The sequence below is a fragment of the Pseudopodoces humilis genome, chromosome 6 (assembly GCF_049639895.1).
Source record: "Pseudopodoces humilis isolate 2021_Gansu_Grassland_sample_001 chromosome 6, ASM4963989v1, whole genome shotgun sequence".
Classification (NCBI taxonomy): Eukaryota; Metazoa; Chordata; class Aves; order Passeriformes; family Paridae; genus Pseudopodoces; species Pseudopodoces humilis.
In genome coordinates this window covers 70,663,179-70,904,903 of record NC_142205.1, presented here as the reverse complement: position 1 = coordinate 70,904,903, position 241,725 = coordinate 70,663,179, and the positions used below count along the sequence as shown (strand labels likewise).

Sequence of the window (241,725 nt, the reverse complement as noted above, 5' to 3'; positions counted from 1 at the left end):
CTGCAGGGTTTTTTTTTTAATCTTTGAAATATCTGAACTAGCCCTTTGAGAAGCTTAGATATTGCATCTTGCACAAAGATGAGGCTCTGTAAGAAGAAAGGCCTTACAAGGAAAACTGCAACTGCACTGCTTTCAGACAGCATCCCAGATTTTTGATCCATTTCAAAACTGGAATTTTAAGCTTCAGGATCCACAGGATCCCAAGCCAGTGAAGAAAACAGGACAGGTTACAGTGAACAGATATAAGTGATCATTCAGTGAACTACAGCTCTTGGTAACTGAGTGATTTGACACAGAAAGTGGAAAAGGACTCATGGTGACAGACAGACCCTGACAGAGAGCGTTCACATCCAGAACTGCCTCAGAATCCAGAGGGGAAGCACCCAGGACCAGGGTCAGAAGGACACAGAATGCCTAAGCTGGCATTTTTAGGAAGAACTGATATGTAAGAGCCTGATTCTCATTGCAATCACTCTCTTCCTTCCAAGAACAAACATAAATTAAGGCCCGTCTCTGTGTAGAAGGCTGGTTTCCATGGACACCAAGTTCTACCAAGTAAAACTATTTTTGGTCCTTCATGGGCTGACTGCTTTTGCCCATGCATTTCTCCCAAGACAAATCTCTCTAAATGCAGTGAAATACTTCTAAAAGGAGCTCTAGTGACCTTAGCTGTGTTTGCCATTGCCTCTTCCAAGAATTTAATCTTGCTCTGCAGTGCACCTGTCTAATCTGCTTCTGCACTCTCGCTGCAGCTTCCAGAGCTGGAAAACACAAGGTTTTAATTCTCAGTGAACAATGAGGATTATGATTACAATACTTAGAAAATTTCTCTGTTTGGTAAGACAAATGTGTGGGATTTTTGGCAAATTCAATCCATAGTTACCATTGCCAACAAATCCCTCCATAGTCTTCAGAGCAGTCTGGACTGCTCTGCATTTTCAGTCTGTTTGCAGTATTTTCCATTTCCTTGATTTCACCCTGATAATTCCTCTTCAAATGCCTCTGGGGAGAGAAAGCAAATATTGAAATTAGAGTGACAAAAAATTTCATTCTTCTAGACTAAGATTACTGTCCTGCTGCCAACTTGTGATAAAGGTAGTGCTCCCCAGGGGTACTTCCTGAGGGTATAGGGATATGCAGAGAACAAAGCATGTCACCAGCAGCACCCAGCCTGCTGCCATGCAGATTTAACTGGGAATATCCTTACATTTTGGTGGTTGCTTTGGGTCCAGATCCTGCTTTTTTATTAATTTTAAATAATATATTCATATTTACATATCTCAGAAGCATTAGTATTTTAAAAATTTTACACATCTGTACATATATTTTAATCATCTATCTTGATGGGGTTTCCCAAACATTAGTTGTGACAACATTGATGTTAAAGCATCAGCTTTTAATAATGTTGTTGTAGCAAACCTGCAACAAAACAAAACAAAAAAGGTTTCACTATAATTTGACCACAGATGGTTAATGGGTTAAACTCCTACACACCACTCCTGAAAAAAAGGGTCAGGTTGCTGTTCTGTGATTTACTGGATTTGCTTTTTTCCTCTCCTGACTTGGGCAGTTTTAAATATTTTTGCTCCTAGTGAGATGGGCCATAAAGATTGTGTTCCACCCCCCCTTGGGTGCCAGAATCCCACTCCATGACACAGCTCCCTGGAACAATCTGACCATCCTGCGCTGGCAGGAACCTCACACTGTACCAGCAGCCCTATTTGGATTCAGCCAGCAGGCTGCTGTTTTATTTTTAACATGAGCCCAAATTAGCAGCTGTGGGAGCTGAGCTCAGACTCCCTACCTGCAAGGCTGGCTAGCTCCCTCTGGCCAGCCTGGAGCTCCTGCAGGAGCTCATCCTTTTCCAGTTTTGTGTCATTCAGTAACCAGCTGAACTTTTTCCAGCTCCAACTCGCTCAGCCTGGCCTCCATTTCACGTATTCTGGCTTCCTTCTCGTCCTTTGCACTCTGCATACATAAAAACCAGTTATGTTCAATATACATAATTACATAAAATAACAACAAAGATGCATGGACAACACTACTACAAATCCCAGTCTGGGGCAAGAAAGAAAACTGGAGTGAAACAGACCAATTATTTGTGTGAAAATTGCTAATCCAGGCAAAGAGGGTGCAGCAGAATTGCATCTGACAGCTTTAAAGAATAATGAACCTCACCAGGTGTAGCATATGAACATGGTTTCCATTCTCTTCTAGCATCTCCCCCACGTGCACTCAAATGGCTTCTCACAAAAAAGGATGAAATACCCTGTCTGGAGTGATTTTTCTTCTGAAGATGCTGACCTGCATGGCACTACCACATCCCGTATTTCTTGTCTGAGAAATAACTGGTGTCCTCAGTTTGGAATTCTGACTGCTGCCTGTCTGCTGCTTCTCAGTAACACTTGGTATTTCTGGTTCTCTTCTGCTGTGGACATTCATCTCACTGAGGTCATTCCAGCTTGCACCAGCCTTTTGGCAGCTGCTTTTCACCATAGAATTATTCATTTTAAGTGGTAACGTTATAATATTATCAGGTTCTGCCCACTAACTGAGGACTGTTACAATTCCAGGGGCATTATTGCCTGACCTCCTTCAAAACCACAGTATCAGCACATTAAGGCAGAGATTAAAAACCATAAAACATTTACCATCATAAAAAGACAAATACAGCATTGTTTGCACACTTTAAACTCTTCTGCTTTGAGTTTCCAATCATTTATTTATTTTTCCAGCTGGGATTTCTCCACTTCCGTTGCTCCATTGAAGCTCAGGTCAAGCAAAAGATTTGTTTGTTTCTACCTTTTGAATGTCCTGGCATCTTTCTCGTTTTCTGTAGCCCATCTTCAACACCAGAGTTGTACAGAAAAATTAGGTCAGGATGCTCTGGGCTCCTCTCTCCATTTTAATAACTGAATAGAATATTGGTTTTTTAAACACAGGAAATGAAAAATGTTCAACTGATCTCAAAAAAAAAAATCCACTGGCAATGTAAATACAAAATTCAGAGCACTTAAGGCTAAATAACTTGAAGTGATAAAACTCGACTGGCTGCTCTGTGAAGTTGGGGAAAAAAACCAATTACATGAATAATTTATTACTGATTTAATTCCTGCAAGCAGCAATATGTACCATATAAAGTACCAAGTGCTGTGATTCAGAAACTGGTAATATTGCAAATTACAAACAGAAGAAAAGAGTGAACTTCCTGGTGGGAGATTTTCAACAAAAAAAATAATAGACTGAGAAAATTTAGAATGATGTGTGAGTGAAGCCTCTAGTTTATTAGAAAATGAAGGAATCAACTGGATCTTTATTCATAATGCAAAGAAGGTTATCTAATTACAGCTCACCTTTGAGGGGCTGAAGTTGAGAAAAAAGGGGAATGTAAAGGCAGCGTCTACTTGGTCAGAAGGAATTCTGACACAGCTCTCACTGGTTTATAAATACTACATGAATATAAATTCTGGTTTATACATAAACTTCATTACATTTTCATTAAATACTGAATAAAGTAAGGCATTATGAGAGCCTTTCATTTACTCACTACTCTTACAGACATGCTCACAGCTGAAAATACCACTTCCAACAATTGGTTTGGTAGATCTGGTAGCATTGAACTTTCTGGAAATGTACAAAAAGTCACTTTGGAGCTTTAGAGTCAAAAGCACCACCAACCTGGCACTCCATTTGTCTGCGACACTCCATCCTCATTTCCTTCAGTGCCTTTTCCATCTTTCTTGTTGTCCAGCTGCCTCCTGAGCTGCTCCAAGGTGATGCTGTTCTCTGTGTTCTGATCCCAAAAACACTTGTTCTGCTCTTTTTCTAGGGTTAGTTCTCTCTTTTTTATGGAGTTCAGTCTATAAGAAATTAAAGTCATCTCCCTCCTAAATAAATTTAGGATTTTTTGGTTCTCTTAATGATAATTTAAAACACAAATAATGTTAAAAACACTAACATGAACATTTCAGAGCTACTCATTTCAACAATATGAATTTATAGTGCGGCCCAAACAGAATCACCAATGGGCATTTCTGATAATCATAACTTCTGCTGCTGTTTACTGCTTGAATATTAGATTAATCTTGCTAAATATGTGTTAAGGGACAAAGGTTCCCTAACAGAGGGATCTAAACTGTGAGGTTAAAGTGGAGATAGCTCAGCATCTTTACATGATTTGCATAGGTTTCTGTGGCTTTGAATTTATGACAAAGTTAAGTCTTAATTCTGAATGCCCCTTACTGCTAATGGCAAATGCCCTTGGGCCTTTCACAGCTAATTCAAATTTCTAGATATAAATAATCCTCAAAGTTAATTAAAAGGGGAAACAAGCAAGGTGCAAATCTGAACACCAGAAGTAAGGAGAGGCTTTCAGAAAGCAAGTGTTTTTTCAATACTATCACTTGTTTTTTACCAACAACTGATAAATCCGGTCATTCGGGTTTGCAGGTTCCTGGCCATGTTGTGTCTGGTCTGTCTGAGCTTCTGCTGCCTCAAGATGAGCTACATGCAACTGCTTCTCAAGGTCTTCGACCTAGAAAAAGGCAAAAGCTCCTGAAGAATTGCCTTAAAGCATTCTATTTAAACAGCACATTGGATTGCTTATGGGTTTCTTCATTAAAAGAAGCACAAATGTTATCTTTTGGCCCAGCAGAGTTATTCCCTGAGTGTGCTCATAATTGTGTTGTCTTCTTTTAGTGAGTAAGCTCAGTTTAATTTCAGAATTAACTGAATTTCTGGAGAGTAATTTGACTTCCACCCTGATCCAGACCTCTTCAGAAGTCCCCTATCTACACTATAAATGCTGATTGGAATGGCGAAAAAACACTTTGGGAAAAAAAAAAAAAAAAGACCTTTTTTCAGAGAGAACTACTCCTTCACCATGCCTGTATTCAGAAATCTCCACTCAAACATGTTTTGTACCTTTCTCTGAAAGGAGGCAACTTCTGCCAGCCTATGAGATGGTGAACCAGTCTACAAGGCTATTGAATAAAATTCTTCTTATATGCAAAACTTAAGATAATGTAATTTATCCAATATTATCCAGACAGGTTTTTTTAAGCAATCCCTCATTAAAAGACTTTCCTCCCATCTCTGGAACGTTTCAGATCTCCACACACTGAATTTCACTGGCACCAAAGCTAACAGGCAAATCCACACACACCTTGGTCTCATAGATCCTTTTCACTCCTCCTAACTGGGAAGGGAGCTGACAAACTGTGGATTCCAGGTGACAGACTTGATGTGGATGCACCAAATTTGGGGTTCTTGCTTGTTCTCTATGTGAAGTTTGAGGTGGAGAAATTAGAAACAGTAAGAACCAGCAAAGGAGAAGCAGCCCTGGCCTCCTCATTCTCAGCCTGCATGGATGTTTTGTCTCTCCTCTGTATGGCGTGGTTTTGTGGGGTTTCTGGATTTTTTCCCCTTTTCAGTTCACAGTCTGTGCAACCAGTGCTCCACTTCAACAACAGCACCGAGAAACCAGAAGAATAGGGCAGAGGGCGGAGTGTAGGAGCAGCATAAGCTTTCTCTCAAATTCAGGTTACTCTTAACATTTCCTACACTATAATCAAAACCCAGACTTAATGAGCTGTCTCCACCCGGCTTTGGACGCTACTTGCAAGCTGCAGGCACCGTCTGCTTTGTGAGGCAGTGCTGCCACCTCGTGCTCGTTCCTGAGCTGCTCGATCCCCTTCCCAAAACAAAACACTGGCTACAATTCCATCTTTGCGAATACCAAGTTTTTTCACTTGTCAGAAATTGAGGCATTTCGATATTCTGTTATTAAGTATTAAGCTATGCATAGTTTTACTTTGAGGGGGTTACTGTGTAACTCAAGTGGATGACGGGGCAAAAATTAGGACATCTCAAACCAGAAAGGACAAAACTCTTAGTGAAACCAGCAATAAAAACCTGATTCAACCACCAAAATCACTTTCAGTCTTTTCTTTTAATGGTGGAACTGGTGTCCCAACAAATTCCACTTGTCCACTTCAGTGACACTCAGAAAAGTAAGGTGCAGAGATTCTTCCAAAATAGAAATTTCGTGGCAGTAAATAAACCAGGAGATAGTCAGCATGGAAGGAAAAAGCAGCAGAAAGCCATGAGCAAATAAACACCTTGATGGAACAATTACTGAAGTCCTCAAAAACATTGCTTGATACTCGCTAGTCGCCCCACCCCAAATACCATCATCACCACAAAGGAATTCTCTGTGGAGCATGTGAAAAATGTCTGGTTATGCTTTATGAATTGTAAAAAAAAGAAGAAAAAAGAATGCATTTGATGTTGCTGAAGCAGAAGTTATCTTTGGGTCTGCAAATCTTTGGCCAGCAGCTGAAGCTCTTCCTCTGCCTACTGTGAACAGAGGACACAGCAAACCCCTGAAGAAAAGGCAGTCTGAAGAGCCGATTCTGAGGTGTGATTTCCTCCCTTTTGGTTCCACCTTGAGCTGTGGAAACCTGGCAAACCCCAGCAGTAAACCCAGCCTCGAGGTGTGACCAGAGTAGAAGGCTGCCACCTTCACTGCAAGGTGGCATTTACACCCCTTTATGCCATAACCCCTTCCCTAGGCCAGACTAGAAGGGAGCTCAGGGAGTCTTGAAATGTATTTCCTAAAAGCCAGAACACAGAGCACTGGAAGGAGAATTAGGACTTGGCTCAAGTACCAGGACCAGCTTTCCTTTGACGTGTGACACCTGTGAGTCCAGGTCCTGCTGGACATCACGAAATGCTGTGCTCAGACTGGACATATCCCTATGCTCACTAAGCTTCCTGCCCCTGCTGGCTCTGCAGTCCATTAGGATGCCACATAATTCTAGAAGTAATTCCTCCAGGCTGTGCACCACCTTTGTCAGACGCTCATTTTGGCTGTCAGCCTCCTTCAGCACCCCATCCTGCTGTTGGCTGGCAGCTTCCAGCTCTCCAGGACTATTTTTTAACTGTGTTTGTAGATTCTCTTGGCTCTGCAATTCCTTCTGTCTGAATTAGGAAACAAAAATAAAGTAATTCAGAAAACAGGATTCACCTGGAGTTCTATCCTCACAGGTCCAATACTTCAGTTGGTTAACTGCTGGTTTTTACAACTAAATAATGGGTTGTTTTCTAACCCAGGAGTGCTAGAATGTTATTCCTGGAGAGGAGCTTCTCCCTGAGGAAGCCTGCTGTGCCTCTCAAAGCCCATACAGACACCGTCCATGATAAATCTCTTCATACCTGCTGTCCTGAAGTGCATCTCTTTCCAACTGCGTTTCCATCCGTTTGCTCTGCCAATCAGACTGGAACAGATTTCCTGTTGTTGCAGAATAAGAGGAGTTTGTTTATATAAAATCTTGAGTACAAAAGGAAGGAAACCTGAGTCAATTCACATTGCCTTTTTTTATTGGAATTGATCAGGCAATGGATCATTTGCTCCATTCCTGAGGGGGTGGTGTCTTGAATCACTAGTCTGAGGGAATCAATAAATCAAATCTCAGTTTGCCATCAATTTTCAAACTCATTAATGACCTTTCTGTGGGAGAAACTTTCAAATACTGGATATACAACTGTGTATAAAAATCACTAAATTCAAGCACTAATTTCAGCCGACAAAAAAAAAAGAAGAAAGACACATAGCAAGGGCAAGGATTTTCTAATAGCAAACAAATCCTGTGTACTACCTTAATTCCTGGATATTCTCGTTCATTGGAACAGCAGCTGTGAAGAAAAATATGCATATTTACTTTTTAATCCATTACAAGTCAACTTAATGTAACAAAATTAATTCTGCCCATTGAATTTTAAAACTGCAGGAGGACTTAAAGATGCTTAAGGGGAGGTAAGTTTCCATCCTTTTCCAAATCTTCTGGTTTGTTTCGTCAGGACAAACCCAGATGCAGACAGAAGAAAAAAAAGAAGAGAAAAAAATAGGAAAAGAAAAGAAGAAAAAAAAAAAGGAGAAAAGAAAGAGACACAAAAAAGAGGAGGAAAGAGACACAAAAAGGAGGAGGAAAGAGACACAAAAAAGAGGAGGAAAGAGACACAAAAAGGAGGAGAAAAGAGACAAAAAAAGGAGGAGAAAAGAGACAAAAAAAGGAGGAGGAAAGGAGAAAAATCTGTTACTCGGTTGCAGTTTTGAAATCAGATGGTATTGACGGGTTCTTTGTTCAGTTTATGCGGATTTTCCTGTGTGACTCGGCCTCGGGAGCCCTTGTGAGCACACCGCAAGCCCAGAGGCAGCCCCAGCAGCATTTGCCGTACCTGCCTGATTTAACACCTTCAACAACCCCCTCTGCCTGACACTTCCCTGTGCTTCTTGTGGGAATACTGGGCAGAGAAGCGGAGCCCTTCGTCCCAGAGCCCACCCCTAAGGGGCCAGAAAGGCGAGCAAAGGGGGAAACCCCCTCAGTCTTTCTATGGCGGGCACTGGAGCCGCCTTCCCTCAGGCGGGACGGGTCCGGTTGCTCTCCCGCCATTCCCGCCGCGAGCCGTGAGGGGACGGAGCCCGCGCAGCTCCGTCCCCTCAGCGCTCCATGACACCGCGCTCCCAGCTTCGCAGGGCGCTGCTGCCCACCTACCAAGCCCTGGGGAGAGCCGCCAAGCTCCTCCCGGCTGCTCCCCGCGAGAAGGAGCCATTCCGAGCCACCTGCTTCTCCTGCAAGACCCGCTGACTCCATCGGAAATTGAGGCGTTGAGCCCCTCAGCCCCAACATGGCCGCTGCCCCCTCACGGCGTGGGCGCCATTTTGTGGGCGGGAGGCCCAAGTGGTTTAGCGATGCCGTGCTTGAGGCTGGAGGTAAAAAAATCATTTCGCGAGCATAAGGAAGGGTCTGGATCATTTGTCATATGTTATTTGGCCAGTAAGGTGGCATGTTTTGGAGAGGTGACCGTGAGCTGACTGAAGGCAGAAGTCGGGGTGAGGGGATTTTCTCCCGCCAAAGAAAAGCCCACAGTGTCAAAAGCAAAAGATCCAAAGGCAGCCTTCCCTAAATCCAGTTCAGTAATAAAAACTGGAATATTTTTATTTTTACACCAATCTTGTCAGAGAGGAAAAGTTTCTGTTTTGCGTGGTATTTTCAAAGTGAGGGATAGGCTGTAGAATCAAGAGGAGATTATTTCACGTCAAAAGAAATTACATGTTTGACTGTGGCATTTTGGATCTCGATTTCAGGAAAGAACAGAGGTCGTAGTAGGCCGTCCATCCTTTCAGGTTATTTAAAAGATCACCTTGATACAAGTTTCCAGGAACAAGTGTATGTACTGGGCACAAAACAAAATCCTCACTGGAGAGATTAAGTCTGAGAAAACTCCACAGACAGACAGGTACATTGATTTATTTAAATATCTGACTAAAATGAAAACACGCATAACCCTTCCTCAAGGGTACCACATCATTTTCATTTACAAGAGAAAAAATCATCCGCTTAGTGCTGAAAGACAGACAAAAGGGGAAAAGTGGTTTTATGTGGACTACTACAGAAAAGTAAGAATTAACCAGCTGAAAACAGACCTCCAGTCTCCATTCTCTTTGCTGCACTGCAATCCCACGTGGAAAACAGCTCGAGGAAAAAGATTTTTATTGTACCACCCAGAAAAGGCAGCAGCAAAATGATTTTTCTTATCCACAGGGATAAGAGGCAAATGAGTGTTCAGGCAAGCACAATACCCTACAATATCCTGAAGCTCTATGATATTCTCAAGCGAGATTTTAATCCTCTAACAGTTGCAGGTGTCAATAAAGCATGAAAACTTCCCTGAGAGGGGGCCAGCACCCACCTCTGGCAGGCAATTCTGGGCTTTGTTTCTCTGGGATTTTGGAGAGGGCACTGAGGTTTGGCTCCTTACTGTGGAGCTGGGAAAGAAGGGGGGCACCCATCACTCCCCACTTCGCTCCTGGCTTTTTCCCTGCTGCAGGCTGGCAATCCAACTACCTTCCCAAGCCCTGCTGGCAGCCACCTGCTCCCTACTCCAGCTTCTCTGCCTGACTCCGTAGCCTTGGGAACAAGCCTCTCCCTCAGGAGCCGATCATGTGCACGAGGGAGAGCCAATAAACGTCGTATCCAGGGTTTGATTTCTCCCACAAGTGTCATTCAAAGCCTGGCTTCAGCGAGAAACTTGATATATTTTCCCCATCGGGATCCTGGCAAGGTGGTTTTTTTGTTTTTTTTTTTTTGCAGAACAGCACCTGTCCTGACTGCAGGTGCCTTTTTTTATCCCTTGTTTCCTGGGAATCTGGGTCTGGAGCCCCCAGCAACCCCTATCATTCCTGAAACACAATAACTCTCTTAGGATCAAATTGCTGTGTAACTTTCCTCCTATTTCGGAATACCTCTGCAGAGGTATCAAGATGCAAATATAAACTGCTTGTGTTTAAAACAATCCATTCCTCCCACAGAGAGGACGGGGAGCTGTGCAGAGGAGCTAGAGCTTCAGAGGGAAGGTATGTGAGCGATTTGTGCCAGCAGAGACTACTCAAATACCTGGGCCATTGCCACCAGCCACTTCAGGGTTGGTTAAAGGTTCTAACAGTGGCTTGAATTGTTCAGTCACCATCTTATTATTTGGGGTGGGAATGTTGCATGGTTGTGATGTTGCACTGTGATGACTCTGGTTTGATTCCTGGCTCCTGGTTTGGACTCTGTTTTCAGCAGAGTGGTGACATCAGAGAGATGAAAATTCAGATGCCGAGGCAAAACCTACAGTTGTGAGTTCAAATGCCCCAGATTCACATCCTTCAGTTGTGGCAGCATTTGTGCTCTCCTTAGAGGGATGGATCCGTTCCCCACCTTGGCTTGTTGCTTTTCAGTTTGCTTTGAGGAACTGAGCGACTCACGGCGGTTCTGTGCCAGAGGCAGTATTAAATGGAGAATGTCTTTTCTGTTCTCCAGAGAAAATTCTTTCCTTTTCAGACTTCAAAGACAAGTGCCTTTTCCAACACCAGAAGGATGTGGATTCATTGATTTCACAGGTTACTTCTCTTTCTCAGCTTTATTCTTTCCTTTCTCTCTCTCTCAGATCTCTGTTTTCCCCTTTCTCTGTCTGATTTTTCACATTTTTACCTCAGGCCTATCCAGACAAATGAGGATATTCTGTGGTTTGGAAGGAAGATGAATTCAAATCCAACTGGGACTCTGAGTGGAGGTTCCCTGTGTAGCCCTAGAAATTTTTTCTCTGGAAACACCATTTGAACATTGGTTGATGATTGCAATCCCTTTGATACCATGCAGAGCCTCAACGTGCTTTCTCTCCTGTTATTTCTTCTTTTAGATGCCAGAGTGACATTTTCCAGAGCCAAGGAGATGTTACAGTCAGCCCCAGCCGATTGGAGGTAAGTACAGGAAAGCCATATTTCTGATGTATTTCTTCCTGATTTTTTTTGTATAATAAACTTCCAGGGGAATTGCTACCCCAAGAAGGAATGATTCCTTCCTGAAGGGCTCCTGGGGTGATCCAGGAGAACTGTGTCTTTTGACACTTGTGTTTTGTTCTATCCTACTGCAGATTTAGGTGAATGGTTTCAGGACTCCTGGGGAGAGGAAGAAGCTGGGCCCACTGGTGCCTGAAGGATGTCCATTATTTGAAATTCCTGACGCTCCTCAGCTTACACAGAGCCCTGTCTGGAAGGAAAAGAGAAGTTCTTCAGTGATAAAACCGGGGACCAAGGGAAAAGGGGCGCTTCTTTTTCAGCCTTTTCATGCCTCCTGTATGGCCATCAGCAAGTCACCCGTTGTGTCCCTGTGAAAGGTAGGAGGGCCCACATTATTTCACAAAACTTCTCTTTAGAGGCAAATTGTGAATCTGCTTCCTCTGAGCTTACAGGGTAGAACTAAGCAGCAGGTAGATTTAAACTAAGCCTAGTGTTTAGTTCTCCTGCCAAAAGGACAGTAACAAGTGTGTACAAAATGAGCTGAATTTCCCATCTTTGATTATATCAGGCACTCTGAACACTCAAGACACATCCTGCTTCATTTTTGAAAGGAAAAAGCGTAGTAAACGCCTATTAACCAAGGAAATGTTGGCGTGTAAATCGGTCAGCTTAAACTGTGACAATTTCTGGTTTCAGCAGACGGGGGCACTGTTGCTCTGATGAACTTCATTTGCCAAAGAAACCTGGAGTATTTGAAGGAATTTAGGAAAAGACAGGGTAGTTGCCAGCTGCCTTGATTGATGATAAATACAGGGTTTGATTGGGACCTCTGAAAAGTGAAATCAGTGTTAATTTTTCCTGCTGTGGCAGTGTAGTGCTCGATGAGGGAAAGGGTTCTGACATGACTGTTCCAAATTTATTTCCCCTTACACCGAAACTGTGCAAAACTTCAAAGATATTGTTCTGTGTGGAAAGCACTTTTCTGAGGCCGGGTCTCTTTTGGTTGCATCCCATCAAAGAGCATCTTAGCTCTGTGCTGAGAGGAACTCCTATGTGGAATAAGAGCCTGCTGAGGAAGTAGCACAGTATTCAGCAGAGCCCATTTTGGGTGATTGATTGACCCTTTTTCCTTAGCTGGTTGTGAGTCCCTGATACATGGAAGTGCCTGGATGTGACCTTTTTAGAGCTGGGTGAACAGGATGAAAAAATAGCAAATCTGGAGGTGGTAAGAGGAGAAAATTCTGTGCTCGCGCTGGTGACAAATCTGATGGACATTTTGGCAAAAGTGATGTTGGATTCAGCACTTGAAACGAACCACGGTGCTGGAGGAGAAGTAAAACTGTCTCTCAGAAATGTGTTGATAAGTTTTACTCATCAGATGCAGCAGGCCCCGTAGGAAATAGAGCTCTCGCTGGAAACCTGGTGTCCACAGGCAGGTGTGGTGACAGACGTTCTGTGTGGGGAATGGATGTAAGGCAGAGCAGTGCCTCGGCCTGTTAACAGGCTGGTGTGTTCCTGCACAGCCTTACCGAGTGCTGCTGGCTCTGCAGGGGAGGAGACACGGCCCCAGGAGAGCTCCCAGAGCCTTCCCCTGGCCCGGGAAGGGCTGTGCAGGGCACGGAAATGAATTGCTCTTTGTGGTGGCTTGGAGTGAGGGTTTTCACACTGAAACATTAGGAGTGTAAAACCTCAGAAATCTGGTTTGAGAAATCGGGCTGAAGGGTGAATTCTGGATAATAGCAGTCCGTGAGCCTGGCCAGGATGTGAGGCTAATGAAAACTCAGCCCCTGGGAGGGAAGCTGAGGGGGCAAAGCTTAGTATAAGCAAGGATTGAGGAATCATCTACCATGAAAAATAAAGCAAGGGGCCTCTTTTCTGTGTTTGTCTCCATGGCTGTTGGGAATGAGACCTGGGACACGCGGGGCAAATAGAAGGTTCTGGGAACCTGTAACATCTTAAAGGGAATGGAATGGGAATGGGATGTCATGGACAAATGCAAGGATTCCTGGCTTTGGAGCTCCAAAGCTTTTCCCCCACCATTCATCAAGGTTTTGTTAACCCAAGGCTCTGAGAGCTTACAAAAAACCCAAAGGAGAAATAATGCACAACCCATGCATGGTGAGATCAAAAGCTGAGGGTGCCTTAGAGGCAAAGACACTACCGTGTGTTTCCTCAGGAAGGGCAGGGGGCTCTGGTCTCCTCTCTCTATTGTCCCTTTGGGAGATCCAATTAAAAATCAGGAAAGGTTTTGCACACCTTCAGTGACACTTGCTGTGATATATGTTAAGTGATGAGCCAAATCCCTAAGTCTGCATGCACATATGGAAGAGCAGATGCACTCACATCCACATGTTCTACAGTAGGCAGCTGCTTACATTAATAAAAGTATCCAGGGTTTTTGGTGTTATTTCTTATTCCATTTATTGGGAAAGCATTGGCCTTTCCTGCCAGTGTAAATGGGGAAAAGAAGTATGTCCAGGGAAGCTGGTAGGCTCCATGCAGAGGAAAAGTGCTTTATGAGAGCAGAATTATTAGCAGTGCTCCACTGAGCTGATTTGGAACAGGTCCATTGTGTTTTCAGCAACTGGCAGTTTGGATTGTTACAATTCCTTGGCAAGGACAATAGAAAGATGGTGGTTTCCGGGGGCATAATAAAAGGGTGAGCCCCAGCTTTTGCACACTGCATTTTATAATTGCGTGCTTGATGTGCACAATTGGGCAGCACTGCCTTACTTGCCTTAATCCATCTCTCTCTCTCCCCCCCCTCACTTCCTCACCCTCCCTCAGAGCAGCAGTAGCTGCTGCCGCTCTGGCAGCTCATCGGGGAGAGCACCGAGAATGAAAAGAGTTCAGCTATCGCCTTAACGTTTTTCCCAGAGGATTCATTTCACCTGCTTCTCCAGTTTTTCCAATAGCTTTTTTTTTTTTTTTCATTCTTTAATCCAATAAGTACGGAGTTATTTCACATTTTAAACCCCTCTAAAGGGTTTTAGGAATGGACTTGCTCTCTCCTCCTCCCCCAGTCTTTTTTTTTTTTTTTTTTTGACAAGTCAGAAAATTGTGAAGTAAGCGAACAGAGTGACTGAGAGCTGAGAGGGAGAAGACGCTTCCATTCTTTTAGTGCAGTGGGCTGAGGCAAAAAGGCCATTGTAATGGTAAATCGCATGCAGAAAGGAAGAAAAGACTGATAATCAATCACAAATGAAGCATTTGCTTGGATTTTGGCAATTTGCTGGCCAGGGGCTTTTAAATCCATAAACTTTTCCTTTTTTCTATTTTTTTTCTTTTTCCTTGTTTTGCCCCTATCTTTAAAAGCACTGTTCTGGTCTGCCGAAGGCAGGAAGAGAAATCTTTACCAAGCTCTCATGCTCAGAGTAGCTGGGAATGGGGAGAGCTCGGTGCTGAAACTAAAATCCTGACGGGAGAAGCAGCGTGGTGAAATGTTGATGGGGCTGTTTTTAACCCGTCACCTTGGACTCCGGCTCTGAAGCAGAACTTTCCACCTCAAGCTCTTCTTGTTTCTCATATTCAGGGATGTCTTCTGCCGGGCTCCTTGGGGACTTTGATTTCCAAGCCGGTCGCTGTGTGAATGCCTGAATGGGTTTTATGTTTGCCTGAGTATGTGATTAGGACAGATGAGGATGTTAGACAACATTAACAGCGGCATATCCCCTTCAGAGTGCAGCATCACCCACAAGGGAAGATACATCTACCTGGAGGCGCTGCTGCACGGAGGTGCTCCATGGGGATTCACGCTGAAGGGCGGGCTGGAGCACGGAGAGCCATTAATCATCTCAAAGGTACTTTTCTCTTTTTCCATGCCATGCCAGCAAGGTGGGAGTGGTCCCCGACTCGGAGGGCGAGAGCTGTAGAAGTAACACTGAAATGTTCTAAGTAAGGTTGTGTTTGGCTTGGGTTTTAAGTGCTGAGCACCTGTTCGAGTCAGCAGGTTTGCTCAGGAGCTGGGTGTCAGAAACACAGGAGAGCTCTCGGCATTAACTATCCAAGTGCAGGTTTGCTCCCACAGGAAGTATCGTGGCTGGCTGAAATTGACTGTATTTTTTTCACTGCTGTGAACGGGAGGGAGTAGGGGACTCTCATGAGGTGATCTTGTGTCACGAAGTCGTGGCATATCTGATCATGGTCAGTAAGCCATCCCCACCACTCCTGAGGTAAAACAGAGTTGAGTGCTTTCAGTCACACTGAGAGGTGGAATGTTGGCTAATTAGGAGTGTGTGTGTGAAACAGTGCAGTACATACTTGTACCTGTTTGGTAAGTGCTAGTGGTCTGCTCACCCTACTTTCTAAATGTCTGTTAAGTGTGGTGTGCCTTCAAGATGTTTATTATTTAATGATTGCCTCAACAGGCAGCTAGTAGCATAGCTCACAAGGATATTTTGAGGGGGAAAAAATGGGAGAAGGAATTCCTTGTTCTCATCAGAACTGGTCTGTTACCCAGCTACCTCAAGATGCAGCTGCTGAAGACCATGGATTTTCAAAAGCATCACCCTAAATCCTTGGATACCTGAAATACGTTTGACCTATGGCCCTAAAACTGTTCTGAAAACAGGGTATAGGTAATTCTGAAATTTCACATCTAATGTTTGTCCTGTCTCATCAATCTGGTGCATTCCGTGCTTATAGTGTGTCTCTCGAGGTACCAGTACACGGAGGGACTTCGATCCAGTCTGCATCCCTCCTGCAAACCGGGATGTATGTGGGGAATTCGATGGATCAGAACCAGCAGCAGATAAAACAAAATGCTGATACTGAGAATCAGTGTTGTTCAAATCCTTTGCGTTTTCAAATCCCGCTGCAGCTCCCTGTGCAAACACGTTCACATGAAGGCTTATCAGTCACTGAAGTAAATTAGTTGTGATTACTACATTTATGTGTTGAAAGTAAAAAAAATGGGGGCTCCCACTGAAGTCCTTTCATCATAAAGGGATTTTAGAAATTTCACACCATCATCTTTCTTCCAGGACCTTCTTGGAAGCAGTTTGGCATAGGCACAGACAGCAAAAGTAGCCTCACTAAATGGTGTTATAATTTTTCTTTTATAAACACTTGGGACTAACACAGGCTGTTCACTGTTCCTGGCAGTCTTCTGCAGTCATGAGGAAAGAGTTTCTTTTTGCTCTGACATTCGTCTGTGATGTAAAAATCACACTCCCCCTTTCTTTCCCTTTTTTCTTTTCCCCCTTTTTTTTTTTTTTTTTTTTTTAATTGGGGGCAGGGAGACAGAGAGGACGGGAGATGGCTCTGGCTGCTGAACATTAATTAATCTATGGGATTTGGTTTCCACAACAACCAGGCCCCTTAATGTCAAACACGCCTGGAGTGTGCATAGTGCCACTGGGAGCTGTATGACTTGTGCCTGCCTTTCCTGAAACAACACCGCAAAAATGTGCTGGGTTTTATTTTCCGTTGGGTTTTCCCTTTTTTCTCCTTGTAGTCCCTGCTTGGTTTGCGCTATCAGTGTCAGCATTTCAGTGTTCTGCTCATGCATGGGTGATGCAGAGCAGGAGAATGGCTGCATGTGAAAGCTCTGCTTTCTGGAATTCAGGCAGCTCCCATTTCCTGGTTTCCAGTTTCAACTGAGAAATTCCTCTGCTGCTTCAATTCACTATGTGCTCTTCAGAATTAATTGCATATTAGTCATTTAGGTAATTCAGTATTCCTCGCCTGAGTGTACTGTGAAGTAATGAGGAACTGTGGGGAAATGATGAATTATGTTACAGGTTTAATTGTGTACAAGAGTGCTTGGAGAATCATAGGAAGTTTTAAGTTGAAAGGGACCATTAAAGATGCAGGCACTGGGAGTGATCCAACAACGGTTCTAAATAATACTACATATAAATACCAGAAAATGTGGATGTCAGGTTTTAATTTCTGATTTTTCGTAATTAAGAAGTTTGATTTTCTGCTTTGGCTCCCCGTTCTGTTGGCAAATAATTATATTTATATCTGCTTACCTGTCTGTTTGCACTGACAGAGTAGTGTTAAATGGCCTTAGAGTAAATAAAAGTGGACTTTTCAGCAAATATCTAAACTGGTGCCTGTGACAGCTTGCAACATGACTTAAAACAAAGTAACACTGATGTATTGTTATGGAATAGTAGAGAGATAACAGATCTGTGTGAATGCAGCAGCACTTTATAGCCCCCAGGAACTAAAGTGTCTCAGCTTCGGACCAAAGGCTGTAATGGAAATTCAAAACCAAGAGGAGTGAATTTACAAAAGGCCCAGGTGCACAAAAACTGATTCTCACAGCCCTGGGCAGCCCTTGGGAAAGACACATTTCTCTACCTGTAAGATGCCAAGAATTTACCCAAAAGTGAGGGGAACAACAGTTGGGAGTGTAAAGTGCAAAAAGCAGGCCTTTATTCTCAAGTGATAGAAAGTCTTGCTTAGAGACCCACCTACCAGAGCTTTGTTATGTTTATAGTGTATTTTTTTAATTATTGCCTACCAAATAAGAACAAGTTACTTGCTGTGCAGACCTGTTGCTGCTCTCTGTGCAGCAGGACAGGCTGATTGGGAAGGAGGGAGGTGGCTGAGTGCACACATGGGCACAGATGGGCAAACTTCCAGTTAAAAACAGTAGTGAGGCTCTGCTGACTCAGCCACGCTGCTCAGCACATGGTGCAACACAGATTCTTTATGCTAATGCTGCTCTGATTTCTGACAGCCCTTACACTGAAACAGATTAATGGCAGCTGATTCCAAGCCCTCCAGGCAGGTCTATTCATCATTTATTTTGCTGGAAGTGGGAGAAGATCATAAATTTGCTACATCTGACTCACGTTTTTCCCTGAGAGAAGCCTCAGAATAAAGCTTTGTGGAATCCTCCCAGCATCTGTTTTTGTTGTACCAGCAGGAAAAGAAAGGAAGGATGGTAAAAGGTAGTGAGTTTCCTGCTGCACCTCAAGGAAATATCCAAAACCCAGTACCTAAAGGAGCAGCAGAATTGTCTCTGGGTAGCAGTGGGACAGTGCCCAAGAAAAGGCAAGTTAACACAGTGGATTTTCCCTTTTATATTGATTCTGTGGTATAAAACATGTAGTCAGTGACATGTTGTCAAATAGTCCTTTGGCAAGAAGGTTCTCAAGTTTTTAATTACTTCCCTTTTTATAGAAAAAAACAGGACAGTTGCTTGTTTTGCTTTCAATGTTTAAGCACATTTGTGCTTAAAAAGTAACTCACTGTCCTCAGTGTGTCAGTAAGCCTTCAAAATGAGTAAAAGTCAGATTCCCTGAAGTGACCTCCACTCCTCTGTTTCCAGACCTTGGGTCTTACAGTTGAATTTCTATTTCTTATTTTACCTGTTTAGTAATTTAGAACCCTGTCATTTTGGCCTGATTTGGGGATATTTGCTTGCGGTGGAAATTTCATTAAACAAGTGGTTTCTTCATCTGGAAATAGAACTTCAGTGACAAATGCCAAAGTGATTGCTGGTGATACCAAGTGTTTAATTAGAATCCAATATTCTGTGGCCTCAAAATCATGATAATACCCAGAAGTAAACCCAGATTTCTATTTCCAAATTACTGTTTTGGCTCACTCTTAGCTGCAAGATCAAAAATGCAAAAATGAAAGCCCTGACTGTTACAGGCACTAAAGGCCAACTGGTAACAGAAGGTTTCATTCCATCTCAATTTTCTCTAAGAATTTTTAACCTAAGGTAATTAATGTTAATCAGTCTCAGCCATTTTGGAGCCAGGAGAGGTATTCTGTGGTGTTTCTCCTCGCTACGCAAACCTTTGGAACAGTTCTGGCTGTTGTAGGCCTCTGCAATGCCCTTTTATTTTGAGCTCCGTGTTGACGATTCTAACAAAGGAGTTGTTTCTCTTGCCTAGGAATTAAAGCATCCAAAGCATTCTCCCTCGGATCCCGGCTGTGTTGGGAGCACTTTTCACATGCTGTGCTGGAGTTCATGGGTTCCCTTCACTCAAAAGGGCAGGGACCTCATGCCAAAAGCATGACACAAACTCTGAGGTTTACCTCTCAGCAGGGATGTAGGAAGCAATGAAAGTTTAATAATAATGGGAATAGTTTGGGACAGAGCCTGAGAAATAATCTGGAATTCTTGTAGGGTGTTTAAACTTTGTCTGGAGCCTGATCCAAACTCTGATGCAATGAACATCGGTCAGTGCTTGCAGGAGCTGGACCCGGCTGCCTTCACAAGGCTCCCCTGCCTGTGCTACTTCTCTGGTGTTTTTGGTTGAGAGAGCCCACAGAGCACTTTGTTATGTGCAGTGAGAATTGTTCCACCATTCTTGACAAAACAAAACTCGAAACACCATTCTGTACCCAGCTGGTCCACAGGTGCTTTCCCCTGTCTCTGATCCAAACACCAGGAATTCGTGTTTTCCCAGTACCACGAGCTCATAGCTTTCCCTGCTTGAATGCCCAGAGTCCCATAAACAAAACAAAATGATCTTAGGCACTGACAGGCAAAGCTTCTTTACATCTGTTCCCTGTATCCCTGGGTGTGACAAGCATCAGTTTAGGAACTGTTACCCTTTTTGTAGGGCTGCAGGCACAAAACCTGTGCTCACGTTAGGGAGGCTGCTCTGGAGCTGGCAGAGTCATGAGAGACCTATTGGCCTGGGCATTAGGACATGAAACTGAGCCAGAGGCATGATAGCATCTTCTGTGATTTTTTTAAAAAAATTATTTTAATTTTTTCTTTGAACATTTCCCCCCTTGTTCCTGTCTATATGGATTTTATTTTTCTCCTTGCTGCTTGGCACCTGTATTAGTGTTTTAAAAAATCCCACCCCTTCTCACCCTTTATCTTGCAATATTCTTCAAGTGTGCTGGTGATGGTGAGGGGTTCATGGTGCAAAATCATCTGACTCTTGTGGCAGGCAGTGCACAGGGCAGATGTCTGATCCCAGACACCGAGGAACTCGGAATGCTGCAGGCTGGCAACTGCTGCTGTAACTGTGCGAGGAAGCAGGAGGCAGTTCCTCACCACTCTTCCTGGTTTCTCTCTAGGGCCTCTCCAAAGACTGCTAATGCCAGCACAAGGGACAGGATCCCTACCTTTTCTTAAAGCCAGGGAGCTGCTGCATGAAAAGGCTTCTATTGTCAGCCCCTCCATTAGGCTGCCGAGCGTTCTCCAGCACAAAAAGACTTCTGTTCACTTCCACAGCGCTGAATTAGCAACCGCAGGCAAACCCAGTGCCTGACGTGAGCAGGGCCTGGTGGGCACTGCTGCTGCTCCAGCAGGGTCAGGGGCAGCTTTCAGACTGCTGAGACAGTGCCAGCTGTGCTGTGATCCATCCCAGGGAGCAGGGAATACCTTGCTTGTCCCAAGCTGTGGATCCCGAGGGGCACGGATGACTGTTAGGAGCGTGCCTGTGGGAAGGAAACGATGTAAAAAGGATTTCTCTGTGCTGAGAAGGGCTGAGGATGGCGTCTGCCAGGTGTTGGTGTCCCGTTGACCAGTCATGCTTTAGAGTTTCCTCCTTAGCAGGGCTCAGCCCAAGTTGCCAAGTTTTGGCCTAAATCCCCAGAGACAGCTGCTCTGAAAGATCAGGTCTCCACCCCTCATTGCTGCCACAGGAGTTACGGAGTGTCATGTCATTCAAAGTCACAGAAAAGTAATGAGAAGAAATATTTTCTTCTCAGGGCAGAGAGAAATCCCATGTGATTAAACATAACATGTAATCCTCGAGGTCAAGAAATGAAGCCTTCATAAATCCTGCCCTGGCTTTAGCTTACGTGAAAGATTAGACAGAAAAATGCCACATATCCTTGTTCCCTTGGCTGTAGCAGATACAGCCAGAGCTGAGGTTTAAAAACTGATCCTAAAATGAGACCGAGGGAATGCACTCTAACTCAGTGTTTGTGCACAATAGATGTTTGCTTGTGAAAGGGTCCACTACTTTCAACCTTTCCCACCGTACTTGGGAGCCCAAGGCAGAGGAAGAAAACCCATCACTGATAATAGAGCTGGAGCTGAGCTAATCTGATCTCAAAGCTCATTGGTGTTTACCTTCAGGAACTTTTGAGGAAGCTCAAAATCGTGAAGCATGAATCCAGCATAGGTCTATTGCACGGGAAGTATTCAACCAGTGACAGTATCCCAGGGAACAGCTGGAGCTGTGTCAGGAGATGTTTGGCTGAATATTAGGAAAAGATCCACCCCCAGAGGGTGGTCAGGCACTGAACAGGGCAGTGGTCATGGACCCCAAGCCTGCCAGAGCACAAGGAGTGCTTGGAAGATGCTCTCAGACACGTGGTGGGATTCCTAGAGTGGTTTTGTGCAGAGCCAGGAGTTGGATTTGATGATCCTTATGGGTCCCTTCCAGCTCAGGATATTCTCTGAACTAGTTAGAACTGGGAGGGATCTTTGAAAGTGAAAAGGAGGTGAAGTGTAATTTGCTTTCCAACAAACATTGGTACTCAAAGGAACAATGTCGAGAGACCTTTGAACACAGACTGCTAAGGCAGGAAATTTCTGTAACTCACTTGTGTGATTGATCAGATCCTTGAGTGGATCCCAATCCAGCGGCAGCAGAGAGAGCATCCAAGGCACTGCCAGGAAACCCTGAAAGATGTCAGTACCCGTCAGTACCACCTGAGTACACCTGAGAGGTGGAAAAAACCTTTCCAAATGCTTGTTTTAAGTAAGAGAAAGTTTGTATCCACTCATTCACACAGCTGATCTGGAAATAGAGGTCCCATCTTTCTACTTTAGGCCCGCTGCCTAAATCATAAAAAAGCCCCCAACAAATAAATGATTCCTGGTTTCTTGGTCAACTGAAACTAGGAAAAGAAAAACAGGAGCAGAACAGGAGCGGCTTATCCAGGACACAGCTTGTTAACATCCTAACTGGTATTCAAGCATAATATTAATTTTTCACACTTGCATTAAAAAATCCCACCAAAAAAAAAAAATCAAACCCCAGTGAAGAATGATTCCTGCTGATAAGAAAATCACTGTGCTTAAATTCATTAATAGAATAGGCTGTGGGATACATTTCAAAGCACGGGGTGAGAAATAAGCTCCCAAATCCCATTAAGAAAATAACAGGATTTATGTGCATTCCTCCCATATATTAACTTTCCCCTCTGGAAACGTCTTGTGCTGAGCTGGTGCCATTTTTCAGGCAGGTGCAGTGTTTTGCAGTTCCCACAGACTCACCAGATAATCTGCCAGCCTGAAAGCCATTCCCCATTCTCCGGCAAGAATGGGGATTTGCCGAGGCCCGGCTGGGTAAGGAGTTTGGCTGCCAAACGCCGTGGCCGGGCCGTGTAGCGGGGTTCAGTCACACGTTCTGCAGTGATGCCGTGAGCAGCTCCGGCCTGGCCACATCCGCCGCTTCCATATTTCCAGCCCCGGCCAGCGGCCATCCCGCAGATCCCGAGGTTTAACGGCCGCTCTCGGGAGCGGGGCGTTTTCCAAACGTGACGTGCAGAGGTACCATTTGTGAGCTGGAGTCTTCGGGGAGTTGGTTTGTAGGATCAGCAGGGTCTGAAAATCCCCCAGTAGCTGTGGAGAACTACTGACCCCCTGAGAAGGAGCATTCACTGTAGCAGTATGGAAGTTTCTCCCTCGGTTTTCTCCTGAGCTTGTGAGCAGTATTTATTTTCTCTATCATGGTAGTGGCAGCGGGATAAAGGTAAAAGCTACAACCCCTTTAATGCTCTTTTTGAGTGTAATAACGAAATCTGCTCACAGGTGGTTGGAATTTACAGTTGTGATACAGTCACGAGATGTAAGTATAAAACCCCAAGCGTGGGGATGGGTGAAGAGTGAAGCAGGAGTGAGTCTGCAAATGCAGCAGGGAGTTTGCTACCTCACACAAGAATGATGTTGCTTGAGATTCATGCATCATTTAATGCTGGATTTTAAGATGTTTACAATGGGACATAATTGCTGGGATAATCGTGCCCTTGAAAACTTGCAGTAGTGTCGGATCCATTATTGCTTTCTTTTTAAACTTTTCTGTAAAAATATGTGTTCTTTCAAGGAATGCTGCATTTAGAAAAGTGGATTGGTCCCCAGGGTCAGACCTCATGTTTTCTTACATTGATTGATGACCAGTCTTGCCAGTGGCCTGAGGTAGACCCACCTTTTTCAAATGCAGTCTCGTAGAAACTGAGAAATGAGCTGATGAAATCCAGACCAAAGATCTGGCTGTTTTCCAGGGGCAAAAACATGGCAAGACACATTCCCACTTTCAAGAGAGGGGCTTGAAACAGAGAAAGAAATGTAAAATGTTTGGACAGCGAGGGGTGGGGTCTTGGGGGGAATCTTCATTTTCTCAATGGTTCCTCTCCCCTCCCTCCTGCCCTGCTCCGTTTGGTGTTTGCTTAAAAGCAGTTGCCAGTGTTTGTTGAATAGTGTCAGCACAGAGGGGATGCAGCCGCTGACCTGACTAAAAGGCAACAGCAAAAGGTTAGCAGAATTAGTCTTGTACTGCAGACTTGTATTAATAGTTGTATTGTGGGGTTGTTGGCACAAACTCTGCAATTAAATAAGTTGTTGGCACTCTTCCCTAGGTTAAATTACTATGGCTGTTCCTCCTGCTTGCAAGTCAATGAATACAACACTTTTGGGGAGGCGAGTTCAAACATTTTTGTTCTTTGGGGATTCTGCACATTTCTGGTCTCAAGCTAAGAGGTTTCTGCTGGCTTTCCAAGCAGACCTCTGTTGTTGTTCTGTCTCCACAAACAGCCCGTGCAAACTAATTCTGGAATAACCAAGCAGGGGAGGAGGTGGGTGAGGGAAAGACACCACAAAAGACTGATGGAGAAACAAACGCCCTTAGAAGAGGTCCTTGCTTTCTTTCCTGCCCAGAACCACGGATGTTTCTTAGCACTGGGCTATTGTTGGAGAGGATTAGTTTTCCATCACAGCTTCATTGGGGGCAATTTACCCTTTTTGCTAGGCCAAAAACACAGCCACAGACACGGGAGGGGAGCGACTCCCTGCTTCTCCTTGCCCAGAGGTGCAGAGCAGTCCCTTTTTCCAGCCTGAGGCCCTGCTCCTGCTCCTGCTTTAGTCAGTGGCAGTTAGCTTTGGCCCAGGGGTCCCCCCACTCCTCTGTGCCATTCTGCAGGGGCCACTCTCAGCAATACACCTCCACACCTGGAAAAACTCCAGATTTCCAATTTATTAATTTATTTCAAATTTATTTAATTTATTTATAGTTCTTTCTGCTTTGGGAACAGAAGTTCTTGTGCTGCTTTCTGAGCCTGCCTCTAATGTAGCAACACATGTTCACCTGCAGCAGCAGCAGCAGCTGTGCCCTCACCTCTTCACTAAGGGGTACATCCAAAAATCGCTCTTCCCTCCATGTAGTCCAGTTCTTTGGGATAGCAAGCTGTAAACTTCAGGCACAAGAACTGCAGGTGCTTCAGTCTTTCTTTTCCTGTGGCCAGTGGGGAGCCTCTGCTCTGTATGGTCTGAGCTGAGAAACCTGTCCAGAGAACATCCAAGATTTCTAAGAAACTGCTGCTGTGCAAAAAAATGTCTGGGCACGACCTTCATCTGTGCTTTCCTTAAGACTGACTGTTATTTAACCAAGTGTTTGACATTAATTATGAACTGCAGTTAGAGGTTTCCCTGCCCACCAGGGACATGGGCCTTTTCTGGTTTATATCAATGTTTGATGGAGATTGATGGAGAGTGAGCCTTGGACACACCAAGAGATGCTGGAGGTTTGGAGGAAGGAGTAAGCAGGAACAAAAGTAAGTGCACTTGAGTCACTCAGTGTCTCTGCAATTTGTTATGTATCTCATCAGCTGCTGAAACAAAAGGTTCCTGTGCTGGTTGGAGCTGAAGAGAACAAGGGTGAGCATCTCTTTTTCTGTAGGTTTTCTGCTCAGGTTGGGATCTTGTCAGCTCACATTAGCCTAACAGGTTGGGCTGTGTCACCCCTTGGATGGGAGACTGCCAGGCAGAGATAAATGACACCAAGTGCCTCAGTCTGTGGTCCTGCCCCTGCTGAGTCAGAGCTGAATTGCTGACCCCTTGGGGGGAGAGGGTGTGATAGCACCACTCCATGAGACCTTCTGCCTTTGGTAATGAGATATTACAGAAGCTCAGGCGGTGGCATATTGTACTAGGGAAAAAATGTGATGCCACAAGCTAAATTCTGGTCGGGATAAATCACATGCCACCAACAGCATTATCATATTGATTTTTCCTGAGTCACATTAAGCCCTCTTTGTCATTCACAGGGGGTTGGAGTCTGCCCCTGTACTTTTGGTGACCAGTCATAGACTGAGCACAATCCTCAGTCAAATGTCTTTGGTTAGTTGCTGACTCTTCAGCGCTCCACAGTGAGTCTGCTTCTCTTTAGGGTAACTTGAAAAAGGGAGTAGTATCCTGCCATTTCCAATAAAAACATTATCTTCCATGGTGCCTGTGGCTGTGGCATTCCCCAATAAACTAGGAGGGAGCAAATCAATCCAGCGGCAATTGGAGCTGACTTGGCTCCCTGCATCCTGTGGGATGTCACTGGCCAGCCTCACAGCGATGCCTAGAAATGTGCAAGGTGAGTTTATTGTGCCAGAGGATGGTTTTAAAGTACTTCCTATCAAGGTAGTTCAAAGCAATTACCTCTGTCTCTGCATAAAGTTGGGAATGTGGGAGCTAGGTAAGGAAGCCAAAGTTAGACAGACACCTTTCTGCATAGGAGAAATGAGAGACTGGGCCTTTCCAAGCTCTGTAGCTATCCCTGCAAATTCCCTCGCCAAAAAAAAAAAAAAAAAAAAAAAATTAAAAAATAATAATTAAAAAAAAAAAGATAAAAAAATCCCCCCAAGATGGATAAAAGGAAAGTGTGGTTGTCTCATAGCTGCTCAACAGGCAATCCTGAGATCCCTCTGGCAAGAGCAACTGAAGCTGAATTTGTCATTGTTTGGCTTGTGTCACCCAGCTGGTCGGGTCAGAGAGCTTCTCTGACCTGAGTCCGGGAGTGATGGACAGGTCTGTAGCGGGCATTATCACAACATAATCACATGGAGTGAAAGGAAAACCCTGTGTGCCTTTCTTAACTTCTTCTCTCCCTGTTCTCCAAATCTTTAGGATAATACATCTTTTCTTACTTTACCCGGAATCCGTTAATGCTTCTGTTGTGTAATAAGGTTTTCACAGCAAAATATGGCCTGGAGAGTAGTAAATGGAATTCTTCCAAGGATCCCCAAAGATGTGCAAAGATTCTGTTGCACTGCTAAAGGAAGTATTAATCGTGGTCAGAAATATTTCCTGCTGGGTTGTAATGTGCTTTCTGATTTCCTCTGTCCCTCAGGCACTAGTGGAAGTCCTATGTGATAAGAAGGTGTGTGGGAGGGGGTTTTGCTGGTTTAAGTTAGCTAAATCGGTTTTGGAATGGAACAGAGGGTCTGTAACTCCTTAGTGGTATTACTGCTCCTGCCAAAACTAACAGTGGCCAGGAAGAAAAATGCTGGAAACCCAAAGACCCTGGTCAGGAGGAGAACAGAGGATGAATTTCTTTGGCCTGGGGGCTTATGAAATTCCTTTCCTCTTTCTGTGTATCTGGATATATGTGTGTTGCTGGCTTGGGGGCAGTGTTGGAGATGTGCATTTGGAGCAGGCAGTGTCAGGAGTTTGGTTGTTCTCTTGGATTTACAGTTTTTATTTACTCACAGCATGGCATGAATACTAATTTTAGTACATGGAAATCTTAAAGAACATAGAGCTATGTAATAGTCTTGGTTTGGTGGCTGGTGTAAAGAGACTGGTTCTTGTGGACCCTGAAACAAAACCATGGCAGGATGGCGAGAATAGAAAAAAATGAGGGACTCGTGCTGAACTGACATTTTTTGTTGGACCCTGTGTAATAAATGCAGTGGAACTTTGAAATGAACATGATCACCAAGACCAAACCTGAAGCATTCTGCTTTAAAAATGTCCAAGTTAAAAGTTTCAACCCTTTAAAGTTATTCCTTCTTCCATGCCTTTTAGGCATCAACGCCCCTTACTGCATTTAACCTGCATGTGGAAGCAGCCTTGTTCTTGCCATTGGAACCACTATAGCTAAATAGCTAAATAAGGATGCCCCACTCCTGTGTTTTAAACTAAAGCTCTGCTTGAATGTGGAGTAATTTAGCTCTCATCCCACCTATGAATGACATTCCTTATTACCTTTGGGGCTTATTTTGACCTTTTGTCTTCTGGTGAAATGGAGCTGAACCTTGCGAGAATCCCCCTTTAAGATCTTTTCTTAATAGTACAATTGATATCTTAAGCTCCTAGGGAAACTTAGGTAGTGAGACAGAATTTTCATAAAGGAATGGATGTGATGATATCACTGGATAATATTCCTGTGCATGTCATATTTCTAATGGAGAAAGATATTTGGCTTGCTTTATTATTATTGGTGACCGGAGCTGAGTGCAAAATGGATTTTCAGGTCACTGGATGTTAAAAAAAAATATTTGCAGTTGTTTCAGATGGTTTGTTTCAATAGCATTTTTCGTTTTGACAATTCCCAGAGATTCAGCTTCTAAATCAAATCAAATAATGACACGCTAATTTAAATTGAACAATTGTAACTTTTTTGCTTTAAAAATAGTGACCTTCAGGCTGTTTGCTTTTTAATGAATATCTTATCAGAATGAGTGTGTGTTGGGAAGTGTTTTGACCATGAACATGACACCACTTGGATTTAATCACCTAAGTCACGTAAGCATTAGCAAAGTTGTTGAGCAGTCTTTAAAGCAAAGTAGATGAGAACTGGATTTGCAGGAAGACTCTGTGTCCAGGGAAGTTTCCCTGGACCTTATTTGAACACTCATAAAAAAATCTGGCTTTCTCACTCAAGTTCCCTGCTGGCAACTGCTCTTATTTATTCGCACCCAGAGCTCTCACCCGTGATGCCTTTCCACCCAGAGGGGTACTGTGGCCCTTTGCCCATGAATGCTGTGGTGCAGAGAGAGGCAGGGAAAGCCATCCCGTGATGACCAGCATCCCCAGGGGTGTCAGGGGGCTGGAGTTCCCTCTGCCTGAGATGAAAAGCTCTGCTCTAAGCAGAAGCTTGTGCGGAGCTGGCTAAGGCTGTGTGCTCAGCATCTGAGCTTAACCTCCTCTCCCAACCCCAGCTGCCCAGACCTTGTTATTTCAACTATTCCAAATAACTTGTGAGATTTGTCTCTAAGTCTAGGGATAGCACTAATCCAGGCAAAGAGGTTTCGGTAGTGTAAGGCCTCAGTGGAGCAACTTGTGAGAGTGAAGCAGCTTTTCCTAAAGCTGGTGAATTCACACCTATCCGGTACTTGTGTGCAGTGTGAGCCATCGGCTTTGTGCATCCTGGAAGTGTCTGAGGCCGGGCTGGACAGGGCCTGGAGCAACCTGGGATAGTGGAAGATGTCCCTGCCCATGGCAGGGGGGTGAAACTACATGGTGTTTATAGTCCTTTCCAACCCAAACCACTCGGTGTTTCTAAGTTAGGTACACCCCCGTGGGCTCCATTTGCATGGATGCCATAGGTTTGGGGTCACTGTAACCATTGCTGGACTTGACTGACCTGCTGGAGGATGCTATGGAGATGGGATCTCCCTGTGTGCCGGTGCCCAGCAGGGCCCTCGAGCAGCAGTATCAGCTGGAAGGTCACGAGGCTGGGTGTTTGTGCCCGGCCCTGTTCCGAGTTCAGCCTCGCCCTGGCTGCAATTCCCAGCACGGGAGCTCGCGGGGCTTGCCTCGGCCGAGGAGCCGCGGTGGCCGTGCCCCGCCTGGGCCAGCCCCAGGGTGAGCTGAGGACAGCTGCTGCACGAGGGTGCTGGCTCCGTACAGCCCCACGGCACTCGGGAACAGGCGGCACGGTGTTGGGGGGAGCCTGGGATGGGTCCCTGTGCGTGCTAATGAGGCCCAGAGGTGCTGCCAGGCCGGCCTCTCCGAGGGCACTTCGCACATGAGTGCACCAAGAATGCGCCGCCTATTCAACGGTAATAAGTTTTTATAAGCACACGTTTCTGACCATGTCAAATTCTGTACCCATTCAGCTGCTAAAATCCATGGAATTTGACACTGGGGAAACAATCACGTTTGAGAGGAGCTTGTACAAAGGGGAACTCGAGTTGCTTCCCAGCTAGAGCCTGAGCAGTTGATTGGCTTTTCTAACACAGTATCACACGTTTATTCCTTCAGTAAGATTAAAACTTTAGAAGAAGAAAAATTAGTCAGCAAGACTGGAATAGAAAACATTCTTAGAGAGTTATATTTTCCATACAGAATCATCTGCTCTCCACAACTGCAAAAGTAAAAGGACATTTTTTTTTTCTTCCACAGTTTTGGATAGCAGAGATCTACAAATGCACAAATGGGGCCTAGTCCATTCTCAGCTCAGAAATCCCATTGTTTTCTCTAATAGTACCTGTGTGGGTAAAGTAAAACATGCTCAATGGTGTGATTAAGATGAACAAACAGGAAAGAATTGTGTTCCTAGAGGTCTTGGTGTCCCAATACCCAGACAACAGCAGCAGATGCTGATGTGCCTGAGGGGTTTTCACACAGAAATGAGGGAAATGCAATATATTCTCCATTAGAAAAAAAGCACAGAATCTAAATTATGGGAGATCACTGGTGAGAGAAACCCAGTTAGCAGCAAGGAGTGAGAGCCATCACGGCTGCACTAGCAACAAGGTGTCATCCTTGCTAAAGACAAAAAGGCTCTCAGGCTGGCTCTCTTTGCCTTCCTGGATGAAGTGTTGAAGTACAGGAGATGAAATCTTATTTCCCACATTGCTGGTCTGATATCAGTTTACCACAATAACTGCTCTCTAGAAGAATAAACATTAGCTCAGCAGAAGGCAAACTGCAAAGCACAAAGAGATGGAATATTAAGGAAATGGTGAGCAGTCACTTGAGCTTGCACAGGAGCACTTAACTTTCTCACCCTGAGGGCTCAAGCGAGGTGAGAGGACTTCCTGGGACTCATTAACCACAGATCCATTGTTCTTTGGAAGCTTTTGCTATGGGGTGATCGATACTTCAAAACCTTCGTGGGAACTGACGGGAGATTAGGGACAAATAATAAAAGTGAAACCAGCTTACAGGCCTGATCCTTTCTGCGCTGTGGCTTTGGGCAGTTGAATTCCTGAGCAGTGAGGAAAGTGGGGTGGTTCAAGAGAAGTGGCCCTGCAGCAGGACCAAGGAGCTGCTGCTCACAATCCAGTCCTACCTCGGGCCCTCGCTTGTGCCCTCTTTTACCTAACTTCTGTCTGGGGGCCGTCTGAGGTCTTCCTGCTGGCACACAGGAGATGCAAGACAAGAACAGACACATAACACAGCCTTAGCTGTAGGTGTTGGGCCATGAGAATAAGATGGACACAAAGGGCTTCTGGGGGTGTTGCACAACAACAAGGGCCTTGAAGAAATACCCCTGAGTGCCTCTGTGAGGGGCGTGATGAACAGTCAGGGTGGGAATCTGCTCTTGGAATTGTCTTGTGGTAAACCTGGAAAGAGTGAGGGAGGTGTCAGCAGTGTTTCTTCTGCTGGTCCCTGACATAACTGAAGCAGAATTTGGTTCTGGCTGTTTAAGTGTGATGGATGAGCATTATTATCTGCCTGGAGAAACGATGGCAAAGTCATCCAAGGACAGCCCTTGGGAGCTGGCCAATATCCCAAATCTGCTCTATGGCATCAAAGAACAATATTTTGTATCTGGGCTGCTTCTCTCCCAGCAGCAGGGGAAATAACCTCTCTCCTGCCCTGGTAGTCCATTGCTTCACACCTCCCCTGCTTTTTCCAGGCCACAACTTTACTTGGAATTAGCTACTGATGGGAGAAAGAGAAGTGAGTGCTATGCCTGAGCTATGGAGAGGGGAACTTTCATAGGACAGAGTGGCTAGGCCTTAGGAAGTAAATTATGATGGCCTTTTTCCTTGGAGCTCTGAAGAAAAACTTGTATGATGCTGAAGAGCCATGGGACCTCTTTCTTTGATCCTGGTTCAATATTGCCTTCTCTATCGTTCCCAAGAAAGCTTCCTGATTCATCAACATCACCAGATATAACACATGGAGCAATGATTTCCAGAAGCCAGTGCTTTAGTTGATGTAAATAAACATGTTTGTCATATGGGAACAACACCAGGATCTCAGCTGAGAAATTGCCCTGTGTTTTTCTTTCACTGGAGTGAATAATGTGTCCCTAAGGTACAAAACAAATTACTTGGGCATATTGCTCTGTCCCAAGGAAAAGACTCAGGAATTCAGGTAGGCATAAAGCTCAGGTACAGTGTTCAGCATCTTGGAACAGAATTTCATGCACTGCTTCAGCAGGATGTTCAACCTCTGAAGTGACCCTTTGAAGAGGAGGAGACAAGGAAAAAATGCAGAAAAACTTTTAAAAATGCATCAGATTATTCAGTCCTTGTGCTGCCCACACAGGTTTTGTTCAGAACGTGCTCTTTCCTTGGGAAAGCCTGAGGAACACTTCTCACCATCCTCCCAAAAGAGAGAGAAGAAAGAAATATCTGTTGGCTGACATTTGCTTCAAGATCAGCCACTTCCATGTTTGCTTGTGAGATTGGAAGGGATCACAGAAGAGTCTGATTAAGCAGCAGGGTGGATGGATAGTTGCAGTGTTGGAAAAATGGTTTCAAAGTTGAAAGTTTCTTCAACTCCACTATGGATGTGTTTCCTCAATAGGAAAATGAAGGGGAATTCTGTGTAATGAAGGCTGTTTTGGGGAGCGCGACTCTAAATATTTCATGGCTTTCGTTCCCTGCACGCAGTGAACCGTCTGCATTTAGTGAATCCTGTGCCCAGCTTCTAAACCTTCTGCTGAGGTAATGGAGTTACCAGACAATGCCAGACCACTAGATATTAAAACTTGGTCTGTGTTTTTGGACACAAAGGGAAATGTTGTGTTAAATGCTCTAATTTATTTTCCTATCACCTTATGTTGTCTGTATACATTTATTTATTCATTGTCAATCAAGTAGTCAAATTCTGGTTTCAAAAACAGTGTTTTAAAATCTGCAAAGAACTGTATTGACATGTCATGATTCAGTACTTAACTCCAAATGGATTTCACCTGTGTGCATTTGGGGCCCTGGGCAAATCAATACATTGATTTCTTCTCTGTGCTTCCTGAATGAAATACGCTTTCATGGGACTATGAGGTACAAGCAGACACCTAAATATATTGTGAGCATTTCAGCTAAAGCCCTTATTGAAACAGTCATTTTTAAACCGAAGCATAGGGTTGCAGTTTTGCCAGTGTTTTTTACTGGACTAGGGAGAAGCCACATTTGGAGTTGCACTAAACCTGCAGGTTCTCTGGCTGCACTTCAGTCCGCCTTCCAGTCAAACTGGCATTTGTCTCCCAGTTCCAGAAATGTTACTGTGATGATGATGTGTGAAATGGAAACAAGACAATTAGCGTTTCAGACACGCCAAGCTGGCACTGGAACCAACTTAACTTGAACTCCAAGGGAACAAAACTGACGTGGAGCCCATTCAGTGTAAACAGCAGTCTCAAAAGAGCAGCACGCCTTTATTTTCTGATCACGGTGGGTTAACGACTGCTTGTTAGTCCCAAGGTGTTCTCTCCTTCCCCACATCCATTCCTTTGGGAAAAGGCATGGGGTTTGCCCTTATTACTGAGATGAAGAGTTTTGACCATGAAGTGATGAAGCATATGCTGTGAGCTATTACAGCTTCGTTGGCAAGTGGCAGGGCAAAATTGTTCAGGGACTGTGAGCACAGGAATGGATGATAAGAGCCTTTTCATTTATTAATCACTTTAATTCACATCTAAAACTCAGCCAGCTGAAAAATAACCAGCTCTGGAGAATGGGCACGTAGAGCACAACACAGTCAGCTCATAGCTTGGTCATGACATTCGTGTTTTACTGATTGTACTTTGGGAGGCTGTACCAGGATTAATGACTCTGGACAATGCTGAGAAAGTGTTCATTATATGCAGAAGTTTATTAGATTAACTGGCCAGGAGATATTTTGTGGAGATCTTTGCTGGTATGCTGCCAGTCCCATGTTTTAAATGGAACATTAAGTGTTTTCAGTTTAACTACAAAAAAATGCATCACCAGTAGCTGGAAGCTGAAGGGAAAAGGTTAAACTGAAGGTGGGAATTTTATTTTTAATTTCCCCCCCCCCCCCCCCCGAAAGAAAAGTTTCAGATCGGTTTATGCAGGAATTAATTACTCACGAACCTGTGTTCTCATGCTGACCGTTCACACATTTAACACGTTTTTAGCTGTATTCTAGAAATCTTCCAAGACTTACATCCCCCGTAGTCCGTGGGGGGATGGAGGTGGCAAGAGATTCCTTGGATAGATGGGATAGCTGATGCTGGGAAGCTTGCAAACTCGCACAGCCTTGGAGGAGGAGAGCGTTCACGGTTGCAGACACCCATCAGCCACGCACAGCTGTCCTTGCACCAGGGTTACCCTCGCTGCTGCTTGGAGCGGAGGGAGAAGGAGAGGATTTAAAACATTTTCGTTCATTAAAGTATGACAAAAGACCTTATTCTGCCCAGGCATGCAGCCCGCAAAGCTGTTTAGGGCCTGAAAGAATCAATTGAGGCGATCCAGCGGCAGCAGGACAAAAGACCTCGGGCAGTGTAATTAGCTAAGTACTGCATGCTGCTCCTTCAGTCCCCTCTCAGTTAATCAATCAGGACAGGGATGGCTGGGTGGAAAACATCGCTGAGATCATGCACTGGCCACAGTCACCTGGGCTCCTCTGAAAGCCGTGGCTGGCTTCTGGGGTGTATGTCTTTTACCAATGATTGGAACCAGCTTCCCCACAGAAGGACATCCAGACTTGGCACTTCTTGTGACAAATGGTGACAAATCCCAGTGGCAAGTAGAGAGCAGGGACTCCATCCCTGCCTTACACACCGTTTAGCTCTGAAGACAAACACCAGCACAGAGTTACATCTGCAATTTAATGGGGATCTCTAGGATCCAATGGGAACAGTCAAGTGGCTGTTCAAGATCACCGTGCTGTTTTCATACTCGGTATTTTGGCTCTCCATGCAATGGAGGCATTAATCCTGACCTCAGTAAGGGCCAGAATGCAGGAGAGAATCAAACTGCTCAGGGTTTGTTCAAATCTGGGGGTCTGTCCTGTCAGCAAAAGGGAGATTCAACTAAAAGAGTCAGCTGGCTCTGCTCCTAATTCAGCTTGAGGAACAGATGCTGGGATTTTACTGGAATTGGTGCTCTGTGCAGCTTTTCAAAGGACCAGCGGTGTACATTTTTAATTACTACGTTGGCAAGGGTGAGAGCAAACAGCAGCAGTTCAGTATTAGTGCTCCCCAAATTCTCTGCTGGGACAGCTGGAAATTCACACTTGGAGCCTTAAGGTTTGTTGTCCCATTTCCCTGTGGTTTTGTTGTTCTCCTGCCAGGCCTTTTGAACTTGAGCTGGTCTTCAAAGCTCATCCAAGATTTTCACAAGTTCAGCACAGTCTGCTTTGATACAGACAAGGCAGTGCTTGGTTTTCATCAACTCATGGAAGGATATTAATTAAACTAATTCCAAACAGAGCAGTGTCTGCCTCAGTATTTCTGCTTTGAGGTTTCCAGTGTACTTTTTGTTCTTTCCTCTTGGAACTTTTATGCAATCTTCAAGTTTTCTGCAGCTTGTTTGTCTCAAAGCTGTTGTTGCAAAATTGTTTGCCAGGAAGGACCTTGTCATCATTCACAGGACCTATTTTTAAATTCCACCAAGATTCCTCAAGTGGGAATGTTATCCCAGAGAGCTGTACATCCCAGGGATGCTGTGGAGCCACTTAGAGCTCAAACAATTGACCACATTCACTGAAGTGGCAGGGAGAGCATAGGGAAACCGTGTAGTTACCTTCCCTGGAATTTGGCCAGCGTCCCAGCTACCACTAATGCCTCTGCTCCTGCAGGAATGTCCTGGGATTTTCATTAATGTACAATTCAGCTTATAAAAACATGTGCCTGCCGCCTTATCCCCTGGAGCTACGGCAATTAAAGAAATGCTGTTTAGCCTCTGTGTAGTGGCTGGCTTTAGCAGGCACATTGCCTTCCTTTCTAGTTATTCCTGCTCCTCTCCTTCCTCCTTCCACCCCGGGATGCAAGGGTGAAGTTTCCAGTGCATTGAGTAAACAGCATGAAGCAGGAATATGGTTTTTCAATGCTCAAGGCTGTGTGAAAATGGAAAAGGCCGTGCACTGTTTGGGTACGAAGGGCTCCTTGTACCCGGATTCATCACCACCACGTGTCTGTAACAATACCTCCAGAACCTGGCACTACCTGCAAGAAGAGAGGAGGCCAGCGAGCCAAATGGCCTCCTGGTGATGCAGGAGTTAGGGCTCATTTTGTGTCAGACAGAAAACTGGAGTATGGAATCTTTGTAATCCAATTCTTTCCTGACATCGAGGGCCTTTCGCTGCCGAGACCCGAACACATCATTTCACATTGCCCTTGTTAGTGGGAATCTCGGAGCTGTTTGTCCTGTCAGTTTATTTTCAATGACATTTTTGGAAACAGAAGAGCAGCAAAGAAATGAATATTTAAAAAAAAAAGGAGAGAACTGTGAGAAACCAGGAAATGGGACCAAGTGGAGGAGAAAACAGGAAGGGAATGTGTGTGTTCAATTTGTGTTTGCAGTGCTTGTGTGGAACTGGTCCTTGGCACAATACGGTAAAACAACAATTTGAAACCCTTCCTCTAGAAAGGCATTTACATGGCATCCTGGAGATGCAGGGCAAGGTGTAGATCCAAAGCACACAGGAAGGAGGAGGACAGCGGGCAGTGTGCCTGGTGTTTTTGCAAGTCTGTTTACCTCATCCATCTCCGTGGCACCTGACAGCTCTGGAAACTTGGACCTGCCTCAAACTGAACTGCAGCTGAATTCATCTGTGCGTCTACTGCAGCTGAAAATAGTTGTGCCAGAAAGTGTTTGGCTAGGTAAATGAATTAGCTTGGAAATGCAGGTATAAATTCACTTCCCTAAAATGTCTGGATAAGACAATTCCAAGCAGCAGGATGTGGCTGCTTCAGAGGATTCAGGCAAAGGGAGGGATAGGTGCTGCCTGTCCCTGTCACCCACGTCTGAAGGGATTGTTTTAAAGGCAGAAGGGATGTCTTTCTTCTCACACCCTGGCACTTTTTGCACAATTATGTCTGTATCTGCAGTATAAAATTAACAAGAAAGTTCCCAGAATGCTGTGAAATGCCTTGTTAATCTCTAGCTAAGCCTGCTCTTATCATCTTAGTTTCCAAATTGCTCCAGTATTCTCTTGAGCTGCTGAAAACCCCTCCTATGCAGGTTAAACACATTTTTGCTGACATGTGAATGGGGGCTTTTGGGCTGTAGTTAAAGAATTGACATAGAGCACGAACAAAATTAATTCAGTGCTTATTAACGTGAATGTTAAATAATTTTTTGAAGCATCAGGTGCTTTCAGGACAAACTCATAGGGAATGTGCTCTGAGGCACAAGGTGAACAGTACTGTCAGCAAAAAGAGACCTCAGAGATCATGTCTGGCAGAGTGGGAAGCATCGAAAGATACCAGCCAACCAAACTGAAAGGGTCAGGACCCCTTTCCTCTCATTTTGTACGTAGACAAAAAACTGCAGCATTTCCTGATGAGCCTTGCCTGGGTTTTCAGAATTTAAATTGAGGAATAAGGTAAATACCACTTTTTCTTAGTTTATTCTTGCTTTCCCACGCAATAAAATGTAATCAACCACCTGCCTTTGAACCTTTCAGATATTTTCTGTGGTTTAAGTGCGGCACAACACCAGTAATAATTGAAAAATTGTTTCCGCTGAAAAATGAATTCAGTGGAAAAGCGGCTGTCCCCTGAATGTGGAGCAGCCGCGCGGTGGCAGCAGAGGACAGGGACAGTGACTGCAGGCTGGGCTGGGTATCTCCCTCCTAGGGAGATCCTACGTGTTGCTCCATCTCTCCTGCTCTCAGGAAGACCAGGAAACACTTCAAAACATCCACACGGCCAGAGCAAGAACAGGCGCTTCAGTTCCCGTGCTCTTTTCCACTTGGATAGCCTGCTACACAGAAAAAACCCATTTTATAAAACTAGCTGCTGCACTTGGATTTGTGGAGCTGATCATCCCTGAAGATCTCAGAGGAGTTTCCCTTGGAGACAAAAGGAACCGGGAAGAAGGTGGCAGAGAGGAGGGGTGGCAAGTTGATCTGTAGGCAAGGAAAAGGAATCTCGCAGTCTGTGAGTCTGGCATCTTTCATGGGCACTAAATTCACTTGAGAAGACTTTTTAATAATTACAGAAGGCTGGGGGAATAAAGAAAGGGTTTGCCAAGAGTGATGTGATGACAATGGCTTGGACCGTGAAATTCCTCTTTTGTCCCGGCACCGTCGCTCTGAGCCGCGCGCCGTTGCCATCCATTCTGTGTTCCGAGGGGAGCTCTGGCTGTGGCATTGTGCAGGGTGTGTGACCTGGCACTGAGTCAAGATGCTGGGGTGAGCCGGCCCAGCTCCTCCTGGAAAGTCCGTTAGCTTTTCCTTCTCATCCCTAGGGATGCCAGCGGCACTCTCCTGCCCTGGAGGACAGGAGAGTCCTGAATGCTGCACTGAGTTTTATTTGCTGTTGGCTGCTCTAAGCTTTGATCTTCAGAGAGTGACTAAAAATTTTGATGTGTGATTCTCATTAAAATGAGAGAGAAGTGCATCTGAGTGCACCTAAATCCCTTCAGCAGTTATTGAATCCTGGCAAGAGCTCCAGTGGGTTTATCAAGCACCGCTCTGCTGCATCATCTGTTTTCATTTCCTCTCAAATACAGACTGTTCAGTGGTTAATGCTTTGTACTACTGGGCTCAGGGAGAAAGAAGAGCATGATAAAGAAGGGCAAAAGGTAAAAAGGGAAACGATAGCATCTTGAGGGAGAGGCCAACCGCAGCAAACAGAGGAGAATTAAAGCTGTGGAGACAGGTGTGAAACCAAGAATAATGATGGAAGGACATCCAAGGCACTTCCTCATGGCTGTAGGAAAGGGAACATTGCTGTGAGAGAAAATGCCCCAGTGCTGGGGATGTGGATGGAATATTAAAGGTGAGGAGTCTGGTTTGGCCTCAGTGCAGAGTGTGACCTCAATCAGAGCAGGGAATGCAGCTCCAGAACTGCTGCGTGGTGCCTTCTGTGACCCTGAAAAAGTTACATAAACATGGCTCCTGTTTTTATTCCTCTCTAATTTGGGAACAATACTTCCTGCTGTCTCCCCATGGTGTTGAAAGGTCAAATTAGCTAATGGAAGGAAAGTTCTTGAGGATGATTACTGCTGTTTTCATTACTATCATTATTGCTCTTTATGATAGGTATAATGGAAGTGTTAATATTGGGGAAGGGAAATAAGGGAAAGAGAAGTGGCAAACATCAAAAGCAGTAACTGGCCATGCTGGGGCCAAGGATCTGTCTACAGGAAAGATAAATACTACCTGTTCCAGTTGCCAGAAAATCCCATAGCTTTAGATTCACCTAATTTATGGAGCTACCTGATTGCAGGGTGGATTTTCTTGACATTTCGGCTTTGAATTCATGTGAGCAATATGTCAAGGCAGGAAGTTCACTGCCTAATCATGTGATGATTAGCTGTACTTTGAGAGCTGCTGATTGTCTCCTTTCTCCTCCAAACTGATCCCAGCTGTATGCATCTCAGCCATGTTTTCTTACCTGGGAATATTTTCCAGTTACCCCGAAATGAGACAATCCCAAGAAAGTCTCCTGGCAGTCGGTCCAATATTGGCCATAAAAGCAAGTATAAAAAAAGTAATGCAAAAGTCTGTGAAAACTTGTTAAACATCCTGTAGAGAAGGACACATTCAAACAGCCAGGAGATTACAGCAGTGACTGAATTTCCTTCTTTGGCTGTTCCTGTGACTCTGGGTCTGGCTTTCCCAAACCTTGAAAAGTTGTCCTTGGAGTAGGGAACAAATCCAATCTTGCAGACACATCTCCAACTGATTTGCTCTCCTAGATGGCAAGGGCAGCCAGAGGGAGGGGATGGAAGGTACAGAAGGTCGTGCAGTGCACAGCCAAAGAATCTGCCAACAGCAAAAAGCAATGACCTGTTCCTGTACTGATCCATTTGCACTCAGTGCCAAAGGGGGCATTTTTGAGGTGGGCCAGTTCTTGCACCTTTGACCTCTTGGTGAGGGAACGGTAATCCATAGCATTCCACGGTTTGAGGGATACACCGCAAGCACCAAGGGCTTGGAGATGGTGTGTGTGCTCTGTACAAGTCCCTGTGGGAAGGGCTGAGGAACAGCTAATGCCACTGACTGTATATCCTAAGATTTGAAGGGTTCAGGCAGTCCCTGAACAGCACCTTAGCTCAGTTTTAGTAATTACAGCTGCTTCCACAGGCCCATCTCCATTTCTGAGGGATGTGTGGCACTGAGTGAGGAACACTGAGTGCCACTGACCCCATAGCTGTGAGGCAGTGCTCTCTCTTGTGCTGGGTGGCCACAGCCCCTTGCCTAGGCTGTAATGGGCTCGCTGTCAAAATGTTGTAGGAACTGGGTTTTTAATTGCTGACACCTTGTAAGGAATGTGAGGAAGGACTGTAAGGTTGGAGGCAGAATGGCAAAGCAGGGTGAAAAAAAGGACTCCTTGGGTGTGTTTGGAGCAGAGCAGAAGACCTTTCCAGCAGACTCTTTGGCAAACAGCTATTTTTAACTCTCCCTTTACAAAGCAAATATTAACTCTCAGCCATGTGCAGCCACTGGCTTTGTGTGCTCTGGAGAGGGGCGAGCTGTATCAGCTACAACAGAGGAACAGGGAAGGAGTTCTTGTAGCCCCTTGAGCTGATATCGGCCGATAATCGCCGCAGACCAAACAGGATCAAGTTAACGTGCTCCAGGCCCCAATATTTGTGTCACCTGGTGCTGTACCCTCTGTGGCATGCTTGGAATGGATTGTTTACAAAAACCAAACAGTGAGCAGAGAAGTAAGGCTCTCTGATTCCCAGGAGCACGGGCAGGGTGTGTTCTACAGGCTGGGATTGGAAGCAGAGGAAGAACAGGACAAAGTGGTCCCTCAAAGAGCAAGCACTGCTCTGCACCTGCACTGGCATCGCTGTTCTGTAGCTGATCCGGGTGCACCTCGCTCCTCCCTTGCCTTGCCCGGTTGCTGTGAGCTGTAAGTGACGGGAGGGAAAGGCAGGAAGAGGCACTGGTGATGGATTTATGCTGGCTAAGAACCAGCTGGCTGTGCCCTGTCCTGCAGCTGCTCTTCTCCCTGCCCCGAGGGTCAGTCCATATGTTGCCAGTGTGTAGCTGAGAGACGATTTTGGTGCTGCCTCTCTGCTTGCTCATCACAGCTTTCCCACATCTGTTTTCCATCTCTCTGTTTGTCAAGCTTGCCCGTTGATCCTGGAGGGATTTGGGCAGGAATTGTCCATGATGAGGTGTTTGTACCAAGCCTCTAAAAGCAGGACCTGATACGGCTCGAGGTGTTACCCACAGCAAACAGAGATTAGTTCCTTGTATATACAAAGAGGGGTGGAGAAAATGTATTGTTAATTTTGCCTCTTGTTACAGAAAAGATCCTGGATGCTTCTTGAAGGCCTGAGTCAAAGCTGCATCACAGGCTCGTCTTTCTTAGTGCAGTAGTTGAAAGAAGACTTGGTTTTCCCTGCCCCTTCCTCTTTTAAATATAGAAATCTCTGTGGGAGCCTAACAGTTTTGTGCTTAAGAAGGTGGAAAATTATCTTAAGAGCTAAGCCTTCTTTCCTCCACTGACTTAGGAATTTAGAGTCACCAAGAGGAGTCAGATGCAAACTCATCCAGGCATGTCTCCTTATCTCTTGGAGCCAAAGCCAGCAATCTGTTTTCCATTCACTTCTTGCCACTTTTTGCTGAGGGCCTGGCTGCTGAGATTAACCTTGCTCCCAGGACAGGAAACAATCACGAAGGAAATGGCAAGGTGTGGAAGTGTTAGAGCCTGCAGGGCAGTCCCAGGAATGACCTTGATCCTCGCATCCCTTGTGCACGGATCCCACTGGCATATCTGCAGCTGGATCACAGCTTTGGTGCCCACAGTCCCTGTACCATCTGTGCCACTTGCATTCACATCCTTGTGAGTTGTTCATTAACATGTTCAAGCTTAGTGTGGGAGAAAATGCCTTCCTTTGCCTGTGTTAAAGAACAGATTTACTTTAAAGTACTGGAAAGGTTTCAGAGCACTGCTGACCCTTCAGAACTGTGGAGTTTAACTTGTTCTTCCCCTGAATAAAGTTCAGCCTCTCAAGGTGAACTCATTCCATATGAACCTTGTATGATTACCTGGAATAAATTAGTCTGCACACTGCTATGCTTTGTACTTGGGAGCAGAAATGTTATTGTAGAACAATGCAGAACACCATGAGAAAAAAAAGCCTTCCTTGCTTAGCTGCAGCATTAAACAATAACTGATTTAGAGACTCTTTCCATAGCTTGGAGTAAATGGCAATAGCTGAATTCTCTCAAGATGCATGCACGCACCAGGGATGGGGAAATCCAGCAGAGACATGGCTCCAGGGGGAGACCTTTGACTTAACTGTTTCTTGATTGAATTGTCTCAACTGCTCTGTCATGCTGACACAGAGGCTGGGGACAATGGGGAGGAATTTCTGTCTGCTGCATGTCACTGCTCCCCCACTTGTGACATGGCATTAAGGTTGAAGGAGGAGAGCAGCATATCCTCTGGAGACATTCAGCAGCTCTGCAACTTTGTTTTTAGGTTTGAGAACCATCCCTGAACTTCCACAGGGGATTAAAAATCTCCAAGACAAAGCCCACATCAATCCAGCAACTCAGTGAGTTTTCTGAGCAGGGTAAAATATGTGTGCCCTGCTCTGCACTGGGTGCAATGCATGACTGCTCTGCTGTGGCTCTGCTCCACTTTGTAGTGGACAGGTAAATGAAACATCCCAGTCCTCCCACTTACAAGTTCCAGTCTGGGCACTGAGAAGTGACTAAAACCTTGTCTGTTGAATTTGAAATGAATTCAATCAGATTTTCTGGTTTAACCCTTTCCCTCGCAGTGCGCTGGTGCTAGTGACCTTGTGAAGAGATGAACCCCAAATTCAACAGAAACTCATCTTTCCACTGAAAAGAATGGAAATGGTTCCAGTAAAATATTGAAAACAAGAGGTCTAAAGCAGAGAACATTTTTCTGTAATGTTGCTCGTGGGAAAGTCAGGGAGTCCTTGCATCAGAGAAAGCTCCCTCTATCTATTCCTTCGTGAGGGCAAAATTTCTTCCCCTTTCACCCTGTTTTTGTTCCTATAAAATCTTTTTCAGCAGCTCAGGCATTCTGAACAGCCATCTCCAGCAGCTCATATGTGATGCATCATTATAATACCTGACACAAAACGGGCAGTAGTTTGTCACTGCAATTGCTGCTGCTTCTGTCAACCGACTGCTAAGCTGGCTTGCTGTTTTTTCCAGGGCATCTCCAGGTGTCCCCCAGGAATTGTCCTGACCTGCTGCTTGGCTCTGCTCTCACCTGTGCAACTGCATACAGCGTGCACACATCTTTGCCTGATTGCTCCTCTGTTTCACTGAGAAACTCAAGCCAGGAAGTTTGCAGCTTAGGAATCACACGTACCATTCATCGTAGAAAGGACACAAAGATGGAATAATCCATCTTAAGAGCTGCAGAGAATTTGTTTTTACAAAAGCTTGTAGAAGAAAGGGAAGAGAGGGATAAATAAAGAAAACTTCTATAAAATAATCAAGAAAGGCTCTCAGTTAGCCAGTGTTCTCCAAACCTACAGTAACCATAGTGAGCCAAACAAAAGGCAGTAGTAGTAAGTCTTATGTATCCTTGGTGATCTGCTTAAGCAACTTCTTGCTTTTACAGTAAGCCAAAAAAGGGGGAACACATGGATTTGAAATCTCCTGCAGGATCTATTGAGTGACAGGAAGCCTCCTCTAATGCAAGAAAATGGTCTGGAATGTTCATGCAAAGCAGGACCAGGGGTGGCCTTTGGAATTTTCAGCAAAGGGCAGTGGGCATGGAAGGCTTTACTGCAGAAAGGACAACGGCAGGACTGGAGTTTGTGTCAGCCCCAGGAGACTGTGGAGGCCTTTTGAAGTGGGTGTGTTTTAGGAGAGGCCAGCTTGGCAGGGAGCTCCTTGTCCCCTCCTTCCAAAAGAACCTGACAGACTCAGCTAGATGGGTTTGTGGTAAACAGGAGAAAGAGGAGCTGTATGGGACGTGCTGGAATCACGGAAGTTTGATGTGATTTCACAAGAAGTAGGAACCATCCTGTCCATGGCTGGTGGAACACCCTCTGGAAAGGGATACTGCGCTGTTGTATGTTTTTAATTGGCATGGACTCTCCCCAGGGCCAGGGCCTGGGAGCTAAGCATTTGCAGAGACATCTGTAATAAGAGCCAAGATCTGGATCATCACAGAGTGCTCACAGCTTAATTAAACAGGACACAGCAAGGTAGAACAATTGTGTCCATTTCCAGGTGGGGAACAGCATAAACAGAGTCTTTATGCTGTTGACATGTTTTGCTGTAAGATGCTCCTGCTGATTTCAAGGAGAAGGGGTTGTTCTCCCCTCCTAGCACTGCCTGGGCTCTGTTCACAGCACCTCTAGTAAGAGCAGCCATTGAATCCAGCCCCAAAGGTTCAAAGCCAGACTGGTTTTCAGGTATTCCTCCACCCCATGCTTGCCAGAGTCACCTCTCATAGCTTGACTTGGCAGAGCAGTTGGCCTAATTCAGCCAAAAGGAAAAACAATTTCAGTCCCTGACTGGCTCCCTCTGGCTCCTCCTGCTCCTGATGGATGAGTGACAACCATTACAGCCACAAGGTTTGCTGGCTGCATTTCACCTCGTTTTTCTCCGCTTAAATAAACCATAAGAGGTCTTGCAGGCTATTGATTGACCGCTTGCACTAGGTCCTGTAGCTTATGGCCATCACATTTTTGACACAAGTGATTTTGGCAATGCTGTGGCTGCTCCACTTGCATGCTGGAAACAACAGAGTGCATTGCTGGCTCTGCCCTGGCTGAGTGACAGCACTGGGATCCACTGGGGATTTAGGCAAGAGCAGAAAACTCGCTTTCTCATTTCCACTCACTCAGGATCTGGTGCACAGGGTGAGTCAGGCTGTACAGAGCAGGGAACCACAGGCAGAAGTGGTGCCCACCTGGTGTTACTTGGCTGCTGTGGCCTGCATGGTGTGCACACGTCTGCCATCCTCGACTCCATGCCTCCGGCACGTCCCATCCTGGACTCTGTGCACCCTCGTGCAGTGAAGCAGGTGTTCATTTAAATGGGTTACCTGCATGTTGAAGTTTGTTTGCTTTGTTGACAATTGTTTCACTGTGATAGAGCTTGGTGTTTATAGTGCAGCTTGTTTTGTTTGAATCACTCAATCCTTCCCATGAAATATCACCGCTCCTTAAACACAAATATTTTCAGAGGCATGCAAAGAGGAAGAATGGACATGGAGCATCTGAGCTTTGCTTTGGGAGACAAGGCCTCATTTCTGGACTTTTGATGGAGCCTTATGAGTCTTTTTTGCCTTTTTTGCTTCTCTGAGCAATAGTACCAGGTCACAGGCCTGTTGTGAATGTTTTCTTCCAGGAACTTTCAGGAATTTGTCTGCAGGTAACCCCAGCTGGATAGATGACAGATGAGAATGCTAACAGCTTAGTAATAGATTAGAGAACTGTGCCAACAATACAATGTGAGTCCTTACATCCAAAAGCTTCCAAAGGCAGAATGTGGCTCTGGTTTTTGGTCTTGCTCATGGACAGTTTAAATGCACAGGAGAAAAGCAATTCACTTTCAGCCTCTGCAGTATCTTGCAGATGACTCTACTCGTGCTAACAAGCTTTTCTTAAAGGCATCCTTTATTCTGATACCATGGCTGGCTGCTTGGCCTTGCAGGCTGCAGTTTAAGAGCCCTTGATGTAGGGAGAAGGTGGAATGCATCAGGATTTGAAGAAAGATTTCTTTCAGAGCAGTGATAACGTTATCAGCATTATCAGAAGTATTGCAGGATTTAGTCTTCCCTGAAAGTGTTTGATTTCACATTATTTATAAAGGTGAATATGGAAGAATCTGAATGTCCATTTTCATTGAGAAAGGAGAAAAAGAAAGGTCTAGCCCACGTAGCCCAAGGAGAACCTTAAAACAGTGCTCCTGTGAAGTGAAAAACCTCAAATATGTAATTACAATTGGAATTGTTGGATGATAAAGCACGGCTCACAATTCTGTTGATTTTTTTAAGGTTAGGGCTCATCCAGGCACAAGTGAATACAAATGCTCTGATGAGTATCACAGCCTTTGAAGTGGCTGGTATTTGTTACAAAACATATTTTTCCAAGCAGGACTTTTCTCCAGTATATGTGCTGTAACATAAAACAAAAACAAACAGAAAATCCTTTCTGTTGACTATATCACAAGTTAATCTAACCCCTAGTACCCCACTATTGTATTTCATTGAAATGATACCCACCTGTTCTGCTTTACAGCAGCAATAAACTGCAGCAATACTGCATTTTTCACTTGTTATTTATTTATACTGGCAGCAAGGGCTAATGTTTCATCTCTCACCCTTCCTGGTAATTGTGATACAAGGCTCTTTATGCGAAGGCTCATTCCTGTGGTTTTATCCATTCTTAAGAAGAAAAGAAAAAACTCATTCATCAGTGGAATGACTTCCTGGTAAGATGAATGACAATGATTTTTACCTCCCTTTGTAGGGGGTTTGGGGAATTTATTGGCTGATGTTTGGGGAAGTCAGATTTTACATTTTAGAAGGTACCTGGGCTGGAATTCCTTGGTTTAGAGGAACAGACCGCCTTTGCCTGTGAGAAATCTCCGTTCAACACCAAAACTAATGTCCTGGTAAAAAACGCGGGCAGTGTGTCTGCATGTGCTGAGTTACATGTCTGGAGCACGGCTCAATTACACACTGCTTGGCCTGACTTGAAATAAAAGCAACTTCCAGAAGTATGCGTGCAATTTCACCGCTCTGAAAATGGCACCCCTGCAAATAGCTGCCCTTCCTGCCTGGATCCGAGGAGGAATCCAGTCCAGACACCTCTCTTTGTGGCAGCAGGATGTCTGGGAAGGTATTAAATAATACTTCTGCTGTGCAAGGAGGTGTTACACAGGAGAGTGGGTCCTGTGACACCTGCTAACACAGGCCACAGCCTCTGTTGAGCAGGGACTGCTGGGTGCTTTGAACAGCAGATTTGGTGGTGGCAAGTTTTGAAGTCAGAGTAACTATTGGTTGCACTTGGAGCCGGTGGCACTCCTGAGTCTCCTGGAACTCAGGATCTGCAGTGCCTAACCTGGCCCTCTGCCATGCTAGAGATCCTGGGCTGGATTTTCTTGTCCTCTGCTTTGTCACTGACTTCTTTGCACTTAGTGTATTTCTGCTGGCACACGGATGGGGAGTCACTACACCACGTACAAAGCAGAGGGAAGTGCCCTAGGACTCTGCTTCTAGCCTTGCCACTACATAGCCTAGAGCAGACTGCTTACTTTCTCATAAAACTCAAATAATCATATACTTTCTTTATATCCCTAGCTGAAAAGCCCTACAGAGATGCTGCACTTCATTAACTACCTACACCTGAGTGCTCCTGCTTTGCTGCTGGCCAGTAAGAAAGAAGCTGTTGTTCATCAGGCATCTGGGTCCCAAAGGGGAGCTTGAACAACAAAATAAAAATCATATCCAAGCTCTTCTAATCCTGGCTTTGCCCTTGGGCTGGTGCCTGGGTGCTCTTATCAAGAGGCGCTCCACGGCTGTTTTGCTGGCATTTACTGCTTCCAAATACCAAAGACTTTTCAGGCTTATTCTAAACAGTGTTTCTTGGCAGAACTCATCTGGCTGCTGATTCCAGGCTCCCATCTATATGAAACATAGGGGTGGCAAGCACAGACCTTTAAGTGAGCTGGCTGGCAAAGGGAGACCAGGATTTTTTAATCCAAGAGCAGAGTTTGGGGCTGGTAGATCAATTCTTTCAACAGAAACACACGCTCAGCTCTGCAGGTGAAAGCCAAACCATGTCGGGCACGTCTCACCTTCTCCCCTCTCTCCTGTGCAGATCGAAGAGGGAGGGAAGGCAGATTCCCTGCCTTCCAAGCTGCAGGCTGGTGATGAAGTGGTGAACATCAACGAGGTGGAGCTGAGCAGCTCCAGGAGAGAGGCCATCTCTCTGGTGAAAGGCTCCTACAAGAAGCTGAAGCTTGTCGTCCGCAGGTAGGCAAGAGCCACAATCATATCCTGCCTTCCTCCTGTCCCACAGGCCACCCAGCCATGCCCCTCACTTCTCCAGCTGGAGGCCTATGGCTTGGCCTAATCTTTGCACAAGCCTTATTTTGAGCACACAGGCATGAGCCCAAGGGCAAATGCTCGTTCTTTTCAGCCAATATTTCTAGGGCTCCTTTGTCACTGATATGTCCAAGGACATGAAACACCCCATTCTCTTGCACTGCTCCCCTGCCACATGACACTCCAGGATCCCTGTTCACTGATGTACAAACAGTCCCATCTTCCTCCCAAGTGCTCGGGGTTCCCTGCCAAAGGGTGACAGTTCTGTACATAGCTCTTGCCTCAATTGCTGCATGTCCTCAGCGTTGCTGTGGCAGCAGAAAGATTTCCACTGGCCTCAGCAAGATTTGGAGCTGCTTGGTGTTCTGCAGGTGAGTGATAGATGATTTTGAATCCAAGATGTTTGGGTCTGCCATTTGTGTTGTTTGTTTTTTTTGAAACCTTAAAAGAAATGCTACCTCTGTGTCTTTTGCTGTGGCCATGTCCAGGTTCTTTCTGTGCCAGTTAAGTGATAGCTGGTATCACTTTATGGAGTGCCCTGTCCTCAATCTCCACACTTAGCCAAAAAGAAATCTGAGTGAAGATCAGCACAGCTGGAGAGCTGTCATTAGGCAAACAGAAGGTGTCATTTTGGGTCACTAAATTGGAACAACTGAGTAACATCTAAGTGGTGATGCCTGAACTGGACAGGTATGACCAGCTCAGACACCCTTCTGCTCTCTGGGCTCTACTTTGTGCTTTTTGCTGACTCCATTTGGCTGTTTAACTAAAACACCTTTAGGTAACCTCACAGCAAATTCTGAATATTCACATGCAGAACAGTTACATGGTTTGCACACCCGTTGGGAGAGGATTTGCAAAAGGAGTTCATTGCAATTTGAGTGTTTTCCACACATATATGGGTTTTACTTTAAGCCCATGCAGACTTTAATCCAGCTGTATTGACTAAACAAAATGTTTAATTTAAGCTAATTTAGCAAAACTGTGGTAACACAACCTGCTTGTTTTTAATGCAATCGTTTCTCTGCATTTTTTATATTCACAAGACCTTTCCACCTTTTTTTTCCTCTTTAAAGAGTATGCAAGGGGTTTTGATGTTTTTCTGGTTTGGATTACTGTAGTGAACGTGAAGAAAATTTGGTTGGTAGTCTTTCATGGCTTCATTCATCACCACTAGAAGGATCAAGCACATTAACTTTTACAGGTATTACATTCACATACCATGCCCTTGCCAAGGTACTTTGAGTCCTTTGTGCACATTTAAAGCTCAGTGATAATCCATAAATTTAGAACTGGAAAACTGCAATTAAGAGCTAAGAGCCCAGCCTTCAAGTAATTTGCATCCCAGTCCCAGCTGACCCTGCAGTGCTTGCATGAAGGCAGCAAAAATCAGAAAATGTGAGGTCCTGACTGCTCTGTGGGCAGAGGGTCACAAGTGTCTCTGAGTTCTCTCCATTGTCAGAAGTGGACAGACTGAGCACACTGGCCAGGGTAGAAGAAGAAGAGATTTTGTCTCTTCCAGAGAGTTCCAGAGGGTAAGAAGGTATAAAATAAGGATTCCAGAGGAAAATGGTGCAGATTACCTTGACACCAGACAGAATGAGTTTAGCCATTAAGCCTGGTAAAGGCAGCATTAACCTGCTTCCCACCTGGGGTCAGGTTTGGTTGGTTGGAGAAGATGATACTTGCAGTACTACATCATCTGAAAATAAACTATTTTTGAAATCCTTGTGGTGCTGGTTTTTGTAAATTTGCCATTATGACTGAACTGAAATGGATTAGGATTGCTTGCTGCAAGTACCAGCAGTTTGAAAACTTCCTGACCTGTTTGTGTGACCTGAATTTTTCATCAGTGCTCTCAGGATTTACAGAAACACTTCCTTATGGAGTGACACAAACTCCCACAGACATGGACTTGACTCCTTAAAAGTCATTTACAAACAACAGCAAAGTGTGCTTGGTGTGTGTGCTTCTGGTTCTTTGCAGAGAATATTCCAGGTCAGCATGTTTTTGAAGGTTTAGCCGTTTGTTTTTCAGATGCAAACCTCAGAAATTCCCTGTAACGGTGTGGTGGTGACACCAACCATCACACCAGACAGAAAGCACACATTTTTTTAATCAGATGTATTGTGTCATAGCCCACATAGCATACTCAGATTGCTATTTAATCTTGGTTTTTATTTCAGGACAAAGGTAAGCCTTTAGGTGAGTACTTAAAGGGTGAGCCTCTCCGTGTGTTACTAAGCAAAAGGAGATGTTACAACACCTTGCAGGTCTGCAGACTAGCTGATGCAACGATGTGGCATTTCCCTTGGAATGCCATCATCAGTCTTCATCAACTCAAGTTTGATTGATCAGTGTAATGGAGGGGAAAAGTGGAAATCATTTCAATGAAGGGAATGTGAAGGCAAAATCAGGGAAAATTCAGGGCGAGAGGAAAGGCTAAAATACATAATGATAAGAAAAAATTATCTGTCTCACAGGGATATTTAAAAATAATAAATGCCAATGGTTTTAGTTAAACAACCAGCACCAGAGTATTTAGTACATGAGGACCATAGTCTGCCTCTCACTCCTGTGCAAATGTCCTGCTGTGCTGAGCTTGCAGGAGGAGAGACATGAAGCTGTGAATTTATACCCTTTGTGCTTCCTTGCTCACAGACTTAGAGTAGGGCAGAGGCAGGGAATGACCTAATGAGCCCCTGTGTTAAGTAAATCCTGTGCCTGTTTCCTAAGAGGATCCTTATTTGGGAGAGAAATGTTGGACAGTTTTCATGGATGCTCTCTAGCTGCATTTTGTTTGTCTCATGCCCAGCTCGGAAGCCCTCAGTGACAGTTTTCAAATGTTCAGTTTTCTCTGCTTCTTTAGCACAGCTACTCACATCTCCCTTGTTTCCCTGTCCCCAAAGCCAGGTCCCGCCTCTCTGCCCATTCCTCGCTTGTTTTGCCCATTCATTTCCGGGACAATGGACTTAGATATGTGTGTGTTTGCTCATTCCTGTACACCCCAGCCCTGCAACCGGTGTGCACTGAGGGACCTTGCTGGGACTCGCACTCACACTGTGCTGAGGCCAGAAGCAGCTGGAGAAGGAGCTGCTCTGCAGCCCAGGGAGTGACTCGGTGTGTCCGAATCACCGCTGGCGACAAGTGTCTCTCACCCCGGCTATGAGCACAGCCCGTTTCATCAGGTCTGAGGAATTCACAGGCTGATGCTGGGGAGGTGGCTTTGCTCAGGGTTTGCCCATTTGGAACAGTCGGTGTGAATCACAATGGGAAACTGGAGAGACCAGTTTGCTGGATTTCATAGTGAGAGGCTGGCCTACTGTCCTCAGCACGCTGCCTTACACAGCTTTTGATACTCAGTTGATCTTTAACGAGGTGGTGTGTGAAAGCTACAGTTTAGCTGGTTTGTTGTGAAATACATCATTTTTTCCAACTGATTTTTTTTCTGTTGCTTCCTCTCCAACTGCAGTATCCAAGCAGAGTTGGATGCAATTTAAAAAAGACCCTTTTCAGTGATATCAGTCTGATCTAATTTTGTTGCGCATGCCTTCATCAGCTGAAGATAAGGCTCCAACCGTGGGCACAGCCTTGTGTGCTTTACAGCCCCCACAGTGGCCTGGAGCAGTTGCCCAAAATAGGCTTTTGCACAGGTCAGCGGGCAGGAATGGCTGGGGGAGCATCACCCTGTTTACACGGCTGGACGTGCAGCGTGTCCCTAACAGCGGCAATTAGGGCAGCCAGGCGTGCTGGCACACCGAGCTGTGCCACCAAGGGGACGAGTGCCACACACCCTTCCCAGCACAAGCACTGAGCCAAGGCCTGCCACAGGCTGCTCCTCAGCGTGGTGAGGCGAGTGGAGCCCTTCCTGCGGAGGAGACAGTGCGCTGTGCGGGGTCTGGCCTCAGGCTGCGTTAATCAGTGCAAAGCTCCAGTAGAATTTGCTGGTGGAACAGCAATGAAAAATGTGCTGCAGAGAATTAGCAGGGTTTTAGGCCCTTGCTCTGCCCGTAGCAGTGTGTAAGGACCCTGCAGGTCTCTTCCAGGGTGCTGTCTTCAGGGCTCAGGGCAGCACTGATTGGGATGTGAGTGCCTCTGATAGAGGCACTTGTGTTTGCAGAGCCAGTGAGATTGGACAAAGCATGAATCTCAAACTAGCTGTGATTTACGGCAAAACTGCTTACTCCAAGAGGCACGTGTGTGCTCTTAGCACATATCCAGTCATTCTGACCCCAGCGACTGCAAGAAGTCTGTTCAAGTATTATTTATGTGGTAGACACAATATTCCAGTGAAGATCAGTATTCAAGGTGGTTGCTTTTCTGTTTTCAGGGGTTCTGGTTTGTGTGTGCCTCAGGCTTAGCAATGCCTGCAATTCTTTCCTTCTCAAAGAACTTCAGACTAAAAATACAAGTTAAATAAAGGAGGGGTGGGGATAGAAAACATCCTTCTTTTCCTGTTGTGCGAAAAAACTGTACAAAAAGGAAGGATTAAGTTTATCCTTGGCTATGACCATAATCTGCATGTTTGTTTTCACACTTCCCTACAGAGTCCCTGCATCACTTGGGTTATTTGGATTATTCTCTTGGTACATCCCTGTCCCTGGGCCCCCGTGCCTGAAAGATGAGACCCGGGGGAGATGCTGGGAGCAAGAAGGTGCTGGGCTGCGTGCGCCTCCCGGGGCAAGTGCTGCGTTTTCAGACAGATCTGGTTCTAATGAACTCATTGAAACACCTCAGTGGCAAGATCAGGAATAAACCCAGACATCCTGAATACTTGATCTTATGCCATAGCGACAGAGTTGTTCTTCGTTTGGCAGCAAATTACTAAGTATAACTAAGTATATAGTATAACTAAGTGCATATATATATAGTAATATATAACTAAGTATAAGTATTTTTTAGGAAAAAATAAAGGAGAAAAGTCTTCCACTGCACCTGATAAGTGACCCCATGGAGGTGTCAAAGGGCGGGAGGAAGATGTCAGTACAGCTGACATCTGCGGCTCAGAGCTGATTCAGGCCCATGGAAATCGGTGGAAAGATTCCCACAGACTCCAAAAGGCTTTGGCTCAGACCCTCACTGAGCAGTGATTTCCCTCATTGGCCAGGAGAAAATGGGCTATTCCTGGAGAGAGGGGAAGCTGCTGGCATTTTTACAAAAAGACAAGTGCCAATACAATTCTTCAAAGAAGTCTGTCGACTAATCCTTTCCTCTTATGACACTAATGTAATTTTGTACCGTATTTGACAGCGTGCCAAAAAATTGCATCGAATAAATCCAAGTTTTGTGAATGAAATTAATTAGAATTGGCGTTGGCCCACACCCTGCTCTGCAGCAGTGCAGGAGTGCCTTCCCAGAGAGCTGCTCTGCAGTGTGGTGGGGTTTTGTTCAGTGCTGATGGCCAGGGAGACGGCAGAAAGGAAGGCTTCATGCACATGGAATGTTTAAGACTGACAGCTTGGAGGCCAAAGCTGGCATTCGAGGGCTGGCAGGGTGGTCTGTGTCTAGCACTGTTTTATGTTTGCTGTGAGCTCCTCCTCAGCTTTCCAGCATGCCCTTGCTCATGTCTCCTTGTGTCTCAGCTCTTTTAAAGTGCATCTTTTTAACACTAAAAAAAGGAGCCTTGGGTTGGAGTCTGCAGCTCCTCATGTGATGCCAATGGGTGTGACCAGCCAAAGCTCACCAGGGGCCTCACCCCCTGTTTGGATGGGATTTCCAAGGCCTGTACACCCTGTGGCCAGGTAAAAAAAGGCCTTAAAATTTCCTTGTGTCTTGGATCAGACTGGTCAGTCTGTAATATCTCAAGCATCAGTATTTTCGTAGAGGATTTTTTCATGCATTCATCGAAATGTTTGCAGTTCCTCTCTCGTTAGGAAGGGACAGATAGCTGAGAGGTGAACAGAATTGAATTTTTACAAATCCTTACTGTTTAGGATTTAATTAGCTACAACTCAGGACTGACAGGCTTTTAGGAAATTTTCCACAGGGAGTAATAAATGTAAGGAAGATCTAGATACAATTTTTGAATAAAAGAAACTTTCAGGTCACTGATAGGGACAGTGGGCAAATGCCTTGGAAAAAAATAAATGCCAGTCACCGTGACATTTGTCATCTCTGGGATGTTGCAGGCTGATGCTTCAGCTGAAGCTGCTTTAGGAACCCAGGAATTTCCAGCCACTGCCATTCCAATTAGCTGCTCCTCTCACCCTGTGGATTAGTTTGCCTTCTTTAGGCAATAATCAACTTGGGGTTTAGGACTTGTCTGCAAGTGACTCTGGAAAATCTGGGAAATCTCTGCCAGTGCTGTACAAAGTACCTTTTACAGCGTGAATCTCCTTCTTTTGAAATTTCCCAAGGATTAGGTTGGAGCTGGATCAGATCACAGTAGTATGAAAACTCAGACAAACAAGCATGTGTTCTCCCAGCGCTCCGCACATCGTTCCCCGACTGGGATGTGTCCGGGGTGACCTTTAGTCCACAGGGCAAACACTTGGACTGGAGAGGGGTTCTGGTTACCTGTCCAGGTGCAGAGGGGTGCAGGGTGACACCTTCAGTGGGCAGCTGCAGGGGAAGCTGAGAATGGCTGCATTTCATCATCCCTGATCTAAGGAGCGTGGCTTTAATGCCAGGAGCTGACTATAAATATAAATATAAATATAAATATAAATATAAATATAAATATAAATATAAATATAAATATAAATATAAATATAAATATAAATATAAATATAAATATAAATTTATAAGGGGTTTCTTGGTTGGATGGCACTGATGTGTACACATGTGTACGTGTACACAGCCACAGCCAGGTTAAATATTGAGTTGGTCAGCTACTAGTATAAAATCATTTCACAAAACTTTTTACTTGCTTTTCCTGCTTGGTCCAAGGTTTCCTGTAAAAGGGAGGTGGGGTCAGGAGAGGCTAATGAACACTGATGTAATCCTACTGATATAAATTGTGTTTGCCTGGATTTACTTCAGCAAAACAGATGTTAGGGTGTAGTGATGACTGTAACTCCTTTACATTTTTTATGAATGGGCTTGTACATGTCATCCAAATCCCTTGGTATTGTTTCTCCCTTACGGCTGGATACATGGAATATCTCAGGCAAAAGAACAATGAAGAGCAGACACTGCACAGACAGTATCAAATGGTCTTTTATATGCACAACTCTTCCTGTGTGTAGCGTAGAGCAGCCTGACTAATTCACCCAAACACAGATGGACAAAGAATATAGAACCTTTCTTTTTTTCCCATCCCCCTTTCTTCAGCTTCCTGCCCGACTTCAGCAGGACTGCACTTCAGTGCATGTACGTAAAACATTTTTAGGTAGGTTATACCTGCAAAATAAACCGCTTTTTTATTTTCATTTTTTTTTTTCCTATTGAGAATGCATAAGGAAACAAGAATCAGAAACAGTGGTTAAAAAATACATATTTCAGGAGCTGAGAAGAGACTGTCAGCTCAGAGTTACCACCTAGGCTTTTGTGCTTTCCAGGCTTTTAAAAATGATTACTATTGTCAGGTGAAATGTCAGGGGTGGGTGGCTGGAGGCATTCAAGAAGGTAACCGTGTGGAGGAGGATGATGTATTCACTTTACTTGAAGTAAAGAGGACATTGGAGTAGAGAAAATGTGGTGAAAAGTATGGGTGAGATTGTGAATGTTTTGATTCTACGGCCGGGCTGGAAAAGAGAACCATTTAGGGTTAAATGGAAATACACTCGTGTGTTCTCTTTGGCCTGAAATGAACCATTTTGCTTCTGGTAGGAAAAACATGTTATTTTAATATATTTAATGGATATTTAATGTACTTTCAGCTTTCTCTTGGATGTTAAGGCAGCCTGGCTGGGTACAGAGCACCTGAACCTCTCCGGCTGCATTCAGCTGACTTCCTCTGCAGCAGGATGGGTCCAGTGGGTGGAGGGCCATGTGCTTTCCTGGGATTATTTCCATGGACTTCAGCCGGTGTCCACAGCCTTCTCCTGTGGCATCTTTTTCAGCCCTGCAGTCGATTGCTGAGCCCCAACTTAGGGGCCACTGAGCGACAGGGACCAACATCCCTGCTGCGCCTCTCCTCTGCCCTTTTTATCCCCCACCCTTACTCCCAATTACATTTTTCAATTGCGATTTGCGGGGTGAACTTTGAGGGGAACAATAGATCATTCCTGGCTGGCTGAAAACGCTTTTTTCTTGGATATAGTTTCTTTTCTCCTCTCTCCCCGCAAAGCTCAGTGTTAATTATAAGAGGGGCCAAGCCCAAACCTGCGGGGAGCCGGGGCAGAGCTGACTGGCACTTTCACTCAGCACATTCCCCCGTTCCTCACGGTCTCTGCTCCTGTTTGTCAGGCCTGCTGACGACTGCTGGGTAGGAGGGCAGTAATCTGAGCTGCCTGTGCCGAGCGAACCTCCTGCTTTTTCCTGCGGGATCAGTGCCGAGGTGCCTCTCCTCGCAGCACCTGTATCCGCAGCTCGTCATCGCCGTCCGTGCTCCGCGGCTCTCCGCCGCTGCTGCCCTTCCAGCACCGCGCTCCCCTCGGGCAGCCTGCCTCCGGGCCAGGAAGAGGATGGCAACAGCTCAGCCTGGCTCCGGGGGATCCAAAGGTAAGCGGCCTCTGGCCAGCACGGCACGGCCGGCCAGGCGCGGCTCCGTGCGCCGCGGGGCTGGGGAGAGCGCAGAGCGGGAGTCGGAAGGACTCGCTCCGTCCTAAATGTCACGGGCATCGGAAGGTTCCGAGCAAACGAGTGCTCCTGCGGTACCGGGGGACAGTTTTTGGCTGCTGGTTTTGTGCTGCGCCGCCGCTCGGGGTCTGTCACTGGGAGGCTGTTAGGCAATCTAAACAAATCTCTCAGACTTGAGGCTAGAAAAGTGCCAGAAGCTCACAGGAGAGGTGAACTTGGGAAAGCCTCCAGAGCTGTGCAGCGTGTTTGGGGCCCTCCCCACCCTCGGTGTCCAAGGGTAATATTAACGCCGTGCCCTTGGGACACCGAGTCTTGGCGAGCCGGGGATCTGACTCACGTCCGCACCACGATTTGTAGGGTGCAGTGTGTAGTTTATAGTCTGGAATGGTCCATGCTCAAGTTCGTGGTGCTCCTTTTGGCCTTCACCTTTTGTAAATCGGGAATCATTTAAAGCCGATGTCAAACCAGGCCAGCTCTTTACGTCACTGTTCACCAGAGACGTGAGACCAGCCCCACAACCTGGGATGTGCTCTTGTGTGATCAATATGGTGACAGAGGGAGGATGTGGAAGAGGCTGGTTCATGAGAGATGGCCATGAGTACAGCTCCAGTGCTGGCAATCACTGGAGCTCCAGCTGGGCCTGCACAAATTTGCATTCCTTGAAGAGCTGTCGTACATTGTACACACACCTGTCCGCCCTTCTAGACTGGTGGTGAATCATAAAACTGACTTCATTGAACTTTGATTTTGGTTATTTTCTGACATGTGAACGCCTTTAGTAAACCCATTAACTAATCTTTAAACTCGTTAGCTGCTTCATTGCTATTAGGATAATTTTAATTTGAAGTTTGTTTGGGGTTCTTTTATCTTTGACTATGGGCCAAAGCTTTAGCTGTGCACTTCAAGGGAAATTGTAACTGGTTTTTCTTCAGAACTGTGGTGATCCCGTGTGCTTAGGGAAAGTTGGCAGTGCAGGTCAAAGCAAGTTGTAGTGGTGCTAGTGGAATACTGGGGCAAAACTAGTGGGCATGGAAGTATCCCTAAAAATTCCTGAGGCAGCGGAGCTGAGAAGGATCCAGAGCATGAAGGAAGAGGTTGTTTCACAGCACAGATCCCATCACCTGCCGCCTGGCCTGATGCCTACAGGGGTGAGCACATTCCCAGGCTGCAGCAATGAGAGGAACCTCCCATCTGAAATTTGAAGAGATGCCTGAACTAAAGAGATTTGATGGTCACCTCCTTCAAGGAAATGGAAAAAATTCATTTTGGGCTGACGCTACTGTTTTCTCTGGTGTGCTTTATATTGTGTTAAAGAGAAGTCTTTTGGATGCCTTCAAAGGGCTAAAGGCAATACCTCATAGAAACCCAAGTGGCTGAAGAATTACCAGATATTAGCATTTACCTCAGTTGCCAAAGCTTGGACGTTCCTTTCTGCCTTTCATAAATTACAGCCTGCAGGGACCATTTAGTAATAAATCGTAGCAACTTGGCTGTTAGAGGGCAACCCTGTACAGAGGCACTTCAGGTCTCTGCCAGCATCTCCTTTGTTCAATAAAAGTAACAGCAGGAATTTGATTAAAGACTGATAGAAAAGACAGGCAGGGAGAAACATAGGAAAGATTAAAGAAAGAAAGAGCCACCTGGAAACTTCATTCCTCCTTTATTTCTAACTTAAGCTCGTAAATACCAAATCTAAACCATTGTGTGTGTGAGAGGGAGGGAAAATTTCCTGCATGCCTGCACAGAAAAGACTGCACATGGAGCCACCCAAACGACTTTTAGCACAAGTCAGATTCTTTCCTCTTAACTTAAGGCTTGCTCCATGTGTGCAGCGGAAATAAAAGAAACTAACACTGTCCCCCCGGAGCTTTGGGAGGACGGCATTCAGGAGGGTCAGGCGAGTCCCAGCCCTGAAGGAGAGCGGCGCTGGATTTGGGCTGAGCCCGCCGGGGAGCAGGGAGCGCATTTCCCAGGCTGCAGCTCCGCACAATGCGATGGGCAGCTGCACACGGCCAGCCCACGGCATCTGCCCCTTTGTCTCCATCATCCTTGCTGTAACACCCCTCAGAAAAAGGAAAACCCGGTGACTCCAGCAGCCAAATGCAAATTAGCCCCAAAGAGCCCCGTTCTGTGTGATCAGCAAGCGACAGGCAAAGCACATTCAAATTGCTCAGTGCAGAGCCAGCCCGGCTGTTGTTTGGGTGTAGGAGACCAGAACGCTGCCGTGAAGTGTCCAGCGGCAGCGAGGGTGGGTTTTCCTTAGCCTGGCTCTGCCCTGGCAGCTGGGAGAGCTTTGCTGGGAGTCAGAGGCACGCTGTGCTTCCCAGGCAGGATTTGCAAGGCACAAAAGAGGAAGTCTGGGGCCGTGAACTGCCCGGGAATGGGGAGTTCAACCCTCAGCAAGGTTTTGCGTACTTTGGGGGCTCTTGCAGGTAACTACTCCAGCTCAGATGGAGCAACAAGGCAGAATCCTGTACCTGAAGTCTTCGGCTGCTGCATTTGGGGGTCCCTTTTCTATACACCTGGAGATCTCTGCTGCTTAAATCATGCTTTTCTCCACCTGCCACTTCTCTTAGTCCATCTTTCCATTGGTTTCTCTCTGCTCAATTTCTCTCACGCTTTTCAGCTGTTTGTTACACCTGTTGCGCAGTGAATCAATCGTTTTTGGCCGTGGCCTTGGCTCTGAACTGTGTTCCCCTCGCGTGTGTAGGATGCGGTGATGTCTTTGCAGCAGAGGATGTCTCTGCCTCGGTCCAGCCTTGCCCACCTCAAGCCTTTATCCTGAAGGCTGCTGCCTCCTCCATCCGAGGAGCGGGAAGATCGGGGTCTGGATCAGCCCCTTCGGTGCTGTTTTTCCACTCCCAATCAGACCACTACGAGGACGCAGAAACAGACAGTGTCCAGGACCGAGCCTCCCGTTAGCAAACCACATTCTCCCGGACAGCGGGAGAAGAGAAAGTACCAAAATCCCATATCCCGACAGGATTCGTCCCGCTGCTCCTCTCGGGGAGAGGAGAGGGCGGCGCGGTGTCCCCGGGACCCGCCGTCCCGGCGGAATGCGGGGAATGCGAATGGCATGCTTGAGTGGACAGCTTCAGAGCCGGGCGCAGGGATGGCTCTCCTGCCATCTGTTGTGAGCCCCGCGGGCCCATAGCAACAGCGGCTCAGGAATGGGGCTGCTGCTTTTTGCTGGTTTGCTTTTTGCTTTTTTTTTTTTTTTTTCGTAAAGAAATTCTTCCCGGCCGTCTTCCCCGCTCCTGCATGTGCACACTTGTGAATAAACGGGAACGGGGTTGGGATTCCTGCTCCAGAGTGATGCGTGCTGAAGGAGAAAGGGCCTTTTAGAGCTCGGCTTGTGCTTGGTTTGGGAGGCGTTTTCCTTTCTGCGCTGGGACATGAGCCCGTGCGTGTAATTTATTGTTAATTGCCAAAATCTTGATCTATTCAAATCGAGTGTGAACCTGTATTTGCCACGAGATTTGTAAAGTCTCCAGTGGATGTGCAACCACTTGATTATCCTCAATGAAGCAGAGATCACTTCTGCCTTATTACTACAAATACCAAGGTTATAACTGATGTAAATAATCCCAGCGTACTTATTTGTTGTGCCCATCATTTTCTTCCAGCCCCAGAGCTCTTGTGTTGTGGCTGAGGGGTTTTGCTGCATCGTGAAGTGGTGGCACCGGATCTCTGAGGTTACAGGTAGCTCAGCATCACTGGTGATACTGAGAGATGCCAACTTTTATTCCAGGGAAGATTTTGCCACGTTAGAACTCTGTCTCCTGTCCACCAGTGTGAGGCGGCGTGCCGTGGGGAAGAGTTAGTGCTGAAGGAGCCTTTATTCTGTCAGCAGGGGCAGAAGCAGACTGTCAGTCTGTCTGAATGGTTTTATTCCTTCCTTTACCCTGGAAATGCCTTTCTGAAATGCAGATTTCTCTTCTCCCCACACCTGAACCTTTTTTTCCTGCTATTAAGCAACTGAGGCCTCATTCCTGCAAACTGCTCAGCCTCTTGCTGTGACTCAGCAAAGTGGATTGTTTTTAAGTGTTTTAATTCCCTTAAGATGAGGACTTGTATGTTGTTAATTTACATAAGCGTTTCAAAAGGTTTGACGTGAGACATTCAGAACTTAGGGGTATTTAATTTTCCCAAACAGCATATTGGTTTCTTTAGGATTCTTTTAGTATTTTATTTCTATGCTTAACAGCATGCAATAAAGACCAAAATTTGCAGAGAAGCTCCCATGGACAAGAGGGAATCACAGGACTGACAGTTCCATGCCCTTTTCAAAGAGATGTCCTGAAGAGGACAGGGGAGGAAACACAGTAGTTTTTCCTCTAGTGCTCAGGGCTGTGTTTGAAGCTGGGCACACAGCTACAGTGGCTTGATCACAGGGAGCAGGGTATAATTTCAGTGAAAGCTGATATGTACAGGGAGGAGGGATAAAACTCTCCCTATTACAGGTATTTATTATCACTTGACAGCTGTCAGTTTGCAGTAGGGGATTTGCCTTCCTGTCAGCTCTCTGAGAACCAGGTATATTTGCCTAAGGTTGTAGGGAAGGATAGAAATCCTGCTTTCAAGCACAGGTATCATTTAACCGTGATAAGAAGGCAGGTAAAGCATTTCTTCTGAAAGACGGCTGTGGAGAACAGGGGAGTAAAGTATTTCTGGCTCTACCCAGATGGGAAAAAACAAGTCATTAAAATCTGATACCTACCTGCTTTTAATGAGAGAAATGTTGTTCGAAGAAATAATCTCAGTCCTATCACCACCAAACTATTTTCAGGAGCCATTAGCCTTTCACCTCCTCATATGTTTTATCTCTTACTTTTGATCTCATTCAGGGAAAACGGCAGTGCTGCTGCAACCAGAGATTTGGGCTTTAGTCAGGAGCTTACTCAGTCATAGCCATGCTCTTTGCAGCTGTCCTTCCCAGTAAATGACCCCCAGAAAACCAGGGGGAGTGAGGTGGGGAAAACAGCAATTAAAATCAAGCACTTGGTGTCTTTTAGTCACGTTCAGTTCTTCACTGAGCCAGTGTGGGTATTCTTACAGGTTCTGCAGTGCTCCCTTCCTCTTCAGCCTCTTCTCCCTCCCCAGGAACTCCTGCACAGCTGCTGGGGACAGGGCACTCTGAGCTGACAGCCTGAACTACAGGCACAAGGCAGTTGGTTTTTTTGGCTGGAAAAAGCAAAGAGCGAGAGCCGGCTGTGGAGGGATGTTCTGAGCTGCACTGAGCAGTCACAGGCTCTGGCTCAATTTAACTGTACCTCAGCATCAGGTTGTATCTCTGCTGTATTCTCTACTTGAAAGCTGTTGTAATGTAGAATAAGAGCCTTGATCCAGGTACAGATGCTCCCACAATCCTCCAGCTGGAAGGGAAAGAAGCCAAGTTGGGTTGTTTTGGTTTTGGATAGTGGGATCAACAAAGAAAGGCTGTAGATGACTGAGGGCTGTCATGGTTCACTCTCATTCTCTTTCTTCAGTGTTTATCATGAGTTTCATTCTTTGTACCATTCAGAATAACATTTTCAAACAAAACCAGGAATGCAGGCCTGAGTCTGCTGAGAAAGTCTGTGTCTTCTGGCTAATCCTGCCCAGGAGCTCACTTCTCCCTGTAAAATGTTGCTGCTGTTGTTGCTGTTCCTACACTGCAGCACCTTGCATCTGTTTCGTTCAGACTGGGATCCATTTTAATGCCAATCCAGTTTTATTTCAAAAGTTATCCATCATCAGTACATGAGGATAAACAGAAATGAGTGAAAGAAGAATGTGAATTATAAATGAGATCTATTACATACGCATTTTTTTTCAGTACTGCTGGTCCATATTTATTTCTTCTCTTTATCTATGGATATCAAAAGCACCAAAAAATGCCAGGAATGCCACATCCCATTGAAGTTCGGGACATTCAGAGCAATCCAAGGCAACAGCTGTACTGCCTATTTACCCTGAAGCAGAAAATTGTACATGGCCCGGGACAATGCCCGACGTCACCGGCCGACACGGGGGCCACGTCTCTGTCACGGTGGGAACCGTCCCTGCTCTCCCCTGGGCTGTTTGTGTGCACAAGAATCATGCTTATCATATTGCTGTAACACAGCACTTTGCATCTAATTTAAGCAATACTGGGCCTTTTGTTTGTCTTGAGAGGTCTAACCCTGAGACAAAAGCCGTGGTCCAGCCTGAAGGTTATGAGACGTTACCAGACATTCATGTTCACACATACACACTCTGTCAGAGGAATTTATGGCCATTACCGTGTTCTCTAATGAGTACAAAATGAGACCATTACATATTCACATAATTAGTTTGACAGATTTTCATTTAAATATAAAAAGACTTCTAGTCTTTAGAGAACAAAAGGAGGGGTTTGTTTCCAGGGCAGTTTTTGACTTGGCTTTGCTGGAGCAGGAGGTTGGGAGTGACAACTGAGGGGAGACAATTTAGTGTGAATAATTCTCAGCTTTTGATTTCATGTTGCCATTTCTTGGCTGCTTTTCCAGTTCCTCTGGAGCACCTCAAGGAGAGTTGTGTGATGGGGCCTTTCAGGTGCAGCCAGGAAAGCCCAAGTGTCATTTTTTGTTCTTGGACTTTTGGGCATCACAGAAAAGAGGTGGGTTTTTTTATTAATTTAGTTAGAGTGATTTCTCTTTGGAAAGGTTAGCAACAGCTCACCAACTTGCTCTGTACCTTTTCCCATGCCTTTTTCACATCTCTTTTACCTGTGGTCACTTGTCCTTCATGTTCTTTATCTTTTTGGATTTCAAGTGCACTCTTGGCATCACTTCAGCCGTGGTTTTCCTGAATTGGTTTGGGATATGCAGCTTCTTCAGGCATTGATAGAGGAGCACTTGGTTAATTTCATGTCTGGGTTTTAGAAGCCTCATGTTGGCCTGGTCATCTCAGCACGATGAGCGCTACACGTGACACATTCCAAGCAGGAATTCTTAAAAGTCAGCATGAGGTGTCCTCCAAAGACCCATGCATGTATCCAAACCAAAACTCCTTGGATTATGATAGATTTGGATTGCTTTAGGCTTGGGTTATAGAGTGCTATAACTGAGCAGTGCCCTTAAACCATGTGAAGTTCCTCTGGTTCATTGCGTGCGTCTGTGGGGCCACTCACCTTTGTGTAAGCAGCCCATGTCCTTATCGGAGCTGACAACATTTGTTCCTACACAGGGGTTACATGCTGGGAGCCAGGACTAAGTGCACAGCTACTTTATTTACACATCTAAGTGCCTCTTGGATGATGCTGGTAAATTGCAGGACACTTGAGGTTCCCTGTGACATTTCAAAAAAACAGCTTTTGTGCAAGATCTTGAGCAAAATCCACACAGGCTCGGTTGTGACACTTCCCAGCCCTCCCTTTAACCGGGTAAAGCTTGGGGCCCACTTGTCCTTTGGTTTACTATGAATGTCCCATCCCAGGATGTGTCTGCCACACATGGTGCCCAGCTGAGAGAAGGAGAAATTTTATTCACACGTAACCACACTGTGGAAACACAGCTGGGAACTCATAGAGGGCACAAGGCATTTTGCCACTTCCACATGCTAAATCCTCAAAAGGGCCTTATGTTCATCACCTGAGAACCCCTGCCTTGTTCTTTCTGGACATTGCTGGGTAAAAAGTGACCTTTTCCCTGACCAAGTGCAAATACAGCACATTTGTGTTTCGTTCAGGAGCCAAGTGCTTTTATTCCGTGTTTTTTAGCTCTGTCTTCCTTATCTGGCATAGACTTTTTTAAATGATGTCATGAAAAGGAGTTTGGGCTTAATGATGAATTAGTGCTATTGGAATTTGAACTGCTCTTGTTTTTCCAGTTATTCTTATCAGAGAGGCCTTGTTTCTGGCAGGGGAACAGCGGCGGCTCCGTTCAGTAAAGCTGACAAAGCAGGAAACGATCACCATCCCTTCACAAAATCCTAACTGAACATTTACTTAGAGCCTCAGTGGGAGAGACCCAGACCCATAAATCAACCTATTAAACCTTCAGACTTCAGTTTTTGGAACCTCTCAGGCATTTCTTTTTCCTGCTGCTCTTAAGAAGACTTTTAAAGGCACAAGCTTCATGATGTCATTAAGGACACGAGCAAGTGATGTTGCTCCAGGCCTGGAATCAAGGCTGTGAGTGACCTCACCCCTCTAGAAACAAATCCTGTGGACTTCAGCCCTGGGTATTTATTAGACATAAGCACAAGCTGACACAGGGTGCCAGTTTATCAGGCAGGAGAGGTGGTCTGTGTAGAAAGGGTAGAATTCCCTGGATTGTTTTAAGAAGCTCTGTGCTGCCTTTTTTATGGGAGGGTGTGATGGTTAAGCTTAGCCTGAGTGAGTGGCTGAGGTGAAGCATCTATCCTGATCCATCTATGCGAAGCCAAGCTATCATCTTTTCACAGTCCAGTTCTGCACCGTGGAGGACAAGAGGCATTTTGGTTTGTCTGAAATGGAGCCCTTCAATAAACCCTGTGTACAGTGTTAGTACGTGGGAGTACCTTGTGCTCGGCACAGACACAACAACCCTTCAGGGGAATGTTATGGGACAAAGAAAAATAGAAACTGTCAGCACTCAACATTTAAATTTGGGGGTAAGGCAGCTATTATTATTCCTCACTGTTTAATCCCCGTGGAAGATTAAGGAAAGGGTAATTAATATCTGCTGTTAAAAAATCAGCAGTGTACTTCTTTCTTCATAGACAGCATTAAACTAAAGGTCTGTAGTTACTTGTGTAAAGCCTGATTAGTAGGTGTGCAACTATTAGAGGGCCAGGATGGCCGGGTTTCATTTCTACCTGTGCCACATACTCACTGTGTTTACAAGATGTTTACTGCTGTGTATTTCCATTTCTCTGTCCAGGCAGTACGTGTGACAGCCCTTCCTAAGGCAAGGGATGTTGTGGGGCTTAATTGCCATGTGTGGTGCCCTTTGCAAAATACGCTGCGCCGCTGAAGGTATGAAAAGGCAATTAAAAGAAAAATATAAGGTCTTTCTCTCTAATTTTCAGAGGAATGTCTTTGTACTTTTGGTTGCTGTAACCGCAGCCTAGATTTTCCTGCTAAATAGATGGTGAGAACTGCTTCTTAGAAAAGAAAATATCGCCTTCCTCAGCTGCAGTCACCTACGAATGGGCCTTTGGTAGCTAAAAGAGGAACAGATTCTTCATCGTTGTCCCTCCCATCCAAGACTTGGAAGATGGGGCTCTGCTCACAGGCTCAGAGTATTCCTTCATCCTCCCTCTTCACCTCTGCCTCAGTGGCTGAGTGGTTATTCTCTCTTTGGCACCATGAGCACTACTAATGTGGCTCATAATTCCACATAGTGCCTCTGAAAGTATAGAGACCCCAGCTGCCTGTAGCTATCCCTAAGTGTGAGAATATATAGGACACTGGTCTGCTTTTGTCATCCCAATAGGCCTTTGACTTAAAGTTTTGCAGCTTAACTTGAGATCTCAGATGGAAATCACTTTTAATTCCAGAATTTTGCTGTCCCTGAGGGTTCTTCAGCGCTTCTGAGTACAGCACTCACAGGGTTCCCCAGGAATAAAGAGCCATAAAGGAGGTACCATAAAGCAATTCTGCTGCAAAGAAGAACCCAGAGAAACTCAGCTTTGTGCTTTCCTTGATATCTTTCTTTGCAGTTGAAGATAAATCATAAACCAAGGGGCTGGAAGCTCATTTACAGCTGCTGGTGTGGGAATGGGTGTGGGTGGGTGTGAGCACACATATTGCTTCAGAGTAAACCAAAAGGGAGCTGTGCTGGGACAAAACCAGTGAGGAGCAACGTGGAGTTTTGCTCTGCAAACTGCCCATTTGTCTCTTGGGGTATTTTGTTCATTATGTAACCTACATACACAAGGCCAGCAAGGTGCAGCTCAGACAGGTCTGTCAATGGAAGCAGGGAAGCAAGAGCCTCTTCTCCCTGTGCTGTTTAGGAGGGCAGCAGGAGGTGCTGGACTGACCCTGTGAGTGGTGGTGCAGCTTGAAGAGAATGGAACAGTCACAGCCTGGGCATCAGGGAGAATTTCTTCACTGAAAAGGTTGTCAGGCATTGAAATTTGCCACCCAGGGAAGCGGTGAAGTCACCCTCCCTGAAGTGCTCAAGAAGCAAGTGGATGTGACACCCAGTGCTATGGATTAGTTGACAAGGGGGTGATCAGGCAAAGATTGGACTTGATGATCTTGGAGGTCTTTTTCAGCCAAAATAATTCTATGATGACATTGCTATACATCCAGCCTGTGTGCAGGCCATCAGGGAACCTTCCCAAGGGCTTTTGCCTCACTGACAAGATCAAACACTAGAGGAAAAGAAAGGAAAAACAAAGGGATAGACTGGGTAATGCAGCCAAGTCCCAACAGGAGAAATGGCTGATAAAATGCCCCCATGAATGTCTCAGCACAGGTTCCATGGCTAAGGGCTCTTCTCCTCCTCCTGGGGGATTGCATGGACACCCCTTCCCCATGGCTGCAGTGGGACTAATCAGACAGTAAGGATTGCTTGTCTAAAGCCTGCAGGCCTGAGCTGCCTCTGAGTGCAGCCCACACTCCTGTTTGTTCTTCCCAGCGCTGATCTGGGAGATGAGCAGAGCACTATTTTCCAGGGCCCCGAACCTTTTTGCAGCAGACAAAATGTTAATTTGAGCTGTGTCTTATGACCTTGTGACCCACAACGTGCTCTGGGGTGAAAGGTGCTTTGTTCCTTGTCCCAGATTTGTCAGAGCCTCTGAGGGATGGGCAGTCAGATAATGGACACTGGGCCAGCAGCATCAGCTGTACTTGGCGCTCATGATCAATCCCCAATTTCGGTTTTAGCAGGTGGCAGGCTGGAGCAACTCCTTTGCTTTTTTTACAAACTTGGTCAACTTCATGAGTTGGTTCCTGCCTAGTGGGTGCTTTGGATCAGGTCTAGTCTTGCAATGCTGGAGTGAGGGGATTAAGACCAAACATTTTACAAATCAGCGAGCAATGCCCCGTGGAGAGGTGTGCTGGATGCAGGAATCAGGACTGTGGCTTAGAATTATTGCTCATTGTTATCTAAGTGGTTGTATCTCATACAAACAGATGGGTTAGGAACCAGCAATGCTTGCTGCCATAAAAGCAGAGCAAAATCCAAGCCAGGCCCTCAGGCAGCAGGAATCTCCAGCCATGGCATCAGGCACTCGACATCAACCCGGAGGGCATTACGGGGATCTTCAGGGCTGATTCAGCAAGTCACTTTACTGCTGACAGAGTGTATTGCCTGTGAACATTTATTTTATTAGTGACATTTCGTGTGAGACCACGAAAACTGACGTTTTGCACAGTTTGACAAACACCAGTAGCTCCAGTTGTGTGCTGCTCAGAGGTGGTGTCACCGACCCTTGCAGCTTTCCTCTGCAGAAGTCTAGACATGGGAGAGATCCCACTGCACTCCCAGCTCTGCCCCTCACCTCCAGGGTGGCACCAGAGTCGTGCTTCACCTTTGCCTGAAGAAAAGGCCTAAGAGCTGAGCATTGTTTTTTCATAGTTAAGGTGTATGTAAGAGGGTCTTGCTTTAATTTCTAAGTCATTAACATATTTTCTGTCACAGAGCTTAACAGGCAGACAGACATCTTTCATCTGACTCTCCCCTCTGTGAGGGGGGGTGAATGAGAATTTGTAACAAATGGCTTTTTTAAAGAATGAATAAGGGTTCCTAGTTACCATAAGCTGCCTAAGAATTCTGAAGGATCTTATCTTTTTAATGAAAATTACTCTGGTTTAAATCTGCCAGCTTGGAGTTCATGCTGTCACATTTCAGGTTCCTTACCAACCTTTGCTCTTAGGGGCTAGCATTCCAAGCTGGATTCACTGTGGATCAAATTTGCTTGTTGAGAAGATTTTTATTTTTCAGTGCCATTGCAGCTTTCCTCCAGGGAAATGAAGAGTGCAGTGTAATAGCTGCTGCTGGGATTGCTTGCTGGCAGTCAGAGTTTATGCTGAAGGGAGGTGGTATGTGCAGGCAGGAGTGAATAAAGTTTATAACAGTTTTTCAGGAAAGTAATACACTGGTTGCCTTTGGGAAGATTTCACTGTGATGATGAGCAGTTGATGATGAGCTCTGGTTCTTCTTCTCTTTTAGGCAGATAGCCAACATTTTGCTAGTTCCTTCTTCTAGAGTAAGAGAGGGGAATGGGGTAGAGACTGGAAAGAGGATCCTTTGGAACTGTCCCCACGTTACACCCTGGCATTAAAAAGAGACCAACAAAATGCCTTGACTTGACTGCTAGCCTGTGTGCTTCAAGGCTAGGCCAAGCAGGATTCCTGATCAGGGCCTGATCTCTGACAGTACTGATTACCTGCCTTTATCACCTGGCACAAGCATAGGACAGGAGGGCAGTGGGGACAGCTGTTCCCTAAAAGAAAGGGCAGGATTTGTTCTCGAGGTCAAGGGACCAGCTTGCCTCTTTGCCAGATTGGAAGCACAACCTTTCCAACCAGTTTGTCAGCTCAATTGTTTAGCAACCTGCTTTGTTTATGTTCTAAAACCTGGCTTCTGCGTTCAATGTGGAGTGCCAGAGGGCACAGGAACAGCAGAGTGAGCTGCTTTAAGTCCTGTGCTTAAACTCCATCAAGCCTTAGAGATGCAAAGAGAAGGTATCTAGCTGATAGATTTATTCTCAGTCACATTGCTGTGACCCCAGTGGAGGAAACAGCCTGAGCAAATGGGGTGGAATACAGCTCCTGGGATGTGGCTGGAATAGCCAGAGCTCCGGAGCAAAGACCCAAACACATCCAGCACCGCTGGGGATTAAAGTCAGGCTGTCAGTAGGGCTTCAGCTCCCTGCAGATCTTTCACCTGACATTGTCTTTAAACCCTTTTGGGCTATAACAGAAACACAGCTGAATTAGAGGGAGATTTTCCTTGAAACCTTAGCTAGAGTTTTGAAGATGTCAGTGCTCACCTTGGGCTCAGACCTGCAGCATCCTGTGGTTGGGTCCCCAGCAGTTCAGTGAGCTGCTCCAGGCCTGGAGGTCGGGAGGTTTCCTTTACTCACAAATACTGATGTAGACAAAGGCAAGCCAAAAATTCATGATTTATGCTTCAGTCTAGCTCTGACCCATCCCAAAGTCTGGCAATTGCTGCCCTCATGGTTTCACTGTGTTTATCTCTTACTGGGGGTGTTTGCTGGGCTGCTCAAGCGAAAGGGTTCATAGAATATGATTCAGCAAAAGAAGTGGTTCCCAGCGCCAAATATTCTGGTTTGATCCAGCAAAGCTTTTCAGGTCATGATCAGCTTTAAGAGCCTGAGTAGTTGTACTGAAATGCTCTGGATTACCCCGGTGCTGGTGTGGGGAGAGCAGGCACAGCCTTGCAGGATCAAGCCCTTGGATACAGGGGTGAGAGGCCATGTGCTGGAGGAAGGGAGAGGGGTCACTGCCAGCAGTCCTGTCACAGAGTAGCACCCTGGAATTTAGGGCAAAAGCACATTGGACTTTTTTTGTTTAATGCCAATCTGCCTGAAGTCCTCAAACTGTGTAAGCCAAGATCAACAAAGGAGGCTAAAACCTCTTAACACCGGTTTCTCTTCTTTGCTGACAGCGATGTCAGGCACAAAATCAAATTCTTTCTGGGTGTCAGGTAAGTCAAAGACTGCAGAGTGCCCCAGAAGGGGATTCTTGGGGATTTATGTTCCATCAGCAAGACGAATGATAATTAAAGCCTGAATATTTCTGCTAAGCTGGGAAACAAAAAAGAACCATCTTAATTCCTTAAATTCCTCATGCCAGGCTGTAAAATATATTCCATTCATGCCTGTGTCTTGCTGCTTGTTCTCTCTGTGTGTCTTTCTTTAGCATTCAGCCACCTGTTTGTAAGCAGTGTCCTGCAGGTTCTCAGGGCGCTTTCCTCCCCGCTCTCCCTGCCCTTGGACGTGCTGCTTTGACACTGAGGCCTCCTTGTCTAGGGGAGACAGTCCATCAGAGCTCCCTGGCCTGCCCCGCTCCCATAACTTCATTCTTGGAAAGTTTCTGAGTTTCCTGGGTGATAAAACATGAGCAACATTTGCTCTGACCTGAATCATTTCTGAAGGCATTGAGCCCTGTTTTGTTATGAAGGTTAGTCAGGGTGGGTGGTGGGGCATGAGAATTCCCAGTGATGGCAATTCCTGACAAGTGTCAGAAAGTCGCTGCCTGCACCTTTCACGCTGCAGGATTGTTTTGATTAGTTTTTTAGTGCATGCTGAAAAGTACATGTGACAAGCTGAGGGTGAGAGATGCCAGCAGAACAAATCGGCACGGTACAAGATTGTCTGCTGTGGCTTGGCCCCAGCTCTCACCAAAAGGGAGGGAAAAAAAAAGGGGAAAGGAAAAAAAATTCAAGCCCCAGCTCTGTATATACAGCAGCTATCAAACTGTCACAGATCACCACTGCTACAACTGAGGTTAAAATAATATAATAGCCAAGTGTTTGCTGGTCTTGTAAAAACCTCTTGTTATTCACTGGAGACCAAGCTCATGAATCAAGAGGACAGTGTTTAAATCTGTTAAAAAACCTATAAAATGACAAAAAAAAAAAAACCCACACAGCAAATAGCTCTGGAATGCTGTGGGTTGACTGTAGGATTTTTTTTTTTCCTTTGCTCTGCATTATTTATCCCCTTAAAATTAATACCGTCTGCATGACGGGTGGCTTGGGGCTTAGAGAGACTTACGGAGCGAGTTCACTACCAGTTCTCAATTACTGTGGAGTCTGATTCTGTTCTCGTTTATTCTCAAGTACATGGGAAGTGATTGTGTTTCCCTTGATACTGTATATGCAGGGCATAATACAACCTTGAGTGTCTGGCCTTTGCAAAGAGAGACTTAGGCCACTCCAAATACTCTCAGTCAATTTATTTTGTTTTTACTGCATTTCTCGTGGTGATGACATGCTGCATCTCTGCTCCCAGCCCAGCTCACAAGACCAGCATCACTTCTGGCAGAAATCAAAAAGCCTCAGGTCTGAACTTTGGGAATATTCAGTCACATGTCCAAGCTTTAATATAGAAGACCAGCAGCATTTCCATCCCGAGGGGTGTTGCCTCACCAAACCTGGTAACTGAGCAACCTGCACAGGACTCTGTGGTGTCAATTCCCTGATCCATGGCAGAGGTTGGGTGGCACTGGCTTTCCTCATGAAAATAATCCTCACTTTCTGCTCAAAACAAAGCATTTACTTTTTAGCTTGAAATTTCATTTCCTCTTAGAAGCATGAAAGGAACAGGATCATTCAGCAGTCAGGCACCTGCCATACACACTGGCTTGGCTTTTCTTGAACCTTCCCAGCACACTGGCAACTCCTGCCAGCATGGCTGAAGGTCATTCTGCAGCATCTCTGCCATGAGGAAACAGGCAGGTCATAGCTAATACTGTGCCAAATTAACAGACAGGGTTTTAATTCAACACCAGTTATGGATGAATACTTGCATAAAGAATCCCTGGCCTGCTTTAAGCAAGGCCCCTGGGCGTGCACTTCAGGCTCACCTAAGTACAAGTGCTTCTTTGTGTTGTGTCTTGGAAGTGATGAATGCCTAGTTGCCTTCATGCCCTGTTTTCAGAAATCATATTGCCTTCAAAGAATGAAAATTTTACTGTGCTGCTGGTGGAAGGAGGTGGAATGTTAGATGGAACCTTTCACAATGTGAAGGGAGGGCAAAATACGGTTTTTCATCTGAGTAAACTACTTTGAACGTAGGTTGACTGAGTGAGAAGTTGTATTAGAAGGATGTTAATTTTTCTTTAGTAACATGGAGAGCCCATCCAGCAAAGCACCTTGTGAAGTATTAACAAAGATCCATGGGGATCTTTGATCCAGGCTGTAGGTGCTTTCAGCATCAGCAGCTTTGGAGATGTATCTGGGGAGAAGGGAAAAACCATACCACGTTAATTTGAGAGAGCAGCTGGCTACCTGGCAGTCTAGGGACCTTGTGTAATTAAAAACATTCCTGTCTCCGGCACAGGGCTTATAGATCTGTCCTGGCTGGCTGTAATTAGAGACGTGGAATGAATATATTGCTTTGGGAGTGGGATTATGTCTACTTTTCCTTGGTCCTGGTCCTCCTGTTTTATGGTGACATGTTCTCTGGGACATGCAGAGGAGTTCAGCATCCAAAGCGATCCCGGAGGGAGCAGGCTGAAGATCAAAGAGGGAGCACTGCCCTGCTGCGTGTGTGCCCTGTAAAGAAAGCGTGCTGGATTTCAGCACATGATTAACAGAGCTGCAGGTACCCTGATCTCCTGTTACGGACACAGTGAGGAGACACAGCCTCCTTGCATGGGGATGGGAAAATAACCATGAATTTAGCAAACACACACTGTACCAGGGCAATGGAGCTGAGCCTGGGATGTGCCTTCATTTTGCTTCATCCTGTTTCCCATCCCAACCCTGACTCATGAGCTTTTCATCAAAACGGATCCTTATCTTTTTTTCCTGCTTTTCTAAAACTGTGTGAATGGCTGAGATGAACTCTTTGAAGTCAGTGGGGGCTGCAAACTGCTCTGTGCTTTGGAAACTCAGACCGTGAATTTTGGCACCTGCTTTTAAAAGATCTTTATCTATAAATTTAGCAATGCTTCAGCTTCACTTATCCCCATGACAGGTCAAGTAATTCCTGCTTCCTCCAGGATGGGAAATGCCCTTTTTTAACTTAATGGATGGGTACAAGATATGCCTAACTGAGGCATTATCTTTCAGAATATAATAAGGTATGAAATCCTTTTAATCAATGTTTTAATGTACTCTCTATGAGACAATTAGTGCTTCATTTGATAGGATGGCACCAAATACGCACAGGAAGGTTATCCTGTGTGATTCTGTTAGGTGACCTTTTCTCTAAGGATTCCCTCATCTGCCTTTCTCCCTGTTTGTTTGTGGTTTCTCTCATTTCTTCTGGCGTTTCCTTACTAATTTCATCCTACTGCTCCTTTTTCATCCATTTCTCCCTGGGGCAGAGGAGAAGCAGCAGCAGAAGAGGAGGAGAGGGCTAGGTGTGACACCAGCTTTTCCCCAGCCAGCCCTGCAGTGTCACTCCACAGCAGGAAGCGCAGGACTTTCCCAGGACCGGTTCTCATGGCTGGAGGAGGAAAGGCAGTGTCTGAAGAGGCAGTGTCTGAGCCAGGAGAGATCAGGCTGTTACCCAACCACGGTCCTGACGTAAGGGCTGGGCTGAGAGCACCCCTAGGTGTGGTTGTGAAACTGGCAATAAAGTTTGTTTCTGAGCTCTCTTCATGGGTGTTGGAGATCACACAGGGAGCTGATCAAAATCAGGAATGAAAGCAGAACCACTGCCATTGCCTTGGCTTATTTTCGTTACCATTTCCCAAGGAGCTGTGACTCCACTGTGACACCGGAATAGGAGTTTTTACAGTTCTATGATCATTTCAGGATCTGGAAAAAGTGTGGGATGAGGCTGAGCTGAGCCATCCCTCCTCTGCGCAAACCTTTGAGGCAGCGCTGGTGTGTTTGAGCTCGGGATCACTAAAACACAGGGTCCTGCCTTAGCTTCCGAGCGATGGCAGTGTTTTTCTGGGGGGTAACAACAAGGCACCTTCCTCCTCCTGCATCCCTTCTGCTCTTCCTGCCCTGGTTTAGTCACCTGGCTCTGCCGTGCTCTTGTCTCATCAGCTCGGTGCCTGCAGCAAGGGCAATTACTCCAAAGCCATGGCTGGCTGGCTGCTGGCTGGCTGCTCTGTCATTATTCCCGCCTGCCTGTTAAAAGGGTGAGCAGGGCTGGCTCCTTCCCTTCCTGCCCCTGGCAGATCTCCCCATGCAGGCCCACCTGCACGCCCTGAGGAAGATCCTGGCCCTCTGGAGCGCATCCCAAAGGTGCGTGCCGGCTCCGCGGGATCGGGGACATCGGTGTGGCGCTGCACACCCCACCTGGGCACCGGGGCCTTCTGCTTCCTCACCTGTCGGGAAGATTTCAGCTCCCTTTGGTGGCAGTGGAGAGCAGTTCCTGCCGCTTGTTTTGTCCGCCTGCTTTGGTGAGGGATGGGACGCTCGGAGCTCGGTGAGCTGGGACGCTGCTCTCTGCTGTCACCTCTCGTTCTCCCTGCTGGCGTTTGCTTGTTCTTTTAGACGTGAACCTGTACGGTGAGCACAGCTGGATCTGTTGTGCTGACACAACCTGCTGGGCACAGGAGATGGCATTTAGCTGTGAGGCAGTGCCAGCCTGCCCCAGCCTGGGCACGCTGCTCTGCTGGATGCTTTGTGTCGTGCTCTGTGTGGGCTCCATATCGTGAGAACCTGTCTTTCTGATGTTTTGATGATGGCAAGCTGATCAGAACAGCATCGTATCGCCAGGGAGGTTAATCACAGGTGGCACTGTGTCACTCAGATAAGTCCTGCCTTTGCTGGGTTTGTGTGCTTGGTCACCATCCTTATCAAGCACACGGTATTTGCTCCTTTCCTGCTGGTGTGTTTGGCATGGAGTTGGGGTGAGACTCAGGAGTTTGTTGGAGTACAAAAGATGAGAGATCTGTTTTCCAGACCTAACAGTGAGTTTTCAATCCTTTTGGTCCAATTCTAGAAAGCATCTCCTTTGCACAGATGTATAACTGTGGTGGCACTGAGGATTTTCACCCAACAGGAGTTAGGACCTAATGATACCAGGTGTGGTGCAGCCTTGTTTTATAGCAACAGAGGATCTTATAATTTAATCTTGACCTTATGAAATTACAGGACACCTTCCTTTTCTGCCAGGGCACCGTGCCTGCCAGTGGCACCGTACTTAGTGCAAATTGCTCCGGGGTTTTGGCCAGGTGGCCTCTCTCCTTTAGAGCAGATTGAGGGCACGGGCTTGTTTTCAGCCATTAAATGATGCCTCTTTCAGAGCTCTCTTGTCACGTAGTCCTGAACTACTGTGCAATTCCTGAAAACATCACTGTTCAAGTGATTGCTTTCCTTGCAGACCAAATATTTGGGACTTAAGATACACCTGGCTTGGCTTGTCAAAAGTACTTATATCCGTGACAATCCCAAGGAAATTGTCGTGAGCTGCAGTTTAGACATACTTATATCAGGGCATTTTTATTTAGATGTCTAAGATTTTAGTTTTTACCTGTTTTACCCACCTCTAGGTTATGTCATTCTCTACCACTTGGAGAGTCAAGTGTTTCTCTTTTGCTATTTACTTGATAAGCATTAAGTGCAAATTCCTTGACTTGGCCTCCTCCAATACAAATAAACCAGAATTTGTTTTAGTGATGGAAGCTAACAAGGGTTTCATTGACGTCAGCACAGGGTGAGCAACATCATGGTATCACAGCATCAGAGTTATGATGTGGAGTGGCTCCCTGGGCTTTTCCCTCTGCCTCAGCTGTCAGACCACGAGGCTGGGAGATGGCCGGTTCCAAAAGTACTTTTGCAAAACTTCTAGTAAACATGGACGGAGCTGCTGCATGTAAGCAGGCATGAGACCAGCTGACTTGCAAATAGTGACTTTATTCCTACAGGGGAAGCAAAACTTTATCCAACTGTAAAAGGGAATTCAGGCAGCTAAATATTTAGTTTGCAGGTTTTGAAAGTTAAAAAAAGCAAGGTTAGTTGAAGTGTGCCTTTACCCATGTGGCAGGTGCAGCTTTCACTGCAGGAAGGCGTTGGTGAGGTGTCTCTTTGAGGACTAATGACAGGGAAGAGCAGACGGAGTCGTGGCTGTGTGGAACAGCCCCGTGTCCTCGGAGCAGGCACAGCCAGTAACTACAGCTGTGCTTCACCACAGGCTCCTTCCTGCGTGCTGCAATTAGGCACACACAGGCTTCTGGGTTTTGGGAGAGACTTCAACGAGCTCAGCCTGTTCTGAGACAGGGGATCTTCCTAAGGGATCTCATAGGATAACAAATGAATTCCTTTCATCAGCATCTTGACAATGCCTCAGACCGAGTTCCTCGCTTGGCGGGAGCGGTGTGGTCCAGTGGTTGTGGTGCTAAATGATCGGCATCTGATGTTCCTTTTTTGGTTTTATTGGTTTGCACAGCTCCTGCTTGTTAAACAGCATGTGCAAGAAATGGAATTATTCTTCTTACCAGCACTTTGGAATAGCTACACTTATCCCAAGTGTATTTTAGATCCAAATATATTAAGTTTGGACCAGCTTCAGGCATTTTCTTTCCCAATTGATCAAATAATATTCTTCCTTTCAGGAAACAAATTGCCTTGAGCTCTTATCACAGAGGCAGACTCCACGTACATGAGGGACAGCTCTGACTGAGGACAGTTAGACACAACTAGACCAGGATCAGAAACTTCACACCCTTCATACTTTTGAAGCATTTTTCTTCATTTTCCCTCACAGCATTCAAAACTTTTATCTCTACTTTGGGGCCATATTTTCTGTGCTCTGGTGACCCTGCCCCTTTCTCCTGGTTTCCCTGAGCTCTGTCAGTAATTCAGTGTAAACCACCCTTCATTGCAGCAGTGATTTTCAAGTGACGGCAGCTCTCGTGAGATGTTGAGCTGCCTCCTGGCACACAGGAATGCAACCAAAGCCTCCACTTGTTTCTTAAACCTTTATCAACCCATTAAAGCAGGAGTGAGCACTGACCTAGAAAAGCGGCAGCTGCAGCTCTGGCCAGGGCTGAAGAGGCTCTTGGTGACCTACTTTGTCCCAGCCCGGAGCATCCTGCTGCAAAAGGGTGGGTCCTTCCCAGGAAACTCATCAACAAATGCCTCTTGCTCCTGAGCTTTCAGGGGAGGCTGCAGCTGAAGGGGTTAAACAGCAGGAACTGTGAGGTTCTTTTTTAGGACCCTTCCTGAAGGCCTCCTTTTTCACAACCAGCTGTTAGCCTGACCTTATCTCTGTAGTTACACTGGCATAGCTTGGACTTGCATTTAGGGAGCCCCTGAAGGAACTGCCCAATGTGACCAGCACAGACCGGGTCAGAGAAGTCTCTCCTGTCGCTTTATTTTGGTTTAATTATCTTCCTTTGCTTTCCCATTTTGGTTTGTGCAGAGCAACAGTGACATCCATTGGCTTATTAGGTGAATCCAAAGCCTTTTACACAGGCCATGTATTTGCTCCAGATGGAGGGCTGGATGGAGGTCTGAGAGATTATAAAATGCTGAATTATCTGAATAATTGTTAGCATAGCTCCCAACACAGGTAAGGAAAAGTTAGAGCAAATTTGCTTCAGCTTATTCACTCATGATCATTTCCTAAAATGTATATTGCTGCAATGAAAGTCTGTTCTATTTTAAAATTGCATCCTTTCTTGAAGACCAGAGGGCTTAGTAAAAGAAGAAAATTAGTAGAGGTTGTGGGGGAGGAACTGACAGCCAGAGGGCTGTAAAAAAACCCAGTGAATGAAAGTCTGAAATAGAGAATAGGAAAAAAAAAAAAGAAATAAACAAAACAAAACAAATCATTCATGTGAGAGGCTGAACTGGAGGATTCTTATTCCATTCCAAAAAACCTGAAAACAGTTCAATTTATTTTTAACCGTGGAGTGAATCAGTAGACGTTTCTCGCAGGTATTTCATTGAACAGAACCAGTCTGCAGTAAATTTTTGACCAGCTGTAGTTACAATCCCAGTCCAAGGTGCAGCACCTTGACCTGGCAGGGAGTCCCTGTGAGAAGGAGGATTGAACTCCGAGCCCATTGGCCCAATTTTGTTGCCCCACAGCCCAGGACAGCTCTTGGGGTTGTGTCTGCAGCCAGGTGCAGCTCATCCTTGTGACTGGGACACCTGGGACTTGCACAGGCAGCACAGGGATTTTCCCTTCCAGCACCACCAGAGACAGAGGGAAAAGTGATGACACAGTCTGGTTCAGAGCCTGGTTCATGGCTCTTAATTAGAAATGAAATTGTAAGTGCTGTGCAGAGCAGGCATAACTGAGGGCAGCTACAGGTGCTCAGCAAAAGCTTTTCCATTCCAGTCAGCAGCTTTGGAGCAGGCATCATGTCCACAGCACATGAGGGATTTTCCCTTTATTTAGATTTTCATTTCCAAGGGAGAGCCCATGAAGGCTCAGTGATGCTCAGTGATCAGCTCAGCTGATGCTCAGTGTACTGGGGAATTTCAGACTGCCCTTTGTGGATATGTGCACAGCACAGCAGAGGGGAAGTTCATGAAGAAGCTTTGCCTCCTATCCCTCCAGACTCCAACATGCTGGAAATGCTTTCATCCCATTTATGTGATTTTAGCCCTTCGAGTCTCTCTGCTTTATCTTCATATCCCATTGCTTGCCTTTGGCTGGCTAACAGCTTGAAAATTATTCTTCTTGATATTTCAAACACTGACACCTCAGTCCAGCCAGAAGTCTCCCTTTGGAGACCCTCTCTTCTCCCTGCCTGCCTTTGGGGACTCCTCTGTGGAGATTTGTTGATGCATTCTTTGCTTTCCCTCCTCCCTGTGAAGTGCTTTCATGCCTCTCGGTGGCTGCCTGTCTGCAGCTAATGCCAGGGCACTGTTGCTGTGCTTTCATGGACTGAGAGAAGAGCACATCATTTATTTTTTTAAAATTTATCTTTGTCATCCTTTGGCTGATCTCTCTCTCTCTTTCTCTCGCAGCTGCTTTGCAGGTTAGCTCCACACAGCACTTGGGTTTGCAGGGCCTGATCTTCCCAAACGGTGGAATTCCCCTGGGTGTTGGCTTTTTGGTGCCTGTTGAGCTCCTTTTCTCATTCCTGCAGTATGTGGTTTCACGGGGAGTGGCTGGCTGTCGGCTCAAGTTCCTTTGACTATCCCGTGTATACGTTTTCCACGATCAGAGAGGGAGGCCGGCGGATAAAATCCCGCTGTTTGCGGATAACAACGGATAACATTAGCTGTGCTAACAGACATTTGTATGGGAGATATGAAAACAGCCCCATTCATACCCTCCTGTGATGCTGCTGAGTCTTACAAGCTGCTTTGAAATTTGAGGTGAGCTGTTGCTCGATTGCACTGGCTTTGCCACGGCTTCCCACAGGTGCACTGGATTTAGCTACCCCTGGTCAGCCTGCCAGCAGCAGGAGGGTAAGCACAGCCTCCCTGCAAAGCTCCCAGCATCCTGGGGGAAGTTACAGACTGCTCGTGGCTGCCTTGTCTGCACATTCCCAAAGATGGGAGGGAAAACAGTGTCTATGCACTCCAGAGCAGGCTTAGTCCTGATCTTACCCGTACGGTGGGGATAATTCAGCAAACACCACAAACATCCGAATTCCTTTTGGTAAGGAATAAGCCAGAAAGGTGGGCTTCTTTCCAGAGCAAATACTGACATTTCACTGAAAACCAGAGTCCCCCCAGAGTGCAGACTGCACCGACCAGTTTGTGGCCACGAGGCCAGCGTTCAGTCACCCTTTCCGGCGAAGACAAACAGGGTTATCTCCTCGAGTGTGCTTGGAGCTGCCATGAAAGGGAGGCTTTCTTCCCCATTTCCGAGAGGAACCAGGCTAGATGCTCTGCTGTATCACTTGTTGTGCCTGTTTGTCCCCAGTTAATGACTGGGGCTGATGGCTGGTGTCACAGTGGCTCCCAGCACTGCCCACTCTGCTACTCCATTTTCCTTGTGCTGCTACACCAGGTTGCCAAAATGCAGTAGATTTGTGGCAAGCTTTAATCTGGAAAATTCAGCCTGACCTGGGATCTTGCTGGGAGGTACTCTAAGACATGCCCAGGTGTCTGAGGTGGCATGATGTGGCCCATTTCTCTGCCCTGCCTGGGTTTTGGTGCCACCAAGTCCCTGCCTTGGGCTTTCGTGGCTCTCCTGTGGCGAAGGAGAGCCAGTGTTTCCTTGCTCTCACACGCTGGAATTGTTTGCACATTTAGAGCAAGTAATGCTTTATTACTGTTTACATGAAAGGAAGAAGGCAAAATAAATTAAAAAAAGGGAGAGTGAGAACATCTTGTGAACCTGCTGTTCTCAGATCTCTCCGATAAGGACAGTTCCAAGTGCGTGAGAAGTTTCCTACTCCAAGATTTATTTACTTCTGAAAGAAAAGCCACCTTCATCTCATTATTTTATTTTCAATACAGGTTTTAATTTGGTGAGAAAATATCTTCCCCTTAAAGAACCTATTCTGCCTCATTAACTCCTATAAAAAGCACCCCCCCAAGACTGAAATGTTAAAAGAAGCATAAATTAAGGCTAAGTTTGTTGTTTGCCGCTTTAATCAACAAACAACCTTAAAAAGGACTCACAAAAGGTTCTGTAAACTAAATTTATTAGTGAGCAGGAAAACAGGCCCTCAGCTGAAGCCTCCTCCCCTTCCCAGCCCCCTGGATTTCGAGGAGGGTGGGTTTTTGGAGTGACTGGTTTTGTTTACAGTTGGGCAAGTTGTTGTGGTCCCATGGATCTCTGTCAGACTTTTGTGATGCAGCTGAACTGAAGTGACTTGGGACGGTCTGTTAATTAGGTCTTCAAAGCCTTCTCCCTTTTTTCTTCACTGTACAAATGTCCTTTTTTCCTCTTCTTTTCCCTAAATCTTTTTGTCAGTAGCTCAGAAGGAAAGAGGGCTTTTTTTCACTGCCAGAGAAAACTGGCGTTCTCTCTGCCTTCCTTTCACCTCTCTGGGATGCTGGAGGAAAAGCAGGCTCACATCTATTTTCTGCACTTTTCCTATCCTTGGAATGTTTAAGGAGCCTTCTCCTATTTCCTCTTTAAGCTAAAATTATGATGTATTTCTCTCCTGGGTATATCTCCATGCACAGAAGGGTGCTCACAGTGACTGCAGTACCAAGAACCAAGGGAAGACTTAGTGTAGAGAGTTTCAGTGTAGAGCACAGGGTAGTTGAATAAAAACACTAGGAATTAACTTCCCTGAGCTGGCACATGTGAATATGTGATTTCTTTCCAATTTCCCCTTAGCATTTCCTCATAACAGTGAACTTCTGTAGAAACCTCTTGCATCCAGACTTAGTTTGGTCTTAAACTGATTTTTCATTGGGTTTGTTTGGGTGAAGTCTTCATGAGGAAATTTAATAACAGGTTTTATTCATTTCTGCAGGATTTGGACTTTTTCACATCTTAGTTTTTTTTCACAGCTATCTTAAGTTCAGTGTGAGATACACAGTGTAAGAGAGATCCAGTAAAAATCCTTTTTGTTCACTGGGAAAAATGGCCTTGACCCATTAGAGCGCGATTTGATATTTATCTGAACACCTCCTCACCTTCCAGGAGTTAATTTGACTTGGAGATGAGCCAAGACAGGGAGTTTCTCTGGATTGGATTCAAAGAGTCCTGGTTCTGAACAACTCATGGTTCATGTTTTCCAAACCAAAAGGCGACTGGGCACGTTTTGGAAAACCGGAGCCTCCCTGGGAGTTCTGTTCCACCCTGATTGATGGCCCTGGCTCCAGCCCCTCTGTGCTCTCACTCTTCATGGTCTGTGGGTGGGACAGCACTGCAAACACTCCTCAAAGGAAACCATCCCTCCTCAATGCAGCCCATGCTTTATCTCAAAACCCAATTTCCTCTGTCCATCCCACGCCTTCCCTTCCTCCCCCAGCAGACTCGACGAGGGTCTCACATTTCACACCAGCTGCCTGAGCAAATGCAGGATGGGCCCTACTGTGCTGCAGCCTGGCATCTGCAGTGCCCAGCAAGCCAGGAGCACAAGGAACAGCCACAGGACAGAGTGCTTTTGGGGCTGTTTCACATTGTCTTTTCATCCTTCAAGTGCTTTTCTCCATCTCTGTGAGCAGCTCATGCTGCCAGAAACAAGAGCCTGAGAAAACAGGGAAATGTGGGATGGGGTGGGAGCACAGGGATTAGGCCCACTCTTCCAGAGCCATGGACGTGGGCATGAGGTGCTCCTCCTCCTCATAGCTTTATTTAAACAGGAAAAGGGAAGCTTCCTTGGTTATCCCATGCTGGGCATGGCTGTACCAGGCATCCAGCTGCCAGAGAGCCGGGCAGGTGGAGAACAGCAGCCGGAGGGGGTTTTGTGGTGACTAGAAAAAGGCAAAAGACAAAGGACTCCTGGATGAATGCCTGAGTCCATTGGTTCCCCACAGCAGAGGTATTCCTGTCATCTCTGGGAAGGGATGGGATGTGGGTCTGCGTGGCCATAGGGCATCTTCATCTACTCCCAAAGGCAAACAAAGGCAATTCCTATCACAGTGGTGTGTACACGGAGTTTTCAGGCTCTCTGTACCTGCTCCAGCCCAGCTGGCAGGCTCTGGAGCTGATGGCAGCAGTGTGTACGCTGCCTGTTCGCTGTGACGTGGCAGCTGAAGGGAAACTACCTGCATGCTTTTGAGCTAGGTGAGAGAGGGCAGGGAGATGGGCAAGGGCTTCACTGGACCTTCCAGACACCAGCTCACGTCTGTCTCTGCCATAATTCTGCTTGCAGTGCAACTGGGAGACACAAGTCAGGAATCCATCTGGGCACTGCAGGGTCCAGCTCTGATTTCTTCAGGTTTTCTCTAAGTCCAAGGACAGTCGTTTTCAAAGCAGTAAGATCACCAGCAGGACAGAGGAAATCTTACAAAGGCCCATGATTGTTGAGGGAGGTTATATGGCTCTCATGCTTATTTTGGATTAAACTGCCATCGGAAGCAAGCACTAAGTAAGAAAGCCCTGCAAAAAAACATTAAAAACAGCCCTCTGAGTCCTCCCCCTGGTTGCTAGCCCTTGCAGGACATGATATTTGATACTGGTGTCACAAGAGTCACCCTGTGGAGAAATCCTGCTTAGTTACAGAGTCTTTTTTTTTTTTGTATGGAAGGGCTTTTCTTTCCAGAATAAGCACTGAAGGGCATGCAGGCCAGTCCTGCTGGAAGAAGTTCTGGAGGTAGCTCAGTGGGAACAGAGCTGTACATACAGGACACACCATCCAGGCTGCTCCACCTGACCAGGGAACAAACACTTTTCCATGGAAGCAGGATCAGGAGGGAGTTGCACAAAGGTCAAGGTGTGACTGGGATGGGTTTGGCTGTGTAGGGCCAGTGAGGCATTCCAGCCAGGACGCTGGCACGAGGTGACACTGAGCACCCCTGAGAGGTGGCTGCCATCAGCCAGAGCTCCCTGCAGCACCTCAGCTTGGTGTGGGTGTTTGGAGGAACACCCAGTCCGTCTGGAAGGGATCAGTCTGGAAGGGAGGCTGTGCTCACTGCTCCAGGGCAGCAAGGATGGAAGTTGTGCACAAGGTTTCGTTTTGTCAGCAGTATGTGCTTGTTGTGATCCCTCCCAATGAATTCCCACTTGGATTAGCTGCCTGTCTTCTGCCTCAGGGTGAGGAGTCCCTGTGCTATGGTAAGTGCTGTCATGCTTCAGTAAATAGTCCAAGGTTGTGGGGAGCCTCAGGTTTAGGCTACAGGTGGTAAACGTTTTTGTTGTTGTTTTTATCGCAGAAGGACAAGTGTTCATGGGTTTTTATGGTTAAACCTGGACTTTGTTTCATTGCCTGGTAATGTCTGTGATCCTGTTTGCCACTCAGTATCTTGCCAAATGGTTAGCCAAGATGCAAAGTACACTCAAAGTGTTTAAAATATCAATAAAACCATCTGGAATCATTTCATGGGGCAGATTATCGTGCATCCTTCTGGCTCCTAATGGAACAATCCCGAGCAGGCGACATACACTGTACATGCTGGTGTGGGAATATACAGTGTTCCATGTGGCTTTCCAGTCAGAGAGGGGAGAAATCATGTCTTTGGGAGAGGTGATAGCAAAAGCCACACCTGCAATGGGTGACACGTGCACTGAGGAGCTCTGCTGGCAGCAGGGTCACCCTGGCTGGTGGCCACAGACATCAGCTCTTGGGCTGGGTGATGGCTGTGCTGAGCTTGGATCAGGCCATGAAAAGGGACAGGAAAGGAAGGCAGGCACCACCTGAGTCATCCTTATTACCAGGCTGTTGAATGCTGCTTCCCAAACCTGCCCTTTTGTGTCACAAGACAGTGATCTAGAGCTGTTGAAATTATTAACCCATCCTGATGACACATCCCCTTAGGCACGGGCATGGGAGGGGTCTGTTGTTCTCCCGGTGGAAATCCAGCTGTGAGAGCTCCAAGCCATGGCAAGACAGATGTGTGAACAGCACCCCAGGTTTTACACAGACAAAATATTCTCCCTAGGAAGCACAAGTGAAAAAAAATACAGGAAATGGCCCTTAATCTGCTGAGAGAAGTGGCACCTCATGATGCATTTCATCATTAGGACTCCCAAGTAATGCTCACTACCTTTGTAACCCCAGCTCAGGTGTTTTTTCTGCATCTCCCAAGCTGGTTTATCACTAGGATTTCTGCAGCTGATGAAGTATTAAACATTTCAGGCTACTGATCATGTGTGTGCAGGTAGGGAGAGAGACATCAACATGAAAAGTAGCACTGGCTGAGCATAATTTCACCCTATACAGATGCACCCATTCAGTTTTTTAGTTCACATGAGACCAACAGGAACCATTTTAAGCTAAGTCAAATAAGTTATGTATAAAGAGAAGGAAAATTATCTATGTAACATGTTGTGATAGCTTAACAGTGAGTGAACAAATGGCTTCAGGGAGGCCAGTGCCTCTTGTGTTGGGAGTGGTGATTCTTTCCTGCTCAGATTAAGATCCCATCCCTTTCCCTCGCTCTATAAAATATCAGTCACTTTCTGTATAAAATATGGGTACTTTGGGGTGATGTTTGAACATTCCTGGATAAAAGATCCATTACGGGCTGGATACTGACGTTGTGAAGAGCAACTTTTCCAGCGTCTCCTTCAGCCACCTCTTTGGGTTCAAAAGGTATTTTCTTTCCTTCACGTTCCCCCACTTGCCATCTTCATTCTGCGTGGCTCTCTGGTGCTGCCAGCAGCCTGCAGAGGAGCTTGAGTTCAGGGCTTGTTAAAGGAGCAGGCGCTGTATCCAAATCCAAAAAACGGGTGAACATGGAGCCACCCCTTTTGAGGAAACAGAGGAGAAACCAGGAGTCTTAAAGGAGGGTACAGAACAGGAAGGGAGAGGCAGGTGTTTGGCATCAAAAGGGCAGCAAGGAGGATGGCAAGCGGCAGGGTGGGAAAGCAGAAACCGATTTCATTTCACCTGCAAAATCTGTCCCCACTGGCAAAGGGCAAATTAAATCCTGCATGAAATGAAGTCTTCAGCCAGGCAGACTTCCACACCACCAGGTGTGGGCACTTGAATTCCTAGGCACAAACCAGCCTGGCACCATGCTTGTTTTGTGCCAGTCGAAAGCAGGGCATTATAAGAGCAAATTCTTACTTGGAACTCGAACTCCTTCCCGTGTGTAACACAAATCATTGCAAAGGGTTTTATAGTTTTTCACAACAATACGAGAAATGGAAAGGGTTTATTTATCTTGTCTCTGCCTGTCGTCTTCCTTTGTGAGACACAGCAGTACAGCTGCATGTAGTTTTAAAATTAATTTAATATAGCTCATTTGCTGGTTAAATGTCCTGTATGAAACGACCCCAGCAGGTGACAGCAGATGCCGTGAAAGCCACCACAGCAGTAAGGTGGCTGGCCGTGACACTCGCTCCCCAGGCAGCACCTCAGCGGCATCAGCGGGCAGTCGGAAGCACCCGCAATGGCCTCTGACTTTTGGGAAGGTGCGATGGGTGGCCCACGGGGACAGGGGAAGAACGGCAGGGTTTCGGAGGGAGTGAAGTCCTCTGAGCTCCGCGCCCGGCCGGCAGCTCAGGCGGAGATGGAGCTGCGGTGGTGGCCGGGCTGCGGCGGGATAGGGGAGCTTGCAGGGGGCTCCGGGCTGCGGCGGGATAGGGGAGCTTGCAGGGGGCTCCGGGCTGCGGCGGGATAGGGGAGCTTGCAGGGGGCTCCGGGCTGCGGCGGCCGTGCCGGGGGAGCTCCCCCGGGGCGGGGCGGTGCTGGGGGCGGGCTGCCCGCCGCGGCACCTGCCGGGGGCGGCCGGAGGCGCCGCCGGGCTCCGGCGCCCCCGCCCGGCGGGGCTGCGAGCGCGGAGCCGTCCGGGGCACGGTGAGTGCGGTGCGGCCGCTGCGGGAGCGGGGAAGGCGCGGGCAACGGGGAGGTGTGCGGGGAGCGGGAGTGCGCGGAGAACGGGCGTGTGCGGGAGCGAGGGGTGCGCGGGGAGCAGGGATGCGCGGGGAGCAGGGATGCACGGGGAGCAGGAATGCGGGAGAGCAGGGATGCGCGGGGAGCAGGGATGCGCGGGGAGCAGGGATGCACGGGGAGCAGGGATGCGCGGGGAGCAGGAATGCGCGGGGAGCAGGGATGCACGGGGAGCAGGGATGCGCGGGGAGCAGGGATGCGGGAGAGCAGGGATGCGCGGGGAGCAGGGATGCACGGGGAGCAGGGATGCGCGGGGAGCAGGGATGCACGGGGAGCAGGGATGCGGGAGAGCAGGGATGCGCGGGGAGCAGGGATGCACGGGGAGCAGGAATGCGCGGGGAGCAGGGATGCGCGGGGAGCAGGGATGCGCGGGGAGCAGAAAAGCGGGAGAGCAGGGATGCGCGGGGAGCAGGGATGCACGGGGAGCAGGGATGCGCGGGGAGCAGGGATGCACGGGGAGCAGGGATGCGCGGGGAGCAGAAATGCGGGAGAGCAGGGATGCACGGGGAGCAGGGATGTACGGGGAGCGCGGTCCTGGAGGCTGTGGGGTGGACCAGACCCGGCGTGAGGGTGCGGAGCAGGCGCGCTCCTTCTCCAAAACAGAAGGCGGCGGCCCCGCAGCCCCGCCGACACCGGCAGGGTCTCCGGGAGAGGGGCGCCCGCTCCCTCCCCTTCCAAGTGCTGCTTTCTTGTTCGGTGTTTTCGGGGCCTCTAGATGCTGGGAAGAAGCAGTCAGGGAGGGAAGTGGTGTAGGATGAGACCTCGGCGTGCCGCTGTTCCCCCTGTCCGTATGTGAAACTCATTACTCGGAGGGGTAATTAATTTAACTCCGGGTGGGTGTTAAACGCTGTCATTGTGCTGTGATTGCACGGACACGTCCGGGAGGGACTGCATCACCCACTGTCCAGCTGCATCTAGGCAAGAGCTGCAGGGCTCGAGGGTCCCTTTCCTGCTCTTTCTCTGGAGACAGTTGCCGGGCATCAGAGCAGCGGGAGGTTTAGTTTGGCTCTCGCTGTGTTCCGTGTATTAGTAAGCAGTGTAGTGTTCCTGCAGGGAGTTCTGCTGGCAGGCACCTCGCAGTGAGATACTGGGGCAGAAGCTGAGAAGTTTTGTCACCTGGTTGGAATGACCTGCAGACTCCTTAAAATGGCTAAGGAAAAAAAATTATATTCAAATGTAACACTATTAGCCAGCATTTTTCTTTGTCAGTTTGGGAGGAATGTGACCCACGGACCTCATTTGCCTTCACTCCAACTTTCTCCCCTACTCCTTCTGCCCCCAAGCTCCAGAGGTCTGCTTTTCTCATTCCCTGCTGTAATGCCTTTTGAACTCTGATCTCTGTCTGTTCTGCTGCCTAAAAAACACAGCCTTAAATTTAGTTGGGGTTAGGTGCCACCAGCAGCACCCATTGAAACACATTCACTCCTCATCCCAACCTCTGAGCCTTCTTTAGCCCAGTCAGCAGAGGGGTGAATCTCAGCAGCTCACTGTGTTTGCTCAGCCTGACTCTAGTCCTGCAAGGTCCTTGTCCAGATTTTCCTCGACACAAGTAGAAACAAGAGTGGGGAAAAATCAATGCCCTAAAACTCCTTCGACTAAGAGAGGTGAAGTCCAGGCCAACCTGCAACTGGGAGAGGGAGGGGTGCTCTGCACGTCCATAATATGGGGATTTAGAGGATTGAGAGCTTGTTGGCCCACATTAAATGGTGCTTGGCACCTTCTTTAATCGGAGAGGGAAGTTCAGTTCGACTGAAATCAGGATTACTGTAAATTTTAAGGGAAAGTTCATTTAATAATCGCAGAGGCTTATCTTCCAGAGGTCAGCAGGCCAGAAGTTTAACCACAAAGCGTTGCTCTAAAGGCAGTAACAACACACAAGGCCAGCTGCAGCCTGCTTGGCATTGCTCTGCGGAGAGGGCTGCTGCCCTGGCACGTGGGAGCCCTGCCCCTGCGAGACGGGCAAGCTGTGGTCCTGCAGCAGCCAGGGGCCTCCACAAATGCCCCTGTGTTCAATAGGCCTGAGTAGAGTTTTTATGAGAATAAAAGCAGGGTGATTCAGAGCCCTTCTCCCTCTATCCTAGCTCTTGGCAGCAGTGGGAGAAAAGCTGTGCTCTAGCAGGAGGATGCAGATGGACTTGGGAAGGCTGCTGAGGGAAGAGCAGTGATGAGGAAAACATCCTTCCTGCATTTGTTTAGTTAGGGTGGACCCTGCTTTAATGGTCAGCCCTCTGGGTGAGCAAGCATCCTTCACTTGGTGTTTGCAGAGCAGCTGGCACGGTGGGGCCTGGTCCGTCCCATCCCTGGGCTTCTGCACCCCAGCAGGATTGTAAGTAAATAGCTCAGGAGGATATGACATCAAAGAGGGTGTTTTATAATGCCCTGTGTGATTCCCACTTGGCTAACATTTGTTTAGGCCCAGAGTGACTGTGGCTGGCGCTGGCAAGCTGCTGGACTTTAATGGGTGTGGGAGTAGAGAAGGGCTCGTGGTCAGCAGGGTCAGGCTGTAGCTACACTACTCAGTATCCCAAGGTGCACACTGCTCAGGTGCTCAGGTCAGGGGAAAAGATAACCTGTGTGTTTGAAACCATGATTTAGGAGGTTGTTCCCAAGTTTAACTGGAATGAAAAGCTCAGCTACCCTTGATGTGCTGCGTTGCTGCGTGCTTGCCTCTGTTCAGATGAAGCCACTTGCCTAATCCTTTACATCTGAGCTGCACCAGGCCTCGAATTAGTGGCAATGTCCTTGGGTTTAAAGAAGCATGAGGAATTTCAGTCATCACTTGTCTGTGAGGGAAGGGGATTGGGTGGGTTTTTGATGTAGCAGTAACTGCTGTATTGGCTCAGTTCTAGAGGCTGGGATCAGAAGGGTAAACTTATGCCTTTGAAAGAGGAATTTTGATGGAAATAAAACCAGCCCACTTCACCCTGATTAGATTTCACCATGTTGTGCCTTCAAAATGCCTTCAGCAGCCTGGCAACGAGGGCAGAGATTTGAGAAACATCCAAAAGTTAAAAGGACACGGTTCCTATGGATTATCAGCCTGTTATTTAAAAAATAAAAATAAAAAAAAAAAAAAATCCCATCTTTGCTATTCTTTCAGCATCTCAAAATGGTGTTGAAGAGAAGTATTCAGGGAGACAATAAAAATAGCCAGGCCAAGTGCTCTCCAGACCCAATCCTGTCTCGTGTGCTGCGGAGGGCACAGATTCCTTTGCACTTACAAACAGGCTCCAGGCTGGAGACAGACTCCATTTCAGCCTAATTTAAGCAAATTACGTGATGATAACTGCTGGCCAGTACAGTTATAGTGGGGACAGAGCCCCCCTGCACCATGGCTGCATCCTCATCGTGCTTTGGCAGCTGAAATTTCCCTGGGTAGATGGGAGTAAATAAGTAAGGCATAGCTCTAAAACTCAGCTACAGCCCTGCGGGAAGTATCAAGCCTTTGTGTTTGTCCAAGACTCTGTTTTCCATCCAGGTTAGGGAGAAGTAAATGGCATATACCACCCCCCAGGGGCAGGAATGATCTGCAGGGAGAAGGAGAAGCTGGGGTATTTGAAGTGACTCTTGCAGCCAAGGAGTTTGCCTTTGTGTGAAATCATGGTTTGATTTGTTTGTGTTCCTGTGCAGACATTGTTTGCCTGGGAGCCCACTCACTCTGCACTGGCTAGAGTGTTTAATTCCCTGCAGGCCAGACCTTGGATCTGCTCTGTGTTGGGGAGGGACTGGTTAAGCCAGGCCAGAGAGAGGTGTGTGTTGAGAGGTGGATTGAAAGGGAAAGGTTTTATGGGGCCCAGTGGCTCTGTTGTGAAGGATGCCAAACTTCCAGGCTGGAAACTGAGGGCTGCTGAAGGAAGAAGGGAGCTTAGTTTCTAAGTGGCTGCTGAGTTTACTGCCTTGTTTCTGACAAAGGTTTGCAGGGGTGATACTGATTAATGTCATGTCCTTTCCCCAAGCCTGTCTCTTCCCTTCCTCTTCCATCTCACCAGGCTCAGCCTGACACTGTTTATTAGGCCACTCGTCCCTGATTCATGAGAAATAAATATTGACACTGATGGCTGCTTAATAGGATTTGGGTTTGCTGCTTTCTCTCCAAATGAGTTTGGCACTTGTGACTCAATGTGTGTTTGGGACTGGCTCTGTTTTGGGAGGGGTGTTGGTAATGAGGATGGTCACAGCGTGTGCTGTGTATGAGGAGAGGCTGGCAGTGGGGATATGTATTGCTGCCCTTTTTCCTGTTGGTGTGCAGAGATTTCCAGCCTGTGACTCCAAATCACTGCATGTCACTGGCGAAGGTGTGCCTTCCTTTGAGAGGGTGCTGCTGTTCCACTGGGGAAGAAGAGTTTTTGGATGTCTTGTTAACCTATAACTGCTGTGAAGGCCTCAGGTCAGACTGCCACTTGGAAGTGCTGTGGGTGCTCCTCTTTTCTCTGCTTCCTTAATGTGCTTGGGGGCTCCAAGGAAATGCAGCTCATGCTGTTTCAGAGTGTTTTGGGTGGATTTTTAAGAAGTGTCTGAAGTGAGACATTGAAAACTGATAGGCATTTAGGCTAAGTGGGGTTTTCTGGGTTTCCCACAAGCTGTGAAAGGTTTTGCAACTACAGAGCAGCACCTTCGTGTTCCTGGAAACCCAGGAGGATCTGAGACTTCTCCCTGGAAGTCAAAGCCATATGCTAAGCTGTAGTGGATTTTCTCTCGACTCTTCCTGGGAGTGCTTCACGTCAGTAGTACTGGAGGGCAGCATCACTGGGGAAGCCCTGACCTCATCCAGGTGAGATTCCCACAGACTCAGTGCTAATCCAGCCCTGCAGCGCATGCAGAGAACATCCCAAGACCCAGCCTCGGATCTTGCTTTGAGCCCAAGGAACGATTTGAGTCTAGACTCAGGATCATCAGGGGAAGAATTTTCCTGCTGGCAGGGCACATGGAAGAGGTCCCACACCCAGGGCTGTGTACAGAAAAGTTGCTCGTGGTATCTCCTCAGCAGAAGGATGGCAGATGGCTCCTAATGCTGCTAAAATGGCTCCCTGATGGGGGCGAGGGGAGTCAGGAACCCCACTTGCCCCTTGGTGGGGGTTTGTGAGAACAGTGGGGATGTACTGAGGCATAGGACCAGGTGAGAGGGGCTGAGAACTCATGTTCCTTGTCATGGTTGCAGCCCTCATCCTTTTCCAAGCTCATCTCTGCCAGACTGGCAGATGCTAAAAATATTTTGAGTGACAAACAGATATTTATTAGCTTAGCAGCCAGCATTTCTGTCACTTGCCTTGGGCTCCCTCACTGAGCTGGCCAAGTCCTCATCTCCTTACTCCATCCATCATCGCTTCTTACTTGGGCAGATCTCCTGCTGAAATCCCCAGGAAGTAAATGGAATGCTGTGTTGAGTAAGGTGTTCAGGAATTTGTCCAGGGAGAGGTTGGTGTGTGGGATGGAGAAGCAGCTCATAAGGAGTAGCTCATATTCTGAGGATTAGGCGTTGCTACACTTTTCAAGGTAATTTAGACCCGTACACTCCACCCACCAGAACTGCAATTAAAATCTGGAATACCAGGAAGCACTGCAAATAATCAGGTTAGAGAGAGCTGAGAGACAGCTCAGCTGCTGCAGACCTGAGTTCTTGGTGCTGAGTGTCCACTGTGCCTTTGACAAATGTGAGTGTGAGGCTTCCTTCTGCCCCCTCTGAAGAGACGCTCAGATTGTCACTCCTTTAGTACAAATCACCGAGACCAGTTTTCAAAAGGCAGCTGAGCCACTGCTGCAGCGCTTTGGTAACATCCACATTTCCATAGGAGAGCTGCTGGGCTAAAATTTCAGGGTGTGTTCCTTGAAGTGCAAGGTGTCACCAGTGCAGGCGAGGAAGAGAGATCCAGCTGTGCTGGCGGAAGAGATTAACGCCCCACTTGCTCATAGTGCCACAGACCTCATTCATCTGCCACTGGAGCACTTCCTGTAAGCACTTCCTTAATCTTTAGCTTTAAACCATTTAAATTGTTGGTCTGAATTGACCTAGTTTGCTTTGGATGGAACATTATTAGGAGCTGCACCCGCAGATGCAGCCTGGTCCCAGCTTCAAGCTGCTGGCAGAAAAGTTTCCCAGTGAAGGCTGGGTTTGCCTTCCAGGTCTCAGGTCTGCACCCTATGGCCAGGTCCCAGGTGGGACACGTCTTGCCTGACATTCAGACCCTCTCTAGGATGGCCCTTTTGCAGCTGGAAAACATCACTGTTCTGAAGGGTGAGTGTAAAAAGAGTAATTGTGGGGAAATACCTTCTGCTGATTGCATCTCTTGCAGTGAATATAACTATTCTTTCAGCATGGAGGGCTTGTGGGCTTTTCCTATGGAATCATTTTAATTCCCAAATCCTAAAATGGAAACTAATCCTTGTATTACATGAGTATGACTTTTCCTTCCTCCTTGTGGCTGCTTTTCTTTGTAGGAGCTGCAGTTACATTATTTTGTTTCATTTACACCTGTCTTTTAGAGCCAGCTTGTGCTTTGGTGTGCACAATGTAAGAGAAGTTAAATGTTATCGTTTATCAGAAGGACTTCAGCTCCACACAGTTCAGTGTGGGGACACCCCAGAAGCTGTGAGGATGCTGATCTACCTGCCTGTGGTGGCCATGGTCCTGACAGGGAAGGTTTGTTAAAGACCCTCCTGCTTTCCTGAGCACTGCCTTGCATCATCTTCATCCTCAGGCACCTCTGCCCAACAGATCCAATGCACGACAGAGAGAGCTGATCCCAGTGTTTTATGGCCAGCTCTGGAGGTTTGTCCCTCGCAGCCTCCTGGTCCTGAACAGCCCATTCAGGAGAAGAGGGGATGCTCTGATTCCCCAAGCTGATCCTGCAGTGTCCCTAAAGGCTTCTTTGAAAAACCTCAAGAGATACTCGATAATGGTCAAGAGCAAGTCTGTAGGATAGTCCTGATAGTTGTGAGCTAGAAAAGAATGAAACTGTCATTTCTCTGTGATTTTACTCCTGTCTTGGCACAGTAAGTAGGTAGGTCTGTTTTTGAGAGGGTTAAAGCTCTCTGAGCACAAGGTACAGGAAAGGTGGGGCACAGGATGGGTCACCCACCACTTTTTTGACAGATCAGGACGGTTGTCACCTCTCAATTGTCTCCTCCTGAGAAGGCGAGATCTCCCCTGAGCAGGCAAAGTGCTGCTCAAGTACAGTACAGCTTTAGAGTCCTTCATTTCCATTGAACTTCATCCCAAATTAGAATTTAAGAGAATGCAGCCACAGTCCTGGGAAGATGTGGGCCAGAGCTGCACGGGGAGCACACTTTGGGAACAGGCTCTCTGGGTGGTACTGGGGCACAAGCAGCAAGCTGTGATAGAATATAACACTAAACCACTATTACAAAAAGCCAGGAATTCCCTAGGGATAAAAGCTAAATCCTGAGCCCTACAGGTTCTTCCTCCCTGCCAGGATCCAGGTCGTTCTGGCAGGGCCACGCAGGGAACCGCGCGCTCCAACGCCGGCTGGGCAGCTCAAGAAAGGACTGCGGGGCTTCGTGCCCAGCTGCCTCCCAGGGCCAACTGCTCATGCAAAGCAGGGAAGGCCCCCAATTCAGAAAGCGTGGATTTAGGGTGCTTTTAAAAGGGTGGCAGTCTGTGGGTGGAGGTCTGGGTGCAGTGGAATGCTTATTGTCAAAGCTAAAGACCAAAGGGAACGCTGCCTATTGTGGGCCCAAATGTAGCTGGCACGAACCAAAAATGTGCATGTGAGTGCCTTTCTAAGTACCCAGTAATCCTCCAGGGCAAAACGGGGATTAGGGCTCTCTCCCAGACAAAGAGGGAGTTCATTTTCTCAAAGATCCCTTGGCCAATGAAGTGAGGAACCCAAATGAATGCCAGGGCTCCTTTCAGCTCTCTGCTTGCAAACAGGTACGCGCCGGAGCAGCTGGTTTGTGTGGGGCTGTGCAAACACAGCGCAGCCAGATTGTGGGATTGAGGTCAGGTCAGCTAAAACCCATCCAGTCCCAGAGAAAAGGGGAAGCCAGTAAAATGCTGGACAAGTAGGACTAGACAGTGTTGCACAGGAAAAACGTCGTCTCCTTTCTCCAGATTTTTTTCTCGGTGGACCTGAAGGTCAGTGCTCATTGAGGTTGTTTAAGTTGGAGTTGCCTGAGTGAAGAGCTCTCCAAGAAGGAAAGCTGTGAGTCTGGATTAATTCCAGGTGACTTCTCAGCCTCTGTTGCTTTGCCCTGAAATTCTGCGTGCTCAGAATCTCCACGTGGGTGCCATTGGACTGAAAGCGATGGGTGCCTGAATGGGGGATGTATACATCTAAAATTCACCATCCTGTGATTTATTTAATTTGCCTTCAAGCAATGAATGGCCTGTCCAGGTAGAAAAGCACAAGCCCCTCTGCACTGTTCCTGGGAAAATTCTTCTTTTCCCTTTTGGGGATCGGCTTATGGCAGAAAGATCATCTCTAGTAATCCTGTCTTACCAGATATCAGGGTGGATGTGCCTGTGAAGTGTACAGAAAATGTGCATTAAGTAGTCCTGTTCTTAGAAGCAGCAGCCAGCAGCACTGTGAACGGGTTTGGGTTGCGTGGTGGTTTCTTTTTAATCTGAGCTTTATTGACCTACCTGAATCCTAGATGTGGATATTATTGTTCCTACTTGAGAACTCGGATCTTGCTGCAGATCTCAGGGAAGAATGCCTCATTCACTCCCAAGATTCATGTGCTCAAGGAGCCTTGTTGAGATTTCAAACTCTCTCTTGCTGTGCTTAGGATGAAAATGTGCTTCCAGGAGTTCCACAGGTGGAGCCCGTCGCATTTTGGATTCATGAACCAGCCTTGAATTCCTCATGTGCCTAATTAAGACTGTGGAGTTAAACCTGGCTGTTTCCCATCTCAGGTCAATGACCTAAGTGACAAGCTAGAGGTTTTATCCAGGGACTGAGACTTTTTCTGGCAGAAGTTTCCCAGGTTATTAGTGTGAGAGGTTTCGGTGCAATTTGTAGGTTTTTTTCTCATGAAAAGTTTTGTCTGTGTGTTTCCACTTGGTTTTTGGCTCTTGGTGTCTTGGTCCCGTGAGCACAGAGTAACAAACCTGGGCAGGCTCCTTGCACAGGAGAGCTCCTGTGCCTTTGTGCTCTGACACACGGGGCACTTGCAGTGCAGCTAAAGGAGATTCTGGGAGCGTGACAGAGATGTGGATTATAGGCTATTTCTGGACCAGCCACAGGAGGTAACAAAATAAGAAATACGTAAGCAATCCAGTCTTCTCACTTCAGGCGGAGCGGGAGGATCTGCCAAGCAGGATGGCCACAGCCAAGGTCGGTGCCTGGGATGAGTGTGGTCTCTCCCTGACAGCGTGGAGGAGACAGGAGGGCTGGCTCTTTGCTGGGAGATGGGGGACTGCCACCGAGGTGGCGATTGCATCCCCAAGGAGACGGAATTCCGGCTCACCGGCTGCTGCGAGCTCGCCTGCGGGATGAGGATAGCCAGAGGTGAAGCTGCCCAGCTCCCTTATGTCACTGGGCTGAGCTGGGGATCTCAGGCTGCCCTGTGCCATTGTGTAACGTGGGGTGCTGTGAGGATAAAGCAGCAGCGTTAACTCCTCCGGCTCCTTCCTGCCTGTCGCAGCCCAGCGAGGCTTAATGCTGCTGCTCCGTGATTTTGTGTCTGTGATGTGCTGTTGGCTCTTTCTGGAGTGGAGGGGGGTTTCCTCTTAGCTTCTGATTTAAGACAAAGGGAAAAATGCCACAGAATGCCTACAAATAGCTGTAGAAGTTGGAAGAAGCGTTCCTTGCTTTAATCTCGGTTTCAGAAGCATCGTTGTGCGAGCACCTATGTTTCTAGGATAGCTTTTAACTGTCAGTGGTTACAAATACTCCTGTTGATCCCAAATGGTTTAAAAATGAGAATTTAATCTCCATCCTCTCTTCTAGAACAACACTGGATTTAGAGATAACAAGATATTAAAAATTACTACGCCTGTTAACATTTGGGGATTGGATCCCCTGGGACTCAGGTCATTTATTACTGTGGCAGCAAACCAGGTGTTAGTTTAAACTCGGTGATCATGGCTTCAAGAGGTGGAACCATTAAAAAATACCTATTCTGAAAAATAAATGTAAAAAAATTAGTAATTTCTAGAACTATTTCTAATAGTTCCAGGTGCTGTTTGTGGCTGATCTCAGGTATATCCTAGACTCATCCCTGGAACTACAGGCAGCTAAGCCAAGAGTACAGGGTGGTAGTGCAGCCAGAAGAACTGTAATGCTGTTGTCCTGGAAAATTAAATGCTATTGCCAGACAAAACTTCTGAAGTTGGGTTTGTGCCTCTTCCCTGTGCAAAATCTGTCTCCTCTTTGGGAATTACAGCCAGGCAGCTGAGCTTGCACTGCATCATTTCCTCAGTGAGAGCAGTGGTTTATGCTGCTGCCATTACTCAGGGAGCTATTGTTACGAAACATGGAGTTCAATTAATTAAGAAATGATCTCTACAGACTGAGATAATTGCCAGGAGGGCTGCTGGGCAGAGGCTCCCACCCACACTCTTCTGTCCAGGCTGGCTTTAGAAAACCAATCTCTGTTGGAATGTGGAGGTTGTAAATAAGGATAAGGAAGACTGAAGAAAGTGAGGAGGAAGAGCCAGGAGCCCAAAAGGTTAAGATAAGTGCTGTGAAACGTTCCAAGCACGCAGGTAACACGAGGTCAGCACAGGAGGCAGATAAGGTGGTCAGAGGAGCTCAGAGGCAAAGGATCTCCCTAAAACAGTGACCAAGTTCTGCAAGGACTCTGGCAGCTCAGGAGGGCCATGAGACATCAGATGGCAGCAACTGCCAAGCCAGTCTTATGGAGAACTGATTAATATAAAATAAGGCCACCCATGTGTTCTTGAAGAGCTCTGAGGAAGGTGGTGAAAAGTAGGGAGAGTTTCACAGATGCCTGCTGCGGAAAGGCCGTGCTGGCTGTGCGGGGAGAGATGGATGTGGGGTCAGGAGGTGCTGCCTTTCTTCTGGAGGGGGCACTGAAACTTCTGAGGGAGGTTTTCCTTGAAAAAAGGCCTTAGTCTCTAGCACTGTATTCTTTCACTGTCAAGCAAGCAGCAAGGAAAAAATCCAAGCAGGCCATATTTTTAGATGAGGGAAAAGCTGAGCAGAGTGTACTCATGGACATGTGTGGTATTAAATACCAAAGGCACCGTGGAAGCAAGCAAGTATAAATAACAATTCATAATTAAACACGAACTTTGCAGAAAAGAAATTATTTCAGAGGCAGCTGCCAGCCTCAGGTGGGAGGTAGAGGAGTTTTAAATAGACTGTGTGTGCTGGGTTTCCTGTCTCCCACTTGAGAGCTTCAGAAACAACAGGATAACAAAAGGAACAACTGCAGGCCCCTCCTTGCCAGGGATACTTTTTAGCTATGGAATTGTGAGGCCCTTTGCAGCATCCCAAAATAAAATGCAGCCCCGGGCTTTAAGAGCATCCCATCAGACTGAGTGCTGCCACAGGGAGCTGGAGAGCTGTCCCAGGGCAGCTGGAGCTTTCAGAGGAGGTCCACTCCAAGGAGAAGGTGTGAGGACAGCCAAGAGCAAAGGTAGGCCCTCAACACCTTTGCACAAGAGCGGCTGTCTCCGTGTTACGGTGGAAGAAGTGTCTCTATGGGAATTAAGAGCCTCCTGATTGTTAGACTGAGCTGCCTTACTTAGGAACGCCACAGGAAATGTTCAGGGATAAGCAGCTGGGTAAGGCAGAAGGCTGCAAGGGGAGGACAGCTGCTGGGCTCGGGCTCCTGTTTGGGGAAGTGGCCTCAGCTCTTCTCCCTGCCCTGCCAGCCGTGCTCTTGCGGGGACATCCCTGTATGGGGACCGGCCCTCTGAGGTGGGTGTGCTTCCCAGGTGGAAGGATCCTCATCTCTTGTGTTCCCCACTGATTCATGGTGTTATTTCTAGAGTGGCTGATTAGTTTTCAGTGTCTTACTGAGCCTGCCACGCACCACAGAGCTCTGCAATTACAGTTGTTTAAGAGGCTGGGGAAACAAAAACTCTGTTGCATTTCCTTGTTCCCTGCAACAGCACCTCCGGAGCCCATGGAGACACTAATTAAGGTGTCATTGTGAGGTAAAGACACAAAGTTATGCACCCCAGCAAGCAGGGGTTGCTCCTGGGAGGAGGATCACCCAGGCTGCTTATCCTCCCTCCCTCTGCTCGGGGCTGCCCATGGAGGGTCAGGCTCTGCAGGCCTGGATGGGAGCACTTGGAAGGGACTTGGGCTCAGAAAGCAGAGTTTAGAGTCTTTGGTGTCTCTTGCTTTCTTAGCATCCTTCAAAAGCTGTTTTTTCTTAAAAAAAAAAAAAAGTGCTGAAAGATCACTAGGCTGTGGTGCCCACAGAGCTGTAGGTGTTAGAGTCTGAGGCACAGGGTGCGTGCCCTTATCTCTGGTGCCTGTCTCTGACATCCAGGAAAACACTGAATTTCATATAACACCATGAAAACAACTGTTAAATAGAAAAACTAAAAGTGTAGGTGTGTATTAGTGTGTAAATTAGAGAGTTTCCTTAAGTCACTGGGTGGAAAAGTTCATTTAGAGTTTGAACTAGTTTAGAGAACAGAAGGCAAGATGGAGGATTTAGGGTGTTGTCTCTTGTCCTTCTTTCTTCTTCATCTTCTTCTTCTTCTAGAAGTTTTTGGATACTAGTAAGTGATTAGATAGAGAATGCCACAGTGCAGCACACAGATGATAAGTCATTGAGTCTCTGAGAAAAATTACTTACATGTCTATTGTTAATTGAGTGAAAATAAGTATAAGAGATAAAAAAGCTGCGTATTTCGAGGCCATTTTGTGCCTTTCGAGCCAATTTGAGACAAGCAATAATAAGTTGAATTTAAGGAGACCGAAATCACCAGCAACAGTAGGCACTTACTACTCCTTTATATCATTTCCTCAGGTTGTTGGTGACTCTTTTCTTGGCACAGGGGCAATTTCCCAGCGCTACATCTTGTCCCTGGATCCCTCAGGGACAGCTGGCCGGATAGAAGGCATGAGCAGCTTTCCTCTCTGCAGGAGCACAGCTGTGCTGTGGCCTGGCAAAGCCAAACTCTGCTCTTCAGGAAACAAGCAGGGAAGCACAGGCTTCTGTTCTCCAAAGGCTGAATCTGTGAATAGATTTTGATCACAAAATTGTACGGATAAATTGTTTATATGCAATCTTTTAAATCCTTGTCTGTTGCCGGCCTTCTGTCCTTTCTGTGTCTTGCAGTGAAATCTCTGGAAATCGGTGATTTTTCATGGTAGGCTTGGTGAGCAAAGAGAATTGGAGCATTTAAGGATATTGGCACTTGCAGGGCTGCAGTAAAGGAGATTGTGCTCCTGGTGTACAGTGAGGCTGGAACGGGAGCAGGGGAGGGGAAACTTCCAAGTTTGATCGGAGACCTGACATCATCTAAGGAGAGGAGCGGCAGAGATGAAGCAGGACGGGATTTGGCACGTAGAAAGGAAAGGCAGCCAAGGCAGGATTTGGGGTAAAAACTGGATGAAGATAAGCAGGGTGAGCCAAAAAAGGCCGTTCTGGACCAGTCGCTTTCCCTAATGTAGGTGAAAGTGCTGCTGCGCTTCCCTGCTGTATCTCATCCGCAATGTGAGGCTTAACATTCCTGCCTGGCACGTGGGGGCGCGGGGAGGGAGCGTGGGGGAGAAGGCAGCCGGACACAAAGACGGCCGGTCTCTCACCGGAATGGCATCCAAGCCATCTCAGCTATCCAAAGCCCCAGATGCCGGCATGTGGGCTCAGCACACAACAAGAGGCAATTCCAGCTTATCCCGGGCCGGGGCTGCCGCGGGCAGGGAGAGGCGCAGGGGGCCTTTCAGCCCCGCTTTTTTATTCAGCGTGGGGGGTTTCCTTGAGCAAGCCGAAATTTCACATCTCTTCTGCGCTTCAGGGCTAGAAATGGGAGCGAGTGGGGGAATAGTGGAGCGTTCCAGGGGGAAGGAAGGAGCTGAAGCGATGGCTACACGGTGTTTGTGTGATTTGCAGCGGGGTAAATGCATGTTTGCTGACTTTGTGGAATTATCGGTAGAAGGGGGTAGGTTTCTCTTTCTCCTTCTCACTGTGTGGGACTTTCTCTTGGCTTTTCTCGTGTGTGTTCAGAGCATTCCCTGAGCTCTCACAGGGTGGTTACATGTGGAAAAAGCAAATCCTCCAGTGAAAGCCCTGAACTCCACACTTGGGGATTTAGTGTCCCCAAATGCAGCTGCAGGATAACGAGTTTTGTGCCGTGGGACTGGGCAGCTCCTCCAAAACAGTCGTGAGGGACACTTGCAGAGCCATGCCCTGCCCGGATTAAAGAAAAATAAGGATACACACGGCTTTCTGTGACATGTACTTCACTCATTCTAAAAACTAGCCTGATGCCCCTGCCTTACCCTCGGGGTCTGTGCATTGCCCTCTTTCCTAAAATCCTGATGAAGCCCTAACAGGGCTGAGGTTTTGCGTGGTGGTGTTTACATGTCCTTGCTCTCCTTTGGCAGGGACACCCATGCAGCACAGGGATGCACAGAGCTGTCTCCCGGCCCGCTCAGCCCGGACTGCGTGACCACTGACTTCCAGCCCAGCAAAGCCACGTGGGCAGCAGGAGTCAAGTTACGGCTGAAGACCAGGTGAGAATGTGTTTGTCTGTGTCCCTGGAACATCTGCAAAGACAGGGTGGAAAACAGTCACTGCTTTGGCTGCCTGAGGGGCACTCATGGGGAAGGAGTGCTGAAATTTCTCCTCAGAAGCTTTTGTCAGTGCTGGTAAAGGTCATCAGAAATGCTGAACCAAAATATCTCCGCAGAATTGGTGTTAAGTCTTCTCTGACTTCCCAGCTTCAGGTGCCTGGCATTCCAAAATCACCTGGCTTCTTCAGAGTCTCAGAGTTTTAGTGGAAGTTTGGCATTCTTGACTTCAGAGTACCTGTCTGCATTTTTGAACGATTAAATGCCCTGAGAAATCAGTTTCCTGAACTCTGGATTGGCTGGTATTGTGGCTGAGCCTCGCTCCCCTCCTTTGGCCACACAGTTTAGGACCAAATCCTACTGCATTTACTTAGGCAGAGCTTTTGCTGGCATCCAAAGAGCCTCTTAGATCAGTCAGATGTAATCTGAGTGACCTCATAGACTTTTTGTGTCCTGATGTTTGTACCATGAAGTTAAAGCAGTGGCTTTTATTTGTAACATTGCATTTGGGTCAGACCTGGGCTTAGCTGAAGCCAAGAAGCCACACTGGTTTCCTGGAGCTGGTGGAAATGCAGCCTGGTGCCTGTGAGCGAGCAGCTGAGAAGGGAATTCCTCATTCTGATCTTATCAGCAAGGATGCACCTCTGGAGCAACCTCCCTGACCTTAGTGGAGATGCTCTAGCTTCTGGCCACTGTAGGCAGTCACGGATGCTGGCCCTGCCCAGCCTCAGATAGAGCAGATTTTAGAGGCTAAAATACATCCTCAAAGTGATTTTATTGAGCAGAAGTTGATCTCTGACTGGAGAGTGGGACTCTGCATTTCCCTGGGTATGTGACCCGCAGGGAATTTGGGAGAGGAGCTCCCCTGCATCCACCACCTCCCTGTAACAATGAGTCATTCACCATATGCCCTCTGTAAATCCTTCTTTCCCATCAGTTTAGTAGCAGATCTTCACAGAAGCTCTGAAGTTTAGCATTTCACTTGGATAAATTTGCCTTCGGGTGCAGAGCCAATGTTTTGCTTTACTTTTCCGGCAGTGTTGGAGGCTGTGTCTGCACATCTCAGTTTGAGCCTGGCTGGAGCTTGAGTTAGGAACAGGAGGCTGCTTCAATGTATAAGAAAGTGCCTGTGGGAGGTGTTCCAGGCTCGGCAACCTTTGCTTTGGGCCAGGCAGCGGGTGCAGTTCCCCAGCGCATTTGACTCACCCTGTTACCCCCCAAATGTGTGCAAGCACCTCCACACATCCTCCTGAAGGCCCTGCTGCCTCTCTCCCGTTCATCCCTCCTCCACGAGCACTTGGGTGTGGAGCTCACCAGCGCTGCCTGTGATTTGTAACCCTGTAGCTCAGAGGAGAGCCCAGCCAGCCTTGCCCTGCGGATCCCCTTGGTTACCTGCCGTGCCTCATTGTCCGCGTTCCGTTTGGATAATCGGGCTCACGGGGCAGCCTTCCTGCTGCCAGCCACCCAGTTCCTCCTAAGCACCCAACCAGGCCAGGAAAGCACATTCCTTCCATTGTTTCCAAGTCTCTCCTGTTGCAAGTTGCTGTGTGTCGGATATCGGGCTGTGTAAGAATCTAAGCTATGCTTGGGTTTCTGTCTTTTTAACTAATTTACTGACTGGAGAAGAATGAGAAAAAATTACTTGAGTTGAGCCCGTGGGGCCAGTTCGTCGGTCTGGATAAATCAGTGCAGCTCTGAAGAGCCATGGGCAGGGAAGCCACTGCAGGCTCTGGCTGCTAGGATTTTCCACCCTTGCTCTGGGAGAGATGATGTGAATACCTGGAGAAGACAGGGAATAATGGGGTCCTTCTCAAGGACTGTAAGTCAGTCAGCTGCTTCTTTTCCATGTCTGTTCTTTCTTCCTCTTTTTCCAGCAAAGGAAACAGAGTAAAATTATAGAAAGAAGAAGAAAGTTGCAGGGAGTCTTTAACCCAGTGCTCCCCTGCTCCTCACTGTAACCTATGCATGGTCTAGGTACCAGGCTGAAGGCTTTCCTGGCTTCTCCATGTCCTGTAGGAGCAGCATGGATGGACTATCTTGGTGGCAAGAACTTCTTGAAATAGAGGTCTGAAATACTCCTCATTTTGCAGTTTAAATGAAACTCAGTGTGTTGCTTGATAATGCTGTCTTCAAAATAGAAAGCTGTCAGAAGATCCCAGTAGGACCAAGTCCTTGAACCCAGTAATCAAGGAGAGTGAAGTTTGTATACATCACCTCTGCTCCTGTTGAAGCCTGTGCCTGGTTAGTGTCAGGGAATGCCAGTGGGACCCTTTCTTTGGGTAGGGAAAAGTCCTCAGTCTAAATATTGCCTGTCAACCCTGCTCTGGGGTGAAGGGAAGATGGAGCCGCAGCGCATGGCCCTGCTCCGAGCCCCCACTCTTTGTTTCCTTTGCTGGACACTGGGTAAATTCCTCCTTCTTGGATAAGGCAACGTGGGGGTTCCCAGAGACATGTGATAACACAGAGGTGTGACTTGCAGGACCAATAATCATTAATTACAATGTTTGACTGTTCCTAAGTTCAGCAAAGGAGCGCCTGTTGCTCACAGCTGCCATCACCTCTGAGCGATCCCAGCACTTCCATCTGCAGCCTGTGGCTGAGGGCACTTCTGTCAGGAAAAGCCAGTAGAAAAAATCTGTCTCTAGATCCAGGTACATAGTTCTCATCTCTGCTTCCACACAGGGATTTTCTTCCCAGTGGTATGGTGAGGAGTTTTTTCCAAAGAGTTGGTGATGGTAATGGTAAGAATTCTGAGCAGCAACTTCTGATTCCCTTCATCCTGATCCCAGAGAGAGACTTCAGGGAGATTGATACCTGTCTCCCAGTACCCAGATGGAACTCAGGACATGGTCTGATGCAACCCAGACATCCCCAGTGATGCTTTTCAAAGGGGAAAAAGAAATGGTGTCTGACATGTCAGCTGGAAACACCACAGAGGCACAGCACCTGCCTCTGGGAAAGGAGCTGGAGAGAGCAGTGAGGATGGACCAGTCTGGGACAGAGCCCTGAACCAGCCTGAATGGTTTTCTTACAGTTTGGGTTTTTTTTAAATTTTTTAATTTTTTTTTTTTTAGTTTAACCCTGAGACTGCCAAAAACTGTGAGATAGTCCACAGGGATTCACTGTCTGGGGAGTTGTCCTCTAGGAGCTGCAAACTGAATGTATTGTGGAAAAGCAGACTGTGTCCTGGTATGAGAATATTGAGAATATTGACACATTTCACCCAAGTGTTCTCAAGTGAAGGGTTTTTCAGCATGTTTTTTACTTAGGGGAAGTTTTCATCTGAGCATTAAAGGGTGGGGGGCGTGGGCATGATTCTCCCTTTTCCCTACAGATGAGGAGGCACTATTAGCCAAGATCCATGATATGAAATATCATCTCATAGGCCCGGCCTTTCTAATGAGTCTTCCCTTTTCTTAATCAAAATTGTGAAGGGACAGAGCTCACAGCAGATCCTTCCTGCCCCCAGAATTTACCAGAAGGGCTCTGGGAGCCTAAAAAGAGAGATTTAGTGGAAGACACACCAAGCTGACGCCATTCTGGTCCAACTCCTTTCTAACTGACCTCGTCTGTTCTGCTTATTTTTAGAACCATGACTGAACGTTAATTAAGAGCGACGTTGCTTTGAGTAGATTGTGGCCTCGCTCTGTCAAAATCCTAATAGGCTTCTGAGTGCTTTACTTTTTCCTTCCTCTCCTGCCTAATAGATGGGCAGAGAGGCTGCAGCCGCACGTTGGGATGTCTGGAAAACATCTCCCTGTCGTGCTCCCGCTCTTTCAGATGTGTCCATCCTGGAGACAGGTCTGTCCTGGTGATAATTCAGATCTTTGTTCTGCTTTCTGTTGGTGCACGTGCACACTCACCCTGGAAGGAGGGTGCAGGTGAATTGCTGGGATCAGGATCTCTCCATGTGCCAAGATCTTGCTGCTGCATGCACAGGATATGGCTCAGGACACAGTGGCCCTGCCACGTGGGTTTTGTGAGGTTGGAATTATCACCAGCTTGAAATCTTGACTGCTGTGAGGATGACTCGGTAAGGATGGGCAGCTGCCCTCTTGGCTTTCTCTCTTGTGACTCAGTGCCTGGGATCAGATCCAGGAGGCAAAAGTTTTGTGCTCTTATCCAAATCTTACATTTCTCCTGCAGGATGAGGGTCTGTGCTGCAGGGCCCCCATCCCTTCCCACCTCCCCACACGATGGGCTAGGCCTTGGCTATTCCCTTCCAGCTCCAGCAGCCTCCCACACGGCCACTGGGGAAAGCACATCTGCAGGAATTGTGGTTGTGAGTGATGGCAGAGTGACCCTCTGGCCTTGGTTCTCTTCTCTGCCCTGTCCCATCCTCCTTGGACACATGAACAACCACTGGTCCGTGCCATGCCCTCAGGTCACAGAGATGTGTCTGCTGCTCCTGCCTGGATCTGCAGGTGGATTCTGCTTTGCTTGAAAGGTTTTACTGCCTTTATCTTCAGCACTCCTTGTCTCTGCTGAGGAAGGGTTTGGGGCTTGAGGGGACAGAGGAAAATGACCACAAGGTCAGTGCATCGAAAGCATTGTTCACAGTCCTTCAGGCACATGGATGATGTTTCTGATGGATGTGAGAATGATCAAAACAACTCCCCAAGAGTTGTGTGGGAGTAGAAAAAGATCCGTTTATTGGGGCACTGATGACCCTGAGTGGCTGGTTAATCGGCCACAGCATCCTTCTCTGGCTTTCACTTATTGGCTTTCTAAGGATGTGGAAAAAATGCAAATGGCAATTTGAAGAAGCTGGGTTGTTTGCTCTGGCTAAAGATGGGCTTTTGCAAGCTGAAGGACTTGCACTCCTGAAGGATGCTGGGCTTGAGGTGCTGTCAAACTTGGAGAGCAATCGGGTTGTATAATGTATGTATAATAATGTATAATCTGTGTACTCCAGAACTGGCAAGGGACAGTACGTGAAGAACAGGAATCAGACTGACTACCCTTCTCTGGATGTTTTTAATTTATAACCTTGAGAAGAAGATAACCTTTCAGTGATACTAAAAAGAAAGCCTGAGATGCTCATTCATCTGCAGAGTTAGTGACAGTGTCTTTGAAAAGTTCCATTCCTGTTTTGTATGCAATATAATCTCCAGAGATTACAGAAAAGAGTTTGCTCAGCTTTTCCTAATGAGAGACAGCTGCAGGGTGGTTCCTGGTGAACCTTTTCCCTTGTGTTTTCCAGTCTCCAGTGTGAACTGTGGGCTGTAGTCAGCTGCCATTCAGATGCCAGCGTTGCATTGCGTCCCGCCAACTCCTCCGGGTACCTTCGCTCCCAGGCATTTGTCGTGATGCCAACCTGACCTGCATGCCCAGGTTATCTGATCACTGTCCATGAGGAACCAGGAGTCTCTTTCTCCAGCCTTGGCATTTACAGTACAGGGGTCACTCAGTCTATTATTTGAAGTGGAGAATTTTGCAGGAATAAGGTTTTCCAGACACCTTCACAAATACAGTACAGTACAGAATATATAAAAGGTAGGGTGATGAGCTTGGTCTGTTATTGTTGTTATTCTTACAGCTGTGCAGCTTGAAATCCTACAGCCTCCTGTGCCAAAGTGTCACCTGTTGCTCCTGGTTTTGTTGCAGGCAACTTAGCTGCACCAAAGTAACCCCAGTGAAAGATCTCATGATTTGTCTTCACTCAAGTCAGGCATTAGCTGCTGCATTTGCAGGTTTTATCAGTCAGCCAGTTTGCCTGGGATCAATCAGGATCTGCCACATTTCCAAGACTGGGTAGGTGTGCATACGGTGCGAGGTTATCTCACACAGAGCCGGTAAGCTGGTGCCGTGTGTCTTGTGACTAAAATTCACATCTGTCCACGTGTTGTATGGTTATGAGGATATCACACAAAAGGGCTTAAAGTGCCTGTGTGTCAGATGATTGGCTACACAGCTTCCTCACTGTTTCTGCCAATCAAACCAAGGGATCATTCAATTTCTCGAGTGAAAAACTGATGCTGATGGCTTGTACTCCACAAGAAGTACTTTAAGTCTTTAAATGTCTGCAGTGGAAGAGGCAAGAATGTGGGTTATTCTTAATAAACAGTTTTATCAACTTCCCATCTGGCAGTGTCCAGGTTCCTCATTTTCTGGGCAAGGAGCTTAACAGAAGAGCTCTGTCTTAAACACACCTACACATGTAAAGGTAAAATGGTTTAGGGTTCACCTTGCCCTTTGCAGACCTCCAGTCCAGTTTCCCTTAAGACAATCCTGCCACAACAGATATTCAAGGGAAAAGCATATCCCTTCTTCTTCCTTGTTTTAGCAGATGTTGAAAAATTAACCAGCACTTCTGAAATCTGTATGGAAAAAATGCTGGAGAAGTGGCTCTGCCTCTCACTCTCTGCCTGTGCTTTTCCATGCAGTGGCTGCTGATGTTAACTGGTACTAGGAAAGGGCATGACCCTAAAAAGCATTTTAAACGTTCTACACTTCCCTGTACCATTTATTTTCCCAGTCTTAGGTAGTACTGGTGGAATCCTCTCTCAGTGTCTACGTGCCAAGGGCATTTTAATCTATGTACTGATGTGTTCAGGACATGCTGTACTGTGGATTTTTCAGTGAGAGAAAGACTAAAGAAAGATGTGTCATATTCTCCTCTTGCATTTATTGAGTCAGAATTGTCCTGCAAGCTGTCACATTTCAGTAGGACACGGGCCCAGTGCTGCTCCTCGTTCTCTCAGGGAAAGAGTGAGAAGCTGTGGAAATGAGCGCAGGGGAGAGATTCCCTCAAGGAAAGCAGCAGGAGGATTAAGGACAAGCCCAGAGGCTGGGGCAAAGGAGAGTCTGTGTGGCCTCTTCAGGGGACTCAATCACTAATCCCCTGCTTTGACTTTCCATTGCAGCACTCTGTGCTTTAAATAAGGTGTCGGTGGGTTTTTTTTCCTCAGGGCTGGCAGACTCAGGCCTTGGAGCTGGAGACTGAGGGCACCAAAGGGCAGCCGTGCTGTGCCACGCCTGGGGACACACCCTGGGGACAGCTGGCTGGCCGGGCTGGGGCACTTGGTTGTCACGTCTCATCCTGCATTTTTAGCAGCACCAGGGAGAGATCAGAAGTCCCTTTGCTTCCAGCCCCTGATGGCATTTGGTGACACTCTGAGGGGGAGCGTGTTGTGGGGATGTCAGACTCACAGATGGTTACCGTGGGACTTGCTGGGGGTGGGCAAAAACTCAGCAGCGGAGCACAAATGAGCACGAGCGGTTTTACGTGTTGGTGTTGAGTTCACATCCATCTTTCTTGGGAGAGCTGGCCTGTTGCTGATGTGCAACCCCTTTTGCTTTTGCCTAGGCGGAGTGAAACTCCAGGCCGACCTCACTCCTGGCATTCAACCAAACTTGCCGAGAACCAACCCGATCCCAGCATGATGCAAATATCTCAGGGTACGCTTGGCACCCCTTGGCATCAGTCCTACCACTCCAGGTAAGCTCCACACAGCTGTGGAGGGAAGGGAGGGGGCAAAGGTGTAGCAGGAAAATGGTACCAGTGGCTTCCATACAGCTGGACAGGTTTACAAACAGCCAGGGTTCAGATTAGAGTTAGGAAGGCTTCAGTTCCTGTTTGGTTTCCTAGATAAAGTGGCTTTATTTTTCTCCTATGAGTGCTCTGTGAGGTGATTAGCAGCTAGGAAATTAATTGTTTTAAAAATCCCCCTTCCTATAAAGATGGGAGCCCACTGCCAGAACGCTGATAGAGCTTTCTGTGGATGCCCCCATACAGAAACACAGCATGGTTGTTTCCCCAGAAAAGGAAAATAAATCCAAAGTCTAAATTGGCCTGTTGAAAGAAAAGGAAGAAAAGGCTGTAGGTAGCAGGGTCTGTCAGTGTAACAGAGCAGCCAGCAGCGCATCAGTGACAGTGCTCCCAGGGTGAGGAGTTCAGGGAGGGATTTCCTGGTTTGGCAGTGGCTTTCTGCAGGAGTCAGCTCTATCACAGCTGAACGTGCAGGGCAGCTTGAGGAAGGACAAGTTTAAATTTCTGCTCTTGAAAGCTTTTCCCCGGAGAGGCAGAAGGGTTTGAAACTCTCCATTATAGCCTCTGGGATTGAAACATCACTTTCTCCTGCTGGCAAGACTGATCCTTGGCAGAGGAGAGGAAAGAGAAAAAAGAGCATAAAAGAAAGTGAGGAGGTGGTTGGAGAAAATCAAGTGTGTTGGTCTGTGGCCTCAGCACAGCTCATGCTGGAGTGTGCTCAGTTCCCACCAAGGGGCTTTGCTTCCCAGGCAGTTCCTGGCAGAGCCTTTGGCAGCATGGCTCTGTCTCCCGGGTGCTTGAGGAGGAGCACGGGGAACATCTAGTGGCCAGCTGGCTAGGGCTGTGCTGGGCATTGCCAGGGAGATGGTTATTTGAATCCAAAGTAGAGTGGTGCATTTAAATGAGTAAACTAGCTTCGTCCTGAGGTTTGCCACAGCTCTTCTTGCCTGTGTTCCTCGGCATCTCTCTGCACAGTTCCTGTGAGCAGGTTTCCTTCTGCCTTTCCTTATCTTTAGCAGCCTTCTCCCCTGGGTCTGTCCCTTGTTTGGGATGTGCCAGCTTCCAGCTCTGTGCTTTGCCCTGCCACAGCCCATCCCTTCCTGCTGCTTCCCCGTGGCTCTGCCAGGACAGCTCATGTAGTGAGCAGGGAACTAGAGAAAGTGATACCTGAGGAAGGGAAGCTGGGAAGAGAGGGAAGGAAAGTGAAACCCTCAGGCTACACTTTCCAGTCCTCAGTGTATTTGCTTCAATCTGGAAGGGGAAATAAGCCTTCCATATTCAGAGCCAAACTCCGCAGAAGTTTGTAATATCCCCTTGTGAGATGTAAAAAAGGGACTGTGACTTCCACAAAGAGGTCCCTTCCCATGGATAGAAAGGTCTCTGAATATCTTTCTTTTTTTGATCACTTTTCTGGTGGCCATGAGTCCTCTTTGGACACCTCAGAGAAAGTGCCAAGGTGTACCTGCACCTGCTAAGCTACAAGAAGAGGTGGCAGTGCAGACTTCCTGGGAATTCTCAGACTGTTTCTATGGTTGCACCCCACTTTTCCTCCAGGCACAGGCACATACATCTCTCCTCTTCTTGTCAGCTTAGTTTTCTTGCAGCAAACAAACTATCCTTGGGACAGCTGAATTTCCAGGAAGCCTGCCAGGGCATAGCCTTCCTCTCCATAAAAAGAAATGTAATGGGAAAAAGAGATTAGATTCCCCCCCAGAATGCCCCTCGTGCTCCTCTCCTCCTCCTCCTCCTCCATGGCATCGGTGCTCATTCAGCTTTCCAAGGGCTTTGGATGGGTTTGCTGGGTGGGGTTGATCCTCTCTGGCTCCAGAGATGCACCATCTTTCTGTCTGTGTTTCCCTCCCACCCTTCTGTGGTAAATAAGAGCCATGTGTTGCAATGTCAAGCAGTTCCTCTTTGTGAACTGGGATGACTCCAAACGGGGGATGGAGCAAGGCCCAAATATGGGTTTTCATCTCAAAACTAAACATCTTGCTTCTGAGCTCACTTATAAGTTGTCGTGCCTCTCCTCTGCCGGTTTTCACTCTTCTCTCGCTGTCCCCCAGCTCCTCCACCAGCGATCTCTCCGCGTACGAGCATGGCTATCTGAGGAGGAGCCCCGATCAGTACAGCTCCCGGGGCAGCATGGAGAGCTTGGACCACTCCTCCCCTGCCTACCACCCTTGCCACCTGTCCCCGGCCAAATCCACCAACAGCATCGACCAGCTCTCCCACCTCCACAGCAAGAGAGACTCGGCCTACAGCTCCTTCTCCACCAACTCCAGCATCCCCGAGTACCCCGCGGCTCCGTCGGGCAAGGAGCGCTCGTGCTCCCCGGACGGCGCGCAGTGCCGCGGGGGGCTGCCGGAGGCCATCAGGCAGGCGGACATCCGCTACGTCCGCACGGTGTACGACGCCCAGCAGCGCGTCTCCCAGGAGTACGAGGTGAAGCCCTCGGCCCTGCTTCCCGACGCCCGCGCCTCCCTGGACCGCCACGGCAGGCTCCACGCTTTGGGCCGGCACGGCGCGGCCTCCTCCTGGGCGCAGCCGGCGCAGGGCCCCTCGGACAGCAAGAGCCAGCCCCCCAAGGGGCCGCCCCTGCCTCCCACGCGCAGCGACAGCTACGCGGCCATCAGGCACCACGAGAGGCCCGGCTCAGGCGCCGGCCTTGAGCCCAGCAAGCCCGGCCGGACCCAGCCGAAGGGGGCCTGGGCGCCGCTCGTCAGCTCCCTGTCGCAGGGGCCGCTGCTGAAACCGCCCTTCGGAGATGGACACCTGCACACCGTGGTGGAGAAGAGCCCGGAGAGCAGCCCCACCACGAAGCCCAAGCAGAGCTATTCCCAGGCAGCCCAGCCAGGGCAGCCCCTGCTGCCCACTGGTGTCTACGCCGTCCCCTCCCCGGAGCCGCACTATGCCCAGGTGCCCCGGCCTTCTGCCAGCAGCACCGGGACGCTTTACCCAGCTCTGGCCAAAGAAAGTGGGTACTCCCCAGCCCTCCCGGGCTCTTACGACAAGGCCGTAGCCGGCAGCAGCACCCTGGGCTCAGAAGAGAATGGAAACCAAAGCACTACAAACAGGTCGAACATCTTCTACCAGCCCCCTGCCACTGAGAGAAAGCACGAAGCCAAACTCATCCAGCAGAAACCTCCCAGCGCAGCAGGCCCGGAGCTCTGCCTGGCCGTGTCGCGAAAGGAGGAGCTGTTACCCCTTTACAAGGCAGCACATGGCCACCGGGAGACCACGGGTACCACACAGTCCTCCAAACCCATTTTCCAGGGTCCACAACCCCAGCTGAGGGATGCTAGTGAGAGGAAAACCCATTACCAGCCCAAAGAGGACTGGACACATGGATCCCAGGAGGACAAAAATGGCAACGCACAGGTAAATGAGAGAGACGCTGGTGCTCCCCACTCATGGGGTCACAGCAAGACCAAGCAGTATGGCTTCTCTTCCTTGCAGAACATCCCAGAGAGCTCCAGGAGGCAAAGCAGCTCCGAGCTAAGGGAGACGCAGCCAGGCGAGGCTTATGCCAGCAGCCAGCTGTCCTTCCCGAACAGCAGCAGCAGAGAGGAGAAGGATCACAGGGAACAGGGGCACAGGCAGTGGAGCGATGTGGACCTGCAGGCCTTCACGAGGCAGGAGGAGGAGGGCACGAGCGTGGCTCTGTTCCACGCTGCAGAGCCAAAGGGCAAAGAGCCCCCTTCTCCTCAGCTCCCAAAGACCTTGGATTTTGGGAGGAGCCGGCTCAGCTCTAGCAGCACCCAAAGCTTTCCCTACAGCAAGCCAGAGGCTGGCAAGCCCCGCTGCTCGGTGCTGGAGAAGGTCAACAAGTTTGAGCAGCGGGAGCAGAGCGCTCCCCGGCCCCAGAGCGCTGGGGTTCCCACCTTCGGCCAGCACTATGGGCCGAGCAGGATGAGCCAGCCCACCGGCACGAGGTGCTCCGTGCACAGCCCAGAGGACATCAGGAGCAAGCTGCTCGGTGAGCCAGGCAGGGGCTCCAGCCCGTCCGTCAGGAACGGGAAGCTGGAAGAGGCTGACTGGCACCCCGTAGAGCTGCAGATGGTGGCTTCGGTGAAGCAGGCAAGAGCCAGTGAGTACTACAGCCCGTGTCCTGAAAATGAGGTGCAAATCAGGGCAGCTCAGCTTCCACGGAGTAGAAGCACATTCCAGCTGGGAGGCGAGCCTGAGAAGGAGATCCTCTGGAAGGAAAACGTCCAGGACGCGCACGGCTCGCAGCTGGACGCCTCGTTTAACAGGGCCTACAGGAACAGCATTAAAGATGCCCAGTCCAGGGTGCTGAGGGCCACCTCCTTCCGGCGGATCAGCCCCCCGTTCGGGAACACGCCCAAGAGGGTGCCCCAGAGGCCTGCCTCGGCCCACGTGGGCATGAGGAGCACGGCGGCGTCCCCACACACCCCCAAGGAGAGGCACAGCATCACACCCACGGAAGGAGGCTTCTCCAGCCTGGACTACGCCAGGACGCAGCACGTGCCGCGCGTCGGGGGCCGGAAGCGGCTGACGGCGGAGCAGAAGAAGCGCTCCTACTCGGAGCCCGAGAAGATGAACGAGGTGGGCATGTCAGACGGGGAGCCGTCGCCTTTCTCCTTCCAGAAGAAAAGCATCCATTTTATCTTCCCAGAGAACACGGTGGCCGACCGGCGCAAGATCTTCGAGAGGGACGGCAAAGCTTCCTCCACAGCCAGCCTGTCCAAGCCGGAGCTCAAGCAGCTCCAGCAGAACGCGCTGGCCGACTACATCGAGCGCAAAACGGGCCGACGGCCGTCCTCGCAGGACATCGGGTTGCTCCGGGAGCGCTCCCACAGCTCCTACCTGCAGCTGGGTGCTCCCGACAGCCAGAGCCTTTCCTCCGCCTCCAGCATGAATTCCCTCCAGGACCAGAACATTTACCGCCGCAGAGAGTCCATAGAGCGGATATCCAGGACGGGACGGATGTCTTCCACCCTTCCCCCTGGGCTGATGGACTACTTGGACACGAGCGGAGATGAGAAGGTGCCGGGGCGCCAGGACAGCCTGGGCACCAGCCGGCCCAAGCCAGAGAGGTGCCGAGATTACAGAGCCAGGTCGGATCTCACCAAAGGCACGCAGACAGACCTGCTGGCCATGCAGGGCCAGCCTCGCTACAGGAGGCAGGAGCAGGTCTTGGAAGCACCCTCCACCGCCAGGAAATCCGGGAAATCGGTGTCTGTGGAAGACTTGCTCGATAGGTACGACAATCAGCCAGTCCCTGTGCACGTACGCTCCAGGTCGTCTCCCACCGCGGATAAGAAACACCAGGTACGTGAGAATGGGATCGTGTGCATCCACAGGGAGGGCTCTCAGAACCAGGGAATGGGAGGGATGTTGGGAAACAGGCTGATGTCCCATCATGGCTAGAACTCCATGGATTAGAGACAGATCCAGTGCGTGCTGAGGCAGTTTGGCGCACCTTAATTGAAAGGTCACTGGTGGGGTTCGGCTCTGTCCCTGCTGGGCTGTGTCAGGGATGCTGGGATTTCAGTGCATACCTGGTGTGTTCTTGCTGCTCTGGACATCCCATCTGAGGTGTCCCGTCCTTACCTGCCAGCAGCACCCGAGAAGCACTGAGCATTTCTCTGGTGGAGTGTCCCACTGTAATGGTGACTTGCCTCAGTCCATTTTGTTGGTGCAAAGTAGAGAGGATTAGAGGCTGCTTGGAATTGCCTTGGCTCCCACTGTGCCTGACAGTGCTGGGAAGAGCTGGGCAGAGGCACTGTTAAACAATCATTATGTTTAGCCTCCAGCCCTGGAGGGAAACACCACAGAGAGAACTGAACAGAGACCCTGGCCCTTCCATGTCCCCTTCTTAGTTGGGAACGTGGCACTGATGTCACAAGTGGGGAATTCAACTGACTCTGATGATGGTAAACAGTAGAACCAGGCTAAATTCTTAAAGAACAACTGCCCAGGCCAGCTCTTCAGCTGGCTGAAATCTGTTCAGACCTATTTAGGAGACCGCAACTGGTCGAGCCAAATGGATTTACAACATTGCCGGGTCTGCTGCCTCATCCCTATTCCTATGCCAGGCTCCATTCATCACAGAGAGAGGGAACATACAACCAAAATGTGTGGACAGGCTCCTAACCCCAAATAGGCTGAGTGTTTGGAGAGGCTCACATACTTAGAGGGCAGCTGAGATTCCAGGACATGTCCTTGTACTCCTGCACTCACTCCTGGCCCGGAGCAGATTATCCAGGAGCAATAAAGTCCTGAGTCGAGTGACATGAGAGGAGACTCTGGGCAGCATCTCACAAATGGACCAAACTGGGGTTGAGGGATAGAAGCTGCCCTCCCAAACTGATTGTGTGCTTCATTCTACACATCCTCCCCCAGCAGCCCTCAGCTCCCACGCCACGTCCTTAAATAGAGCGAATTAAAAAAGCAGCTTGTGAATATCAAGTGACCGGAATGCACTTCCAGAACCACCCCTGTCTCATCCCACCATCAGTATTTTTCCACCCCAGCCAGGCACCAGGCCCATCTGTGCCATTTTGTCATGCTTGCCGATCAAAGCAGCAAGGAAACCAGACATCCAGAGAGAGAAAAATCACCAGAGTGTACTTTTCAGTGACAGGTTGCATGACAAGCAGCCCCAGTTCATTTTTCCTTGCCCATCTCTTATCAGGCAGGAGGTACAGGACAGTCCTTGAGATCTTTATTTCCCCCTCCAAGCTAATTTTTAATTGGTCATACATTCAGCAGCCAAACCAGGGGTTCTGCCTGTTTTAAGCCAAGTTGAGGAAGAGGGTGAAGAGCACTGCAGACCTGCTCACAGGGTATTAATTCAGGTGCTGAAGAGGGGAGAGCCCTTATGGCTGTTTCTCAGAGGGATTTAGCTGTAACCACCTGTGGAACAAGAATTGGTCCCATAGGCAGTGAGGCACTTGTGAAAATCCTGTTCCTAAATCCTGACCTGACTTGCAGCATATACACCAATCCACAGGGTCTGTTGGAAAGGGAAGTACATGTTCAAGTGCTTTCTTCATTAGGTTTGTTTCTGATCCATCTTCAGTGCAAACCCACAGCTAAAAACATGGGGGACAAAGCCAAATCAACAGAGTGATTTATTTATTATTATTTTTTAGATTTCTTTTGGCCTTTTCAGATTTTTTTGTGGGAAATGTTTATTTCCAGTTCAACAGCAGATTTCTCTGCCTCACTCACTGTTCATTTTTCAGGGCCTTGTGTACAGTGCTTGGTGTTCCTTTCAGGCTGGGTACAAATCACGTTGCGCTGTCACTGCAGGAATTTGTTCAGAGATAGGAAGGAGTGGATAGCCACGGGGAATGACTCGCTCTCAGGCTTTGGAAGGCATTCTCATCCGTGTTTTGGTGTTTTGTTTTGCTTTCTGCCCGCTGCCGACGCCGTCTCGGGTGCGCCAGGAGCTGCTGCGAAGGGAGAGCAGTGAACTCGGCCCCGTGCTGAGGGATCCCTTCTACGTGGTCGGCGCAGGAGCCAGGTGGGTGTGTGTCCATGTCCCCTGTGTCACTGCAGGGCCAGCTCTGGCCATGTCCCTGCCAGCAGCCATTGTCAGGGGTTGTCTAGAGCTAAGACCTGCACAAACACAGTTCCAGGTGGGCCGTGCCGTGCAGACTTTGGAGGAGCTGCTACAAGCGTTTTCTTTCACTACAGACATTAATTGATTGTCCAGTCCTCTTCGTGTCATCGTGGAGCATGTTTGTGCAGCAAATTTCCACTTAGGTAACTTCAGGAATGTATTTGATCTGCTGTTGAAACTCACATGGGATGATTCCATAACTGAAGGATCCTAAAGGAGAAAATACCTTGACGTCCCACTCTGGCTGATTTTATCCACCCAGGATGCTGCCTCCCCAAAAATGAGGGACTAAACCCAGGATATTTCCTTTAGCAAGCCCAACTGGGAGCTGGCCTTTGGGCTGCTTCCCTTGATCAGGATGTTTTGCTCAGCAACAGGGGACAGAGAAACGTTTTTAAAAATAGAAAAGTGTAAGCACACAAACTCAAATGTCTTAGGACTTATGTAAGTCTCCACTTAGCCCCAGATTGTTTTGAAGTTAACAAGAACTGAAGCTGATCGTGCTGTATTTACATTTAAATAATAAATAGATGTTTGCCCTAAGCCCCGAGTGCCCAAACAGCTAACTCCTATTACAGTAAAAGCCATCAAGAAGGACTAAAAGCATTGTTCACAAAGGAGCTCTGTTCCTCACAATCTTGCAGTAAATGCCAGCCCTCTCTGTGGTCACAGTGGGAGTTAACACTGCTGTCTCCAAAGGTTTCTCCATGCAGCTCTGGGTCAGGGAGTGAAGCAGAGGAAGGCTCCTGCTCTGGTTTATGTTACTTCTGGCCATTTTTGCCCCTAAGAACATATAAATGTTGTTTTAAAGGGACTCAATCTTCCTTCAGGCACATCCTTGTAGGGTTATTTAAAACACACTCGTTTACTTTGATTTGGAATAACTTTTTCCATGTTTTTTTCCTAAGAGAACAATGCAGCTGTTTCAGCTCCTCCTGCCTCCCCTTCTCTCCTAGAGATGGCATTTCATCCTGCTGCTCAGTCACTCCTTGTGCCTTCCTTTTATTTTTTTTCCTTCCCCAACCTATTTTCCAAGTAATGGGATTGAACACCCAGACAGAAAACAAGTTTATTGGGGCACGAAATGCAGGTTTCTCATTTTAATGCTTCACTGCACAAAGATTATTGGTTATTAACAGTTTTGAGATGTTTGTGCAGCATAGGCATCCCGCATGCTTCGCAAGCACATTTCTTCTGGGAGATGGGAGGTTGCTTTCCCTTCTTGCTGGGAATTGGATTTCCCAAAAAGTAAAACAAAAGGGTAGGAGAAGCCTTCTCCATGTGTGGGCCCATGAGGGAGGCAAGGCAGGCAGTAGGAATTAGGTTTCTAGGTTTCCTTGGGCCACAGCTGCCCCATGTGCTGGAGAGGAGATGGGACCATCCCTACTACCTCTCCTGCTCCAGGAGGAAAACAGTCAGACTAAGGTTAAGTGAGAAAAACCTTGGTCAGCAATCACTTGGTCTGGTCACACGTGCTCTTCCTCTGCTCCCCAGGTGTCACACGACATCGGGAACTGCTCCACCAGTTTTAGAATCCACAGTTGCTTCCACAGTAGGAGAGAGCTCTGAATTAGAGAATCACCATCTGCCGTTCCGACAAACACTGAGCATCTGAAAAGAATACACACTGCTACTGTCCAGGAACCACAGACAATACCAAGAGCAGCCTGTCTGGATCATTTCCCCACCCCCAGGCACAGGCTGCCAAATTCTATTCTCAGTCACACCAGAATAAAGCCAGAACGACCCATGTCTTTGACAGAGTTATTCGTCATTTGTGCCAGTACATCTGAGAACAAATTTGGGCCCCAAGTCTCCAGCATCACAGATTGGCAGTGTGGGCATTATTTGACAATGCATGTCAAGAACAGAAAATGCACTGGCAGTAGAGCTTTATTTTGTTTTACTGGATTTTGTTGTATGGCCTCGTGGTTCCAGGCCACCTTCTCTTGCATTTGCCAGTGTCATTATTACTGCTCAGTTTGTTTTCCAGCTAAACAGCCAGACAGGCAGATAGGTTTGGCTGTGGATTCCAAGCAGGATCCTCACTCCAAAGGCCAGATGCTGTTTCTCAGGCTCATGTGTGAGCACCCTGATAGATCTGGAAGGAATAATACGATCTGCTGGCTTTGCAGCTTCAACATCCGCTTGCAGTTGGAATGTGTAGGCTTTGGTGTTGGTCACACCTGCCTGTCTGAGGGAGCTCTTTCTTCTAACAGGATTCCAAGGCTGCAAGAGCTTTTTTCAGTTTTCTCCATAGTCAAAATAGTGCATTTTTTGGCCTTGCTTTGTTCTTGGAGACAGTTGAATCATTTTAATGGCACCTTTCCACAATGAGCAGATAACATTATGGGAATATTTGGCCCATAGAGCTGAAATTCTTAAGATTACATGCAATTGAGAATGGAGTTTGATGGTAGATAATGTTAAATAGTCTATCTTACAACAATTGCTACTCCCCCCACCTGTAACAAACAAAATTGAAAGCAGGGAAAGGAAGCCAGGTGTTAAGTTTTCCTAATATTTTTTCCATTGCTGTGCTGCTTGCTACATGTGTGATGTAGCACATCCTGAAAATGATGGGAGATGGTGAGAGGGAGTGGGTCTGCCTCAGGATTTCACTTCAGTTTCAAAGCACAGATGTACCTCACCTAGAGCAGCAGGCAGTGACGCTGGCCTCCGATAGCGTTGGTAACTTGCCCTTTTAGGAGGTGCACAATCAATTTTCCTGCTCATTGATGAGTTACTAATCTTACCACGGTCTGTCTCTTGGTATTTAGGTCTTTCAGCAAGAAAGAGAGAAGCTACTCAGAGAAAATGGCGTTCACAAGCTACTATCCCCATCCCCTCCACAGCCCAGAGGTTGTCACCGGGCCTGCCACGCTGGTCAAGAATCACAAGCTCTCAGAACTTTCCAGGCCAGATAGCAGGACTTCTGCATTTTTCCCAGCCCCAACAGAGGCAAGGAGCCACTACCCTGAGCAAAAGCAAGGCTTCAAACCCTTGTTCCTTAACCTTACTCCTTCTGGGCCTGGCCACTCTTCTCCTAATACCCCCTCCCAGGCTCCCTCAGACTTGCAGAGCACAGCTGACAGCCAGGCTCCGAGACAGCACCATGCCAAGCGAGAGGCTGTTCCCGCCGAGGGCAACGGGAGCACTCAGGCACAGCCTTTGGATGCTCTCCAGGACAGATCCCCCGAGGCTCCCACGGAAGAGATGATGTGGAGAAGGAAAGCAGGGCTGCTGCACAGGTCCCTCCCGCCCAAAGTGGCGTGGGCCAAAGAGGGCAGCTACGCGAGGGCCATGGTGTCTCCTCCGGCGGCCGGGCCCAAGCCCTCGCAGAGGTGGCAGTCCCTGCCCACACAGAGCAGCACTTCCTCCGACCCAGAGACTCCTTCTCCCCAGGCCACGACCCAGCTGCGGATCTCGGAGTCGGGGCTGCAGCTCACGCCCCCGCCATCGCTGCAGGACGAGGAGGACGATGAGGTGTTTGTCGCGCCTTCCCAGCCACCCTTCTCCCCGCCACCGCCATCCCGTCCTCTTCCCGAGCTGAGCTCTTGCACTTCTGCCAACGGCACGGATGAATTCCCACCTCCTCCCCCTCCCGTTGAGGGGAATGGGGCAGCTGGAGATAAATCCCCCCTGCTCCCAGAGGAGGCCGGAGTGAGGTAAGGACGGGCTGGAGCGCGGCAGCTCGGGCGGTGCAGGGCCATATACAGTAAGATACGCGGGGCCGGGACAGACGGGGCTCGTCCCTCGTGCCGTGGAACCCCCAGCTGCTGCCTGGGTCAGGGGACAGGGACACACAGACTCACTGCTGGTCTGCCAAGAGTGGCCTCAAGGGATGTGGCCGGAGCAGGGTCCAGCAGCAGGTGCACTGACAGATGCTCCCCAAAACCCCCAGGGCAGGGGACTATGAGGGAACACTGCTGGGCTGGTTCTCCCTGCAGATTTCAGTGTGGTTGCCTCTTCAGCACAGAGCTGGAATGGCTGCTGGCTCCTTCCAGTTACTGGATTTTGAGAGACTGCTGTGAAAATCCTTGATGGATTTTTCTAAACAGTTAGTATTTCCCAAAAAATATTCTGGACCTGGCACAAAAGAATGCTGTTACGAAACGGTGACTGTCTGCCAAGAAATGACAATGCAAATATGTCACAGTCAGGCTGTATAGGGAAATTCTCCTGAAGGATGGGACTTTGGGTGAGGTGCCCAGGTGGTTTAACTCAGCACAGCTTCCCTCACTCCCAGGGAGATGCTGTGATATCCATCTGGGAAGAATCTGGCCGGGGTTGTAGCAGCGATCAGCTTTTCCAACATAGCAAGGGCAAATGGGTAGAGGCTGCTCAGGATGGCACTACCAGGTGGGAGTCCCCGGCCTGCCAGCAGAAAACAAAGTGACTCGCTGTTCACTGGTTCTTTCTGTTTGGAAGGACAATCCAGCAGTGCTCAGGCTGAAGGGACAAAACAATTCTGGTTCCAGTGGCTTCACACTGTGCACCCTCTATATGGGAATGAGAGGGGAGACACAAAAAACAAGTGATAGAAAAGGAAAACTCGCTTTTTGTAGGCCTTTACCTTGTGTTCACCATGGTGAGCACTGGGTGGTTGGTTTCTCTTCATCTCACAGAATGTTTCTGTCCATAGCAGCTTTAAAAGCTTTCCCAAAGCCCTGGCCGAGAGGGAGATAACGGGGTTGGGCACCAGCACCGGTGAAAATAACTGGCCAACCCCATTAAAGAGGACTGGCTCTCCATCTGCTGTGGATCAGCAGCACCAGTCCCCTGCTTCTTCTGAAGGGCCTCAGAGCACTGACAGACAGTCTGAAGGTAACCCCAGAGAGCCAGCATTGGAAAATGCCAGCCTGGACTCCGGGATAACCGGCACAGCACCCCCAGTGAAGGCAAAGACCAAAACCCCAGAGGATATCAAGTCAGAGGCTCTAGCAAAAGAAATTGTCCATAAAGACAAGTCTCTGGCTGATATCCTGGATCCAGATTCCAAAATGAAGACAACCATGGACCTGATGGAAGGGATTTTCCCCGGTGGAACCAGCGTGCTGAAGGAGAACAACATGAAGAGGAAGATGTCGCAGACACGAGCCAGCAGGAAGGCAGTGGCGGGTGACACGTAAGCACTGCTGGGCAGAACTCCCTGCTCCCTTGCTTCTAAGGAAAAACCTGTGCCAAATTTTTTCTGCATGTCTATAGGTGAGAGTGAGTTTTGCAGTTCAGAGGTATGAGGCCTGGCAGGACATTTCCAAACAGCTTTTCCCATGAGATAGGCTCTGGTGTTTGGGCTCTGAGCTCGCCTCTCTGGGCTGTGTAGAAAACTGTGCTGAGCTTGGGAGCAGAGCAGGAAATGAAGCATCCCTGGAGATATAATTGGATTTTGCTATCTGAACCTTAGTAATCTGAAGCAGTTCAGTCCGAAGCAAAGGAACAGCGGTACGAAAGTAAAATCAGGATAAAAATAATGGCAGGCACAGAGATAACAAGAGGCCAAAATCTGGAAGGAGGGATGAGGGGACCTACTTATTACAAGATCAGCCCAAGACCCCCAGTGTGGGTTTTTTAGGACAGAGACTTCCTAGTGGCAGCTGGAGAACTGTCCAGGAGTCAGGTGTACTGCATGATGGCAGATAAGGTCAGTCTGGCCACCTCCAGCCGAGCTGTGCTGGCTGACCTTCAGCAAGGTAAATCCTGTGTGGTGTCCAGTCACCCTTGAACCCAGTGGCTGTGCTGTGCTGGGAGAGCAGCTGACACACACCCCCTGATGGCAGGAATCTGCCTTCTCCTGGTGGCTAATCACTGGGAAGGTACAAAAGAGGAGATGGACCTAAACACTGGGAAAAGTCAGGCTCAGACTGAACTCTTCCTGTTTCTTCACTGTGTTGTAGGAGAGAAGAAAAGGAAGCTCCTGTCACCCTGGTCACCTGTCCTGCTTACTACAGCGTTTCAGCACCCAAAGCAGAGCTGCTGAATAAGATCAAGGACTTGCCAGAAGAAGCAGGTGAGGAAGAAGAGCTGCTGGACATCAATGAGAAAAAGGTAAATTCGGCACACAGCGCTGTTTGCTGCTTACATTCCTGAAATAATAATAAGCCCTGAAGTAAAGTGGATTTCTATTTGATGTCAGCTTTTGGCAGCACCCAAAATTGCGTGGGAGCGATTAGACCACCTGCAAAACTTTGTTAGAGTCACCCAAATTGTAGAAGAGAGTTAATCTGAATTACTCACTGCAAATTGAGTACCAATCTTGCACCACCCTGAGGCGGGCCTGGGTCATACCAAATGCTGAGTATACAGACTGTCAGTCCCTGTTCCACAGCAAGGAAGGAAAAGGGAGAGGTGAAGCAAGTTGTGCAAGGCCAGCTTGGGTTGCAAACAAGAACAGAGTCCAGCCAGTGGCTGCACTGAGCGCTGGAGATTTTTTCCCAGGACTTTGCTCTTGAGTGAAGTCACTTTACCCATTTCACCTGCTGTCTGCAGGCAGGAGGGGAGGACACATTTTGCTCTCTTACTGAGGCTCCATTTCACTGTGGAACATGCCCTGCTGCTCCTGCTGGGGGCTTCCATGCTCTGCTTCCAGGGCTTTCACAGGGCCTTCTGACTTGCCCCTACGGTTGTCTCACATGAGTTACCTGGTAATTACAGACATGCTGCTTAGCTCCCACATCCCAGGGGGCCACAGGCAGGTGTTTGTGGCCTGTCTGTGGCTCTCTTTCATACCCTCTACCTTCCTGTTGAAAGCAGCCATGCCTGCCTCGAAGTCTAAACCATCCCACACTGCCATGGACAGAGTAGCACAGCCCAGATTTAATTTTCTGTTCACCACCTCTTCTTTCTGTGTGACAGATTCTGGGTCACAAATACACAGGTGGGTCCCTAAACAAAAGCATTTGCCCAGGGCCTTTGCCTGCTGCTTTCATCATCTGGCCCAAGCTGCACCCAGCTCCCAAGGGAGTGGCAGCCCCTGAAAGAGCTCTGTTGGCTGGTATTTGGGATTGCAGGAGAGTCACTGATTAATGAGCACAAACCCAAGTGATAGGCCCCTCCAGCTCCCAGGCCTTCAGAGCAAAGGTGCCTCACTGTCAGGAGCCCCATAGCCTCCTGCTACAGTTGGAGGACAAATCTCCTGGAGCAGGGAGGAACAGCTGCCCGTTCCCAGCAGCTCCATCCACCTGAGAACTTGCTGAGGTTAATGCCAGACTTTGGGACCCCATGGAGCCCTGCCATAGAGATTTCCCTATGTAACTTGAACCATGGAACGTGGATCCTTCCTTTTGCTCCTCAGGATTTGATCCAGCAAGCAGCTGCAGAGGATCTTTCTTTGGAAGGGGGCATTAGTTAAATCCTAGCCCCAGGGAAGGCAAGGGCTGGGTTTTGTCTCTGGGTACTTCCGAGGGAGGAATGTCCATAAAGGAGTTTTGGTTGACCCTTAGGAGGTGGGATTTAGTACCACCTTTGCTCCCTCTCCCCTGAGCTACCCTGCTAGCCGGTGGAGGTCATTCCAGGGAGTGGATGTTTGTTTTCAGGGACTGTTACTGGCCTTTTGCTCAGCCTCTGCATGTGTGTGGCAGCTGAGAGCAGGCTGTAGCGCAGCCACGCAGCAATGCACGCCCGAGTATTCCATCTAGTGGTGCCTGGCCATACAGCACCGTGTGCTCCCTGCTGCCACAGCAGCTTGGGAACCCCACTGCCAGCCCATCCTGAGCACCGGGGCCAACTCAGTGACCCCAGCCTGACCAGTGTTCAAAAATCCTTCCTCCTCCAAAGCAGCACTGCCTCCTGCCTGGAATGACACTCGGTGGTGATGGAAAAAGGACTTTGGGAGAATATTTTCAGGCCACCCTGTGATGGACTCGTTTCATCCTGCAGTGTTTGTGTTGTGCAGAGTAGATGAACACACCCATGTTTGTGCCTCAGCAGTGCATGAACTAGAGACACTGAGAATCCCTCCCTGTAGTATAGAGAGCTTCCCCTGTTGGCTGTGCTCTCAGTTCTGAGCAAATGGAAACAAGAATTGCAAGCCCTAGGCCAGAGACTTGCTTTTGCATATGTCTTTCCACTAAATCCTAACAGAAATTAGGATCTCCGGCACATGTGCAGCACTGCCGTTCCTGGAGTAACCGAACCCCGGGGGCCTCCTTTTCTTTGGCAGGGAAATAGGTCTCAGTGTTTTTGCAAAATGGATGTGTGTTCAGGCACAGTAAATCCAGAGCATCTTTGGTGTGAACATTTCCTTGATGCCTCTGTGCGAGGCACTTGTTTGGTGCAGTTCAAGGCGTTTCAGGCTGGATGTCAGGAATACATTGGAGACGTGGCTGCAGCTCTTCTCACTTGGAGGTTTTGAAGAGCGCTCATCTGTAGGTAGCTGGGTATCAGAACACCAAATCAGAGATCTCTTTTATAAATGTTCATTGAACAAATATATCCTCATGCAACCTATTGGGCTACTTGGGTTATCTCCGAGGTGGGGAATTTCAGTATTTTCTCCCTTTCCGCCCTTCTTTGTCAGCTGTTGCTGGCCTGACCCTGCTCCTCAGGAACCGCAGCCATATCCTCTTGTTGTCATCACCCATATGAGCAGGGTGATGCTGGTAACAACCAATGTGGCAATGCTTCCCCTCCAACAGGCTGAGCTCATCGGGAGCTTGACCCACAAACTGGAAATCCTGAAGGAAGCCAAGGAGAGCCTGCTCGCAGACATTAAGATGAATAATGCTCTGGGAGAGGAGGTGGAGCTGTTGATCAGCACGCTGTGCAAACCCAACGAGTTTGACAAGTACAAGATGTTCATTGGTGATCTGGATAAGGTGGTGAACCTCCTGCTCTCCCTCTCGGGACGCCTGGCCCGTGTAGAGAACGTCTTGAGCAGCCTAGGGGACAATGCCAACAGCGAGGAGCGGGTACGTATCGGCACAGCCCTGGCCTGCTCGGGGCATGGGGCAGCAGCCACCACCCCCAAGGCAATACAGGGACGTCCAGGGGCTGCCAGGAGGGCAGCACAGGGCTCTTGGTGCTCTTGGTGCTCTTGCACCAGCAGCAGCTCAGACATTGCTCCTGGGAATCTTAATCCCTGTTTGTACGAATGGCTGGGATCCTGCAGCCTTTTTCTGGACACAGAGCAGCTTTGTTGAGGACAGCCACATTTTAACATTTTTGGGGTGGTTTTGAAAGGAGATTTTCCAGGTAGTTGTTGCTTTCAAGTGAGGTTTCCTGCCTCCCTTTGGCAAGGACGTTCAGAGTCCAATTCAGCGTGGTTTACACTCCCCCCATAGTGAGGAATGCAGCCTCCTCTCCCAGGCTTTTGACTGCAGGCCTGGGAGCTTAGCAGCCATCTCCAGAGGCGGTGCTGGGAGGAAGGCAAGGGGGACCAGGGAGTGTGGTGCTGCTGGTACTGAAGGGCTGTCTCTGGTGTGCAGAGTTTGCTGAACGAGAAGCGGAAGCTGCTGGCTGGCCAGCACGAAGACGCCCGGGAGCTCAAGGAAAACCTGGACCGTCGGGAACGGGTGGTCTTGGACATCCTGGGCAACTACCTCTCTGAGGAGCAGCTCCAGGACTACCAGCACTTTGTGAAGATGAAGTCCGCGCTCCTCATAGAGCAGCGAGAGCTCGACGACAAAATCAAGCTGGGCCAGGAGCAGCTCAAGTGCCTGATGGAAAGTCTGCCCACGGACTTCACACCCAGGGATGCAGCAGCAGCAGCTGCCCTGGCTGCGGCACTTGCTACCTCCTCTGGGGTCGGTGCTAAAACACCTCCAGCAGCCTCTTCCTCACTCTAACCTGTCCCAGGTGGAGCTGGGATACAGCCCTGCCCGAGTCCCTGTGCTCCCAGTGCTTGGCAGATGGTCCTCTTCAAAGACAATGGATAGAGACAGGTCTAAACCAAGATTTTGATGAAGGAAAAAAAAAAATAGCAATAATAAAGGTTTTATTTTCCTTTCCTTCCACCTCTGCTTCCTGGAAATTTAAATCAGTGTGGAGGGAAATCTCCTCCTGCCAGAGATGAGGAAGAATCTCACAGGAATTAAACACGTGACCTTCAATTAAAACATCACCCCTTCTCTTCCCTCCCTTTTCTGCCTACTTGACACCTCATTAAATAATGAAGGATCTAAGAATGAAGCCTTAAAAATAAAACCAACCCATTTTACTGAACATTATTGATATTTATATTTTTTAAAGAACAAGACAGAATGTGTAAGTTTTTGTACATACTCTAATCATTACTTGATTCTACTTTGTTCTGTATGTAGAAAAGACATTTAATTTTGTATTTTGTGAAGACCTTAACTAAAAGAGGGAACCCCAAAGATAGTCATGCAGTAGCTTGAAACATCTCATCCTGGTTCTGTTGCTGTTGTTGTGGTTGTTTTTTAATAAAGGGCTACCAGAAGCAGCTTCACCCTGTTTCAACACATGCTGAAGGTACCATTAAGTGACCTTACAAAGGAGATGTTGGCCACGAAAATAACAAATTTTTTCCTCTTCTGGATCCTGTGGTCCTCTGAGTCTGGAGTTCAAACATCTTCTATGGCAACCTGTATCTCAGGAGAGTCCAAGCTAGCATGAAGCAAGGAATTCACTGCAGGAATGTGGGGGAAATTGTGTCTTTATTTTGAATACTCATAGCTGTGGTCTGTGTTTCTGCTGCAGCCTGAAAGATTTCCCTGAGGAGTGACAGGGATCTCTACCGACATGATTTATAAAGCCCAGATTTGAGTAGAGTATCAGGCAAACAGCGGGGGGAGCTGTTTCAATCCAGTCAACACATTTCATTTGCCCTAAAAGCAAAAATCCTACCCACTGCTGCAGTTTGATTTATTAGATTTAAAACCACTTTAAATGCAGATTTTTTTTTGTTTGTTTATTTTTTCTTTTGCAGCCACCCTTCCATCTTACACTTACCAAAACAACTCAAGAAGACATGGTAGATCTGGGAGGTGTTTGTATATTTTCCATTTAGTGAGTTCTTTCCTGAAAAACACAAGTCCTGCCGTATATGCCCAGGTCAGGAAGAGGCTCCATCCAAACAGGATCTGCCTGTTTACTCCAGGAACCCACATGGCTTCAGGGGGAGCACCTCCAGCAAGTTTGGGGTGGATAAAGCAAGTCCTGTGTGTGTTCCCACAGTACACAGAAACATCAGCTAATAAGGCAAGTGATAGTCACTGATGTTTTTATAACAGCTTAGATTTTCAAGTGAGAAATGAGTTAAAGCCACGGTTTTTGTGGTAAGTGCAGGAAAAACTCTCTTTGCACAGTTTTGTTCAAAAATCACCCTCCTAACTGCAAAGTTTACTGAGTTTGGTAGAAGTACACCTTGATATGTATTTAAAGGTAATTAAACATCAGGCAAGCCTGAAGATGTACTTCTCAGGCAAAAAAGATCTACTTCTTTTACCTCTGGCAAAAAGGGGAGTGTATTCATTGCTTTTTATCCCACCTTGCTTTTCTCCTGTGGCTCTGAAACTAGAGGATAGTGGAAACCCAGGATTTCCCAGAGTGATTACATGGGATAGGAATACCAGGGATAGAATTTTACACTTCCTGTCCAGTCCTTGCTAACTTCCTGACACAAATCCGCATTTTGGGTCTGGTTACGTGAGATTTTTAAAACTGACACTGTATTGCAGTGGCTGCAGTGGAGAAAACCAGTACCTCAAATACAGTGAGCACCATCTGCTGTGCTTGCCCTTCCCCAAAACACATCTCAGGGAAGGAGTTCTCAGCAGCCTGGCAATTTTTGCTAATATTGAGCCTTATTTTTATAAGAGAAACATCTGGTTTGGATATTGGTGTGGAATGCCCTACATCCCACCCTGCCACAGGGATGACAGCATGGGTGTTTGCCAGCCTGGGTGGCCTCTGTTTGTAGGTAACAATGGGTGGGACTCCTTCCCAAGTCACTTTATGGTACCTGGGTCAAGCACCTTCTCCAGAGCTGTCTCCAGGTAGGTCATGGACTGTTGAAGGATGGTGTGACAGCCCCCTTCAGCTGGCTGCAGGCACAGTGGGAAAGCACAGATCTCCCTTTGGTGACTGGAGGAAAAGGATAAAGCGGTTACACTTCTGACACGTGGGGCCAGTTCCAGGTAAAATCTCCTTGTACAAAATCAATACCATTACGTTACATTTGCATATTAGTTAGGAAAAGCCTTTTTCCTGGGTCAGCATCCCTTAAATTAGTACCTCCAGTCAAAGCAGGCCAGCTCACGCTAAGGCCTCACATGCTTTTAGCAACATGCACATGATACAAGCGCCAGGAAAATCTACTCATCCAACTTAAAATTGGCCTTTTTTTATCAGAGCCCTTGGGCGACTGATGGTCACAAGGAATTCACATCAGATGCTTTCCTCAAGACTAAGTCTAGTAAAGAGTGTTTACATACCAGGGTCTGTTGGGTTGTAAGTTTGCACACAAGATCTTTTGTGAAGGTTACCTATAAAATTGGTTAAACCCAGAGCACAACAGTTCATGTGTCAGTTTATCCATCATCTTTACAACTCCACTGCTGTCGTGACTGTTTAGGCTGGTAATTAAGAGAAGTAAGTAAAGCAGACTGGATAGTCTCCATACTTGCTCCACATAAATCCTGTCCTTTGCAAAACAGGGAACAGAACGAGCTTTTCATCAGAGCTCCTGCTTTAAATGGGCGTGAGCAAAGTGAGGCACATCTAGAGACCCCATCCCTGGTTTCTCTGTGCCTCATTCAACCACCCTTCAAGCCAGTGTTTCCATAAGGGCTGCTCATCCCTTTCTAGCCCTGCAGAGGGGATGTGTCCTGACTGTGGCACGGCTTGCCTGCGTTCCCACAGGAGTGCTGCTCATGCCTTTGCACAGGAACCCAGCGTCCTGCAGCTCTGCTGTTTCTGTCCATGTGTTACTGAACAATCAGCCTTTGCTTTGTGCAGCTGGATGTGTGTCTGTGGCCAGCCTTTGTGCAGCTTGCTGCACATCGGTGCCAAAAACCATTGCAAAAATCTGCTTTCTTCTTGCCTGTTTCAAGATGTCGGGGAGACGGAGCCAGCCAGGCTCAGCACCCTCAGACAAGCTTGAGAGGGGGGGTCAATGTGGCTCTGCCAGATTTGGGATTAGGAAAAAAGGCTATTTTTCCCTACACCATATAGGAAACGGTACATGTGAGCCAGGCAGCTTTTTGCTCTGTGGTTTGCAGCCCAAGGCCATGGCCTTCTGCTAGGGCTGTGCTGAGAAGCAGGGTGACTTCAAATGAGCAAATCCAGCCATACTTTTTAAATCCTTCATTTTAACACTAAATTAACTTGGAGAACTGAAATGCAAAAGAAAAAAACAAAAACCAAGGACATAATTCAGCTGGGGAGGGTAAGAACTGGCAAAAGTGTGACAGAATATGGAGGGAACCATTCCTGAGGTGCTTGTGCTTTTACTGAGGTAAAATAAAACTCTGATTAAACAAAACAAAACAAATAAAATAAAAGCAAATCCCACACCAGTTTAGAAAGGATGAAATTGGAATATGAGAAGCCACGAAGGGAGGTTTTGGGAGAGAAAGGGGGCCCTGAGCAGAAGTTTCTCTTGCCTCTTCCCGCCAAAATTTTCGGCGGGAACCGTTTTACCTCACAAAGGCCCCCCCGCCGCCATCTTGGGGCTGCTGAGGGGAGCCCTGTTAGTGAGGGGCTCTGGACACCCAGCCCTCACCAACACCACCCAAAACCACAGCAAGGCTCACTGCCCACCTGTCCTGGGGTGACTTTATGATACTGGTATCCCCAGTCACCTGGTTTATGTTATATATTAAGTTCTGCACCTTTTAGACTGACTCTGAGAGAGAAGTGGGGGAAGAAAAAGCGCCCATTTAGAGGTTCTTTCACAGATTTGCCCTAAACTAGGACACCATCCTTCCTGCTGTGTTTTTATGGCCAACACCTGTGTGGCAATCAGGGCTAACAAGGGACAGCTGGGCTGGGGGAAGCTGGACAGGAGTCCCAGCCCTGAGGCAGTGCAGGAGGATGCACATCTCAGCCTGAAGCCTGCTCAGAAAAGGTGAGTAAAACTATATTTTTTATGCATTTTTCTTTTCTTCATGAGGCAGATTGGCAACACGCAGCTGGGTTGGGGATTTAAGGGGGAAAACATCCATGTTTGTTGGAAAGCCGGAGCATCAGGTGTTTGGTTTGCGAAAGGAGGGAGCGTGCCCTCACCGTGGGGGTTTCAGCATGGCAGGACTTGCCGTCATCCCTCAGCTCCTGCCCACAGCCTGGACAGGATGGGTACATGGTGTGCACCTGTCTGACCCCAAAGATATCCTGCCCCTGCAACATCCAGTCATGTGCCCAAACCTCCGTCACATCCTTTGGTTAGTAAATGCTGGAACTGGGGCTGAGGGAGTGGGAGGTGAGGGCACAAGGGAGGAACACTGCAGTCACCTCTGGCAAAGCTGGCTTGGTGTTAGCCTCCTCATTTTGTACTCCAGTTGTTGGTGAATTTTGTATGTGTATCGTTTGGAAGAAATTGTCAGGCAACATTTTGCTTGTAAATTCCATGGGAAGCGACCCTGCTGGCTTCTCATGCCTCACCTGGGCCTGCCCCTCAGCTTCCCTCGCACCCAGCTCCTGGGTGCACGGTGTCCTCTGAATGTCTTTTGAGGCTGTGACAAACAGTGCCACACGCAGGCTCATGTAGCCACAGTCACTTGGATGGCCTATTTCTGTCTAGTGAGGTTAATGTGAACTGCTCAGGGAGAGTATTTTCTGAGAAGACAAAGCTGCTGGTCTGTCTTAGCCCTCACTGCTCTTCTAAGCTGCGCATGAGACTTTAATTCCTGTCCAATCTATTGCTTCCAAACTCATCTTTTTTTTTACAATTGGTTATTTGTTCTCATCTTCCAAGGTGTGAGGTGAAAGCACCTATCACTTAATCTGTGTTCATGAAATAATTTAGGTTAGGAAAGACCCTTAAGGTCAAGTGCAGCTGTGAACCTAACACCACTAAATCCACCACTGTGCCACGTCTCCACCTTTTCTAAGTGTCTGCAGGCATGATGATTCCACCACTTCCCTGACTAGCCTGCTCTACTTAAGAATTTTTTCCCTCACACCCAGCTAAGTGTCCATGTTGTAAAACACAACCTCACAGCTGTTTTGTAGTGGGTTTTGAGGTCCCATTTTCTCTCTCCTTGATGCTGTAAAGAAATAAAATGGTGACAGCACACTGCACAGGATTTAAATTCAAAAAAGAAAGAAAACCCTTCGGCCATGTTGTGGTGCTTTCTTCTCCTCCCCACAGCAAGCAGGGCTCAAACTTCTCCCAGGAATCTTGACATGAGTTCCCTGTGTGCTCCAGGAGAGCACATTTGGCAGGGACAAGTGTCACTTTCCCATTTGCTGTGACCCTCTCCTCTGTAGCAGGCCACGGAGCTCTGGCTTTCCCCATGGCTCTAGTAGGAGACAAAGCCTTGTCACCACTCCAGGAGCCAGCCAGGGCACTCTGCATTTACTGGTGTCTCTTAGAGGAACAGGATTATTTATAGCTCTTGGACATGGGAGAAAAGACTCAAGCAGCAGGAAATGCTGGCAAAGGGACACTTCCTTCCTACCCTTTCTCCCATTTTATGGTCTCCCGAGTGGTAACTGCCAGCGCTAAAAAGCAGGATAAAGCTAATTCTTGTGGGAAGTCCAGGAGGGGGTGGCCCCCAGGAAGGCGCTCTTTGTATGCTGAGCACCACAGCCAGGAACACTTGTGACTAACCTACCTGGCAATCAGGACTGCCAGCTTAAGAGCAAAAAATGGGATTAGATTTATTCTTGTCAGTTCTGAGGCACACAGACCTCGTCTGACCAGGGCAGCCTGGAACAGAGACACACACAGAGCTGTAAGCTCTCCTCTGCCACTGCTACATCAGGGCCTTGTACATTTTCAGTGTCACACACCTGACTACACTTACCTTCAGCCAGGTTATGTGACAGAGGGAGAAACAAGACAAAAAGCTTTTCCCCAGCTTCCAACCCCAAATACCCCACATGCAACACAAAAATCCCAAGCCCTACTTGGCAAGGCAAAGCACACCAGCAAGACTTGCCTTGAGCTTTCCCTAATAAACACACCCAAGCCTCTAAACACTTAGCTTCCTGTCCCATAAATAAATGATGGGGTAGATGCAGGACAGGAGTGAATCCCTCCATTATCCGTGCCCCTGCCCTGCAGAGCAGCCGGGCTCCTGCCTCTCCCCTGGGGGGACCCAGCTCTGAGCAGCTGCTGCAGTGCGGGACAGCGCTGCCGACACCAAGGCAGCCTGTCGGCCTCCCCATAAAAAGCCTGGGATGGCTGAAATGCTCCACAGAGGAGTACTGCCCTACCCAAGCAGCTGACCCAGCTGCTCAGCTGTTGAAGGAGCAGCTGTGCCCAGATTAGCCAGCAGGGATCACATTCCAGCAGGGGAGCAGCGTTTGGCTAAGAAGGCCCCACCTGCACAGGCTTTTACTGACCGAGCCACACCGGGCAGCACAGCCACAGAGGCAACCTGTCCAGGCTCCCAGTTCCACACAGCATGCAGGATTTCCTTACTTGTCATCGGGTCCTCAAATGCCACAGCAGTCCCAGCTCCAGCCCTGTCTCGGGTCAGCATGAGTGGCAGGCTGTGGGGAAAGAGCAGTAGCAGACACACTCCAAGGCATTGCATGAGCACAGAGGGTGTAAGCAGAAGCGACTCTTTGCTAAGCTTTTTTCCTTCTTCATCTGCCTAGCTGCAGCTGGTTGTGTTCAGTGCAGTCAGGATTAAATGTCCTGGGTTACTCTGTTGGATACAGCCCTTCAGCAGGGAAGGGTTTCAGACACTGACCCACAGGCTGCCACAGGGTTTGTCACTCATAGCTGATAGTCAGCCCCCGACTTCCTGCTACCTGATCCTCTGTCTCTGGCAGTGTCAACACCTCAGGTCAGGAGCACCAGGGACAGCCTGGATTTTCTCAAGTCATTCCTAAGCTTTCTGTCGAGCTTCACGTTTCATTCCCCATCTTTTCCCCAGCAAGTACAGGTAGCCCAGCCTGCCTCCTCTTGGCTGCTCCTCAGGTACACCAGTGCCAGCCTGCAATGCACACAACTCCTGAGCACATTCTGGGAAAGCAAAGCTCTTGGCAAGAGCACAAGCCATGCCCTGTGTTCCCTGTCAGTCCCCCATCCCCAGCAGGGAGCAGCATTTCGTGGTCAGAGATGGCACAGTGAGCACCCAACATACACTTGTGTCTGGCTGGGATTAGTCCTACCCTTGAGAAACCAGACAGGGACCACTTGGTGTAGGCAGCAGGGTGAATGGAGCAACTTGTGCTAAGGCAGCTTCGCTCAGTGAGTCAGGCCTTGCCTGGCTCATGTCTAGCTCAGTACCAGCTGCAAGGCTGCAGTGTAAGGAGAAGAATGGCTGGATACACATCCCTTCCTTGCCCACCCGTGGCACAGACAGGAGCAAGCAGATTAGAGCAGGAAACAGCAGAGGAAGCAGCCATTGCAAGTTTCGCTTTATTTCACTACACAGAGGGCAGAAAACAAAACAAACCAAGCTATAGCTGTTAGCTGAACTTAATGGCTTTGACTTTGAAGTCACCCTCCACAGCCAGGTATTCGATTTTCTCCATGCCCAGACGATTTGGGAACTTGAACTCCGCCTCAGGCAGCTTCACCGTGGCCTCGGTTTCATCGAAGGAGATGCATATCTGTAGAGAGAAGTGAGAGGGAAGGAAGGAATGAAGGCTGACACATCACAGCTCCCAGGCTTTCCTCACTCCCCACCACCTCCAGTCTGGGGCAGAATAGGCGAGCTGGCCGCCGCTGCCAAGGCCATGCTCAGCAGCTCCGCCTCCTCCCCGCCCAGCAGAGACATAGAAGGCAGGGAGGAAGCTTCTGCATCCGTGGGATGTGGCAGAGCCAGTCCGAGTATCCTCAGTGCTGATACTGCTCCGAGGTGCACGGCTTCCAACAGGAGCCCAGAGTGCGAGCTGCTGGGCACGGACCCGGGCAGCACAGCTCTAGACGATTCCTTGGCTTCAGCTGCCCAGCTCTTCCCCTGTGGCTCATTCCCCTTTCCATGTCCTTCTGCACCGCAGAGGCACAGGGCAGCATTAAAAAGCTTGGCCTTGGACACGCTCCTGGGGCCTCACCTCTATCTTGTCACCATGCTGGAAGGGAAAGTCAGCCTTCCTGTCCTCTTCCCCCCACATGCCATCCTCCTTGGAATTGCACACGATGGTGTTGACGTCCCCGTGACAGTCAAAGCGAGGGTTGAAATGCAGCATGAGGGTGTTGCTGTCCTTCCCGACATTCACAGCAAACCTGGGGAAACGCAGCCAGTGCACAGAGGGTGCCAGTGCAGCGGCTCCAGCCGCCAGGGCTCACAAGCCAAACACAGCAGGAGCTCTGGCTTCCCCCAGTGTCCCATCAATCCATTCTCCACCTCACTCACCCTTTGGCATCAGACTGGATCTTCCCTTTGACCTTGATGCACTCACCAGGCTCAACATCCAGCTGAGTAACAACCAGTCCCTGCAGGGCCGAACCACAGGAGTCAGTCTATCCCAAGGCAGGACTTCCAATTCTCCTTGGGCCAGGGCACAAAGCAGCTCTGGCAGACCCAAACGTGAGTTTTGTGCTAGAGGAAAGGTTGAGTCAGGCCACCTGCCTGTCCCAGCAGCCACGGGGGTCTCCCACTGCCCTAAGCAGCATCGGGTGACAAGGAGGTGTCACCTCAAGGTGGGTTGGCCCTGGCTGGATGCCAGGTACCCACCAAAGCCACTCTATCACAACTGGATGGGGGCAGAAAATACAACAAAAGGCTCCTGAGTTGAAACAAAGACAGGGAGAGGTCACTCACTGATTACTGTCACAGGCAAAACAAAGTCAACCTGGGGAAATTAATTGAATTCATTACCAATTAAAATCAGAGCAGGATAATGAGAAGTAAAATAGGCCTTAGAAATGCCTTCCTTCCCATGCCTTCCTGGGCTCTACCTCTTCCCCTTCAGTGGCGCAGGGAGGCAGGAAAAGGGGGCTTACAGTCAGCTCAGCACAGGGTGTTTCTGCCACTGCTTAAGGAGAGGAGTTTTTCCCTGCTCAGTGTGGATCCCTCCCACTGTCCCCTCCAGCATGAGTCCTCCATGTGAGCTGCAGCTCTTCACCAACTGCTCCAACACGGCTCCCTTTCCACAGGCTCACAGCCTTCTCCGGGCATCCCCCTGGGCTGCACAAGTGGATTTCTGCCTGCCTGTTGACATCCACCGGCTGCAGAGGGACAGCTGCCTCACCATGGCCTTCACCACAGGCTGCAGGGTGTTATCACAGAGGCACTCCTACCGTGGCTCAAGGGCTCAGCCTTGGCCAGCACTGCATCCATCCTGGAGCCTGCTGGCCTTGGCTCTGCCCGACCTGGGGGAAGCTTCTGGCAGCTTCCCACAGAAGCCACCCTGGTAGCCCCCGCAGTTACTGGCCACACAAGCCCCGCGCAGGAGGTGATTCACCAGCTGTGTAGTGAGCTATTAACCGTGGGCAGGCTCAGGGAGGGAGGCAAATTGCAAATTTTCAAAATTGCCTCCAGCCCCCTGACGCTGTCCTTGCCCTGATGCCTGCTCGCCGCTCTGCCCACACACAGCCTGCTGAGGTCAGGGTTCCTCGAGTCACTAAAGTGCTTATCCCCACGGCACTAACTCTGCCTCCTGGCTCTGGAATGCAGCCGCTGCGCCCGGGGGGTCTTTCGAGGAAAGGGAAGCTGCGGGAGCAGGGCTGGCTTAGAATGCACTGCCAGCCCGCTTTCCTCTCCTGTTGCATTGAGAGTTAACCCAGTCCCGCACCCAAAAGGCGTTTTTCCAGAAGGAAAATACAGATTAAGGGGGAAAAAAGTATGAAGAGTCTGGAAACCATAGGGCTGTAAATGGACCCAAACCTTTAGAGTACTCGAGAATATAAACATTCCTCAGCTTCCCCACTTAGGTAACACGCTAGAGAAGAGAAGAAATACGGCTGGTCAGCCCTAACTATTCCTCCCACAAGCCATACATCAGCCTCGCATTTCCCCTCCGCTAATCCTCTTCTCCTCCTACCCCTGGCACCCCGCCCAAAACCCACAGGCAGCCCAGCCGCAGTCCCAGTGCTGCTGGGCACAGCACCCCGGCTCGCAGGCGGCACTCACTTTCTCCATGCTGCCGAGAGCAGCCCCGAGCCCCTTCTCCAGCTCGGAGTGACGCAGCGCCGAGCTCCGGCAGCTGAACTCAGCCGGGCAGGAGCATCACATGATCCGGGGGAAGTGGGGAAAGAAGGGATTGATCAATCGCAGCTGTTGGGGCCGGAGCTTCCCGGCCATTTACAGGGGCAGCGGGAGGCCTCTGTGGATTACTGTTCTGTGCGGGCAGTTTCTGTATGATTTTCAGAACCGGTGATTGTTTGCTTCTGCTTGATCTTAGAAATCCTTGCTGTGAGCTCTCCTAGCTGCTCTGCAGCGTCTGTTGGCTCCGATCCCGGGAGCCGGAGAGCTGCTCTGTGCCAGGAGCGAGGTGGCTGCTTTTTGTTGGGCGATCTCTGCCTAAAATCAGGGGTGGGAGTCCTCGTGTTCCTGTGCTCTCCCAACCCAGCCCGGTGCCCGCAAGGAGCCTGGACCGGCGGGAGACCCTGGGTACAAATCCTCGCTGCCAAATGAAAGCCGAGGGCTCGGTACAGCCCATGTCAGCCTTTCAGCAGTGCCTAAAATGTTAATGCTGGTGGTGTGGGGCTCTAAGGAGATGTGAGAACTCAGGCTGCGGCTTTTGAAAAGTAGCACGATCTCGCTGGTTCCATTCCGGTTGCAAAAGGCTCCGGAGGGAAAAGAGAAATGCTTTGTTCGGGGAGAAAGAGGCCGGGCAGGGTTGTGCACAGCCGGCAGGACAGGGAGAGGAGGCTGCTGTCCCAGAGAGTGCCCAGCGCCTGCCATTCCCCTTTCCTGCGCCCCCAGAAAGCAGCGACCGTGACTGCCCCGAGGGTCTCTGAAGGGCTGGGAGGCGAAGGGGGAGCGGCTGCGGTGCCTTGTGGGGCCGTGTCACTGGATCAGCTTGTACCTTTGCATGGGCTTCAACAGAGTCCTCGGGCCTCTGTGCCTCAGTTTCCCTGAGGCCTGAAGTGACGCTAATGACACGCAGCTTCCCAGTCCTGCCTGTAAAGCCGCAGTGAGAGCTGCTCTCTGAGCACTGGCCAGCCTGCGAGGTACCTGCCTGCAGGTCACTCCTGGAAGGGCCGTGCCCGGCACCTCACAACACAAAGCAGGAATTTGTGGCTGGGTGGTGGTGGGAAACACGCTGCCCTGCGGGAGGCTGCTGGAACTTCATTCGAGCTGTTACAGGAACAGCATCCTGACTCCTGACACCATCCTTTGCCCCAGATTTCCCCCACACCCATTTCAGAACATTCCCGTGGCATTTTAGCAAAGCTGAGCTGCGTTGGAACTAACAAGTCACAAGCTCGGGTTGCAGCCCTGTGACTGGGGTGCATAAAGAGAACAAAATGCTGACTGAAAGTGATGTAGGGAAAATCCCGCCCATGCTCTCATCTCCAGCTAACTCCACTAACAAGTGCGGTACAGAAGTCAGGAGTTAACTGCGGGAGCAGAGTTCCTACTGGTAGCAAATGCCACTGAGAGCAAGCCCCCTCCTCGGAGAGTTTGGAGAAATCCCAACTAATTCCACCTTAATTTAGCCCCATTCTCCAGCGGTGTTAGCCGGGATCACGTGTTAGAGACAGGCTTTAGGCGCCTGAGTTACTGTGCAGTTGTTCCCCCGGTCGCTGGCACGTGTGAGGGGTTGAGCAAACTCTCTTTGGTCGGCTGGGTTTGTGTATTTGTTTTCCTTTCAGCTCTGTGAAATCCCCGGAGACTTGTCTTCTCCTTGCAGCGCTGGGCCCTCTGACTCCCGAAACACACGTTTCACGTGGGCTGCTCTTCTAGCCTGGAGTTTCTCCCTCTGACCCTTCCGACAGCGAATCACCTTTCTGATAGCACACGGAGACGGCGCTGTTTGTTTTCCTGGAGTGCTCTGCGCTGGCAGCCTGCTTGGTTTAGCAGAGAAGCCTTTGGTCTTTCCATTTAAAGCACTCCTTGCCTTGAGTGAAATCAGTGAAGTGTTTGTTCTGAGGCTACAATGCGGAGTTGCCCCACTGTCCTGCGTCTTTCCCAGGGATGAAGTGGGACAAAACCAGGGGACACAGTGGGGGTTCTTCCCCTTCAGAGGGCTGGTAAAGGGCTGCAAAGCAAGGCCACACTGGCCAATCCCACCCGCTAGGGGTGATCCCAGCCTCCCTGCACAAGGTGAGACAAAGCACATCTTGCACCTCAACAGACCACGGGCCAGTCTGATTTCCCTGTAATTCCCTATCAACATCCCAGATTTGCTTCAGAAGCAAAGGGTGCAGCATGCTGTTACTCTTATTCGTCTGTGAGAAAATATACACCCTAGCCATTGGTGTCTATCCCTGGCTAGTCACTGCTGTCATTAGACGTGGCTTTCCCCTGGTTTGGGAAGGTCTGGGGACACACCCTGCTGCTGGCTACCTCAAGGACCAGGGTGTGACCCGGGGTGCAGAGGCCAGCGCCTGCTGGCTCCTCACTGCCCGTGCCTGCTTTGTGTGGTGCACTGAGCCCGCACACACTGCAGGACATCCCGAGTCGCTCCTGGCTGCAGCTCAGAAAGAGCTCCCACTTCTTGCAGAAGGAGTGAGCAGAAGCTTTCTCCTCCTTTGGAGAAGGCATCCAGCCCCGGGGCCAGCACAGCAACTCTGGGCGTGCACCACCCTGGGAGGGCACCACTGCTTCAGCCACTGCCCCTCAATCCCTGACACTGACCATGCAGGGAGAACTGCTCCAATCCAAGGGTTGTGCTGGTAAAATAATGACAAGAGAAACCCCTCACCCTTTCTAGTGTGGGAGAAAGCTTACCATTTGCTTTAAATTAGGGTTTGTCTTTTCACTTCCTTCGGGGCAGATTTGTTCTTCTCTCTCTAAGTTCATTCTCAGTGCATTAGGCAAAGGCTGCATCTTTCTCTCACACCATCTTTAGGGAATATTTATGCCAATACTGTCTGGATGGGGTTCTGTTCTCAGCAATAGCCCCTGGTTACTCTTACAATCGAAATATTATTCTGTAACACCATAACAGATATATACATTGTATTTCTATATATACTCACAGGCTGCTTCCTCTCCCTTAGAATATCTGGGGGACTTGAATTTAGGCAATCCTCTGCTTCTGCTGTTGAAGTGTCTGGTTCTCTCTACTGCTACCACAGCACATTAGTTGGTCTCATCTGAGAAGTTTCTGCCTTTTTGCTTGGATAGTCATGACTCCCTGAAGAGTTTAGTTGCCCACAATTTCCTGGGCCCTTCTGCAGAGCTAGTGCTCTCACCACCATGGTATCTTCCAGCCCATTCCATCCTTGGGGAAAACTCTAGGGCTTGGCTGGATACCATGGAGAAATACAGCCAGACTTCCAGGAAGAAGCTTTAGCCTGCTCTTGGAAGACAAAGTGACTCAAGGAGCCATAGTGCAGTGTGGCAGGAGGGTGAGAGGCACTCCCAGAGCCTGCCAGGCACTCGGGCTCCCAAAGCACTGCCTCAGAGGGAGATTTACGCCAGCAAGATCCAGTCTGCACTGGATACCAGCTGGGGCTGCATGGCCACATGTCACTACAGCGTTTTTATCCCTGAGGGCTTCCTCATTTCAGCTTTCCCTGCATTAAAAGGGAAGCACCTCTATTCCAGGTTAATTATAAATTAAGTTAATTATAAAGGACTTCTTTCACTGTCACAAAGTGATGAAAGGCGTTTGCTGATTGTGTCACTGGAATTTAAAGTATGTCTCCTCATTTTATTTCCCTCATTAACATTGACCCAAGCTGATAATCTGTGTGTTTCTGTCATCTCTCAGTGGGTTAGATTTAACCAGAGCAAATTGTTAACTACCCAGGAGAACTGGGCCTTTGTTTTGTTGGACTCCCTTCACTTTGGCACCTCCCTCCTTAACCTTTTAAGTTTGCAGGTGGCAAACACCTCACCTCAGAGTTTACTGCCTCATCTGAAAGGAGCTGTTTGCATTTGCTCCTCACTGGATGTCCCTGCTGCCCTAAAATTAAGAATCCAGCTCCATCTTTCCTGCTCCTTGCAGGTCACCAGAGATCTTAGTCAAGCAGCTGTTTTGGTGGGCAGTGCTAGCAGAGCCCACGGGTTAGTGACCTTTCGCATTTCCTCCAGGTCTGTCAGCTCGGGCAGCTCTAAGCACTCATTTTTCTTAGCAGCACAGCTGCTTTCTTGTTTTGTTTTTTGTTTGTTTGTTTGCTTTACATCTCTGGCTGCATTGCAAACTTCTGCAACAGGGAACAGACCCTGGAACACTTTTTCACCGGGATGTCGCAGCAGGATAGCAGCACTTCCCAAGCCTTATCTATTCCTGGTCTAGCACCAGATAATCTGGGTTTGATTTGCACCTCATGATCAGCTTCAAGGGGATGTGTTTGGGGGCTGAGGATGGGGTTCTGTGGATTTTCCTATCCTTAATCCACTGAATAAGACCTGTACAGGCTCTGAAGGTGGTATTCGTATGGTGGACAGGAGGTGAGGGAAGGTAAAAGGGAGTGTGCCTGCGTAACTCCAGTACTAGCTGGGACCCCACGTGAGTGCAACAAGGTATCAGTGGAAAAGGGATCATCGCTGGAGCAAACCTTCTGGGCAGCTTTCATCTTGAGCTGAGGTGGCTGCACCAGGCTGGGGTTCTGGCCTTTGTTTTTTCTCTTCTTCATAAATCAGCTTTTATCACATCATGTCACCCATAAAGTTAAAGCTGCTGGGGTTTTGCCAAGTAACCTGGGATGCTCTTCTGAAAGATTTGCCCCATTCCAGCCCACAGAACTGGATCTGTGTTCTCATAGTGGACACATCCAGGACACAGGAGACGCATCTGTTGGTCCTTTTATATTATTTCCTTAGAACTGTAAGGCCTGGTTTTCCTTACATCACTCTCATTCTGCAAAACCTGCAAGGCAGAGGTTTCCCTCCGTGAAAGGCTGTGAGGCAGTTTCTTGTTCTGGGGCTTGGCTCTAATTGGTGGAGGAAAACCCCTCACAGTGACTTTGGACAGGGTGGGAGCAGTGTCCACAAAAGTATTTCAGCAACCTTAGGTTAGACTGGTTTAGCAGAGCTCTCTTCTAGGCTGACATAGCATGTACGGCATGCCAGGGTGGCTTAGAAACTCAAGCCATCTGGAGTTCTTTCCCACAAAAACACGTGTGTGCCAGAATTGGTCTCCTTTGAGCCACCCACAGTGAGAAGGGATTGTATTTAGGCTGGCTCAAGTTTCTTGAATTCAATTTTAGGCAAGAGAAAATTGTCGGGGAGTATTTGGAAAATGCCCTGGAAAGAACAGGCTGATTAAAAATGTAACAATCTTTGGAGGAACATTAACAGTGTCCGTTCTGAGCCAGCAGACACTGAAGAGCCATCAAATGATGATAGCTGAGGAGAAGTTCCTTCCCCTTCCTGCCACCTTCTCCCCCAGGGATTTGTCGACCAGATTTAGGGCTCCCTTAGTTCACACAACAGCCCTGAACTTCTCTGGCTGTTGAGGTGCAATAAACAAAGAGACGCTCAGGTTTAAGACTGAAATGCTTTTATACAGCAGCTGTAAAAAAGTATCAAGTGCAGGCAGGTAATTTGATTGTCCCATGATTCATGATGGGCTATTTCACAGGGTGGCTATCTCATCTGATAGGGAAAGACCCCGTTAGAAATACTCACATGCACACACAAATTTGGAAATACATTTCAAAGTGGCAGATCAGTAAGTTCTGCTGGGAAGCAAGAGCATCATTCCCAAGCCCAGTGGGCAGATCAGAAGCCCTGCTCCTAACCCCCCTGAAGGCTGTGGTGATCCCGGCTGGATTCATAAAAGGATTCTGGCCACAACATGGTGAAATGAGCCCTGAGCACTGCAGCATGCAAGGACAAGGGAGGGATTTGTCACCCTGGCAGGGAGGATGGAGAGTGTGTGAGTGATGGCAAAGGCCCCAGCCATGCCTCAGGCCCAGGGCTGCACCCTCAGTCCCACGGGAGAGCACAAACCCAGCTGTCTTCCCTAACGCAGCCACCACCACCTCAGCCAGCGGAGGTGGCAGGCTCCACTGAGACTCTGCCCTCCCACTGCGAGTGAGAGTCGGCCCAGGGTGTGCTCAGCCCCAGAGAGGGAACAGCCTGGCAGCTGGGCTGCACGGAACCCCACAGCTCCTGGGGGCATCTCAGCACGAGGACAGGCAAGGAGCGTGGCATGCCTGCCAAAGTCTGCAAGAGACCAAAATCCAAGGGAAGCACCACTGCACCCGCCCTCCCCTTTGGCCACAGGCAGGAGTAGGACTTTCCAGATGCCATGCCTGATTGCATGGACAAACAGATCCGTGGCTGGCTGCTGCATGTCTCCAGCACAGACCATCCAGCAGCTAAAAAACTCACCCAGCATTAAATCTACAGGCAACCACTGTGAGGAACAGCAACCTTGGGCTTCTTGTGAGGCAGCAATGAGAAACCATGGAGAGGGCAGAGTTGCAAGATCTTTGCTTAAATCATCTACTCGGTACTTATAAAGCAAAGAGACAAAGAATCCAAATCACATGCAAATAACTCCCGAGCTCTAGAATCTGCATTCCCCCTAAGCATGCCACTCAGCATATGACTAAACCAGTTCTAGTGTTTATGCAAAGAAAAATGTGCAACTTCCCTTGACTATGCCCATCCGTGCGTCTTAACCCACCAGCGAGACTGCCGGGCTTAGTGACCTCCTGGAGACGGTATTTATTAAAGCCACTTGCCTGGAAGCCTCCCTGCCTTGGCAAGAGCATTTCATTCCTCCTTTCTCCTTCTGAAACACTCACACCACATCTAGTCAGCGAGATGTACGGCTCTGTCTGGTGCCACACAATAGCTCAGCTTTTTGTGGAAACAGATGTGTTTTGATCTATGCATACCCTGGGTTGTGAAAGAGCGTTGCTCATGCCCCCTCTCCAGGAGCCAGCCTTTATGTGTGGGATTTCAGAGGGGTCACGTCAGCTCCTTGCACTCGCTGTGAGCTCACATCTCTTCCTGCCCTGGTACATTCCTTGCCTTTGCCTGCCGACTTTAGAGACCGGGACTGACATGGGGAGAACCCGTACAAGTTGACAGCCTTGTGGTTTACAAACCTCTGGCAGAAGGTATGTTAAAACAAGGGTCAGGTTTTACATTCTTTGCTGCTGATGATATGACTCAAGCAGAGCTGGAAACTCAGGTTAAGTATTTTAACACCAGGAAGGAAAAGAGTAAGATCATTTCTTAGTGCATTGGACTGTTCTACACAGGTTTTCTTATGTAAGAGTTAATCCCCTTCCAGTGTTTGCATTTTACACTTTCAGGAATATTCAGCATGTGCCCAGCAGAGGTCTTCCTGCCTTTGGGGTGACTCGATGCCGCTTGGCACGGGCACAGACGCTGGTAAGGGACCCAGCCTGGCTCACACACAGCAGGCAGTGCAGCTTTGGGGGGTCAAACCAGGGTCACAACACAGAGTCCCACCTTGGTTCCCCAGCCTGCCTACGTGGGCTGAACCAGCGGCACTGGCATGGCCAGGCAGGGATATGAAGCGATCCACACTGATGGGCAGGCTTTCCCTTGGGTGAAACCACAGGGAGACCAGAGCTGCAGGAGTGGAAGCCAGCAGTGGTGCAGGGAGAGGGGCCGCTGCTGTCCCCAAGCTTGGCACAGCCTGCACCAAAGCCCTGCAGGCTGCAAGTGAGCAGCAGCATCTGCTTCTCCCTTGGCCCCACTGTCTTCCATGGCCACTAGCAGTCTCGAAAACAGCCTGGCTCTGAGGACAAACCCTGCCCTCATCCTTATCAGCTCCCCTCCTTATCAGCTGGCTGTTTTGTTCTAGGGTCACTTTAGATACCATCACCAGGCAGTGTGAGAAGCGCTGGGGAGATAAGGAGGGTGCAGTGTTTGTGGACCGAGGGAGCGCAGCTCTGCATCCCTGTATCCACAACACTCCCCATTAAGGCCTGGGAAGTACTTCTTGTCCTCTGTCAAAGTGAGACTCAAGCCCTTCCCATTTCCCTTACGCATTCTCTGCTGTTTACCAGTGGCATGCACCTCCCACATGGACTTTGGACAGCCTGCAATAACACCTGCCCTGTGCTTGGCTGTGCAAAGCTATTTGTTCCCTGTGGAATTACGATGGGGACTCCAGGTCTGCGACACGCACCAAGTCAAATTCTTCTAATTCCCACTTCCACTGAAATATTCTGGACTTCATTAAAGTCTAAGAAATACCTCTTCTGGTATCAAATTCATCAGAACATTCCTTCACTCTAGAGCTGTGACTCAGGAAGGCCAAAAGAAAATATTTAAACCAAGAGCTCTCTTTACAGAGGCCCTGCAGCAAGGGGGAAGCGGCTGGGATGCATCTTGAAGGGTTTTGGTCCTTGCTTGCCGTGGCAGCGTTAGAAATGCAATCTGAGGCCAGTCCACACAGACAGAGAAGCTTGTGTGGAGGACCTTGCCGATAGTTTTGGTGGGTGTTTCCTTCACAACAGAAACTGGGACTTCTAAAACAATTAATTTTAAACAGCTTGTGGCTTTTGAGCACATAGGGCATGGCTGCCTGTGAAAAGCTGTCACATAGCAACAAAAGCACCCAAAATCTTTATCAAACCCATCTGCCATGAGCAGTTTTGTGCTTTCCTCCAGTGCCATCGGAGCTAAAAAATCTTAAGAGCAGTGTGAAGATATATTTTCACAAACTTTTGGGTTGCTTTTATTTTATGTCAGGCTGTACAGTAAGGAAGTCTTGATAGATATGAGGAGCTTAAGTACCTTTGCTGAAATCCAATCCAGATTTAAAATACCATGAGCCTTAGGCTTATTTAAACCATCCAAAAAGTATTTTGCTCCACTAGGTCGAATTAACAGCTCTAAGGAAAAAGCCAACCTCCAAGATCACCCATCTGTGTCTTCACAGACAAGTACTGCACAATGTGCTCAGTTAGGTATTTAACACAGTAGTGCTTCTGTACCAAGCTTCTCTTGGTATCCTAAAGGATATTTATTTTAATTAATGGTAAAACACATCTTTTGTGCTTAAATAGACTCATGATGGGGATGAGGGGTATTAATTTAACTAAACTAAGAATTCTCCTTTTAGTGCTTTCCAGTGTGACTGAGCTTCCAAAGACAATATTTGTTTTTCCCTGAAAGGCTAACAGTTCTCATTTACTGGGGAAATTCAGGCTATACTGTTAACTGGGGGGAGGTTCAATTCTAAAGCCCACTCTGCTAACCTATCATCTGGTGCTACTTGTAGTAAACATAGTCAGGGGAAATTCTAGCTTTAACAGGATTTAGGAGCAATTGGGATTGTTTCATTATTTGCTAAAAGTGTGCAAGACTTTCTTCTCACTGTGGAGTTGTATAGAAACTATTTCATTTTAATTTTAAAAATTACATTTGTCTCAGTAGGTAAAAAAGTGTATTTTGTGCGATGGACTCTTCAATTCTTTTTTTTTTTTTTAATTCTAAAAGTTCTGTTTGTCTCTGCTTCATAAAGTGCTGTGATATAAAGGGTTCCCTGGCCATTAGTTTGGTTTGCAGTGTTCTGTGCTCTTGCTCACCCACTTTTCCCAGGAACGCTTTTTTAATTGCACAAAAGCCTCTCGGGTTGTTTGTGCTGGGCTCCCACTATTGCTCCAGCCTTGGGTCCACATCCAGAGGCGTAAATGCAAATGGACACGGAGCTGTGCTGTGCTGCCTGCTCTGAGCCATCAGATGAGGGGGTGTGAAGGTGTGTGCCCCGGGAGCAGGGAGAGGGATTAGCTTTGCCAGAGCTTCCTAAGGCTCCGAGTGCTCAGGTTTGACAGCCTGTGCTGGGCAAAGGCCAAGGCATGGAAACACCCTCCCCCTTCTGCAGGTCTGTGGGCTTCGGAGTACAAAGCAGCTGATCAGAGATAAGCATGACAGAGAGGAGGGGTGGACTTTATCAGTAGCAGCGCCAAAGTGGGAGGTGTGTTTTAAATGCAGCGAGAGGAGAGGGCAGAGTCCTGCCGTGCATTAATCCATGGCGTGTCCTGTGTTTCAGGGCGGTACAAAGTCAGATGCCTGGACTGGGTGTGAGGCAAGGAGGCACATCCAGCTGCAATGAGGAAACAGCAGCGTTGCACAGGTGTGGAAGGGGCCAGGCAGGCTGACAAGTGAGTAGCAAAGAGATCAGGAGAACCTGGAAACGGAAATGCTCAGGCTGAATGTGTGTGTATCCAGTGGTGGATTACTCCTGGCTGACTGGACCTGTGATGCACCAGGAGTGTGATTCCTCCAGGCATGGCTGAGGGAAGCCTGCCTCCCACCATAGGCTCGAGATGGGTTTCACCCTGTCCACTGCTTATTTCACCAGCAGAAAACTTGGGAGGATGAGGCTTTGTAGGAATTACAAGAGTGGTTATTCCCCCAGGTAACTCTGTGGTGTAGGAGCTGTGCAATATTAGCAATGTAAGCAGTCCTGATATCACTAAGGTGATAAACCACAGTGAATGCACACTGAATCCAGAATGGAAAGTTCTAAGCTTCCTAACAGTTGCTCTGTAATTTAAAAATTGGGGAAACCATCTTATCTGTGTCATCTCAATAGGCAAGCAAACAGAGATCACAAAATTAGGTCACAAGTTACTTAGTTCAGCGGTCTGACAACACTGCTAGTGAGAGAAAAGGGCTCTGAAAAAGATGACAGGTGAGGTCTGAAACACTGTGCAGGGGAGAAAAAAGTGCCACTTAGGTTTGCGTCACGGAGAAAGGTCAGGGAAAGGCTGTAAGACGAGAATCCCAAGGTAGCACTGTCTTAGCAGCATGGAGGATACAAAGGGGAAAACCTTGTTCTTTGGAAGCTCTCTCTGGAGAAAAAATCTGCTTCCCCCTCCACCCCCTCCAGCTTTAGTCATTTCACAAACTTCTTTCATTTGGGGTTTCCTTCTGAGAAGCTCCCTGAGCAGGGAGGCTCTGGTGGCATCCCTGACATTCCCTGTCAGAGGGGATGCTCTCTAGGAGCTTGTAGCCAAGGATTATGGCAAGCTTTGGGGAGCCCTTTCCCGAGAGAGCTTGGTGCACGGTGTGAATAATGACAATGGCTCTAAATGTGGTGGAAAAGGCTTCATTGTTTTAGCAGGCTGCGGCCACTTGATGTGTTGATGTGACCTAGACTATAAACCCCAGCTGGACTGAAGGGGAAAGGGAATACACAGGATTCCTCCTGTTGTGGGGAGGGTCCTGGAGGGCCCTCCATGTTCTCATACTGGTAGCTCAGAGGCCACTTCACAGCTGAATTTCTTATGAATTCAGGTTTGTGTTGTTGTCCTCATAGGGGAATGATCACTGACAGGACACTGCTTTGGTTTACTCAACTCTTTCCTCTGTAAAAGGAAAAAAACAGGCTGGGAGAAGGCTGCAACTTTTGGTGGCCCAAGAGTCAGGCAGAACAGCTTCCCCTCTGCAGGAAAGAGTTCCTCCCTCAAATAAACCCCAAGCAAAGTGGAGACCTCAATTAGTGCTTGAGCAAGGACTCGAGGCATTCCCTGGCACGCGTGTTATGCAAGGGTCAGGTTCTGCTGCCCTCATTCCTGTTCCTCCCCGAAACTGCAGGCCTTCACACACATGCCTCAAATGGGTGAGCGGTCCCACCTATGGCTCTGGTCTGCCCCAAAGCCTCCCACTGAGGCTGAGACAGCAGTCCCAGTTTCACTGGTCCTACACCTGGGGTCACCCAGCAGCAGCAGCCTGGCCGCACTGGATCCCCGTCTCATGTATCTTCTCTCTCTTCCTACCTCCACTGAGGATCTATAGGAGAGACAGATTAGGTGCCAGATTAACTTGTTGCAATTTTTGGCACTTTAGGAGCTCATTTGTGCTAAATCAGAGAGCAGAATACATTAAAGGACCCACGCAGCCCAGTGAGATTCGTAAGGGCAGTTTGTTTTATAAAAACTCCGACAAATTACTCCACTGGACATCTCTTGACTGCACTTGGCCCCTCAATCCCACCTGTCCCCATCACACAAACACCTAACAGGCAATCTAGGGCTGGTGTCTCTGGGAAAAGGCAGCTCTGGTTATGAAACTGCCTTCCCTCTGCAAGGCTGGGACCCGTACTACAGCACAGCTTCGTTTCTGCCCAACACAGAATCCTGCCGCAATGTTTTCCTTCCTGAGGCGTGGGAACCTAGCCACAACACGGGTACCACTTCCTAATCCTGTGGTGTGAGGAGAGCAACTGGAGGTGCAGGAATGAGGGAGCAGCAGGGATACTGCTGGGGAGCAGGGCTGTGGTGCTGCCCTGCATTCCTTTCAGCATGGGCTGGTGGGCAAGGTGGCCTGGGAAACGCCCTTCCCTACCGGGGCTCTCCCGCTGCCGCCCTCTGCCACAGCCAGGCGCTCTTTGTGGACTCTCGCCGGGAGGCTGGATCTTGATCAGCTGCATTTTTAAAAGAGGAACTCATCCTTAATCTGCTGGGATTAAAAAGGGATGTAGTTTTACTGCTCCCCAGAATTTAGGTGGTGTAAACAAGTGTTTTGCAAACCCCAGGACCAACAACAATCTGTCGCTGTCAGCAAAATCAAGTGCTCTACCCCGATTTGGGCCAGACTTGAGCCTTACCCCAAAGCCATGGTCCCACTAATGCTGGTGATCGTGGCAGCGCCCAGCAGCTGGTACTAGCCCTGTGAGCTGCAGAGGACTTGCCTCCCGAGCGTTCTTCCTGCTTCCAGCAGAGTTACTGCATCCTTGCACCGGTAGAAAGGCAAGAAATGGGAGGGAGGACAGAGAGAGGCTCGGACAACAGTTCATTGGAATAATTTAAAAGTACATTCTTCAACAGGTTCAGTCTGTTTCACAGCTTTTGCTCTGCCTGTGTGGCTTCCTCTCGCAGGGTGGCCAGCGAGGTCCCATCCCTGCTGGCAGGGGATGCCGGGGAGCTGTGTCAGTCACTGTCACTGCCGGACTGGTGGGACACTGTCCCACGGCCCAGCTGTACCCTGAGGCAGGCAGGCAGTGCTGTCCTGCCGCTGGACGGCGAGACCTTGCTGACAGAGGACACGCTGCGGGCCAGGGGCTGCGTGGGGAACATGATAGTGCCGCGGGGTGCCTCCAGCAGCTGCCAGATCTCCCCCGAGGTGGAGCTGCCCAGGTATTCCCACGGCCGGCGCCCACTGCCGTCCCGCACCTGCACCTGGCAGCCCAGCTGCAGCACCAGCACCTTGATGACAAGCTGGTGGCCGTGTATGGCAGCCAGGTGCAGCGGCGTGTACCCGCAGCCCGAGCGGGCGTCCACGTCCAGGGCCAGCCCGACCTGCCGCGCCGCCGCTGCCAGCTCCTGCAGGCCCGGCCCGTCGCCGTGCTTGGCCAGCCAGTGAAGGACCGTGAAGCCTGATATGAAGTCCCTCTGCAGGGCCAGCTCAGGCTCTTCCAGAAAGAGCCCCCGCACCTGAGCCCAGCGGCCCGCTGACATCGCCACCAGCCAGGCGTGCTCCCGCTGTCCCAGCGGCACCAAGGGTCCCCGGCTTGAGGCGTTCCTGGGGGAGCTCTTGGAGCGGGGCTGCCGCCCACCGTCATCGGGCAGTGATGGGGGGGTGCCCTGCCCCTCCGACAAAGCCAGCTGGCACCTGATGCTCCGGAAAACAGGCAGCGGTGCTGGGGGCTGGCTCTCTGGGGCTTGGGGCACTGCGGGGCCCTGCGCCGGCAGCAAGGACTGGGATGGGGGTGACCTGGCAAGGGGAGGCTGCAGGGAGCGGGGTGGGAATGGGAGAGTGGCGGATTGTGGCAGGGATTGGGGTGGGGGGGACTTGGTGGGGGGCAGGATCCCGGGATCTGACGGCAGTGTCAGGCTTTGACGCGGGTGCAGCCGCAGGACTTGAGGTTGGGTTTGTCCCTTGGGGGTCAGCCCCCTGGATCCCCTGGGCAAGTCTGGGGATGGCCTGGTGGGGAGCTGCTGCAGGGACCTGGACTGCGATGGGGGCAGCCTGCTGGAAGCGAGCGCCTCGGGGCCTGGTAACAGCCGTGGCGACGAGGAGGGGCTGGCAGGGAGTGCCTGCAGGGACCGGGACAGGGGCAGCACCTCCGGGGCGGACAGCAGCGGCAAGGATCGGGATGGGGGCAGCTCGGGGGGGGACAGCAGCGGCAAGGATCGGGATGGGGGCAGCTCGAGGGGGGACAGCAGCGGCAAGGATCGGGATGGGGGCAGCTCGGGGGGGGACAGCAGCGGCAAGGATCGGGATGGGGGCAGCTCGGGGGGGGACAGCAACGGCAGAGACCGGGATGGGGGCAGCTCGGGGGGGGGCAGCGCCCTGGGGCCCGATGACAGCAGCGGGGACTGGATAGCTCCGGCGGGAGGTCGTCTCCCTGGGCTTGCTGAGGGCCGTGGGGCCTCCTGCAAGGGCATCCCGGTCGCGGGCTGCGGCGGAGGTCGGGGCTGAGGCAACCTGTAGGGAGGCGGCATCTCCGGGCCCGGCGGCAGCGGTGGCGTCCGGGACCGGGACGCTGTGGCAGAGGGCAGCCCGGCGGCGGGCGGCGGTGGTGACAGGCACCGGGGCGGCACGGCGGGGGACAGCCCCCCAGGAGCCGACGGCAGCGCCGGGGGCAGGGGGTGCGCCGTGCCGCCGGGGCGAAGCGCCCAGGGGCCGGAGGATAGCGGCTGGGTCCGATACGGGGGCGGCTGCCGAGGGGGCGGCGGGGAGCGGCAGCGGGGCGGCCGGGGGCCGGGGCCCGGCGCGGGGACGGCGGCGGCAGCGCGGCGCGCCCGGCGACACTCGCAGCACGGCCCGCCGCGGGCCCGGGCGGCGCGGCCCCCCGCCCCGCCGGGCCGCCCCTGCCCCGCCGCCTCCCCGCGGGGCCCGCGCCGCCCGTCGGGGCCGCGTCGGGGCGGCGGCTCCTTCTTTTCCTCCTCCTGCTCCCTCTGTTCCTCCGGCGGCGGCAGCTCCTCATCGAGGAGGTCGCGGTACCTGCGGCGGAGGACGATGTCCTTGGAGGCGCCGGGGGCGGCGGCGGGGTGGACGGTGGCCAAGGAGTTGACGAGGCTCTTGAAATACTCGCGGCGCTCCCGCCGCTGCTGCTCCGTGAGCGCCGGGTCGCGGAGGAACCGCTGGAAGTGGCGGAGCAGCGCCGTGTTGGGGGCTCGCCCCCCGGCCGCCCAGAGGAAGTCCAGCACAGCCTCCTGGCTCAGCTCCCGCGCCATGCTCCGCGCCGGCCGGCTATCGGTGCTCGGTGCTGTGCTTCGGTGCTCGGCACTGCACTCAGGTGCGGCGGGGAAACCCGCCTCCTGCCGCGCCGGGCCTCTCCGCCTCCTCCTCCTCCTCCTCCGCGGCCGGGCCGCCACCCCACGGTCGCCTTTGCCCGGGGTGGCGGGCCGTGGACGTGCGAGCTGGGGTGACAGCGCTGAGGAGAGGTGATACCGAAGGAGAGAAGCAGGCTAGGGGGGCGGGCGGAGCTGAGAAGTGAGAAGTGAGAAGTGGCGGGCAGTGAGACCAAAGATCTGCTTATCAGTCATTGTGTCAGGACAGGAGATGATAGGCACAAACTGAAATGCAGGAAATTCCATTTGTGTGTGAGAGAAAACTGTTTTACAGTGAGGGTGGTCAGCTATGGGAACAGGTTGGCTGGAGCAGGTAGGTCTCCATCCTCAGGGACATTCAACGCTCCATGAGACACCTAAATACCAGAAATGCCTCCCAACCAGAGTTGCCCTCTGGTTCAGTGACTTAGGAAAACTGGCAATAAAGGTGTGTGAATGTGCTGTGGTTTGGGGTAGCTGTTATTACAAGTGTGTGGGATTGTACCCATGTATGACAACCAAACACAAATACCCAGAGTGTCTGTAGTCAAATCATATCTCACCTCATCTCATCTCTGTGTTTGCTGCGTGGCTGAGAGAGGTTGGACGGACACACGTTGCACTGTTGTGGGGATCTCCATTTGGTCAGAACTGCCCACGCCATTAGCACAAGTGTGTTCATAACAGCTGAGAGGGATGGGTAAGATCAGTGCCCCCGTGGGCAGCGTGCCCTGTGCACACCAAACAAATGATAGCCCGTGCCCCAAGCAGTTTGGGGACTGAGCAGTGAGTAGAAAGTGTAGGAGAGAAGGTGTGCTGGAATTTCTGTCTTGCAGTCAGAGAAGGGAGGGACTGAGCTCAGTGTAGGCTCCCTGGCTTTAAAGAGGTCTGGATCAGGCCCTAAGTCACACTTCAGAAGCCATCTCTGCTGCAGGCTCCCAGCTATCCATAAATATTTTTAGCTGCCTGTCATGTAAGCAGCTGGAATATCCTCCAGCCTGCTGCAAACCCAGAAGTGCATGCAGCCCTCACGAACCACGGACAGAGATTGTGATGGATGCCATGTACAAGCTCCATCCCATCCACGGTGTTCATCTGGCTGAGGTGCAGGCGCTGGGGAGAGGATAAGGCTCGTGTTAGTATTTTATCACTTTGCACGTTCCTTCAGTGCTGTTCTCCAAGGCATGAATACATTTCTCCCTCCCCTTCTGATGAGCCCTGGATTGTAGTCACAACAGCGTTTGTTAGCAGCGGGCTCTGAGCAGAAGCCGCTGAGAGGAAATGAGTGGAGCAGAATGGTTGTAACCATGATCACAAATAGGAAAGGAGGGTAGATTGTGAAGATAAAAAAATCCAAATAAATGGCAGTGGCAAACACTACTATGGGAAGTGCTGCTTTGGCATAATGAACTAAGGCTTAAGCAGGAGGCTTTCAGTGGTGTCCCCTTGGCTGTGACCCATTTGAGAGGCTGGTGATGCCCTTTGTCTGTGTAGAGGGTAGCTCCCTTTGATTCAAGGGCCAATTCCCCTCACAGCCCCGGCTGAAAAACACATTTTGGGTTTAAGGGGGTGTAATGCTGCAGGCAGGCAGGGAAAAGTATAGCCCTGCTACCTGGGCTTGCTTCATCACCCACTTCATGCTGAGAGGTTTAAAGAGACTCTTGTTTCTGCTTATTGTCCAATGATTTACCCTGTCTGCAAGTTGGTCACTTTTGGTTGTGGGCAGGGCTCTTCAGAATGCCTGAATTTACCTCAGTCTCACCCTCTTTGGGGGTTTTGGGTGCAGCAGGTCTTTTGATTCTTTGGGTGAAATTTGAGTGAGCTCCAAGTAGAACTAATCACAACATGGAGGCAAGATCAAACACTATGTCAACCTTAAAGGGAAAAAAAAAAAGCCCACCACTTAATCTTGTACGTTTCTGTTGTTGTCCTAGAAGATGTTGCCTTTAGGGAGCTCTGTACCCATGTTTGTCTTTAAAAAAGGAGGGAAGTTATCAGACTTCTGTGTCTGCTTGTGTACCTTCTCATCCCCTTTAACTGACAAATTGCCCTGTAAGGACACAAAAGGGCATTAAAGCCCCTTTTTCTGCTCTGTCTGCAAAATGATGCCCAGCTCTGGAAGCCCTGAAACAGCTCCCATGGGGTCTCTAGAATGCGGGGCTGGCAATTCCCTTTGCCTGGGTGTTGATTTGTTAGCAACAGGTATGAAACTGTGAGGAACTGCACTGAACATTAGGAATTGAAAAGAGCTGCACTGGCTGAGATCTAGGAAGATTGCAGAACATCTCTTTGTGCTAATGTTTTTCTCCCCCCTCTCTCTCTTTCAGCTCAGCCAGCCATACCCAGGAAGGTGTATGTGCATGAGTATTGCAGAGGAAACTCGGCCACAGCTCTCCCAGCTCCGGGCCAAGGAAGGACACGGTGAGTCACATCAAGGTTGTGTGAGCGCGGGAGATTTTTGTGTTGGTTGAGTTATGCTGATGCAGGAGTATCATGCATCTCTAATCCAGACGAGGGGAAGCTCTGTCTGCCTCACCCACAGGTGCCACGAGGGCAACTCTTTAGATAGGATCACCAGGTTTCCACTAGAGGCTGCACTGGTCCGGGTGCATTTCCTGGCTCCTCACCCGGAGCTGTGCGTGCAGGAGGAATTTGCTACAAGAGCAATAACGAGTCTAATAGCGAAGCCTCCCTTGGATACTGGCATGAACGCCTAACATGTTAAAATGAAAAAAGCACCGTGTCAGCTGTGTTTGCAAAATGTTCCTGGTAGACACCCTTGGATGTCTGTTGGTGTAGCAGCTTTGCTGGTCAGGGCTGCACCTGTGTCCAGCTGAAGGCAGTGCCCAGGTGTAGATCCTCAGGTGCTGGTGAGGAGCAGGGTCACTGAGCGCACTCCCATGGGCTCTGGTTCAGGGTGACCACTCCAAGATCAGCTCCTGAGTTCTCCAAAACACAATCTTAAAAGATGCAGGAAGGAGATACCTGGACTCTGTAGCCGTCTTCAAACAGCCACGTGTTACTACGTAGCCGTACAGAAATGGCTTTTGGAGGGAAAAGGTACAGGCTTGACTTTCAAGGCACTACAAATGGTAAGCGTACAGCAGAGCTCCATTTGCTTACCACTACCCCAGGTCATTTACTTGTGCTCTCAGCTTTTATTCTGCTGGCTTTTTTCTTTTGATTCTATGGATTTCACACATGGTGGTAGCTCTGGTGTGTCCACAATTCAGTGTATCCTTCATGTGTGCAGCAAATAGGGTCTCTTGTCTTCTGTTTGGGGTTTTATGTCTCACAAAGCAGTGCAGGGCCCTTTCTTCATCACTACTTTGGTCAAAGATTTGCAAGAAGACATGTTGAGCTTAGACCTAAGACTTCCCCCTTTTTTAGGTAAAGGGACATCATGCTCAGCACCAGGATGTTAAGTGTTTGTCAGCTGGAGTGCCAAGGAGCCAGCTACGCTTCTCTTCATCCCTGGAAATCCTTTAGTGGAGTGGGAGAGCGACTGGGCACCGTGGCTGCTGTTTGTAGTAACAAATTGTACCAAATTTGTTGAAAAACTGTGTGCATGTGTGTGTGTCTGACAGAAGCGCTCAGAGAAACAAGAGAACTGAGGTGCCAGGTTTTGTCCTCTGTGCTGTTATACAAGGGAGTTAAGGGCTCCTGTGTTCTTCCTTGCTGTAAATAGCTCTTTGCCGAATCCCCGCGCTCCTTCTTCGCCTAACTGCTGGTAGGAGGCCCGTGCTGATTGCTGGCTTAGCCATCTCTTTGCAAGGCTCTCCGGAGCGGCCGTGTCTGTGCGTTCAGCCGTGGGGCTGCCAGGGTGGGCGAGAGAGCCCCTTGGGCGTTTAGGGGACGGGTTCCCGCGGCCCGGCCTGGGGGGCGTGGGCAGGAGCGGGCTCAGCGGGGTCACCGCTGGGCACTGCCTGCAGCCCCCCGCGGCTCCCGCTGCCTCTCGGGGTTCCCCGAGCGGCGGGGCGGTGCCGCCCGCCCGCCCGCGCTGCCCGGCGGCCCCGGGGGAGGGCCGGGGGGGTCCCGCCTCGCCGCCCGGCCCCTTTGCATTGCGCATGGGCCCCCCCCGCCGGGTGGCCATGTTGCAGTGCTAGCAGGCAGCGCACAGGCGGCGGGCGGCAGCGCAGCGCAGAGCACCGCAGCGCGAGGGCCGTGGCCGTGGGCAGACCGGCGGTGCGCGGGGCCGGGGGGGCGGCGGGGACAACGCGGGCCCGGGCCCGGATCGCCCGAGCGCGGATCTCCGGAGCGCGGCGACGGGCGCTGCCGGGGGTGCCGTGCGGGGGGCTGTAGGGGTGGGGTGCCCGCGGGGGGCGGCGGGGGCAGCGGGGGCGCGATGCCGGAGGGCACTGCGGGCTGGCCCCGCCGCGCCTCCTCTGCCCTTTTCCGGGGCCGGGGGAGCCCGCGCAAAACTTTTTCTGGCCCGGTTTTGGGGCCGCGGCGGGGGATTGCGGCGGGGCCGCGGCGGGCGGCTGCTCCCGGAGCCCCGCGGGCAGGGGGAGACGGCGGGGGTGCCCCCGCCGCCGCTGAGGGGTTGGTGCCTTGCCGCGCGTGTTTCTGCCCTTCTCCCTCAGCGATGGGAAAAGCTGAGAGCGGGAAGGGCTGTGCCCCGTGCGGGCTGGCAGCCGGCGGGCGGGACGTGCCCGCGCTCCCCGGGAGCCGAGGCACGGCAGTCCCGGCACGCAGGGAAGGCTTCGAGGGGCACGCGTGTCCTGCGCTCTCCGGCGTGACCGTTTTGCTGGGGATGTGGTGGCCGGGAGGGTTTTTACGTTCGCATTGGGAAAGACAAAAGATTTCCCCCGCGCAAGGGAGAAAGTTAAAAAAAACCCAAACCCGCAAAAACGAAAAGATGCCGAAAAAGAAAAGGATCCAGCTTGCAGAGACGTGAATGAAACTCCACCGTGACCAGACTGAATGCACTTTTGTGCGTCGTCGGCCGGGGGAGGGAGAGATTCGACCGACTTCCCGGTAACTTTTTCAGTGCTTGGGAGTAACATAGAAGTTGCCCACGAGCAGAGGACTTGAATGTGGCTCCCTTTCAAAATAAGAAAATGGTCTGCGTTCAAGACGTGACCAGGATGAGAGAAGTTTCTTTTAGCATTTATTATGTGCTTATGGATCTGCGGGGCTGTATGTTTCCTCTGATGTGGCAAAGTAAATGTATGGAGATGGGGTTAATGGTGTTACTGGAGGTGGGGAAGTTGTGCTACTAAGCACAGTAAGAGCTGGTGTTCCTTAACAGAATACCTATAAATTATACCAGCTATTTGTAAAGCTTCTTCTGAAATGTTTCCTTGATCTTAAGGTCTAAAGCATGCTTGGAAATTGAAGTTTATTTTTCAGTGTAAGAATATGCATTGAAATCAAGGCTTCAGATGGTGTTTTTTTAGGGCAAGCTGAAGGGTATTGCCAAGCAGAGCCTTTTGGCTTTGTGTGGAGAGGTAACTTTTGAGCAGCATGAATAGGCTCAGGAACGTGGCTTATTGCAGGATGTGATTGCTGTTTGTTCTTGTGGATGCATTTGGCCCTTTTATTTTGTTATTATGTTAAACTGGTGCTGCTCCTGAGCCTCGTGGGATATTTTCGTTAAACTGAGTCCACGGGCCATCCCAGAACAACATCCACAGAGGGTTTGGCACCAGTAAAACCAAATCCTTGTCTGTGGACCGCTGAGTCCAGTCCAGTGGGGCCGATTGCAGGATAAAGCATCCCTCAGTGTGAGAGGAGCATGTGGGAGAGGGAAGGAGGAAGGTACTATGCTTCCTCACAAGCAGCTGGTGGGCAGAACCTCCATCCTCTGGAATTCGTGCTTTTTGGACAAGGGAGTTGTTTTATCTTGGGGTGATAAGAGGAGAAGGGACAGTGGCTGGCTTTCAGGAGATGTTGGGGATGTTCTCTCTTACGTACCTCCTTATCTAATCCTCTCTGCTCCCACTTTGCATGCTGCTGTTGTGTTGCTGGGAGGGTGGCAGGGAGTTGGAAGGAGTAGTTAATTATATGTTAGAGCGAGGCAAGACTGGTGAACGTTTGCCTTTCCAGCTTTCTTACAAAATATGATTAAGTGGAGCCATGAGTGGCATGCATCTTGTTGGAGGGAGAATTAAAGGAAAGGGGAAAGGAAAAGGAAAGGAATGAAACCAAAAGCGAGTCAGTTAAAATGATGATAACATTCCTGAGTCACAACCTTTTACAGCCTGGCAGGATATGACATTATGCTAATTGTAAAAGTATGCATAAAAAAATAACTTCAGCACACTGCTCTGAAGTGTCTGTGTTTAATTGTAGCCGAGCAGGGCGTGTTTTGGTAGGATGGGCGGCTTTCTTTTTAAGGCCCTGATGCCACAGATGTAAGGCACATGTGTAATGTGCTGCCTGTAATTTCACTGGACTTAATGGAGACTGATCTTGGCATGCAAACGGCAAGGCATGCATAAGCAAAGTTTTGGCAGGATTGGTGCTGGGAGCTGCCATGGGAGCTCTCAGCTGATGAAAGCTGTGCCTGTGCCTGTGCACCAGGCTGAGAGGATGCTGTGCTCATCCGGGCTCTGTGTGAGATAAGGCACTTCCAGTCTGGAAGCTGTTGAGATGTGCTGGATAGGGGACACTTTTCTTCCTCTTGGATTAATTCCCAGCATCTTGACCAGTGTTGCATGGTTTCTTAGTAGATCAGGGTGTGGAGGAGGGCTCTGGCCTACCTACCCTTCTCCTTATGTGTTTATCCTAAATGTTTACAGAGCCAGAGCTTGATTGTGTTGCAGGAGTGAGACTCATGTTCATTCAAGAGTGTACCTTGGTGTGCCCCCCTTTACAAGTCTATCAAAAACTGAGAGGAAAATGAAGCTGGAATGCAGATTTTGCATGGGAACCATAGAAAACAGTAACTGGGAGATGAGAACAGCACAGTGTATTCTTACTCTTCAATCTGTCTTAAAAATAATTGATAATGAGAGACTGCTGGTTTCCATGGAGGGGAGGAAGGAGAGGGAGATGGGAAGGTAGAGCAGGGCTGAAGCCTCTGTGCTTTGTCTTTGAGCAGCAGATTTGCTGTCACCCGCTGGGGTCAGCAGGAGCTGGGATCAGCACCTCTGCAGAGCCACATCTGTGTGTGCTGCTGGGTGCCACAGGGCCACCACGCCTGCTGGCCTGGGACAAGAGATGGGCACCAGGCAAGGGGTGCCCCATGCCTCTGCACTGGGGGGCCGCAGGCTCCTCACAGTGAATGTGGTGGTGCTATGGCTGTGGGTGGCACTGCTTGGGCTGCTGAGGTGGCCAGGGCACAGGGTTTTTGGCTTCCTTGCCTGCTGCTGCCAAATGGGGCTTTTGGGCCTGGCCTGGCTCAGCTGTCTGCACCAAGGAAGCAGCCCTGGGTGGTACACACAGGAGTGTGTTTTAGTTTGTGACCTTCTTGTTTCCTTTATTCACCTCGCTGCCTTGTTTGAAGTAGGAAATTCTTTCAGACAATTCTTGCTGCTCCCATTGATGTTAACAATGGTGGGAACCTGCTTGCTTTTATTTCAGCACAGCCTCCGTCACGGGGCAGGTCGTGTGTCCAGCCCACCACACACTCGGGACCTCTAGCTTTTGCAGTCAGAGCTGGGCTGGAGTCAGGACCTGCTGGAGATACTTGGAAAGTCCTTACTTTGTGTAGGTGAGATGATGGGGAAGCAATTCTAGTGCCTGAGTAAGGCCTCTAAAATAATGATAGGGACTGATTAGATAAGCAGCATGAATCTGAGAAATAAAATATTTACTCAGTGCTGAAGCTTGTTTTATATATCCCCTTCCCAGCCTGAGAGAGAGAGCTTTCCTGGCTGGCTGTCCACTCTGAAGCCATCTGAGGGTTGTTGCTTCTCTTGTGGCCTTTCTGTGGCTCTTGGAGGTGGTTCTGGGAGCATGGGCGTGAGGCTGCTCAGTGCTTGCATGGCAGGAGGGATGCCAAGGGCACGGGGTCTTCTGTTGGCTTGGCAAACGCTGCAGCTTCATCCAGCCTTACCCTTGGCGTGGTTTGGCTCCAGGCTTCGGTCCTGTGAGCTGCAGGAGCTCTTTCAAAAGCAGCTTCAGCGTAGAACAGTTGGATGCACCCAGGTGATATAAAAATAAACAAGAAAAGGCCTCCCAATAGTACTCGAAGCTTTTTTTAGGTACTCAGTGTAGCTGCCTTCACTTCCAGCTCTGTGAGCAGCTCTCCAGCCCGCTGGAGTAAGCGATGCGTAATAATGGTTCAGACAAACACCACGGCGTGGGGAGAGTTCAGTGCTGATGCTGCTGCTGCTGGAGGAGGCTCTGCAGCAGAGACACGGCACCAACTGCGGGGTCTCGCTCTCCTACCTAACAGCAGCCTTAACAGAAATTTACCCCAAATGTCATTCTTGCTCCACAGAGTGCAAGTCCTTGTTTGCATCCACTGTGCAGTGAGAATAAGGAATGCTCCTTCTTGGCTGCTTCATCTGGTCTGGGTGCCTTTCCCCATCCTCAGCACCATGGTGCCTGGTTCAGACCCAGGACTTGGTGGGCCAGGACTCTGTTGCCAGAGCTGTTCTTGCCCACAGCTTGGGCAGGTGTGGTGAACGTGGGTCCACTTGGCCTTATGTGAGGTGAAGGAAGAGCCACAAGAAGGAAGAAACACTCCCTATGGTTTTCCTTTAGCAGTACCCAGCCTTTCTAGATGCTTTCTCCCTCTCTGGAGCGCTCTGCTCATTCCATCTAACTGGTGCTCTGCTGGCACAAGCTGTAGTCCAAAGGCCATTACTGCCTTTCCCTGCTAGGGACAGTTATTTTGCTGAGCTCTGTGATTTATGAGTCTTGAGCTATCTTTGGGACTCCTTACTTAAACACACAGGCTGTGCCCATGTTTTTGGAGACATAGGCTTAGGATCTGAATTTGCAATTAGAGCTCTTGGAAGTGTCTGAAAATAGGAAGAAGCTGCATCATTTCTTGCAGTCTTAAGGTTTTTGTTTTTCTGTAGTAGCATCCCACATAAAGTGCTGTCAAAGAGCAGACTGCTGCTGTTTTGAGGAGTTGGTGCTTTCTTCCATCTGAGCTTACAGCTTCTTTAGATCTCTCTATTGTCTAATTGGATTTTCTGATTCTGGGTTTATTTCCAGATGGGATCTAGCTGCTGGAAATATGTTATTGAAGTGCTGTAATTGTGGGTTATTTCTTTACCAGATCTGCTCATGAATACTTGGCACAAGCTAACAGAAGAAGGCTTGGTTGAAAAACACTTTGGTTTTGCCACAGTTGTTGCCCCTGCTTTGCCAGCGGCTCCTGGGAACTGATTCCCGTGCACAGCAGCAGTTCTAATATAAACTGTTCCTGGAAATCTGCATGCCTCTCATGTCTTTCCTTCAGGAATTATATTAACCTCTCTCACGTGCAGGGTGTGGAAGCGAGGAACTGTTTTGACTCCTGAGCGGGATATTTTTAAATGTCTTGCTGGGCTGTTCGGGGCCGTCTGTGGCTCTGAGCGTGTTCCACCAAGTCTGGGTGTTTCACTGGTGGCTTCACTGGGTCCAAGTGAATTACAACGTCCTGTGCAAGCAAAAGGCTCTACAGAACTCATTTGCCAGACGTGTTGAATGCAGCAAGTGCGCAAAGTGCATTGTGTAAGCGCATGAACTTGACTTGAATGAAGTTTCTGGAAGGCTGGTGGTGGCTCTGTAGAGAAAGTGAAAGGATCAAGTTGGGGAGATGGCTCGTTTGGTGACCCTGTGAGCTTGTGGCTCCACAGGGCAGCACAGAGAGGGATTCACAGGGAGTACCAGAGTGTGAACTGCTGTAGAGGTGGGGTTGCAGGGCTGATTTTCACCTTCCAGGGAGAGGTTCCCACTGCAGACATGTCTTTGCGTTTTGACGCACGCAAATCATCTCCCTTCAGCCCACGTGTAAACCCTTCTCCTCTCATCTGGGTCAGCCTGGAAGCTTTTGGCAGCTTTCAGATGGATGAACAGTGCCAGGCTGATGGTCCTGGCTTAATTTTTCTAGAACAAAATTTGGCAAGCAACAGACTAGCTTGGAAATGAGAGACTTGCAACCTGGAAAGGTGAAGGTACAGGGTTGTGACTGACTTATTTCTGGCATTTCCCTACAGGAACATGGATTTCCTCACATCACCTGGATGTGTCTAGGAAATGCCAGTAAAGAGGTTGTGAATAAATGTAGCTGGGTTTTCCTTTCCTTGCTTCTCCTATGATTAAATCTTTTTCTTTCCTCTGTTGTCTCCTTTTAATTGATAGGATTAAATTTTTTTGATATCTGCGGAATGAACACAGAAACAGCATGGCAAGTGTTATTCCAATAGTCTTTGTTGTTGTTTTGTTCCTAGTTTGAGGTATCAAGGCTGGTATTGTCAGAAACTGTCAAATTAAATAATTGGAAGCTGTACTCATTTATTGTGAGTTTTTACAGTGAAAAGATTAGTTTGTCATACTGCGAGCAGGTATTGGTCCCTGTAAATGCTGGGAGTGATTATAAGGCTTAACACAGCCATCTGGGACTGAACATATGCACAGTCCTCAAATCTTCATGTCAAGGCCCCAAGAGGTGCAGGGATTTTGTGATATCGTCTGGTGACAAATCACACCACTTCATCACCACATCCATTGGCTGCTGCTTTTTCCTCCTTCAAATCCATTTCATGTCTGGGTTGGCCTACGGCAGGCCTCATTATACCTTTGCTTTCTCGGGCACTCAGAGTTCTGAGCCCTGAGATTTTTTGCCTGAGCATAAGCACAAAGAGAGGGGGTGAGGAAAGTAATTTTTCAAGTCTTGCTTCAGCAGTTTATCTAAATCTTCCCACAACTGTGGCCAGGTAACTCCCTGCTGGTGTGCTTTTCTTAGCAGAAGAAACAACTGATCAACCATTATGCCTTTGTTAGCCTATAGAATCAGAAGATTGGGATTTTTAATTACATCTGAAAAGGGTTTTGTTGGTGTCCTGTATCTTGTATGTAATTTCCAAGCCAAGAGAAATCCCTAGTGCTTTTAAATGAATGCTTTTCTGCCACAAGCTGTCTTTTATCACAGAAAATGCCAGCCTAGTCTCATTCTGTTTCATCTGCCTCATTAATATTAAATACATGGCACTTTAATATGGCAGCCAAAGCAAAAGCAGGGGATTTCAGCTAATATCTGACAATGGCAAGCTGAGATTAAAAGATATCAGAGTGCTGTCGCTATATATAAAGTAACTGGCATTTTTCAGGAGCATTTGACCTAATTTATGTCAGTTCTTTTCTCCCCCTGCTCCTTAAATCTTTCCATCTTCGAGTGAGCCCATACATGCTCCTGCCTTTCTCGCAGGCCTGGTTCAGTCTTCTGGGGGAGAGAAGGATTTGGTGATGGCAGCACAAGTCCCTGGTGTCCAGTGGAGACAAAAAGTGGCACCAGATCCGGGAGCTGTTTCGTGCTGTGGAGAGCCTTCATGGAAGAAGTGTGGACTTGGGCTGTGCGGCAGCTCTTCAGCGAAGCTGTGGTAGACTCTCCTGATGCTCTGAATGACAAAGAACCCATCTGAAAGTAAAAGAATAAACAACTTTTCAGAGAAATGCCTCCCCTTCTGGGACGCTCAGTTGATGGTCAGTGAACAAATGGAACGATTCACGTCGGTTTCTGATACGTGATTGAGCAGTTCTGTCAGGGGACCTTGGGCTGTGTGTTTCCAGGTAGCTGAATATTCACCCAGCTGGAAAGCACTCCTGCTATTCAGCATTTGGAGTCGAGTAATTAATAATTATTAGAGCAGTAATTACCAGAGCCACTCGGGATTAGGGTTAGTGCGGCTGACATGCTGCAAGTGTTTCGACCTCTGTGTGGTCTTGGGCAAATGGCTTTGTCTTGGTGTACCTTTGTTTGTGTGTGTATAAAGCAGGAGATAATTCCCTCCCTTGTTTTGTGAGGTGCCAAGCTGTGATCAGTGAATTAATAGCACACCACAGTCACCTCTGCGGACCTCGCCCTGTTGCACCAAACCGAGTGAACTCTTGTGGCGCAGGGGCATTAACAGATTAATGCTTTTAATTAAAACTACCGTCAGGAAAACAACTATTCAAATAGGGTAATATGCAAGTTGTGTTTTCGAGATGTAACAATGAGGAGGAAGGGTTTAAAGGTGAGCAGTGTGAGTAACTCTGACCTTGTTTCTCTGGGTTTGCGTGAGTGCAGTTGAGGGCAATTTTCACACAGAGGGTTCCTGAGAGATACTTAATTTCTCTGGTGTAGTGCAGAACCATTTAAACACAAAGACTGAGGTGTTTTGTTGCTTAAATGAAACATTAATTGAAATTGTGGTTTGCTGTGTGACTCCTGTCTGTTGGTGAACACAGCTACATTTCCTCTAGGTTTGGCTTTGCCAGGAATGGAGCTCAGAAAAGCTTTTTTTTTTTTTTTTTTTTTCCCCAGTGGGATGTACTTTACAAGATTTTGATATAACCTGAGGAAAGCAGGATTTTCATAGCCTAACCAAGTAACCTGATGATTTCTTCCAGAGGGTTGAGCCAGAAGGCCAGAAGTAGAAATCCAGGCTAGTTGTGATACAGTTTATGTGCTGTCCTGGTTTCAGTTTGAAGGGAACTATAAAGTTCACACGGACTAGAAAATGTTTCTGGTGTGAAATAGGTGTTTGGTCCCTATGTAAAACACACAGTAAGGAGTCCCAGGGGAAGGCTGTGTGGATGTTGTCAGTATGTGGTAAATGTATCTTTTCCTGAGCTGCCTGTGCCAAAACATCTTGGTAATTGGAAGCTGCTCAGGGCTGGAGCCTGGTATTCCTGTTTTGGTGCCTGCCTTGCAGAGGAGGATTGTGTCCAAGCATTTGGGGTTCAGTGGTGCTGGGTGGAAGGAAGGAGGATGGAGCTGGCTGGATGTGTGCCATCCTCTGGGTACTGTGTAAGTAGGAAGGCTGTGTGAGCCCACTGTTGAGGTTTATGCTCCAGTTGGCACCCTCAGGGGCTACCGAGAGACCTAGGAAAATGTGAATTAAGACATCAATCACCCAAGGAAGGGCTGCTCCAGCCTGCACTGACTCTTCTGGGGTCGGCATGTGCTGCTGGCCAGGTGCTGGCACAGGCTCTTGGGCTGTGCTGGTGAGTGATGTGGGAACCCTCGTGCTGCGTGTACAGACTCAGCCCCTTCTCCTGGATGGCCGTGGGAGGAAGAGCTGGGCATTAGCCTTCCTCTTTGAAGGCTTCCCAAGTTGCTCAGCAGGTATTTATCTGACAGACCCCAGCTGCTCTGGGCTGTGAGCAAGCCAGGCAGGGCTGCTTGTGGCTTTGTGCATCACCTCCTGCTCTGAGCAACGTGGAGGTGGAGGCTGCAATCTTAATGAAGAATATGCAGCAGCAGATCCCTCGCTTTGCTATCTCATTAAATAACTCGAGCCAAGGGCAAAAGCGTGCACCGCACATGGGAATTGTGCCCCAGTTTTGGGATAGGCGGCACTTGGAGTTACAGAGCATGTCAGAGCAAGGAGCTCCTTCATGTGAACTCATCTTCCCTAGCCCTCTGCAGGAAGCGCTTGCTTGGAGCAACCTTCATTTGCCTTGGGGCGTGTTTGTCTTCCCCAATCCTTAGGTTTGGCTCCATAAATTTGCGACAGGATTTACCTGCTCTGTCAGGTCTTTAGAGCTGGGCTGCTGCAGGAGCTGAGCCCGGCGCAGCGGAGCCTGCTCATCTGTCACAGCTGTTCTCTCTCCGTGCGGGACCCGGGCTCAGCTGCTGCGTGCTGGCACACCTGGCCAGCCTGGGCAGCACAGGCCTTTGCTAGTGGAGGGATGCCTGATGTGCCCTTCTGCCCATCCCGGTGCTTCCAGGGAAAGAGAGGAGTTGAGGGGAAAAAGGGGATGAGGAATCCGAGTACTGCGAGCACAAAAAGCTACAGCCTAAAGTTACCGCGGCAGGTGCAAGCTAACGGCAGCTCCTCTTGCTTATTGTGGGTATTCAGAGAAATAGCCTTGCAAAATGTTCCCTTCCAGAAGCTGTCCTTGAGCTATGGATTTCAACCAAGAGCACTGCAATATGCATCATCTGCACTCACAGGCTTGCAAGAGTTTGGATTGTGTTTAGCTTGACTGTTCTGGAGAAATCCGAGTAGCTGGACTCTCCAGAGGCATAGTACTGCAGAGAATTCAGTCTGTTTGCTTTTGGGGTGAAGGGAGAATCACACTGGATGTGTGGGTTTCATTTAACCCTGCTCTGTTTCAAGCGGTGGCATGGCTTTGCTACAGCACAAGTCTTGACAGGAGGGCAGAAATGAAAATTCAGTCTGAATCCAACTGCTTCTGCTTTCTGCAAACACGACTGGGGTGGATGGTCGAAGCAGAATGTGGTGGCCAACATTAATTAATCTGTGGGGGTGGATACTGGCTCCAGTTGAACCTTCTAGCAGGACTGCTCCAACAGCTAATGGGTGTTGCGGCAGCTCGCGTATGGAATAATTTATGAATTTGGAAGAACGCTGTTCCAGAGAATGTGGGTGAATGCCAGTGGTTTGCGAAGCTCTGCCAACGGTCTTGTGAGCGGCGGGCTGCTGTGGGAAAAATAACATTGGATTAGTGCAGGGTAATGTTTGGAAGTGTCCCACTTAGCTCCTCCAGCCTGGCCCTTGTGCAGAGCTGCGCTGGGCTCTCGGCAGGACACTCTGAAGTAGCAGAAATGCATTAAATATGCGTCTGCCGTGGCACCACACAAGTGGGGAGCAGCACAGGGAGATGCTTTTAGCTGCAGGTTTTTCCCAAGCAGCATCTTTGTCATTTGGGAGGAGAATTTCCTTGTTCCAGTCATTGGACTGTCTGGGCACATGCCAGATCACTTGATGTTGCAGCTCCAGGGCAGCTGGGTCCCACTACAGACCTGTCCCCTGGCTTGGGAGCTGGTGTTGGGCGCCTTTTGTGCAGCCTTTCCCCGGCACCAGGCTCCAGAGGCGGATGTGAACCCAGCAGCACTCCAGGCCTCTTTCCAGCTTTTCAGGCTCCTGCTTCTAATTAAACTGTCGCGACACCGGGACAGCCGGAGGATGACTGAGATAGCAGAAGCCAGAGGTCCGGCTCACAAAGGTGTATGGGAGCCTTGGAATGCGGATGGGAAGCCTTTGACAGCGCATAGGGCAGCATCGGTGCCTGTCTCCCACTAATTGGGGTTTATTTGCTCTCTGCTTATCCATCTGCTCTGTGGCAGGGCTGAGAACATCTCTGAAGTCTGGTTTTAATAACAAAGCGTATCCTCACAGCTGAGGGGAACCTTAAGCGGGAGCTGCCCCTTTGCAAGCCTTCACTCTGCAGAAGTTGATGTGCACCACTTACCTGTGAGGATCTTTGTGGATTTGAGATAATTACAGAAGGCTCCAAGGAGATTTGCTGCACTTGATCGGTGTTACCTGGCATTTCTTTGCACTTGATGCCTCTAGGCTCAGTCACACGATAGAGCAGCTGCCTGCCTGCTGGCTAACTCGTTCTCCTCATGGAGCTTATCCCTTTGCCAGCCTTGAAAACATCTTCCCTCACACTTGCCGGCCAAATGTTGCTTCTGGTGTCTGTGTACATGACTGCTGGCTGCCTCTCTTGTTACAAATGCCCATTGTTCCAGTGGACAGGTTGAAATGCAACATAATCCTCAAATGTTCTGGAGATTTGACGTATACCACGAACTCCCTGAACACGCAGCTCTGCCAGAGACTGTGGTGGGATGGGAAACTTGGGAAGAAGCAGCAGCTAGGGGAAGTCTGGTTCTGGAACTAACACACCAAACACAGAGGTGATAGTATGTTTTGTATCAAGTCCTTAGAATTATTTCTAAGTCCAAAGAGAATTTTCTTGTTGCAGGAGACATTTAATTAGTATCTGGAATGTAACCACTAATGTAGGTTTGTGTCTAGAAAGACTTGCTAGGACTTTCCTTTAGGAATAGTCGTTTTCTACATGTAGATGTTCAAATAATAGTTAGTGTTAACAGAACTTAGCAACAGCCAAAAGGAAAATATTTTTCTCTTGCTTATTTCCTTGTGCTGTACATTTAGACACTGTCCTCATTGTTGGGGTTTTTTTGTTGTTGTTTTTTTTTTTGGTTTGAGCTATGTATGTCCCTTTTTCTAGAGCAGAAAGGAAAATTGTTCACCAACAAAAGCTAAGCTTATGGAAACTACCAGTTGGCTGAAGGTTCAGGGACTGGAAGCATCTGAACCTGTGACATGAGGGGACTTGGGGGTGCCACTGGAGCCTCCAAAGCCCTTGCAGTGAGGAAGGAGGAAAAGGGTGACTGTACAGGCTTGTGCTTTAGTAGCAGCCATTGATGGAGGGGGACACGGGGAGGTTTATCCATATGCAGCGGCTTAGGCCAGTTTTGTATCTGACTTTATTTGCACTATTAGGATTACACTAATAAATCTGCTCTAAACCTGCTTGAAATCCCTGATGCTGTGACATTGCTGTTTGCCAGCGCTGTGCACGCTGCCCCTTGCCGGGATCCAGCCCTGGGGTGGAAGCTGTGCACACACAGCTCAGGAGGCTGCTGTGTCTGCCCAGCTGTGGCCTCGTTCCCTTTATGATAAAACCCCACTTGCACCTATGGCATTTTTGGTTTTCTTCCCGGGAATTGCTGCCTCACTCAGAGAGGTGTTTGGAAAAGAGAACCCTGCAAAAGAGCCTTGTCAGATAAGCCTGATGTTGGGTGTCATTGCCTGTAATTGAGGGGAAGATCCTTCCCTGCTGTATGGAGTTTCCAGGCTCATCTGCTGTGGAAAAACCCTTTTCTTGTAGGGGGATGGTGCTGCCTGAGCCACCTTCAGGAGCCACCATGGGCTTTGGATTTCCTTGTGTTTGTTTCCGTGTGTTTGCAGGGGAGGCTGAGGATGTGTCCTGGAAAGGACAGGCATGGTCAGCTGCTGCAGGGAGTTGGGCTGTGCTGCGTCAGAGAGAGACCTTGGTGGCCTGTGCTGTGATGGGGACTTGTTCTGTCACGTCCTTCACACTGTGTTACTTTGTCACTAGCAGCTGGAATGCAAGGAAAGCCTTATCCCGTTTTGGGGGTGGGCAGGAACAAGATAAACTCCAGAGCCTAGGCGTGGGGCAGCAGCGTGGGACTCTTGATACTTCTGGGAGTTGGTTTAAATCTCTGGAATGAAAGGTTTATCTCAGCTCCAACTCAAAAACTGGAGCTGTCAAGCTAATCCTTGGATTCCTTGTGAGTAGGGAGTTAATCCTCTCTTCTGGTGCTGTAAATGTTTATTTAACCATGCATTTATGGAGTTCAGATGCTTTGCAGTGTGTATTGGGCAACTGCTGGTGTCCTGTCCAGACTCTTTATGGCTTGGGGCATCACCAGGGTTGTGGTGGCCATCACATGTCTTTGTGGTCCTGCCCCTTAGCAAGTGATGGGTATGGAGAGGACTGTGGGAACATTCCTGGCTGTGTGCTGCATGTGAGAAATGTGTTTTGTCTTGTACTGTCTATTGACTCCAGAAATGTGAAGTTTCTGTAGCAGTTATAAGTGCAGTAAAACACAAGGAGGACAAAAAAACCTGATGTAGGGTGTCCTTCTAGTCCTGTCTCCTAACAATCCCAGCATTACGGCTGTGCTGCAGACCTGTTGCCCTGAAAGCTCAGCTTCTGTTTAATTTTTTTTATTCAAAAAAAAAAAATTAAACAGAAGCTGAGTTTTCAGGGCGACACAGACCTAGATCAGATGTCCTTTTCCCTGGAGGAACTCTGGCCAGTGAAGTTTTTGGAAAGACAGAACATGGTCTTTCAATGTAACCACAAAAATTTGGAATTGGTGAGGTGGAGGGAAGGAAGTAATTCAGCTGAAATATAGAATTGCTCCTATTCATAAAAATTTTAGTGTTGGCTTTCCCTGTTGAAGGCAGGAAAACCAGGACTTGCTGAAGTCAAGTGGGGAAGTTTATTGCTTTGAGTCAGTTGAGAGCTTGAAGTCTATGGACTAATATTTCCAAAACTGTCAGCCAAATAATTGAATAAACCTTCACCTTTTCCTCTGCATGCAGATTCAGTCCAACTTAATTCCGCTTTCGTTCTAGCTGAAGATGAAAACCTGTGCTTTAAGGCAAACAGTATTTGTAATTTTCGATATTTATTGATTGCTGACCTTTTCTTATTCATGCTGATGGGTTTCTGTGGCGCCCTGGAAGAGCTCTGTGTGCCATAAGGGGCTCTGTGTGTTCTGTTTCCCTTTTTGAAGCAGACACGAGGGCTGTGACTCAAAGCTCAGCATATTAGACCATGCCATGAATTCATCCAAAGCTGGTTCTCTTGCCTTGTTGTTGTTTTCTGGTCACTTGGTCAGAATCATGCTCAAGTGTACCTGTTGCTGTGTTAACACCAGACTTTGCTAAACCCAAGATGTTTTCTCTGGCCTTTTACTCAACAACCTTAGTGCTATATATGCACGTACACATTGTATATGAATTTAAGAAGAGCTGGTCTGAGCCAGCTCTTTTCAATCCACTTGATACCAGACTGACTCTTCCTTGGTAATACTGGACCAGTGAAGTTTCCCTGCGGAATTCCCATTTTGTTTGGACTCTAAAAGCCCTTTTCAAGGAGCTGGATGATGATTAGTTTGAGGTTAGGACCTGTTTATACTCACTGCTGTGGTACCTGGGCATGGGATAAGCCACGTGTGTACGTACATCCATGTTACCTCAGGATTTGGGTGTGAAGAGAGCTGCTGTGATACATCTGAACTCTTTAGTCCAGAATCAGGAGAAGTGGTAAATAAATGTTCTGAAGCTGTGTGCTTTGATAGCTCCAGTGCCCTGCTTGGGAGCTGGGCCTGTGCAGACACGGGCAGCGTGTCTGTGTGCCAGGCAGCCACGGTGTCCCCCACCCCAGCAAGCCAGCAGGGTGCTGTATTTACATGGATCCTGCTTGTGAGTCCCAGGGATAATTAATTATCCAGAGCACGATCTGGGGCACCTTCCAGTCCTGGGGCTTGTTGAATAGGAGCTGACAAAACAGGCCCTTGATGTATGGCTGCAGCTTTTTGGGAAGGAACACATGGGGTTAAGGAACTGCAAGGCAGCCCTGCTGGGCTGTGCCTTCACCACCTCAAGGAAAGCTGCTGCTTTTTGTGTCCCAGAGGCCCTTAATTTGAGTCAGGTATTGGAACAGTGCTGCCTTGTTACAGCTTTGTAAGCAAGCCCTTTGGGCTGCTTTCCTTTCTCAAAAATCCCTCTTCTGCTCTGGTTGTGTGCACAGCCCTAACTGGACTGGAGTTGGTGCAAGCCTGGGGAAGGTTGAGGGAAAACCTGGCAATGGGCTCAGCTGCTCTGTTGCCAGCTTTGTCTTAATTCTACCTTTTTTTGTGCCTGGGGGGCAGTGTCCCAGAGAGCTCCCTCCTCTCTGTGGGTGTGACTGGGATCTTGCCGAGTTCATGTACCACCCTTCCTCTGTGTCGGGTCCCATGTCGGGCTGTGCCTCCAGCTTTGAACAAAGTATAGATCCAATGACTTAATCGCCCATGGTGCAGCTGTTCCAAGGCTATTTTAAGTGCATGACAGTGAAATACAGAAGGAAATGGATGTTGGGTTTTTCCTCTCTGCTGCCTTGCTGGACTGTGCCAGTATCTGTGGTGGTGTGGGGCTGTGCAGCCAGAAGGGCTTGAAAAGGGCAAAGAACTGAGAGACATGGCTGTATAGCAACACGTCCTCCTGGTGTGTCCCAGCTAGTTTCTGTCCTTCCCATCAGAGTTGTTTTTAGCTCTGAAGGTGACACGTTCTCAAGTCTAACTAAGCCTGGACTTTCTCTGGTCCTCACTGGTGTCAGGCACAGCCTGGCTGGGGTGTCATGTCACTGCGTAGCGTTTCAGGGCTCACCTGAAGGAAGCTCGTGCCCTCTCTTCTGTGCCTGCCTGGGGATGCTCAAAGGGGTAAGTTTGCCTTTCCCTGCGTGTGGCACTGCATTAGACCAAGGGCGGGGGAATCACAGGAACCTGCGTGCTGTCCTCTGGAGCAGGAGTGGAGTGGTCGGTGTGGGGAGCTGGAATGAGAATGAGCAGCAGCTCCCATTTTATTCCCTCGGCCTCACACTGGCGGTCAGAGGCAGTTGCACGTCGTCCTGCTGTCAGGAGAGAGATTGGCCAGAGAAGCAGAGAGCATCTGGTTCTCATTGGGTTCTGCCTTTGGATGGTCTTCATTCTTGTTTGTCACATTATGTCTTTTTTTTCTTTTTTTTCCCTTCCTTCCTCTCTCCTTTTTTCTTTTTTTTTTCCCCCTTCAGTGAGTTTACAAGCCTTGCTGGAATGCACATATGGTCCTTATCATCCCCAAAGTCCAGCTTTTTTTTCTTTTGCTGGTTAGCAGTTTGTGACATCAGGGGCTGTTAGAAGCATTAGTCACTTTTCCTCCAAATAGAAAGGTCCGTGGTTTTTGGAAACCTATGGAGGGAAATGTCTTTTATGTCAATTCTTGGCATACATGGAACCGTGAGTGCTCTGAGCTTGTGCTGACCTTTAGCCAAACATTTTGCCTGAAGACAAATGCTCGTTCCCACTCTCTGCAGCCCCTCCTGAATTGTCAGATTTTGCTGACTTCCCTCTTTCCAGAAGAATGCAACTGTATCCTTTTCCCTCCATGCTCCTGCCGAGTTCCTGCAGCTTGCCAATGTAAGCAGTTCCCCTCTCTTCCCCGCCAGCCTGCCCCGGAGGCTTGGGACCTTGGTGGACTGCAGGAAGCCTGTCCTTGCACCGGCAACCAGGATATTTGGTGCTGCATGTCCCTGGAGCAGGGCCTTGTGCCTGGTGGCAGCTTGTGGGCACTTGGATTGGGGCATGCTGGCTTTTCTTCTGTATGTGGGCTGCACCTGAGCAGGGGCCAGCTTGTGATGCCTGCTCACTCTGTCATCCTGCCCTTCATTTTGGGGGCCAGCCCCGGAGAGAGCTCCTGTGTGTTATTGCCTGCGCCCGTGGAAGCATGTCCAGCATCACCCAAGTCTCTGGGGGCATCTGCTTGGGGGAACCCCTTGTTTGTTCTCAGTGGCAGCCTCCTTTGGCTGCTGATTTCCCAGAGGTTTTATCTGGAGAGCAGTGTTTTCTGTGAGGGGGAGCAGCATGGGTCCCACACCTGCCCTTCCCCATCTGCTGCTGCCCAGTGCTTTGTCGGTCAAGTTGGCTTCCAGCCTTTTTCCCACAAAATCACCTTTTCTGCTGTCCTGATTCTTGGGGATTATGAGGAAAATCCAGTATATTCAGGGAGAGCCTTTTTGTATTCGCTGTGACCTCCCTGTTTAATGAGCAAGGGAGCCAACTGTGGCATAACTTCCCTGTTACTGGGAGTAGAGACCTGGCTCCTTGCTTTTGTGGTAGGTGTTGCTGGAGGGCTGGGGCAGGGGACTGGTGAGGAGCTGCATGTCCCCAAGCGGCTGCAGCTGGTGCCAGCTTTTATCCAGGAAGATCAAGATGGTTTCCTGCAGTCCATCCCTCGGGGACAATAGCTGCAGCAGTGAGTCACTGGTGGGCTGGTGGCAGGGAGGAAGGCACAGATCTTCATGGTTTGATTGACACATTAAAGTACAGAATGAGAGCATGCCTTCCACAGGGGTCTGCTCTCCCTGGTGGGGGAAAAGGGGGAAGAAAAACAACGAAGGACCTCCCAGACTTGAGGAGCTTGTGCAGACATTTGCCCGAGCCTGCAGCCTGCCAGCAGCAGCGTGGAGCCAGGAACTCCCCCTCCTCTGCTGGTGACACTGATGGTTATCTTCCCCTGAAACAACAGCCAAGAAGTCCTTCCTCTCTCAATGAACTGATTAACTGATTGGTTGCTATCAGCCCTTTTCTTCTGGCATCCCTGCATGCCAAGGAGGGGAAGGGAGTTGTTCTTGCTTTCCATGTTCTCCCCATACTATTCCTGAGTTAATTTATCCAACAGTTAAGGGTTTGGCTACCCCTTAACCCTGTATAAGGAAGGGGAGCGGAATTATGGTGCTGTTACAAGGAACAGGGAGCTTGGCTCTGGCACAGACACCGGGAAAACTTGGTGTCCTGCTGGCAAGGACATCAGCTCTTGGGTTTAACTCTGGGAGAGGGACAGATCTGTCTCTTGCTGACTACTCTTTACTTCTGTGCTCCTGCTCTTGCCTGAGCTGCTTTTTTATCTGAGCAGACTAAACTATCCCTGAGGTCCCTGGTTTTGGATGCAGCATCTAAGATGATTTGACCTAGTAATGGGTCAAAAATGTTGCTGGTCTGAGCTGCTGACAGCAATAAAAGCTTTTAGAATTTCTTAAAGGTGCCTGCTAAGTTGTGGGGCCTCAAATAACTAAACACTTGGTTCATATTTGGGGTTGAGCTCAATATTTTGCATACCAGCCCTTTTTCCCCTCTTGAATTTGAGGCTCATTTTTGTTTTCTTTAACTCTTGGGAGGCCGTGTGAAGCTGACCCCCAGCCACCAGCAGCAGTGGGCCGGGAGGGGCCCAAGGAGAATGTTTTGCCAGCAGCCTTAAAGCAAAAGGGGCTCAGCCAGGAGCTTGCTTGGGTTGGGGAATAGCTGCCATCATGGTTAAGTCCTGAGTGAAGAGAGCAGACTGGAGACTGGGACAATAAATATCCTTGTGGAACTCGCTCCTTGGCCTTTTGGGAGTGGGCCTTTTTTGCTGCCTAGGAGAGGAGCAACTTTGCTTTATTTCCCATTAGCTGCCAGACTACCCTTCTGGAAGGCTAAGGACTCAGCTCTGCTTTGTGCTGCCTCTGGAGGAGCGACATGGGACCCACCTTTATCTCCAGCTCCCCATCCACACACAGATGTACTGTTCCTGACTCCAGTGAGGAGAATAACCTCCTCTTTATTCCTGCTGGCTCTGCCAGGCCGCTGGGGCTTGGGAGGAATGAGCTGACTCTCCTTGCACGTGCCTCATCAGCTGAATTGTTTCATATAGCTTCACTGGTTCCTGTCCAGCCAAACCCACTGTTTGCCACAGAGCATCCCCCAGAGCATTGCTTGACCTGTGAAACCATAGCCACCAGGAGCTATGTGTGAAAATTAAACAGATCTAAAAGGGTCTTGACAGGGTTCTGAGACTGCAAACCCGTTCTTGTGTTTTGCAAGGTGTTTTTACCCCCTTTAAATGAAGAGTGGTGGGATGTGGGTTCCTGACAATCAATCTCTTTATATAAAGCAATGGTAGGTAGTAGTTGCTGTGCCTCTGGGGTACTTGTCTCTGCTTAACTTACCCCTTCCCTTCCCCTGCTGCAGTGAAAACCAGCAGCTGTGATAACAGCAGCTCCAAGATTGTTGTTGATCTAACAAACATGGACTGTGGGATGCCTTGCCTTACAGGGCTCTCTGCGAAGAGAAGTGATCAGCATCTTTCCCAAGAAACAAGCACTTATTTGTTCATGTTACTCGGTAGTTTTTGTAGGGGTAAGCATTCAGAATCACTTCCTGCTCGTGGATGCCATGGGAAGAGGGAGGGAAGCGACGCCCTGTAATGCGGGGTTCAGTAAAGGAGGTGTGACTGCCTTAAGGAAGAGTTTAAAAATACAAACTGCTTTTGGGATGTCTTAAGCTCTCCAGCATGTGAGAACATCCAGACACCCAAGTCTAGCAGCACATCTGGTGCAGACTGGCTGATCTCTGCAGGAGTCTGTGGAGCTGCAGCTTTACTCCTTCTCATCTTGTCCATGGATCCTGAAGCTGGGAGCAAGGAGAGATGCTTGCCAAGCAGTTACTCCTTTAGTGTGCTTGCAAGAGGTCGGTGCTTCAGACACTGCCCCTTGTCTGTGGTTCCCAGGGCACCTCCCAGGACTGTGTTTCCGTGAGTGACTCCTGAGGAATTGTTTTAGTGCAGCAGGATGGTCAGGTGCTGTGCTGGGCAAAGGGAGGAGTTGTGCTGAGATCTGTTCATCTGAGAGGAAATGAGGGATGGGAAAAGGCAGTGAGGCAGGGTGATGAAATGCCTTTCCACTTGGGCTGAAGCACCTGAGCAGCACCTCTGGCTTCCTCTGGAAGAGGAGCCACGTGGCAGGAGGAATAAACCCTCGCCTGTAGCATTCCCGTGCCTTGTTGGTGCACCAGGGGCTCCGGGGTGGAGCAGGAGCTATGTCAGCCTTGGCCTGCTCTTCAGGCAGAGCAGTTCTCGGTGGGATGACTCAGTTGGGATGAAACCCAGCCCACGGACTGCGCTCAGGAGCTCCTCATGGAGCAGTTCATGTGAACTGGCATGCCATGTGAACATGGCAGTTCACAGCTGGAGAGGCAGGGCCATCTGACTTAGCATCCCCCTGTTACAGCACTTGTGTTCTGCCAGACCGAAAGCGTGAATCACTTGCCTGCTCTGCTGCTGATACCCTGAGCAATCAGGCTTGTTGCTCTCCAGCAGAGGCTTCCTTTCCTTGAGGATGAAGCTATCCCCTTGAAGAGGTGAAAGCGAGAGCACAGGCCTGGCTGCAGTGCTGAGTGGTTATGCGGCGTGTGCACCTCTTTGCTCTGGGGAGAAGCAGCCTGCAGCTCCCTCAAAAATGTGTCAGCTTTCCAAGGGCATCTGCATACTGCAGAGCTGGCTTGCTTTGTGTGTGGAGGAGAGATGAAGAAATCTAAGTTCCTTTGTCTCTCCTGCCTCCTCCGAAATGTCTATCTGTGGGCCTTGTGCAGAGCTGCAGCTATTTTGTGTCTGCTCTACTCAGGGAGATGCGCTGGGGATCCTGGGAACGCTGAGGGAGGCGGATTCTTGGGTTTGTGTTTCATCTCTGCCTGTGCCTCAGGCCTCAGATCTTTTCACCAGTGTTTTGATGTTTTGAGCAGATATCAGGCTACTCTTGTCTCCTGTTGTGCAGTACAGCCTGTGAAAAATACTTGGCATTGCAAAACACAGAGATGGTTTTTGTTTATTCCACTGTTGATGTTTGCCACTTGCAAGGGAAAAAAAAAAGAAGGAAGGGGGAGGGAAATAAACCAGAGAAGGTCTGCAGCAAAAATAACTGACACAGATGCAAGAGATGAGTCTAACTCCTCTTCCTGCTGAGCAACTGATGATGAGGCAGTACTTGCTTTCCCAAAATATATCAGGGAAAGAGATACTGGTGCTGTGCTGGGAGATGTTCAACACCCACCACTTCGTGTGAAACCTGTGAGTCACGGGCACTTAGTGCTTTCCGGGATCTGCTCCCAGCTCCCTTCACTTGATCATAAACCCAAGCCCAGCAGTGTTTTTAGAAATAGTAATGTTACAAACATTTAATTTAACCCATTCAGATCATGCATCAATCCCAGGGCCTTTTCCAGGGAAATCCCTTTTGTGGGTGAGTGAGGTGGTGGTCTTTCTGGGTAGTTTTCCTTTACCCAGCCTGAGTGAAGGAGCTGGCATCTCTTAATCACCTTAAGCTTCAGTGGTGTGGTGCTGGTGAGTAGCTCCCAGCAGACAGAGGGATGGAGGTGAACAGACTGGTAAATTAGCATTTTTACCTACAGACAAGCCTGGTTTAGATGCTAAGAGATGGCTCAGGTATCTAGCACAGGTGTCAGGCTCTGTATGTCAGCATGGCAGAAAGGAGCCCTTTGCCCAGACTCCTGGCACAGACTGAGACATTTTCACTTGAAGATGTTGCTTTTCTCAGGGAATTTTTGTATTTCTTTAGGTCTGAGTTGATTTTCATCAACACTCAGCCCTGATGTAACTCGTTTCTCCCTGCAGTTGGTGGCTGGTGGCTGGCCCCTTATGTTTTGTGGAGGGAAATGGAGCTGCTCAGCAATTGTGCAGAGAGTTGGAAGTCTTCCTCTGCTTTTGATTCTTAATAGCCAAAGAGTTGTCCATGTATGGTCCAAAGCCCTCTGATTTTGTGGAAAGAAGCTGGTGCTTCCAGCATCTTTAAACCAGGTTGAAGCTGCCCATGACTGTAATTTATTGTGGCCTTGGTGGAGTGACTCCATTGGGAAGGGTTTGGAGAAAGGTTGGTATTTTCAAAATTAAGGACAACAAGCTTTAGGAGAAAAGTGTTATGAACTAACAGCAGAGCTGCTCCGGGTCTACCGAGTCAGTGGGACTTGTTTTGTTTGCTTGTTTTGCTGTGCTCAGGACCTTGCCATAACTGTGGCCAAGGAAGAGGTAACTGGGCCGGCTTGTTTTTCTGAGCTTCTCTGTGGATTGTCATGCAGCTGCTGTGGGAACGTCCCAAACAACTTCTGGGCGTTGTTTCAAACCTCCTTTCTGCGAGGTCTGCTGCTCCCTTGCCCTCCACGGAGCGGCTTTGGGCTGTTGGATGTTGTCAGCTTGAGCAGCCAAGGAGGAGAGCGGGTCAGGAGGGGTGACTGGCACCTCCGGGCAGCCTGGCCTGGCTTCTTTTCCTGCTGAGGACATGCAGAGGCGGCACAGGAAACGCTGGGAACGATGCCCTGCTTCCTCACCTCGTGTCAGATGAGGTTATTTGTAAAGCAAGGCATGGCAGAGCAGCGTGCTCGCTTTATTCCCTTCCTGTCAAAGCCTGGAGGAGCTGGAAAGAGTTTTAGCTGGCTCTAGTGGCACAGTTGCTCTCTGAGCTGTGTCCTGCTGTGGCCATGCTGAAGGGTTGCAGGAAAAGGGCAAGGATGTTGGCATTTCCCTTGTAGTCCTGGTAGGACAGAGCAGGTGTGAGAGCTGCTGCTTCCCTTTGGCAAGCTGAGCCAAGGAAAGCACCACCTTGGCCCTCTGCTCCCCTGTGTCTGTCAGGAATAGCAAGCCATATCACAACCTGTGTCACTCCTCAGTGTACTTCTTGAGAGAGCCAGCCTCACTGGGAAGTTTGGGCAGTTTCCCATGCTGCTGGGGAAGCTCTGGAGTGGAAGGCTGGCTGGTTTCTGCTGTGTAGCTGTGCAGTGGACACGAAGGAGGCAGCCTCAGCTGATTCACCAACTGAACAGGAACTGGTCAGCTCACAGCTCTGATTGTGTTCCACTGGATTTTTCAGGGTCTGCCCAAATAATCTTATGATAACCCTAGGGATATGGAATGCTGGGGCCTCAGAAGCAGCATTTGGGTGTTGCAGATTGGTAAAGAATCGTGGTTTATTTGTGACAGGCATGGAGAACCAGTATGGTGGTGTTTGCCTCCTTGGGGTTGGGGGCATTTTAGCTCCTGAGCCCCATGGCAGAGATGGATAGAAGGAAAAGGAGAGCACTTGTGGGAGGGAAACCTAAGGCACAGATCCTGTGTCCTTAACACAGTTCTGGTGGGGCTTCTTGCCTGACAGGGATATTGCAACCCTGCTAAATGCTTCTCTTCTGGGTCTTACAGAACGATGACCTCAGGAACCTGTCCCTGTCCGGCCACGTGGGCTTCGACAGCCTCCCGGACCAGCTGGTCAACAAGTCAACGTCTCAAGGCTTCTGCTTCAACATCCTGTGCGTGGGTAGGTCACCCTGCTGGGGCCTCGGGGACACGGCCCCACATTGTCACCTTCTCCCTCTGCCCAGGGCAGGGCTGAGCCAGTGCAGACTGTACTGGAGGGAAGCTGCTCCACGTTGAAATCTAGTGTTCCTCTTTCCCCTTTCCCTGCCCTGTCTCCCAAGTCAAAGCATGGAGACAGCTGTTAAAATCTATCCCTTTGATCATTCAGCGGTTCTGCTTCCCCCAAAGGCTGCCCGTAAGGAAACAGTGAACTTGGGAGCTAAATGTATTTTGAGAAGGATGTGAACTTAAATCTGCTTTTCTCTGGGTTGGGTGTGGAGGCTGTTTCTCACCAAATTGCATTCCTTCCCTTCCAGGGTTTGCCTATCTCCTTAGATTCTTAGTTTCTCCACTTGGAAACAATGCCATTTTTAGTCTCCACATGATGTACTGGAGAACAAAGCCTGTCACCTGTCCTCTGCTGTACTTAATCTGCAAGTTGGTTTAATAGCCTCAGTTACTTTTCCCAAATTGTTCAGAGGGTGAAATATGAGGAGGCAGCATCTCCTCTTGGCTGTGGGGAGGTAGCTGCTGTCTCGGTGCTCTGTGGATACTCCACAGTTGGAAATCTATTGCTCAGCCCCAGGGAGCTGTGAGCCAAGCCAGCTTTGGCTTGTCAGTGAACCCAGAATCTGGTTCTGTAAATGGACAAAACTGCTGGGTTTTTCTCTTAGCTTGGCAGTGCAGGCTCCAAGCATCATCTTTCCATTCATTGTTCATTTAAGCCACCAAGAGGGGAGTATTGTCCCTTCTAATTAGCTACATTAATTAGCTGGGAAAACCCCACAACCCTCCGACTGTGGTTTTTCTACAGCAAATTAAGAATTTCTGTGAGCTGCCTGAAAAGAAATCTGGCAAAAATCTCGACTCCTCTCTGTAGCTTTGCGTGTGAAAGAAGGAGATAAGAGAATAGTTGCACTTCTGCACACTCGAGCTCCCAAGCCTCACGTGACTCATAGCAGCGTGAAACCATTTCAATCCAGCAGGGAACAGCCTGATTAGCAGGCAGCTCTTTGATCAAAATGGCATAAATTAATTGCCTTTCTCTCTTGCAGTAAATATGCCTTTCTTAGCGTGACTTAATATGTCTCCATTAGCAATTTGATCCACCTCTTCTTTTCTTGTGAAATGTGCCCGGACGCCGATTTTCAGCCCGTATTAAAGTTTCACACAAACTGCTGCAGTTGGCCAAGGAACAGAAATCTCACCCTTGAAAAAAATATCATTGTTTAAAACTGTGATTCGAGAGAGGACCCAATTAACTTCAGTGTTGTAATGTGAGATTTGTAATTGGGATGTGAAATGTTGCAGAGCCTATCTGGCATAGAACGCAGCAGTTCACATCAGGAGCTCCCGAAAATTCACAGCTTCAGCCATGAAGCTTCTGTCTGTGCCGTCAGTTCCATCAGTTTAGGACTTGGCTTTCCATGTGAGCTGCCTCATCCCACCCCTGCTCACAGCATGGGTAGCAATAGCTGTTGGAGAGTGTAATTGCTAAACAAACAGTTTTGACTGAAAAACGGGATTTAGGCTAATGCTTTCATCCGTGTTACTAATTGCACTGGGGATTAGGGAAACTAATAGTTTAAAAAGTTGGTATTTAAGCAGTGTGCCACCTTTTTTTTTTTAAAGAACTCTGTCTATATTTCTCTGTCTCAGATTTTTATTGTCTTAAGTTGCACTATGGGTTTTGGATGATCTTGAGACAACAAAGCTGCCTTTAAAAGGCTGAAACAAAAATCAGGCAATCATACACGGAGTTAAGAGAATTTACAACTTGCTGCCATGAAGAAAGTTCCTGGGTCAGTCCTGGGGCACTGGTAAAGATGGGGACTGTCTCAGAAGACATCTGTTCCCGCAGGGATTATCTTGCTTAGCGACGTAGCCTAATTCCACTGCTACCCAAGTGGAATAACTCCTTAACCTGGTGAAGGTGCCAGAGAAAGAGGTGAGGGAGAGCAGTGGCGCCGTGCTGACGCTTCCTCTGTCCTCTCAGGTGAAACTGGCATCGGCAAATCAACGCTGATGGACACTCTGTTCAACACCAAGTTCGAGAGCGAGCCTGCCACGCACAACGAGCCCGGCGTGAGGTTGAAAGCCCGGAGTTACGAGCTCCAGGAGAGCAACGTCCGTCTGAAGCTGACCATTGTGGACACGGTGGGGTTTGGGGATCAGATCAACAAGGATGACAGGTAAACCGAGCTCTGCAGGGAGACAAATCCCGGTGCTGATGAGCTCTGAGGTGTCCAGGGCCTCCCTCTGTGGGCTCTTCTGGGGGTGTTTCCCGATCCCACAAGTGGTGGTGCTGCTGCCTAACCCTGTGGAGAGAAGGGCAGGCCCAGGGCAGCAGGGCTTAGGGAGAGCTTTTGTTCTCCTGCTGTGTCCTGGCACATCTGCCTGTGGTGGGTGCGATTTGCTCTGTCCTCCAGTTTGAGGCTTCCTTTGCTCCACTGTTTTTACGGGGCTTTCTCTCATATTTCTTCCACTGTGAGGCCTTACTGCTTTCTTTGCATGTGTCTCTGAGGTTTTCAGTGTCTCATAGTCAGAGACAGAATTTCCATAAGCCAAGAAGCCAGAGCAGCAGTCATTTTACAGACCCACCTAGTGATATCCACGAAGCTGGCCTTGGTGGAGGGGGAACACATGGAACAGTTTTCTTTCCAGAAGCACAAACAGTTAATTTGAATAAGACCATGTTACACTGCATAAGCTGCTTTTTCTCCAACAAGATGGTCCCATCTAAGTCCATGGATGGTGCAGCTGTCTTCTGAGCTTTGCTCACAGGCTTCAGTTTCTCAAAAATCCCTCTTACCTTATGACTCTCCCTTCCCTTTTTTAAGATGATGAGATTTTGGACAAGCAAAGGGGGTAGGTCATGACTTCATGTTGAAGTTTTTCAGGGTAGCAGTCTCGTGTGGTTTCCATGCACCTAAAATCAAGGGCTGTGCACCAAGTGGAAATGCATCCTTGTGAAGGAGGTTGGTGGGGATGGTCCTAAAAGCAGCACTTGTCCTGTACCATACAGAGCTCCCTTGATGCTTCCTGAGTGTCCATCAGTGCCCCGTGTGGTCCCAGCAGCCAATTCCCTGCTTTTCTCTGTGCCTTCTCCCTCCAGCTACAAGCCTATAGTAGAATACATCGATGCACAGTTCGAAGCCTACCTGCAGGAAGAGCTGAAGATCAAGAGATCCCTGTTCAACTACCACGACACGCGGATCCACGCCTGCCTGTATTTCATTGCTCCCACCGGACACTCCCTCAAGTCCCTGGACTTGGTCACCATGAAGAAGCTCGACAGTAAGGTACTTGCTGCCTGCGTCACCGCGGCCCTGTAGCGCTTTCATCGTCTTGCCATCTGCTGAGGAAAATAATGTCTGGGTTTAGTAGTGGGGAATTGCAGACACAAAGTGTGAGAAGTGTACCTTGGGCACAACGGGTCATTATTCTGCTTCACGTGTTGTTGAGAGTTTGGGCTTCTGCTCTTTTCCAGCTCTGCCCCGGGTAGGGAACTTGGCCTTGTGCTCCCCAGCTAATCTTTGAAGTCAGTGAAAACAGTTCAGGTCTTCTTTGCAATCAGTGAAAAGCAAATGAAGCGCTGTGTGTGCTGTCTCTGAGCACATCCAGCTAGACAAAAAACAGTGATTTGATCTGCTACGGCAAATGTAGTGGTGTTCTAGCTGTCATGTCATCAACGAGAATCTGAATAAATATGTTACTTGGCATCTGCTTTTCCAGGTTCCCTCATGGGCTTGGTTTAAACCATGGTTCAAAGGAGATTGCACCTCTTCTAGGAAAAATAACTGAGGTACAAATGCAGGGCCTTCTCTGTGCTCCTTTCCATCATGATTAAGCAGTTTAAATCAGTCCACTGTGCACCTTTGGCTCATTGGATCCTGATTCTGCAGGACATCAGTGATGCCAGCGGTTCTTTGTTTCCTGGGGAGACCAATCAATTGGGGTTTATGTGGTGATGGAGAAAGTTCCTTGCCTTCTTCAACTGAAAATAAGGTTATGGAGATAAATCCCAAGTGAGCTAATTGACATTCCTGTTCTATCTTTTGGCCAAGGGGGATTTAATAACTGCAAACAGAATTAAGTGATGTAATAGGAGAGGATTTTCAAGTACTGTAGTTAAAATCCCTCCATATAGGTCGATATTACTGTTATCCTCAGTACAATTTCTGTCTGCTGTTGCAGGGAGAAGCAAACCTGCAAGATCAAAAGCAGAGACTGTCCCTCTGGAGGGAGGAGAAAGGGAAAGAAGGCAGGATCTTTTTATCCTTGCCAACAGCCTGTCTCGGGAAGAGAGTCAGTAACTCATCTCTCATGTCAGAGCTGTGCAGGGAGGGGTGGTCCTGCCGTGCAGCGTTGTCCAAGGGCACATGAGGGCACACAGGTGGGGGAAGCGTGCCTGTGTTACTGCCAGCCCCTGTCCTGTGTGTCCCGGGGCTGGGTAGGCACCATCTGCTTCCACCTCCCGTGGGGTGACAGCAGCTCTGCTGCCCCTCCCGTGTCCCTGGTGACACTCCCCAAGCCAGGGCCCGTGACAGGCTGCTGCCTGAGCGTGGCTCCTGCAGTAATCCAGCCAGCTGTAGTGGCAGGGGATGTGCAGAGATGGTCATTTCCTTTCTTAGTTTTTTGGAGCAGCTCATAATAATCTATGACAGCATTTCCCATCCAGGCAATTCGGATGAGGAGGGGAGTACGACAGGACAGGAAATAGCATGTTGCCAAATTGCACTTGACTTCTTTCTAAGGCCATCAGCACTGCTGCCTGGAAATCCTGTCTGAGGTGGTGCTGCTGGCAGCAGCGGCCCCGGGGAAGTTCATCTGCTGGGGTTGCTGGCTGGTGGCACTCCAGGGCTGTCACTGCATGTCCTGCTCTCTCCTCTCCCGGTGACACAACCTGTGCAGTCCTGTACGTGGAGGTGCTGTCCTGTCTTGCAGGTGAACATCATCCCCATTATTGCCAAGGCTGACACCATTGCAAAGAATGAGTTGCACAAGTTCAAGAGTAAAATCATGAGCGAGCTGGTCAGCAACGGCGTCCAGATCTACCAGTTCCCGACGGATGAGGAGACGGTGGCCGAGATCAATGCCACCATGAGTGTATGTTACCTGGGGGGGTTGTGACCTTGCTGTGCCTGGGCCTGGCCTCGATGGCCGTGCCGTGTCTTACTTTGGCTTCAAAACCGCGATTGAAGCACGGACATCAGCCTGGCCAGAAGGCTTTGGGGGCTGGAGATACCTGTCTGATAGGTTTCATTGTGTGAAGAACACTTCTCCCGTGTTGCAGTTCTCACATCCTTCCCCTGTTGCAGTATTCCCGTCTCGGGAAAGGAAGAGGATGGGAGGCAGGGCCCCAATGCGGTCAGGGCAGAGAGCTGAGGTTTGGCTTTCCTGTCCCGAGCGACCACTTGTTGCTTAGTGGGGGTGATTCATTCAGTGCCGCCTTTGTTTTGGTTTCCGCTGGGAGCGGGGCACTGGCGCTGATGTTCCAGCGCTCTGCAGGGCCTGTGGCCATCAGCAGCTCTGGCTTTCACCTCCTCCCCTGCCTCCAGCAACAGGGTGGGAGTTGAGGCTGCTCAGGGCTGGACTAGACCGAACATTTTAGCGGGGGTTACCAAGGGAAGCAGCTGTTTGTTACAGGCCTGAGTCAGGGTGCAAAGGGAAGAACATGAGCTCAGGGTTGCTGGCAGTGAGGTGTTGATTGGCCCCAAGAGGATGTGCCAGTCCTAAAGCAAGTGCACTCAGATTAAGCTATTTCCTTGCTGCTTGAAGGCTATTGTGAGTTTTCCCGTTCAATGGCTTTTAGATGGGCAATTACCTCATCCAGCTGAATGTTAGACCCTCTCCAAATCTCCCTGTTGCCTCTCTTCCCTGTCCATGTTGTTCTGAGCAGGGAGAAGCTGGCACAGAGAAGGGATGTGGCTCTACCAGGGTGCACTGTGTGCAGTGTTCTGCCCTCTTCAGGTGCAGCCCAGCTGCTGGGAAACACCTTTGTCAGATAATCCCATCTCCCCTGCTCTGACATCTTCCCTGCCCACCCAGCCTGTGACCAAGTTTGGCTGACATGGGTCCCTCTCCCAGAGCTTGCAGCCACCCCCTTTGGATGCTGTGAAGGCAGGGAGAGTTCCATGGGGCTGGGCTGGCAGCTGAGGCCAGTTCCCTCCTGGCAGCAGCCACACTCCTGGGAGTAGATCCCAGATTGTCGCCACCACACCCTCGGAGAGACCTGGAGGGAGCAGCGCTCTGTGACTCAGACGTGTCAGCCCAGGGCTGGGTCAGCTCCGCTCTTCCCCTTGCTCACAGCTTTGCCCTGTTTAAGAGGAAGCATTAGCAGTTTTTTGTAGCAGCAAAATCCCCCTGAATTTTGAGCCTGTCCTCCTTGAGAGGATGTACTTTATTTTCTTTTTTATTGTTTCATGGTTCTTTTTTATTGCTGTTCAAATTCAGTTTCAGTTTTTAAGACTTGTTCTTTGCTTAAGACAGTAGTGCTTTGTAATTAAATGGAAAACATGTACATATCTTGTGTTTTTAGGACTTGAGAATTTTGGGCTTTAAGTCTGATCAGGTTTCTCATCCAGATTGTCCTGTTGCACTTCCTAAAACACCAGACGAATTGCAAAGGCGTTTAAACAACTTAGATCTAGCAGAGCTGCCCCAGTAAACATTTTTCTTGAGAAACAATCCCTGGCAAGGCAGCAAAGGAAATCCCCAGCCTCATTGTCCCTTTCCTTTTGTAGGTCCACCTTCCTTTTGCCGTGGTTGGCAGCACCGAAGAAGTGAAGATCGGCAACAAGATGGCCAAAGCCAGGCAGTACCCCTGGGGCGTCGTGCAGGGTATGTTCCTGAAGGCACGGCCTCCTCGTCCTGTCCCCTTCTGATCCAAGATACTTTGATCTCTGCATGGCCCTTACCAAAATCTGGCTTGAGAAAGGACAGCTTGGTTCTGAATGTGAACATCTGCACATGGAGCCAAAAGCTCCTTCCTGCAGGAGGACAGAGTTTGTCTCGGGCACTGTTTGCAGCCCAGGCTTTACTGAAGCTGCCAGAAATACAGAGCTGGTCCTTGCTTTCCAGCCAGCACTGGGAAGTACAGGATTGGGATGGTGATGGTCTCCTTGTGGCTTCAGTTGTGTATCCCACTGGAGAATGGCCCAGGAAGCTGCAGGCAGCAGTTGTGGTACAATTCTGCAAAATTCTCTGGCTTCTCAGTAATGAGAAGCTGACCCTGAAGCAGCTTCAGGGACTTCAGCTGTATTCACCAGAGGATGATACTGGGAAAAACACTCAGGAAATAAGTTGATGTGTTTGGGAGGTCTTGGACTCAGCCTGTATCCTGCTGGGTTCTCGCTGTTCCCAGAAAACTGGCACCTGATAGTTTGAGATTGAGTTTAGACTTTGCCTGTGGGTGCTAGGATTTCGAGTGGGTTTGAGTGGGAAGTGAAATCCTGTGAGCAAACGGATCATCACCTTGCTGGTGCAAAAATGGATGGGGAGACGGGAGCCCTGTGCCAGATGGGCAGCAGAGAGATCTTGCAAATCCAGTGCAGGCCTTGAAACTCAGGCCCATGCTGGTGTGGGATGTCTTCCACCCAGTTCATCCAGGCATTTTGGAGTTGTGCTTGTGTGCTTGAAGAACTCTGAGGTTTGCTACACTGAGGCCCAGATCCAGGGCAAGGGGGGGAGCCCAGCTCCTGGGTTTAATGCTCTCTCTGTGGATATGCTGTCGTTTTTGCAGTTGAAAATGAGAACCACTGTGACTTCGTGAAGCTGCGGGAGATGCTGATCCGAGTGAACATGGAGGACTTGAGGGAGCAGACGCACACCCGGCACTACGAGCTGTACAGGCGCTGCAAGCTGGAAGAGATGGGGTTCAAGGACACGGATCCGGACAGCAAGCCTTTCAGGTAGGGATGTGCAGCTCAGGCACTGCTGCTGTGCTTTGCAGCCAGCTTGCTCAGGGCTGCCTGCCATTCTGGGCAGGAAAAGCGCAGCCGTGTCCGTGCCACAGGAAGGTGGCCCGTGTGTTGGGGACATCCTGGGGTAAATGAGGTTTAGACCCTCCTGGAGCTGTTCCCAGCCTGGTGCAAGGTGAGCTGTGAAGAGGGTGCCACAGTCTCATGCCTGAGGTTTGGCTGGTTACTGAGCACATAGTTCATTCTGTCAGACGGCTTTATTGGTCTGAAGCCCAAGCCATTAGCCAGGGACAGCAGCTGTGTGGGAATTTGGGAGGGAGTGTTTGTTTTCTCCTTTCATTTCCTGTTTCCCATTCCTCCCCAACTTTTCCCCAGTAATTGCAGCCCCTGCCTTACAGCATCCAGTGTTCCTCTCTGCCTCTCGGGGAAGGCAGTCAGAATTCCAGTGCACCAGTGGGGGTTTGCCCCTGTAACACAGGGGTTGGCATTGGTTTGGGGCCTTATTTCTGACTTGCTGACTTGATGCAGCTGCACTTCTGCAGAAGAAACTCTGCTGGAATCAGTCAAGCCCAGTTCTGTTACTAAGCCCAAGTGTGAAGCTTTATTGAATTTCCTTTCTGGAGAGCAATGGCTTAAGATGGGCTCAGCCCTTCCTTTGGAGGAATCTGAGGAATTTCCATTGCTTCCTGTACACGAGGCCTCTTTTGACCAAGCTGTAAGTAGAAAGGAAATGAAAATGTACAGAATTTCTCCATCTGGTACGTGCTAGTTCAGGGCAGTTCACTCTGGGCGCCTTTTCCCTCCAATAAACAAACAAAACCTATGATCCCAAGCTGTTTGGCTGAGGCTGATGTATATCTGAAACGAGGGGGATGTTCTTTCTGAGCTCAGGGATCAAAAGGATGCTTTTCCCTGCATCTTGGCCCCGGGAGCCACAGGAACTGCTGCTCTTCAGCCAGCTTCCATCAGCCAGGAGCAGGGAGCCTGTGGCATATCTCAGGAGGAGCTGAGATATGCAGGGCAGCAGGTCCCAGCAAAACATTGGTGCTGGGTAGGGGCTTGTGTGAGGTGTGGGAAAAGGGGACTGGTGATGTCTGAGACCCCCACTTTGCTTGGCCAGGCTGCAGGAGGGAAAACCAGGGTCCCAGCTGGGATCAGCTCCACGAAACGGGGTCTCTCTGCACAGAGACCCTTCTGCTGTCCTGTGCCTGAGTGGATTCTCTGCCACTCTGGTTAAGCTTTTCAAAATACTCCCTTTCCAAATAATATTATTTGCCAGGGCATCCTTCAGTGTGTGGGGGCGTGTTGGGAAATCAAGTTACTCTTGTAATTTAGGTTCATGTGTTTGTGTACTTAAAAGCCAATTCCCTTGTCATCTTTGCCTGTGAGAAGCTGCAGGGATCCCAGTTGGTTTGGACTGTTATTCCTTAGGGCTGTAATTGTTTTTTTTCACATGCAGCCTGGGAGTTGCCAGGCCGGTTTCTCTGAGAACTTGGCTCCTATGGAAGTCAGAGTCACTGCAGCAGAGAATTAAGCTTTGAACCTGGGACAATTTAACAGGAAGCCCCTGCTTCTCTCACTCCTGCCAGGCTTTTCCTGCTTGCCCATCACCCAGCATCGTGTTTTTGGAACTGAGCTTTGGAAGAAGTGGTTGGCAGTCCAGGATTCGATGAGTTGCCTGCAGAGCTTTCCTTTTCACTCCGTGAGGCTCTGCTGCTCCCTAGGACAGCGTGTCACTAATTGCAGATTCAGTTTGTGCTCACTGAGCAGCAAAAGCTCACCTGCCCTCAGGCTTTGCCAGATCCTTCAGAAGGGCTTAGGAATTTAAGTTTCAGTGTCCACAGTCAGAGCATTAAATCCAGCAGTGAATTTTAGGGAGATTTAGTTTCTGAGTCCCCTGAAATCTGTATGCTGTAAGAGGTCTGATTCTGCATTTAGCTGAGAATCTAAAGATGGCTCTTGCCCTGCTCTCCCACAAAAGGATTTCTGTCATTTTTAGAATCAGTATTTTTGCTTCCATGTGTAGGAAGCTGGTGTGGTCATGTGGAATGGTGTGATTTCTCTGGGGCGGCCAGTGCTGTGCCAGAACAGCTCTGGGCATCCTGTCTGGAGAGTATTTTAGGAAGTAACCCAAGTGCCTGTTAATTAGCAGAGTTAAATATGAGGCTTGGGATAATCTGACAAGTTGTGTTCCCCAGTTCAATACTGCATCCCCTAAAAAAACACCCCCAACCAATAAAAAAACCATCAAAACCCCCATCACTGCCAGGAAAAGCAAAAGCTTGACTTTGTTGGAATTAGGATGTTCCACTGGCCCAATGGCTAATGTGTTCCTTAGGCACATGGATGCAACATGTCTGTGTGACTTCAGTGGTTTTCACTTAAAAAAATGTGTTTTCAGAAAAGCCTCTTGGGGGAAATAGTTATCATTCCCACACTATCATTACAGCTGGGCTATCCAAATCCATTTAAGGAATAAAACAAAAGAGGAATTTGATGTCCAGAGTTCCTAAGAGGCTCTAAAAATCTCAGAGGTACATGGACGACGTATTTTGCGTCCCAAATCTTCACTGCCTATCTCAGTGCTGGGGAAATAAAGGAGTGCCAAGGAGTAGAGGGTGAATGAAGGAATCCAGTAATGGGGTTATTTGGAAGAGGAAGGCTGCTGATGGTTTACAAAGTCCAAAGGAGAAAGGGAGGTCTCCCAGGATGGCTTTATCTAAATCAAGCGCCTGATCTGAATCTCTTAGCAATGAGTAGTGAAAATGAGTTCTGCCCTGTGACAGCGTCGTGCTCAATGAGCTGCACGGGGGCAGATTTCACCCTGGGTCTGCTCCACAGATCTTGCATTTGGAACCAAGAGACTCGGGACAAACAGAGGGAGAAGGGAGGCGGTGTGGCTCTGAGGGATCTGTGGGCATCGGGGGTTGCTGCAGGCAGCGCTCATGTGGAGGCTGCTCCTCTCAGAGGGCAGGACCCTGCCTGCTGAGTGATGCACAGGATCCTGCGCGGGGAGCTCGGCTTTTCCTTTCCTTTTGCCTTCCACTGCTGCCACCTAGCAAGCTGGGATGTCTTTGGGCAGAGGAGACGGTGCCTCTGGTGTGGTCCCGTGTTCGGTGACAAGACAGCCTAAGAGCTACCTCTCCAAAGGCTGGGAGCTCATGGCTGTGCTCGAAACACTGCTCTGACTGGCTTTTGTGTGTTTTTAACAGTCTCCAAGAGACCTACGAAGCAAAGAGGAATGAATTCCTGGGCGAGCTGCAGAAGAAGGAGGACGAGATGAGGCAGATGTTTGTCATGAGGGTGAAGGAGAAGGAAGCAGAGTTGAAGGAAGCAGAGAAGGATGTGAGTATATCTCGCTCAGGAGGCTCTCTGTGAGGGCGTGGGGCAGAAAATACCCTGTTGGGTGCAGGAAGCTGCTCCTCAGCCCTCCTGCAGAGGTGCAGCCAAGAGTGCAGCCCCCAGTGCCCACATTCCCTTGGTCTGCTCAAGCCTGGTAGAGTCCCCTAGGTACCGAGCACTGGGGGATGGAATATGGGGCTGTGGGAGCATCCAGAGGCCTGTTGGATTCCTACAGCAACAGGAATTCCTGCTGTATGCCAGTGAGTGTGAGCTGCAGGGCTTTTCTCACCAAGGCAGGCTGGGGACAGGGAGGCCTCAGTGCCAGCAGGAACACGGTGGGGCATCATCACCAGGGAATCGGGAGGGAAAATGCCTCTCTTGACAGCCAGATCTCACTGCCTCTGTCCCGGCAGCTTCACGAAAAGTTTGACCATCTAAAGAGGACTCACCAAGAAGAGAAGAAAAAAGTGGAAGACAAAAAGAAGGAACTTGAGGAAGAGCTGAACAACTTTCAAAAGAAGAAGGCAGCAGCTCAGCTATTACAGTCACAGGCTCAGCAGGCAGGTTCTCAACAAACCAAGAAAGACAAGGACAAGAAAAAGTAAGCGGATGTCACCCACACCCTTTGTAGGGTCTGTTACAAGTTTTGGGAGGTTGTTTTTTTCTTTCTTGCTGCATGTCTGTATTTGCTTTTCCCCATTACCAGACTGGAAACAGGCCTTTTCTCAGCCTGATCAAATAAAAATTTTTTTTTTTTCTAAAGGGTGGGCCAGGGACATGATCTTATTTTTTCTCCAGAAGAGTACCTTCAGATTTTCTGTTCAAGTCTGACTGGTGTGGGAGAACAATTGGGTGGTGGAGTTTTGATTTGTGATCTGTCCAACATCTTCTGGAGCTACGGGATATTCTGGACTCAGATTTATCTGCTTGAGCCAGAATTATTAAGGGAGTTGCTACCCATCCTTTCTTTCACTGGTAGTCTCCAGTTCCCATTCCTTAAGGTTATAGTTGTAAGTAGAAGTAAATTAGAAACCAAAACCACCACCATGTTATTTTTACATGGGGAATGCTAGTGCCAAAAGTGATTACTTGGAAGCTTGCTTTAAAGACAAGAAGCTTTGGTTTTGTATTTTTTTAGAAAAACAAACTACTATGGTACCGTAATTGCAGTTAAATGGCATTTGTGGTTGTATCAAGTCGACATAATAAGCTAAGAAACCCTTACCTTTTAGTCAAGATCATGGCACTGTTTTTTACTATTTTATATTCGTACCCCCTAGGAGCGTAATCCTTTACCTTCCACTGGCTTTTTCCATTCCTAGTAAGAGGGTGCTCCTGCAAGTCCTTTGTGAGTCACCTGTGCCAAGGGTGCTTAGTTGGTTCCTGCCGTTGGGAAAGCCGGGGATGCAGCAGATCTCACTGGAAAACTCTCGGTTAACCCACACACAAAAACGACACTTCCACTCTGCTTTCAGTGCCCGAGAGAGAAGGGGGTGTTCCTCCGAGGAGCACGGGTGATGAACCCAGCTGTCATCCCCGGGAGAGCCAAGTGCCAGCGGGGATGTGGCTCAGCCACTCGTGTCTGCCGTGCCAGCCTGGGAGCTGCAGCCTGGCCCGAGCTGTGCTGCAGAGGCGCTGGGCTTTTACAGCTCTTACCCTGGCTCCGCTTCGCTGCCCCACGTCGGGCGCCGCTGCCCGGGCAGGGTGGGGAGGGCCTCGGGCCGGTTCCTCAGCTGATGTAAATTGATGTAGCTCCTATGGAGCCGTGCTGCTCGATGCTGGCTGAGGACGTGGCCCTGGGCTCCCGGCGGGATCCGTGGAGCGCTGTGTGCTGCCTGCTCTGCTCGGGGAGAAATCCTTACAGACCGTGGGCGTCAGGCTGAGCGCTGGAACAGCAGGAGTCGGCAGCTGAGGCCCAGGCATGGTGAAACACCCTCCTGCAGACAGGCTGGGACACTCATCTTCCCTCACCTGAGCACTCAGACATGGTGATGCATTCTCTAAAAAGAACAGAAAGTTTTGAAGACCCTTTTCCTTATCTGTCAGAGTTGGCAGCCGAATATTTTTAAGAAGTGTGCTGTCAGATTTTTTTCATCTCTTAGCTGTAGGACCAGTGCAGTACGGAATGGGCTGGGGAGTTGTGTCCCTTTGGGTAGTCAGTGTGAGCTCCTGTTTGGTTCCAGCATCGTGGGTGAGACAGGGCTGTTCCCAGCGACAGTGACGAACGCAAGTTGTGCTTTGCTGCTGCATTCACAGAAATCCAGCCTCGAGGAACGTGCCCGTGTTTTAGTGTGTCCTTTGTGTCGCTCCACGCCAGGTGCTGTACCTGCTGCAGGTGTTCTCTAGTGTCAGCGTTACTAACAGAGGCTTTCAAGGGAAATGCTGATGCTCCTGCCTTGTAGCTCACCTTGGTTTTCTAAAGGCTTCAAGTTTCTCCTTGCACTCTGGTGTGGAGCTGCAGTTTGTGTAGTTAAGGCTTCCAACCTCTCTCTCTGCTGCCGTGCCCTGTGGTGCTTCTTGTGCAGCTGCCAGAGGAAATCCTTGCCATGCCTGACCCTTGCAGCCTCCCCACCAAGTAATTCACGGGAATGCTTTCAGATTTCTCCAGTTTGGACACCAGAGACCTTCCACTGTGCTGTGCATGCCGGAGGGAAGGCTCGGGGTGAAATCTGCTGCTGGCCTCACTCCGTGAGGGAGAGCTTGGCCTTCCTGATTTCCAGACTATTCCTCCAGAAATTCTCTAGCTTATACTCTTTTTTTTTTTATCTAAAACATTTGTGGCTCTGGCCCGACAGCAGCAGTGTTTGGGGGCAGCACACCAGGCACTGAAGGGGTGGCTGCAGAGCACACTCAGGATGTGCCTGGACATGGGGCTGAGCACACTGACCCTGCTGTAGTGTTGGTATGGGACTGTGCTTCCAGCCTGACCAGTCTGGAGAGAGCTCCTGGCAACAGTGGGAGCAGCAAGCAGCCTTCTGGTGCCTGCCTGCTGCTGGGTACAGAGATGGCCACATGCCTCAACATGTGCCGTGGTGGTGCTGCTCATCCGCAGCCCCCCAGGAGCCGGGACCATCTGTTTGGCTTCTGTCTCACTTTACATTTGGCTTTCAGAAGCAGCCTTAAATAAAATTTTTATTTTTTTTTTCTCAGTTTCCTTTCCACTTAAGTTTGCAGTCCAGTGTGCCTGGTCTGGCCATCAGGGGCCGTGCTCGCCCCAAAGCAGTCCCTGGGCTGCAGCATCTGTGTCAGAGCCTGGCCCAACACCCTGTAAAAAAGAGGGGTTTGGTGGTGCCTGAACGATCTGGCCTGGCTATGAAAGCCAGAGTGCTTGGAGACATCCTGGTGTCCAGGTGTGAGATAGCCGAGTTCCCTCCTGCAAGGATGCCCCTGGGAAGCCACCTGCACCCATGTCCCAGCTGGGAGCAAATGAGCCCTAAAGCCACCGAGCGCTGCGGTGACAGGCTGTAACCTGGAGCAGCTTTCAGGGCTGGTTGGTCAGTAGTTCTGTCCCCCACGGGTTTTTCCTTTTACTTTTGCTTGTCATAGGTCGGAGTAGAGCCCAGCCTTGAGGTTGAATTTCTTTGTAATTCCATAATCCATCTGCATGCCCACCCACCGGAGCGGGTTGCTGGTGTTGGCTCTCCTGGCTTTCTTGATTTTTTTTTTTTTTGCATTTTGAGTTCAATTAGTGCTAACTTTTTTGTTTTTTGTTCTGTTTTTTTAACTTGCAGTGCAAGCTTCACATAAAGCCTGTCGAGCCAAGGATGTTCCTGCATTCACCTGCTTTTGCAGTAATGTGTCTCTGCCATCTGTTTTCTTTTTATATTTTTTTTTCCATTTTTTTAACACGAATAACTATTAACTCACCTAATAACATAGTGGGAACAAGAAGGAAGAGGGATTGGGTGCAGAACTGTATGAGTGGAAGTTCAGGGGTGGGTGGAGGGACCGAGATAATGATGATACCATGTATTCTTTCACCAAAACGATCAGCAGTAAATTATTTTTGGCCCCCAGTCCGAACCAAGAGTCAGAGTTGGGTATCAGCAGCTCCAGGTATTGACTGGCTCAGGTGTCCTCAGTGCTGCTGGCTGCAGGAGCCCCTGGATTCACCAGCCCCAGGGAATGAGTTGTGTAGGAGTGAGCCCAGCCCATGGCACGGCTCAAGCTGGAGTTGAGCCTGCTCCGCATTTCTTCAGGAGCTGATGAGTTACAGCAGCCCCAGTCCCTGCCGGGGAGAGGGAGGGGGGTGTGTGTAGATAACCAAGTGTAACTGACCTTGCATGCCGTGACATTTGCATGATAATTTGTATTAGTTCCTGTTGTGTATGGAATATTCTCTCCTTCCTGCTGTGTGCCCTGGCCAGGGCTGGGTTTGCTGGCCTGGTTCTCCAGCCTCCCTTCCAGCTCAGCGGAGCTCTGCGGCTGCCTCGGGGAGGGACCATTCCCAGCACCGCTCTCCCTGCACCACTTGCCTCAAACCTTTGGGACCTCCCCTAAAATCCTACCTGGTCTCCAACAGGCAGGGTCTTAGCAAGGCTTAGCAGCCCTTATGGAATTAGATACCTGGGCAGGGGGAAGATAGAGCCTTCAGCATCCTCTTGGAGCTTCCAGGGGCGTTCCTGCACAAACTTCTATACAGACTTCTTGCAAGGCTGTGGCATCCAGAATTCCAGGAGAGAAGGTGCCTAGACACAGTGGCTGTGCTGCCCCCCAAGCCCCCCTGCAGCAGGAATAGTGTCCCATTAGGTGTCCCTAGAACACACCAAGGAGATGCAGGATAAGCCAGGCCCCGCTCTCTGGCCAGCAGACGGTGCAAGTGGCTCTGTTCAAAGTGTTTTTTCCACACCACTGCTTGCAGACAGAGTCTTTCCCTTCCTTCCCAAGGAGCGGCGAGCCATGCTTACCCTGTGACTCCTGGATTTCTTCCTCTGCTCCTAGCTAGGCAGTCTTCTGTTGCCTTCTTTAAAGCCCTCTTAGACAAAACTCTTCCTTCCTGAGTCTCCCACTACAGCTGTTTGCCTGCTTCCAGATGGAATTTCTTTGGAGGAAAAAGAGAAGGCAGAATTCTCATGTTTTTTAATCACTTTTTCCTCAAGTGTTGGATTGAGAAGTGCTTGGAGGTGAGCTTATGGGTTGTCTTGCTTTTTAACCCTCACTGCTTAAACATGGCTTTAGGAAGAGGATATCTATGTACCATGTCTTGGCAATGGACAGCAAAAATGGATAAATAAGCTGGAAATTAAACAGTTGACCTTTTTATCCTTTTTAAATTTTTTTTAAAAAAATTGTTACTATTATTATTATTTTGGTTTTTGTTGTTTGGGTTGGTTTTTTTTCCCCTTCTGGACTTGCCAGCTATGCACTTTCCATCAGGTTAAATAGGTTTGCTGCAGGGTTGTTTGGAAAAATGAAATTCTGGTTCTTGTGGCTTCTGGCAAACCCAGCTTTAAAATCTTGAGTTATGAAGGAAGAAGTTTGAGTTGTTTGCATGAGTTTTTTACAGTCACATCACATGCCCATCACCGAGCGCTCGTGGCAATATGCTTTGCTTCAGCTGCCTCTGTGCGCGTCCTCTTTTTAATTACCAGTGTTTTGTGCCAAGTAGAAAACTTAATTTTAACATTTATTTCTCCTGCTTCATTTAACAGCCCTTCAGGGGATGTTTAGCAGGGGAAATCAGCTGAGTTGAGCTTTTCCTTTTTGACAGAAAGCTGTGACCAAGTGCATTAGTGTCTTTTTGGTTGAGCTTTTCTCCAGCAGAAAACAAGCCATGTTGGAGGAACTGGGAATAAACCACAAACTTGAAGATGTCAAAGGTACTGTTTGGTTTTTTTGCCAAAGGACATGGTAATAACTTTTTTTTTTTCCCATCTCGAACCCCTGGGCCATGTTTAGCTTGTTTCTGCTTCTCTTGTTGCTCTTCTTTGCCCGTGCCTTTTTTCACAGTAGCCCCTGATGTGCATGGAGCGAGTGACACACTCAGGTCTGGCTGGATGTGCTTTCACCTTTGCATGTAAGTACAGCAGGAGGAGACTGCCCCTTCCTGCCTCGCTCCTGACAGGAGACCAGCTGTGCTTTGCTGGGAGATTCTCCAAGTCCACTTACTTGCAAGTGGGCTGGTACAAACTCCTCTAAAACTGCATGTTCCTGACAAGGTGGATTTCAGTCCTCAGGCTAATACAAAGGAGCAGGAAATCACGCTGGAAGATGCTTTTTCTGGGATGCTCATGTTCCCAGGGCATGAAGCAAACCCTCAGAATGGAAGAGCAAAGACAAGCCAGGTCCTTGTGAGGGGCTGTGGCTGCCCTGTAGAGAGGAGGCACACGTGGGTCTGGCAGGCAGTGGGAAAGCAGGAGATGGGTAAGGGTTCGCTACCCCAGAACCCTCTGGGGGTCACACAGTCCCTTTCAGGCAGGGCAGTGGGTAGGAAGGTGCCCCTGGAGCTCGTGGTTGTGAAATGCATCATCTTGAAATGCATCTCCTGTGGTGCTCCAGGAGCGGGGAAAGCAGGCACTGGCGCCCACCCCGGGCTCCTCTCCAGCTGGAGAGCTGCCACTCCCGTCACCCCCTCCGTGTGCTTCTGACAGCTTGAAATCCCAGCAGGGAGATGGTGTCTCCCTGGGAGTACATCCATGTTAAACAGGACCGATGTTTCTGCAGGCAGCTCTCCTTCTGCTTCTCCCAACCCGTCCAAGTGCAGATGGAAATGTCTTTTTGTGTGTGACCACATCAGATCTGTCCACTTGACCCCGGTCCCCCTTCGTGTCCCTTCTCCGAGGGCCCGGGCTGCACGTGCAGGGTGTGATATCTGCGGTGCTCTCGCCGGCGCGTGCCAGCTCGGAGCTCTTCACATATGAAGGGTTTTTTTAATTAACGGGAAACAAAGCTGTGAACAGCGGTAGAAATCTTGTATTTTTAATATCCTGATTGCCTTAAACCATAGATGTAGGACTTTATTACCTTGCTATTGGAAAGTAACCCATGTTTGTAACTGAACAATTGTGTAACCTACATACAGTGTTAATGCAAATGATATGTATGCATCTGTTAGATATTGTCACTTTATTTGATGTTAAAATATTTCAGTTTTTGAATTACAGATGGAATAATAACCTTATAGCATAAGCTCAGTTATTTCTTGTATATGCTTCAGGTTACAGATCCAAATAGTGCCAACACTTGAAGTGGGGAGAGGAAATATATTTTTACCCAAAGCTTTGGTCTTTGCGTGGCCTTTGTGACGTTTGCTGTTGCCGTTCTGTGACAGGAGGGTCACCTGTCAGCCTCTGCCTTGCCAGCAGGTGGTTCTGTGCCTTTGAGGTGCCTCTGTAGAGGTTCGTGCTGGTGTTTGTCAGTCGCTTCTTGTGGTGGTCACGAGCTTGTTCCCCACCTCAGCCGCTATCCCGGGGAGCTCAGGCCGGAATTGGTGCGTGTGACACCTGCCCGGTACATTCCTTCCCCCGTGACTTATATTAAAATGTTGTTCTTCCTTTGTTTCCCCCCCCCACCCTCACTTTTTCATTTCAATTCTGAACCTCTGTTTCTTTTTTCTTCTGTTTTTCTCTCTTTTCTGTAGCTTCTTCTTTATGTAAGCGTCACTTGCCAAAGCCCCCACACCCCCTCTCCCAGTGGACCGTAGGGCACTGGAAGAGCCGCGGATCCGGGCACCCCTGCCAGCAGAAGAGCCATCTCATTCCTCCATCACGTGTGCCCTCCTCTCCTTCCCCCTTTGTTCCCACCCGTGCGTCTGAGGGTGTGCTGTGCTGTGTGTCTGTGCGGGATCTGCCCGCTCCCGGCGCGCCTCCGACAGCGTCCAGGCTTCCAGCACTGCCAGAGGGAACGGCGGCCTCACTGTGACTCATTGCTCTGGGTTAGTTGGACTTCTCTGCCTCCCTCCCCCTTTTCTTTTGCCATAACACGCACACACTGAGCGACAGACTGGGGGTGAGGATTTCATTTCTGCCTCAAGCCTGCCTCCTTTGGACACCACAGCTTCACCTCAAGGGCGTCCTGTGCTCCTCTGGCACGGCTGGAAATGTCTCCGTACACCTGGTGATGTTCTCAGTGTGTCTCTGTGCGAAGGTGGATGACACATCCAGTCAAGGCCTTATTTTCTGGCTGTGCCTCGCTACGGGCAGAGCAGGATTCTGGTTTTGTACAGCTGAGCTGCACCGGCTCGTACTTAGATTGAGGGCTTCATTTTGTTTTCGTGAAGCCTAACTAGTGATTATTTTTGTAACAGTCCTGAATGTGGGCAAGTTGTTCAAATTTCTACCTTGTTTACTTTGGAAGTGAACTCAATCCAAAAGTTTGAGAAGCGCCAAAGGATGGCTTGAAGGTAAAAACAAAACCTGTAAATGGGTGTAGTGACCTCCAGCTGGTTTGGGATGGATGGAAGGAGGCAGCCTGAGCCTCTTGGGATGTTGTTTTGTGTAGAGTGATGCACTTTTATTTTTTAACCGAATACTAGTGATTTATTCTTTGCATCTGTGAACCTTAATCAAGGAATCCCCTTCCTTTAACCTGCCGAGGTAAAGCTACCCTGAGCTGGTCTGGGTTTTGCCTCTGGCAATCGGTGTGTGACGTGCCAGCTGCTGAGGGGCTCTGCTGAAATCTGCTGGGTTTTTTTTTCCAGAAGCACAATATCTTGCAGCACTTTTCAGTGGGAGACAGAAGGAAAACTGCTTTTCCTGGAAACCTTTGCAACCAAAGAGGTGACTTTATAGGTACACTCAGAAAAGTTACTGAGCTTGGGCTGTACCCTTTTTCCTGGGATGTAGCTGGACTTGCTGGCTGCTGCCCAGCCTGAAGGGCTGTGGATATTTTTCAGAAAAAAAATCGTAACCATGCAGCCTGAAAACAGGGATTAGCCATGCAGCCAAGGGCTGCTGGGGCTCAGGCTGTGCTGGTGCTCGAGCCTCTCCTGTGCCTCATGCAGGCCAGTGGGATTGCCAGCCTGGCCCAGGGCTGGCTGCACACAAAGGTGGTCGCTGCTGACTGACAACGTGCCTTGCCCATTAAATGCCCAGCTTAGTGTGTCTTTCCTTCCAGTGCCGGTTTCCAGTGTCAGTGACCGCTGCTGGGGGCCCAGGGGCCTTGGCTGTGGGCTGTGCAGCTTGCCCAGGTCAGCCACCCCAGCCGCTGGATGGATCCTGCAGGCTCCTGTGAGACCCTGTTCCAGGCAGGGAATCCTCTCTTTATGTTCCACTCAGCCCTCACACCGTGTTGGTGTTGTTACTTCTGACCTCCAGACAGAATTATTTTCCAAGCTCGATACAGAGAAGCAGACGGGCACAACCCAAACACCGATACTCACGCGGACTGCCTTTATTTTGCAGCTCTGTAGAGTTCTGCTGTGCTGGTGCCTTGAGTCCTGCTCGCAGCTCTGGACCTCGTGTCTGCAGAAGGACACAGCGGAGTTAGAGAAGGGCACTAAATGGTCAGTGGGCTGGAGCAGCAGCGTGCCAGGTGAGGGGGCTCCGTTTGGAGAGGGGAAGGCAGAGGCGAGCGAGGATCCAGCCCTGCTGCGAGCAGGAGGTGGCAGCACACGACCTCTAGAGGTCCCCTGCAGCCCAGCTTTATTTGTGGCTCTTGGGAAAGCTCGATGGCAGTGAGTGCCGAATGCCGGGCATTAATCCTCCAATTAATCCAATGGGCACTTAGCTGGAAGGAAATGGGCTGGAGACATGGAGTAGCTTTCTTACAGAGCAGGTACTGACTTCCCGGCGTTTGTTGCCCCAGGTTGTTGAGGTGGACGGTGGCAGCAGAAGGTTTTGGGCTTGGCTTAGGGTTTTTTAAAAGGTAAATTCAGGGAGGACAGGTCCATAAGGGAAACAGTCACAATCCGTTGGTGGTGGATAAGGGCGGAGAGGAGGAGCGGGAGGCTGGGATGTCCGTGGAATGAGGGGTGGAGCTGCCAGAGGTTGGTGGGGGCTTTCCCACAGCCCAGGGCTGGGAGAAGGGATGGCTACGTGACCTTCAGCTGCTTTCTGCATGGCTGCAGCTCTTGGGGAAGAGGTGTCAGCGCGGCTCAGGGAGGGTATTTGTCACCGAGTGTCCCCCAGCAGAGCTGGGAAAGCCACTTCATCCACTCCCAGTTGAAAAGTCGTGCTTTGGGGTTAACCCTTGTGTGGCTGCTGCAGAAGGAGCCACGCTCTTGTGTCTGGAGAGCAAATCCTTCAGGGGCTCAGGGAAGCCGGGTGCTGCGGGGAGCAGCACAGCGTGTGAGGCTGAGCTGGGATTGCAGCTGAAGGCTTGAAGGAAACAAGCAGCAGTGCTCCACCGGGATGTGGCTGCTGTGCCCTGGGGAGCTCCCTGGGCTTGGGGCATTGAGCAAACACTTGGGTTTGTCAGCCGTATCATCCCAGTGCTCCTGAGGGAGATGCTGGCCTGCGCTGCTCTGGGCCCCACTGGAGCACACACAGACCCTGGGCTGGCATCTTGGGCAGATCCCTGACGTGAAGCACCGGGGTGCTGCCAAGTTGGTGGGAAGGTCACAGGAACGAGTCGAGGGCATCAGGGAATGTTTTCCTGTGAGAAACAAGAAGCCCTGGCAGTGCTCCAGTACGGGCCCGTGTTCCAACAGTGGGAACAGCACAGAAGTCAGGCTGCTGCTGAAGGTGATGGGGGCCGTGCCGGGTGGGGCTGGAGCGGGCAGCTGCTGCGCTTGCTCCAGGGAAGAACAAAAACAACGGGATGCTGTCGGATGCTGCAGCCACAGAGGTGCCCACAGGAGTCCAGGGCCTGTGCCAGGACAGCAGGACACTCACCTGGACCAGGCTGTGGCTGAGCCTTGTTGTGTTGGATTTGCCTGGCACAAGGGAATTGGGGTGAGTTTGTGCACAGCACCGAGGAAGTAAAACGTGTCTGTTGGACGTGGCTGTGTTTGGGACTGGGGAGCAGGAAAGCTGCCTTGGCAGCCAGGGAGACTCAGTCCTGCCTCTACAGGTGTTTGCTTCCCAGGGCTCGCCGGCCCACTCCAGGCAGCACAAGGAGGCCAGGAAGGGTTCTGGGCAGTTTGGGGAGAGCCACAGTGATGCTGTTAATGGGGTGCATTTTGGAAGACAGAGCTCTCCCCAGAAGGCTGCCATGAGCTGGGGCTGTGCCCAGTGGGGCAGTGGGAAACAGTGACAAGGACACAGTAACCTTCCCAGAGCAATGCTGAGCCGTGGTTGCAGCACCCCTGGGACAGCAAACTGCCCCAGTGGCACCCCCATCTCTGCTGAGGCCCAGCTCCCCTCCTTGCTGCTCCAGCCAGCTGGCACAGGCTCCCTGTTCCCATCCTGCCAACTCCTCTCCTTGTGTGCATTTGTGAGTGCCCCATGTGCAAGGGAAGCAAGAATCTGCCCCTAAACCTGGGGGGGAAGAGCGTGGGGAGAGAAAAGCCAGTGTAACTGAACTGGAAAAGGTGTGTAATGTGCCATGGGCTGGAAGCAGTGAGCCCCAGAGCTGGGGATATCCCGCAGTGCCAAGGTGCTTTGCTTGGGGGTGTGCTAGTGACACCTTGAGCCTGCTCAGCAGCCTGGCTTTGGAAAACTGAGCCGTGGGAGGAGAAGGTCAGGGACTGAAAATACCGTAAGGACAGCAGGAAGGGCTGCAAGGGAAGGAAGACACACACCCTGCTGAGAAACGTCGTCTTGAGGGGGATTTTTTGAGCCGTGGCAGGAAGAAGCTGAAACCCAAGCGGAGGCTGTCGTGGTGGACAGCAGGAAGGTGGCACCTTGGAAGGCAGGGAGCAGGAGGGACTCCAGGCCAGGGGACATGGAGCAGTGTCCCAGCCAGGCTCTCAGCCTGGGAGGGTACCAGAGCCAGGGCTAAAGCTGGAACTGCTGGAGAGACAATGAGTTCATGCTGGGTGACTCCCCTGGCTGCCCAGCCCCTTTCCCGGGGTCTGGCACACAGCAGCTCCCTGGCAGCCTCCAGGTAAAGCCTAGCCAGGCATCGGCTGAAAAGCACAACACCAGACAGGGAATCCAGGACAACTTTCTTTATTGCTACCAGAAGGCTTTCATCAGTACAATGGCTCTGGATACAATACCTTCCTCAGGGCTGTGGAGAGAGCTTACAGTCGGGACAGGGTGTTCTGAGAACAGGGTGTCACACGGAGGAGACGCGTTAAAGGGCTGGCTCTTGGTTAGAAGTTCCATGAACACAAAACTCGGGGGTCGGGGTGTTTTGTTTTGGTTCTGTGGCTGGTGATGACACACGTTCCAAACCTCAGGCGTGCTCAGCCACCCCGGCACCTCACCCAGCGGCGCTGGGAAACGTGCAGGGAGAACCGGGCCCTGCGCGATTCAAGGGTTACATTTGGTGGAGAGAACCAAGCCTTGGTGAGAATCCACACTGAGTGCAACACAGCAAGAAAAAAATGGTTTCAGTTCTACAGATACAAAACCCAGTAACTGCTTTCCGTGTTGGGAAAGGCAAACTGGTGTAACTGGGAGAAGTCTCTGTGCGAGGCACAGAGCACCTTGACACTCCTGTGGGAATTACTGACGTGTGGAGCAGCTTGCAAGCGTTGGTTTGGGCTTCTTTCCTGCCTAATCGTTTGTTTAAATCCAGTTTTTCAATATTATCACATTTAAACACCCAGCTATTAACAAAAGAGGTTTTCTGTTTAGAAGGGAAAAAGAAAGCTGTGGTGGAGGTGGGGCAGGACAGAACGTCATGCACGAGACTGGCTGAGAACTAAAAGAGGAGCAGGCAGAAAGGGAGCGAGGAGCGGGTGGGAATGGGATCAGCATTAGTTGGCTGGGAAACCCAGAACAGCTCTGCAGGGCTGCTGTGAGCTCTCGGATGTGGAGAATGGGCTACAACACACAGGAGCAGAAAAACAGTGGAACCGACAACACTAGAAAGGAACAGGTTTTTGCTACTTTTTTTGTTTGGTTTTTGGGTCTTTTTTTAGATTTTTATACTTTTTTGTGTTTTTTCGTGCTTAAACAGTGGAACTAGAATTAGCCGCACAAGAAATAAAATTGAAGAAAGGGTCGGGATTTTTTTTTTTTTTTTTTCCCTGGTTTTCTTTTGGCTCCCTTCAGTTCAGCCTGACAAGGTACGGCCCCTTCTCACCCTGCTGAGGACACGGGCTGCCAGCTCCCGCGGTGGCACTACATGACAGACACCGGCTGCAGAGGCGGGCAAGGGGACACGCTGCCCTCCTGCCGCGAGACGTCGGCACCGCAAACAGAGCCCATGTTCTCCAGGGCCACTGCCTCCGGAGCCAGCTCTTCGTTGTAGAGGCGCTTGATGCCATCGTAGAAGTCATCCACTTCCATCTCTTCCACCTTGCGCTTGGCGGAGCCTGGCTTGCAGCCGCCGGCGGGGGCGGGCAGGCGCGGGTAGAGCGCGGCTGTAGCTGAGACGGGCGCTTCTGGCCGGCCGTTGTCCTTGGAGAAACCCGGCCCTGGGACAGAGGAGGGCTGGCGGTGGAACGCTCCTCTGTTACAGGTCACCAGGGTCTGCTGGAGGGGACTGTAGACATATACAGAGTTGGGCAGCAGAGAAGGCTGCAGAGTGGAAAGGTGATGTGCCACGAGCTCCCGGCAGTGGATCAGCTGTGAGCTGTCCATCTGGAGTGGGAAGACAAGCAAAGGTACCGCTGTTTTGGGATCGCTGTTCTGGCATCGCCAACAACGCGCTGCACGCCGGACCCCTCCCACGGTGACTTCCTAAGATACACCCCCTGCTCCTTCGTGCACATCGTGGGGGGAAAGAGGCAGATCTTTGAGACAGTCAAGGATTTCACTGCCTGTGTTTAGCGGCTGTGAATGAAAGGAAGAGGCACTGCCAAGAGGGATTTCTCCCTGCTGTGTTTTCTCCCTGGTGCAGCAAGGGCCTGTGTACATCAGGGCACACGGCTGCTCACCATCACCCAGTGGAGGTGGCCAGGACTCCTACAGGGTCAGTGCTGTCTCTCCAGGCAGAGGCCCAGCCACCCCCACAGAAGAGGAGCAGAGGGCAGCCACGGGCAGCACGGAACGGCAAAGCCCAGAGCGCCGAGCGGGATGCGGCCCCGGTCCCTCCCCGCTCCGCGTGCACCGCCCTCCTCACCTGTGCCTTCTGGAGCAGCTCGATGATGAGAGCCAGCCAGTCAGGGAGCAGCTTCTCCAGCTCCAGGCTGACGATGGCCAGCGCCAGCATGGAGCCCTTGAACTGCAGCAGCTGGAAACAGGCCATGCAGTGCAGCAGCTGCTTGGTGAGCGCCGCCACGTGCTGCGAGGGGCTCGGCGTGGGCAGCAGGGCCAAGAGCTGCGGCCTGCTGGACACCGCCACGGCGTGAAACTGCAGGACACAAGCACACGGGGCAGCTGCCGGCGCCGGCCAGACCACGGCGCACCTTGGGAGCAGCCTGGACACACAGGGATCCTCCAGCCTAACCCTGGGGGTATTTTCCACCCCGCGGGGAAAATCCCAACGCGCTGAACCCACCAGAGCTCGCTGGTGGGACCTGCTTGGGCACCAGACTCTAGGGCTCTGCAAAAGGCATTCCCATCCACCCTTGTTCAGGGGTCCTAGCCCAACTCCTTGGGCAAGGAGTGAGGATAAAATTCCACAGAGAACCTGAGGACACCCCCCATGATCTCCTCTCAACGCGTGGATCTGGCTCTTAGCCGTGCGGGTCTGCAGCAGGCACAGATCCACACTCCCAGCCCACCCTCGGGGCTTTCTCCATGGCTGCACTCCTGGTTTCCCTGCTGCCTGGTGCTGCTTTGAGGAAGACCAGTGGCAGTGAAGAGTTAGGGGCACAATTTTCAGGAGCTGTGAATCTGTGGCTGAACACGCCCCAGACCAGGCCCAAGGGTCAGATGGCAGGCCCATGTTTTGGATACTGCACTTTAAGAGTGACAGGTCTCCTCTGGAATTCTCTGGCAAAGCATTTTCTTTCAGAAACTACAGGTACAGAGGAATTACAAATATATTTCCAAGGTCTTTGCTCCCCTACAGGTAGAATTTTTGTCTAGGTGCTTCTTGACACATTTGCACTGACAAGACACCAGAAAGAACATCAGCAGCCCTTTACTTACAATATGAAGGAAATCCAGTGGTGTTGCCATGTGAAGATCCCAGTTCAGTTTATCCAGGATGATCTTCTCCATTCTGCGAATTTCAGCTGGAGAACAACCACAAAAGCTATCCCGAGCCAACACTTTCAGTACTGGAATCCTCTGCAAAAGCCAAGGCAGAGAAAGAAAGGAGAGAACCAATCAGTAGAGCAATCACACCAAAGGCTTCACCCCTCTCCTGGCAAGTGGCAGCGACCACAGGTAGGGCTGGGAGGGCAGACAGTCACACAGTGCCACAGCAGGAAGAACAGAGTTACCTCATCTTCCTCAATGGTCTTTGCAGCGAGGAAGAAGCAGCTGATTGCAATACAGTTCAGGTACTTCGGACGGGCCTGTGGGACAGGAGGGCAGAGAGGACTGTGTCAGTGGGATGCAGCCATGATGCCCTGATCCTCCTGCTGGGGCATCCCAAGCCGCAGGGTCTCCTTCTGGGTGTGCAGGTCTGACTACGCCCTGGCAGCGGGGCAAGCTGTGCCAAGCACAAATCCCTGCTCCGTGACGTCAGGCAGGGCAGGGATCTGCCAGCCCCGTGATCGGAGTGGGCAGCACTGAACTGGGAAGAGCTCGGGTTCAGGCACTGCAGCGGAACTGGAAAAGAGAAATCCTGAGGGGAGCTCGTCCCCTCACAGAAAAGCTGCTCCACCTGCTGCAGCAGAGCTCTGCTCTGAGTGCTGCTGCAGCTGACACATGGAATGGGAATGGGAATTGGAAAACACTGTCTTTGCCTGGGGAAGTGTAACTCAGAAATCAAAAAACCCTTGTGAAATTACCACTTGTAATTTCACACTACAGTTCCCAGAACTGTGGCCCAGGGATTAGTTAGGGAGAGCTGCTCCCTTACACAAGGAGATGGTTTTTAGGCAAGGTTGTAGCAATTTGGAGGGGAAAGGGTTTTTGTGAGCTTTGTACACGTAAACACCTTGATAAGGGGCTTCACTCCCACTGGCAGCGTAACAGTCACTGGCCACGGCCACCTCCTCCAGAGTGGAAAGGCAGAGGCTGTTGCTAAACCCTGGCACAGCTGCAGAGCCGTGAGCAGCTCCTGGCAGCTGGGCTCTCCTGCCTGTGGTCAGAGATGCTGAATGCGAAGGCAAGTGAAAATCCTGCGCTCACCAGCTGCACTCGTGCATTCAGGTGTCCAAGGGAATGAATTCCCTTAGGGCAGGACTGGGACTGGGCCCTGCTGAGGGTGCTGTGCAGTGAGGTACAGCAACTCTGCTGGCTCTGGCTAACAGTCCCAGCAATCCCCAAGTCTGTTCCTGGGGCAGGGACTGGTGGTGTTCATAGTAAAATCCCACAGAGAAGCCCCTGAAAAAACAGGAGTTGAGAGGAATGAACTCTGTGGGAGAGGAATACCGGGGAGGGAGCACACAAAGGCCCAGTGCTCACCCAGGGAAAGCCCCTTTGCCCTTCCTGCTCGCTGCCCAAAGCACACAGTGGGCTCTGGACTCGTAGTCCCACATTTTCAGTACAGACTCCCTGGCTGCTCCAGCTTGCTGAAATAAAACCTGCACTTGAGGGCACTGGCTCCTGAGGGATCTTAATCTTTGCTGCAATCTCAGCATTCCAGTAAATCAGCTACTTGGGATTCTTAAAAAGAGTAACTTCCATGGCTTGCATGAAAACATGATCAATATTTATTAATATTTAAGGGGTGAGTTAATGAATGATATCAGTGGTGGTCTAGCAAAGTCTCACACACGGGAAAGCAAGGGCACAGGCTGGGAATGCATCCTCCAGCTACCATCTCCTAGGGGACATCGCTCACCCAACACGGTGCTGCTGTGGGGTGACACACGTGCTTGCACACGAGACCACGGATTGCTGAGCATGGAATGGAACTGAGCAAATGTGGTCAGAGGTCAACTTCCACAGCCTGACTTCACAGCTCCAGGCCAGGGAATCCACGTTGGAGCAGTGTGTTTGGTCACTCAGCAGGTACAAAGCATGGCCCAGCTAAGGGGGCCAGAGGGGCAGCAGGTCCCAGCTGCAGCGAGCCCAAAAGGTTTTCTCCCTGTTTTTAAGCAGTTTCTGTGGAGGAACAGCCTGAAACCCAAAGGGGCTCATCCATTCCAGCTGGGTTGAGCACAGCAGGAGGGCACAGCGGTCACATGGACAGCCTGCACCTGTGTTTGCTTCCCTTTTTCCTTCCCACCTCTCGCACCAGTCCAAGATGGAGTCCATCAGGCTGTAGAGCAGCTTGGTAGGGAACTACTCTCCCAGAAGCTGTTGTCTGTGTTTCAACCCTCTCGGCCCATTTTGTTTCCCCATTGCCCTGCACCAGCCCCCCCCCGCCAGGCTCAAACCTCTGCTCAGTTCTTTTTTGGGCTGGTTTCCCGCTAGCAGGTGCCCCAGCATTTCGGGGTGGTACAAATGGGAGGAAAGCAGCCACGGAAGTGAGCAGGGCCCGTCCCTGGTGCTGCTGTCCGAGGGCTGGCCTGGGGCTCACGGGCACTGCCTCAGACACTGCCCTCTGGCTGCCCAAACCCCCCAGCTCTGGCTACAGAGCACAGCAGGTGCTGCCCACACACGTGTGAGCAGGGCAGGGGCACGGGCCGGGGGAAGGAAGCGCTTCCTGCGGCCACAGCACCGACCGTGCGCCACGGGCAGCGATCTGTTCCCGTCTGGGGAGCTGCAAATATTTACCTTTACTGCTGCTAAAAACCTGTCCAAGAGGCTGATGGCCAGGGCGAGCGTTTCTGGGTAAAGGTGGAACTGGTACTTGAGCTTGGCCAGCCACTGGATGACCTCATCCCTCTGCCTTGGAGAAATGGCTACATCCTGGGGGAGAGAAAGACAGACTGTTCTTGCACACGGGCTAGGAAAGTCCCAAAGGGGCTCACTCGGCACAGAAACAAAACCTCCTTTGGAAATGGGGAGCTTGGAGCCAGCCCCAGTCACCACTTTGTCCCTCCAGTTACTTATCCCATCCCAAAAACATGCCCTGGAAAAGACAACTTTGCTTACAGCAATCCCAAACCTCACTCCAGTGTCACTGTACAGTGGGGAAAAGAGGATGGGTGACCTGTAGTTCGTCAAGCACTGGCAGGCTCAGCTCCAGAGTAGTGCCCAGAAATGTATTATTTATTTAGTTATTCTTTTTTATTGTTTTTTTAACCTCCTCAGAACCATGTGGATACACAGAAATTCCCAGCTGGAACAAAACTCCCCTTGCCAACGGCAGAGTGGAGGCACTCGGTTGGGGTTTTGTGGGGAAAGGTCTTTTTTTCCTTCGGCTTATGGGGATTTTTTTAGCTCAGTACCTGTCAAATAAAGAATATTGCAAACAACTGACACAAGGCTCTCTGTGGCTCAGTGACCTGGGAACGGGGAGGCAGCAGCCACAGCCTTGCCTGCATTTTGGGTTTGGTGCTTGGTTTAGATGTTTGGCCATTGTCTCCCCCATCGATCTGTTTGGACAAGAGCTACATTTCAACCACACGTACAGCTCAGTCACTGACACAAAATCCTTCCCTGTGACCCAGTTCAGAAATATCTCCAGCTTTCCTAGAGCCCTTCACATCAACCAAGGAACTGTCTGGTCTCGCTCCAGTGGGGATTATTGGGGACAATCAGCAGGGATGTGCCCACAAGCATGAAAAGCTGGGCTGTAACTGCTGCTGGTAATGCCATGAGGGCAAAGCTGCAGGAATTCAGAATAAAACCACCCCAGTACTGATAAAAAATAAATACTTCAAACTACATCTACCACTGAAACACCTCGGTGTCACCAGCACTGTCTGCTGCTCCAGATGGGCCTCTGCTCTCAGCTGCTGCTCAGCTACAGCCCGGCTCTTGAGTAAGAAGTGCCTGCTGTTTTCTCCAAGAAACACGGGTTCTGGTGAAATGTGAGCCCCCCTGGGGCAGGAGGGCCCAGGAGCACAATGAACACACTGCACACCAGGAGATGTTACTGAACGCTCTGCTCAAGGTTCCCAAGAGGGGAAAGGGACCTGGGCTGTCCCCAGGGGGAAGAAAGGGGAATGCTCAAGTAGGGGCTGGAAATGTTCTGGGCTGGGGAGGGAGGGCTCTGCCTCAGCAGCATGGGGGGATTTCAACACCACCACCTTCCCCAGCCCTTCCATCCTTGGCAAATCCCATTCCTGCTCGATCCCACCACAGCAGGCAGCAGCTTCCACAGCTCCCAGTGCTGTCTGTCCTGGCTGGGCGCTGTTTCCCTGTGCCTGCCCAGGCAAAAGGTGAGGTCTTCTCCTAAAACCAGCATGGCTGGGAAGGGGAAGACTCTCTCTCTGTGTGCTGCCTCTCCTCCCCAGCCCTCCTGAGGCCTGGCCTTGGATCTCGCTGCCCATCCTGGGCAGGCACCAGGCACCGTTTCAGACTAGGGGTGAGCACTGCTGGCAGGGATGGAACTTGGGGAGCAGCAGCTGCTGCTGGAGAAGTGTCTGACCCAAAGCCACAGCACAGCTGGGATGTGAGTTCAAACCAACCCAGCCCCACAGGGCCTGTGGGAGGAAGGAACAACTGCAAAGCACCCTCAGCTCAGTGCATGTCCAGTGCAAGGAAGGCTCCAAAATGGAACTGGCTCCTTAAGAACTACCTGGGGAAATAAAGGAAAGGGAGGGAGTCTCCAGCTCTTTTTGGCACCCAACAAAAAAGGTGTCTACTCCAGACCCTATCTGCAAATAAAGGATTGGGAGGATGGAGGCAGAATCCCCTCACACAGATGGACAGACAGGTGAGTTTGACCTCCAGGAAAGGTTTGTTACAGCCTGTTTTAGGAGACAGGAGCAGGAGTGAGAGCTGGTCCCCCCACCCTCACAAACACTGCTGCTGCTCCACACAGGGCAAGGAGCTTCCCACACAAATGCCAGGCTCCATCCCTCTCTCAGAGCTGTCTCTGTGACACCCTCAGAACACAAGTAACAAAATGCAGCACAGTAAAATTAATTAAGCAGTGAGGTCGCTGATCCTTAGTTAATTGAAACTAAAAGCAAAACTGAGACACTCTGGGGGCTGAAAGTGAGAAAGTCCCTTGGGGTGGAAAGCCAAGGTTCCTCCTTGGGGCAGAGATCCTTCCTGTGTGTCAGCCCTGCTCGAGGCAGGAGAACCAGGGGCCCCCAAGATGTGAGTGCTCCGAGGGCAAGCACAGAGCAAATCATCTCTAGGGATGCTGATCTCTCTCGTACCTGGAGACTCGTGGAATACTTAAGCTGAAATAAATATTATCTGTGAACAAAAACATGACTCTATTTCCACTGCTGCCTAATTGAGAGGAAACACCTCAGCTGATGATCTTTCCCTTAATATCTCGTGTCAGGTGTTCTGCTCTTTCCCCATCTGTTGCTGCCTGGGCCCTGTGGGCTCCTGAGCAGTCAGCAGGTGACCTTCATTAGGACTGGAAATAAATTGAGCTCTCTGGACTCCTCAAGAGGTACAGAGAACAAGTGGGGAAACAGAGTGAGCAAGAACAGGAAAGAAAGGAGACGTGACACAAGTGACACTCGCTTCCTATAAAAATAAATCCAAAAATCTTCACTGATGTCTCTCTCAAGCTAAAAGTTATTCATTAACATGCAGAAATCAACCTTTCACCAGTCTTTACTGCTCCATTCCTCAAGCCTTAATCCCAAGAAAATGCCTGAATGTCACCTGCATCTCATATAACCTGTGGGGGAGGGGGGAAAGGGGAACCAGAAGGGAAAAAAATCCAAATCCATTCAGAAACAGAGGTAGGTTGCAGACTCAGGCTACCATTTTTTCAGGCTGAAAAGCCTTTGTGAGATCTGGCTTTGGTATGCTCCACATACCCAGGACACTGGCCTGCATTTAAAAGGAGGGAATAGGAATTTTTAGACAAGAACTACAAACAAAACAGAAGAATCAGGTACATTACATCACCAGGAATGAAGTCCCCAACAGATCCTGCACCCCATCCTAAAAATGGAAAGTCTTCCTGCTTCTGTAACTATGGGTTTCTTTCTTCCTGTCAAAGACCTCAACTGACACATATTTAGAAACAGTTTGTTCTGGTTTTAAACACCAGCACCAAAAATGTCTCCTAAAGAGTCAAAACAGAAAGTTTACTCCCCAGAAATACCTCCCTAGTGTCTCCAGTCAGACCACTGGATTTCTGCAGACACACTCAACGTTTTGTCACTGGCAAAGCAGGTGAGTTCATTAAACCTCTGTGCAGCCGCTCCACCCTCGGAGCAGGGAACGGAAAGTTCCACACGCTTCGGGGTGCCAGATCTGATCCACGGAAGGATGCAGATTTCCCGACTGCCACGGGAAATAAACGACAAGGGAGGTTTTAGGCTCCCTTAAGGCTTCCAGAAGAAGGCAGTGGATGTTAGGGAATATGACCTTCTCCCAGATATTAAAAAAAAATAGGATAATTCATATTACATGTGCCTGCACCGTCGCCAAAGTGAATGCGAATGGGGGAACATGGAACAGTTGGACAAGCTGGGTGTCATGAGCTGTAGGAAGAGAGGGAAATGTGTGGCTACAGACAGGAGCGTTCCCAGCTGCTCCGTGGCCTCCCAAGCCCGGGTTTCCCCCAGCAGGCAGCTGTGTTTACGCTCTCCTCTCCCTCTGACCTTCCTACATCTCACACTCACACACGCAGCTTCCACTCCCGGTTAGCAGTCCCTTACTGCTAGGAAACATTTAGTAGCACAGCACTGGTAATGTCAGTGTCTGAGCTGACGTGTAGGAAAAGAGAAAAAAAAAAGCTTACACCGAGACAAGAGTTTTGGGGGTGGAAATTCCAGGAGCAAGGACAAGCACAGAGGAGGAGGGACTGCTGTCAAGTCTGCCTGAGGCAGGTGCTGGTTTCTGAGCCACCAGAACCAACTTCACCACGGTAGAACGGCAAGTGCCTCATCTCTGTGAAATCTTCACCCATGAATCTGGTTTGGCTACCCCATCTTGTTATCCTGTAATCTTATCTCCCTACATTATAATCACCCCAGGAGCACAGCCAGCAGGGAATGACAGGCTGGTTTACCATAAGCCAGAGTCTTAAGCTGTACGTGCCTCAAGACAGCCACAGCTACAATGCACTCCACACCTCTGACAACCAGATCACTCCTTTGGAAACCAAAACGTGGATTAACAAAACTAATACTGAGGCCCTTAAAAATGTATTTGCTCCTGCCCAACAGCAGCAGCTTCTTGTTTGCCAGACAGAGAAAACAAAGACGTCAGAGATTAGCTCTGAGTGCAGCTGACTTACCTGTGTGAACATTTAATGTGCTGCAACAACAGCAAGCCTGGATCTGGGCCCTCAGTGCGGTTGTTTCAGCCCAGCCCAGCAACAAAAGGCCAGAAATTCCGTGACAATGTCCTCACCTTCCACGTTTTGTTTCAGACAGAACTTTGTGGAGTGCACAGGAGAGACAGAGCCTCCTCCCAAAGGAGCACAAACCCACTTTGGGCTGGGTGAGGCCATGAGGGGCCCGGTCCAACCTCCCTGCGGCACAAGATGGGGCTTAGACTATGGAGCCTCAGTGGGCTCTTCCACCCTGAATTTTCCTCCAGCCCCGTGAGAACATTCCTCACTGGAACAGGCCAGTGCCTGGCTCTGCTTCCCTTGACACGAGCTTGCACCCTGCTCCATAAATAGACCTGCTGGAGTCAGTAGGGTTCTTCCTGGAGCAGGCATCAGATCAATGCTGCCATTAGTGAATTACTCCGAGAAAATGAAGCTGCTTTTAAGAACTGTTGCAGAGTTGGTGCCCAGCAGAAACAGGCACTAATAATCCACACCGTTTGTAAAATTAATTTAATCAGGACAATGTATGGATGTGCTCTCACAAGCCTGGCAGAGATCTAACCCCGTGTGCTGTGCCGTGTGTTCTGCACCCCTGGGGCAGGCCTGTCCATCAAATAAAGAGGGAATTGCTTCCCTCTGAGGCCGATTCCCTGGGTGTCAGGAAAGGGAACTGCTCCTGAACACCTCCAGTTGCTCCCCCACCTGCCCCCCAGGACAGTCTCCTTCCTCTGCTGGGATGGATGATGTGAAGGACAGACATTACCTGATCAGGCTGAATTTTCGGCACATGTGCTTTCCACATTTGAGCTTCCCTAGAGATTGCCATCTCCAGAAGGAGAGACAACCTCTGGCTCTCCAGGGGTCCTGAAAACTTCATGGTAACCCTTGGATCCACCTGCCACCCAGCTGGATACAGCTACCTGCAAAAGCAAAGACAGCTTGGTGAAACACCGGGCTGCGCCTGTCCAGCAGAAGGCAGCGCAGAGGGGACTGAAGCTGCAGGAAAAGGAACTGTTCCCCCAGCCCTGGCACAGCCTCACCTGGCAGCAACAGCCTGCCACAAAACTTGTCCAGTACAAATGGGAAACAAAGCAGAGACAAGGATTTTATCTTTCACTTCTTCAAAGACAACAGATTTCCACCACCTGCTCTCAAATGGAGGAGATGATCTGATGGAAAAGGTTATTTAGGTAGTTCTGAGACTGCCTACCATGACTGTGGCTGCAGATTTTGGACAGATTTTGGGCAGATCTTGGGCAGTGTTAAATGACTTAAGCGAAACAGTGAAATGGTAAATGAAGGGTAAATCCATAGGAAAGTTAGTGAAACTTCCAATTCTTTGCATGAGGTCCTGTGCAATCCCCTCAAGGTGGATTTTGGCCAAACACTGGGAACAGAGTTTCCCTAACCAGGAATTTTCATGTGAATACAACAAACAGTCCCGGCTGTATTTACAGGAAATGAGCAAGGTGCTGACTCTGAGGAAATAAACAGAATTCACAGGGAAAACAATCCCTTACTATAAACAACAACAAAAGCAGCTCGGAGCAAATGAAGATTCAAGGTGCTTTCCTGGAGCTAAAGGAAACCTTAAAGATCAAATTGATAGAGAACAAATGTTATTCTTTATTCACACAACCTGCACCAGGTATAAAACCACACTCCAGTCTCACTTAAGAGCCCAGAAGGTTTTAAGTGGCAAACAGACGTCAGGGCCCTCTGTCCTGAACAGGAACCCTTTCTATATTAGATTTTTACATAACAAATCCTGCTCCATGAACAAGGGACAGCCTGTACTGGCTTGGCACATCCCTACATGAGGTGTCCAGATGTCACTGAATAGACACAACACCTTGCAAGCAGGAATCCTGAACAGGACTCTTGAAGCTCTGTGGTGTGCCTGCCTCCTCCTTACCAGCCCCCAAATGGCCACCGTGGGCTGAAAAACCCCTATGAGAAGTTCCTCACTTGCCCAGAAGGAGACTCTGCCTGGGGAAGTGAAACTCCAGAACCTCCAACCACAGTTTCTTTACGTGCACTCACTCGATTTTGCATTTCGTTTGTAAACCTGGGGCTGATCCTGAGGACACTCACTGTAAACGGGGCTGAAGGGGAAACAGGGATGCAGAGTCACAGCCTTCCCTTCGGAGCTTCATTAGCATCTCATGATCCTCCCATCAGAGCCACAGTTTTCCCTGTGGCCAGACTGCTTCCCAAGGGCTGGATCCCTCACCACCTCATGGCAAAGGGTGGAATGTGGCAAGGGCAGGAGCAGACCCAGGGCAGAGGCCTGAGAGCCAGGAGACCGGGAGCAGCTCACTCCACACTCGTCAGGAAAAAACCAGCAGCTATATTTAGCCCGACCATGTCTCCTGTCATGAAATATTGATGGTACTTCCTTGGTTTTGCAGGGAAGAGAGAGTAATTAGCCAACCCCGAAATCATTGGAGACAACACAGGGAAAAATTTCAGGCTGTTTTCTTGTGTTGTGACATAAATATTCCCACCATGTTTACAACACCAACGGGTTTTGCAAGCCTCTGGAACCAGCAAAGAGCTCTCAGTTGCCCTGATCCCTCCTGAGGATGTCCCTGTGCTGCCTGGGCCGGTCAGTGGCCCCAGCAGAGAGCTCGGGGTGTCCCAGGACATACCCAGGGCCTTGCAGGGGGCATTTTTAGTGAGCTCTGCTGTCAACAGCTCTCCAGCTGCCAAGGGCAAAAGAGAGGGGAAAATAACCTTTCCTTTGTGAACTAGGGATGTAATTCAATCGAGGGCTGAGGCACAATAACCTTTATAAGGGAAAAAGAAGAGGAATGACGCGCTTGAAAGTTTCCCTTGGAGCGAGAGTGGCGCGCGGTTTTCCAGCCGAGAGAGCTCAGCCGGGAGAGAGGCCAAGCACCCCGGGGCTGAATCGGGTTTGCATCTCCATTTACATAGCTCTCCATCAGATAAATGAGTGCCATTGGAAAAAACCGCCAGCAGGACTGCGTGCAGCCTTCCCAAAACACAAGGGAGCAGAGGCAGAGCAGGCTCTGGGAGGATGAAGAACAGGAGGGCTGGCACAGCTTCCCAAAATGCAGCACAGGGCGGTCCATGGACGCTTCTCTCTGCCCAGCTCAGGACAGGAACACCTGAGCAGCCCAGAAAAGCAGCACTACACAACCCTGGCAGTGTGGCAGCACCTCTTAGACACCAGCAGGGCCAGCAGGAGGCCTGAGCCTGACCCCACACCAAACACTTGCTCCAGCCAGAAGCTTCCTGAGTCTTTCTGCAACCGAGCCTGAGCCACCCACAGCTGGAGGAACTGCCCAAGCTGGGAAAGTCACCATCAACTAACTCACCCCAGCTTTGCTCCCTGATTGAAAATTAAACTTTAGCTCCAGGGTGCTGGCATTTTGGGTTCGGGGTTTTTTTTCCCCTGTGGTTACTTTGGGAGTTTTTCAACCACTGTTCAAACAGTTCCTAAAGTTCCTAATCTTCACTGGAAGGACAACTGGCTGCACTGAAACCTCTCAAAGAACAGCTGGGGAATTAAAATAGGAGAAGTGAGCCCAGTCAAGGCTTTGACGCCGCCTGTGAGGAGCTGCAAGTTGGATCTTGCTCTGAAATTAGAGAGTCAAAACCTTGATGTGAGGTTTTCACTTGTGAGAGGCATCAAAAATCACCTCCTTATCCATGGTAAACACCCCGAGCTGGTCCATAAAATAAAGATCTATCATCTCATAAAGATCTCTCTTTGGTCCAAGTTTACAGCTACCTTGACTCAAAGAAATGCTTTTCAGTTTCCCTGGAGAGATTTTAGGCTGCCAAGTGCTGCAGGCTACAGTTTCCAAAAGCAGTTTCTGCAGGAATTGGTGCAGATGACTCCCTGACCAAGTAACACTTCATGGTTTGGGGGGTGCATTTGTGTGGGGTGCAAAACAGAGGTGGTTTGGTTTTTTTAGGCTTTGTAATCACTTGCAAAGTAAAAGTAAAGTAAAGTACAGTAAAATAAAAAGTACCTCCTGCATACAAAAGATGCTGCTCCAGGAACGTACTCAGGACAAGCTCCTAATACAGCTCCTGATTTTCCTGCCCCCAGCTGCAATTTAACTGTCCTCATACAACTGAATTACAAACAGTATCACTGAAATAATTCAGGGCAGTAACAAAAACCTTTGGTTTTGATTGTGGCCCGTTTCCTGTTTGCTATGGGGGGGTTGGTTTGTTTGTTTGTTTTTAACACAGCTCATTTTGTAAACAATTGACAAGATTTCTAGGGCTAGAGACAGCCCAAACCCCACTACCTTTGTTTTGCACATCAACCCAGGTGGGAGTTCCGAACACGGGGCGTTATTCCAGTGGAGCTGAAGCACCACGCCAATTCCTGCAGACCTCCTATTTTCAGCAACCAGCAGCCAAATCTGCTTCAGCTTTAACAAGCAATAATAAAATCTCACAGATGACCTGCAAACAGATTTTTCTGGGCAGTGGGGGGAAGGCGAAGCAGAAGGAAGAGAGGAGGAGACTGAATTCCTCGGAGCTCCAGCCAGCCATCTGTGATTTCAAAGGATCCAAGCCTACTGCTAGCAGAAATGTCTAACTGCAAGTTGTGATTAGAAATTTCAAAGCTGTGGCCGGGGGCTGGGATGGATGTTAATTTTAGTACCTGGGGCTTTCTCTCAGCTTAACTCTTTCCTCATGGCCCGGCAGTGAAGCAGTCTGGGACTCTGTGCTGGGCAGAGGGAAATGCCAAAGCACAGCCTGGTGTGACAGCAATAAATGAGCAGTGTGGGTTCAAATCAACCGGTTTGGCTTGTACAAAATAAATGGGCAACAGAAACAGCTCGGCAGTGTTGTGAGACAATAAAAGGGAAAATGTATGTTTGGGAATACAGTTTCAAATGTTAACACCTAAGTAAGGTGTCTGTTTGAAGCAACAAACTGACTTCTGGTGAAATACAAAGTCCAGTACGAATTCTCCCCACGAGCAGTGCCTCAGTGTCAAATCTAAGGGCCTGCAGGTGACCTCACACCTTTAACCAACAGCACGTTAGAGCCGTGGCTCAGCCCAAATTCGGAAGGAGGCAATTTTTTGGAGGCTGGGAGAGGAAGAGGGCCCTTGCCACTTGTCTGTGTGACTCAGCCCGAGCTGCCTCCCACAACCTGGTACAAAGGCAAGGCTCTGAGGTATTTTGGCAGCATCCTTCAGGCGGGCTCACGTCCACGCTCGCCACTTCTTTTCCTCCAACCAGATTTTTCCTAGGAGTGCAAATAAAGCTGACCTCATTTTAGTGCCCATTTTCCAAACAGATGAATTTTTCCAAACATTTTAAAGGAACCTGCCAGCTAAAACCACGGGTCGAAAAGGGAACGCAGAGCCGTGTTTTGATGGAGGGAGGGGAGGGGTTTTTACACCTTGTTTTGAAACAGAAATCCCAGGGTCCATTTAGCAGCTAGGAAGGAGGAGCCCTCTGGAAAAGGGCTGCTCCATAAACAGGACCAGTTCTAAGAGATCTCTGCTCCCCTTCATTCCCCCCCAGCCTTGTGACTGACATCAGGGGTTTGCTGTTTACAGGAAACTTAAAATTACATTTTTCAAAGGAGGGACTGCTAAAAAACAAGGTAGAAGATGAGCTCCTGACTGAACTTTCAGACAATGTCACCATTCTTCCCTCCTGGCGAGACGGGCGCGCTTCCAGAACCATGCCTGCCCCACTCCCTGTTCTAGTGGCTCTGGTAGGAAGTGCCAGAGGAGGAGGGGGAGGAGGTGGTGGAGGTTTGCCTTTCCTTTTTGTCTGGCAACTGCCAAGATGAGTCCATTGAAGCAGCCTTTGCCCAGAAAGGTCTTTGGCCAGTAACGGATTAAATATTCCATGCCACAGCTTCCGAGTGGTGCAAACAGGCTGCTTTAATCACAGCTCTTTTCCCTGCTGGGGCAGCAACAGACCAAGGAAACTGGATAAAAGGGAAACACGGGATTCAGCCCTAGGAGAGCAGCTCCAGCTGCAGAATGTATGTGTTGATACAAAGAGGAGATGAAACTCAATGTACTTTCCTGAGTTCTGCTCTGAGATTTTATTTTGGTTTAGTTGAACCTAAAAATGAATGGAAAATGTAAATTCCTCACAACATTTAAACAAATTTCAGTAGGAATGGGCCCTGCTGTTGTTTGGCAGCAGATCCCAAGGCTCAGGAACAGGTCAGGAATATGAGCCTTTATTGAGTGCACTGGGGTGTCACGTCAAGGACAGTCATCCCTCGCCTGGGACAATCACAGTGGTCACACACCAAAAACACAGTGTCATCTTCTCGTTCACAACTGAAGCACCAGACAGAATAAGGAAAAAAAGAAACCAGTGCTTGCTGAAACGACCCACATTATTTTTATGCTTTTCCCAATGTAAATGACAACCAAATCCAAGACAGCAACAGCTGAGCCTTGTACAAACTCCCTGTACACCACTGGCAAGGGAATGAGCAGCTCCCACAGGCAAGTGACCAAGCACCCTCTGGGTTCTGCCTGGGCACTCTCTGGATCTTTTGGGGACAAGGTTCAGGACTACTGGGGAACACCTGTGAACCTCTGAAGAACTTGAGGGCGCTGCTATTGCTGAGCCACTAAAGCAGGGAACCCCAGCAACTTCCAAGGAGCATCACCAGCTGCCCCAAATTAGGGAGAGCCAAGCACCTGCTAAGAAGCACCTGTGCAAAGTCTAAGAGGCAGTAGAGGCAGCAGGACCTTGTGCCAGAGCTGATGTGGAATTGAGGTGCTGTGAGGGAGAGTTTTAGCAGCCCTGCTCCAGTGTAAGCAGTCTCAGGCACGGTGGTGGTGCACCATGGGGCCAGCTCCCCAGCAGGGAGTGCCCAGGGCCTTGGTCCTGCTCAAGGTTTGGTTGTCTTGGAGGAGCCATGGTGGTGCCAAGTGAAGGAGTTTTAGGGCTGCACAACGTCAGAGTTTTTTGGGAGATGGACAGGATTTTCTCTGGGACTTGTCAGCATGGAGAGCCTCAGCCCCATCTGCAACAGAGAACCAGGCAGTGCCCACCCCTACCATCAAGGTAAGTGAAGTGTCTGCGGAGAAGGGGAAGGGTGGAAGGAGGGAACTGCTAGCTTTAGTGCCAAAGGAAACCCTCAGCCCCACCTCAAGGTTTATAACTAGAAAGGCTCAAGGATGTGGGGGTGAGAGGACAGGAAGGTATCAAAAAAGTAACAACAAATGATGCTTAAGTGGGCTCACTTTCAGCATTTGCATGTAAGCATGGCTACATCTGTGAGGTTCCATTCTGGAAAAACCCCACACACTCTTTCTGGCAGGTGAGCATGTTGGGGTGCTTCCCTGAGGTGTGTGTCTGCTTCTGAACAGTGTGGGGAGCTAACTCGGAGAGGTGTGTGCAGGTGGAAGAGCACAGTGCTGATCACAGGGCAGTGGTGGGATGGCTCCCATGGCCTGAGACTGCTGCACTGGAGGGACACAGGCTCTATTGAAAGAGGAGGTGCTGGTGCCTTGGTGCCCACGGGGACTCCTGATGACTGTGATGTGTGCAGGCAGGACAGTGTGGGGGAGCACCCAGGATAGGGGGGCTCTGCTGGACCCCACACCCTCCTACAAGGAGGGGTTTGTTGGGAGGTGTGAGGGTCAGAGGCTGCCTTGGCTGAAGTGACCATGGGATAGTGGAGGCAGCTGGGGATGAGGTCAGACAGAAGCCAAAGCCCAGCTGGAACTGGGTCTGGCAAGCTCTGGGGGAGACTGAAGGGGCTTGAGTACTTGGGTGGCAAGGGGAAGGCTGCAAGTAGGGTCTGGGTAAACAGACAGTGAGGTGGAATGAGAAGTGGCTGAATGACTGTGTCCAGAGTGTGGTAATCAGTGACATTTCTTTACTGTGAGGTTGACAGAGTTTTGGCTGGGTTGCTCAGAGAGGCTGTGGTGTTTCCATCCTTGGAGGCATTGAAAAGGTGCTCTGATGGCACAGAGCAAGTGGTTTTAGGTGGCCAAGTTGACCTTCAGAGGTACTTTCCAGTCTCAAGCACTTGGGGATCTCAAGGGCTAAAGGCTCAAAGCAGCCCAGATCTAAGGGCCCAGAGCTGCTTGTCTGTTCTTTAGGCAGCAAAAAGGCTTGAGAATTAAAAAAAAAAGGGGCAAACCAAACATGGCATTATGTAATGTCTCCCTAGTAGTCTCCCCAAAGCAACACATGCAGAGCATGATTCACTTCTCCCACCAATTTAACTTGGTATAAATCAACAGTAACTTGAAGGAAGTCACTCCAAGGAAAAGCAAGCTCACAAAGTATGAGGGAAAACAGTAATTTTATAAAACAGGGCCAGAGGCTTTCAAGCCCATAAAAACTAACTCTCTTGAGGCAAGGGCTGACAGGCATTCGGAATTTAAAGCATCATGCACCACCTTTTGAGTAATATAATCCCCTGAAACCAAATAAATACAATGCCTCTGTGGGCAAAAACACAGAGACAGGATTCAGCAGTAGCTCTTTTTGTCTTTTGGCAGCAGTCAGTCATTAACATCAATGAACAGTGATAAAACCAAACAAGTTTATACCCAGTTCAACACCCACATCCAAAAAGTGCCCGACTACGATGGATTGATGCCTCTTGACAACGACGAAAGAGAATTTTAGGAAAAGCCTGAAAGCCTAAGTGCTCACCATGGCCAATATTTTGCTTTATAGATTCTGACTGGCTTCAGGATAAATTAGTGATTACAGCTAATATCAGGATACAGCGTGAGGCAGTAAAAAGAGATAATTATGAGGAAATGAAGAATTATCTGCTGTTGAAACAATAGATCAATTATGAGGTACAGCACAGTAGCTGCAGAGCAGCATTCTTGTGCTCTGAGGGTACTGCCTCCTCTTTCTCATCAACCAAAGAGAACCCACAGTTATACAGCTTAATTATCCTCCAGGAGCTCGAGCTTGCTGACTAATTAGCCTCTTGTTGAGACAATACAGAAAAGGATATAATTCCAATTGTCCGCAAAAATAGCATGGCACAGGCTCTTCGCTGTGTGTTCATCTCTCCTGTCCTGCGAGAGCTTTGATATACCCACAGCTCTGGACAACCTAAAACCATTCCTGAGCCTAAAACAAAATCAACCCAGACATGGGAGCTCTGGGAGAGAGGGTACAGAGGAAGGGGAAGGAAGCAGAGTGTCTGAGGCAGTCTGTAACAGCAGCTGGAGTGCTCCTGCCACTGCTTCCACAGCCAAGCTGTGCGAATCCCGCTTTGCTCCTGTCGCTGAGTGCATGCACACACTGGCAGGGCTCTCACAAAGGGAGACTAAGCTGAGGCTGATGGTTGAGCTGCGTGGCTGCAGTCAGGTGCCAACGCCAAGACTTACAGTCAAAATTATTACAAAGGGTAAAGGCTGATGTTTTTAGGGGTTCTTGTCTAACAGATCGCTGTAGTCAAGTCACCCCAGCCGAGAAACAGGGTCTCGCTGTGTGAGGACCACCCAGAAGGTCCAAAAGCCTTTGGCAGATGGGTTCATCCAACAGCTCCCATCAGCCTGGCAAAGATATTTGGTGTCTGGGCTGCTGAGCAGTATGGAATATCTGCAGTAACATGTTATTTACGAGTGAGCTTTCAGAGGAGTTTGCACAGCAAGTGCAAATAGCCACTGTGGTTAATAAACGAGTGTTGATAGTACTTGCAGTCAGCAAACACACAGGAAGGGAAAATGTCAGACCACATCTGCTTTGTACAGAGCCTGGAGACACCTGAGATTTCCTTCCGTTTCAATGACTTCACTGTGTTTCTTTGGCTTTTGGAAATAGCTATTATTGTGCTGTGTTCTCAAAGAAACTATTCTCAATGTAGCAGAATCCCTCTTAAAACCCCCTCCTCAATGTCCAGCCTGGCTTTCCCGCTGTTTCACTGGGGTGTGCTGGAAAAGGTCTTTGGTCAGGACCTCCTTGGGCCCCACAAAGTCATGGGAGCCAAGGAAAAAAGGCAAATACAGGCAGGTTCCTGGGCATGTTAGCTCTGGGCACACATTCTACGTGTCGCAGGGGAGGAATTGAGATCCCATGGCCGTGTGGGATCCATCTGGAGATGCAGGTCTTGGCTCACAGTCTGGTCCGTGCTCAGGCAATCGAGTCCTAAGGGTTATCATGTGGCACTCAGAATATGATGTCTAGCTTTCCTGAGGCCACTGCTCCTGCCTGACCTTTTTAAAATCCCTCAGTGTGGCATAAACTGCACATGTTTTTATCTATCCCTTTCATCACCCAGTTCGAATGGATCATTTACACTGGCATGATGCTGAACTTTATTTCCTAAATACAAAAACCACCTGGTAAAAACACAGTGATTAGACCTGCGAATATAAATGTTCCCCAAAAGCCACTTCAGCATGAGGTCAAGAGTAATTACTGCTTTAACCATTGTATGGCTGGAGGTGTGCAAGGGAAAGCACCTTCCACCATAGGGATGCTGCTGGAGGTCTCATTCCAGTCTGCATGAGGGATGCAAAGAGGCAGGTGAGCACAGAAAGGCTGAGAATGGAAAAGCAAAGAGGCTGTAATTACAGGGGAGATGCTCAATGCTTTACAAAGCTGTGAACACTCAGTCCACCGAAAAGCTGCTCCCAGGGCAGTGACACGAGCAAAGACGGCAGCACTGAATGGTGTCACGCTTGAACTGACCCCTGATTAAACTGATAAATGTGGGTACATGTTAGTGGAACCACCTGGAAACAGGAAAACCAGAGACAGTATCAGGATTTTTAAGCTGGGTCCCAGACCAAATATAGTGCAGAAGGACTTGGGACTAGAGAACAAACACAGTCAAAGCAGCAGCTGAGTTCTGCCACACCAAACTGTGTGTAAGTTCTACACAGGGGTGAAGGATAATTAAAACTCTGTGTGTGTGTGTACATCTATATACACACACCCCCCCCATGTGAAAGTTCAGTTCCTGCTGGGGAGAAGCCAAAAAATGAGCTTCCCACATCCCACACCATGGTCTGTGTAGGCACTGATGAGAACAAGCCCTCCCCCTGCCCTACGAGCCAGCCAAGCTACTTGAAAACCAAATCTGAATCATTTGCAGGGATCTGAAATCCAACCCTCAAGACAAGGAAAAGATGCCGTGATTTGCTTGTTGAGAGACACCCTCACCTTGCCTGACCCAGGCTCCAGGTGCACCTGCAGTGGGGCAGAGGTGGGGGGCACAGCTGCCACCCCTGCAGCTGAGATGCTCCCCTTTCCAAAGAGTGTTGTGCACCATTTCCATCTTGCTTCATTTAAACATTTCAGTAAAAAAAACCCTTCTGTCTTTAAAAGGTGTGTGTACTGTGCCATGTACTCACTGTTGCAGCACACCACTGAAGGAAATGTCTGGGAGCAGACAAAGGCTGATGCTGAAATAATTTTTAAGTTCAGGCTTGAATCAGCCTGCCATCCAACTCCCTTACTTTTAAGAGTGGTAAAACGAGGGTTTGTTCCTTTTTCCCTCCTTCACAGGGTAAAAATGGGAGAGCAGGTTTTTCTGTGTTCAGTGGACAAGTTTTCAGGAGGACTTTTTTTGTCACTGTGCTTTCTACCACAAGCACAAAACCCCATGGCAACCTTGCTCCCTTCAGTTCACCCCTCTGGAGATGGATTTAGAGAACACAATGCTGCTCTTCCTTCAAGGAAACTTCTTCCATCGAAGTCGGGAGAGCTAAGAGGAAAGCAGGCAGAGAGTGCAGCCCATCTCTGCCAATGAAGTACACGAATACAAGAGAGCAAAACCCAAAACCAGGAGGCCTACAGGGAAGCTGGAGAAGACTCTTCTTCAGGTACTGTAGTGATAGGACAAGGAATAATGGGTATGATTGAAAAAGGGGAAATCTAGGTTCGGTATTTTGAAGAAATTCTTTACTATGAGGGTAGTGAGCCACTAGAACAGGTTGCCCAAGGGAGGCTGTGGATGCCCCAAGCCCAAAAGCGTTCCAATCCAGGTTGGAGAGGCTGGGGTGTCCTGCCCGTGCACACGGGTTGCAACTACGTGATTTTTAAGGTGCGCTCCAGCCCCTTTAACATTCTCTGACTGTAAATCCCGCGCTGTGACCGGAGTCACACCTGGGGCAGAGATGCGCCGCTGAGCCCCTGCATGGCCTGGGAGGTCACGGCCGAGGGAAGGCATAGAGACCCGACAAAGGGCACACAAAGCACCGCTGGCAGGATGCTTGGCGCGCCTTTACTTTGCCCGTGTACGATTACAGCGTTTATAATTACAGCGCTGCACAGCGATGCCGTGCACGCTCCCCACCACCCATCCCACAGCCCCGATCCCCCCCGTCCCCTCCCGGCTCTCACCTCCCCTGCGCGGCGGCGGGGTGCCCGGCGGGGCCCGGCCATCAGCACCCCATGGCGGGGCGGCGGCGCCGGGGCTCCTCCGCGGCGCTTCAGCACCGTGCGGGGCCCATGCCCGGGGCGGCGGCGGTGGCCGGCGGGCTCCTCATGTCGCCATGACCGGGGAAGGAAAGGTGAGGGGGGAGGAAATCTGTGGGGGGGGTGGGGGGGAGGTAGGCGGGCCGCCGCCGCCGCGCGGGAGGGAGGGAGGGGGGGTTAAATTAAAATAAAATAAAAAATAAAATAAAAACTAAAAGGGAGGGGAGGGGAGCGAGAGGCAGCCCGCAGCCAGCTGCTTCCCGGGGGGTTCGGGGAGGGGAAGGGGGGGGAAGAAAGAAGCGCCGGCGAGGCGGCGCGAGCGCCCCTCAGCGCGGAACCACCTCGCCTCAGCGCCGCCGGCCGGGGACAAAGCCCCGCGTCAGCCGTGCGGAAGGCCGGCGGCGGCTGGAGGCGGCTCTCCCTTCCCCGTTCTCCCCTCCCGGTTCTCCCCCCGGGCCGGTGGCTGTGAGGGGGAGCGGCAGGGCGGAGGGGGTGGGGGGAGAACGGGGACTCTTTTTCTCTGGCGGAAGCATCGCGCGGAGGTGTCGAGTCACGCGGCTGAATCTGCGGCGCGTGCGCGGCTCCGTGAGGGCGCGGGGGGCGGGGGGCTCGGGGCAGGGCCGGTCTTTAGAGCGGCGAACACTCGTGAAGCCCGGGGAAAAGGTGTTTAATTGTAAATTAACTGTAAATTAATTGTAAATAAGGCCCGAGTTGCGGCGATCCTCGGTAAGGCGTCGCGGTCTCGCCTATTCCTTGCGCATCCCGTGTCTCCCAGTCTGCGTGTGCTGGAGCAGAGCGCCCTGTGTTATCCCTGGTGATCCCCTTATTTACTGCCCTGCAAAATGTAAACAGGGATTTGCCCTGGACTTTATTTACTTCCTTACGCCTTTCCCCGGCACAAAGGCCTGTAGCACTGTCCTTTTCTTTGTTTCCAGGCTGTGTCTGGCATTCCCAGTGGCAGCACAAGATGCCTGAAGTGCTATGGAAGCCGAGCTGTTGTCTCACAGCTCCGTTTATTCCTTGAGAAAGCTTGTGTTGAAATTCTTTTGTGACCTAAGCCTTTTTTTTATTTTTTTTTAATTTTTTAAATTTTTTTTCATGGATTTGGGGCTGTGTTACAATATTGTGCAGCAAAGACCAGGAAAAGAATAAATAGTTGGCATGCAAATCCTGGCACGGTGATGAGTGTCAGAATCTTGCCACACCACCAGAGGTTGAAATGAGGAGATAAAAGCAAGAAGTTCAGAGCAAAGGCAAATTGTTTTCTTTAAACTCCTTCCAGTATCTCTAGTTATTGGCTGTTCAGACAGCACACAAAGGAGGGTTTCCTCCGGAGATAATAAGCACAGTGACATAAATCATCGAGAGAGAACATAGATTTATTTTTTTTTTCCTATTCATTTTCCAGCAAATTAACTCTGAATCAGTTTGCTAAAAATTCATCAATCTCAATTTTTAACCCTTTCCCTAGTCTCATTGCCTATGAGTCAGTGTTTAAGAAGTCTCTAAAGCTGTGGTAGTTTTCCAAAATCCCAGTGGTAGTTTGTGGCAGTGACGGCAACCTAGGGATTTAGTGGGAAGGAGATGGAAGCAGCCAGCATGAACTCCATGTGTTTGGGCCTGTTTTGCAGGGAGAGATGGAAAGAGGCAACAGGGCTTAGTGCTGATAAGAAAGGAAAGGATTTGATGGGATTTTAGAAGAAATCATTCCCTGTGAGGGTGGGCAGGCCCTGGCACAGGGTGCCCAGAGAAGCTGTGGCTGCCCCTGGATCCCTGGAAGTGTCCAAGGCCAGGCTGGACAGGGCCTGGAGCAGCCTGGGATAGTGGAAGGTGTCCCTGCCTGTGGCTGGGGGTTGAACTGGAATGATCTTCAATCCCTGCCAACCCAAAGGATTCTATGACTCGGTGTGTCCTTACAGCAGCCATTTCTATCAGCGTTGTTTAAAAACCCTTCAGAGGAACAACCAGATGGTCTGGTGCTTTTGGCTCTATGGTGCTCTGGAGACCTGGGTGCTGCTCCCTGCGTGTCTTTTGAGCAGTCAGTTAAAGCCAGGGATTCAAAGGTTAATGGGAATTGTCATACCCACCCAACTCAGGCGCACTCAGAGGTCAGCGCAGGCACGCAGAGCTCGCGGAGTTCAAATCCGTGTGCACACTGGCAGCCTCAGAGCAAGGGTAGCTTCACCTTCGTGTCAGGCAGGTTGTGAGGCGACATTAAAATGGTTTGTAAAGCATTTGAACATCCCAAGGGGCTGGAAACACGCGAGCTGATAAAAATAGCTGCTGTTTTGGGTTCAGCTGGTCAAGCTCCCCCTGTGACAGAGCAAGTCCAGTTATCCCTGTAGTTATCACTGTGTTTGTGCTTTGACTCCTGCCTTTACATAACTTATCTAACTTGTTGCTAACCTGTGATCCTTCAAGTAGCAAGCCAGCTTTGATCAGCCTAGAGGAGATGGTGTTGGTTTAAAAACCAAAACTTAAAAAAAAAAAAAAATAGAAACAAGCGAAACAGACTCTGAGGATTTCTTGGTTTCCCAGAAGCTGAGAAGAAAGTTAAACTCCATTTTCTTTGTGAGAGGGGTGGTTTGCAAATGTGGGATGTTGGGGAAAGCAGCAGAAGGAAACAAGGAGAACCCTAAAAACATGGTTTATGGTGAAATTACCTAACAAGGCTCTGCTCAGCTTTCAGGGAGTAAGTGCTTGTCAAGGAAAAATTACCAACACAAAGGAGTTCTCCCAGAGGAATGAAATGGGTTTGAACACTGAACTGTCTCATCTCTGTGAAAACTCAACTATACAAAATCACAAGTAGCTTTAGAAAAACCTTACCTTTTTTTTGTGCGTTGAATCAATTGATGGGATGCTGATTTTCCCAGTAAGGAATGTAGAAATCAGTATATACAAATTATTAGGCTGTTCCACCTTATGAGTACATCAGCTCTGCTTGTTCCTACAGGCAATAATTAGCTGCCCTTTGAAAAAAAAAAAAACCAAAAAAAATAACCCAGTATTCCTGAAGAATGTGGCAAAGGAAAAAAGGAAACTAGATGCAGTCTCCTTCATTTCTTTGAGCTTAAACATAGCTTTCCAGTGCAGCTGTTAAAGAAGGCTGCTGATTTTAGAAACCATCCTCAGTGGAATGACAGGAGTGTCAGCTCGAGTGGAACATCTCCACGGCCTCACAGGACTTTGTGTAGCTGTTCCCACCCTGCTCTTCCTAACAGCAGGAATTTAAATTATTTACTAGGAAAACAAACCCTTCTCTTTGAGCTGCACAAGATTCTCTTCCTATCTGTTCCCAGCATGGAGCTTCTCAAAACACCAAGACACAGTTCTGCTTTCATCCAGAACAGTGAAATATGTGCTCACATTTAGCAAATGAAGCACCTCTTTCACCTCACTCAGTGATTAATTCTGAGAGGGAAACTGCAGACACTAAATTAACCTTTTTACCTGATTTAGTTTTACTAAATAAACAGCCCCATAATGTAATTTTCTCAACCAGAGCTGCTATTTTCTGCCGTGTGCTTTGCTATTTGGAACGTGCTCTGCTCCGGCTCTATTTCATTTAACTTGGTGACAGTAATATCTTCAGACTGCCCCCTTCACCCTGGGGATCCCACCAGTAAATCCATCATTCTTCCTAGAAAATAGATTTTTAGTTGGAAAAGCGTGTCACAACATGCAAGAACACCAACAGGGGCGTGAATGTACCTCCTCCTCAGCAGCTTTCCCACTTTTACCTTTTTAGTGTTGACAGAGTGGTGTCATGGAATACAGGTGTTCTTCCATCTCTCCCTTTCCAAAACATAAGGAATTCCTTTATTTTCTCCATTTTTAAAAGGCAGTTGAAAGGCTGTGGCTATGCTTTACTGTAGACATCAATATTGGACATTTTGTGTGCTGGGGCATTGATATCAGCACTGTAGGAGTTTATAACCCTGCAAAAAAAACCCCAGAAAACTCAGTGTTGCTGTGATGTTTGTAGGTGTGCCTTTTCCAATGGATAATTTGCCCTTTGTGGATCAGGCTCACGTTCCCTGCCGGTGCATCTGAGAAAGTCTATCTGAATTATTTCCTCTGGCAAGCAGCAAGAGCGTGTGAGTGAAACGTGCCTGGATGCTGTATTTTAAGACAGAACTATGGTGGAAATGTTCCTGCAGCTGTTCCTTGGGAAACATCTGTGGTGCTGGGCGTGGAAATTCGTGCATCTCCATTCACCCTTCACGGAGCAATTTGTCTTGTGAAACAGAGGTATGAATTATTGGGGAATAAGAGCAGGCCATTATGCGCCAGTGGACGTGAAATGACTGAAGGTTGTCATTTGGACAGCAAGGGGGGATATGGGATATTCCTTACTGGCACTGGGATAAGGACAGCAGACTCCACAAGACTTCCAGAATTCCAGCTGCCAGTTATTTCAGTGGGAATAACCAATCCACTGGGCTGAAATTGTTCTCATTTACAGTTGGGAAAAACCTTCCATCTGTGATAGTCTGAATTGTTTGATAAAGAGAAGAATACACTGGCTGATGCTGTCTCAAAATTAGTGATTATACCTATGGAAAGTATAGAAGACGCTGTCCCAAGATTTCAGTTGTAGCAAAAGAAGAATAGAAGCATTTGAGACAGCCTGAGAAAGGAGCACTTTGTTAGATAGTTAAGAGACTTGTCATCTTTTATGGGAAAACGGAATGTTAAATGGGAAAATAAGTGGAAAATCATAAACAAGAAATTACAGTATCCAGTCCTTGTAGCTAAATGCTTCCTAGCAAATCATTTTACTCAGCAGTTGCCTAGTTCTACAGGCAGGAAGGTGACTGCCTTTCTTTTTTTTCTTTTTCTTGGTTTAACTTTTAATGACTAATTTAAATTCCATTTATGCAGAATCCCTGTGATTTTGAAAACGCCTCCTTAAATTATGCACAACCACCTTTCTAAAAAAAAAAAAAACAAAAAAACCAACAAATCTTTGCAAAGCCTTAAGTTCAACACTGCCTAGAATTATCCTGTCAATTAAATAAAAGAACCCACTTAAAGTAAGTGACAAAAATATATAGTGAATTAAATGCACCTTCCAGTAACAAATGGTTATTAAAGGAGGCCTCTGAGCAAACTGCTGGTTCTGTGGTCATGCTTCGACAAGCACGAGGCTATTGAAACACACAGCTGCCTTTCAGACAATTTAACATGCACTGAAGGCAAATTATTGCCATTTGATGTTTTTCTCTTGGCTCCTGGAAGGTTCCCTGTGCTGCAGTGGGAACGGAGCTGGGGCTGCTGTTGGAGTACTGCCTGCACGAGGTGGGTATGTGCATCTGGAGTGATGGGCTAAAAGAGGCAGGGAGTTGTATTTTATTAGGCCTGAAGATGCAGGGTGGATTTCTGACAGCAGCTGGAGTGGGAACCGCTGAGGACTAAGACAAAGGGTACCTGTATTCACCCCCCGCAGAAATCATGAATAATTGTAGTCACCCGGCAAGTTGTGAAATGTCTCACAGATCTGGGGTCTTTCCTGCTTCCTTCCTTTCCCTCAGTGACCAGAGAGTGGAGTTTGAACGAGGTGGGGCAGCTAAAACCCACCAGCAACAAAACTGCAGATATTCTTGCCGTGGCCCTGGTGAAGTCACTGGGAGTGCCTTCCTCAGTGCTGTCTTTAAGCGAGGGTTTGCGCTTGGGGCAAGGCTCCTCCTTCCTCTTCTGCTGCCAGATCCATTTCCAAACCCTCCAAAATGAGATTTGATCATACTAAAAAAATAGGTTGCACTGGACTCTTGCTGTTTGCTCCTGAGTGCTCTCTAGATCTTTCCAGCTCTGTGTGTGGAGAGAGGCCTCCATGACAACACAGGCAGAACATCGGGTTCAGCACAGAGCCAGCTCATTCTGCAGCCTTTTCCTTCTGCTCTGTCAGTATCAGGGATCATGGAATTCCGTGGTTCCCAACGTGGTACACATGGGCTCGCTCAGAGACGTGAAATAATAGGCAGGGGCCTGTCCCTGGTGTTATTTCTGGAACAGAATCCTTTTGTGTCAGTGAAAATTCTCAGTGAAGACTTGGAATTTCCTTCAAGAATCGGGGTTTTAGCACTGCATGCCATTTAATTTTTAGCTGTGCTTCACAAGTTTTATGCCAGCTACTGGGAATAAGAACATTGTCTAAGCAAGAAACTGTTTCCCAGTAGATTTTTGGACTTCCCTTTTTTAGTAAACTCATCTTGGGAGTCTTGTCTCAGGATTGTGGTGCAGCTCTGCTGGTACAGGGGTTCTTGTATACATAAGGCAGCTTTTATTTTCAGTAAGCAAAGTATGTGCTATCAGTACATGGCAGATTTATTTAAATTAAAACAGAGATTCTGTCCTAAACTTACTAAGTTTCTGTTGATTTGTGTTTGGGTCATGTCAGCTCAAAATACTTTCTGCTCTGAGTTTCCCAAGCAAAAGCTCTGAGTTTCTCTTTTCTGCCCCCTGCCTTGCTTATTCCAGCAGCTGTTTGGAACTCGGGGTGTGGTCTCTGGGAGATGCACGGTCACTGCTCCTCTCTGGGTTTGTCCAGTGAATCTCTTCCCTCATACCAACCTCCATTTACACTTATCGGCATGCGCTGCTCTCCTTTGGTCTCACAGGCAGCAGGTGATAATTCTGAATAAATTCATTTGTCTATGAATGCTGAACTCCATTTCCAGGAGCACCAGGTGAGAGGTGTGGAATTACACTCCTCTGGGCAGACAGGAGCTGGACCAGTGGGAACATTGCTCCCATGGCTACTGGAGGATCAAATGCCACTTCCCTTCAGCGGCTGCTGTCTGGGGAGCAAGGTTTAAACTCTGACAGGTTTATGAATCATTTCATCTCCAAACTCATTCCCTCCCGAAGGGCCTGGTGAGGGGAAGCCCAAGCAAAGCTTTTGATAGCTTTTATCCCCAAGGCATGGTCTTGAAGCAACAGAATATGTAAATTGTTTCTCAGTGTGTGTACACATGGAGCCTTGATATTTGGAGCCTTGATTTGTGTTTTCTAATATGTGTATTTTGTATAAAAATACCCCTCTGTGACTTCTGCCTTCCAGGTGTCAGCGCTGCTGCTGTCCTCCATACCTGAATAATAGGCCAGCAGTGGGGCACTCGGATTAATTAGCAGCTGTAAAACGTGTGGAGCTCTTTGGCTAAGTGGTTCAAGGGAGCTGTTGTTCCAAGTGACCCCTGTTTTTCTTCCGTGGGCGTCCAGAGTGGGCAGACAATGCTTGTGTCTGGAGCCTTAATTACTCTGTGTCCCTTAATCACCATGGTTTGTAATCCTATTTCCGTGTGGAAATCCACATGCCACGGGGCCCAATCAACACCTCTGTGTCATCCCCTGCCAGTTCAGTACACAGCTCTTAGCCATCCAGAGCCATTCCCGAGCCTTTGGGCATGCCTGGACAAGTTTTGCCAGGCCGTATTGGAAGATGGTTTAGCAAGGCTGGTTAAAATAATCCCCCTTTAATAGGATGTGCATCTTTGGGTCCCCCCGAAGAATGTCAGGAAGGAATTGCTGCTCTGTAAAACACAGCACGTTACAGAAGAGGTGAACTGTGTTTCCTCAGAATGCTGGAAATGCTTCTCATTCTCCCGCCGCATTCACACTTCCCCGAATCCCAAATAAGTGCCACATTGAAAGAAAATTAGTCCTTGCATAAGGGAAAAAAAATAGAGAACAACAGCAGATTTTGTCCGCTGACCTCACCGCAACTCCTCCTTTGCCCACAACGCTCCATTGTTCTGACAGGTCCAGACAGCACAGGGAGCAGACTAATTTTCTCTGTTTTTAATCCCAAAGCTGCAGTCCATCACTTATATTAAGGATCCTTGGGGGTTGGTTGTTTGGCTTTTTTTCTCGATCCTACTGAGCAGTTTTCAACAAGTGAGTTAATACTGAGGAACAAAGATGGGGCAGGGATCCCTCTCTCCTAACCTGGGAAAGGAGCCACTCTGATAAGAGATTCCTCCCCTCAGGCCACACAAGATATGAAGGATAATTTTTCGGAGTGTTCCATTAGGTTTAAATTAGTAAAGGGAAAAGCATGTATGTGTTCAAGCAGGTATCTGGATTGATGCTTTTGGAGCTGTCATGCTCTGTGCTTACAAAATGAACCTTTTTTGTTCTTTTAGGTAAACTGGAACATGTGTTCCACTCTGTGCTTTCCTACATCACCTGGAGGAGGAACAACATCCACACTCCAGATCTGTGATGGCAAGACACACTTCGGAATGTGGGGAAGAAAAGAAGGGAGCAACCACTGAGAGGATTTGAATACCAGAGACTGGAGCTGAGAGACTCATCCCGTAAACATTACCTGAATGATGTCACTGCACAGAGCTGGTTGGAAGTCGGTTCCATTAACAGCAGTTGTTCAAACTGGAGCAGATCCATGTCTAAAACAGCTTTTATCCTCCCCAGAAATCAGTCAGCGTACCAGCTCGTTCACTGTGGGATAGGAGGGACACTCAGGTGTATCTGCTGGGAGCTCCGGCCCGCGTCAGGAATACCCTGGGGAAAAGTCATGTGTGTTTACGGCCATCTCCGAGTCCTTGGCATCAAAATAAACTTGAGGAAAGTGTTGGCCGTCATCACTGGCATTGCAGACAGGGACTGTGCCTCGAAATAGAGCTTGGCAGAGCTCAGCACTGATGATGGCTCGGTGGAGAAGGCGGATTTGCTTTTCCAGCCTGTGACATTTGATAAACATTTTCTGTTTATTGGAGCTGTGGAACCTCAACAGATCAAACCAGGCACTAATCTCACAAGTCCCCTCCCGAGATTTTTGTCTCCAGTGTGTACACACATCCGACCGCTGCAGTTTGTGTTTGTCCTGGGACGTTTATCCCTTCGTGTTTGTCCACGAGCACATTGGAACAGCCCCACAAATCCTCCAAGAAAGGATGTATTTTGTTTTATCTGGTCCTGAGGCCTCCATTAAGCTGAGAAGACTTCTGATGCAGCCTTTGACTTAGGGGGTTGATCCACCGCCTCCTTCCTGACCCACTGGGCCTTGCATTCATTCCACGGGAAGGGAAGCTTGGAAATGCACATCCCAAAACCACTGCCAACACCGGGCTTCGCAGGAATCTCTTGGTCTGAAGGAGGACACGGAGGGGTTTTAAATCCAGACGGGTGTTTGGAACCCTCAAGGAATAGCATCAGGAGGGTCCCACAGAGAGTTTGACCCCGCGGGGGCTGTGCATCCTCAGGCTGCTCCAGTCAGGTCAGCGTTCATCTTTACCCTATATCGGGACACGGGAGCGCCGAGGGACAGGCGGTTTGAGGATACGGGAAGGGTGTAGGGACACGGCGGGAGCACCGAGCGACAGGAGCTGTGGGGACACAGGAGCGCTGTGGGACGGGAGGTGTGGGGACACAGGAGCGCTGTGGGACTGAGGGTGTCCACCACCTCCGTCCCCCCTCTCCGCCATCGCCTCAGGGCGGGCGCGCACGGGCCCGTCATGGTTGCCAGGGCCCGGAGCAGTGGGCGGGGCGGAGGCAGAACTCGTCTGGCCAATCAGAGCAGACCCGGCCGCGGTCGGCGGCCAATCACCGCCTGTAAACAACACGCCCCCTGGCTGGGCGGGAAAGGGGGCGGGGCGAGCGGCGCCGCCGGCCAGTCAGCAGCTGGGTAGCGCGGGCCAATCCGAGCGCTGGAGGGTTTGGGCGGTCTTTTCAAAACGGATGAGGCGCCGCTGGCGTCCCTTTAAAGGCGTGATGCGTCCTTCGCCGTGTCCCTCCGCGCGGCCTCGCCGCCCCGCCGCAGCGGCGCGGTGCCGCCCCGCTCCCCGCTGAGCTGGAGCTCTGCGAGCCGGCCGCGCCCCGTCCGGACCTCGGGGACCAGTCGGGGCACCGTCGGATCGCGGGGGTGAGGGGCGGACTATTTGACTGCCTTGCACCGCCTCACCGACGAGGATCGCTCCGCGCGGGACAACAGAAGCCGTGGGCGGGGACGCGGCGCCGCCATCTTGCAGCGGGGCCGAGGACGGGGCGGAGGGGGAGCGGCTGGGGATGGTGCTGTGACGGTGCCGTGACTCCGCGCGGGGGTCCAGGCCGCCCTGCCTGGATGCGGGGTCAGCGGCCGAACCCACCCCTGTCCGCGCGGTGACGGGAGCCGGGCTCGCCTCCCCCTCCCCGAGCGGTGAGGGCCGCGGGGGGGGGCCGGTGTCCCCTCGCCCCCGGCCTGCCGGGCCCCTTTTGTTTCCCTGCTGCGGAGGGGAAGGAGGCAAAGGAAAGGGAAGATGAGCAGCGAAGCGCTGTGGCTTTTCAAGCAGCTGAACCTCCATCTGGAGCTAGAGGGGCGGTTCCAGCCCCGCGAGAAGGGACTCAGCCTCATCGAGGGCGCCGCCGAGGTGGGTGAGGGCCTCGGGGAGGGCTCTTCAGGGCAGAACTAAAATTTCAGAAATTCTGAAAATTCCGCCTAATGGAATTTGAAGTGAGTTAGCTGCGAGAAGTAAATTCTTTTTCCTGTATGGGCCGCTTGCCCTTTGTTTTGATTCTGCCTTCGTCTGTAGGTGTTAACGTTACATTATCCAAGCGCTGCTACCGGCAGGGCAAGCAAAGTATTTCGGAGTTTGGTGTTGTTTAAGCTTAGACGAACACGGGAGCGAGAGGTTCTGTATTGTTTCTGTCAGGGGAGCTTCCTGCCGCTGCAGGGGAGGTGGGATGTCAGGCAGGTGAAAAAAAGACAGGAACCACCGGCTTTTCATTGGCGGGGTCTGGGGAAATGAATCCAGAACCCCTCGGTTCTGAGCAGCAGAATGTAAGTAGACCATAAACATCTCCACGTTAACGACCAAAGTTCCTTACAGAGTTCAGGGCCAGGCTTATTCTGGTGCCTTCGGGCGCTTGTGAGTTCTTTGGGAAGAGCCTTAATATTTAACAAAAAAAAAAATATATCCCCGAGATAAGTCTGCTTGTTTGTTGTGAAAGCAGAGCTGTTGTTTAAACATTGACATGCGAAACAGAGAACTGTGTGGTCATTTCTAAGGTCAGGAGTCACTGTGTATGCCTGCACTTGGTAACTTAAAGAAGTCTTAAATGTGTCTTAAAATAAGTAAGTGGAGAGTAGGAAATGAGGTTGCACCAGTGAGGCTCAGGACCTGGCTGTAATCTCTGCATTGTGGGTGTGATTTGAGTCCGAAGTGTCTAAATTTATTTTCTTTTCAAGTTAAGTGAAATAAAGTATTTAAGGAAAAAAATGCTTTTGTTTGGTCTAAGTAAAAGACGATTTGGGGAGTGAGGCGTGGTGATTGCTGCTGCCACAGATTAATTCTGACTTTGCCTGTCTTGCCATAGAACGAAAACACTTTGTGTCCAAGACAAAGGAATGCCAAGGTGGAAGATCTTTGGAGCCTGACCAACTTCTTTGGATTTGCAACTGAAACGTTTGTTTTGGCTGTCAACATTCTGGACAGATTTTTGGCTCTTATGAAGGTATAAGTGTGGCTGTTGATTCATTCTGTGCATTCAGCAGCAGCTCTGAGGTCTCCTTTGTGAACCTGGAGTTGAGTGAAGTTTCCTTTTACATCTGAAAACGAGTAGCAGCTTGATTTACTTCCTCTAATAAATCTGTGACCATCCCGTGTGCCTTAGAAAAGGGGAATTAAGGGAAACAAACCAACAAGTGTTAGAGGTTGTTTGTGGGTACTCTGCTAAAGCTTAGCTTAGCCTAGGGACCTTTCCTGGTTGTTTCTATCACATTTGTGCTGCTTTAAGGCAGGAAGCTTGGACCTAAACCAATTCTTCATTATTAGATCAGCAGAAAAAAAACCAATTTGCATCAGTTCTCTGGTCTGGCTGTCCTTGAAGTGGCACAAAACGTTAAGGTGGTAGAGGGGAGAGAAGAGCAGAGGCAGGAGCAAGCCGTGGAGGGATGGGTCTGCCCAGAACAGGCTCAGACTGGATTTATGTGGGCTTGTAAGTGAGGGTGGGCGAGCACTGCCGCTTGGAGGAGCAGGGAATTGCAGCTCTCATCGCCATTTATTTGTGTTGTGGTGGGGAACAACATGAGGAGCCTTGTGGGCTCTGCCAGCTGGGGTTTGCTCCAGCTGAAGTGATGGGTAAAACCTAAACACCAGATTTATGGAGATGAGCAAGTCTTTGGCTGTTGAACTGTGGGTATTCCAAGCACAGCTGCTGTTCAAGCACAGTGTTGATGGGGGGGATGATGTGTTCATGGGGCTTGCTCTGGCTTTCAGGTGAAACCGAAGCATTTGTCTTGCATTGGAGTTTGCTGCATCCAGCTGGCCGCCCGTGTGGTGGAGGAGGAATGCAATATCCCATCTGCTCACGAGATCATCCGGATCAGCCAATGTAAATGCACTGTGTCCGACCTGAAACGGATGGAAAAGATAATTTCAGAAAAGTTGCACTTTGAATTTAAAGCTACTACTGCCTTAACCTTCTTGCACTTGTACCATACTATTGTACTCTGTCATACCTCAGAAAGGTGAGTTGGTGGTGCTTTTTAATTCCCTCTGAAATGTGATTGCAGCCTTGGCTGTAGAGGAGGCAGCTCCTCGGTTTTTGCTTCCTGGTGAGGGAATGAATGCCTGTTGATCCTGACCCTTCTTTTGGATGCCTCACAGGAAAGAAGTATTGAATCTGGACAAGTTGGAAGCACAGCTAAAAGCTTGCAACTGCCGTCTAGTCTTCTCTAAAGCAAAAGTGAGTAGGAGCAGCTCTTTGTAGCTTCTGAGAAGGGTTGTGATGGCTGTGGTGCTGAGTGTTGTTCTCTGGTCCTTTTAGCCATCTGTCCTGGCCTTGTGCCTTCTCACTCTGGAAGTTCAGACGCTGAAATCTGTTGAGCTGTTGGAGATCCTTCTGCGTGTTCAAAAGCATTCAAAGGTGAGTGTTTTCAGGGGGGTGTTGTTTTGCCAGTTGTTTGGACTGGCGCTGTTAATGATGGGTGATGTTGCATTTAGGGGTTCCTTAAATGCAGCCCTAAATGTGTCCTTACAGGTTCTGTTTGGCTGAAAGAAGCAGTTAAAAAACAAGCTTAAATGTATAAAAGCAGAGGAACTGCTGACCCAGTGTGTGTACAGTGCAGGCAGCTGACTGAACTTTTACAGCTCTGGCTCTGTGTTCTGGAGAGACTTCCAGTCTGTTCTGTGACTGCTGGGCTGGTTATTCCTTTTTACCTGAATAATTAGACCCGAGGGAACGACTGGAGCTGTGTCAGGGGAGGGTTAGGCTGGGTGTCAGGAAAAGGCTCTTCCCCCACATGGGGCTCAGGCACTGACCAGGTTCCCCAGGGAATGGGCACAACACAGAGTCTGGCACAGCTCCAGGAGCATTTGGACAATGCCCTGGGACACAGGGTGGAATTGGTGGCATTGTCCTGTGCAGGGCCAGGAGTTGAACTCCATAATGCTTGGATGCTTGTGGATCCCTTCCAGCTCAGGATATCCTATGAACTAAAATAGGACTCAAAGCCTCGAGCTGCATGCTGCTTCTGTTGATGGCCTAGAAGCAGTTTTTTTGCTCTTGGAGTTAGACTGAACAGCCCCAGTTTCTTAAGGGAGGGAAGTAGTTCCTTAAAGTACAATATTATTTTATTTTAAAATGGTAGTTCAAATTTTTTTCTTCAATTTTCAAGTAGCTTAAAAAATTGTGCTTCCGCTTGAAAATGGAATTTTAAAAAAAATTTTGTTCCATTTTAAAGTAGAATAACCTTTGTTTCATTTCCCCTTTGGAAGTGATAGTGAAAATGATAACAAGGACTGACTGGCACTGTCACCTGAACTCCACCTTAAACAGGGACTCGTCTGGAAGGTGTGTAGGAGTTGGTAGTTCACCTTCAAAAGCAACTTTGACAAAGGTATCACAGTTATGACTCAATTCTATCTTGAGTGAGATGTTTTTTCCAGGTCTTTTCCAAGAAGGTGAAACGAAGGGATGAGTTATCCTTAGAACTTGTGTGTTACAGACTAACTAACTTCTGGGTTTTTGTTTTGGTTTTTTTTTTTTCAGATAAGTGATAGTGACCTACTTTATTGGAGGGAACTGGTCTCCAAATGCCTGGCAGATTATTCTTCTCCTGAATGCTGCAAGCCTGATCACAAAAAACTAGTTTGGATTGTTTCGAGGCGTACGGCCCAAAACCTGCAAAACAGTTACTACAGCGTTCCCGAGTTGCCAACGATCCCGGAGGGTGGATGTTTCAATGGGAGTGAGAGGTTGGTTAACACTTGGCTGCTTAATTTGTTGGGAATTCTCCTTTTCCTGTAGTGCTCATGGCAACTCTGTACAGCTACGGCTTAATCACTGCTACTTGGGGAAGGAAAAAAGTGCTAGCTCTGACAATATTGATGGGCTTGGAATATGTCTTGAGCACATGGAAAGAAGGGGGAAATGTCATTGTGGTGTTCAGACGTACCTGGCCGGGTGGGGGGAGGCACTGCTGGGTTTAAGGCAGGAAGGGTTGCGAAGGTTTTCAGTCTCCTTAGGGAATTGATGTTTGGCGTCTGGAACGCTGGCTTCTCGATCGGTAGGGTGGTGCTGACATCAGGGAAGTTGTGCCTTGCTAGGATTTCAGCTTGAGGAGCCTTGAGGTGCATTTAGATGTGGGATGTTGCTACGAGGAACAGAAAAGTGTGCAAGCAACCCCAGGATTGAGGAGTACTTTGCCACTTTGAAGGGATTGTGCTTTGTTAAAATTACCTTTCCCACTGTTCCTTCTAGTGAAGACTCCTGTGAAGACATGAGCAGCGGGGAAGAAAGCCTTAGCAGTTCTCCTCCGAGTGATCTGGAAGGCACCTTCTTCTTTGACCTCAAACCTAAACCCAAGTGGCAAACTCTCAGCTGTCGGTCTTAGCACTGAGTCGGGATTGTATTAGGTTGAAGTTTTGAACGCACCACAGAGTCTTTTGGCAATAATAAATGAGGTGGTAATCTGTATACTGTATTAAGGCAAAACTTGCTGTGGTATATCAATGCTTTGAATGCCTGCATTGGTTTTTTTGTTGTTGTAATTTTAAGGAATTAAAAAAAAAAAACATTCTTTCAGGTCCCCAGATCAGCAAAAAAAAAGTAAAAAAAAAAAAAGCTGTACAGTTCTGTTGTCAACAGCCATGAATGTAGTTCTGTACCTGGTGGTCCAAAACCCTCAGCAGCTCAACACCTGAGTTGATTTCATGGTCTTGCCTGGGAATCGTGGAGAGTGAGAAACCTTCCTGAGGTTTAAACGGGAAGCTCTTGGTTAATGGAAGAAATTTGCACCATGGGGTCAGTCAAGCAAGACAGAGGAGCTGTGCAGTTGCTGTCCTGGGATGTTCTCAGGATTCACCGTGACAGAAGCCCAAGCTTGGCTTGATTTCGGTGTTGACCCTGCTTTGAGCAGGAGATTGGACTGCAGTCCCTCTCGAGGGCACCTCCACTCCTCAGTATTCTGGGATTAGATCCAAGTGGCTGCTGAGTGGGTTGCATGGAGCAGTGTGTGTACATAGTGCCAGGCTGGAATGATTCAGTCTCCAATGGGCCGAACACTGAAACTGCTTTTCCTTTTCAGCAGGGTCTTGAGTTGTATACTCCAAGTAGCAATTTTTGAAGCTTGGCTTTTATAAACTTCAGGGATCCCTATTTCACACCAGGAGTATGTGTGGTAAGCAGGTTTCTAGTCAATATAGTTTTCACTTTGAGATAGTATAAATTGTGTGGCCAGGAGTAATTCCATGTTTTCTTTAGTACAGATGTTTTTTACACTGAAATTCACATTTGTATACTCCGGTGTGTTCCAAATCTTAACGTGTCAATCCATGCTATTAGCTTAGACTTCCTAACTTGGTAAACCTTGCTAAGTCTACATTCCTTTGAATATTTAACCCTTGTAGTTGTTTTTCAGTATATTCATGTTATTGATTGAGTCATAATCAGACTTGTTTGCATGCTGATGTAAAGCAGTTAGTGCGGGAGAAGTTGAAATTACGCAGTAAAATATCAGGTAAATGTGATGGTGAAGTAGTTAATGTAATGATTTTTCTTCTGAACTTTGTTATCAAAGCACAAATTCCAGTCTAATTGTGTTTCTCCCTGGTGAGGACATGGCTAAAGCAGACTAAAGTAGCTCAGAGTGACGGTGTGAGGTGTGGTGGTGCCAAAGTAGAAATGAAGGAGCAAACAAGCTAAAAGCTGTTTTGTAGGTGCAAGCGTTGCTTTAGAAAGGTAAGAGTGATGCTCTAAGTCCATAACTGTTATGTGGTTTCAGTTTTCTAAAAACACAAAAAAGTTTACAAAAAGTGTATATGAAAATGTAAATTAAAAAAAAAATGTACAGAAAAAAAATTTAAAACAAAAAAAGAGCAGAAAATACTGTATTTTTTTACATTGTATGTAACTTTTTGTAGGTCTGTGGCATGTAGATAGTAATTTATTGTGTACTATGTATGATACAAATACTGTACCTCTGAAGACTTCTTGCTGCAAGTCTCTGCTCACTTCAGGAGTGCTTGGGTAAGGAACCTACCGAGTCTTGTTTCAGTTGAGAACAGAAATAAATCAAGTGCTGTATTTGTTACCTGCTGTGAGTGGCAGTCGGTTCCTTGAAGCTTTTGGCTTCCTTTTTTTTTTTTTTTTTGTGCTCTGCAGGGTGCATGATCCCACAGCTGGGTTCCAGCTTTCCCAGGAGCTGTGGCAAGAAAAAGGGGAGACTGCACAGTGCTGGATGGGAATCTCACTTCAGCTTTGCTCCTGCTGGGGTGAGGTATCCTGTGCTTATTGTGAGCATTGTGCTTGGCACGTTTGCACATCCTGCTAGGGGTTAATGGTCATTCCAGCTGGATTCCTTTGGGTTCTGCAGGAATTGTCCTTGCTGCTGTTCTTCCTAGTGAAACCTGCTCTCGGGGACGTCTCTGCATCTTGTCAGTCCAGAGCACTTGCAGGAACTCATCAAAGGCACGTTGGAGCTCGTGTCCTTTTGGCTGGTAACTCACACGTACCTCTGGGAGCCCCTGAGGGGCTGGGGCTGCTCCTGCTCCAGCTCCTGGCTGGGAGCTGGCAGAGCAGAGGCTGCTGCTGTCTGCTGCCTGTGCC

At 49.1% G+C, this 241,725-nt stretch overlaps 6 protein-coding genes and 2 long non-coding RNA genes across 23 annotated transcripts; 4 read left to right on the top strand and 4 right to left on the bottom strand.

The window, feature by feature from the left end:
* Positions 1 to 6,033: 6,033 nt before the first annotated feature.
* LOC106628644 (uncharacterized) lies at positions 6,034 to 8,693 on the bottom strand. The gene is made up of 4 exons (XR_001332054.2): positions 8,556 to 8,693; positions 7,659 to 7,695; positions 7,216 to 7,291; positions 6,034 to 6,981 (listed from the first exon to the last, which is right to left on the bottom strand). It is a non-coding gene; the product is annotated as an uncharacterized LOC106628644 (long non-coding RNA).
* Positions 8,694 to 15,029: 6,336 nt separating this feature from the next.
* On the top strand, positions 15,030 to 125,953 carry SHROOM3 (shroom family member 3). Of its 6 annotated transcripts, XM_005531727.3 has the most exons (11): positions 15,030 to 15,144; positions 47,375 to 47,529; positions 100,732 to 100,860; positions 108,227 to 108,358; positions 110,473 to 113,701; positions 115,825 to 115,901; positions 118,781 to 119,668; positions 120,646 to 121,128; positions 121,898 to 122,048; positions 124,637 to 124,909; positions 125,426 to 125,953. In XM_005531727.3, exons 4-11 carry the CDS (start codon positions 108,300 to 108,302, stop codon positions 125,783 to 125,785), a joined length of 5,520 nt encoding a protein of 1,839 aa, XP_005531784.3. In that variant the 5' UTR covers positions 15,030 to 15,144; positions 47,375 to 47,529; positions 100,732 to 100,860; positions 108,227 to 108,299; the 3' UTR covers positions 125,786 to 125,953. The 6 variants fall into 6 exon arrangements, with proteins under 6 accessions (XP_005531784.3, XP_087912262.1, XP_087912260.1 ...); XM_088056136.1 differs by lacking the exons at positions 15,030 to 15,144; positions 47,375 to 47,529 and adding an exon at positions 56,050 to 56,205; XM_088056134.1 differs by lacking the exons at positions 15,030 to 15,144; positions 47,375 to 47,529 and adding an exon at positions 83,333 to 83,460 and having other exon boundaries at positions 120,649 to 121,128.
* Positions 125,954 to 126,094: 141 nt separating this feature from the next.
* LOC102104731 (16 kDa beta-galactoside-binding lectin) lies at positions 126,095 to 136,349 on the bottom strand. Of its 4 annotated transcripts, none has more exons than XR_015772643.1 (6): positions 136,157 to 136,349; positions 134,438 to 134,517; positions 134,136 to 134,307; positions 133,535 to 133,691; positions 127,924 to 132,620; positions 126,095 to 127,118 (listed from the first exon to the last, which is right to left on the bottom strand). XR_015772643.1 is itself a non-coding variant. In XM_005531726.3 (4 exons), exons 1-4 carry the CDS (start codon positions 136,163 to 136,165, stop codon positions 133,548 to 133,550), a joined length of 405 nt encoding a protein of 134 aa, XP_005531783.1. In that variant the 5' UTR covers positions 136,166 to 136,180; the 3' UTR covers positions 133,484 to 133,547. The 4 variants fall into 4 exon arrangements, 1 of the variants encoding a protein (XP_005531783.1); XR_015772644.1 differs by having other exon boundaries at positions 126,095 to 126,980; XR_001332062.2 differs by having other exon boundaries at positions 126,095 to 128,045; positions 132,550 to 132,620; positions 136,157 to 136,180.
* Positions 136,350 to 148,869: 12,520 nt separating this feature from the next.
* On the bottom strand, positions 148,870 to 151,283 carry SOWAHB (sosondowah ankyrin repeat domain family member B). Of its 3 annotated transcripts, none has more exons than XM_088056745.1 (2): positions 150,358 to 151,283; positions 148,870 to 150,237 (listed from the first exon to the last, which is right to left on the bottom strand). In XM_088056745.1, exons 1-2 carry the CDS (start codon positions 151,261 to 151,263, stop codon positions 149,014 to 149,016), a joined length of 2,130 nt encoding a protein of 709 aa, XP_087912871.1. In that variant the 5' UTR covers positions 151,264 to 151,283; the 3' UTR covers positions 148,870 to 149,013. The 3 variants fall into 3 exon arrangements, with proteins under 3 accessions (XP_087912871.1, XP_087912872.1, XP_087912870.1); XM_088056746.1 differs by having other exon boundaries at positions 148,870 to 150,205; positions 150,374 to 151,283; XM_088056744.1 differs by having other exon boundaries at positions 148,870 to 151,283.
* A 3,069-nt stretch (positions 151,284 to 154,352) lies between these two features.
* Positions 154,353 to 203,085, top strand: SEPTIN11 (septin 11). Of its 5 annotated transcripts, none has more exons than XM_088056227.1 (10): positions 154,353 to 154,451; positions 178,578 to 178,692; positions 180,727 to 180,922; positions 181,846 to 182,032; positions 183,678 to 183,839; positions 185,477 to 185,573; positions 186,475 to 186,643; positions 189,865 to 189,997; positions 190,408 to 190,595; positions 192,251 to 193,715. In XM_088056227.1, exons 1-10 carry the CDS (start codon positions 154,449 to 154,451, stop codon positions 192,282 to 192,284), a joined length of 1,284 nt encoding a protein of 427 aa, XP_087912353.1. In that variant the 5' UTR covers positions 154,353 to 154,448; the 3' UTR covers positions 192,285 to 193,715. The 5 variants fall into 5 exon arrangements, with proteins under 5 accessions (XP_087912353.1, XP_087912354.1, XP_087912352.1 ...); XM_088056228.1 differs by lacking the exon at positions 154,353 to 154,451 and adding an exon at positions 155,435 to 155,544; XM_088056226.1 differs by lacking the exon at positions 154,353 to 154,451 and adding an exon at positions 171,226 to 171,244.
* CCNI (cyclin I) lies at positions 201,969 to 224,754 on the bottom strand. Its single transcript, XM_005531724.3, has 7 exons — positions 224,602 to 224,754; positions 213,063 to 213,219; positions 207,709 to 207,843; positions 205,320 to 205,394; positions 205,024 to 205,164; positions 204,050 to 204,280; positions 201,969 to 203,568 (listed from the first exon to the last, which is right to left on the bottom strand). Exons 2-7 carry the CDS (start codon positions 213,174 to 213,176, stop codon positions 203,107 to 203,109), a joined length of 1,158 nt encoding a protein of 385 aa, XP_005531781.2. The 5' UTR covers positions 213,177 to 213,219; positions 224,602 to 224,754; the 3' UTR covers positions 201,969 to 203,106.
* On the top strand, positions 219,017 to 230,567 carry LOC148184239 (uncharacterized). Of its 2 annotated transcripts, XR_015772650.1 has the most exons (4): positions 219,017 to 219,339; positions 223,765 to 224,081; positions 228,665 to 228,930; positions 229,921 to 230,567. It is a non-coding gene; the product is annotated as an uncharacterized LOC148184239 (long non-coding RNA). The 2 variants fall into 2 exon arrangements; XR_015772649.1 differs by having other exon boundaries at positions 228,665 to 230,567.
* Positions 230,568 to 234,643: 4,076 nt separating this feature from the next.
* Positions 234,644 to 241,210, top strand: CCNG2 (cyclin G2). Its single transcript, XM_005531723.2, has 7 exons — positions 234,644 to 235,046; positions 235,993 to 236,130; positions 236,895 to 237,145; positions 237,285 to 237,363; positions 237,445 to 237,543; positions 238,669 to 238,874; positions 239,380 to 241,210. The coding sequence occupies exons 1-7, from the start codon at positions 234,936 to 234,938 to the stop codon at positions 239,510 to 239,512; spliced, it is 1,017 nt and encodes a 338-aa protein (XP_005531780.1). The 5' UTR covers positions 234,644 to 234,935; the 3' UTR covers positions 239,513 to 241,210.
* Positions 241,211 to 241,725: the final 515 nt, after the last annotated feature.

What these genes read in the sequence shown, in the direction of transcription:
- SHROOM3 (XM_005531727.3), top strand. Translation starts at nt 108,300, where the DNA reads ATGATGCAAATATCTCAGGGTACGCTTGGCACCCCTTGGCATCAGTCC. An exon ending in CATCAGTCCTACCACTCCAG is followed by an intron (nt 108,359 to 110,472) that starts GTAAGCTCCACA and finishes GCTGTCCCCCAG; the next exon opens with CTCCTCCACCAGCGATCTCT. An exon ending in TGGACATCAATGAGAAAAAG is followed by an intron (nt 122,049 to 124,636) that starts GTAAATTCGGCA and finishes CCCCTCCAACAG; the next exon opens with GCTGAGCTCATCGGGAGCTT.
- LOC102104731 (XM_005531726.3), bottom strand. An exon ending in ATCCAGTCTGATGCCAAAGG is followed by an intron (nt 134,308 to 134,437) that starts GTGAGTGAGGTG and finishes GCGTTTCCCCAG; the next exon opens with GTTTGCTGTGAATGTCGGGA. An exon ending in AGCATGGTGACAAGATAGAG is followed by an intron (nt 133,692 to 134,135) that starts GTGAGGCCCCAG and finishes TTCTCTCTACAG; the next exon opens with ATATGCATCTCCTTCGATGA.
- SOWAHB (XM_088056744.1), bottom strand. Translation starts at nt 151,263, where the DNA reads ATGGCGCGGGAGCTGAGCCAGGAGGCTGTGCTGGACTTCCTCTGGGCG.
- SEPTIN11 (XM_088056226.1), top strand. An exon ending in CTTCAACATCCTGTGCGTGG is followed by an intron (nt 178,693 to 180,726) that starts GTAGGTCACCCT and finishes CTGTCCTCTCAG; the next exon opens with GTGAAACTGGCATCGGCAAA. An exon ending in CCCCTGGGGCGTCGTGCAGG is followed by an intron (nt 185,574 to 186,474) that starts GTATGTTCCTGA and finishes TCGTTTTTGCAG; the next exon opens with TTGAAAATGAGAACCACTGT.
- CCNI (XM_005531724.3), bottom strand. Translation starts at nt 213,176, where the DNA reads ATGAAGTTTTCAGGACCCCTGGAGAGCCAGAGGTTGTCTCTCCTTCTG. An exon ending in GGTTTTTAGCAGCAGTAAAG is followed by an intron (nt 205,395 to 207,708) that starts GTAAATATTTGC and finishes CCTGTCCCACAG; the next exon opens with GCCCGTCCGAAGTACCTGAA. An exon ending in AGACCATTGAGGAAGATGAG is followed by an intron (nt 205,165 to 205,319) that starts GTAACTCTGTTC and finishes TGGCTTTTGCAG; the next exon opens with AGGATTCCAGTACTGAAAGT.
- CCNG2 (XM_005531723.2), top strand. Translation starts at nt 234,936, where the DNA reads ATGAGCAGCGAAGCGCTGTGGCTTTTCAAGCAGCTGAACCTCCATCTG. An exon ending in TCATCGAGGGCGCCGCCGAG is followed by an intron (nt 235,047 to 235,992) that starts GTGGGTGAGGGC and finishes GTCTTGCCATAG; the next exon opens with AACGAAAACACTTTGTGTCC. An exon ending in GATTTTTGGCTCTTATGAAG is followed by an intron (nt 236,131 to 236,894) that starts GTATAAGTGTGG and finishes TCTGGCTTTCAG; the next exon opens with GTGAAACCGAAGCATTTGTC.